Raw genomic sequence first — 263,397 nt, 5'->3', positions numbered from 1 at the left:
AATTTCGCAAAATCAAGATATATTGTTTCATTGCTAAAATATGTCAAGTACATTGGAACAACGTGGCAACATCGCATCGTAATTAAAAAAAAAACGGTTGTGGTAAAGCCTAAGAATAAGACAATCAAAATATGTAAAGATGTATAGGGTGTTTCACTTAAAAAAAAAATGGTCGAAAAGTTATTTCGACAGAATTTCGCCGGTTTCTGAAGCACAGTCCAACAAATACTGCTTCTTTGAAAAATTATAAAATTTGATTTTGCGAAATTTTACTTTCTAGTGATAATCTCTATGGTTCTATTCGTTCTAAAAAAAAACAGTTGGAACCCCCTGAGAAGGTTTCACATTCTTAAAAAATTCTAGCTTAGGAATTTTTCGATTTTTAGGTTATCAATTGTTTTTTCGAATTTTCTGTTTTCGCGCCTTCATTTTTTAAGTTTTATGAATTAAAATTTTTCGATTTTTCAACTTTCTAATTTTCGATTTTCGAGTTTTCAAATTTCAAGTCTGTCGATTTATATTATTATAACTTTTCAATTTTCACACTTCAAAATTCGTAAACTTGAAAAATCCAAAAGTTGAAGAAACCAAAAATTCAAAGATTTAACTCAAATTTTAAATTTTCAAAAAACTAAAACAGCACAAAATGGAAAATTCTAAAAACTGGAAAGATGAAAAAATCGAAAGTGGAAAAATCGAAAATCTGGAGACACAAAAAATGAAAAATTCGAAAGAAAATAAAAAACTCGAAAATTTAAAACACCGAAGAATTGAAAAATGGAAAAATGAAAAAACAATACGACAAATCGAATTTAAAGACAGGAAAAATCAAAAGTTAATAATCGAGAAATTTTTATTCGAAAACTTGAAAAACTGTGGAAATAAAAAATGGAAATTTCAAAAAATCATAATTTCTGAAATTTGAAAAAACGAAAAATTGGGATTTCTTTGCAAAATCGGAAAAAATGAAAGCTCGAAAAGTTGAAAAATAAAACTCTTAAACTTAAAAAAAGCTTCAAAATTCGGAAACTTGAAAAATCCAAAAGTCGTAAGATTGAGAATGTTAGAAATTGAATAATCTAAAATTTGCAAAATGGTAAAATTAAAGGAACGATTTTTATTTTTTTGGGATTTTCAAGTTTCTGAATTAAAATTTTTCCAATTTTTCTTTTCTTTAAATTTATGACTTTGAAATTTTTCCATTTTTCAATTTGCCGATTTTTTATTTGAATTCTCGATTTGTTGTTTCCTCAGTTTTTCGATTTTTCAACTTTCGGAAATACAACCCCCGAGAAGGTTTCACATTCTTAAAAACCGACATTGTCCCCCCCACCCCCCGAGAAAGTTTTATATTAAAAAAAAAATAAGTGGGACCTCCGAGAAGGTTTCACATTCTTAAAAAATTCTAGCTTAGGAGTTTTTCGATTTTTAGGTTATCAATGATTTTTTCGAATTTTCTATTTTCGCGTCTTCATGTTTTAAGTTTTATGAACTAAAATTTTTCGATTTTTCAACTTGTTAATTTTCGATTTTCGAGTTTTCAAATTTCAAGTCTATCGATTTATATTATTATAATTTTTCAATTTTCACACTTCAAAATTCGTAAACTAAAAAATCCAAAAGTTGAAGAAAACAAAAATTCAAAAGATGGGAATTAAATTTTAAAATTTTAAAAAACTAAAACAACATAAAATGGAAATTCCTAAAAATGAGAAGAAGACAGAAAATTAAAATTTTGGAACATGAAAAAATCGAAAGTAGAAAAAACGAAATTCTGGAGAAACAAACAATGAAAAATTCAAAAGAAAGTAAAAAACTCGAAAATTTAAAACACTGAAGAATTGAAAAAGGGAAAAATGAAAAAACAATGCTACAAATCGAATTTAAAGACAAAAAATTTCAAAAATTAATAATCGAAAAATTTTGATTCGAAAACTTGTGAAAATAAAATATGGAAATTTCAAAAAATTATAATTTCTGAAATTTAAAAAAACGAAAAATTCGGAAACTTGAAAAATTCAGAAGTCGTAAGATTGAGAAAGCTAGAAATTGAATAATCTAAAATTTGCAAAATCGTAAAATTAAAGGAACGATTTTTATTTTTTTGGGATTTTCAAGTTTCCGATTTAAAATTTTTCGATTTTTTTCTTTCTTTAAATTTATGACTTTGAAATTTTTCCATTTTTCAATTTGCCGATTTTTTATTTGAATTGTCGATTTGTTGTTTCCTGAGTTTTTCGATTTTTCAACTTTCGGAAATACTACCCCCGAGAAAGTTTCACATTCGTTGTCCCCCCCACCCCCCGAGAAAGTTTTATATTAAAAAAAAATAATAATTGGGACCCCCGAGAAGGTTTCACATTCTTAAAAAATTCTAGCTTAGGAGTTTTTCGATTTTTAGGTTATCAATGATTTTTTCGAATTTTCTATTTTCGCGTCTTCATGTTTTAAGTTTTATGAACTAAAATTTTTCGATTTTTCAACTTTCTAATTTTCGATTTTCGAGTTTTGAAATTTCAAGCCTGTTGATTTATATTATTTTAATTTTTCAATTTTCACACTTCAAAATTCGTAAACTTGAAAAATCCAAAAGTTGAAGAAACCATAAATTCGAAGATTTAAATCAAATTTTAAATTTTCAAAAAACTAAAACAGCACAAAATGGAAAATTCTAAAAATTGAAAAGATGAAAAAATCGAAAATCTGGAGACACAAAAAATGAAAAATTCGAAAGAAAATAAAAAACTCGAAAATTTAAAACACCGAAGAATTGAAAAATGGAAAAATGAAAAAACAATACGACAAATCGAATTTAAAGACAGGAAAAATCAAAAGTTAATAATCGAGAAATTTTTATTCGAAAACTTGAAAAACTGTGGAAATAAAAAATGGAAATTTCAAAAAATCATAATTTCTGAAATTTGAAAAAACGACAAATTGGGATTTCTTTGCAAAATCGGAAAAAATGAAAGCTCGAAAAGTTGAAAAATAAAACTCTTAAACTTAAAAAAAGCTTCAAAATTCGGAAACTTGAAAAATCCAAAAGTCGTAAGATTGAGAATGTTAGAAATTGAATAATCTAAAATTTGCAAAATGGTAAAATTAAAGGAACGATTTTTATTTTTTTGGGATTTTCAAGTTTCTGAATTAAAATTTTTCCAATTTTTCTTTTCTTTAAATTTATGACTTTGAAATTTTTCCATTTTTCAATTTGCCGATTTTTTATTTGAATTCTCGATTTGTTGTTTCCTCAGTTTTTCGATTTTTCAACTTTCGGAAATACAACCCCCGAGAAGGTTTCACATTCTTAAAAACCGACATTGTCCCCCCCACCCCCCGAGAAAGTTTTATATTAAAAAAAAAATAAGTGGGACCTCCGAGAAGGTTTCACATTCTTAAAAAATTCTAGCTTAGGAGTTTTTCGATTTTTAGGTTATCAATGATTTTTTCGAATTTTCTATTTTCGCGTCTTCATGTTTTAAGTTTTATGAACTAAAATTTTTCGATTTTTCAACTTGTTAATTTTCGATTTTCGAGTTTTCAAATTTCAAGTCTATCGATTTATATTATTATAATTTTTCAATTTTCACACTTCAAAATTCGTAAACTAAAAAATCCAAAAGTTGAAGAAAACAAAAATTCAAAAGATGGGAATTAAATTTTAAAATTTTAAAAAACTAAAACAACATAAAATGGAAATTCCTAAAAATGAGAAGAAGACAGAAAATTAAAATTTTGGAACATGAAAAAATCGAAAGTAGAAAAAACGAAATTCTGGAGAAACAAACAATGAAAAATTCAAAAGAAAGTAAAAAACTCGAAAATTTAAAACACTGAAGAATTGAAAAAGGGAAAAATGAAAAAACAATGCTACAAATCGAATTTAAAGACAAAAAATTTCAAAAATTAATAATCGAAAAATTTTGATTCGAAAACTTGTGAAAATAAAATATGGAAATTTCAAAAAATTATAATTTCTGAAATTTAAAAAAACGAAAAATTCGGAAACTTGAAAAATTCAGAAGTCGTAAGATTGAGAAAGCTAGAAATTGAATAATCTAAAATTTGCAAAATCGTAAAATTAAAGGAACGATTTTTATTTTTTTGGGATTTTCAAGTTTCCGATTTAAAATTTTTCGATTTTTTTCTTTCTTTAAATTTATGACTTTGAAATTTTTCCATTTTTCAATTTGCCGATTTTTTATTTGAATTGTCGATTTGTTGTTTCCTGAGTTTTTCGATTTTTCAACTTTCGGAAATACTACCCCCGAGAAAGTTTCACATTCATTGTCCCCCCCACCCCCCGAGAAAGTTTTATATTAAAAAAAAATAATAATTGGGACCCCCGAGAAGGTTTCACATTCTTAAAAAATTCTAGCTTAGGAGTTTTTCGATTTTTAGGTTATCAATGATTTTTTCGAATTTTCTATTTTCGCGTCTTCATGTTTTAAGTTTTATGAACTAAAATTTTTCGATTTTTCAACTTTCTAATTTTCGATTTTCGAGTTTTGAAATTTCAAGCCTGTTGATTTATATTATTTTAATTTTTCAATTTTCACACTTCAAAATTCGTAAACTTGAAAAATCCAAAAGTTGAAGAAAACAAAAATTCAAAAGATTTAAATTAAATTTGAAAATTTCAGAAAACTAAAACACAAAATGGAAAATTCTAAAAAATGAGAAGACAGAAAATTAAAAATTGGGAAGATGAAAAAATCGAAAATCTGGAGAAACAAAAAATGAGAAAATCAAAAGAAAGTAAAAAACTCGAAAATTTAAAACACCGAAGAATTGAAAAATGGAAAAATGAAAAAACAATACGAAAAATCGAATTTAAAGACAGGAAAAATCAAAAGTTAATAATCGAGAAATTTTGATTCGGAAACTTGAAAAATCCAAAAGTCGTAAGACTGAGAAAGCTAAAAACTGAATAAAATTAAAGGAACGATTTTAATTTTTTTTTGGGATTTTCAAGTTTCCGAATTAAAATTTTTAGATTTTTTTCTTTCTTTAAATTTATGACTGAAATTTTTCCATTTTTCAATTTGTCGATTTTTTATTCGAATTCTCAATTTGTTGTTTCCTGAGTTTTTCGATTTTTCAAATTTTTTACATTAAAAAAAAACAGTTGGGACCCCCGAGAAGGTTTCACATTCTTAAAAATTTCTAGCTTAGAAATTTTTCGATTTTTAGGTTATCAATTGTTTTTTCGAATTTTCCATTTTCGCGTCTTCATGTTTTAAGTTTTATGAACTAAAATTTTTCGATTTTTCAACTTTCTAATTTTCGATTTTCGAGTTTTGAAATTTCAAGCCTGTTGATTTATATTATTTTAATTTTTCAATTTTCACACTTCAAAATTCGTAAACTTGAAAAATCCAAAAGTTGAAGAAACCATAAATTCGAAGATTTAAATCAAATTTTAAATTTTCAAAAAACTAAAACAGCACAAAATGGAAAATTCTAAAAATTGAAAAGATGAAAAAATCGAAAATCTGGAGACACAAAAAATGAAAAATTCGAAAGAAAATAAAAAACTCGAAAATTTAAAACACCGAAGAATTGAAAAATGGAAAAATGAAAAAACAATACGACAAATCGAATTTAAAGACAGGAAAAATCAAAAGTTAATAATCGAGAAATTTTTATTCGAAAACTTGAAAAACTGTGGAAATAAAAAATGGAAATTTCAAAAAATCATAATTTCTGAAATTTGAAAAAACGACAAATTGGGATTTCTTTGCAAAATCGGAAAAAATGAAAGCTCGAAAAATTGAGAAATAATAATCGTAAACTTAAAAAAAGCTTCAAGACAGTTGGGAGCCCCGAAAAGGTTTCACATTAAAAAAAAGGACAATTGGGGCCGCCGAGAAGGTTTTAAATTTTTAAACTAGACAGTTGGTGCCCCTGAGAAGGTTACACATTCTTAAAAAATTCTAGCTTAGGAATTTTTCGATTTTTAGGTTATCAGTTGTTTTTTCGAATTGTCTGTTTTCCCGTCTTAATTTTTTAAGTTTTATGAATTAAAATTTTTCGATTTTTCAAGTTTCTAATTTTCGAGTTTTCAAATTTCAAGTCTGTCAATTTATATTATTTTAATTTTTCAATTTTCACGCTTCAAAATTCGTAAACTTGAAAAATCCAAAAGTTGAAGAAAACAAAAATTCAAAAGATTTAAATTAAGTTTTAAAATTTCAGAAAACTAAAACAACTCAAAATGGAAAATCCTAAAAATGAGAAGAAGACAGAAAATTAAAAATTGGGAAGATGAAAAATTTGAAAGTGGAAAAATCGAAAATCTGGAGAAACGAAAAATGAAAAATTAAAAAAAAAGTAAAAAAGTGGAAAATTTAAAACACCGAAGAATTGAAAAATGAGAAAATGAAAAAACAATACGAAAAATCGAATTTAAACACAGGAAAATTCAAAAGTTATTAATCGAAAAATTTTTATTCGAAAACATGAAAAATTGTGGAAATAAAAAATGGAAATTCCAAAAAATTATAATCTCTGAAATTTGAAAAAACGAAAAATTGGGATTTCTTTGCAAAATCGGAAAAAATGAAAGCTGGAAAAATTGAAAAATAAAAATCGTAAACTTAAAAAAAGCTTCAAAATTCGGAAACTTGAAAAATCCAAAAGTCGTAAGATTGAGAAAGCTAGAAATTGAATGATCTAAAATTTGCAAAATCGTGAAATTAAAGGAACGATTTTTATTTTTTTGGGGGATTTTCAAGTTTCCGAATTAAAATTTTTCGATTTTTTTCTTTCTTTAAATTTATGACTTTGAAATTTTTACATTTTTCAATTTGCCGATTTTTTTTTTGGATTCTCAATTTGTTGTTTCCTCAGTTTTTTTGATTTTTCAACTTTTGATTTTTTCAATTTTCGGAAATACAGTTGGAACCCCCGAGAAGATTTCACATACTTAAAAACCGACATTGGGCCCCCCTAGAAGGTTTTATTAAAAAAAAAACAATTGGGACCCCCGAGAAGGTTTCTCACTAAAAAAAACATTTGGGGTTCCCGAGAAGGTTTTACATAAAAAAAAACAGTTGGGACTCCCGAAAAGGTTTTACATTTTTAAGAAAGACAGTTGCAGCTCTCGTGACGGTTTTACATTAAAAAAAGACATTTGGGGCTTTCGAGAAGATTTTGCATTAAAAAAGGACAATTTGGGCCGCCGAGAAGGTTTAAAATTTTTAAAATAGACAGTTGGGGCCCCCGAGAAGGTTTCACATTCTTAAAAAATTTTAGCTTAGGAATTTTTCGATTCCTAGATTATCAATTGTTTTTTCGAATTTTCTATTTTCGCGCCTTCATTTTTTAAGTTTTATGAATTAAAATTTTTCGATTTTTCAACTTTCTAATTTTCGATTTTCGAGTTTTCAAATTTCAAGTCTGTCGATTTATATTATTATAATTTTTCAATTTTCACAGTTTAAAAATTCGTAAACTTGAAAAATCCAAAAGTTGAAGAAAACAAAAATTCAAAAGATTTAAATTAAATTTTAAAATTTCAAAAAACTAAAACAACACACAATGGAAAATTCTAAAAATGAGGAGAAGACAGAAAATTAAAAATTGGGAAGATGAAAAAATCGAAAGTAGAAAAATCGAAAATCTGGAGAAACAAACAATGAAAAATTCAAAAGAAAGTAAAAAACTCGAAAATTTAAAACACTGAAGAATTGAAAAAGGGAAAAATGAAAAAACAATGCTACAAATCGAACTTAAAGACAAAAAATTTCAAAAATTAATAATCGAAAAATTTTGATTCGAAAACTTGTGAAAATAAAATATGGAAATTTCAAAAAATTATAATTTCTGAAATTTGAAAAAACAAAAAATTCGGAAACTTGAAAAATCCAGAAGTCGTAAGATTGAGAAAGCTAGAAATTGAATAATCTAAAATTTGCAAAATCGTAAAATTAAAGGAACGATTTTTATTTTTTTGGGATTTTCAAGTTTCCGAATTAAAATGTTTCCAATTTTTCTTTTCTTTAAATTTATGACTTTGAAATTTTTCAATTTTTCAACTTTCGGAAATACAACCCCCGAGAAGGTTTCACATTCTTAAAAACCGACATAGTCCCCCCCACCCCCCGAGAAAGTTTTATATTAAAAAAAATAATAATTGGGACCCCCGAGAAGGTTTCACATTCTTAAAAAATTCTAGCTTAGGAGTTTTTCGATTTTTAGGTTATCAATGACTTTTTCGAATTTTCTATTTTCGCGTCTTCATGTTTTAAGTTTTATGAACTAAAATTTTTCAATTTTTCAACTTTTTAATTTTCGATTTTCGAGTTTTCAAATTTCAAGTCTATCGATTTATATTATTATAATTTTTCAATTTTCACACTTCAAAATTCCTAAACTTGACAAATCCAAAAGTTGAAGAAAACAAAAATTCAAAAGATGGAAATTAAATTTTAAAATTTTAAAAAACTAAAACAACATAAAATGGAAATTCCTAAAAATGAGAAGAAGACAGAAAATTAAAATTTTGGAACATGAAAAAATCGAAAGTAGAAAAAACGAAAATCTGGAGAAACAAACAATGAAAAATTCAAAAGAAAGTAAAAAACTCGAAAATTTAAAACACTGAAGAATTGAAAAAGGGAAAAATGAAAAAACAATGCTACAAATCGAATTTAAAGACAAAAAATTTCAAAAATTAATAATCGAAAAATTTTGATTCGAAAACTTGTGAAAATAAAAAATGGAAATTTCAAAAACTTATAATTTCTGAAATTTGAAAAAACGAAAAATTGGGATTTCTTTGCAAAATCGGAAAAAATGAAAGCTCGAAAAATCGAAAAATAAAAATCGTAAACTTAAAAAAAACTTCAAAATTCGGAAACTTGAAAAATCCAAAAGTCGTAAAACTGAGAAAGCTAGAAATTGAATAATCGAAAATTTGCAAAATCGTAAAATTAAAGGAACGATTTTAATTTTTTTGGGATTTTCAAGTTTCCTAATTAAAATTTTTAGATTTTTTTTTCTTTAAATTTTCGACTTTGAAATTTCTCCAATTTTCAATTTGCCGATTTTTTATTTGAATTCTCAATTTGTTGTTTCCTCAATTTTTTGATTTTTCAACTTTTGATTTTTTCAATTTTCAGAAATACAGTTGGAACCCCCGAGAAGGTTTCACATTCGTAAAAACCGACTTTGGGCACTCCCGAGAAGGTTTTATATTAAAAAAAACAATTGGGACCCCCGAGAAGGTTTCACATTCTTAAAAACCGACATTGGGCCCCCCGAGAAGGTTTTATATTAAAAAAAACAATTGGGACCCCCGAGAAGGTTTCTCACTAAAAAAAAAGACATTTGGGATCCCCGAGAAGGGTTTACATAAAAAAAAAACAGTTGGGACCCCCGAGAAGGTTTCACATTCTTAAAAAACCGACATTGCCCCCCCCGAGAAGGTTTTCTATTTTTAAAAAAGACAATTGGGACCCCCGAGAAGGTTTCTCACTAAAAGAAAGACATTTGGAGCCCCCAAAAAGGTTTTACATTAGAAAAAAACAGGTGGGACCCCAGAGAAGGTTTACATTTTTAAGAAAGACAGTTGTAAGTCTCGAGTCAGTTTTACATTTAAAAACGACATTTGGAGCCTCCGAGAAGATTTTACGTTTTTAAAAAAGACAGTTGGGTCCGCCGAAAACTTTTCACGTTCTAAAAAAAACATTTGGGGCCCCTGCGAAGGATTCACATTTTAAAAAAGACAGTTGAGACCACCGAGAACGTTTCACATTCTTAAAAAAACACATTTGGGATCCTCGAGAAGGTTTCACTTGCGTGAAAATAGACATTGGGCGCCCCGAGAAGGTTTTATGTTTTTAAAAAATACAGTTGGGGTCCCAGAGAAGGTTTTACATTTTAAAAAAAGACAGTTGGGACCGCCGAGAAGGTTTCACGTTCTAAAAAAACATTTGGGACCCCTGCGGAGAATTTACATTTTAAAAAAGACAGTTGGGGCCTCGAGAAGGTTTCACATTAAAAAAAAATTGGTCTAAAGAGTTTAGACAGTACTTCCCTCGCTGTCGGAAACTTGACGACTGCATGCCTATTATGTTTTTTTTTCTCATTACATTTTTGTAGTGGGAATTTAAAAAAAAATTGTGATGACGTCATCAACATTTTTGCAAGGACACGTATATCAGTTGGGATAGATGTAGTGTAATACTAAGAATAAAATTATTGTGTTCCCAAATTTTCGGGAAAATGAATTGGGTCGTTTTGAATATTGATTTCTTATAATCAATAAAATAACGAAACAATTTACTCACGTATACGGCGCCGGTGTGTAATATCTAGAGAGCGGATTTCTGTCGGGCTAGGCAAGGCCAAACTCGGTACGGCTCGTACGAGATGCGAATTCATTGCGGTTGCGGACTGCACTTCGTTTATTTGAGATTAGAATAACGCTGTTTCGTTGCACTCTGCTGTTAATTCCCGTTCTCATTTACTTAGCCGTTTGATTAATAAATCGTTAATTATATTTATGGAATCCAGCACGTCCCCCCCTATAATCGTGACGTAGCCCGACAGAAATCCGCTGTCTAGTATAGTAGCCTGCATAGATATTGTAGCCGTCCATAGAGTCGAGATTTGCGAATAAAAATAAAATAAAACCGGCTCAAACGGAGCCGACGACGGCTTGTAACTTCTGTCACTACGGCACGCGTCATATCACACAGGGGTGTATTTAAGGCTGTTTGCACAAAATCTTAGGGTCACTGTAATCTTACTATTTTCTATCTACGACAAACGATTTGTCACACAGCTACGAAACCGATGATCTAGAGAAAGATGGAAGTTTGAAAATTTATTTCAACAAGTGTAATAACCGTTTGGTGCAACACGATTGGTTCAAGCAAAGTAAAATATGACAGGAAACAAACAGTCCACGTGGACTAGTTTATAGGCGTGTTTGCTGCTAAGATGACTAGGTTTTTCGCTCCACCTGCCTCCGCAACGATGAATATACCATACCACAACTTGTGTACAGTGAACAAAGCTTCGATTTTATTGACGAGATTCAGCTCAGAAATTAAACAGATTATATCATAACGGAAAAAATGACATTTAATATTAAATACGTCTCTGTGCAACGTGTGCCAGAGTGACGTCAGACTCTGAGAGCCACCGTCGGCTCCGTTTGAACCGGTTTTATTTTATTTTTATTCGCAAATTTCGACTCTATGGACGGCTACAATATCTATGCAGGCTACTATAATATGAGGGGCAACTGAAAATCGTTTATGTATAAACATTCTTAATTTAAGATGACAAGCATAACAGCATACGTGAGAGCCAAACAGAGAAACTGTAAACAAAACGACCATCCGCTTATTATATAAAACATTGCGTTTTATTTTAATTCTTGACGGTGAAATTCACAATTGGTTGATTATAAACATGTCTATTTCGCATTCGCGGAACCAAGTGACCGCATAAAACAAATGCAGGTCTGTAATGTTAAAGTCGATGTAAATAAGCGTGCTACTCTTATGTTTCAACCGAGTTTTTCCTTTAACAAATTTTGTGTATACCAAATTGGGTTGGTTGGGGTGTAATACTAATAATAAGTGTTGCCTTTAATTTAATCAATAAAATAAATTGACTTCATTAATTTTTTTGAACCACCTCTTAAGAAAATCTAAATAAAAAATATGAATGGAATGATAAATCACAAGTACAAACTCATCATATTTTTTGCATTTTAGATAGGATTTATTCAGCAAAATTTAAGGGTGACGTCATCAATTTTTTTAGGAGGGATGAACAAATACATTTTGAACGAAAGTTTACCATGCTTATAATAACTTTAAAATATTCCCAAGATTTCAAAGCATTCGGTTTTGTAATTCCTGATTAAATCGATAAAATAAATTCACGCATTCATTAATTTTTTTGAGTCACCCTGCATATGCAAATCCAAAAATATGAATGGAATAATAAATCACAAGTACAGACTCATCATATTTTGTACATTTTAGATACGATTTATTCGGCAAACTTTTGAGCTGACGTCATCAGTTTTTTGTAGAAGATAACCAAATATATTTTGACTAAAAATTTATTATGCTCTTTATAACCTTAAAACATCTGCAAGATTTCAAAGCATTCGGTTTTGTAGTTCCTGATTAAATCAATAAAATAAATTTACGCATTCATTAATTTTTTTGAGTCACCCTGTATATGCAAATCGAAAAAATTTGAATGGAATGATAAATCACAAGAAGAGACTCACCATATTTTGTACATTTTAGATAGGATTTATTCAGCAAAATTTTGTGGTGACGTCATAAATTTTTTAGGGGGGACGACCAAATACATTTTGATCAAAAATTTACCATGCTTATGATAATTTTAAAATATCTTCAAGATTTCGAAGCATTCGGTTTTGTAGTTCCTGAGTAAATCAGTAAAATAAATTTACGCTTTCATTTATTTTCTTGAATCACCCTGTATATGCAAATCCAAAAAATATGAACGGAGTGATAGATCACAAGTACAGACTGATCATATTTTGTACATTTTAGATATGATTTATTCGGCAAATTTTCGAGCTGACGTCATCAAGTTTTTGGAGGGGATAAGCAAATATATTTTGACTAAACATTTATTATGCTCTTTATAACCTTAAAACATCTGCAAGATGTCAGAGCATTCCGTTTTGTAGTTCCTGATTAAATCAATAAAATATATTTACGCATTCATTAACTTTTTTGAGTCACTCTGTATATGCAAATCCAAAAAATATGAATGGAGTGATAAATTACAAGTACAGACTCATCATATTTTTACAGTTTAGATAGGATTTATTCGGCAAACTTTCGAGCTGATGTCATCAATTTTTTGGAGGGGATAAGCAAATATATTTTGACTAAACATTTATTATGCTCTTTATAACCTTAAAACATCTGCAAGATTTCAAAGCATTCGGTTTTGTAGTTTCTGAGTAAATCAGTAAAATAAATTTACGCATTCATTAATTTTTTTGAGTCACCCTGTATATGCAAATCCAAAAAATATGAATGGAGTGATAGATCACAAGTACAGACTCATCATATTTTGTACATTTTAGATATGATTTATTTCACAAACTTTTGAGCTGACGTCATCAAGTTTTTGGAGGGGATAAGCAAATATTTTTTGACTAAAGATTTATGATGCTCTATATAGCCTTAAAACATCTGCAACATTTCAAAGCATTCTGGTTAGCAGATTAAAAATTAAATTTCAAAATGTTGTTTTATAATTTTGATTTTTTTCCAAAAAGCTGGACGTTTCGGCTGAAAAGTCGATTCGGAGTTGTAAACTACATGTGTAGGACTATGTTATTTTATACAATTGAAAACCCATTTACTATGTACAATTTTGAAGTGACGTCATCGCAGTAGTGGTGGGGATGATTAGACAAATTTTGGTTAGCGTTTTACCATCTACATGATATTCTTAATATAAGTACAAAATTTCACAACAATCGGTCGAGTACTTTCGGAGATTATCTGTCTAATAAAAATCCGGGACGGCAGACGGACAGACGGACAGACGGACAGATGGACAGACGGACAGACGGACGGACCGACGGACGGACAGACGGACGGACAGACGGACGGACAGACGGACGGACAGACGGACGGACAGACGGACGGACAGACGGACGGACAGACGGACGGACAGACGGACAGACAGACGGAAATAGGAGACCTATTTCTTCGTCTTCTAGGGATCATGAAAGATCGAGAAAACGTAAAAGTAGAGAGTCGGCCGACGGACTCGATTACAATACTTCGTTTGCTTACGCTCGGGAAGTAAAAATGGAAGAACACGGTGGGCGGGGTTAAGTTTAACTTTTTTCCACAATCTTTTATTTACAGACAGTCTATTTTATTAGCGTAATTTGTCAAAATTAGGCTTTTTTAAAATCAAATTTTATGGGTATAATTTTTCAGAAAAGCAGTATTTGTTGGGCTGTATTTCAGAAGCGAGGGAAGTTCTGTCGAAATAGCCTTCGACCAATTTTTTAGCCTATACATTGTAAATTGACAAATATAAACAATGTCTAGAAAAAGATTTCTATGAATATTTTAGTTGCCAATAATACATTGATAAATTAAAGATTTAAATTGTGACGTCGCGAATCGTGACGTCACGACATATTCAAACAAAGGAATAGCTTCCCGAACATTCCCGAACGTGTTGTTGCGTCAGCCAACCAGTATTTAACAATTTTTTTAGCCTGTACATTGTAAATTAACAAATATAAACAAACAATGTTTAAAAAGATTTATATAAACATTTCAGTTGCTAATAATACATTGATAAATTAAAGATTTAAATTGTGACGTCGGGAAACGTGACGTCACGACATATTCAAACAAAGGAATAGCTTCTCGAACATTCCCGAACGTGTTGTTGCGTCAGCCAACCAGTATTTAAAAATTTTTTTAGCCTGTACGTTGTAAATTAACAAATATAAACAAACAATGTCTAAAAAGATTTATATAAACATTTTAGTTGTTATTAACATATTGATAAATTAAAGATTCATATTGTGACGTCGCGAATCGTGACGTCACGACGTATTCAGACAAAGGAATAGCTTCCCGAACATTCGCGAACGTCTTGTTGCGTCAGCCAACCGGTATATATACAGGTCGGCGGCCACTTTTGGGCAGTCTGAGTTGAACGTTCACCACGTGAAGACGTCTGTTCCGAATAAGGAAAGTAAGGAAACAATTTCGCAACTAAGTGGCGAATTTATTTATTTATTTATTTTTAAAATTATTCGTTGTGTATAATAACACATGGTGATAAATGACATATTTACAATTATTAATGAAATCAACTCGTGCAAACACTGCTAAGAAACTATCATGACACAATTAAATAATATTTAAACAATTCAATTTGTTTAAACATTGTTGAATTGCAATTTTCCGGGCAAAGTATGAAAAATAATTTTAGTAATCTCATGGTGACACACCATGACGTCACTGTCACGTGACCACTTGAGCAAAGACACGGTCTTCGGTCCGTTGTGTTCAGTTTTGATTTCGATCTGGTGGCAGCAACGTCGGAGCATTCGGAGCCCCGTTCTGGCGTAAAACTACCACGTTTTCGCGAATTTCTAATTGATTGATAATAAATATTAATGAAAATGTTCTGCATTAGCTCTGTGAACACGAAACAAAGTGTGCATTTTTCCAAAAATTCCCAAAAACGGAGTAAATACGGTTGTAGTTTTAATTTATATATACTGTTTAAATATGATAAGTATTAATTAATATAATTAAAGCCGTTTTCCTACAAACGTGAACATATTAAAAACGTGCAATGTTCCGGTCAAAATATGAAAAATAATGTTTGCAATCTCATCGTGATGTTTGATGACATCACTGTCTCGAGAGCCACCTGAACAAATATTGCGGTTTTCGGTTAGTTTTGATTTCGGTCTGGTGGCAGCAACATCTGAGCATTCGGAGCTCCGTTTTCGCTTAAGAGTAGCCCGTGTTCGCGAATTTCTAATTTATTGTTTTTCTCATGGCAAGACGCACTCCAGACCTCCTCGTATTGTTTGGTTCTTGCTGGGCAACAACAACGAGCGAGCACAGTCATCGCTCTTTGGTGGCAAACGTGGAGAAATTTGTATATTGTAACTTTTGTAATTGAACCATTTTGTACTGTATATTGTATGTGTTACTAACTTAACTTGGGTCTTGCCAATTTAGCTCCAGTGGTGCAAATGCTTTGTTTTCACGGTGCATTTGCTTGGGTTTTAATTTTGCAACAGTGCATTCTTTGGTTCCGAGACTGAATTCTCCATGTCGTCAGACGCTTTGGCCTGGGGGGGTTCTCTGGGCCCTTAGACGCTGGGTCATCATCCTAAAAGGATGAAGTTCATCATCCCAAAGGGATGAGGTCAGTCGGCCCTGTATCTATGCGGCTGCGTTCTCCCTTGGGCGTGTGAGCGCTGCGACCTATAGATTTCGTTTCGAGTTCCATCGGTGTGCTTGCTTGGGTTTTCATTTTGCAACAGCGCATCCTTTGGTTCCAGGTCTGAGTTCTCCATGTCGTCAGGAGCTCTTGGTCTGGGGGGGTTCTGTTGGCCCTTAGACGCTGGGTCGCATCATCCTATAAGGATGAGGTCAGTCGGCCTTGGATTTATGCGGCTGCATTCCTGCCTTGGGCGAACGAGCACTGCGACCAATAGATTTCGTTCCGAGTTCCATCGGTGTGCTTGCTTGGGTTTTCATTTTGCAACATTCTCAATTTTTGGTGCAATTTCTTCCGGTGATGAATTGGGTACTAACTTTGCATTTGTTTTGTATCTAAATTGTATCTGTATCTGTAGTGTATTCTGTATTGTAGTTAGATTGTAGGTACCTGTATTGCATTTCTTTTGTATTGTACTGTATAACGTTCTATCCCTCATTAACAAATCCTAGCCCTCTCCTTTCCTAGCGAGATCTGCTCCAGACCTTCCCGTGGTTCTTGCTGAGCATCAACTATCGAGGACAGAAAATTCAAATTCAAAACCAGCAAAGTTTCACAAAAATCTTGAAAATCGCTCGTTGGTGGCCAACGTGGAGCAAAAGAGACTTTTGTAACTCAACTAACTTTGTTAACTTTGTATTCTAAGGTATAAGGAAACAAAAATGTATTACATTTAATTTATTATTTGTAAGGACAAATGTGAAGACAAGTTGTTAACAAATTTTTCCTTCATTTTCCTTTTTTTTCCTCGGCAACTTCTACCTTTAATAGGAGTCGTTTGTTTGATAAGCGTCATCACTAAATCAGCAATGTTAGTGTTTTGTAACATTGCGTTGGCACTGTTGATAAAAGATCTATGCTGCGATGTATCGGTGAAGTTGGTGGGCCAAAGCTATACATTTTCGCGATATAATTAAATCAAATTTAAACGTAATTAATATAATTCATAATGTTTAAATATGATAACTATTAATATGTGATAATTAAACTGAAAACCATTTTCCTAAGAACACGAGGTTAGCAAAAACAAATTAGTTTGTTTAAACGTTGTTAAATTAACGCCGAAAATGTACAATTTCTGAGCGAAAATATGAAAAATAATTTTTGGAATTTCATCGTGACGTACGATGACGTCACTGTCACGTGACCTACCTGATAAAAGGTCACATTTTTCGGTCCTCTGTGTTTAGTTTTGATTCCGGTCTGGTAGCAACAACACTGGAGCTCCGTTTTGGCTTAAAAGTAGGGCTCTTTTCACGAATTTCTAATTTATTATTAATAAATATTAGTGAAAATGTGTTGTATTAGTACTGTAAACACGAACGAAATGGATATTTTTCCGAAAAGGACCGAAAACAGGGTAAGTACGACCTCAGTTTTAATTTATCGGATTCCGTGATTCGTTCACTCGACAATGTTTAAATTTTGGGAAAATTTTCGAAACGATTGAAGTTGGTTGATCAAAGCTATACATTTGCACGATATTAATTTATAAATTTTAAACATAATTAATATCACTTATAATGTTTAAATATGATAAGCATAAATAAATATGATAATTAAATCGAAACTCGTTGTCCTACAAGTCCGAAATTATTAAAAACAAATCAATTTGTTTAAAAATTGTTAAATTATCCCCGAAAATATGCATTTTCCCGGCCAAAATATGAAAAATAATTCTTGCAATCTCATCGTGACGTACGATGACGTCACTGTCACCTGAGCTAGCTGTCCGAAGGTCACGTGTCGCGATTCTTTGTGTTCACTATTAATTTCTGTTGGATGGCGGCAAGATTATTGCGTCGTTTTGGCGTAAAAGTGCGGCGTTTTAGCGAATTTCTACTTTATTATTAATAACTATTGCGGAAAATATGTCAAAATTTGGCCGAAAAGTGAAGAAGGGGAAATTGGAAAATTTTCAGGAAATGCGAATTTTTGAAAATTTCTAAAAATCTCGATATTTCAACGGCCGATTCCGTAAAAAGGGTTGCAGTTATCAAAGAAACGAGGCCGGAAGTGAGTTCTAGAGCTCGACATCTACAAGAAAATATGTTTAGTTAAGTTTCGAAAATGTCAAAATTTGGCCGAAAAGTGAAGAAGGGGGGACCATTGGAAAATTTTCACTTCAAAAAAAGTTGTCTAAAAATTGCGAAAAAATTCAGGGACGTAGATCTCGACAAGCTGATTCCAAAAATATAGCGTGTTGATGGTCACGGAGAAACATTTTCGTAAGAATCGGTAGGAAATGCGAATTTTTGAAAATTTCTAAAAATCTCGATATTTCAACGGCCGATTCCGGAAAAACGGTTGCAGTTATCAAAGAAACGATTTCGGAAATGAGTTCTAGAGCTCGAAATCTACAAGAAAATATGTTTAGTTAAGTTTCGAAAATGTCAAAATTTGGCCGAAAAGTGACGAAGGGGGGACCATTGGAAAATTTTCACTTAAAAAAAAAGTTGTCTAAAAATTGCGAAAAAATTCAGGGACGTAGATCTCGACAAGCTGATTCCAAAAATATAGCGTGTTGATGGTCACGGAGGAACATTTTCGGAAGAATCGGCAGGAAATGCGAATTTTTGAAAATTTCTAAAAATCTCGATATTTCAACGGCCGATTCCGGAAAAACGGTTGCAGTTATCAAAGAAACGATTCCGGAAATGAGTTCTAGAGCTCGAAATCCACAAGAAAATGTGTTTGGTTAAGTTTTGAAAATGTCAAAATTTGGCCGAAAAGTGAAGAAGAGGGGACCATTGGAAAATTATCACTTAAAAAAATTGGTCTAAAGAGTTTAGACAGTACTTCCCTTGCTGTCGGAAACGTGACGACTGCATGCCTATTATGTTTTTTTTTCGCAGTGGATTTCAAAGAAATGGGTTTTGTAGTTTCTGAGTAAATCAGTAAAATAAATTTACGCTTTCATTAATTTTTTTGAATCACCCTGTATATGCAAATCCAAAAAATATGAATGGAGTGATAGATCACAAGTACAGACTCATCATATTTTGTACATTTTAGATATGATTTATTCCACAAACTTTTGAGCTGACGTCATCAAGTTTTTGGAGGGGATAAGCAAATATTTTTTGACTAAAGATTTATGATGCTCTTTATAGCCTTAAAATATCTGCAACATTTCAAAGCATTCTGGTTAGCAGATTAAAAATTAAATTTCAAAATGTTGTTTTATAATTTTGATTTTTTTTTCCAAAAATCTGGACGTTTCGGGTGAAAAGTCGATTCAGAGTTGTAAACTACATGTGTAGGACTATGTTATTTTATACAATTGAAAACCCATTTACTATGTACAGTTTTGAAGTGACGTCATCGCTTTAGTGATGGGGATGATTAGACAAATTTTGGTTAGCGTTTTACCATCTACATGATATTCTTAATATAAGTACAAAATTTTTCAACAATCGGTCGAGTACTTTCGGAGATTATCTGTCTAATAAAAATCCGGGACAACAGACGGACAGACGGACAGACGGACGGACAGACGGACAGACAGACGGAAATGGGAGACCTATTTCTTCGTCTTCTAGGGGTCATGAAAGATCGAGAAAACGTAAAAGTAGAGAGTCGGCCGACGGACTCGATTACAATACTTCCTTTGCTTACGCTCGGGAAGTAAAAAGGACAATTGGGGTCCCCGAGAAGGTTTTACATAAAAAAAAACAGTTTTGACCCCCGAGAAGGTTTTATTTACATTTTTAAGAAAGACAGTTGGAACTCTCGAGCCGGTTTTACATTAAAAAAAGACATTTGGAGCCTCCGAGAAGATTTTACATTTTTAAAAAAGACAATTGGGACCACCGACAAGGTTTCACGTTCTAAAAAATACATTTGGGACCCCAGAGAAGGTTTCTCATAAAGGAAAAGATAATTGGGGTCCCCTAGAAGGTTTTAAATTTTTAAAATAGACAGTTGGGGCACCCGACAAGGTTTCACATTTTTAAAAAAGTCAGTTTGGACCCCCGAGAAGGTTTCACATTCTTAAAAACAGACATTAGGCGCCCCCGAGGAAGTTTTATATGTTGAAAAAAGGCAGCTGGGACCCCTGAGAAGGTTTCTCACTGAGAAAAAAGACATTTTTTTAAAAAAAGAGAGTTGGGAACTCCGATAAAGTTTCACATTCTTAAGAAAAGATATTTGGGGTCCCCGAGGATGTTTTACATTTTAAAAAAGACAGTTGGGGCCCGCGAGAAGGTTTTACATTAAAAAAAAATTATTTGGAGCCCCCGAAAAATTTTTACATTTTTGAGGACAGACAATTGGAACTCCAGAGAAGGTTTTACATTTTTAAAAAAGACACTTGGCACCGCCGAGAAAATTTTACGTTCTAAAAAAACATTTGGGATGCTCAGAAGAATTTACATTTTTAAAAAAGATAATTGGGGCCCCCGAGAAGGTTTTACATTTATAAAAAGACACTTAGGACTCTTATTAAGAAATAAGACTTTTGAGACCCCAGAGAAAATTTAATATTCTTAAAAAGCGTACACTTGGGGCCCCCCAGAAGGTTTCGCCTTCTTTAAGAAAGGACAGTTGGGACCCCCGAGAATGTATCACTTTTTTAAAACAAGAGACTTGGGACCCCCCAGAAAGTTTCACGTCCTTAAAATTGACATTTATCGCCCCCGAGAAGGTTTTATATTTTTAACTAAACAAGGGCGTATTTTCACCTTTTCAAGAAAATGGGGTAATCCCATCAATAAAATATCTTAATGACGTCATAAACACAGATAATAATTGATAATGCCACAGAAAAAGAAAAAAAAATCAAAGCGTATTCGTACACCACATTTATAGGACTAAATTTTTGTATAAGAGTTAAATCAAACATAGAATTCTTTAAAATGACGTCATATACAGACAACCAGGCAGACTATTTTTTTCGTACTCTAGGGATCATGAAACGTCGAGAAAATATAAAAGTGGCCATTCGTCCGATGGATTCAATTACTATACTTTCTTTGCTTAGGCTCGGAAAGTAAAATAGTTTCTATTACGCCTTAAAAACAAAATACTATAATGAGAAATCGGGAAATGCACACCTAGTGATTCACCCTGTATAATTCAACACCCAGGTGACTAAATAATTGGTTTGAAAATCTGGAATTAACGAAATAAAAATCTTCAAAGAGTAACTAGAGGCGCTTTATTTTTCATAACGCGTTACACAAGGACAATAATAAATTAATAAGTTATTTTTTCTACGTTAATTTTTGTACAAAATTTACAATAATATACTAATTAGTGACAATAAATTTTAACTTGAACTACATTTGATGATAACATAGCAACATACTCAAAAATATTATTAAAGACAGTGGACTGATTTCAGTATTACTGCTACTCGGCCTTGGGACTGGGGTGTTGCCAGTAGTATCTGAGGTCTGGTCAGTAGGCTCTGGGGTCTTCTCAGTAGGGTCTGGAGTTTTGTCAGTGGGCTCGGTAGATGGTTTTGGTGTCTCGTCAGTGGGCTCGGGCGTTGGTTCTGGTGTTTCGTCAGTTGGCTCTGGGGTGTCGTCAGTAGGCTCGGGTGTTGGTTCTGGGGTCTCATCAGTAGGCTCTGGGGTCTCGTCAGTTGGCTCGGGTGTTGGTTTTGGGGTCTCGTCAGTAGGCTCGGGTGTTGGTTCTGGGGTTTCGTCAGTAGGCTCTGTAGTCTCATCAGTAGGCTCCGGGGTTTCGTCAGTGGGCTCGGGTGATGGTTCTGGGGTCTCGTCAGTGGGCTCGGGCGTTGGTTCTGGTGTCTCGTCAGTAGGCTCGGGTGTTGGTTCTGGGGTCTCATCAGTAGGCTCTGGGGTCTCGTCAGTTGGCTCGGGTGTTGGTTCTGGGGTCTCGTCAGTAGGCTCGGGTGTTGGTTCTGGGGTCTCGTCAGTAGGTTCTGGAGTCTCATCAGTAGGCTCTGGGGTCTCGTCAGTTGGCTCGGGTGTTGGTTCTGGGGTCTCGTCAGTAGGCTCGGGTGTTGGTTCTGGGGTCTCGTCAGTAGGCTCTGGAGTCTCATCAGTAGGCTCTGAGGTCTCGTCAGTTGGCTCGGGTGTTGGTTCTGGAGTATCGTCAGTAGGCTCTGGAGTATCGTCGGTAGGCTCTGGAGTCTCATCAGTAGGCTCTGAGGTCTCGTCAGTTGGCTCGGGTGTTGGTTCTGGAGTATCGTCAGTAGGCTCGGGTGTTGGTTCTGGTGTGTCATCAGTAGGCTCTGGAGTGTCTTCAGTAGGCTCAGGTGTTGGTTCTGGGGTCTCATCAGTAGGCTCTGGAGTTTCATCAGTAGGTTCTAGAGTCTCGTCAGTAGGCTCGGGTGTTGGTTCTGGTGTGTTATCAGTAGGCTCTGGAGTGTTGTCAGTAGGCTCAGGTGTTGGTTCTGGGGTCTCATCAGTAGGCTTTGGAGTTTCATCAGTAGGCTCTAGAGTCTCGTCAGTAGGCTCGGGTGTTGGTTCTGGTGTCTCGTCAGTAGGTTCTGGGGTTTCATTACTGGGGTCGGGCGTTGGTTCAGGGGTCTCATCAGTAGGCTCTGGGGTCTCGTCAGTAGGTTCTAGAGTCTCGTCAGTAGGTTCTAGAGTCTCGTCAGTAGGCTCTGGAGTTTCATCAGTAGGCTCTGGTGTCTCGTCAGTAGGCTCTGGGGTCTCATCACTGGGCACTGGGGTCTCGTCAGTAGGTTCTAGTGTCTCGTCAGTAGGCTCTGGAGTTTCATCAGTAGGCTCTGGAGTAGTATCAGAAAATGGCTCCAGGAAGTCTGAGGTGTCTTCATTAAGTAATATTTTGGCACTGTTATCGTTGAATTCACGTTTTGACAACAGCACTTGAGTATTGTTCACTTTACAACTTATAACACTATAAGAGTCTTGAAGTTTATTACAAACATCGTCATGAGTAATAGAAGCCACACATTGCTGGATTTTTTCGGCCTTTCCATCTGTTTTAACAAAATATGAAAATCAAAAATATAGATTTTATCAATTCCGTAAATTGACCGTTTACCTTTAATGAACTCAGCTTGGAGACAGGCATAATTCGAAGAAGCTAAGTCACTTTTAGCTATCCCGATGAGTTCGGTATTGCGGAAAGTGCACTCTCTTGTTGGAACTTCCGATTCTTCGCAAGTCTTTCCACGACATGTAGGACACTTCAGCGATACGCCTAAGAATAACAAGTTTCAGAAAATTTACCAATTCAAACTTTCAAAAGTGAATTCTATAAATAAATGTGACACTAACATTGTGTTATCAATAATAATTTGCAAAATACTTGATTTACCTGAGTGGATCACAACTAAAACTGAAAAGATAATGTAAGTGTAATCCATTTCGAAAAAGTCTCACAACTGCTTTCACAAAATGACCCAATGCTCTTCTACACTACAATGTGTTCATCAATCATTGAGAGTATCATTATATACGCATCCGTAATCCGAATGCATTTTTTTCTAGTTGCCCTATCAATGCAGTGATAACGAATTAAAAAAATATTGAATATTTTATTGTTTCACAATATTGATATAATCTCTGATAACCTGCATCTTTAGAAACAAAAGGAAATAATCTAACTTTAACAGGAAACCTTTTGACTCACCTCTTGCTTTGTGATTGCGAACTAACAAACAAAAATTGATTATCACTTTGCCATTCTTATAACAGCATTCCATTTTAGTTTGTGAGTTAAATTGTAAAACATTGTTAAACAATCTGTGATACCAAGAGGAAGTACTTTAAGACAGTATATTTTTACTTCTATGGTGAATACATGTTGCCTGTTGGGAAATAAAACAAGAAAGTACTAGAAAAATGAACACAAAATAACCAAAACAAAAACTAAAGCAGTTGCTATTTGAAACGTTGCTGAACTCTCCACACTGGATTTATACTCCGGACCTCGAGTTACCGAAACAGGGGATGATAATTGAACTAAATACGGCTCTGTACGTGGAGGTGGTTCATTGTATGGGTTCGGTTCAACTGCCGGAGACAGATCTTCCAAAGATGGTGCGTCTGGTAGCCCTGGATCGTCAAAAAATGGCGACTCTGATACATCTTCATGAGCTTCTACCACCTCGCAAAAAACTTTATCTTTCCCATACTGTTTAAAATATGTCTGGCATATGCTTTCTTTGCTTCCAACTGCACATTCTTTCAAATGATAATCAACGTTATCTGTAAACTCGAAATTAGGCATGATTCAGCTCAAAAAAATAATTTTGCAACCTTTTGGAAACACAACATCCACGCATACATATTTCGAGTCTGTTGTGTACACCGTATTCCAAGTTATTTTCAAAACACTATTTTTCTTGCTTAGTTTGCACTCTACCAGCTCCTCTTTAGTGTGAGCACAATCTTGGCAAGTCGGACATCGCGCCGAAAAACCTTTAAACAATAATTTAGTAAGGGAGGATTTTTTTAAACGATGTGGGACTCACCAGTGTGCACAAAAGACGCAACTAAAAAAAGAAGAATCACTTTCATTTTTGGTTTTAAACTTACGTTAATCACTATGATCTGAACACAACTGGGAGACGGTCAAGAACCAAATTCGCTTAAATAATTCGCCATTTACTTTGGACGAATTAACTGATATTGGTTTATGGCCTCTCATTATAGGTAAATTACTTTTTGTGTTGTATTGTGCAATTTCGTGTCAGCAACACAAAGAAAATGTACCGTAATAAGAACATTTATTACTTTTACGATTTATATAAAGATTTTATTAGAAGACGAAATTGAAATTATTTTGAATTCTTGATAAATACTGTAATTGTGACCACGCCTTAAATAGAAGATTTCACAGATTCTAGAATGGAAAAAGTAGGTCTTCCATGTTTACATATTTGTGTTTGTTTGATTTTGAAACTTACATTGTTAATTTTAAAATTACAATTTATTAAGAATATTTAGATGAGCATGGTTTATTCACCTTTGTTGCATGTGCGTGCATTTCTCGCATGTCACAAGTTAACGCATTAAACAAAGTTTAATACCAACTGTAGATAAGATAATCAATAGAATTGTTGCATTTCCTTTTAAATATTTCTTAATTAATGAATAATTGGTAATTAATATGTCTGTATTTAAGGAAATAGTCAAATTTAACTGATTAGGGAAATAGATAGCATCGAACACGTGTTTATACTCACAAAAGGCAATAAGTGACCACCTCGAAACCCTTTTTAAAAACTACCACACTATTTAGTGGATAATATCCAGAATTTTTCTAATCATCCCCACATTTAAATTTTATAAAATAACGTATCCATCCACTTGTGATTTATGAATCCGTGTTGAGTTTTACACAAGGCATACAGATTTTTCGAAAAATCGAATGCTTTGGAATCTTGCAAACATTTTAGGGTTGTGGAAATCGTTAATGAAAATTTGTCGGTTCAACCTCCAAAAATTTCTCAAATTTTCCAATTTTTGGCAAACGTCAAAATTTAGAAACCTAAGTTAGATTTCTCGATTTCCTAAATTTTCAATTAAATTTTTCGATTTATCGATTTTTAGATTTTCAATTTATATCGATTTATCAATGTTTCGATTTTTTAATTTTAAATATTTTAATTTTAAACGATTTTTCGAGTGTTTGATGTTTCAGTTTCTCGATTTTTGAATCTTCCGAATCTTCGATTTATCGATATTTTAATTTTTCGATTTTTTAAATTTTGGATTTTTCAATTTCTCCATTTTTCCGTTCTTCGATTTTTCTTTTTGTCAACTTTTCCATTCTTAAAATTTTAGGATTTTTAATTTCGGTTTCTTGATCCTTCGATTTCTTGATCTTTCGATTTTTCGACTTCTCGGTTTTAGAATTTTCAGTTTTTCGATTTTCAAAATTTTGTATTTTTCAATTTTTCGGTTTTTCAATCTTTCAACTTTTCGATTTCTAGATTTATCAAGATTTCAGTGTTCGATTTCCTTAAAATTTAAATTTCTCAAATTTTTCAACTTTAGATTTCTCCATTTTAGGCTATATCAAATACTCGATGTTTTCATTTTTCGACTTCTTAATATCTCGATTTATTACTCTCTTGATCTTTTAATGTTTCCGTTTTTCGTTGTTTTAATTTTTCGACTTTTCGGCTCTTCGATTTTTCACTTTTTCAATTTTTCGATCTTAATATTTCGATTTCCCAATTTTCGAGAATTCATTTTGAGGATTTTTCAACTTCTAGATTTCTGGTATTTTAGATTTTTCAGTTTTTCGATTTCCCAATTTTCCGGTATTTCAATTTTATGATTCTTCAGTTTTTTGACTTTTCAATTTCAATTTTTGGCGTTCAAAAGTTTTCGATTCTTCAATTTCTCGTTTTTTCGACTTTTCATTATATAGATTTTTTGATTCGCCCATTTTTCGATTTTTCAATATTCCATTTCTCAAGTTTTCGATTTTTCCGTTTTTTAATTCTTCAATTTTTCAGTTTTTCAATTTTTCAACTCTGATTTTTCCAATTTTTGAATTTTTAGAGGTTCCATTTTTCGACTTGTCGATTTCTCAATTTTTTCGATATTTCAGGTTTGGGATTTTTTAATATTTCGATTTTTAAATTTTACATTTTTCTATGTTTCGACTTCTTGGTTATAGATTTTTCAATTGTTTAATTTTTAAAATTTTTAAATTTTCAAGTTCTCAAATTTTGATCTTTTGATATTTTTATATTTCTGTTTTACGATCTTTCAATTTTCTGATTCTTCAATTTTCCGATTTTTCAATCCTTGTCGTCCCAATGTTTCCGATTTTTCGATTTCTCGTTTTTTCAACTTTTCGTAGTATCGATTTTTTTGTTTGTCAAATTTTCAATTTTTCAATATTTCAGTTTTGGGATTTTTTGAGATTTTTTTTTAATTTTTCGATTTTTTTATTATGTACCGATTTTTTGATGTTTCGTTTCTTCAATTTTTTAAACTTTAGATTTTTCAAGTTTTTCATGCTTCTCTTTCCCAATCTTTCAATTTTGCGACTTCGCAGTTATAGATTTTTCAGTTTTTTGATTTATAAAATTTTTGAATTTTCGAATTCTCAAATTTTGATTTTTCGATTTATGGAGTTTTAGATTTATGGATATTTAATATTTTCGATTTCCAAATTTTCGATAATTCGGTATAGGGATTTTCGAATTTGTGGATTTCTCGTGTTTTTGATTTTTTTAATTCTTCAATTTTTTGTGTTTGCAATTTTTCAGTTTTCGATTTATTAAATTTTTGATGTTTAAATTTTTGATTTTTCTACTTTTTGATTTCTGAATTTTTCAGTGTTCCATTTATCAATTCGATATTGCATTTTTGGAATTTTTTAATATTTCGATTTTTCGATTTATCAATTTATTAATTTTTCAATACTTCAGTTTTGGGATGTTTTAATATTTTAGATTTTTAGATTTCTGGATTTTTCGATTTTTTTGTATTTCCATTTTTCTGATTTTTCGAATTTTTAATTTTGGATGTTTCGATTTTTGAGTTTTTCGATTTTTCAATTTTTCAATTTTTCACTGTTTAATTTTTCCACTTTGGGCTGTTTAATTTCTGGATTTTTCGATTTATGAATTTTTCGATATTTAAGTTTTGGGATTTTTTAATATTTCGATTTTTCGATTTATCAATTTATTAATTTTTCGATATTTTAGTTTTGGGATTTTTTAATATTTCGAATTTTTTGAATTTTAGATTTTTAGTTTTTTAGTTTTTTTTTTCAATTTCCCAATTTTTAATGTTTCCACCTTGGGCTGTTATAATTTCTCGATTTTTCGATTTCTCAATTTTCCGATAGATAGTGTTTTGAGATCTTTAAATTTTTTGATTCTTCAATTTTTTTTGGAATTTTTCAATTTTCTATTTTTGGCCTTCCAAAGTTTTCGATTTTTCGTTTTTTCTGCTGTTCGTTGTATTGATTTTTTACTTTTTGCCCATTTCTCGATTTCCCGATTTTTCATTTTTCGATATTTTAGTTTTGGGATTTTTTGATTTTTAAAATTCTAATTTTTTTAATTTTTTGTTTTTGCAATTTTTCAATTTTCGATTTATCGATTTCTAGTTTTTTCGACTTTTCGCTGTATTAATCAATTATTTGATTTACTCATTTCTTGATTACTGAATTTTTCGATGTTCCATTTCTCGACTTCTCGGTTTTTTAGTTATTCAATTCTTCAATTTTTCAATTTTTGAGTTTCCCCATTTTTCGAGTCTCTGATTTTTAAAATTTTCGACTTTTAAATTTTCCATTTTTCGACTATTCGATTTCTTAATTTCTCAATTTTTCAAAACTTTAGTTTTGGAAAATTTCAATTTTTCAATTTCTCTACTTCTCGATTTCTCAATTGTTCAGTTCTTCAATTTTTTGATTTTCCAATTATTCGGATTTTCGATTTTTCAATTTTTCAGTTTTCCGATTTCTCAAGTTTCTAATTTTTACATTTTCGATTTATTAAATTTTTGATCTTTTACATTTTTGATTTTTCGACTTTTTGTTTTCTTAACTTTTCAATGTTCCACTTATCAATTCGATATTTCATTTTTGGAATTTTTTAATATTTGCATTTTTCCATTTATCGATTTATTAATTTTTCAATATTTCAGTTTCAGGATTTTTCAGCTTTTTAGATTTCTGGATTTTTCGATTTTTTTGTTTCCATTGTTTTGATTTTTCGAGTTTTTAATTTTGGATGTTTCGATTTTTCAACTTTTCGATTTTTCAATTTTTCAATTTTTCAATGTTTAATTTTTCTACTTTGAACTGTTTAATTTCTGTAATTTTCGATTTATTAATTTATTAATTTTTCGATATTCAAGTTTTGAGATTTTTTAATATTTTGAATTTTTTCGATTTCTCTACTTCTCGATTTTCCAATTTTTCAATTCTTCAATTTTTTGTTTTCTAAATTTTTCAATGTTCCACTTTTGGGATTTTTAGATTTTCCTATGTTTCGATTTATCGGCTTAACAATGATTCGATATTTCTTTTTTGGAATTTTTTAATATTTCGATTTTTCAATTTATCAATTTTTTGATTCTTCGATTCTTTGTTTTTGCAATTTTTCAGTTTTTGGCGTTGAAAACTTTTCAATTTTTCGATTTCTCGTTTTTTCGACTTTTCGTTGCATCCATATTTTTTTTATTAATAGATTTGGTCGCAACGATTTTTTGATTTGGCCATTTTTCAATTTTCCGATTTTTCAAGTTTAGACTTTTGAAATTTCCCATTTCTCGTTTTTTCGATTTCTCAATTTCTCAGTTTTAGGATTTGTCGATTTTTCAATTTTTCGATTTGTCGACTTTTCCATGCTCGATTTGTGGACTTCTCGATTTTTCAATTTATCCAATCTTCGATTTTTTGATTTGCCAATTTTTCAGTTTTTCGATTTTCCAATTATTCAGTTTTCCGATTTTTCAAGTTTCTAATTTTTCAAATTTTCGACTTATTAATTTTTGATTTTTCGACTTTTTGATTTCTCAATTTCTCAATTTTTCAATGTTACACTTTTGAGATTTTGATTTTCCGATATCAATTTATTAGTTTTTCACTATTTCAATTTTGAAATTTTTAGTAAGTATTTTAGATTTTTCGATTTTTCGATTTTTTGGTATTCCCAATTTTTTGATTTTTGAAATTTTTGATTTTTCGAGTTCTCAATTTTCGATGTTTCGATTTTTCAATTTTGTATTTATCAATTTTTCAATTTTTCTACTTTGGGCTGTTTAAATTTCTCGATTTACCAATTTATTAATTTTTCGATGTTTCAGTTTTGGGATTTTTTAATACACATTTCGATTTTTTAAATTTTAGATTTTGCATTTTTTTGGTGTTTACAATTTTTTGATTTTTGGACTTTTCAATTTTTGATGTTTTGACTTTACAATTTTTCAATTTTCAATTTTTTTACTTTGGACTGTTTCAGTTTCTCGATTCTTCGATTTCTCGATGTTTCAATTTTTCGAAAATCCAGCGATCAGTTTTTTACAAAATTTATGGAAACCTTGATGTTGATATTTTAGCGTTTTCAAAAGGAAGGGAAATGAGTGATAAACAACAGAAATTAGATAAATCTTTTCCAAAATTCTTGAGGTTACAATTAATCAAATTGGATTTTCTGACAATAAAAAAAAACACATTTGTGACTTGCTTAATGTTTCTAAAATTTAATTTTTTGCGAAAAAATGTCCATGTGAACAAGTTCTACAAGAATTATTTAAAAACATTCATACTGTAATAGACAAACATAAAAAATGTATAAGTTTCGTTAAATCGGATTCTCCTTAAATCTTAACCTTACACTTACAAACATTTACATACACTACAAAAATACTAAAAATGCAAATAACAAAAAGTTCAAACTTCATACAAAAATTAGTAAACACTTATAGAAGTGGAACATTAACTCCTGTACCTAGAAAACGATAAGGTAATAAATAATTAACTATTGATCATTATCATCAAAATATCCGACAGGTCCACAACAACAATACTTTCACAATACTCTTGACCTACAAACAACCTAATCTTTAAAAACCAACCCAACTTTCCTCCCCCTAAACCACTCCTCAAACCCCGACACCCTACTATACACCACCGGCTTCACCCCACACCCCACCCCAAACGACACAACCCCCACCAACACATCCCTCTGCATCAAAAACCCCCCATGATCAAAAAAACACGACTTCTTCTCAGCACAAAAAGTAGCATCACTGACTTGATCAAAATACGCACCCCGACAAACCCGGTACGACATCAGCTTCACGTCCACCGCCACCAACTCGCCCCCCGCCCACCCCAAAGCCGTCGCACTGCTATTGGCCAAATACTTGTAACTCCTCCTCGGCAGAGCCACAAAACCCACCTCCTTCTCCTTGAAGAACCGCCCTACACTAATCACCGCTAAGTTATTCGCCAGAGGACTCTCCTTGTACCCATCGTGGACCACCACCTCCTCGACGTCGTACCACAAGCCGTACTTCATTTTCTCGAAACACGACACCACCTTCATCTTCTCGTGGGGTTCGTCCAGGAGAGGGTCGACGCAATGGGCGGCCGTCAGGACCCACTTCTTGGAGATGATGGCCACTCCGCAGACGAACTGGAAGTCGTCGTCGCCGAAGAGTACCACCAGAGCTGCCATGAATTTGTATTTGTTCCTGTTGTGGGTGGTTGCTGCTGAGTTGTCCCGTTTTTGGATTTTGGGGATTTTTTTCGTGATGGTTCGGGTTTGTTCACATTTGACCATGGAGTGCATGATCACGTGGACCAGGAGGAGCAAATTTGCCAGAGATATGACCACGAGGGTTGTTATTATGACGCAGGAGACGCTGGTCATTGCACCTCATTTGCATGATTTTCAAGTGGAGACTGGTTATTCACCTGCATATGCGTGCATTGGTTGCATGTTAAGGGGTACGTGGGGGTGGTTTTGAATCGACGTGATAAGATAAGGGAGTGGGTAAAGATGGTTGATTGATGGGCAGATAGTGTCATATTTGAGGTGGACTGATTGATGAGAGTGTTATCAGTTGTAGTGGTTTAAGTGTAATGGTGCGGTGATATAAACAGATTAGGGAATGATTTGCTGATGACGTTATAGAAGATGAAAAGAGAAAAAATTGAATTATTGTAGAATGATTTCACTTTGGCTAACTCCACGCAGATCAGATCCGAGAAAGGTCATAAGAGAAATCTCCAGTTAAAGAACTTTCAAATAACAATCATTCAGAAACACACAAATACTACAAAATATTGTACCTAAACGGACTTTCTTTCGTATGCCCAGAAAATAAAAAAACATTCGTTAAAAAAAAATTGTTCGAAAAATGTTCAGTATTAACACTTTCACTATTAATAACATTTTTACGCTTTCCTGACCTTTCATGACCTACAGAGTACGAAGAAATAGGTCTGCCGTTTCCGTCCGTCTGTCTGTCTGTCTGTCCATCTGTCCGCCTGTCTGCGTTTTAAATTTTGGATTTTCGAATTTTCAATTCTTCACTTTTTCCATGTTTCAGTTTTGGGATTTTTTAGTATTCCAAATTTTCGATTTTTTGAATTCTGGAATTTTCGATTTCTCGACTTTTTACATTTGGATTTTCAATTTTTCGTTATTAAAATTTTAGATTCTTCAATTTTTCGACTGTTTTATACTTCGATTTCTCAATTTTTCAATTTTTCGATATTTTAACTTTTAAGATTTTAGGTTTTTCGATTTCTTAAATTTTCAGGTCTTCTATATTTTTTCAATTTTCGTAATTTTGAAATTTTCGATTTTCCAATTTATTTTTTAATTTTTCGATGTTTCGAAATATAAATAGGCCAAAATCGAAAAGTTAAAAATGGAAAAATTGATAAATCGAGAGACTGAACAATCGAAACATCCGAAACTCAAAAACTTGAAAAATTCAAATTACGATTTGTAAATATGAAACAGTCGAAAAACTGAAAAATCTAAAGTTTAAAAACGAAAAACTGAAAATCCAAGAAATAAAAAATCGAGCAATCGGAAAATCCACGAAGAATCGAAACATTGAAAAATCCCAAAACTGAAAGCAATATCCAAAAATTGAGGAATTAAAAAATTGAAAAATCGAGAAATCGAGAAACCAAAAAAGCAAAGTCGAAAAATCTAAGATTTGGAGAACTGAAAAATAAAACTTTGTGGAGTCAAGAAATGAGAAAATCAAAAATAGATTAATTGAGAAATCGGAAAAGTGAAAATTTAGCAACGTCAAAATTTGAAATGTTGAAAGTCGAAAAATCGAAGATTTGAAGAACTGAAAATTGAAAGTTTGTGAAGTCAAGAAATGAGAAAATCAAAAATAGATTATTTGAAAAATCGTAAAAGTGAAAATTTAGCAACTTCAAAATTTGAAATATTGAAAAATAGAAATACTGAAGAACTGAAAGATCAGAAAATCGAAAACTTAAAACATTGAATAATAATTAAAACATCGCAAAAATTGAAAAATCGAGAAATTGATCAATTTTAAAAAAGAAAAATTGGAAAATCTAAAACTCAAAAATTCGGAAAATTGAAAAATTGAAATAAAGAAGAACTGAAAACTCGAAAAATCGAAGCATGAAACAGTCGAAAAATTGAAAATCCATAAGGTAAAAATCGAGAAATCAGAACATCCAGGAGTCCAAAAATCGAAAAGTTCAAAAATCGAAATACTTAAAAATCAAAAAACTGAAAGAAATATCCGAAAAATTAAGAAATTCAAAAATGGAAAATTGAGAAATCGAAAAACTAAAAAGTAAAGTCAAAAAACAGTAAGCTTAAAAAATCGAAAAACTGAAAAATCAAAAACGTGAAAAATTGAAGAATTGAAAAAAATCGAAACTTTGGGAAGTCGGGAAAGGGGCAAATAAAAAAAAGGATTACTTCAAAAATCGGAAAACTGAAAATTTAAAAACGTCAAAATTTTAAAAATCGAAGTATTTAAAAATCGTATCATTGAAACATAGGAAAATTGAGAAATCGAAAATTAAAAAGATCGAGAAATCAAAAATTTGAAGAACCGAAAAATTTCAAAAAAGAAAAACTGGAAAAACTAAAATTTAAAAATTCAAAAAATTGAAAAAATTTAATAAAAAAGAACTGAAAACTCGAGAAATCGAAGTATGAAACAGTCGAAAAATTGAAAATCCAGAGGGTAAAAAATCGAGAAATCAGAAAATCCAGGAGTCCAAAAATCGAAAAGTTAAAAAATCGAAATACTTAAAAATCAAAAAACTGAAAGAAATATCCAAAATATTAAGAAATTCAAAAATGGAAAATTGAGAAATCGAAAACCTAAAAAGTAAAGTCAAAAAATCGTAAGCTTAAAAAATCGAAAAATTGAAAAATCAAAAACGTGAAAAATTGAAGAATTGAAAAAAATCGAAACTTTGGGAAGTCGGGAAATGGGAAAATAAAAAAAAGATTACTTCAAAAATCGGAAAACTGAAAATTTAAAAATGGCAAAATTTTAAAAATTGAAATATTTAAAAATCGTATAATTGAAGAGAACCAAAATTGGGAAATAGTATAATTGAAACATAGGAAAATTGAGAAATCGAAAATTTGAAGAATGGTAACTTTGTAAAAGCCCCAAATTTTTTGAAATATAAATAGGCCAAAATCGAAAAGTCAAAAAAGGAAAAATTGATAAATCCAGAGATTGAACAATCAAAACATCGAAACATCTGAATCTCGATAAATCGAGATCTCAATAAACAGTCGAAAAATTAAAAATCTAAAATTTAAAAAAAGAAAAACTGAAAATTTAAAAAACAAAATATCCAACAATCGGAAAATTCAGTCGTCGAAAAATCGAAAAGTTACACATTGAAACAACCGAATCTCAATAAGTCGAGATCTCAATAAACTGATAATCGAAAATTTAAAAATTCGGAAAATTGAAACATCAAAATTAAAAGATCCAAAAACTAAAAAATCGAACAATCGAAAATTCAAGAAACCGAAAAATCGAAAAATCAAGAATCGAAACATTGAAAAATCCCAAAACTGAAAGAAATATCCGAAAAATTAAGAACTAAAAAAATGGAAAATTAAAAAATCGAAAAACTAGAAAGTAAAGTAAAAAAATCGTAAGCTTAAAAAATCGAAAAATTGAAAAATCAAAAACCTGAAAAATTGAATAATCGAAAATTTAAAAGTTCGGAAAATTGGAAAATTAAAATTCGAGAAATCGAAAAATCTAAAATTTTGAAAATTGAAAAATTCAAATATCGATTTTTAAATATCAAACAGTCGAAAAATTGAAAAATCTAAAGTTTAAAAACGAAAAACTGAAAATCCAAAAAATAAAAAATCAATCAATCGAAAAATGCACGAAGAATCAAAACATTGAAAAATCCAAAAACTGAAAGAAATATCCAAAAATTGAGAAATTAAAAAATTGAAAAATCAAGAAATCGAAAACCAAAAAACAAAGTCGAAAAATCGAAGATTGAAGAACTGAAAACTGAAAGTTTGTGAAGTCAAGACATGAGTAAATCAAAAATAGATTAATTGAGAAATCGGAAAAGTCAAAATTTGAAATATTGAAAAATAAAAAGACTGAAGAACTGAAAAATCAGAAAATCAAAAATTTGAAACATTGAACAATAATTAAAACATCGAAAAAATTGAAAAATCGAGAAATCAAAAAATTGAGAAATTGATCAATTTTAAAAAAGAAAAATTGGAAAATCTAAAACTCAAAAATTAGGAAAATTTAAAAATTGAAATAAAGAAGAACTGAAAACTCGAGAAATCGAAGTATGAAACAGTCGAAAAATTGAAAATCCAAAAAATTGAAATATTTAAAAATCAATAAACCGAAAGAAATATCCAAAAAATTAAGAAATATCCAAAAAATTAAGAAATATACAAAAAATTAAGAAATTAAAAAATGTAAAATTGAGAAATCGAAAAACTAAAAAGTAAAGTCAAAAAATCGTAAGCTTAAAAAATCGAAAAATTGAAAAATCAAACACCTGAAAAATTGAATAATCGAAAATTTAAAAGTTCGGAAAATTGAAAAATTAAAATTCGAGAAATCGAAAAATCTAGAATTTTTAAAATTGAAAAATTCAAATATCGATTTCTAAATACAAAACAGCCGAAAAATTGAAGAATCTAAAGGTTTAAAACGAAAAACTGAAAATCCATAAGGTAAAAATCGAGAAATCAGAAAATCCAGGAGTCGAAAAATCAAAAAGTTAAAAACTGAAAGAAATATCCAAAAAATTAATAAATTAAAAAATGGAAAATTAAGCAATCGAAAAACTAAAAAGTAAAGCAAAAAAATTGTAAGCTTAAAAAATCGAAAAATTGAAAAATCAATAACGTGAAAAATTAAAGAATTGAAAAAAAATTTAATTTCGGGAAGTCGGGAAATGGTGAAATAAAAAAAAGATTACTTCAAATCGGAAAACTGAAAATTGAAATACTTATTTAAAAATCGTATAATTCAAGAGGACAAAAATTGAGAAATCGTATCATTGAGAGATAGGAAAATTGAGAAATCGAAAATTTGAAGAATGGAAAATTTGAAAAAGCCCGAAATTATTTCAAATATAAATAGGCCAAACTCGAAAAGTTAAAAATGGGGAAATTTACAAATCGAGAAATTAAACAATCAAAACATCGAAACATCCGAAACTCGATAAATCGAGATCTCAAGAAACTAAGAAACTGAATTATCGAAAATTTAAAAATTCTAAAAATTGAAAAATTCAAATATTGAACGGAAAATTTGAGTAATCGAAAAATCTAGATTCTAAAAAATTGAAAAATTAAAATATCAATTTCTAAATATAAAAGAGTCGAAAAATTGAAAAATCTAAAATTTAAAAAACGAAAAACTGAAAATTCAAAAAACGAAAAATTCAGATGTCGAAAAATCGAAAAGTCGAAGAATCGAAATATTGAAAATCACAAAACTGAAAAAAATATCCAAAAATTGAGAAATTAAAAAATTGAAAAATCGAAGCACTGAAGAACTAAAAAATCAAAACTTTGAGACGTCGAGAAATGGGAAAATCAAAAGTAGATTTATTGAGAAATCGGAAAAGTGAAATTTAGCAAGAGTAAACAGCAAAGATTAGGAAGTAGATTTTCCATTTTATTATTGTTATTATTATTATTATTTATTGTCAATTATCATCTCTTAGAGATTTTATTAGATGAAACTACTGCACTCGTTGTTGCGAATTTTTTTAATATTCAAATATTACTCATGTCAAAATAAGCAAAAAAAAAATATATTGAAGTAATAAATAAATACATGTGTTTACGAAAAAATTAGATATCTTTATTAGAATGTAGATAATTATCAAAATACTCTATTCTATATATACATATTCTGAATTTACGAAGCTTTTTTAATACAGAAAACTGCAAAAATAAATAAAAATAAAAAAAATGTTTCTAAAAAATCCGTTAAAACTAAAATAGTTGGATTAATTACGTCCAGTATAGATAAATCAAAGCGACTAGTAAAACTCCTATAGACGTTTGGTTGATTTCTGCGTGTCCTCGTGGCACTTTTGTTGTGGTGGTTTTAGAAGTAGTGGGAGTTGTAGACGGAGTGGTTGTTGTTGTCACAGGAGTGGTCGTTGTTGTTGTGGGAGTACTTCTCGTTGTTGTCGGACTAGTTGTTGTTGTTTTAGGGGTGGTCGTGGTCGTCGTTGTCGCAGCAGTGGTCGTGGTTATTGTGGGAGTTGTCGTCGATGTTGTGGGAATAGTTGTAGTTGTAGACGGAGTGGTTGTTGTCACAGAAGTGGTCGTCGTTGTTGTGGGAGTAGTTGTCGTTGTTGTCGGAGTGGTTGTTGTTGTTTTAGGGGTGGTCGTGGTCGTCGTTGTCGCAGCAGTGGTCGTGGTTGTTGTGGGAATTGTCGTCGTTGTAGACGGAGTGGTTGTTGTTGTAGTAGGAGTGGTTGTAGTTGTTGTAGGAGTGGTAGTGGTTGTAGTAGGAGTGATCGTCGTTGTAGACGGAGTGGTTGTTGTTGTCACCGGAATGGTCGTTGTTGTTGTGGGAGTAGTTGTCGTTGTTGTCGGACTAGTTGTTGTTGTTTTAGGGGTGGTCGTGGTCGTCGTTGTCGCAGCAGCGGTCGTGGTTATTGTGGGAGTTGTCGTCGTTGTAGACCGAGTGGTTGTTGTTGTTGTACGAGTGGTTGTAGTTGTTGTAGGAGTGGTAGTGGTTGTAGTAGGAGTGGTCGTCGTTGTTGTGGGAGTAGTTGTCGTTGTAGACGGAGTGGTCGTTGTTGTCACAGGAATTGTAGTTGTTGTTGTGGGAGTAGTTGTTGTTGTTGCCGGACTAGTTGTTGTTGTTTTAGGGGTGGTCGTGGTTATTGTGGGAGGTGTCGTCGTTGTAGACGGAGTGGTTGTTGTTGTAGTAGGAGTGGTTGTAGTTGTTATAGTAGGAATGGGCGTCGTTGTTGTGGGAGTAGTTGTCGTTATCGTAGGAGTGGTCGTGGTCGTCGTTGTGGTCGGAGTGGTTGTCGTTGTAGCAGGAGTGGTAGTTGTTGTAGTAGAAGTGGTTGTAGTTATAGCAGGAGTAGTTGTCGTTGTAGTTGGAGTGCTTGTTGTTGTTCTAGGGGTGGTCGTGGTCGTAGTTGTCGCAGTAGAGGTCGTCGTTATTGTGGGAATGGTCGTCGTTGTTGTGGAAGTAGTTGTTGTAGTAGTAGGAAGGGTATTCGTTGTCGCAGCAGAGATCGTGCTTATTGTGGGAGTGGCCGTCGTTGTAGTAGAAGTGGTTGTCGTTGAAGCAGGAATAATTGTCGTTGTAATCGGAGTGGTTGTTGTTGTTCTAGGAGTGGTCGTGGTCGTCGTTGTTGCAGCGGAGGTCGTGGTTATTGTGGGAGCGGTCCTCGTTGTTGTGGGAGTGGTTGTTGTTGTAGTAGGAGTGGTCGTCGTTGTACTAGAAATGGTTGTCGTTATAGCAGTTGTCATTGTAGTCGGAGTGGTTGTTGTTGTTCTAGGAGTAGTCGTGGTCGTCGTTGTCGCGGCAGAGATCGTGGTTATTATGGGAGTGGTCGTCGTTGTAGCAGAAGTAGTTGTCGTTGTAGTCGGAGTAGTTATTGTTGTCATGGGCGTGGCTGTCGTCGTTGTAGTTGTTGTTGTCGACTCACCATCTCCTGGTTCATCTGGTTTTCCGACTGTTAAAGATTGAGGTTTCTTCAAAGTACACGTTTTCACGTTGTATTTGCTTCGCAGCCCTTCGCAGACGTCGTTTCCAGAAGTCGTAACTACGCACTGACCAATTTGTTCCAGTTTTTCGCCTATGTATTAAATCATAATATTTTTATAAACTTTTGCTTTAAAATGTGAAACTTACCGATGTAGTATTCCACATACAAACATGAATAACTTGCTGCAGTTCTTGATAAACTTGTTTGAAATAGGGGATGCGGATGAAGGACAGAACATACTTTCATCGGCACCCTTGGTTGGGTGCACTCGGTGCCCTTACATGTTGGACATTGAAAAGCTAAAGCTAAAGAAATAAATATCGTTAGTATTTTGTCACCACCCGCAGTCCGCGTATCATTTTTATTATTTTTGTTTTAAGAATATTTACGCAGCGTTATAGAAATATAAGTACCGAGAGAAAAGTAAAAAACATGGTAAAAAACAGCCTTGTATTTTTAAAAGTTTGTCGTTGATCGTTGCATTTTCAACCAATACTTTCAAGTTGAGGTTAATCCAACAAGACAGAAATTCTATCAAAGACAACTCTTCAAAAATCCGTAGCTATCTTGGATTGTGTTTTTATTGTTCTCTCGGTATAAAACTAACACAAACTAAAAAAACAGAAAAATTATCTGTAGCAAACATTAAATACAAATAAAAACATAATATTAAAAATATTATGTCATTTTATAACATTACTGCGATCATAAAATCACAAAATAGGTAACTTACGATTACAGCAACTCACCGGAGGTGGCTAGAGCCACAACGGCACACAATAACACGATGCACCTCATTGTACTCCTCAGAAGTTCACACCAAAAAGTAACAAAAAATTGCTCCTGAAGCTTAAGTAACCGAAACAAGGTTAGATAATTTTTTGTGAAATCCTGAGATTTGATTGCCCAGATGCATATTTCAAAATAAATATCGTAATCGAACGCAAGTGATAACGCATATTACTAATTGTGATTCAGAAAATAAGTGGAACAAAGAGATTAAGTACCACTTAACCGTACAAAAACAGAATTTTCACGCCATTTGCGTGCTAATTTCATGATGTCATTATGTATTACATTTCCTAGAATACGAAAAAGTAGGTCTCTTGTTTACGTCTGTCCGAATACTAGATTGATTAATGATTACTGTGAAATGTTAGATGGACTTTAAGAATATTCTAGATCTAAAAAAAATATTTGGTGACAGCAACTTCAAATGTTTCTAGGTAAATTCTATTTAAAATGTGCAAAAGTAGGAGTGGTCGTAGCCAAAATAATGTCTTGCTGTACCCATGTTTTACTAATCAATTAAAATTGTACAGAAAATTTTTCAAATTAAATTAGAAATGAGAAAACCGAGTTCATGTAACCGTGAAGAGAAGGAGGGAAGATGTATTTAAAAAGCTTTATATATAAATATAAATACAATATATATACAAAATGTTCACTGCGCGAAAATAAACAAAAGAATACTGTGAAAAATTACTGAATAAGGAATACAAATGGTCACAAAAAATGTGCATATTTTTCTTAGACTATTGGTAATAATAATTAAAATACTATTATATACATATTCTGACCTCACAAAACTGGTGCTTTTTTAAACACGCGAAACTTTAACAATAAATAGAAATAATCATTCTCTTCGCAACATTCGTAAAAACGAAATTAGTTATATACATTATGTCCAGCACAGATACATCAATGCAATCAGCAAAATTCCAATAGACGTTTGGTTGATCTCTGCGTGCCCTCCTGGAGGCTTTTCTGTAGTGGTGGTGGTTTTAGAAGTAGAGACTGTAGTGCTCGAGGATGAAGTAGGAGTGCTCGAGGATGTAGTAGAACTGGTAGTTGGCGTTGTAGTAGGAGTGGTTTTAGTCGTTGTCGGAGTGGTAGTAGTTGGAGTGGTTTTAGTCGTTGTCGGAGTGGTAGTGGTTGGAGTGGTGGTGGTTGTCGTAGGAGTGGTTGTCGTTGTTGTCGGAGTGGTCGTCGTTGTAGTAGGTGTGGTTGTGGTAGGAGTGGTCGTCGTTGTAGTAGGAGTGGTTGTCGTTGTAGTAGGAGTGGTTGTAGTTGTAGGAGTGGTAGTGGTTGTAGTAGGAGTGGTTGTAGTTGTAGGAGTGGTAGTGGTTGTAGTAGGAGTGGTTGTCGTTGTAGTAGGAGTGGTTGTAGTTGTAGGAGTGGTAGTGGTTGTGGTAGGAGTAGTCGTGGTTGTGGTAGGAGTGGTTGTAGTTGTTGTAGGAGTGGTAGTGGTTGTGGTAGGAGTAGTCGTGGTTGTGGTAGGAGTGGTTGTCGTTGTTGTGGGAGTGGTCGTCGTTGTTGTGGGAGTGGTAGTGGTTGTGGTAGGAGTAGTCGTGGTTGTGGTAGGAGTGGTTGTCGTTGTTGTGGGAGTGGTCGTCGTTGTTGTGGGAGTGGTCGTCGTTGTTGTGGGAGTGGTCGTTGTTGTTGTGGGAGTGGTTGTCGTTGTCGTAGGAGTGGTTATTATTGTTGTAGGAGTGGTTGTGATTGTCGTAGGTATGATTGAAGAAACTGTTGATGAGCCATCATCGCCTGGTTCTCCTGTTTCTTCTCCAAATATTAAAGATTGGGGTTTCTTCAAACTACATTTGTTCACTTTGTATTTGTTCCGTAGTGTTTGGCAGACGTCATTTCCAGGACTGGTAACTATGCACTGCCTCACTTGCTCCAGTTCTTCGCCTATGGTTAAATCATGAATTTTTGGTAAACTCTTGCTTTATGTGATGCTTACCGATGTAATATTCCACGTCCAAACATGAATAACTTGCTGAAGCTCTCAATAAACTCGTTCGGAATAAGGGATTTGGATGATAAGCAGAACATGCTTTCATTGGGACCTGAGGAAGGGCGCATTCGGTGCCCCTACACGTTGGACATTCGAAAGCAAAAGCTAAAAAATAAACATCGTTATTATTTTGTAGTCACCATCAAAATTATTATAAATAAATTTAGCTGTTCATATCAATTCTATTTTTCTTTAATGAATATTTATTAATTTGTCCGTTACAAAAATTACAGCTCAATTCAAACACAAAGACTGAACATTTCAAAGAAGTACTTCTTCACAACTTCTTGCAACCCAGATAATTCCAGAAAATAACTTAAAGCAACGTCTTGATTTTTACAACTGCTGTGAATTTATTTTATAGTTTTTAGCCTTGTTGACACTCACCGGAGGTGGCTAGACCCACAACGACACACAGTAACACAGTCCACTGCATTTTGCACCCCACAAGTTCACACGACAAAGTAACAAAAAAATGTCGCTGGAGCTTAAATAACTAAAACAATGTGAGATAAGTAATTTTTATCTTGAAAGTGTAATGATCAATTGTTGAATAATTATAATTCGATATGCTGGGGAGAGGAAGACAGTGGTTGGGAGACGCGATAGTCGCCTTTATTCCCCCAAGCTTACGAGACAGTTTAGATTTTTTTATGAGAACTTAAGATTTGATTACCTAGATGCTTATTTCTCAATAGAGATCGTAATCGAATGACAGGTGATAGTAAGCATTGACTCAGAAATTAACTGGAACAAAACGATTACATATTAACAGGGTTTAAAAAAAATCATTCGAGACTAAATTCTGGTCGAGGTAGTAAAATTTAAGCTGGCTTAATTCTCTATCGTTAAAGATTTGAAGATATCACATTGTTTCAAACATAACCCAAATTTTAACGTTTGTGTGATTGCTTTTGTAGAAAATTTTTATATTTTCGAGTCGTGATTTTCGAAAATTTACGGATTTTTTAACTAGTTTTTTTCAGGTTGTGTTGTAAACATTTTTTTTGAATTTCATAAATGTTACTAATGTCAAAAACAAAAAACAACTCTGAAGTAACACTGAAACAACAAATATATAAATATTTAAGAAAAAATGTATTTATCTTTATTAGACTTTAGGTAATTAGTATTAAAATACTATTATATACATATTCTGATTTTACAAAACCGTGGTTTTTATATACTCAAAACTCTGTAACAATAAATAGAAATAATTATTCTCTTCTAAAAAATTCGTCAAAACGAAATTAACTGGATAAGTTATGTCCAGCATAGATAAATCAAAGCTATCAGCAAAATTCCAATAGACGTTTGGTTGATCTCTGCGTGCCCTCCTGGCGTCTTTTCTGTAGTGGTGGTTTTATCTGTAGTGGTGGTTTTAGAAGTAGGGCCTGTAGTTGTTGAAGAAGTAGTGGTCGGAGCGCTCGAGGATTTCGTGGTTGTCGTGGGACTGCTTGTCGTTGTCGAGGAAACGGTCGTCGTTGTTGTAGGAGTGGTCGTGGTTGTCGTTGTCGTGGGAGTGGTCGTCGTTGTTGTAGAAGTGGTCGTTGTCGTGGGAGTGGTTGTCGTTGTCGTGGGAGTGGTTGTAGTCGTAGGAGTGGTTGTTGTCGTAGAAGCGGTTGTGGTTGTCGTAGGCGTGGCTGAAGAATCTGTTGATGACGTCACATCATCTGCTGGTTCTTCTCTTTCTTCTCCGACTGTTAAAGACTGGGGTTTCTTCAAACTACATGTTTTCACTTTGTATTTGTCCCGTAGTGCTTGACAGACGTCATTTCCAGGACTGATAACTATACACTGACTCACTTGTTCCAGTTCTTCGCCTATAGTTAAATCATGAATTTTTGACGAAGTGTTGCTTTATGTGATGCTTACCGATGTAGTATTCCACATACAAACATGAATAAGTTGCTGCAGCTCTGGCTACAGTCGTTTGAAATAAGGGGTACGGATGATGGACAGAACATGCCTTCAGTGGCACCCGAGGAAGGGCGCACTCGGTGCCCTTACATGTTGGACATTGCATAGCAAAAACTAAAAAATAAAAATCGTTATTTTTTAAATTTCGAACTAAATCAGAATATTCAAATTTAATTTTAAATATTTTGAAACCTGCAGCCTATTTCTATTATTCTTTAACAAATAATTATGTAAAATTTTCAAAGAACTTTGTCACAACTTGTGTCCTACTTCCACTTTTTGTAACACTTATTAGTGTGCAGAACTGCTGCGGTTTTAAAATCACAGAGAGATAAATTTTGATTTTTACAACCACGGATTTTATGGTTTATGCGACTTTATTATATCTTAAGCCACATTCACACTCACCGGAAGTGGCTAGAGCCACAACGGCACATAATAACACAGTCCACCGCATTTTGCACCCCGTCAGTTCACACGACAAAGTAACAAAAAATTGCTGCTGAGGCTTAAATAACTAAAACAAAGTGAGATAAACATTTTTTATCTTGGACGTGTAATAATCGATTGTTGAATAATTTCACATGGAGAGAAAGACAGCAGTTCAGAGGCTCGATATTCGCCTCTATTTCCCCAGACTTAAGAGATGATATTTTTTGCGAGATCCTGAGATTTGATTACCGAGATGAGTGTTTTTAAATCACGACCGTAATCGTACAAGGTGATAGCAAGCAAGGAATCATTGACTCGCATTAAAAAAAATATATCAGTTTTATATTATATAAAAAAAAATAATATTATAAGTGATTTTTGAACTTTTGCTCAACAAGTGTTCTCAAACAATCTAAAAAGTGGTGGCAATCTATCCATCCCAATAATTATTACATTCCCGAAGCCGACCATATTCTCGGAAAGGTATTATCTCGATGTGTGATTGTTATAGGGATAGACACTATCAGTGATGACGACATCAGGATTATAAATCGTTTTACCTAATTGAATTTTATGGCAGGCTGTTGCAGCGGACGAAACTTTCATATTGATCAGCTTTGCTGGAGATCCAATACTTTTGTTTCGATTGTTCGGACCACATGCTAATCATGAGTCTACAAATCTGGGTTAAACAATATTTGGTTTCCTAACACTTGCAACAGTTGTTGTTTGTTGCACGGATGATAGCGTTGTTTATAAAAATGTTGGAATTATTGCAAAAATCCGTCAAGATTACAAGTTTTCGGCGATGCTGATAAAATCGCCGATGGTGACAATGACACCATTGAAAAATTGTATTTAAGTTGTCTTGTCTCAAGGTAAAGTGTTTTCGCACGTGATTTTAAAGAGTTTGCTAGTGACAAGCTAGCTAATTGTATGCCCAGTCTTTTGGAAGCTGCTTTTTGGAGCACGTTTGAGAAACATCAAGTGTTCAAATCAGATCATTTTTAGGGTTTAATTTTTATTGTCATAAAGTGCTACTGATATCATTTTTTAATTTATATAATTGAGACGATAAACTATTGTAAAACATTAAGTAATTGTTTATTGTTCCAATTTAGATTACACTGTTTTTTAGTTAAGTATGCTTATATTTGTGGCCAGGAAACCTAACTTTATCGATCGCCAACATAAGCATATTTCATTTATTTATTGAAATTTTGACATTGATATTTTGGAAGGGACAAATAAAAAATTCTACTGTCTCGAAAACTGTTTACCTAGTTTAAATTTTGCGCAGACTTTGAACGATTTCTGTAAAATTTGTGATATCTAATTTTCTTGAACTCTTATTCTAAAAAATTAGTTGTCGATTTTGAAAAATTACCTAGTACGGTTTTAGTTAAAATAGAAAAGTTTGCTAAGAATTTTCATTTATTATTAGTCCACGATGTCTGAGAGGTTGAGGCTCGACATTTTTGTACGATAAAAATTAGCATTGGCAGTAAGTGGTAAATAAGTGATTGTCGTCATAATTAGAGTAGATATTATCATTAAGAATTCCACTTATTAGTGGAAAACACGTGGAGATAAGGTGGTAAGAAGTTTAAAATATTTCTCTAGTAACTACACTTTTTCGTTGTTTTGCAATTTGGAATCGATTTTTCAGTTTCTCAATTTTTGCCTTATTTGAAGTTTCTGTTGAAGAATTTTTTATTTTTTCAAGTATTCGATGCTTCAATTTCAAGATTAATATTATTATCCGGATTTTCGTTTTTTGGTTTCTTCACATTTGAGTTTTTAATTTCACAATTTTCCTATTTTAAAATTTTTGGCCTTTTCAGTTTTTTTTTTCTGCATTTAAATTTTTTTGTGACTTTCTAGTTATTTCATTTTTTGGTTTTCCTGTTTTCGATTTTTTCAAGTTTCGAATTTCAGAATTTTGAATTTTTTGTCTTTTCAATTTTCCGGTTTTTTAATCTTCGCGTATTCCAGTTTTAAAATTTTACAATTTTTTCAATTAATCTATTTTTCATCTTTCAAATTTTTTCGTTTTTAAATTTTTTTGATTTTTCAATGGTTCATGTGTCAAGTTCTCGAGTTCTCAATTTCTGGTTTCTTATTATTCAATTTTTCGAAATTTTCGATTTTTTGATCTTTGATTTTTCGATTTTGTAATTTTTCGGTTGCTAGTTACTCAACTTGCCAATTTTTCGATTTTCGATCTTTTCATTTTTCAATTTTCTATTTTTCCATTTCTATGCTATTTTGCAATCTTTCAAGGTTTCAATCCTTTCTTCTTCAAGAATTTTTCGATTGTACAGTTTTTCATTTTTCAGTTTCTTAATTTCTCAGTTTTTCCATTTTTAGATTTCTAGGTTTTCTTTCAAATTTTCCAGTTTCAACTGAATTTTTTTCAATTTTTCGATTTGAAAATTTTTGCTTTCTTCAGTTTTTTGATTTTTAATTTCTTATTTTGCAATTTTGCAATGGACGTTTCAGTTTCATAATTTTTCGTTTTTTCAGTTTCTCGATTTTTTATTTTTCAAATTTTCGATATCACGATATCTCAGTGTTTGTCAGTTTCTCGATTTTTCACTCATTTGAAGAATTTTTTATTTTTTCTCCTGTTCTATGCTTCAATTTTTCGATTTTGCGATTTTTAATTTTACGATTTTGTAATTTCTCAGTTACTCGACAGTCATTTTTTTAATAGGTTTTTTAACCACTTTTTTGGAACATTTTTGGAAATTTTGATTTTATTTTGCGTGTTTATTTGACCAAATATCGTGACGGCAATTTCAGAATCGTAACTAGCGGAAGATTATCTACAATTTGACATCAATTTTCGGTCGATTAAACCAATTTTAACCACTTTTTTGGAAATTTTTTGGAAATTTTGAATTCACTTTTCGTCTTTATTGGACCAGATATAGTGGCAGCGATTTCTGAATCGTAACTGTAGGAAGATTATCTACAATTTGACACCAATTTTCAGTCGATTAAATCAATTTTAACCACTTTTTTGGAAAATTTTTAGAAATTTTGAATTCACTTTTCGTCTTTATTGGACCAGATATAGTGGCGGCGATTTCAGAATCGTAATTAGCGGAAGATTATCTATAATTTGACACCAATTTTCGGTCGATTAAACCAATTTTAACCACGTTTTTGGAAAATTTTTGGAAATTTTGGATTCTCTCTTGGCGTTTCCTGGACCAGATATCGTGACGGCGATTTCAAAATCGTAACTAGCGGAATATTATGTACAATTTGACACCAATTTTCGGTCGATTTAACCAATTTTAACCACTTTTTTGGAAAATTTTTGGAAATTTTGATTTTATTTTGCATGTTTATTGGACCAAATATCGTAACGGCAATTTCAGAATCGTAACTATCGGAAGATTATCTATAATTTGACACCAATTTTCGGTCGATTAGACCAATTTTAACCACTCTTTCGAAAAATTTTTGAAAATTTTGAATTCATTTTGCGTGTTTATTGGACAAGATATCGTAGCGGCAATTTCAGAATAGTAACAAGCGGAAGATTATCTACAATTTGACACCAATTTTCGGTCTATTAAGCCAATTTTAACCACTTTTTTGGAAAATTTTTGGAAATTCTGGATTCACTTTTTGCGTTTCTTGGACCAGAGATCGTGACGGCGAGTTTAGAATAGTAACTAGCGGAAGATTATCTACAATTTGACACAACTTTTCGGTCGATTAAACCAGTTTTAACCACTTTTTTGGAAAATTTTTGGAAATTTTTGATTCACTTTGCCTGTTAATTGGACCAGGTATCGTGGCGGCGATTTCAGAATTGCAACTAGCGGAAGATTATTTACAATTTGACACCAATTTTAGGTCGATTAAGCCAATTTTAACCACTTTTTTGGAAAATTTTTGGAAATTTTGGATTCACTTTTTGCGCTTCTTGGACCAGATATCGTGACGGCGATTTCAGAATCGTAACTAGCGGAAGCTTATCTACAATTTGACATCCAATTTTGGGTCTATTAAGCCAATTTTAACCACTTTTTTGGAAAATTTTTGGAAATTTTTAAATCATTTTGCGTGTTTATTGAACCAGATATTGTGGCGGCGACTTCAGACTAGTAACTAGCGGAAGATTATCCACAATTTGACACTAATTTTCGGTCGATTAAACCAATTTTAACCACTTTTTTGAAAAATTTTCGTAAATTTTGGATTAACGTTTTGCGGTTCTTAGACCAGATATCGTGACGACGATTTCAGAATCGTAACTAACGGAAGATTATCTTCAATTTGACACCAATTTTCGGTCGATGAAACCAATTTGACCACTTTTTTGGAAAATTTTTGGAAATTTTGGATTCAGTTTTTGCGTTTCTTGGACCAAAGATCATAACGGCGTATTCAGAATCGTAACTATAGGAAGATTATCTACAATTTGACACCAATTCTCGGTCGATTAAACCAATTTTAAGCACTTTTTTGGAAAATTTTTGGAAATTTTGATTATAATTTGCGTGTTTATTAGAGCAAATATCGTGACGGCAATTTCAGAATCGTAACTAGCGGAAGATTATCTACAATTTGACACCAATTCTCGGTCGATAAAACCAATTTTAACCAGTTTTTTGGAAAATTTTTGAAAATTTTGGATTCACTTTGCGTGTTTATTGGACCAGATATCGTGGTAACGATTTCAGAATCGTAACTAGCGGAAGATTATCTACAATTTGATACCAATTTTCGGTCGATTAAACCAATTTTAACCACTTTTTTAGAAAATTTTTGGAAATTTTGAATTCAGTTTGCGTCTTTATTGGACCAGATATCGTGACGGCGATTTCAGAATCGTAACTAGCGGAAGATTATCTACAATTTGACACAAATCTTCGGTCGATTAAACCAATTTTAACCCTTTTTTTGGAAAAATTTTTGAAATTTTGGATTCACTCTTTGCGTTTCTTGGACCAGATATCGTGACGACGATTTCAGAATCGTAACTACCGGAATATTATGTACAATTTGCCACCAATTTTCGGTCGATTAAACCGATTTTAACCACTTTATAGGAAAATTTTTGGAAATTTTGAATTCATTTTGGGTGTTTATTGGACCAGATATTGTGGCGGTGATTTCAGAATAGTAACTAGCGGAAGATTATCTACAATTTGATACCAATTTTCGGTCGATTAAACCAATTTTAACCACTTTTTTAGAAAATTTTTGGAAATTTTGGATTCAGTTTTTGCGTTTCTCGGACCAAAGATCGTAACGGCGTATTCAGAATCGTAACTAGCGGAAGAGTATCTACAATTTGACACCAATTCTCGGTAGATAAAACCAATTTTAACCAGTTTTTTGGAAAATTTTTGAAAATTTTGGATTCACTTTGCGTGTTTATTGGACCAGATATCGTGGTGACGATTTCAGAATCGTAACTAGCGGAAGATTATCTACAATTTGATACCAATTTTCGGTCGATTAAACCAATTTTAACCACTTTTTTAGAAAATTTTTGGAAATTTTGGATTCAGTTTTTGCGTTTCTCGGACCAAAGATCGTAACGGCGCATTCAGAATCGTAACTATAGGAAGATTATCTACAATTTGACACCAATTTTCGGTTGATTAAACCAATTTTAACCACTTTTTTGGTAAATTTTTGGAAATTTTGAATTCACTTTTCGTCTTTATTGTCCCAGATATGGTAGCGGCGATTTCAGATTCGTAGCTATAGGAAGATCATCCAAAATTTGACACCAATTTTTAGTCGATTAAACCAATTTTAGCCACTTTTTTGGAAAATTTTTGGAAATTTTGAATTCACTTTTCGTCTTTATTGGAGCAGATATGGTCGCGTCGATTTCAGAATCGTAACTATAGGAAGATTATCTACATATTGACAACAATTTTCGGTCGTTTAAACCAATTTTAACCAATTTTTTGGAAAATTTTAGGGAATTTTGAATTCAGTTTTTGCGATTCTTGGACCAGATATCGTGACGGCGAATTCAGAATCGTAATTACCGGAAGATTATCTACAATTTGAAACCAATTTTGGGTCGAATCTTGGGTATTCCTTATGTTTTGTTTTTCGAAGTACATAGTTTGAAAAAATTTCGGGAAACAATTTTCTTTTGTTTTTGAAATAGTTTGATTGAAACTTGGGAAACCCTTTTTGTTTTGTTTTTGTAGTAGTTTGAAAGAATCACTTGTGTTTTGTTCTTGAAGTATGTAGTTTAAAAAAAGTCACTTTTGTTTTGTTTTTGAAGTAGCTTCAAAGAATCTAGGGACGCCTTGTATTTTGTTTATGAAATAGTTTGAAAGAATCTCGAAGACCTCTTATGTTTTGTTTTGGTTTTTAAGGAAACACCTTTGTTTTTTTTTTTTAATAATTTGAATGAATCTCTGAGATCCCTTGTCCTGGTTTAAAAAAGTATAAAAAACTTTGAGAAATTTCCCGATTTCTGAACCTCTATAAGCACCATGTTATACAATCAAATTTAGCACATTTAACAAATTCCCAAAAATGTATACCTTCTCACTAAAAAAACAACCCCAGTTTCCACGTATTAAAACACCTTTATTCTTACATTTACCCACCCCAAATCAAGCACCGGAACCCTCTCAGCCCAACTTCAAGCAAAAATCGCACTTAATCCACCTAATATGTACAAAAGAGAGTCTATCCAAGCTTACAAATAATCTAAACCTAACCTAATCCTATTCTCCGTATTTTTTTTACATTCGGTAATATATCAAAAAAGTGACAAGCGTCGCAGCGATTGTGCCGACCAACGACATCAGAGGACCCTTCTGGACGGCGGCGTTGCAGCCGTCCCCGCTGCACAAGGAGCAATATTTCATACGAAGATTATCATTATCGTCCTTCTCCTTCTTCACCTTGAGACAGATATCCAAGTTGTCGCTCCTGGCGAGCTGGCAACCTCGCAGAACGTAGTGTTTATTTCCATCTGAAAAAAAAAGTGACAAGTTCGAAACAATGCTGTAATCCATGATTCATTCAGTTTAATAAAACTTATTGATGATGTTGCGTGTTTGATCTTATCTATCGGGGACAAGTATGCAGATAAGAAAAATGTGCGTTTTTACGGAAAATGTAGCTGTGATGATAAGTGTTTTTGGTATTGTGTTGGGAAATGAGCTATAAATTAGGGTTTGGCGGGCGCAGTTGTGTAACGCAAGGGTCTGTTTTCGTCATGAGATTGCAAAAATTTTGTAACATGAAGCAGCTGCAATAGACGAAATCAGATAGATACGGTTCGAGTGGCAACAAAGCCAGCGAAAAATGTGTAGGAGGCCTCAGGACCGTCTAGATCAGAGTTGAGAGTTTTCGTGTAGTTTATTTTTAAACTGCAGTTTCCGCGTAAACATGACTTGTCATAGCCATATCTCAAAGCAGTTTCAAGTCCTAGTTTCCTTGAGACAAGTGACGATAATACTGTTCAGACCTTTTTTCACAAATTCTACGAAATAAGTAATCTTGATTTTATTATAAGTATGAATTGTAAAACCTGGGGTTCGCCTTGATATACTTTCGACTTAAATTAATCTACAAAAGTAATTCTAATGGATTAATATTTATTGTGCTTCCAATGATCTCCAATACAGTCTGATGAAGCGTTGCACCATATTATTGAAACCATTTCAAAATAAAAAATTTTCCATTTTTCCTTCCTCCTGGTGCAACAGATTTTGTCGTCTTCTATTCTCTCTCTTCACGCATGTATAAACATTGCGCCATATGTAGAGATGTATATAAACAGGGGTGTCTAAATTATGTACATTTATGTCTGAGTTACACTTAACAAAAATCTTTCTCATTTTAATTACTTAATCAAAATTTAAATCGTAGAAATGCCTGGAACAAAGAACAGGATTACAAGTACAAAAAACGAACTTATTAGACTGGCTCTAAAAGCAATCGAACAGGATAGACCTTGTCCAACTGTAAATAGTATAAAATAGTTAGGACTACATTTCTAGGAAAAATTGGAACGTACAATTCAGAAGCATTGGTTTTTGAAGTGGTTTGAAAGAATCTTGAGGAGCTCTTGTATCTGGTTTTTAATGTACTTAGTTTAAAAATACCTCGGGGACCCCTTTTTCTTTGTTTTTTTTAAATAGCTAGAAAGAATCTTGGGAATATTTCTGGGTATTGCTCTTGAAGCAGTTTGAAAGAATCTCGAGAATCATTGGTGCCCGGTTTTTGAAGTAGTTTGAAAAAACTCAGGCAGTACTTGTCGCTGGTTTTTGAAGTAGTTTGAAAGGATCTCGGGAACTAATTGTCCTAGCTTTTGAAGCTGTTTGAAAGAATCTCGAGAATCATTGGTGTCCGGTTTTTGAAGTAGTTGTAAAAAACTCAGGCACTCATTGTGGCTGGTTTTTGAAGTAGTTTGAAAGAACCTCGGGGACTAATTGTCCTGCTTTTTGAAGCAGTTCGAAAAAATCTCGGAGACCAATTGTGGCTGGCTTTTGAAACATTCTTAAAGAATCTCGAGGATTTCTTGTGTTTTTGTCTAGTTTTAGAAGTGGTTTGAAGGAGCCTTGGAGAGCCACGTGTCTTCCTTTTGAAGTAGCTTGAAAGAACCTCAAGGATCATTTGTGTCAAAGTCAGGCACCACTAAACTTGTCTCTGGTTATTGAACTAGTTTGAAAGGATTTCGAGATCACTTTTGTTTTAATTTTGAAGTAGCTGAAAGAATCTCGGGCACCCCTTTGTGTCTGGTTTTTGAAGTAGTTTGAAAAAATCTCAGGGACCTCATGTCTGGTTTTTGAAGTAATTTGAAAAAATTTCAGGGGTGGATCTCTTGTTCTGGTTTTTGAAGCAGTCTTAAAAAAATTCGAGGATCACTTTTGTTTTGTTTTCAAAGTGATCTGAAAGGACCTCGAGGGCCGCTTGCGTCTAGTTTTAGAAGTAGTTTGAAGGAGTCTTGCGTAGCTCCCGTGCCTGCTTTTTAAAGTAGCTTGAACGAATCTCGAGGATCTTTCTAAATATTGCTCTTGAAGTAATTTGAAAGAATCTCCAGGATCATTTATGTCCGGTTTTTGAAGTAGTTTGAAAAAAACGCAAGCACCACTTGTGTCTGGTTTTTGAAGTAGTCTGAAGGAATCTCGGACACCCCTTTGTGTTTGGTTTTTGAAGAAGCTTTAAAAAGTCTCAGGTACCCCATATGTCTGCTTTTTGAAATAATTTGAAAGAATCTCAGGGATGGATCTTTTGTGTCTGGTTTTTGAAGCAGTCTTAAAATATTTCGAGATTACTTTCGTTTGTTTTCTTTCAAAGTGATTTGAAAGAACCTCGGAGACCACTTGTATCTAGGTTTAGAAGTAGTTTGAAGGAGTCTTGCGCAGCTCCCGTGCCTGCTTTTTAAAGTAGCTTGAACAAATCTCGAGGATCTTTCTAAATATTGCTCTTGAAGTAATTTGAAAAAATCTCCAGGATCATTTATGTCCAGTTTTTGAAGTAGTTTGAAAAAACTCAAGCACCACTTGTGTCTGGTTTTTGAAGTAGTCTGAAGGAATCTCGGGGACCCCTTTTCTTTTGATTTTGAAACAGTCTGAATAAGTCTCGAGGACCCCCTGTGTCTGCTTTTAAAAACAGTTTGAAGGAGCCTTCAGGGTCCCTTGTGCATGATTTTTCAAGTATTTTGAAAGAATCTCGAGGTTTTTTGGTTTTTGCAGCAATCTGAAAAATCTCGAGGACTACTTGTATCCGGTTTTTGAAGTAGTTTGAAAGAATCTCAGCGACTTTTTGTGTCTGCTCTTTGAATTGGTTAGAAATAATCTCGGGGATCTTTCCGGGTATTGCTCTCGAAGCAGTTTGAAAAAATTTTGAGAACCACTTGTTTTCGCTTTTGAAATAGGTAGATTGAGAAAACTCAGGAACCACTTGTGGCTGGTTTTTGAAACAATTTGAAAGAATCTCGGGGACTACTTGTCTCTGGTTTTGAAGTAATTTGAAAGCATCTCGGAGACCAATTGTGCCTGGTTTTTGAAGTTGTTTGACAAAGACTCAGGCACAACTAGTTTTTAAAGTATCTCGGGAAGCACTTTTCTTTTCTTTTTAAAAAAGTCTGAACAGTTTGAAGGAGGTTTGGGATGCCTTATGTTTGATTCTTCAAGTAGTTTGAAATAGTCTGGGGGTTTTTTTGGTTTTTGAAGTAGCTTGGAAAAATCTCGGGGGTGCCTCGATATATTGCTCTTGGAACAATTTGAAAGAAGTAGTTTGAAGAGTCTTGTGAAGCCCATGTACCTGCAGTTTGAAGTAGTTTGAAAGAATCCCGGGGATTCCTTTTGTTTGGTTTTTGAAGTAGCTTGAAAGAATTTCCGGGATCTTTCTGGGTATTGCTCTTAAGGCAATTTGAAAAAATCTCTAGGAACACTTGTGTCTGATTTTTGAAGTAGTTTAAAAGAATGTCGAGGACCCCTTTCTTGTGACTAGTTTTTGAAGTATTTTCAATCAATCTCGGGGATCTTTCTGTATATTGTTCGTGAAGCATCTAAATAAATGTGGGGATCACATGTCTCTGGTTCTTTAAGTAGTTTGAAAGAATCTCAAGTACCTCTTGTGTTTGATTTTTCAAGCAGTTTTAAAGAATCTCGGAGACGCCTTTTGTTTTTATTTTGAAGTAGCTTGAAAAAATCTCAGTGAATTCTTGTCTCTGGTTTTTGAAATAATTTGAAAGAAGATCAGCGACCAGATGTGTACGGATTTTGAAATAACTAGTTTGAAAGTATCCCGGGGATTCCTTTTGTCTGGTTTTTGAAGTAGTTTGAAAGCATCTCCGGGAACTTTCTAGGTATTGCTCTTGAAAGCAATTTGGAAGAATCTATAGGACCATTTGTGTTTGGTGTTTGAAGCAGTTTGAAAGAATCTCGGGGACTACTTGTCTCTGGTTTTTGAAGTAATTTGAAAGCATCTCGGAGATCAATTGTGCCTGGTTTTTGAAGTTGTTTGACAAAGACTCAGGCACCACTTGTGTTTTGATATTGAAGTAGTTTTTGAAAGAATCGCGGGAAGCCCTTTAAGAAAAGGGTTCTTGTCTTTTTCAAAAAGATAAGAGTCTTTTTGAAAAAGTCAGAAAGAATCTCGAGCGCCCGACGTGTCCGCCTTTAAAAACGGTTTGAAGAAGTCTTGGGGATGCCTTATGCCAGATTTTTCAAGTAGTTTGAAAGAATCTCGGGTTTTTTTGGTTTTTGAAGTAGCTTGGAAAAATCTCGGATGTCTTTCGATATATTGCTCTTGGAACTATTTGAAAGAAGTGGTTTGAAGGAGTCTTGTGGAGCACACGTACCTGCGTTTTGAAGTAGTTTGAAAGAATCCCGGGGATTCCTTTTGTTTGGTTTTTGAAGTAGCTTGAAAGAATCTCCGGGATCTTTCTGGGTATTGCTCTCAAGGCAATTTGAAAAAATCTCTAGGAATACTTGTGTCTGGTCTTTCAAGCAGTTTGAAAAAATTTTGGAGACCACTTGCGTCTGGTTTTTGAAGTAGTTTAACAGAATCTCGGAGACCCCTTTTGTTTTAATTTTGAAGTAGCTTGAAAAAATCTCAGAGAATTATTGTCTCTGGTTTTTGAAGTAATTTGAAAGAACATCAGGGACCACATGTGTATGGATTTTGAAGTAAGTAGTTTGAAAGTATCCCGGGGATTCCTTTTGTCTGGTTTTTGAAGTAGTTTGAACGAATCTCGGAAATCTTTCTGTGTTTTATTCTTGAAGCAATCTGAATAAATGTGGGGGAGCACTTGTCTCTGGTTTTTGAAGTAGTTTGAAAGACTCCCGGGTACCTCTTTTGTTTTGATTTTGAAGTAGCTTGAAAAAATCTCGGAGAATTCTTGTGCCTAGTTTTTCAAGTAGTTTGAAAAATTCTCGAGGACTACTTGTCCCTAGTTTTGAAAGTAATTTGAAACAATCACGGAATCCTGTTGTGTCTAGTTAGAAGCAGTTTGAAAGAGTCTTGGGAAGCCCACATACCTGCGTATTTGAAATAGTTTGAAAGAAATATGGGGATTCCTTTTGTTTGGTTTTTGAAGTAGCTTGAAAGAATCTCCGGGAACTTTCTGGGTATTGCTCTTAAAGCAATTTGAAGAAAATTTCTAGGACCACTTGTGTCTGGCTTTTGAATTAGTTTGAAATAATTTTAAGGCCCTCTTGGGTCTGCTTTTTGAAGTAATTTGAAAGAATCTCAAGGAATATTTGTGTCTGGTTTTATAAATAGTTTGAAAGAATCCCTGTGATTCCTTTTATCTGGTTTTTGAAGTAGTTTGAAAGAATGTACGGATATTTCTGGCTATTACTCTTAAAGCAATTTGACAATAGGACCATTTGTGTTTGGTCTTTGAAATCGTTTGAAAGAATTTTGAGGACCCTTTGTGTCTGCTTTTTGAAGTAATTTGAAAGAATCTCAAGGAATACGTGTGTCTGGTTTTAGAAATAGTTTGAAAGAATCAATGCGATTCTTTTCATTTGGTTTTTGAAGTAGTTTGAAAGAATGTCCGGATATTTCTAGGTATTGTTCCTGAAGCAAATTGACAATAGGACCATTTGTGACCGGTTTTTAAAATCGTTTGAAAGAATTTTGAGGACCACTTGTGACTGATTTTTGAAGTAGTTTGAAACAATCTCCGGGATCTTTCTGTGTATTATTCCTGAAGCAATCTGAATGAAGGTCGAGGACCATTGTCTCTGATTTTTGAAGTAATTTGAAAGAATCTCAGGGAGTACATGTGTCTGGTTTTTGAAGTAGTTTGAAAGAATCTCGGAGACCAATTGTGCCTGGTTTTTGAACCAGTCTTAAAGAATCTCGAGGATACCTTCTGTTTTGTTTTTAAAGTAGTCTGAAAGAATCTCGGAAACCACTTGTGTCTAGTTTTAGAAGTAGTTTGAAGGAGTCTTAATTTTCCTTATACTAAGTTTTTGAAGTAGCTTGAAAGAATCTCTGGGATCTTTCTAGATATTACTCTTCAAACAATTTCAAAGAATCTCGAAGATCATTTGTGTTTGTTTTGTGAGTGGTTTGAAAAAAACTCAAGATCCACTTGTAACTGGTTTTTGAAGTCGTTTGAAATAATCTCGGGGCTCCTTCTTGAAGCAAACTGAATGAATGTCGGAGACCACTTGTCTCTAGTTTTTGATTGTAGTTTGAGAGCATGTCAGGGACCTCTTGTATCTGGTTTTTGAAGTAGTTTGAAAGGCTCTCGAGGACCATTTTTGTTTTAATTTTGAGACAGCTTGAAAGAATCTCGGAGAATCCTTGTGTCTGGTTTTTGAGGTAGTTTGAAAGAATCTTGGGAGACCATTTGTGTCTGGTTTTTGAAGTAGTTTGAAAGAATCTCGGGGACCCCTCGTGCCTGTTTTTCAAGTAGTTTGATAGAATCTCAGGGACTTCTTTTGTTTGGTTTTTGAAGTAGCTAGCAAGTATTTTGGAGATCCTTCTGGATATTGTTCTTGAAACAGTTTGAAAGAATCTCGGTGAACTTTCTGGGTATTGCTCTTAAGCAATCTGAAAAAAAATTCTAGGACCACTTGCGTCTGGCTTTTGAATTGGTTTGAAATAATTTTGAGGACCCCTTGTGTATGGTTTTTGAAGTAGTTTGAAAGAATCTCATAGAATCCTTGTGTCTACTTTTTGAAGTAATTTGAAATAATCTCAAGGAATACTTGTGTCTGGTTTTAGAAGTAGTTTGAAAGAATCTCTGTGATTCCTTTTATCTGGTTTTTGAAGTAGTTTGAAAAAATGTCCGGATATTGGTGAGTATTACTCTTGAAGCAATTTGACAATAGGACCATTTGTGTCTGGTTTTTGAAATCGTTTGAAAGAATTTTGAGGGCCCTTTGTATCTGATTTCTGAAGTAGTTTGGAAGAATCTTGAGGACCACTTGTGACTAATTTTTGAACTGGTTTGAACAATCTCGGAGATCTTTCTGTGTAATTTCTGAAGCAATCTGAATGAACGTCGGAGACAATTGTCTCTGATTTTTGAAGTAATTTGAAAGAATCTCAGAGAGCACATGTGTCTAGTTTTTTAAGTAGTTTGAAAGAATCTCAGGAACCCCTTTGTGCCTGTTTTTTTAAAAAGTTTTAAAGAATCTCGGGGAGTCCTTTTGTTTGATTTTTGAAGTAGCTAGCAAGAGTTTTGGAGATCTTTTTGGGTATTGTTCTTCAAGCAGTTTAAAAGAATCTCAGGGACCACTTGTGGCTGGTTTTTCAAATAGTTTGAAAAAATCTCAAACACCACTTGTCGATTTTTGAAATAGTTTGAAAGAATCTCCTAGGCCAATTGTGCTTGGTTTTTGAAGCGGTCTTAAAGAATCTCTAGGATATCTTCTGTTTGGTTTTTAAAGTAGTCTGAAAGATTCTTGGAAATTACTTGTGTCTAGTTTTAGAAGTAGTTTGAAAGAGTCTTAATTTTCCTTTTGCTTGGTTTTTAAAGTAGCTTGAAAGAATCTCTGGGACCTCTTGTGTCCGGTTTTTGAAGTAGTTTGAAAGACTCTCGGAGACCCCTTTTCTTTTGATTTTGAAGTACCTTGAAAAAATCTCGTAGAATTCTTGTGTCTAGTTTTTGAAGTAGTTTTAAAAATTCTCGAGGACTCCTTGTCTCTAGTTTTTAAAGTAGTTTGAAACAATCTCGGAGACCTGTTGTGTCTAGTTTTAGAAGTAATTTGAAAGGGTCTTGGGGAGCCCACGTAACTGCGTTTTGAAATAGTTTCAAAGAATCCCGGGGATTCTTTTTGTTTGGTTTCTGAAGTAGCTTGAAAGAATCTCGGGGAACTTTCTGGGTATTGCTCATAAAGCAATTTGAAAAAATTTTCTAGGACCACTTGTGTCTGGCTTTTGAATTAGTTTGAAATAATTTTGAGGACCCTTTGTATATGGTTTTTGAAGTAATTTGAAAGAATCTCATAGAATCCTTGTGTCTACTTTTTGAAGTAATTTGAAATAATCTCAAGGAATACTTGTGTCTGATTTTTGAAGTAGTTTGAAACAATCTCGGAGATCTTTCTGTGTTTTATTCCTGAAGCAATCTGAATGAACGTCGGGGACCATTGTCTCTGATTTTTGAAGTAATTTGAAAGAATCTCAGAGAGCACATGTGTCTGATTTTTGAAGTAGTTTGAAAGAATCTCGGAGACCATTTGTGTCTAGGTTTTCAAGTAGTTTAAAGGAATCTCAGGGACTTCTTTGTGCCTGGTTTTTTAAAAAGTTTGAAAGAATTTCGGGGACTCCTTTTGTTTGATTTTTGAAGTAGCTTGCAAGTATTTTGGGGATCTTTTTGGGTCGATTTTTGAAGTAGTTTGAAAGAATCTCGGAGACCAATGGTGCCTGGTTTTAGAAGCAGTCTTAAAGAATCTCGAGGATATCTTCTGTTTTGTTTTTAAAGTAGTTTGAAAGAATCTCGGAAAGCACTTGTGTCTATTTTTAGAAGTAGTTTCATGGAGTCTTAATTTTCTTTTTGCTTGGTTTTTAAAGTAGCTTGAAAGAATCTCTGGGACCTCTTGTGTCTGGTTTTTGAAGTAGTTTGAAAGACTCTCGGGGACCCCTTTGTGCCTGATTTTTTTAAAAGTTTGAAAGAATCTCGGGGACTCCTTTTGTTTGATTTTTGAAGTAGCTAGTAAGAATTTTGGGGATCTTTTTGGGTCGATTTTTGAAGAAGTTTGAAAGAATCTCGGAGACCAATTGTGCCTGGTTTTTGAAGCCGTCTTAAAGAGTTTCGAGGATATCTTCTGTTTTGTTTTTAAAGTAGTCTGAAAAAATCTCGGAAACCACTTGTGTCTAGTTTTAGAAGTAGTTTGAAGGAGTCTTAATTTTCCTTTTGCTAGGTTTTTGAAGCAGCTTGAAAGAATCTCTAGGATCTTTCTAGGTATTACTCTTCAAACAATTTCAAAGAGTCTCGAAGATCATTTGTGTTCGTTTTTTGAGTAGTTTGAAAACAACTCAGGCACCACTTGTGAGTGATTTTTGAAATAGTTTGAAATAATCTCGGGGCTCTTTCTTGAAGCAAACTGAATGAATGTCGGAGACCACTTGTCTCTAGTTTTTGATTGTAGTTTGAGAGCATGTCAGGAACCTCTTGTATCTGGTTTTTAAAATAGTTTGAAAGGCTCTCGAGGACCATTTTTGTTTTGATTTTAAGACAGCTTGAAAGAATCTCGGAGAATCCTTGTGTCTGGTTTTTGAGGTAGTTTGAAAGAATCTCGGGGACCCCCTTGTGCCTGCTATTTCAAGTAGTTTGAAAGAATCTCAGGGACTACTTGTGATTGATTTTTAAGGCAGTTTGAAAAAAATCTAGGACACTAATATTCTCTGTTTTTTTGAAGTATAGTTTGAAAGAATCTCGGAGAAAAATTGTGCCTGTTTTTTGAAGCAGTCTTAAAGAATCTCGAGAATCTCTTTTGTTTTGTTTTAAAGTAGTCTGAAAGAATCTCGGGAACCACTTGTGTCTAGTTTTAGAAGTAGTTTGAAGGAATCTTGGGGATTCCTTTTATTTGATTTTTGAAGTAGCTTGAAAGAATCTGGGGGATTTTTCTAGGTATTACTCTTCAAACAATTTCAAAGATTCTCGAAGACCATTTGTGTTTGTTTTTTGGCTAGTTTGAAAACAACTCAGGCACCACTTATTGTTGGGTTTTGAAGTATTTTGAAAAATTCTCGGAGACTATTTGTGCCTGGTTTTTGGACCTTACAGACTTTCGACGATCTCTTCTGTTTTATTTTTAAAGTAATCTGAAAAAATTTTGAGGACCCCTTGTGTCTAGTTTTAGAAGTAGTTTGAAGACCTTTTGGGAAACCCACGTGCCTGCATTTTGAAGTTGCTTGAAAGAATCTCGGGGCTCTTTCGAGGTATTGCTCTTGAAGCAATTCGAAAGAATCTCAAAGACCACTTGTGTCTGGCCTTTGAAGTAGTTTGAAAAAATCTCAGGGACCTCATGTGTCTGATTTTTGAAGTAGTGTGAAAGAATCTCGGGGACTCTTTTTTTTGGTTTTTAAAGTAGCTGGAAAGAATCTTAGGGATCTTTCTGCGTATTACCCTTGAAGCAATTTGAAAGAACCACTTGTGGTTGGTTTTTGAAGTAGGCTGAAAGAATCACGGAAAACCCTCTACTTTTGTTTTTGAAATCATCGGAAAGTAACTCGAGAACCGCCAGTATCTGCCTTTAAAAATAGTTTGAGGCTTCTTCTGTCTGGTTTTTGGAGTGGTTTGCTGGTTTGAAAGAAACTCAAGAACCACTTGTTTATACTTTTGTTTGGTTTTTGCAGTACGTTGAAAGAATCTCGAAAATCTTTCTGGGTATTGCCCTTGAAGTATTTTAAAAGAATCTCGTGGACCATTTGTGTGCGTTTTTTTAAGTAGTTTAAACAAAACTCTGCCACCACTTGTTCTTGGTTTTTGAGGTAGTTTGAAAGAATCTTGGGCATCTCTTGAGTCTGCTCTTTGAAGTAGTTTAAAAGAATCTCGGGAACCACTTGTGTCTGGTTTTTGAAGTAGTCTGGAAAAATCTCGGGGAACCCTTTTGTTTGTTTTTGGAGCAGTGTGACAGAATTTCGAGAACCGCCTGTGTCTATAATTAAAAATAGTTTGAAGGGATTCCATGTGCCTGATTTTTCAAGTAGTTTGAAAAATCTTGAGGTTGTTTGTTTTTGAAGTAGCTTAGATAAATCTCAGGAGTCCTCTATGTCTGATTTTTGAAGTAGTTTAAAAGAAACTCGAGAATTTCTTGAGTTTGGTTTTTGAAGTAGTTTAGGATACCTTTTATTTTGTTTCTGAAGTAGTTTAAAAGAATCTCGGAGACCTGTTGTGAAAAAAAAAATCTCAAAGGCCACTTCTGTCCAGTTTTTGAAGTGGTTTGAAGAAATCTTGAGATTCCTTGTGTCCGCTTTATGAAAAATCTCGGCCACCCTTTTTGTTTTATTTTTGAGGTAGTTTGAAGAATTTTGTGATCTTTTGTTTTTAAAGTAATTTGAATCTCGGGGACCACTGTGTTTTATTAAAAAAAAAAAATAGAAAGAATCTCGAGGACTTCTTGCATCTGGTTTTTGAAGTACTTTGACACCATCGAAGACCCATTGTGCCTGATTTATGAGGTAGTTTCAAATAAGTACAAACAACATTTCAGTATTTTAAAACACCGGAAAAGTAAAAAATCTGACTTCAAAAAAAAGAAACAATATTCGTCAATGTTCGAGAAAAGTTCTTTCTTTTGACACTTTCGGTAAGAGAAGAAATGATGAGGACTAAAGAAAAAGCAAAACGAACAAAAAATTCAACCAAGTGACCGAGATACTTGAAAACTATTTGTCAAAATGTTATTCACTTGTTGAAAAAATTCAAACACACCTGTAAAGATAGAATTGTGAAAATTAACAATAATAATAAAATGAGTGTCACTTATTTCAAAATGTAATTCAGTCGACTATGAAATCTATAAATATATCACAATTATCTTATCATTTTATTGCAGCAGCAGAGTCTGTTTAATAGCACACACTCCAGGAATGAACTGAACTAATTACTAAGCAAAATTTGGAAAATCTGGTGGATAATACAAATACCACTGCTGTGAAAAATTGAGTCTATTTATGTAAAGGCTGATCATAATCTCGGTCAATCTATGTGAATTAGCGAAACAGACAAACCGAAAAAAAAATGGAACAACTGATGTTGAGAGTGTTGAGAGGTAGCTTGTGTTGTTGTTATAGACAACGCGCCTTAGTTAGAGATAAACTCAAGAGTGTTGTAAAGTACAGGTGTAGCCCTTCTTATCACACAGACTTGACGTCATTACAGATCGTCAGATGATTTCAGATAGCCCGATTTCCAAGAAAAGGTAATAAACGATTTGTAGTAGAAAACAACCTATCAATTTTGCAATTCAAAAAATCACTCAGTTTCCCAACCACAAAAACATAATAACTAATTAACTGATAAATTAACGTTAATTGAAAGCACAGTTAAACAAGATAAGATACCGAGTGTGCCAACTAGGCTTACTTCAGTAATTCGTCGTATTAAAAGTACCCAATACAATAAAATAAAGCCAATACCAACTACCGATCTAAAGCAGAAACTTCTGTTTTGGCAAATAAATAATTTATCGCCAGTGTGGAAGCTTAAACAACTTTAATCAATCAAATAACAAAATGTTCTATAATCAAGGTCAATGTTCGTCAATCACCTTTATCTCTACTCGAGTTGCTCCGCATGATTAAAATTACAACAAATATTTTCCATTATGTGACACCATAAAGCAGCAGAAATATCCACATAATTCTACAAAGAACGAGTTCTTTGATACTCACGCAGAATTTCTTGTTTTAAGCAGTTTAGAGGAAAGAGGGGCTCCTGGGCTGCGTGGACTTCGTATAGTCTTCCCATGTCTTCTTGGATTTGCTTGGCATAGCGCTCTGTTTGCGCCAATTCGGTGATGTCGCAAGATTTTAGGGGAATTTTGCTCTTGTCCAGCTTGATGCAAGCATCGCGGGGTTCGCTGGAGAGGCAGCTGTAGCATTTGAGAGAAAAGCCTGAGGAAAAACGGAAAACTATCTTAATAAAAGTGGAAGCTAATACGTGACTAAGTAATGCATTTTCCTGTTAGATGGCATAAAGAAATTCTGCGAAAGTCGTATTTTATTAGGATTTTGTAACAAACGCAAAGATAAAGCGACAATTCAATAATATTTTTAATCAAAAATCACAGATAAAAATCAATTTCGTGCTGAGATAAAAGTAAGCGTCATGTGAGTTTCCGCTTGCTTAAGTCCTGACATTGCGATTTCATACTACGTGGAAATTAGAGGCCACGAAATTTTGGAAAACAATCATTTCGTATAATTCCCATTTAGGGTTAGAAATTAAAATTATTTTCATATTACAGATGTTCCATTTGAAAGTTACATTGTTTTTAATTTTACACACTTACATATTAAAAAAAGAAAAAAATTATCTTATCTTGAAAAACGTATTTATAAAAATGGAAGAATTGTTTTATTGATTTGCACAAAAGGTAATTAAATTTCTAAACTGCTTGTTTCCTCAAATTTCACAAATGGGATGCCCCGTATTTAATAACGTTTTCGAGCTTATCACTAAGTAAATTTTGATATAAGACTTCTTGAAGTTTATCCTAATAGTTTTTTAGAATTATTCTCATTGTAAAAATCTTTTAAAAAGAAATATAGATATAGAATGAAATACCATTTTCGTGTATACTCTCTAAATGGAACGTCTTGTATATCTGAAATTAGTTATAAATTATATCCCTAAATGAATTTTTCATTTTTAAGATGTAACGTACAACTTGATTTTTTTCTTATTCGAATTCAAATTTCGAACACTCTGTATTTTAAAATTTGATTTAATTAATACCACTACAAAGCGCGTACCTTTATTTATCCTTCCATAAAATATTGGTATACAGAATCTAAAAATAATAGTGCGATTTTTTTGTGTTCCCTGCCAATACCAAAAATTTTAAGAAAACTGGAATAACGTGGCAACATCGCATTGGAATTTCAAAAATAAACTCTATAAAGCCTACAAAAAGGCTAATGAGAATATGTGAAAATAGCCTTGCAAACAGTATAACTCCGTATAGTTAAAAATAATTTTAGAGTATAGTCCTCAAAGTTTCATCTTTGGCTTTCTAAAAACATAATTAATTAATGAGCACTTAGTGACTCACCCTGTATATGTGTATCAAATTCTCGAGACTGACAATTTAGAAATAAATTTTGAAATAAATTTAACTTATGGAAACGATGAGCAGACAACCAAAAATGCTTTCCAAAAAATCGAAACTTTTTAAAAACTGAAAAATCTAAAAACTGAAAAATTGAAAAATTAAAATTTTGAAAATTGAAAAACCAAAAACGGAATCCGCAAAGTCGAAAAATCCAAAAATTGAGCAATCGAAAGTAAAAAATTCGAAAAATGTAAAATTTTAAAAATCCGGAGATTGAAAAATTCGAAAAACGAAAACTTGAAAAATCAAGAAATCGAAAAATCGAAATCGAAAATTTTTAAAAATTGCAAAATTGAAAAATTGAAAAATTGAAAAACCGAAAAACTGAAAAATCAAAAAGACAAGTTGGAAAATAGATATAATACAGGAAAATCAAAACTTCGAAAAATCGGAAAGCTGTAAAGTCGAAAAATTGAAACATGGAGAAATCGAAATATGAAAAAATCAAAAACGCAAAACATGAGAAGAAGGAAAAATCGAGAAGTCGAAGAAATATGCAAATATAAAAAATTGAAAAATTGAAAATTTTAGAATATAAAAAATTTATTAATCGAAAAATCAAAAACTGAAAAATCTAAAAATTAGAAAATTCAACAATCGAAAAATCGAACGTTGAAATCTCGAAAAACTGAAAAATCAAAAATTATAAAAATAAAAAAATCTACAACTACAACGAGTCGAAAAATCGAAGATCGAGAAAAATCGAAACATCAAAACCTTGAAGAATCGAAAAATTAAAAAAATTCTAAAATTTAAAAAATCCGAATATTAAAAAATCCCAAAACTGAAATATCGAAAAACGGATAAATCGATAAACCGAAAAATCAAAACTGGAACAATGAAGAATTGACAAATTGAGAAATCGAAAAACCAAAAAATTCAAAATTTGAAAAATCAAAAAAATCGAAAAGTGGAAAACCAAAAAATCGATAAATCGAAAAGTCCAAAAAAAACTGAAAAATTTAAAATTGGAAAAATTTAAAAATCGAAAAATAGAACAATCAAAAAATTGTAAAATTGAAATATCCAAAAATTAATAAATCGAAAGACTGAAAATCGAAAAATTGAAAATTTGAAAAGCCAAAAAATTGAAGATACAAAAAACTAAAAAATCTTAAAACTGAAATATCTAAAAATTGACAAATGGAGAGTTAACAAGATTAAAAAATCGAGAAGCCAAAAAATCGGGAAATCGAGAAATTGAAAAATCTAAAAATCGAGCAATCGAAAGTAAAAAATCGAAAAATGTAAAATTTTAAAAATCCGGAGATTGAAAAATTCGAAAAACGAAAACTTGAAATATCAAGAAATCGAAAAATCGAAATCGAAAATTATTAAAAATTGCAAATTGAAAAATTGAAAAACCGAAAAACTGAAAAATCAAAAAGACAAGTTGGAAAATAGATATAATACAGGAAATTCAAAACTTCGAAAAATCGGAAAGCTATAAAGTTGAAAAATTGAAACATGGAGAAATCGAAATATGAAAAAATCAAAAACGCAAAACATGAGAAGATGGAAAAATCGAGAAGTCGAAGAAATATGCAAATATAAAAAATTGGAAAATTCAAAATTTTAGAATATAAAAAATTTATTAATCGAAAAATCAAAAACTGAAAAATCTAAAAATTAGAAAATCAACAATCGAAAAATCGAACATCGAAATCTCGAAAAAATTAAAAATCAAAAATTATAAAAATAAAAAAATCTATAACTACGAGTCGAAAAATCTAAGATCGAGAAAAATCGAATCATCAAAACCTTGAAAAATCGAAAAATTAAAAAAATTCTAAAATTTAAAAAATCCGAATATTAAAAAATCCCAAAACTGAAATATCGAAAAATGGATAAATCGATAAACCGAAAAATCAAAACTGGAACAATGAAGAATTGACAAAGTGAGAAATCGAAAAACCGAAAAATTCAAAATTTGAAAAATCAAAAAAATCGAAAAGTGGAAAACCAAAAAATCGATAAATCGAAAAGTCCAAACACTGGAAAATTTAAAATTGGAAAAATTTTAAAATCGAAAAATTGAAAATTTGAAAAGCCGAAAAATTGAAGATACAAAAAACTAAAAAATCTTAAAACTGAAATATCTAAAAATTGACAAATCGAAAGTTAACAAGATTAAAAAATCGAGAAGCCAAAAAATAGGGAAATCGAGAAATTGAAAAATCTAAAAATGTAAAATTTAAGAAATCAAAAATTGAAAAATCAAAAATATAAAAGATCGAGAAACTCAAAAATCCCCAGACTGAATTCTCGAAAAAATGGAAAATCGAAAAATTGAAAAATTCGAAAATCCAGAATTCGAAAAGGGTTAAAAACATCGAGTAAGATCGAAAAATCTAAAAGTCGAAGAATCGAAAAATCCAGAAATTGAAATATTTATTAGTCCAAAATGGAAAAATTAAAAATTTAAAAATTTAAAAGTCGAAAAATAGAACAATAAAAAAATCGTAGAATTAAAAAATCGCAAATTGAAATATCGGAAAATTAAGAAATCCAAAAACTGAAAATCTAGAAATTGAAAATTTGAAAAACCGAAAAATTGAAGAATTAAAAAACTGAAAAATCCCAAAAGCGAAATATCGAAAAATTGATAAATCGAAAGTTAACAAGATAGAAAAATCGAGAAGCCAAAAAAACGGGAAATCGAAAAATTGAAAAATCGAAAAATGTTAAATTTAAAAAATCGAAAATTTGAAAAGCGAAAAACTAAAAAATCAACAATATGAAAGATCGACAAATTGAAAAATCCTCAAACGGAATTCTCGAAAAATTGAAAAATTGGAAAATCCAGAAATCGAAAAACCTTAAAGTCGAAAAATTGAAACATCGAGGAAGATCGAAAAATCTAGAATTCGAAAAATGTAAAAATTAAGAATTGAAAAATTGAATAATCGAAAAACCCAACATCGAAATGTTGAAAAATCGAAGAATCAAAAAAAATAAAAAATCAAGAATTTGAAAATCAAAAAAGTATAATCAACAAGTCGAAACATCGATAAATCAAAAAATCGAAATATAGAAAGATCAAATAATCAAGAAGTCGTAGAATCGAAAAATCGGGCAATTGAAGTAGCCAAAATGGATAGATTAAAAGTTGAAAAATTGAAAAATTTAGGATTTAAAAAAATTCTTAATCGAAAAATTCAAAATTCGAAAATCTAAAAATCGAGAAATTCAACAATCGAAAAATGGAACATCGAAATCTTGATATGTATATCGAAAAACCGAAAAAATTGAAAAATCAAGAACTCAAAAATCAAAAAATCGAAAGATCGAGAAATCGAAACAGCAAAAAATTGAAAAATCTAAAATTTAAAAATTGGAAAAGTTGACAAACAGAGAAATCGAAGAACAGAAAAAGCGGGAAATAGAAAACTCCAAATTTTTAGAAAATCAAAAAATTGAAGAATCAAAACATTGAAAAATCAAACAATCGAAACATCAAAAATATCAAAAAATCGAAAAAAATCTAAAATTTAAAAAATCCAAATATTAAAAAATCCCAAATCTTAAATATCAAAAAATCGAAATTGGAACATTGAAGAATTGAGAAATTGAGAAATCGAAATCCGAAAATTCGAAAAATCAAAAGATAGAGCCAATCGAAACATCAAAAAATCTGAAAAAGTAGAATTTAAAAAAAATCGAATAATTGACCAATCCAAAAATTGAAAAATTGAAAAATTCGAAAACTTGAAAAATCGAAAAATTTTTTAAAACTCGCAAAACAGAAAAAATTGAAAAATCGAAACATCGAAAAATCGAAAAATCGAGGAATCGTAAGATCAAAAAATTGAAAAATCTAAAATTTAATAATTGAAAAAGTTGAGAAACAGAAAAATCGAAGATCAGAAAAATCGGGAAACAGAAAACTTTCAGTTTATAGAAATTAGAAAAATTAAAATATCGAACAATTGAAGAATCGAAAGTTTGAAAAATCGAGGAATCGAAAAATTAAAATGTAAAATTTTAAAAATCAAAATATTAAAAAAAAAACGAAACTGAAATATCGAAAAACTGATAAATTGGTAAATCAAAACTGAAACTCTGAATAATTGAGAAACTGAGAAATCGAAAAATCGAAAAAAAAATTAAAAATCAAAAACCTAAGAAATCAAAAAAATTGCAAAATTGGAACATCCAAAAATCCAAAAATTAAAAAAATAAAAATTCGGAAATTTAAAAAGTCGAGATATCGAGAAATCGAAACGTGGAAAGATCGAAAAATGGAGAAATCCAAGAATCAAAAAATGAAGAAATTGAAATAACCAAAATGGAAAAATTAAAAGTTGAAAAACTGTCGATAAAATCGAAAAATCAAATTGAAAAATCTAAAAATCGGGAAATTGAACAATCGAAAATTCGAACTTCGAAAACTTGGAAAATCAAAAAGTCAAAAAATTTCTAAAACGCGCAAAATCGAAATATTGAAAAATCGAAAAACTAAAAAATCAAAAATACAAGAAATCGAGAAATTGAAAAATTCCAAAATTAAATTCTCGAAAAATTAAAAAATTGAAAAATCTAAAAATCGGGAAATTAAACAATTAAAAAAATTGAACATCGAAATCTTGATAAATCGAAAATTCAAGAATCTAAAAATAAAAAATCTATCACAAACAAGTCGAAATTTCGAAAGATCGAGAAATCGAAACACCAAAAAATTTAAAACTACAAAATTTAAAATCGAAGAATTGAAAGACTGAAAAATAAAATCTAAAATTTATAAAATCGAGATATTAAAAAATTCCAAAACTGGGATATCGAAAAACCGATAAATCGATAAATCAAGAGTGAAACATTGAAGAATTAAGAAATTTAGAAATCGAAAAATCTAGAAATTAAAAATTTGAAACATCAAAAAAGATATTAAAAAAAATTGGAAAATTGAAAAGTCACCAATTCTAAAGTCGAAAAATCCAAACATTGAAAAATTTAAAAAAATTAAAAAAGCTCAAAACTGAAATATCAGTAAATTGAGAAAAAACAGCAGATCGAGAAATTTAAAAATTGAAACACCGAAAAATTGAAGAAACAAAACGCTAAAAAATACCAGAAAAAAATCAACAAATCGAAAAGGCAAAAAATCGGAAATTCGAAAAATTTTTACACAATTTTGCTTTTTTTTTAAATGTTCTATTCAGTACAAAATATAGTTTTTCAGTGTTCTTGTAATAAAAGTTCCGAAATGAGTTTTAAAATACTAGTCACTGAACAAAACATGAACCGAGAAAATTTATATTTTTTTATTTAATTAGCACTATTTCTGACTTTTTAAGCATTTTTTTTTTTATTATTTTACATACTCACATTATTTGAACTTAATTTCCTGAATTATCTGCAGATGTAATCATTCTGGAAAATTTACTTATTTACTAACCTACATAAACGCAACAGAACACAAAAAATGAAGGACGAAATTATGTTTCTAGAGCAAACGTACTTACACTAATTTAAAATATGACCCTAAGATAACCCCTAATATTAATGTCGCAAAACAACATATTATTATAACATATACAGGGTGAATCTACAATGTGCAACTCCCGGGTAAATATTTACCAAACTGTCCTCTTTCCATACTAGAACAGAACTTCGTCCAATATGAGTTAAATTCTACTTTCATCTGAGGCACTGTCATTTCTTTTTTAATTAAAATCAGTTTTTGAACTAATGAATTTGATTATTGTCAAACCACTGACACCTGCAATTTTTAAAATATTTAGTGTCTCGAAACCACAAAATTTCCAATAAAAAGAGAACTTCAAAAAGTAACACGTTGTATTAAACACCCTGTATATTTAATTCCAAGTCGACTTAGCCTGCAAGATATGCACAAAACGTCATCACTTCATTTAAACTAAGATTACACTATTCCAAAAGTTCAAAGTTTCCATTTCGTGCTCTATAAAAAAACAATTAATTGCATGTTATTACGCGCAATAATACGAACACCCTGCATATATTAAAATATTTTTAGAAAATGACCCTTTAGATATCAAAGAAACGACAACATTTCTATTTTCGTTTCTTTATCGTTTTAATTTCCCACTTTTATTCAACTGCGCATTTAAATTTTATCAACCGCCGATTCTCAACGCACCGCCGCCCACTCTCACGCCGCCCATCCGGCGGTCCCAGAGACCCAACAAATCATAAAACCACTGCGCAATTCTCCACCATATGCCCCCGACTCGTACCAGGCCAAAGAAAGCTCCCAACTCCACCAACTAAATACTAACAGAGGAGTCCCACTAAACTTACCCCTCTGCACCCCGACGACCGCAAACGTGAGAAACCACAAGTGCACCAGCATACTGTTGACGTGACCGTCCAAGATGAAAATGAAAAGAAGTATACAGCAAACAACGTGCGCGACCATCGAGGTTACGAACGACGCCACGACGTGCCGGCGCCTCCGCTCCACCAGACGTCCCGACGCTCAAGGGGTGAGGATATGCACTCGTGACATTATGGGGTCATCGGAGCGGTTAATTAGAAGGGCGGCCTTGGGGAGTAGTGAGTGCAGTGGTCACTTGACCCAGTTGGAGAAGGACGCAGGAGGGGGGTGGAAGGAGTGCAACGGAAATAACATGGGGGTATTGAAGCAAATTTAGATTAAGTGGGGAGAAAAAGCGATGAAAGGAATTTTACTGGGTCGTAGCGAGCGCAGCGAGTTGTACCAGCAAGCGAAGAAAGTTGACCTTGAATTAGCGAATCAGAGGAGAGTTTGCTATCAATGCTAGACGTCGCCTAACATTGATTCTTTAGTTGCCAAGAATGGTTTTCTGGGAATATTTTGATAGAACTTACAAAGACTTTGACTTCTATATTATCATCATCGATGGCCAAATCGCGAAACTCTTGTTTTTATAAGTATATTTTACTTAATCCACATTATTTCCCGATCATAGGCCAAGAAACTGTTGTAATAGGATAGGACAAATTAGGTCCCCCGTTTCCGTCTGTCCGTCTGTCGCGATTTTCACTAAACAGATTGGACAGTCAGGTTGGCCAAGTGGACGAAGGCGCTAGACCTAAAATCTGGTTCAAACAATAAGCGATGGTTCGAAAATACTACAAAACCTCAACCAAATTACAAATCACTAAAATTCAAAATCACGAAAATACCATCTATTGTCAAAGCTCCCATCTACCATCAAAATTCAAAATCATCGAAATTATCACGCACATTTCTATGACGTCTTCAATTTTTCTTCGATTCTCAATTTTTCGAAAATTTAGTTTTGGGATTTTCAGTTTTTTGATTCTTCGATATTTTAGTATTACCCAAATTTTTGTCTTCTCAATTTTTTAACTTTTCAAATTCCCAATTTTCCATTTCAAGTCTTCAGTTTTTCGATTCCCCAAATTTTCTATTTTTTCATTTTCGGTTTTTTAGTTTTTTCGATTATTCAGTTTTTTGCGTTTCTAAATTTTCGAAATTTTTAGATTATTCAATTTTTCTATTTTCGATCGGTTTTTCAATTTTTCGATATTTCAGCGTTTGGATTTGTTAATTTTCAGTTTCTTCATTTTTCAATTTTTCAATTTTTCAATTTTTCAATTTTTCGATTTTTCAAATTCTTAATTTCAATTTTTCGGTATTCTGTTCTGAGATTTTTCAATTTTTCGTGTCTTCAGTATCTTTCTTCAATAGATTTTGCAATTATTTTTGGCGGGTTTCTAAATTTTCGAGTTTTCAATTTTTTGACTTTCGTATTTCATTTTCCAACCATTCGATTTCTCGATTATTCGATTTTTTAACTTTTTTCGATTTTTCGATTTCCAAGTTCCCGATTTCCTGATTTTTTTTGTTACGATTTCTCGATTTGTCAGTTTTTCAATTTTTCAATTTCCATGTTTCAGTTTCGAAATGTTCCAATTTTTCGATTCTCCAATTTTTTACTTTACGAAATTTCAGTTTTGGGATTATTCAGTTTTTGAATCTTCAGTTACTGGACTTTGGAATTTCTTGATTTTTCAATTTCTCGATTTTTCTATTTTTTGATTTTCAATTTTTCGGTATTTTAGTTTTGAGATTTTCCAATTTTTCGATTCTTCAGGTTCTCTACTTTAAAATTTTCGATTTTTCGATGTTATTTTTCGATTTCTTAATTTTCTGATATTTGGGTTACACGATTTTTCGATTTTTTGATTCTTCAGTTTTTTGATTCTTCAACTTTTCGATTTTTTTGATTTTACTGTTATTCGTTTTTTCAATTTTTGGCCTTCTATTTTTTTATTTTTCGGTTTTCCGATTTTCCCATTTCTCCATTTCCCGACTTCAAACTTTCGATTTCTCGATTTTTTATTTTTTCAATTCTTCAGTTTTTCCAATTTCCTGATTCTCGATTTTTCGATTTTTGAATTTTCGGTTTTTCGACTTTTCAATTTCTCGATTTTTTAATTTTTGAGTTTCTCGACTTTCAATTTTTCAGTATTTTAGTTTTAGGATTTTTCACTTCTCTTTCAGTTTTACGACATTTAATTTTTCGATTTTTGAATTATTCAATTTTTCAGTTTGTCGATTCGCAATTTCTTTATTTTTTAAATTTTCGATTTCTCGATGTTTTGATTTTCAATTCTCCGATATTTTTATTTTACGGTTTTTCAATTTTTCGATTGTTGAGGTTTTCCATTCTCCAATTTTTCGATTTCTAGATTTTCCAATTACTCGATTTTTCAGTTTTTGACGATCTAAATTTTCGACATTTTGATTTTTCGATTTACCTATGTTTCGACTTATCAATTTCTTTATTATTTGATTCTTTATTATTTGACTTTTCGATTTTTCGATTTTCCCATTTCTCAATTTCTCGACTTTTCGGTGTTTTTCGATTTCTCAATATGTCATTTTTTCAAGTATTCAATTTCACAGTTTTCCCATATTTGAGTGTTTGGATTTTTCAATTCTTCAGTTCCTCGATTTCTCGACTTTTCGATGTTCCGATTTCTCGAAAAATCTTTAGAGTTTTTTGGCTTTTTGATTTTCAGACCTTTTCAATTTTCGGTTTTTCGACTTTTCATTTTCTCAATTTTCCAATTTTTGAGTTTCTCGATTTTCAAATTTTCGATATTTTAGTACTGGGATTTTTCAATTTTTCGATTCTTTAATTTCCCGATTTTTTAAAATTTCATTTTCTATCATTTTTCTTTGGATATTGCAATTTTACCATTTAAAATTTTTAGATTTATAAATTGTTTAATTTCCAAAATTTTCGATTTTCCAACTTTTGGGGTTTCCAAATTTACGATTTTTTCATTTCTGGATTAATCTATTTTTCGACTTTTTAATATGTCAGTTTTTCAATTTTTCAATCTTTCGATTTTTCTGCCTTTTGATTTTTCGATGTTTTAAATTTTTGACTTTTTAACTTTCCAATTTCTAGATTTTTCAGTTTTTCAATTTCGCAGTCTTTAATTTCTCGTTATTTTTGTTTTGGGATTTTTATTTTTCGATTTCCCAATTTTCCAATATTTCAATGTTCGGTTTTTCTGTTATCAATTTGTCGATTCTTCAATTTTTCAATTTTTCGATTATTCTGGCTTTTAATTTTTCGATTTTCGATTTTTTGACTTTTCAATTTCCCGATTTTCAATTTTTTAATTTTTGTTGTTTCTAAATTTGCGATTTTTTGATTTCTCGATTAATCTATTTTTCGACTTTTTGATTTTTCGATTATTCGAGTTTTCCACTTTTCGATGTTTCGATTTCTCGATTACTCAGACTTTCGATTTTTCTGCCTTTTGATTTTTAGATTTTTTTAAATTTTAATTTTTTTTATTTTTCGACTTTCCAATTTCTCGATTTTTCAGTTTTTCAATTGCTCGATTTTGAATTACTCGTTATTGTTGTTTTGGAATTTTTTTATTTTCGATTTCTCAATTTTCCGATATTTCGGTTTTTCGATTTTACTATTTTTCGATTGCCAATTTTTCAATTCTTCAATTTTGCAATTTTTTGGGTAACCGATTTTTCGAATTTTCGATTTCTCGAATATTTGACTTTTCAACTATTCGATTTTCCTGTTTCTCTATTTTTTAATTCGACTTTTTGATTTTCCGATTTTTCGATTTCTCGATTCTTGAGTTTTTCAATTCTTCAATCATTCGATTTTCCTGCCTTTTGATTTTTCGACTTTCCAATTTCTCCATTTTTCAATTTATCAATTTCTCGATTTTCAATTTCCCATTATTTTTGTCTTGGGATGTTTTTATATTTCGTATTCTTAATTTTGCGATATTTCGGTTTTACGATTCTCAGTTTTTCGAGTTTTCGGTTTTTCGTATAATTGATTTTTCTTCAATTATTCAATTTTTTAATTCCCCGGTTTTTCAAATTTTCCATTTCTCGATTTTTCAGTTTTCCGATATTTCATTTTTGGGATTTTTCAGTTTTTCGATTTTGCTGCCTTTTGATTTTTAGATTTTTCAATTCTTGGCGTTTCTAAATTTGCGATTTTTTAATTTCTAGATTAATCTATTTTTCCACTTTTTCATTTCTCGATAATTCGACTTTTCGGCTTTTCGATATTCCCATTTTTCAATTCCGCGACTTTTCGATGTTTCGATTTCTAGATTCTTCAATTTTTCAATTATTCAATCTTTCGATTTTTCTGCCTTTTGATTTTTCCATTTTTAAATTTTTTTATTTTTCGACTTTCCAATTTCTCGATTTTTCAATGTTTCAATTGCTCGATTTTGAATTTATCGTTATTTTTGTTTGGGAAGTTTTTTATTTTCGATTTCTCAATTTTCCGATATTTCGGTTTTTCGATTTCTCTATTTTTCGATTACCAATTTTTCAATTCTTCAATTTTGCAATTTTTTGGGTAACCGATTTTTCGAATTTTCGATTTCTCGAATATTCGACTTTTCAACTATTCGATTTTCCTGTTTCTCTATTTCCAGACTTTACGATGTTTCGATTTCTCGATTTTTCAATTCCTCAATTCTTCAATTTTTGGAATTTTCTGGCTTTAGATTTTTCGATTTTTCGACTTTTCAATTTCTCGATTTTCAATTTTTCAATATTTTAATTTTGCGATTTTCAATTTTTCAATTTTCGGCGTTTCTAAATTTGTGATTCTTTGATTTCTCGATTAGTCTTTTTTTCGACTTTTTGACTTCTCGATAATTCGACTTTTTGATTTTCCCATTTTTCGATTCCTCGACTTTTCGATGTTTCGATTTTTCGATTCTTGAGTTTTTCAATTCTTCTATCATTCGATTGTCCTGCCTTTTGATTTTTCGATTTTTAAATTTTTTGATTTTTCGACTTTCCAATTTCTCCATTGTTCAATTTTTCTATTTCTCGATTTTCAATTTCTCGTTATTTTTGTTTTAGGATTTTTTATTTTTCGAATTGTTAATTTTCCGATATTTCAGTTTTTCGATTTTTTGACTTTTCTAAAATTCGATTTTTCGATTAATTGATTTTTTTTCAATTTTTTAATTCTTTAATTCCCCGATGTTTCAAATTTTCCATTTCTCGATTTATTTTTTTCAGTTTTTTGATTCTTCAGTTTCTCGATTCTTTGATTTTTAGAATATTGAACATTCCGATTTCTCGATTTTTCATTTCTTCGACTTTTTAAATTTTGAATTTTTCTATTTTTTTATTCATTTTTTGATTTTTCGATTTTTAACATTTTTGGTTTCCAATTTTCTCGATATTTCAGTTTTTCAGTTTTTAAAATTTTGATGATATTTCATTTCTTCGATTGCTGATTTCTCGATAACCATTTCGATTTTTCTAAAAGCATTTTCCCCATAGGTTATCTGCCTTAAATATACAGGGTTGCTAAAAAGTATAGATACAGTTAAATATTTCCAGAACGGTTTATCAGATCTCATTGAAATTTGGTATATAGGTAAAAGTCTTTAAACTCTATCATCTGAAATGTTAGTAAAATTTCCATCAACATTTATTTTGGAAAAACAATGCCAACTTGTTTTTTTTTTTAATAGGACGAAAGTCAAATTTAGTATTTTTGAAAAAAGCATTTCTTTGTGACAAAAAATAATAAATTTGTTATTAAATTTCAAATTCAGCATACCACATTACTTATTAAATATTTATATTGTATTAAAATTTTATTAGAATGAAATTTTAATACTTGAGATAAATTAGAGAGATCTTTGAATTTAATATGTCGTTAGAAATAAATATTTCGAAGAACAAATTCGAATTCTTTGAAATTTAGAAAATTTATTAACCGTACCACGAATGTGTAAATATTAAAAAACTCAATGTGGAATAATAATTCCCTCCATAGTACCATTGTAGTACTAGATAATTGTCAACAGCGAATTTTTTTAAGGTGAGAATATTTATGAATTTTCTACTTTTCCCCTTACAACTTCGCTATAAAATCATCAATGGAAGAAATATTGTCGCATTCCCTTTTCCCTGTATTGTTTGCCTCTTCTAGACATAGTAAAAACGAAAAAAATTTCCATATCGTGAAACCCTTATATAACCCGACCACAACAGAATCCAGTGGCGTGGAATAAATTCCGAGACATGTAATATCCATTCGTACCCCAAAATTCTCCGAAAAGCATTGAAATAATAAGCTTATGTTGCAAAAAACCGCAAACGTGTTGCAAAACATCCGAACTCATCTTATTGATCCATGTAATCGGCCATCAAAACTTATCACATTGTTTAGGACTGGCGCTAGCAATAATGCATTCCCTGAACTCTGCTTACATAACGTTCCAATTGTTCCTTATCAGACGAAGCACCGGCAACCAGACAAATAATTTCGCCATTAATTAAACCTTTATCGCTATTTTTTCCGTTCGTTCGTTTTATTCCACCTAATTCTATTAACTCGAATAAACAAACCTTATCAGCGACGTACGTGGGATTCACACGGTGTATTTGTTCTTAGCGTCCTCGTGGCAGTGCGTGCTGGAACTTTTATAAAAATATGGATCCATGCCGTAAAAGCGCTATTTTTGACCAGCGCTTCTGCAGCGGTGACTTTATCAGGTTATTAAAATGACAGATAAGCAGCCGTGACGTCAGATGTGACAGTTTTGAGGAGGCATCGATATTTATAGGTGTTCTGTTTTTATGATGGTCGTCGATAAAAAATAAAACGATGATGAACTTGTTTGTTTTCTCGGAGCGAATAAATTTAGACGAGGCGATCGACCATCGGCTTTAACTTTCGAAGGTCTCGTGTTTACCTGTGGAATATCGGTTTTTCGGTTTATGGATGCTCCTAATTCTGCGTGTTAACAGAAAAACATCGGAATTCGTTTTTTACGAGCAACGACTGAAGGTGTTCAGATTTCGGCTGAAGTTTGCGGTTTTTACGTATTTTCCATCATCGTCCTAACAACGTTGGATTACATTTGTGCAGCTAAAATAATCTTTTTAATAGAACGGGTTTTAAAGTTTATTTTGCTATATTTTTCTGGCACTGAAGTTTACTTTAATACCTTTGCTTACAAAAATATTCAAAGGAAACTTCAAACTTATTTTCTTTATCTCAGAAATTATCTTTTTTTGCTTCGGAATAATCTTTTAGTACCTATACTCACCTGTATTTTGCTTATGTGCTTCATTTCTTCAGTTAGAAATAATCTTTTTCTGAGCTTTGTATATGCCTAATAAATTAAATGAAATGAAAGATTCCAAAATAATAGCCACCAGTTGGTCTAATCGTGTACAACATGTGGTAGAAGAGTGGAATATTTATTGAGAACAATTTGTGCCTGAATTAATTATTGATCTGCATGTCAACATTACCGATGATAATGTATTGAAATTATATTTTGTCTTTAATAAAAAGTAAAATTTGTTATCTGGTTCCGTGTTTATGCATTCAGTAATATTTATTTTAATTTCATTATGTCAACAAAAGTAAAAATAAATGTAATACCTACATGAAGTTCGGAATTATATGCAGCAAAAATTGCTAAAATATGCAAGAAAAATTACTTTTTACTTTCAACAATTATAACTTAGATAATACATATTTGGACTTAACTAGTTACTCTCTTGAAAAATATTATTGTTTGCGTTTATTCTAATATGTTTTTCTAAATTTTTCTAGTTTAATTTACCATTTCAGACATGTTTTAAGTTTCTTGTTGTCGAAATAAGTCTACACATTAAAAAAACAAAGGCAAAATGAAGCCCCTCCCACCCGCCCCATCTCAATTGTGATGAATTTTTTATTCGTCGTGAGCCAAGGGGGCGGAGCTTAACTGCAAAATCCTTATTTCGCTACGAGAAATTAAAAACATGTTTTTGAGTATTGTGTTTTTCAAAGAATACTCTGTATATTAAGAAAACAATAAGGGCAAAGATTACACCCCACCCATACCCGCCCCGATCTCAATTCTCAATTGTGATGAATTTTTCATTCGTTGTCAGATCGAGGGGCAGGGCTTAATTGCAAAAGAAAAGACTTCTGTTCACAACACGAAACTTAAAATATGTTTAAAATGGAAAATTTGTGTAAGGAAATATCGATTTTGCAATTAGGCTCCGCCCCATACTTGCCAAATACATATTTCCTTGCAAAAATGTACCATTTTAACCATTTTCAGTTTTTCGATTTTTCGGTCAATTTTTCGATTTTTGAATTTTGATTTTTCTAAAATTCGATTAATCGATTTTTAAACTTTTCTATTGCTCGATTAATCGAATTTCGGTTTTTATATTTCTCTATTTTTCAGTTTTTTTATTCTTCAGTGTTTTTATGTTTAGATTTTTCGACTTTTTAATTTTTCGATTATTTAACTTTTCTACTTTTCGATTTCTCGATTCTTCAGTTATTCAGTTTTTCAATCTTCCAATTTTTCTGTCTTTGATATTTCCATTTTTTTAATTTTTGATTATTCGACTTTCCAATTTTTGGATTTTTAAATTTTTCAATTGCTCAATTTTCAATTTCTTGATGTTTTTGTTTTGGGATTTCTTATTGTTCGATTTCTCAATTTTCGTATATTTCAGTTTTTTGATTATCAGTTTTTCAGTCTTACAATTTTGCAATTTTTAATCTCTTCAATTTTTGGATTCTGAATTTTCGCTTTTCTAAAATTCGAATTTTCGATTAATAGATTTTCGACTTTTCGATTTCTCGATAATTGGACTTTTCGATTTTCTCATTTTTTGATTTCTCGACTTTTCGAATGTTTCGATTTCTCGATTCTTCAGTTTTTCAATTCTTTCATCTTTCGAATTTCCTGTCTTCTGATTTTTCGATTTTTCAATTTCTTGTTATTTCTGTTTTGAATTCTTTTTTCTTCAATTTCTCGATTTTTCCAATTTTCGATTATCAATTTTTTAATCCTCCAATTTCGCAATTTTTAAACTCTTCAATTTTTCAATTTTGGCTTTTCTAAAATTTGATTTTTCGATTATTCGAAACTTCTATTTCTCGATTATTCGACTTTCTAGTTTCTCGATTTTCCTGTTTCCTATTTTCCGAGTTTCCGATGTTTCGATTTCTCGATTTTTCAGTTCTTCAATTTTTCGAATTTTCTGACGATATATTAAGAAAATAAAGGCAAAATATAAGCCCCACCCACCCACCCTATCGCAATTCTGATTGTTTTTATTTTTCGTGCGCCGAGAGGCGGAGCTTTATTGTAAAATTCTTATTTTTCTATCTTTCTATTAATTTTTTTTATTTATTTATTTATTTATTTATTTATTTATTTAGTAGATTTTGGTCTCCAGAAGTTACTTTCGCCTTCATTTCCCCCACAACTCCTAACATAATGGCAACTTTTAGAGAAAAAAAAATTATTGCAAAGCGAATATTTATAAAATTTCAATGAAAATTTTGACCCGTTTACGACCACCTTCAAAATTTACCAAATGATTTTTTTTTTAATTTAGATCCACAGAAGTTACTTTAGATCAGATTTTTTCGATAACTGTTACAATTTTTTCAAAATCGACCATTGAAATAGCGCAATTTTAAGGATTGTTTTTAAATTGGATTCCAAAATGAGTATTTAAAAAATCTTGTCCCGGAATCGTAGACAAGCTATATTTTCTAAATCAATATTTTCAAAACGAAACATTTTTCAATTCTCTTTATGGAAATTTCGACCCTTTTTCGACCACTTTTGAAATTTATCTACAGACATTTTCTTGTAAATTTCGGGCTCCAGATGATTGAAGCCTCATTTCTTTGGTGAGGTCTACAATTTTTCCAGAATCGCCGATTAAAATAAGGCAACTAGACTAAAAGCATATTTATATTTTTCAAAGCAGCACTTTATATATCAATATTCCAGAATTTCTTGTGGATTTTTAGGTACCTTTAAAGGTAAAATTTTTCAGACCTTATGAAAATTTTGACTCTTTTTTGACCACCTTCGAAATTCACAATTTCTTTGTAGATTTTGACCTCCAGAAGTTATTTTAGGCTTCATTTATTCGAAAATTCCTACAATGTTTCCAAAATCAACCACTGAAATAAAGCAATTTTGAGGATTAAAAAAATGAATTCCAAAATGAAGACTTCTTTGTATAACAAGATTACCCAAGAACATATTTCACATAGTAATTTCTCCTACAAAAATAAGGATTTTACAATTAGACTCCGCCCCATAAATGCAAAATTCATTTCCTTGCAAAAATGTACCATTTTAACAATCTTTTAAGTTTCTTGTTGTGAAAAGATGGATATACGTATATTAAGAAAAAAAAAGGTTAAATAAGGTAAATTTGGAAAGTGGTCAAAAAAAATCAAAGTTTTCTTATTGAAAAATGTTATTTTTGAAAAAGCTCCCTAAAAATCCACAAAAAATTGTGGGTTATAAATATCAATATTTGAAAAATATAGCGTGTTATGGTTCGAGAGCAATGGAATAAAAAAAAATTAATTTTGAAATCAAGTTCTATAAAAATCCTAAAAATTGACTTATTTCAATGTGCGATTCTAGAAAAATTTTGGAGGTTACCCAAGAAATGAGGCTGAAAGCAACTTCTGACAGTCGAAATCTGCAAGAAAATCGCTTTAGATAAATTTTGGAAGTGATCCAAAAAGGGTCTAAATTTTCTTAGTGGGGACATTGAAATTTTTTTTTTTTTTGAAAAAGCAACCTAAAAATTCACAAAAATTCTGAGGCATAGATCTCAAAGTTCTGATTTGAAAAATATAGTTTGTTTATGATTCCGCTGCAAGATATGAAAAATATTCATTTTGGAATTCAATTTAAACAAAAAAAAAATGCCCTATTTCCATGAGCGATTCTGAAAAAACTGTAAAAGTTATAGAAGAAATCAGGCCGAAAGTAACTTCTAAATGTCTAAATCTACAACAAAATGTCCCTGGGTAAATTTCCAGAGAAGAGTCGAAATTTTCGTTAAGAGGGGGCATTGAAAAATTTTGCTTTTGAAAAAGCTACCTAAAAATCAAAAAAAATATTGTGATATAGATAACGAAGTTCTTTTTTGAAAAATATATCCTGTTTTTGGTTACCACGCAAGAGTTTACATAATATTCATTTTGGAATCCAATTTAAAAAAACAAAAGTTCTATATTTCAGTGGACGATTCTAGAAAAATTTTAGGAGTTATCGAACAAAATGAGGCCCAAAGTTACGTCTGCAGGTTGAAATCTGAAAGAAAATATCTTTGGATAAAATTCGAAAACGGTCAAAAAAGGGTCCAGATAGGGTCGAAATTGTTATAAATTTTGCTTTTGAAAAAGTTGCTTAGAAACCCATTAGAAGTTGTGCCTTATAGATATCGAAGTGCCGGTTCCGGGTTAAGATTTTAAAAATTTTGGAACTCTTTTTTTTAATCTTAAAAATTACCTCATTTCAGTGGGCGATTCTGGAAAAATAGTAGAAGTTAACGAAGAAATGAGGCTTAAAGTAAATTCTTGTGTCCGAAAACTACAAGAAAATATGTCTAGGAGATTCAAAACTGGTCTAAAAATGGTCAAAATTTTTGAAAAAGCTACTTAAAAATCCGTAAAAAATTCTGGGATACATGTAGATATCGAAGTTCTGATTTAAAAAATATAAATTTGTGGTTGAGAGGTGACATTTTATAAATATTCACAGTGGAATTCAATTTATAAAAATCCTAAGTAAATTTCGAAGATGATCGAAAAATGGTTGACATTTTCATAAGGGAAAAATTTCGCTTTTAGAAAAATTGGCTAAAAACCAACAACAAATTCTATCACATAGACATAAACGTGCTGATTAGAAAAATACACAATCTACAAGGAAAAAATATTCATAACGGGAAGTATTAAAAAAATTTAGTTTTGAGAGGGTTACCAAAAATTATTCAAAAAATTCTGGGATATAGATATCGAAGTTCTGATGCGAAAATTGTAGCTTGTTCACGGTTCGGGGACAAGATTTTATAAATATTCGCAATGGAATTCAATTTTTTTCAATTTCCAAAAAAATCACAAAAATTGACTTATTTCAATGGGCGATTCTGAACAACTTATAAAAGTTATCCAGGATGCGAGGTCTAAAATAACTTGGAGCTCCAAATTTACAAGAAAATGTCTTTCGGTAAATTTCGAAAGTGGTTAAAAAAGTTTTGAAGGTAGTCAAAAACGTGTAAAAATCTTCATTAAAAAAATTTTGCTTTTGAAAAATCTACCTAAAAATCCGAAAAAAAATCTGAGATCTGAATCGAACGTAAGTTGGAATTGAATATTTGAAAAAATCTTGAAGCAAGAATATGAAAAAAATTTAATGCTTCTTAATGTTTTCATTAAAATTGAAAGAATTTTCAGGTCTCTAGTGTTTTTTGTTAAGAATTTATTAAAAGAGCGTTGGAAAGCCCTGGTATTTTGTTTTGAAAAAAATTAACTTGGTGTGGGGTTGGTGCTTTGTTTTTTAAAGAATTTAAAAGAGCCTCGGAGGGTCATGGTATTTTATTTTCGAAAAAGATTTGAAAAACCTTAAAGGCTATGGTGATTGATTAGTTGTGAAAAAATTTTAAAGAATCTTGGAAGTCCCTAGTGTTTTGTTTTTGAAAAAATTTGTCTTTTTAGAAAGGATCCTGTTTTCCTTTGTGTCTTTTTTAACAATGTGAAAGAATCTGGAGGATTCCTAGTGTGTTGCTTTTGAGGGAATGTTTTTTAACGGATTTAACGAATGTTAGACTTCCTGGTGTTTTGTTTTTGAATAAGTTCGAAAGAGTCTTGGATTCTAAAAATCTTGGGATTTAGATATTACTAAATTAATTCCTTTGAAATTTCGTATGTGTTTTAAATTATCATTAGATTGTTAATTAATCAGAATTTGTCTATTCATTCCCATTAGAATTTTGATGATGTCACCTCAAATATTTTCCAAGTAATCTCTATTTCAAGCGCTAATCAAGTTATGTCTATATAACTTTAGATCAATTTTGTCATTAAGGACATGATTCTAACTGAGTAAATATTGCACCACTTTTTATTTTAATCATAAATTTAAATTGTTTAAAGAGTTCTTTGAATGCAGAAGTTATTTAATAAATTCTGGCGTCTGAAAATATTTCACTACAAACATAAATTCAAAAAATTTGGCGTGTTTTTGTGTGTTTAGGAAGATTAATTAAATATATAGTTTATAGTAGGAGTTTTTTCAGGAGGCATAAAACCAAAAATAACTGGTCGAAAAAAGATCGAAATATTCACAAAGGGAAAATATTGAAAATTTGAAGCTCCCAAAATAAGATTTTAGAAATACTTATTCTATTTGATTTTTTTTTAATTCTAAAATTTGCCATATTTCATTGGCCGATTCTGGAAAAGTTTTCGAAAAAATTAAACCGAAAGTAATTTCTGGAGGTCATAACTTAGGAAAAAACCTCTTTGAATGATTTTCTAAGGTGATCCAAAAAGAGTCAAAATTTTCATAATGGAGAATTGCGCTTCTGAAAAATTTGTCCAAAAATCCTCAAAAAATTGTATATATTTAGACGTATTGATTCGAAAAACAACATGTTGATGGTCCCGGGGTAAGATTATAGATTAAAAGTATTTTTTTTTATCTTAAAAGTCTACCAATTACTAGGTACACTGAATTTTATTTTTATTTTCCAAGGAAAATTTTTACAAAAATTTGGAGGAACCTGATCTCTTGTTCTACAGAGAATTTGCAAAAATTTTAGTTTAACTGTTTTCAGTTAAACTAAAATTGAAAAACTTTGGTGTGTCTAGTGTTTTTTGTTAAGGATTTAAGGTGTTTTTAAGAGATTTCTTATAACTTAGAAGTTTTTGGCGTTTAGCTTTGCAAAAATGATATTTTGTTTTACGGTAAATTTTTTGTTTCATTTTTGAAAAACTCTTGGGGTTCCTCGTAACTTTTTTTTATAATTTAAAATAATCTTAAGAGCTGGTGCTTTTTTCATTTTGGAATGGAATGGAATGAGAGCAACTTGGGTATTGTTTTTGAAAAAATCAAAAATACCTTGGGGTCCTTGGAGTCTTTTTTTTAAGAATTAAAAAGAATGTTGGGGTGTCTGGCATTTTGTTTTTGAACGAATTCGAAAAAATCGGGCTGTTGATCACTTCGTACCCTTTAAAATACCAATACCAAAGCTAAACCTTGAATTTCTAATTCCATTAAAACATTAATCCGGGAAAAGATAAAATCCACATTACCGTGAAGCTTCCAGCCGATTAAAATCACCAATTAGATCTGCAAAGTCAAATTATAAAATGAATATAGTGACAAAAAGAAAAAAACTGCTAGAACAAGCAACCAGTGGTTCCCGCTACCGTCCTTTCCACCCTCTACTTGTCACAAATTTACTAAAAACAACCCACCAACAATTTTCAAGCCACCCCCTCGCCGTGACATTTCCACAGGCCACCCCGCTTCACCGCCCACCATAAACCCATAAAACTCGCTCCCCCAACCGCCAAAAAGAGCAACACTGTCAACAATAACAACACACCCTCCACCCTTGAAAACTGCCTACCACCCCATTCCCAGAAGCAATCGTCGCATTAAAACCGGCCGCCAATAATTGTCAACTCGTGCCAAGAAAATACCCCCTTGTTTTCATTACGTTATCATGTGTACATATTTTTTGCGGGCGGCGACGACGCATCCGACCAGACGTCTTGACGCCGCGGAGTGGCGTCGGTGGATCACGCATTCAGGCCACCGCCGGCTCCATAACGGAATCAGCGCCGATTTATTCCTGCAATTGCGGGAAAAATTGGGGCGGCGCGAGGTGGACGAATTAAACAATTAAAGTGGACGGTTGCCAGTTATCGGGGGCGGCGGCGTGGGATGTTTTCGCGGATGGAGCGGAATCTCGGATCAATTGTAAAATTTCATTGCGGGTTGGGTTATTAACGAAGCTAATAATTTTAGGGTGACATCAGCAACTTTTAAGGGGGGTAAAGAATAATAATTTAATATTTTTAAGACAACGTGTACCTAATGTATGATGTGGATATCTACAATTGACAAATTTTATCCATTATTGTATGAAATTGCTAATGGATTACAAGAGTAATGTGGAAATTTACATGATGTAACAATGCCATAGAGCTAATTTTACAAAAATACATGCGCAATCGCATGACATCAACTAAAACCATATAAGGAAGTTATGACTCCTTGTAAAAACAATCACGAACTTGTGAAATATTTTCATACAAAAATAAAATTCTATAGAAGTTATTTTCAGCTCTTTATCTGATAAAGCCGTATTATGCGATTAATTGTAATTAAACAAGTAACTAATGAATCAGATATTTCGTCAGGAATCATTGTAATCTTAAGCGTTTATGAATTTCCAGCTGATAAAATCGACAATAAAAAAATAAACTTTGCACCATGACGCTGATTTTTTTAGTCACGCCCAGGTGCATGGTTTCAAATCCGCGTTCTCATTTTTAAACAACCAACTTAATTTGATTTTTAATTTAAATATGACTTACCTTATACTAAAAACACGTGACGCCATTTTTATTCGCTATTGAACATGTCAGCAAACCTGGCTTTTATTGTGTCGCCATTCAAAATCCACGTGAATACTGCGTTTAAACGAAATCGTGAACATCCAGTGATTCGCGTTTAGATAATTATGTAGATCACGGACGTCAAATGTGCGAAAATATGTCATGAGAGTCATAATAATTCCTCTGTTTCAGATTATTATTAATCTTGTTTTTGTTCTTGAGATAAATAAATCAAAAAAAATCTGCCATAAATTCGAGGAAGCACTACTGAAGTAGTTAATCTCAGGTATTTGAAGATTATTACGTGCTACTAAAAAATTTATTGATCTTGTACGTCGGTACCCAGGTTGTAAACGCAAAAGTAGCTTATTTTATTACAGTCATATATAGGAGATATCAGGTAGAAGTAGCAGTTATTACATTTTTGATACAATCTAGAAAACATTCAAACCTAGGCGATTCCTTTGCTGATTTTTACACCTTCCTCATCTTTTTTAACTTTTTATCTAAAACATTCGTTCATTTTCTCTTTATACTTACCCCTCTCATGCCTGCATCCTCTTAATTTTCTTTCTTTGTACTTCCCGAACGTAAGCTAAGGAAGTATTGTAATCGAGTTCGTCAGACGTCTGGCTACTTACATATTTTCCCGACGTTTCATGACCTCCAGAGGACGAAAAAATATCACTTCCGTCTATCTATCTGCCTATTTTTTATTAAACAAGTAATATCCGAAATAACCGAACCGATTGTTGTCAAATTTTATAGTATTTTATGAATATCATGTAGATGATAAAACGCTAACCAAAATTTTTCTAATCGTCTTCACCAACAATCGATTTCTCCATTTTCGCTTTTTCAATTCTTTAATTATTCAATTTTTCAATTTTTGGATTTTCCGATTTCTCTATTTCGCGATATTTCCATTTTCGATTTTATAAATTTTACATTTTTAGATTTTTAGTTTTCAATTTTTCAGTTTCCAATTTTTCGATGTTTCATTTTTTTAATTATTCAACTTTTCGATTTTTTAAGGCAATCAAAAAATTGATTTTTCAATTGATTTTTCAATTTTTCGAATTTTTAAATTTTCGATTTTTTTATTTTTCGACTTTCCGATTTGTCGATTTTCAATTTTTCCATGTTTCAGTTTTAGGATTGTTCAGTTTCCGATTTTTCAATTTTGCAATTTTTTGAATTAACGATTTATAAATTCTTCGATATTTTAGTTTTTCGATTTTTTTCAATTTTTCGATTTAACGAATTATGATTTTTTTTAATATTGCAGTTTTGGAATTCTTCAATATGTATTTTGCTTATTAATTTTTAGAATTTTTGACTTCCCAATTTTTCGATTTCACGAATTTTCAATTTTTTAATTATATAAATTTGACATTTTTTTAATTTAAATTTTTCAATTTTTCGATTGTTTGATTTTTCAATTTTTCTGTTTTACAAATTTTACATTAATCAATTTTCAATTTTTTAATTTTTCGATTTTTTGATGTTTCTAATTCTCAATTTTTCAATTTTTCCATATTATAGTTTTTCGATTTTTCGGTTTTTCAAATTTTTTAAAATCAGATTTTTCAATTTTTTTATTCGATTTCCCGATCTTTCAATTTCGACTTCTCGTTTCCAGATTTTGTGATGTTTGGAATTCTCAATTTTTCAATTTTTCGATATTTTAATTTTTCGATTTCTCGATTTCTCGATTTTTCAATATTTCCAAGTTTCAGTTTTGGGGTTTTTCAATATTTCAGTTTTGGGATTTTGCAGTATATGTTTCCCTTTTTTAATTTTTAGATCTTTCGAATTTTCAGTTTTTCATTTTTCAATTTTTCGATTTTTAAAGACTGATTTTTCAATTTTTTGTTTTTTCAGGTTTGCGATTTTTCAATTTTTCCATTTTTTAAATTTTCAATTGTTTTCATTTTTCGACTTTTCGATATCTCGATTTTTCAATTTTTCATTTTTCAACGTTTCAACTTTTCAACGTTTCAATTTTTTAATTCTTCAACAATTTCGACTTTTCAATTTTTCGATTTCTTTAAATTTTCGATTTTTTGACATTATTTATTTTTATTTATTTATTTCAATACAGTGCTCAACGGCCTTAAAGCCCAATAACAGGACAAGGTTATAATACATAAATTAAAATACAATATTACAAAACAAAACAAAAATTGGCCAACAAGGCAAAACAAAAATTGACATTAGATTTTTCTCGATTTCCTAACTTTCGATTTTCCAATTTTTTAATTTAATTTTTCGATATTTCAAGACTTTGATGTTTAATTTTTCGAATTTTTAAATTTTCCATTTTTTGATTTTTCGACTTTTCAATTTCTCGATTTTTCAGTTTTTCCATATTTCAGTTTTGGGATTTTTCAGTTCTCCGATTTTTCAATTTTTCGATTTTTGATTTAACGATTTATAAATTTTTCGACATTTCACTTTTGGGATTTCTTAATATATATTTCGCTTCTTTATTTCGAATTTAAATTTTTCAGTTTTTTTATTCTTTTGTTTCGATTTCCCGATTTTTTCGATTTTTTGATTTTTCCAAATTTCGATTTGTCGACCTTTCGATGTTTCCGTTTCTCGACTTTCGATTTTTATTTTTTTTAATTCTTTAATTTTACAATTTTTCGAATCGTCAGGTTTTTTAATTTTTCAGTTTTTCGATTTTTTGATTTACCGAGTTTTCAGTATGTCGATGTTTCAATTTTTCCATATCTTAGTTTTTTAATTCTTCAACTTTTCAATTTTTCAAGACTTTGATTTTTCAGTTTTCCGATTTTTCAGGTTTGTAATTTTTCAATTTTTCCATTTTTTAAACTTTCGATTTTTGACTTTTTTCAGTTTTCAATTTTTCGACGTTTCAGTTTTTTAATTCTTCAACTTTTCGGTTTTTCAAGACTGATTTTTCAATTTTTCGATTTTTTGAATTTTCAATTTTTTGATTTTTCGAATTTTCGATTTATCAACATTCGATTTTCCGACTTTAGATGTCTCCATTTCTCGATTTTTCGATTTTTAAAATTTTTAATTCAATCTTCCGATTTTTCAACTCTTTGAATTTTTAATTTTTCAAATTTTTGCTTTTTCGACATTTAGATTTGTCGATTTTTCAGTTTTGGGATTTCTCATTTTGCCGATTTTTAAATTTTTCGATTTAACTATTTATGAATTTTTAGATCTTTCACTTTTAGAATTTTTCAACATGTATTTCGCTTACCAATTTTTTGACTTTGCAATTTTTCGATTTCTCGATTTTTAAATTATTCGATTTTATGATTTTTACATGTTTCGATATTAAAGTTTTCAATTTTTCAATTCTTTCATGTTTCGATTTCTGGATGTTTTCGATTTTTTGATTTTCCCAAGTTTCGATTTGCCGACCTTTCGATGTTTCGATTTCTCGACTTTCGATATTTTACTCTTTTAATTTTTCAAATTTTCGATTTTTCAAATCTTTGATTTTTCAATTTTTCCATTTTTTAAATTTTCGACTTTCTGAATGTTTTATTTTTCAATTTTTCGACGTCTCAGTTTTTTAATTTTTAAACTTTTCGATTGTTGAAGACTGATTTTTTAATTTTTCTATTTTTTAAATTTTCGATTTTTTGACTTTTCGAATTTTCGATATAGGTATAGACATTCAGTTTTTCAGTTTTTTAATTTTCCGACCTTTCGATGTTTCCATTTCTCGACCTTGAATTTTTTATTTTTCCAATTTATAAATTTCCGATTTTTTTTATTTTTCAACTTTTCGATTTCTCAATTTTTCAGTTTTTCCATGTTTCAGTTTAGGGATTTTTCAGTTTTCCGATTTTATGTTTTGCTTCTTTAATTTTTAAATTTTTCGATTTTTAATTTCGATTTTTCAATTTTCGATTTTTTGATTTTTTAAATTTTGGATTTATCGACAATCGATTTTTTCGACTTTCTGGCCTTTCTTTGTTTCCGTTTCTCGACTTGCCGATTTTTTGAATTTCGATTTTTCTATTTTTTTCGATATTTTATAACTTTAAATTTTTCATTTTTCAATTTTTATATTTCCAATTATTTCATTTTTCAATTTCCCGATTTTTCAATTTTTCCATGGTTTAGTTTTGGGATTTTTCAGTTTTCCAATTTTTTTAATTGTCGATTTTTCAGTTTTGAGATTTTTCAATATATATTTCGCTTCTTTAATTTTTAGATTTTTCGATTTCTTTATGTATCAATTTTTAGATTTTTCTGTTTTTCATTTTTCAATTTTTCGATGTCTCAGTTTTTTAATACTTCAACTTTTCGATTTGTCAAGACTTTGATTTTCCAATTTTTCGGTATTTCAAGTTTGTAGTTTTTCAATTTTTTCATTTTTTAAATTTTCTTTTTTTTGATTTTTCGACTTTTCGATATCACAATTTTTCACTTTTCAATTTTCGACGTTTCGATTTTCCAATTTTTTGATTTTATAGATTTTCGAATTTTCGGTTCATGGGAAATCGATTTTTCAGTTCGTCGATTTTCAGACTTTTCGATGTTTCAGTTGCTCGACTTCTCGATTTCCCGACTTTCGATTTTTCATTTTTTTCATTTTTTTTTAATTTTTCGAATTTTCAGGTTTTTAATTTTTCAATTTTTCGGTTTTTTTGGTCTATCGCGTTGAAGAAATGTCGATTTTTCAATTTTTCATTTTTCAATTTTTGGATGTCTCAAGACTTTGATCTTTCAATTTTTCGATTTTTCAGGTTTGTAATTTTTCAATTTTTCTAATTTTAAATTTTCAAATTTTTGATTTTTTTGAAATTTTTCAATTTTTCGACGTTTTAGTTTTTTAATTCTTCAACTTTTCGGTTTTTCAAGACTGATTTTCTCGAATTTCTCGAATTTCTCGATTTTTAACACCAATGAAGTATTGATTGATTGATTGATTGATTGATTGATTCTTGACTTCCGATTTTTACTTTTTAATTCAATTTTCCGATTTTTCAACCCTTTGAATTTTTAATTTTTCAAATTTTTAAATTTCCGAATTTTTGCTTTTTCGACATTCAGATTTGTCGATTTTTCAGTTTTGGGATTTTTCATTTTTCCGATTTTTAAATTTTTCGATTTAACGATTTATGAATTTTTCAATATTTCACTTTTAGAATTTTTCACTACGTATTTCGCTTACCAATTTTTAGATTTTTTGACTTTGAAATTTTTCGATTTCTCTATTTTTCAGTTTTTCGATTTTATAATTTTTACATTTTTGGATATTAAATTTTTCAATGTTTCCATTCTTTCATGTTTCGATTTCTGGATTTTTTCGATTTTTTTATTTTCCCATGTTTCCATTTGTCGACATTTCGATGTTTCGATTTTTCGACTTTCGATGTTTTATTTTTTAATTCTTCAACTTTTCGATTTTTCAAATCTTTGATTTTTCAATTTTTCCATTTTTTAAATTTTCGACTTTTTGAAGTTTTTATTTTTCAATTTTTCGACGTTTCAGTCTTTTAATTTCGATTGTTGAAGACTGATTTTTTAATTGTTCGATTTTTTTTAATTTCGTTTTTTTAATTTTTCGAACCTTCGAATTTTTAATTTTACAGATTTTTAAATTTTCCATTTTTTGATTTTTCGAATTTTAGATTCGTCGATTTTTCAGTTTTTCGAAGATTCACTTTGGGCATGGCATTTTTCAGTTTTGGCATTTTTCACTTTTCCGATTTTTCAACTTTTCGATTTAACGAATTATGAATTTTTTGATATTTTAGTTTTGGAATTTTTCAGTATGTATTTCGCTTATTAATTTTTAGATTTTTTACTTTTCGATTTTTCAATTTTTCGATTTTATAAATTTGACATTTTTTAAATTGAAATTTTTCAATTTTTGGATTGTTTGATATTTATTTATTTTTGGATTTGTCGACTTTTCGGTGCTTCGATTTCTCGACGTTCCAATTTTCAAGACTGATTTTTCGATTTTTTAATTTTCAAATTTTTGAGTTTTCAATTTTTAGATTTTTCATTTTTACGATTTCTCAATATATATTTAACTTCTTTATTTTTAGAATTTTCAACTTTTCGATTTTTCGATTTTTGGAATCCTCTCTCGATTTTTCAGTTTTTCTGTTTTACAAATTTTACATTTGTCTATTTTAAAATTTTCAATTTTTCGATTTTTTGATGTTCCGAATTCTCGATTTTTCAATGTTTCGAATCTTCAATTTTTCAAAATTATAATTTTTCGATTTCTCGATTTTTCGAATTTTCAAAATTCAGATTTTTCAATTTTTTGATGTTTCGATTTTCCGATCTTTGGATTTCTCGACTTCTCGCTTTTAGATTTTTTGATTTTTCAGGTTTGTAATTATTCAATTTTTCCATTTTTCAAATTTTGAATCTTCGATTTTTGATTCTTCGAATTTTCTATTTATCGACATTCGATTTTCCGACCTTTCGATATTTCCAATTCTCGACTTGTCGGTTTCTTGACTTTATATTTTTCAATTTTTTAATTCAATACTGTCATTTTCCCCCTTTCTTGTGGCTTCGAAAACTACCTCCATCCATCACACCCATCATCACCATTATCTCCCAAACCGCACGAACCTCGCTCCTCGTGCGTGATCATAGTATTCGCGATTATCACGTTATCAATTCGTAGTTGTGCAGCGCATTAAAAGCCGCCCCCGGGTTCAACGCTCCGCCGCCACCTATTTACTCAATGTGGCCTGGAAAATGTCTGACTGCAGATGGGCAGAAATCGCATGCCTGCATGCATGCATGCGACAATTCTGCCACACATAACTTTGATTGTGATAAGCATCGCTGACAGTGAGTAACTGCGCCCCTGCTTCCAGAAGGAATAAATTATCAAAACAGAACTATAAAATTTCATCATAAAAGGTTAAGGACGTAGCACGCGCCGCCTTTGCAGTCGAATTGATTTGTGGAGGAATTAATGGAAGGGAAGGAGTTTGTTAGTGGAGGAGGATTAGGTTAGAATGAGAGGTACACCAATGGAATTCCAGGTTTATCCACACATTACAAATATAACGGGTGTTCATTTAAAAAATTCATCAAATTGAAAAATCCAAAGTTTAAAAAACCAACAATTGAAAATCCAAAAAGTAAAAAGTCGAGAAATCGAAAATTCCAGAACTCGAAAAATCGAAAAGTCGAAATACTGAAAAATCCCAAAACTGAAATATTGAAAAATTGAAAAACTGAAAAACAACTGAAGAATCGAAAAACTGAAAAATGACAAAATTGAACGAAATATCCAAAAATTGGGAAATTTAAAAATTGTTAAAAAATGGAAAATCGAAAAGTCGAAAAATTGCAGACTTAAAAATCGAAAACCTGATAAAAATAAAAATCGGATAATTCAAAAACTGAGACATCGACAAATAGAAAAATCAAAACAGCGAGAAGTCGAAAAATCGAAAAATTGAGAAAACGAAATAGGCCAAAATCGAAAAATCGAAAAGTTGAAAATGGAAACATTGATAAATCAAAAATTTAAAAATTCGGAAAACTGAAAAATTAAAATACATATAGAACAACTGAAAACTCCAGAAATTGAAAAATTTAGAATTTTGAAAATTGAAAAATGAAAATCGAAAGGTTGAGAAATCCAAGAATAGAAATATAAAACATCGAAAAATTAAAAAATCTAAAGTTTAAAAAACAAAAACTGAAAAGCCGAAAAATCCAGACTTTGATTTTTCAACTTTTCGATTTTTTAAATTTTTTGATTTGCAATTTTTCTAGTTTTCAAATTTTTAATACTTCGATTTTCCATTTTCCAGTATTTCGAGTTTTACTTTGCAAACTTTGTTTAACCAAATTTTAATTTTTTGATTTTTCAACTTTTGAATTCAGTTTCTCTATTTTTTGGCTTTTTTAAATTCTACAAATTTTCGGTTTTTCTACTTTTCAATTTTTCGATTTTCCAATCATGATTTTTTATTTTTCTGATTTCTACATTATTCCATTCTTCGATTTTTATTTTGTTATTTTTCGATGTCACAATTTTTTAATTTGCATTTTTTTATTAAGAATTCATTTTTCGGTTTTTCGAATCTAAGTTTGCGATTATTTCAATTCTACAAATTTTCGATATGCAATTTTTCGAATATTCAATTTTCTGATTTTTCAACTTTTCGATTTTATAATTTCTTTATTACACCTTTTTGGGTTTTCAATTTTCGATTTGTCAGTTCCTCGATTTTCCGGTTTTTCAACTTTTTTCTTTTTTCATATTTTTTTAAAGTGTTTCGATTTTTATTTTGTAATTGGTTATTTCAACTTCTCGATTTTTGACTTTTTTAACTTGCAATTTTTAAAGTATTCAATTTCCAATTTTCGGTTTTTCAATTTTTTAATTTTCAGTTTCTGCATTTTTCGGCTTTTTCAATAATTTCACTTTTGATTTGCAATTTATTTGAATTTCTGTTTTAAATTTTTGATCCTTCAGTTGTTTGATTTTTTATTTTTCCGATTTCTCATTTGCTCCATTTTTCGATTTTAATTTTGCGATTTTTCAATTTTTTTAATTTACTTTTTTTGTCAATTATTATTTTTTCAGTTTTTCGAATTTTATTTAGCAATTTTTTGTTTTACAAATTTTCAACTTGCAATTTTCGAACAGTCCAAGAATGCAAATACTGGAAAATCCCAAAACTGAAAGAAATATCCAAAAAGGGATCAATTAAGAAACTGGAAAATTGAGAAATCGAAAAATCGAAAAAGCAAAGTGGAAAAATCGAAGAACTGAAGAACTGAAAAATCGAAACTTTGAGAAATCGAAAAATGTAAAATTTAAAACATTGAACAACTAAAATAACACAAAATTGAAAAATCGAGAAATCTAAACACCAAAATAAAAATTCGAAAATCTATAAGTTAAAAATCGAAAAACTGAAAAATTTACAAATCGAGACATCGAAATTCCAGGCTTTCAAAAATTGAAAAATTGCAAAATCGGATAACTGAGAAATAGAAAAATTAGAAAATCGAAAAATTAAAAGCCCAAAAGTAAAAAATCGAGAAACGAAGAAATCCAAAAATCGAAATATCGAAAAATTCAAAAACAGGCATGGAGGAATCGAAAATCACAGGATCGAGAAATCGAGGAGTCGGAAACCGAGAAGAAAAGTTAAAAATTCAAAAATTGATAAATCGAGAATTCAAAAAATTGAAAAATCGAAAAATTTTAAAAAAGAATCGAAAATTTAAAAATATTGAAATATTGAATAATTCAAACATCGAGAAGTTGAAAAATTGAGAAGTGGAAAATTGAAAATCCAAAAAGTAAAAAATCCAGAATTCCAAAAATCGAGAAGTCAAAATATTGAAAAATCCCAAAACTGAAAAAAATCGCCAAAAAATTGATAAAATAAAAAAATTGGAAAAGTGAGCAATCGAAAAACTAAAAAAGCAAAGTCGGAAAATCGTGAGCTTAAAAAATTGAAAAATTGAAAAATCAAAAAACCTGGAAACTCGAAACGTTGCAGAAGTGAAGAACTGAAAAATCGAAACTTTGGAAAATCGAAAAATGAAATAATCAAAAAATAGATTAATTGAGAAATCGGAAAACTGAAAATTTAGAAACGTCAAACTCTGAAAAATTTAAATATTTAAAAATCGTCAAAAATTGGGAAACCGTATCAATCGTCAAAGATTAAAAAATATTGAAGAATTAAAAAATCGAATAATAAAATTTAAAACACAAAAAAACTAAAATATCGTAAAATTGAAAAATGGAAAGATCGAAACATTAAAACAAAAAAAAAATAAAAATTCGAAAGTCTAAAATTTAAAAATGGGAAAACTAAAATAGAAATATCGAAAAATCGAAAAGTAAAAAATCGATAAACAGACACACCGAAAAATCGAAATATCGAAAAATTAAAAAACTGAGACATCCACAAATCGAAAAATCAAAAGATCGGGAAGTCGAAGAACGAAGAAATTCAAAAATCGAAATATCGAAAAATTCGAAAACTGAGACATGGAGGAATCGAAAAATCAGAGGATCGAGAAAGGAGTCGAAAACTGAGAAGAAAAGTTAAAAATTGAAAAATTGACAAATCGAGATCAAAAAATTTTAAAAACGAAAAATTGGAAACAAAAAATTATAATATAGAAGATCTGAATACTCGAGAAATCGAAAAACCTAGAATTTTAAATATTGAATAATTAAAACATCGAGAAGTTGAAAAAATTGAGAAGTTGAAAATCCAAAAAGCAAAAAATCCAGGAATTCAAAAATCGAAGTCAGAATATTGAAAAATCTCAAAACTGAAAAAAATAGCCAAAAAAATCGAAAAATTGAAAAATCAAAAACTTGGAAACTCGAAAAATTGCAGTGAAGAACTGAAAAATCGAAACTTTGGGAAATCGAGAAATGGTAAAATTAAAAAATAGATTAATTGAAAAATCGGAAAACTGAAAATTTAGAAACGTCAAAATCTGAAAAATTAAAAAATATTGAAGACAGAAAAATCAAAAAATCTAAAATTTAAAACACTGAAAAACTAAAATATCGTAAAATTGAAAAGTGGAGAGATAGAAACATTAAAACAAAGAAATAAAAATAAAAATTCGAAAGTCTAAAATTTAAAAATGGAAAAACTAAAAAATCCACAAATCCAGAAATCGAAACTCGAAAATTAAAAAAATTGGAAAACTGAAAAATCGGATAATTCAAAAACTGAGACATCAATAAATCGAAAAATCAAAAGATCGAGAAGTCGAAAAATCGAAAAATTGAGAAACCGAAATAGGCCAAAATCGAAAAATCGGAAAGTTGAAAATGGAAACATTGATAAATCAAAAATTTAAAAATTCGGAAGATTGAAAAATTAAAATACATATAGAACAACTGAAAACTCCAGAAATTGAAAAATTTAGAATTTTTAAAATTGAAAAATGAAAATATCGAAAGATTGAAAAATCCAAGAATTGAAACATAAAACATCGAAAAATTGAAAAATCTAAAGCTTAAAAAACAAGAACTGAAAACCCGAAAAATAAGAAGTCGAAAAATCCAGACTTTCATTTTTCAACTTTTCGATTTTTTAAATTTTTTGATTTGCAATTTTTCTAGTTTTCAAATTTTTAATACTTCGATTTTCCATTTTTCAGTATTTCGAGTTTTACTTTGTAAACTTTGTTTAACAAACTCTTCATTTTTTGACTTTTCAACTTTGGAATTTATCGGTTTTTAATTTTTTGATTTTTCAGTTTCTCTATTTTTCGACTTTTTCAATAATTTCATTTTTGGTTTGTAAATTTTTTAAGTTTCAATTTTAGCTTCTACAAATTTTTAGTTTTTCTACTTTTCAATTTTTCGATTTTCCAATCATGATTTTTTATTTTTCCGATTTCTAAATTATTCCATTCTTCGATTTTTATTTTGTCATTTTTCGATGTTACAATTTTTTAACTTGCATTTTTTTATTAATAATTCATTTTTCGGTTTTCCGAATCTAATTTTGCGATTTTTTCAATTTTACAAATTTTCGATATGCAATTTTTCCAATATTCAATTTTTTTATTTTTCAACTTGTAATTGGTTATTTCAACTTCTCTCTGAGAAATCGAAAAATTAAAAAATCGAAAAACTGAAAAGCCCAAAAGTAAAAAACCGTAAAACGAAGAAATCCAAAAATTGAAATATCGAAAAATTCAAAAACAGACATGGAGGAATCGAAAATCACAGGATCGAGAAATCGAGGAGTCGAAAACCGAGAAGAAAAGTTAAAAATTCAAAAATTGATAAATCGAGAATTCAAAAAATTGAAAAATCGAAAAATTTTAAAAAAGAATCGAAAATTTAAAAATATTGAAATATTGAATAATTAAAACATCGAGAAGTTGAAAAATTGAGAAGTGGAAAATTGAAAATCCAAAAAGTAAAAAATCCAGGATTCCAAAAATCGAGAAGTCAAAATATTGAAAAATCCCAAAACTGAAAAAAATCGCCAAAAAATTGATAAAATAAAAAAATTGGAAAAGTGAGCAATCGAAAAACTAAAAAAGCAAAGTCGGAAAATCGTGAGCTTAAAAAATTGAAAAATTGAAAAATCAAAAAACCTGGAAACTCGAAACGTTGCAGAAGTGAAGAACATTAAATCTATTTGTTTTACAAATTTTCATTTTTCAATTTCTCAAATTTTGAATTTTTCGGTTTTTCAATTTTTTAATTTTCAGTTTTCCCATTTTTCGGCTTTTTCAATAATTTCATTTTTGATTTGCAATTTTTTTCAGTGTCAATTTTAAATTCTTCACATTTTCGGTTTTTATGGTTTTCAATTTTTCGATTTCCCAGTTATTTGACTTTTTATTTCTCCAATTTTATTTAGCAATTTTTGTTGTACAAATTTTCAATTTTTCGAGTTTTCAGTTATTTGATTATTTATTTTTCCGATTTCTCATTTGCTCCATTTTTCGATTTTTATTTTGCAAATTTTCATTTTATTAATTTACATTTTTTTGTGAATTATTGATTTTTCAGTTTTTCGAATTTTATTTAGCAATTTTTGTTTTACAAATTTTCAACTTGCAATTTTCGAACAGCCGAAGAATCCAAATACTGGAAAATCCTAAAACTGAAAGAAATATCCAAAAAGTGAGAAATTAAGAAACTGTAAAATTGAGAAATCGAGAAATCGAAACTCCAGACTTTAAAAAATTGAAAAATCGGATAACTGAAAAATCGAAATATCGAAAAATTAGAAAATCGAAAATTGAAAAGCCCAAAAGGAAAAAATCGAAAAACGAAGAAATCCAAAAGTCTAAATATCCGAAAAATTCAAAAACTGAAACATGGAGGAATCGAAAAATCAGAGGATCGAGAAATAGAGGAGTCGAAAACCGAGAAGAAAAGTTAAAAATTGAAAAATTGATAAATCGAGAAATCAAAAATTTTTAAAAAAGAAAAAATGGAAACATGGAAAATTCAAAAATTTGAAAATTTCAAAAATTAAAATACTAAAGATCTGAAAACTCGAGAAATCGAAAAACCTAGAATTTTAAATATTGAATAATTAAAACATCGAGAAGTTGAAAAATTGAGAAGTCGAAAATTGAAAATCCAAAAAGTAAAAAACCCAGGAGTCCAAAAATCGAAAAGTCAAAAATATTGAAAAATCCTAAAATTGAAAAAAATAGCTAAAAAATTGATAAAATAAAAAAATTGGAAAAGTAAGCAATCGAAAAACTAAAAAAGCAAAGTCGGAAAATCGTGAGCTTAAAAAATCGAAAAATTGAAAAATCAAAAACCTGGAAACTCGAAAAATTCCAGAAATGAAGAATTGAAAAACCGATACTTTGGGAAATGAGAAAATTAAAAAATTGATTAACTGAGAAATCGGAAAACTGAAAATTTAGAAACGTCAAAATCTAAAAAATTAAAAAATATTGAAGAACTGAAAAATCGAAAAATGTAAAATTTAAAACACTAAAAAACTAAAATATCGTAAAATTGAAAAATGGAGAGATCGAAACATTAAAACAAAAAAGAATAAAAATTCGAAAGTCTAAAATTAAAAAATGAAAAAACAAAAAAATCCACAAATCGAGAAATCGAAACTCGAAAATTCAAACAATTGGAAAACTGAAAAATCGGATAATTCAAAAATTGAAACATCGAAAAATCGAAAAATAATAAATCGAAAAACCGACAAACCGAAAAATCGAAATATCGAAAAATTTAAAAACTGAGACATCGACTAATCGAAAAATCAAAAGATCGAAGAAGTTGAAAAATCGAACAATTGAGAAACCGAAATAGGCCAAAATCGAAAAATCGAAAAGTTGAAAATGGAAGCTGATAAATCAAAAAGTAAAAAATTCGGAAAATTAAAAAATTAAAATACATATAGATCAACTGAAAAATACAGAAATTGAAAAATTTAGAATTTTAAAAATTGAAAAATGAAAATATCGAAAGGTTGAAAAATCCAGGAATTGGAATATAAAACATCGAAAAATTGAAAAATCGAAAGTTTAAAAAACAAAAACTGAAAACCCGAAAAATAAAAAGTCAAAAAATCCAGACTTTCATTTTTCAACTTTTCGATTTTTTAAATTTTTTGACTTGCAATTTTTTTAGTTTTCAAATTTTTAATACTTCGATTTTCCATATTCCAGTATTTCGAGTTTTACTTTGCAAATTTTGTTTAACCAAATCTTCATTGTTTGATTTTTCAACTTTTGATTTATCGGTTTTTCATTTTTTCGATTTTTCAGTTTCCCTTTTTTTCGGCTTTTTCAATAATTTCATTTTTGGTTTCTAATTTTTTTGAGTCTCAATTTTAAATTCTACAAATATTCGGTTCTTCTACTTTTCAATTTTTCCATTTTCCAATCATGATTTTTTTTTTTCGATTTCTAAATTATTTCATTCTTTGATTTTTACTCTGTCATTTTTCGATGTTACAATTTTTTAATTTGCATTTTTTATTAATAATTCATTTTTTGGTTTTTCGAATCTAATTTTGCGAATTTTTCAATTCCACAAATTTTCGATATGCAATTTTTCGAATTTTCAATTTTTGATTTTTCAACTTTTCGATTTTACTCGATTTTCCGGTTTTTCAACTTTTTTCTTTTTCATTTTTTTTTGTTTTTTCATATTTCGGCTGATTTTGAATTTTCCTATTTTTCTGTTTTCTGATTTTTTGATTTTTTAGTCATTCCATTTTTAAGTGTTTCGATCTTTATTTTGTATTTGGTTATTTCAACTTCTCGATTTTTGACTTTTTTGACTTTTTTGACTTGCAATCAATTTTTAAAGTTTTTGATTTCCAATTTTCGGTTTTTCAACTTTTGAATATTTTGTTGTTCGTTTTTCCGATTTTTAATTTATCGATTTTCCATTGTTTTTCGAGTTTAATTTTGCAATCTTTTGTTTTACAACTTTTGAGAAATCGAAAATTCTAAAATTTAAAACATGAGCAATTAAAATATCGCAAAATTGAAAAATTGAGAAATCTAAGCAATCAAAAATAAAAATTCGAAAATCTATAAGTTAAAAATCGAAAAACTGAAAAATTGACAAAACGAGACATTGAAATTCCAGGCTTTCAAAAATTGAAAAATCGGATAACTGAGAAATCGAAAAATTAGAAAATCGAAAAATTGACAAGCCCAAAAGTAAAAAATCGAAAAACGAAGAAATCCAAAAATCGAAATATCGAAAAATTCAAAAACTGAGACATGGAGGAATCTAAAATCAGAGGATCGAGAAATCCAGGAGTCGAAAACCGAGAAGAAAAGTTAAAAATTGAAAAATTGATAAATCGCGAAATCAAAAAATTGAAAAATCGAAAAATTTTAAAAAAGAAAAATTGGAAACATCGAAAATTTAAAAATTCGAAAAATTCAAAAATTAAAATATAGAAGATCTGAAAACTCAAGAAATCGAAAAACCTAGAATTTCAAATATTGAATAATTAAAATATCGAGAACTTGAAAAATTGAGAAGTCGAAAATTGAAAATCCAAAAAGCAAAAAATCCAGGAGTCCAAAAATCGAGAAGTCAGAATATTGAACAATCCCAAAACGGAAAAAAATAGCCAAAAAATTGATAAAATAAAAAAATTGGAAAAGTGAGCAATCTAAAAACTAAAAAAGCAAAGTCGAAAAATCGTGAACTTCAAAAATCGAAAAATTGAAAAATCGAAAACCTGGAAACTCGAAAAATTGCAGAAGTGAAGAACTGAAAATCGAAACTGGGAAATCTAGAAATAAGAAAATCAAAAAATAGATTCATTGAGAAATCGGAAAACTGAAAATTTAGAAACGTCAAAATCGAAAAATTTAAAATTTAAAACACTGAAAAACTAAAATATCGTAAAATTGAAAAATGGAGAGATCGAAACATTAAAACAAAAAAAAATTAAAATTCGAAAGCCTAAAATTCAAAAATGGAAAAACTAAAAAAACCCACAAATCGAGAAATCGAAACTCGAAAATTTAAAAAATTGGAAAACTGAAAAATCGGAAAATTGAAAAATCGAAACATCGAAAAATCGAAAAGTAAAAAATCGAAAAACCGACAAACCGAAAAATCGAAATATTGAAAAATTGAAACATTGATAAATCAAAAATTTAAAAATTCGGAAAATTCAAAAATTAAAATGCATGTAGAACAACTGAAAACTCCAGAAATTGAAAAATTTTGAATTTTAAAAATTGAAAAATGAAAATATCGAAGGTTGAAAAAATCAGGAATTGAAAAATAAAACAGTCGAAAAATTGAAAAATCTAAAGTTTAAAAACCAAAAACTGAAAATCCGAAAACTAAGAAGTCGAAAAATCCAGAAGTCGACAAATCGAACAGTCGAAGAATCCAAATACTGGAAAATCCCAAAACTGAAAGAAATATCCAAAAAGTGAGAAATTAAGAAACTGAAAAATTGAGAAATCGAAAAATCAAAAAAGCAACGTGGAAAAATCGAAGAACTGAAGAACTGAAAAATCGAAACTGAGAATTCTAGAAGTGGGAAAATCAAAAACAGAGTAATTGCAAAATGGGAAAATTGAAAATCTAGCAAATGAAAAATAGAAATCATGAAGAACTGAAAAATCAAAACATTGAAAATTTAAAACATTGAACAATTAAAATATCGCAAAATTGAAAAATGGAGAAATCTAAACATCAAAAAATTAAAATTTGAAAAACTATAAGTTAAAAATCGAAAAACTGAAAAATTGACAAATCGAGAAATCGAAACTCCAGGTTTTAAAAAATTGAAAAGCCCAAAAGTAAAAAGTCGATAAACGGAGAAATCCAACAATCGAAATATCGAAAAATTCAAAAACTGAGACATGGAGGAATCGAAAATCAGAGGATCGAGAAATCGAGGAGTCGAAAACCGAGAAGAAAAGTTAAAAATTGAAAAATTGATAAATCGAGAAATCAAAAAATTGAAAAATCGAACAACTTTAAAAAACAAAAATTCCAAAAATTGAGAAGTCCGAAACTGAAAACTGAAAAAAAAATAGCAAAAAAATTGGAAAAGTGAGCAAAAAAAATAAAAAACTTTTCAAGATTACGAAGCGTTTTTCGAACATGCTGGTAGTATTGAATGTGGAGTGCGACCAGTGGCACCTGCATTTTGTGCGACCCCGTTTTTTGGTCCAATTCTGGTAAGATCTACCCATTTAATCATTGAATTTGTGGCAACTGCATTACATGGTTGTTGGTGGCTGGTTTTCTGGGTTTGCCAAGAGACTTTCCCCTGAGGGAATAATACTTGCTTTTGATTGTGGTTATTGGTAAGATTCTGAAGTTATCAAAGCTTAAGTTTTTGTTTATTAGCGATAAGTTTCTTTGAGCCCTAGTACGGGAGGTGTCTAACTGCGCCGTAACACATTTATTTATTCACTATTCCTCTATTCATCGTTGTCGATTTTTCCCATCAGAAGAGATGTCGTCGTCTATTTCTCCAGAACTTTCGTTCTGCTTGTTCTTTATTTCCTGAAGATATTTCCTCTGAAAGTGGATGAAAACTTCTATCTGTAGACATTTATATTCCTCCACCTCCAGGATATGTGTATCATACGTCTTTCAAGAGTGGTGCAATCGAAAAGACAGTCAGACCTTGTCAATGCAGTCACGGAAGCCTTATGTTAATGTCGTTTCATTAAGGCAGGAAATATACATTTGAATTCGTGACGTCTAGAACTGTAAAGGAAATGCTCACGAATTCTGATTTCTTCGAATACATACATATGTATTAACATTTAATGTAATAATTACTCGTATTACTAATTAGAGGATAAGTGCGCTTAGAAAACATAAATTTTACAAAAAATTTATAAAACACAATTATTACAATCCGTTGAAGGAAGAGATTATTTCGGCAATAAATAGTTTTAGAAATTCCTAGAAAGCAATGATTTAGCAAGTAATCCGAGCGATAGCGAGCCTGATAAATTCACACAAGTCACATAAAGCCACTTATAATGCGAAGACAATACAATACCTTATTTTCGAACGTCATAAAAGTTAAGATTTATTTTCAAACTACTTATTATTGAGCTCGTTTCTGTGGTTGACAATGATTATAGGTACATCAGGTCTGCATTTTTAATTTTTGAGAAATTGTTTTCACTTTGATAGCTGATTCTTATGTATTTTTGAGGGTTGAATCCAAATATATGAATTCCATTTATAAACTGGTGGCGGTGTCGTTTTTGCCGCTAAAAACTGTAAATTTTACACTGAGATTGAATTTTTATCAACTTTACCAACAACTTTTGGGTGTTGATTGGAGTTTCATAAATAATATTGATAATGTGGAAAGAGCATGTTCCAAATTTTATGATACTCTGTACAATGTACATTCTACTTGATTAAAAAATTGTGCTTTTAAAAAATACAAAAAAAATGAATCGTCACAATCCTATGACTCATTTAAAGGTCTTCGTTCCAAGTCTAAAGCACTTATTAATATTGCTTACAAAAAATACTTATCCGACTTAGAAAATCCATTTCTGTTGATTCCAAAAAGTTCTAGAGCTTTATTCAAAGCAAAAAAGGAACATCTAGAATTCCAGGGCTTATGATCTATAAAGGTAATGAATCCATCTGAAATTGTGGACGCTTTTGCAAACTTCTTCGCTAGTGTGTTTATTGCTTCTACACCTGAATTGCTAACTGCAGAAAGGGGACAAGTCCCATTTTTTACCACAATAACATTCGTACATAATCGTGTTCTAGAGGTCTAAACACATCTTTACTGCAAAAACGGGCCATGTTTAATGATTTAGCTCGGGGCTACAAGCGGATGAAATTTACGGTTACAGCAGAAAAGGGATATGTCCAGGAGATATCGACTTTCTGCAGTAAACACCGTGGTCTCAACGTCTTGCGTTATTCTTATCCAACACGACACTCAAAAACATGTCTTACATGGTAATTTCTTGTAGAGAAGTAAGAATTTTGCAATTAAGCTACGCCCTCTTGGCTCACGACGAATAAAAAAATCATCACAATTGAGATAGGGTGGGTGGGCGGGGCTTATATTTTGCCCTTTTTTCTTAATCTCCGCAGTCATCTTTTCACAACAAAAATTTAAAACATGTTTAAAATGGTAAATTTTTGTAGGGAAATATAGATTATTCAGTGACGCTTCACTCCTCGGCCTGGAAACGAATGAAAAATTCATCATTAAACTAAGCCCCACCCACACCTGCCGCGACCTCAATAGTGGAGAAATTTTCATTTGTTGCCAGACTGGGGGGCGGAGCATAATTGCAAAATTCGTAGTTCCTACAAAAATTTACCGTTTTAAACATGTTTTAAATTTTTGTTGTGAGAAGATGACTACGTGTATTAAGTGCAAAATTAGTATAATAACTAGCAATCAGCCAGAAGAAAATGACGGATATAACAAACACTTTACGATTTATCCCAGACGCTTATAACGCATTTTGGCCGGAGATTGCTACTTGGCCAACTGTAGAACAGGAGCGCGATAATGATTAAGTTTTTTAGTGAGATATACATATAACATGTTTGTGTAAAATTATAACTGAAATAAAGCTGTTTTTTGTGTTTTTTTTACCTTTTTTTTCATTTTACTGCAAAAAGGGGATAAGTCCAAGTGTCAAATTTGACAGCCAAATTGACCCAAAAAAGAAAACATGCATTTAACCAACACTCGTTGATAACTGAGAACATAGAGAACCGACAATTGAAAACGGGGATCGGAAACAAGTAGTTGTAAAAATCTGAGACGTTTTATTCATTTCCTCAACATTTTGAAAAATGTGATATATCCCCTTTCTGCAGTTAGCAATTCACCTATGGAGTACTCTCAGCTCATTTTTAACACTAATTCTGTTGAAGACGTTCTGATAAATTTTTAAAAAATCCAAGGATTCTTTCACAATTAATGGAATAGAGTTTTTTTGTAAAACTAATCCCATGGTGTTCTTGAAGTTGTACAAAACTTATGTTAGACCTATGTTGGAATTTGCTAACTCCCCATGGACTCCTGTTCACCCAACAGGACATCTTAGTTCTAGAGTCGGTGCAGCGTAGGACGACTACCTTACGGTAGAGTACGACCAAATTATTGTGAAAGGCTTGCGGTAATGAATTTGACAACCTTGTCTGAAAGGGGAAAAAGGGATGACTTAGTGACGGCTTTCCAATTTTTGTCCAATTCACAGTCGCCTATTCATCATTTGTTTACTTTAAGTTGACAAAAAATCACTTCATAACAACGAATCAAAAGAAAATTTTTTTCAGACTTCAACCTGCAGACATAACTTTAGGCTTCACTTCTTCGATAACACCTATCATCTTTCCAGAATCGTCCATTGAAATATTAAATTTTAAGGATTATTTTTTAAACTGGATTATATAAAATTTTACCCCGGAACCATAAACAAGCAATATTTTTCAAAAAAAAACTTTGATATCTATATCCCAGATTTTTTTCTGAATTTTTAAATAGCCTTTTCAAAAGCAAAATTTTCAATGTTCCTCCTTTACCAAAATTTCGACCCTTTTCCGATCATCTTCGAGATTTACATAAGGACAACTTTGATGTCTAGGCTCCAGAATTTTTGGTGGACTTTTAGTTTGCTTTTTCAAAAGAAAAATTTTGTAATTTGTTTTTTCGCTTATATTTTGCCTTTTTTTTTTCTTAATATACATATAGATATCTTTTCACAACAAGAAACTTAAAAGATGGCTAAAATGGTACATTTTTGCAAGGGAATACATATGTATTTGGCAATTACGTTCCGAATTACAAAATCCATATTTCCTTATACAAATTTTCCATTTTAAACATGTTATACGTTTCTTATTGTGAAAAGAAGTCTACACATATTAAAACAAAAAAGTAGAATGTAAGCCCGCCTACCCGCCCTGTCTCAATTGTGATGATTTTTTTTATTCGCCGAGAATCAAGAGGGTGGAGCTTAATTGCAAAATACTTATTTCTTCACAACACATTAAAAACATTTTGAGTATTGTGTTGTTCAAAAAATACTATGTATAATTATTAAGAAAAAAAGGCAAAATATAAAATCCGCCCACCCGCCCCTATCTCAATTGTAATGATTTTTTTATTCGCCGTGAACCAAGAGGGCGGAGCTTAACTGTAAAATACTTATTTCTTTACAAGAAATTAAAAACATGTTTTTGAGTATCGTGTTGTTAAATAAAATACTATCTTTATGAAAGAAAAGCAAATTATAAACCCCGCCATCTCAATTGTGATGATTTTTTTATTCTTAGAAACTTAAAATACGTTCAAAATGGTAAATTTTTGTAAGGAAATATGGATTTTGCAATTATGGGGCGGAACCTAATTGCAAAATTCGATATTTCCTTATATAAATTTTCCATTTTAAACATGTTTTAAGTTTAAGTGAAAAAAGACATTTTCTTCAGGTCTCATTTCCTTGGTAAGGTCTACAATTTTTCCGGAATCACCTATCGAAATAAGGAAATTTTTATTTTTTTTTAAAAAACCGAATTTCAAAACGATTCGATATCTACATCCCCGAATTTTTTGTGGACTTTTAGGCAAGTTTTTCAACAGTAAAATTCTCCTTATTTTATTTCGACCCTATTTCGGCCCTTTTTCGACCATTTTCGAATTTTATCGAAAAACATTTTATTCTGACTTCAACCCGCAGACTTGTAACTTTAGGCCTCATTTCTTCATTATTTTTCCAGAATCGTCCATTGAAATATTAAATTTTAAGGATTATTTTTTAAACTGGATTATATAAAATCTTACCCCGGAACCATAAACAAGCAATATTTTTCAAAAAAAAAACTTAGATATCTATATCCCAGATTTTTTTTTGAATTTTTAGGTAGCCAAAAAAAATTGTTAAAATTGCCTCAATCAACCTAAAATTGGTGTCAAATTTTAGATAATATTCCGCCAGTAACAGATCTGAAATAGGTGTTACGATATCTGTTCCAATAAATACGAAAAGTGTATTCAAAATTTTCAAACATTTTCTAAAAAAATGGTTAAAATTGGTTCAAACGACCGAAAATTAGTGTCAAATAGTAGATAATCTTCTGCTAGTTACAAATCCGAAATCGTCGCCATGGCATCTAGTTCAGTAAACGTGAAAAATGAATTCAAAATTTTCAAAAATTTTCCAAAAAAAAAGTGGTAAAAATAGGTTCAATCCACCGAAAAATTGTAGAGAATTTTGCGCCAGTTGTAGATCTGAATTCGCCGTCACGATAACTATTCCAATAAACACTAAAAATTAATCCAAATTTTCAAAAATTTTCCAAAAAAAGATTAATTTTTTTGTCGCCTTTTTTACTTCCCTATTTTAGTCGTTTTTAGTCGTTTTTCTTTTTGTTTCATATTTTTCTTCCACTTAAACTCTGCCACCTTTTTTCGCATTTTTTGTTTTTTTTTTCGTGTTTTTTTTTCTTTTTCTGATTTTGTTTATTTTACGAAAATTGATGACGCCCAAAAATTTTGCTTAAAATATTTGTCAATTCTTGGGAGAAATTGATGACGTGTAAAAATGTAAGAAGACTTCAGAGGAAAAATAATTGTAATTGACAACTGAAAATACGCATTAATATTTTATATTTTTTATTTTTTATGTACTTAAATATAAAATAAATATAAGTAGAAAATTTCATTTTTGAAAAAGTTGTCTAAAAATTCTCAAAAAATTCAGGGCGGGGCTAAGTTTAGCTTTTTTTCTAGTCTTATGAGCAAGCAATAGCCCCGCCCACCCACCCCTTCTTCATTCCAGTGACTATTTTTAATACTGTTCAGTTTTATCTTACCAAATTCTTTATTCTCTATTTTCTTAGAGAGTAAGCCATTTGCCACCTTCAATCTTATCTTAACAAATACTAGCCCCACCCACCCACCCTATTTTTTTTTAATGGTTTGTCACTTACCACAATCGTTCTTATCTTGACAGGTACTAACCCCACCCACCCTCCCTCTTCTCATTCTAAAGAATTTATTTATTTCTGTTCAGTATAAGATCCACCTTTAATTCTGACTAGATAAAATGATCACTGAAATGGAAGTGGGGTGGGTGGGCGGGGCAAAGTTTAATTTTTTCTTTGAGTTTTTTATAAAAGTATTGCTCCCAACCACCCCCTCCTCATTCCAATGACTACTATTAATATTATTTAGTCATTTATCTAAATCAGTCTTATTTTAGCAGATACTAGCCCCGCCTACCCACCCTGTTCTAATTCTAGCGATCTTTTTTCTGTTCAGTACAAGATTCACCTTTGATTGACTCTAGATAAAGTAAAGTAAATCACTGAAATAGAGGCGGGGTTGAGAAGGCGGGTGGGTGGGCGGGGCTAGTTTAATTTTTTTGCTACAGACTTTTTTAAGCAACCAATAGCTCCTTTCACCCACCCATTTTCATTCCAGTGACTTTGATATCTACGCTCCAGAATTTTTTGTGGACTTTCAGTTTGCTTTTTCAAAAGAAAAATTTTGTAATTTGTTTTTCTTAATATTAGTCGTTTTTTTCACAACAGCAAACTTAGAACATGTTTAAAATGGTAAATTTGTATAGGGAAATATAGATTTTGCAATTACGCTCCGCCCCTATCTCTGACAACGAATGAAAAATTCAGCACGATTGAAATCGAGACGGATGGGTGGGGCTCCTCTTTTGGTTTTCTTCTTTAATTGATACATCTAGTTTTCTTTATATAACACAATTACTTAAGAACACACGGTAATTTCTCGGAAAAAAATAAGGATTTTACAATTAAGCTCCGCCTGTCGGCTCACGACGAATAAAAAAAAATCAACCGAATTGAGAGGGGTGGGTGGGCGGGGTGAAAAGCAGTCTACACATATTAAAACAAAAAAGCAGAATGTAAGCCCGCCTACCCGCCCCTACCTCAATTGTAATTATTTTTTTATTCGCCGAGAATCAAGGGGGCGGAGCTTAACTGCAAAATTATTATTTCTTTACAAGAAATTAAAAACATTTTGAGTATCGTGTTGTTCAAAGAATATTATGTATGTATATTAAGAAAAAAAGGCAAAACATGAAACCCACCCACCCGCCCCTACCTCAATTGTAATTATTTCTTTATTCGCCGAGAACCAAGAAGGCGGAGCTTAACTGCAAAATATTTATTTCGTTACAAGAAATTAAAAACATGTTTTTGAATATCGTGTTGTTCAAAAAAATACTATCTATATGAAAGAAAAGCAAAATATAAATACCGCCCACCCACCCCATCTCAATTGTGATGATTTTTTTATTCTTAGAAACTTAAAACACGTTCAAAATGGTAAATTTTTGTAAGGAAATATGGATTTTGCAATTATGCCTACCTAATTGCAAAAATCGATATTTCCTTATACAAATTTTCCATTTTAAACATGTTTTAAGTTTAAATGAAAAAAGACATTTTCTTCAGGTCTCATTTCCTTGGTAAGGTCTACAATTTTTCCGGAATCACCCATTGAAATAAGGCAATTTTTAAATTTTAAAAAAACTGAATTCCAAAACGATTCGATATCTACATTCCAGAATTTTTTGTGGATTTTTAGGCAAGTTTTTAAAAAGTAAAATTCTACTTATTTTATTTCGACCCTATTTCGGTCCCTTTTCGACCAATTTCGAATTTTATCGAAAGACATTTTTTTTTTAACTTCAAGCTGCAGACGTAACTTTAGGCCTAATTTCGTCATCATTTTTCCAGAATCGTCCATTGAAATATTCAGGTCTCATTTCCTTGGTAAGGTCTGCAATTTTTCCGGAATCAACCATCAAAATAAGGCGATTTTTTTTTTAAACTGAATTTCAAAACGATTCGAGATCTACATTCCCGAATTTTTTGTGGATTTTTAGGCAAGTTTTTCAAAAGTAAAATTCTCCTTATTTTATTTCGACCTAATTTCGGCCCTTTTTCGACCATTTTCGGATTTTATCGAAAGACAGTTTTTTCTGACTTCAACCTGCAGACGTAACTTTAGGCCTCATTTCTTCATCATTTTTCCAGAATCGTCCATTGAAATATTAAATTTTAAGGATTATTTTTTAAACTGGATTATATAAAATTTTACCCCGGAACCATAAACAAGCAATATTAAAAAAAAAACTTTTTTTTTGAATTTTTAGGTAGCCTTTTCAAAAGTAAAATTTTCAGTGCTCCTCCCTTACCAAAATTTCTACCCTTTTCCGATCATCTTCGAGATTTACACAAGGACATTTTGTTCGATAACTTCCACAATTTTTCCAAATTCGCCCATTGAAATAGGGCAATTTTTAGAATATTTTTTTTAAATTGAATTTCAAAATGAATATTTCTAAAATCTTGGGGCGGAACCATAAACAAGCAACATTTTTCAAATCAGAACTTTGATATCTACCCTCCAGAATTTTTTGTGGACTTTTAGTTTACTATTTCAAATGAAAAATTTTGTAATTTGTTTTTTTGCTTATATTTTCCGTTTTTTTTTTTTTCTTAATATACATAGACATCTTTTCACAACAAGAAACTGAAAAGATGGTTAAAATGGTACATTTTTGCAAGGACATACTTATGTATTTGGCAATTAGGTTCCGAATTGCAAAATCGATATTTCCTTATACAAATCCCGCCCTATCTCAATTGTGATGATTTTTTTTATTCGCCGAGAACCAAGAGGTGGAACGTAACTGCAAAATACTTATTTCTTTACAACACATTAAAAACATTTTGAGTATCGTGTTGTTCAAAGAATATTATGTATGTATATTAAGAAAAAAAGGCAAAATATGAAACCCGCCCACCCGCCCCTACCTCAATTGTAATTATTTTTTTATTCGCCGAGAATCAAGGGGGCGGAGCTTAACTGCAAAATACTTATTTCTTTACAAGAAATTAAAAACATGTTTTTGAGTATCGTGTTGTTCAAAAAAATACTATCCATATGAAAGAAAAGCAAAATATACACCCCGCCCACCCACCTCATCTCAATTGTGATGATTTTTTTATTCTTAGAAACTGAAAACACGTTCAAAATGGTAAGTTTTTCTAAGGAAATATGGATTTAAAGGAGTAAAAATTAAATTCTGCTCCTTTGGCTCTCAACGATTAAAAAAATTGTCATCACAATTGAGATCGGGCGGGTGGGCGGGGCTCATATTTTTCCTTTCTTCTTAACTTATGTAGTCGTGTTTTCAAAACAAGAATCTTAGAACATGTTTAAAATCGTAAATTCATCACAATTGGGAATTGAGATCGGGGGGGGTAGGTCCTAATCTTTGGCTTATGGCTTTACCATACGATACTCAAAAACATGTTTTTAATGTCTCGTGGAGAAATAAGGATTTTGCAATTAATCTCCGTCCCATTGGCTCACGACCAATAAAAAAAATCATCACAATTGAGATGGGGTGGGTGGGCGGGGCTACATTTTGCCTTTTCTTCTTAATATAAGTAGACTTATTTCGACAACAAGAAATGATTAATACTATTAATGATTGTGACAGAAGTAGAACTAAACAAAAAACATATTTGTTTAATTTTTAGTGCATATGATGTTTATTTCGTTTGTTATTAATTTTCTCCACTTTTTTATGCAACCCCTATACATACGTTTTCATATGTAGAAAAATAAGCTTTATCAAATAATCCAATCATAATGATAGCGTCCCATTTAAAAAAATCATTGAAGAATTTTTTTATCGTAATCCTGGATAAATAAATTGCAAATGTTAATTCTTTAATCATTTCCTGGCGTAAATTTTCCATTTTGCTTTACTTTATTAACCACGTCACTTGCATTTTGCACTCTGTGCACACTTATTTAACCTCATATATGCTTCGTTTTTTCCATAATACGATCCTTAATAACATTAATGGACGAATATTTTCTGCTACGAAAAAAATTAATCGCCTAAGGCATCAGCTTACTGCTTCCATCAATAATATGTGTCAAGAAAAACTTGTAGCAGTTTGATAGTTCGCATTTAAACCGTACAAACTTTCACCATCTAGCGAACGATGTTCCAACTTCCGCTACAGTTCCCTATCACGACCACAACAGGTGCAACAGGTGTCGAACTTTAACCCACCTGTATTTCAAAAAGCAACACCTATTACGAAAAAGCGTTATCTCGCCCTGCCCGATCCTCACACCCGGAGAAGCCCCATTAAGCGACTTTACATGTACATTTTTTTATCGTCGATTTTTTCCAGACAGCGACAGATTTCCTCGTCGTTTATTTGCGTGTTTATTGACCGATATCTCAAGCACTCGCTGAATCATCAAACCACTCTTCCAACCTCGAACACACCAGGTCAAGGTTCTTTCCTCAAATTTCCCGGCTCCTCCGCCACCGCCTAGCACCTCGTGTCTCCGTCCGCTACCAGCCTTCCCTGTAATGACCATAATTACTCCTGACCACAAATTCGAGCCGATAATCCGAATGGGTTGAAACCACACTCAACTGGTGCGTTCCGACGCTTCGGCAAAGAATCCACTTGATAACTGATCAGGATTTATCCAAACCTCGGCAAAACAATCGAAAAAAACCAAAGAAAAAAGGACCCGGGGCGACGTCTCGCCGACGTCACCTCGGCCACAAATACCGCACACACACCCATATTTGTGCTTGTCCAGATCGATACCCATTGGTCAGGTGCGTGGTCGTGGTCTTCCAGGAGGAGCGACGAATTCGCTCCTCAATAAGTTCCAGATTTGGCGAGAAATATCCGGAAAACGAAATCGTCGTTATTTATGCCGGGCCGCGGTGGCACCGAAGAGTGCAGGTGCTGCTGCCGAAACGTCGAGTGACTGGACAAAGCGCGTATTTGCTTAATTTTGCGTTATCTTGCTTGTTAAGGCGAATTGCTACCGTTTTATAGGTGCTAGTGCGATGGGTCCCGTGGACGTCTGCTGCGTCGTGCTGCTGCTTGCTGCCCCAGGTGAGTTTTTGCCGCTCGAGCTGATAAGAAAATTGCGACAGGTGCGAGCCACAAGAATGAGATCGCAACTATTGTTCGATTATCGAAAGTTTCAATATTTGCGGAATGGCGTAACTTGTTTGGTAAATAAGTCAAGTGATCTAGTAGCGAGGACTTGGGTATTGTGGAAACAGTGATAAGTAAAATACATGTTTTTTTTTTATTTAGATTTGAGGAATTTTTAAATGATAGTACGGTTTTTTCGACTTCGTTTTTCTACTTACTTCAAAAGTAGAGCAATATTTTCAAGTAAATTAAACGAGTATCTATTAGAAAAACACAAACACGTTCACTTGTTTAAACAATATTTCCATAATTTAGATAACGACTGCATTATTGCTGATAAGACGCTCTAAAATTTAAATAATATGTAGATAAAATTGTACGTAACCTTTAAAGATCCTTATTTTATGGATAAGACATTTTTTTTAAATACCTAAATAACTTTCGTGTTTTAAGTATACAACATTAAGGAAATTATTAAAATTATATTTATGAATTGATCAAAACGGAACCCTGTAGCAAGCAAATCACATCTGTGTTTTTTTGTCACTTGTTTGTCACTTGAGAGCAGCAAAAATGTAAAAAAATATGATGGCTTATCAATATGAGGTACATGGTTTTTCACATGAAAAGAAAATACCTTACAGTGTATATTTAATCTGAAAATACTAAATAATACCAGGCTTCATTAATTCAATTGTTGCGGCTGCTATCGGATTTAAATTTGAAAACACATATTTGATTGTTCTCCATTTCGAAACGGTATTTGTTATTGAAACTAGTTTGCTCTAAAGTTTGCTTATATATAAAAATTGATTTACTGTTTTAAAATTTTATTTTGAAAAACAGTCAACAAACCCCAGAAATAGTTTGGTTTATTTCAAAATCTCAAAAATCGATTACAACCTTTTAAGGAAAGTGATAAGTTAAGGAAAAAACTCGATATTTTTATCACTGCGTGATTTAAACTCTACTTAATCGTTTAAATCTTTCGAAATCCCCAAAAACAAAAACGTCTCTTTATCTTATCTTCTTCAGATTGCTTATTTTATTACATGGAGATTTATAGTTTGATTGTTAAATCTCTGTTTTACTGGTTACCCTGTGTTATTATTCTTTTGTAATGTTTGGCATTTTTAAAAACCCAAATTTTTTATTTTTGATATTTTTTTGTTTTAATTTATAGACGTTATCATAAAAAATATTTTTTTCTAAATCGTGAAAAAACCTTGAAGGCTTCTGTTGTTTTATTTTCGAAAATGTTTATTTTTTAAATAATCTGAAATCGTGTAAAAGAATATTAAAGACTGATCTTTTGTTTCGTTTTTAAAGAATTTGAAATATCAAATTTCTAAAATATCAAAAACCCCTATAATTCAACAAATTATGTTAATAATTTTTTAAAGTTGTTTAAATTCCCTAAAATGTCCTACAATTTATAGAATATTAGTAACTTTAAAATTTGCACAGTGCATAAAATTTCCCTTTACACTCTAAAATTATAGATTTTGTTTAATTTAGACATCTTATTAGCTATAAAACTGGAATATTTATTGTTTATTGAAACTTCACAATTTTCGAAATTTTTTTTTTAAATATCTACGATTTATAAAATTTCTAAAACATCTAGAATTTGTAGACTATTTTCATATTCTTCAAAATGGTACGAAATTGTAAAATCTATAGAAACATAAGATTTTTAGTCTCCAAGATTTCATGAAAAGTTCTAGGGTCTCTAGTATCTTTTATTTTTTAAAGAATTTGAAATTCTAAATATCTAAATTCTATAAATAATATGTAAAATCGTTAAAAGCTATAAAATCCTAGAAAGATCAGAATATCTAAAATTCAACATTTTCAAGGAATTATAGATTTTTTAAATGTCATATTTTGCAAAAATAACAAAAATTCATGAAATTTCCATATTTCAAAAAATTTTTAAAGCTGTTCAAAGTTCTGAATTCCGTAAAATCTCTACAATTTGTAGAATATTTAACATGTTTAAAATTTACACGAAGTATGAAATTTCCCAAATTTCTAAAATCCATCACATGGAAAATCTTTAAAGCTTCAAAATTCTAGAATAATCAGATTCTTTAAAACTAAACATTTTCTAGAATGTCCAGAATCTCTATACTCTAAAATTATAGATTTTGTTTAATCTATATTCTACAAAACTTCTGATATCTAAGAAATGCAGAATGTTTGAAACTTCTAATTCCTATAAAAAAAAAGGTTAAAATATAACAACTATTTTATATTTTTTATCTACTGAAACTCCAAAATGTTTTAAATTTTTAGAATCTTGGGTTTCTCGAAAATTTCTAAACACACTGATACCTAAAAATATCTAGAATTTCTAGAACATCTGTATTTTGTAGAATATATATTAACATATTCTTCAGAACTGTAAAAACCTGTAAAATCAATAGAAACAGAATTTTCAAAATCACCAAAATTGCATTAAATTCTAGAATTATTGGAATATTTATACCATAGAAGATGTTTAGAATATCTGCAATTCCTCAAAACCTTCTATATCCTTTAGCATCTTCGTAATCGTAGAATTTGTAGAAACTAAAATTTCTGCCATATCTAACTACTCAAAATCTTTAAATTTCTATAAGAATTCAAAACTTTGAAATTACTATATGCTTAAGATTTTTAAATTCTGCAAAATTTCTTGAATTCTAGAACTGGTGAAAAGTCTACAAAATATATGTTATCCAAATTACACAAAATTTTGAAGTTTGTAGTCTCAAGACTTTCTAAATCCTTTTTCATCTGTAGAATTTATAGACACAACCTTAGAATTTCGAAAATTTCTAGGAACGGAAATTCCTAGAATATCTGAAGAACTCAAAATATTTAAATTTCTGAGTTCTTTCTGTTAAACTTTCAAATTCCAATATAGGTTTAATTTTTTACAACCTCCAAAATTTTATGAATTCTAGAATTGTTGGAAATTAAAGATATTATGATATTTAAAATATAGAAAATTTTTAGAATGTCTGAAATTTCTGATGCCTCTAGCCTCAAAACTTCTAAATTTTGTATCATCTTCGTAATCTCCTAAACTGTAGAATTTATAGACACAATTTTGGAGTTTCGAAAATTTCTAGAATATGTAAACTACTCAAAATATTTAAATTTCTGTAAGTCTCCAAAACCTTAAGATTCCAATATTGCTTTAAATTGTAAAAGATCTCCAAAATTTCGTGAATTTTAGGATTGCTGAAAGTTCTAAAAGATACATAATATCCAAATTATAGAATATTTTTAGAATATGTGAAATTTCTGATTTCTTTAGCCCAAAACCTTCTAAGTTCTTTATCATCTTCGTAATCTCCAAAACTGTAGAATTTATAGGCACAACCTTAGATTTTCTAAAATTTCTAGAATCTAAAATTCCTGAATATCTAAACTCCTCAGAATATTTAAATTTCGCAAATTCTCCAAAACATTAAAATTTCAATAGTGTTTTAATTTTTTTAAATCTCCAAAATTTCTTGAATTCTAGAATTGCTGGAAGTTCTACAAGATACATATTGTCTAAATTACAGCAAATTTTTAGAATATCTGAAATTTCTGATGTCTCTAGCCTCAAAACTTCTAAATTTTGTATCATCTTCGTAATCTCCTAAACTGTAGAATTTATAGGTACAACCTTAGAGAAACAGAAATTCCTAGAATATCTAAACTACTCTGAACCTTTACATTTCTGGAGGTCTCCAAAACTTTAAAATTTCAATATTGTTTCAATTTTTTTAAGGCTCCAAAATTTCATGAATTCTAGAATTGCTGGAAATTCTACAAGATTCATATTATCTAAATTACAATAAATTTTTAGAATATCAGATATTTCTGATGTTTTTAGCCTCAAAACCTTCTAAATCTTTTATCATCTTCCTAATCTCCTAAACTATAGAATTTATAGGTATAACCCTAGAGTCTCGAAAATTTCTAGTTTCTAAAATTTCTGGAATTTCTAAATTATATAGAATCTTTAAATTTTTAGAAGTCTCCAAAACTCTAAAATTCCAATACTGTTTTAAGTTGTGTAAAATATCGGAAATTTTGTGAATTCGATAATTGCTGAAAGTTCTACAAGATACATAATATCTAAATTATAGAACATTTTTAGAATATTTGAGATTTCTGGTGTCTCTAAATTCAAAACTTTCTAAATTCTTTATCATCTTCGTAATCTCCAAAACTATAGAATTTATAGGCACAACTTTAGAGTTTCGAAAATTTCTCGAAATCAAAATTCCTCGAATATCTAAACTATTCAGAACCTTCACATTTCTGGAGCTCTCCAAAACTTTAAAATTCCAATATTGTTTTAATTTATTTAAGGCTCCAAAATTTCATTCATTCTAGAATTGCTAGAAGTTCTACATGATACATTTTATCTAAATTACAATAAATTTTTAGAATATCTGAAATTTCAGATGTCTTTGGATTCAAAACTTTCTAAATCTTTTATCATCTTCCTAATCTCCTAAACTGTAGAATTTATAGGTATAACCCTAGAGTCTCGAAAATTTCTAATGTCTAAAATCTCTGGAATTTCTAAATTATATAGAATCTTTAAATTTTTAGAAGTCTCCAAAACTCTAAAATTCCAATGTTGTTTTAAGTTTTGTAAAATATCGAAAATTTTGTGAAGTCTATAATTGCTGAAAGTTCTACAAGATACATAATATCTAAATTATAGAAAATTTTTAAAATATCTGAAATTTCTGATGCCTCTATGCTCAAAACCTTCTAAATTCTTTGACATCTTCGTAACCTCCTAAACTATAGAATCTATAGCTACAACCTTAAAGTTTCGAAAATTTGTAGGAACTAAAATTCCTAGAATATCTAAACTACTCAGAACCTTTACATTTCTGGAGGTCTCCAAAACTTTAAAATTTCAATATTGTTTTAGTTTTTTAAGGCTCTAAAATTTCATGAATTCTAGAATTGCTGGAAGTTCTACAAGATTCATATTATCTAAATTACAATAAATTTTAAGAATATCTGAAATTTCTGATGTCTTTAGCCTCAAAACCTTCTAAATCTTTTATCATCTTCCTAATCTCCTAAACTGTAGAATTTATAGGTATAACCCTAGAGTCTCGAAAATTTCTAATGTCTAAAATTTCTGGAATATCTAAATTATATAGAATCTTTAAATTTTTAGAAGTCTCTAAAACTCTAAAATTCCAATATTGCTTTAAGTTTGGTAAAATATTAAAAATGTCGTGAATTCTAGAATTGCGGAAAGTTCTACAAGATACATATCATCTAAATTATAGAAAACTTTTAGAATATTTGAGATTTCTGATGTCTCTAAATTCAAAACCTTCTAAATTCTTTATCATCTTCGTAATCTCCAAAACTGTAGAATTTATAGGCACAACTTTAGGGTTTCGAAAATTTCTCGAAAGAAAAATTCCTCGAATATCTAAACTACGTTCTTTAGGTTTCTGGAGGTTTCCAAAACTTGAAAATTTCAATATTGTTTTAATTTTTTTAAGCCTCCAAAATTTCATGAATTCTAGAATTGCTAAAAGTTCTACAAGATACATAATATCTAAATTACAATAAATTTTTAGAATATCTGAAATTTTTTATCATGTTCCTAAGCTCCTAAATTACAGAATTTATAGGTATAAACCTAGAGTCTCGAAAATTTCTAGAATCGAAAATTTCTGGAATATCTAAATTATACAGAATCTTTAAATTAAAATATTGTTTTAAGTTTTGTAAAATATCAAAAATTTCGTGAATTCTAGAACTGCTGAAAGTTCTACAAGATACATAGATTGAAAATTTTTAGAATTTCTGAAATTTCTGATGCCTCTAGCCTCAAAACCTTCTAAACTCTTTGTCATCTTCGTAATCTCCAAAACTATAGAATCTATAGGTACAACCTTAGAGTTTAAAAAATTTCTAGAATCGAAAATTCCTAGAATATCTAAACTACTCAAAATATTGAAATTAAGGGAATTCTCCAAAACTTTAAAATTCCAAGATTGTGTTAACTTTTTACAGTCTTTATAATTTCATGAATTCTAGAACTGCTGGAAAGTCTACAAGATAGATAATATCTAAATTATAGAAATTTTTTCGAATTTCTGAAATTTCTGATGTCTCAGATCTCAAAACCTTCTAAATCCTTTATCATCTTCGTAATCTCTTAAATTATAGAATTTATAGGTATAACCCTATATTTTTGAACATTTCTAGAAACTCAAATTCTCCAAAAGTTTAAAATTTTAAAATTGTTTAAGTTAAGTAAGTAAAATATCCAAAAATTTCTGCAATTAAAATACACCAAATTTCAGAAAAGTCTGGAACGCAGTTTTTGTTTTATTTTTGAGTTTACATCTTGGGAATCTTTCGTATTTCATTGTTGAAAGAATCTGAAAAACTTCAGCTGGTTCTTTTGTTTGAAAAGACTTTGAGAATTCCTGGTGTCTTGTTTTTGAAACAGTTTCAAAGGATCTTGGACATTCTTAATCTCTTTTTTAAATTAACTTACGTCAAGTACAATTGTGACTAAAAAACCAAATTTATGATACACACTAAAAACTATAGTCTTTTCATAATTATGTTTTCAAAGGAAATGACGTCATCAATTTTTTAAAGAAAAGAATGAACATAATTGACCTACAACACTAAGATAAAAACACACTTTCAATAAAATGAAAACGATTTTATTTATTCATTACATAAAAGACATAAATAAAATTGATTAAACAAATTCTTAAAACGTAGTCTTATTTATAACTTAATACAATTATTACACTATTCTCAACTCTCCTGTGGGATTTCTGACGATTAAATAATAATTAATAATTTGGGAAAAACAACAACGTAATTAAACCAGCGTAAATCCTATAATTCGTTAACAACCATCTCAATTAACACAACCTTCAAAAGTGTCAATAGCATAAATCACTATACAAATTACATAATTACCGCCACATATCTATTATATCAAATTTCGACCACGCTAATTATAGTTCTAACAACGCTAATAACCAATTTCGTGGCCTGTTGTGTACAGAACTTCACACACAACTATTTTTTCCAGTTTTCGCCATCAACTGCTTCCAGTGCTCCTCTTACAAGAACCCCGAATGCGCCGACATCGAAGTGAACGACACCAAAAGCCCCTTCTTGCACAAATGCGAAGAGCGCAACGGCCAGAGGATGTTCTGCAGGAAAATAGTCCAGAAGGTCCTCGACGACCCCACTTTTCACCGGATCACCAGAACCTGCGGCTGGTACGCCTACAAGAGCAACAGCAGCTTCTGCCAGGTCACGGACACGGATTTTAAGCTGGAAACGACGTGCCAGTGCTTTACGGACGCCTGCAACACGGGCAGTGCGGTGACGGCGCCGGTGGCGGCGACGCTCACGGCGGTGTTTGTAGGGCTGTTGATGCGTTAGCGTAGATTCAATTTTAGTGCAAGGACGTTAAATAAGAATTTTCGATTGTTTATTGTTTTAGTTGTGTATTTATTTTTAGTGTTGTTGTTGAGTTTTTGAGGTACTACATATCGGTGTTTTACGGATATGTGGTTGTTAGGTTGATTTTTGTTGATTTTTGTTGTTGGAGATTTTTGGATGAATAAAAACGTAAAAAGAAAATGTGGTTTTTGTTGTACAGTGGATGCAAATTTTAGAGAGGTTGAGTCTCATAAATTAAAATACATTGTTCTGCAACATATTAGTTGTCTTTTGATACCTAACAACTTACAGACCAGCTAAATAATCACAATAATAATAGTAATAATTTAGTGTGTATTTAAACGAAAGACTTATAAATTTGAAGCAAATTGTAGATTGCTAACGTCTCTGTATTTATGCTCTGTTTCATAGTTAGGCAACCAATAATTCAGATAGTTTAGATCCTGGATAGTTTTTCTACCTGCCAATAACAAATTCCTATATTGCAGAATTCTTGGAACATCTAGATGAAGCTTTAGAGACTATAAATACGTTGAGGAATACGGTGGTAATAGTAGGAGATGTTAATATTGATTGGGCTGACACTAATGATTTTTACACAAACAAACTAAAGGGATTGATTGAGGAATATGATATGCTACAATTTGTTGACAGACCTACACGTATAATCAACATAAGTGAAAGTACCATTGATCTTGTATTGACCAATGAAGAATGCAATGTACATGTACTCGATGAACCAAAAATTACTGATCACAGTTTAATATTAATCGAATATTTAGTTAGATCATCTCAAAATTAAACCGGAGAAAAAGAGAACGTTCTACAATAGGGGAAAAATTAACTACCAAAGACTTGCTGGAAATCTTAGTACGGTGAACTGGCAAAGTATATATAAGTGCAATGATATTGATACCAAATATGAAAACTTGACTACGAATATTGAAAAAATATTAGATTTAGTTGCACCAATAAAACGCTTAAAACTTCGAAGATATTCATAAGGCTATTAAAGAAAGAGATACTAAATACAGAGTATTTAAGACTACAAGAAATAAAGAAGACTGGACACAATATAAAACACATAGAAATAAGGTAGTTAGCTTAATAAGAAGAAAAAAGTCTGAATATTATGAAACTGTGATAGATGGAAATAAATAGAATCAAAAAACAATGTGGAAAACTCTCAAAACATTATTAGCATCAAGTAAGTGTAATACAGACATAAGTGAAACAAATTTTTCAGGAAATATAATAAATAAAAAAGAAATAACATCAAAAAAGTTAAATGAATTTTATGTAAATAGCATTGATGAACTATCCAATAGCATTCCTCAACCAACACAAACATGGGAAATTCAAGAGTCCAATATCAAAATCAATAACTTCAAAATAGTTGACATACGAGAACTGAAAAACATTGTTATATCTTTAAAAAGTACAGGTAGTCCGGAGAATATTAGTATAGACATTATAAAAAATTGCTTTGATGCAGTTGCAGAACCATTATTAAATATAGTAAACACATCTTTATTGGAATGTGTGATACCAAAAAGACTGAAATTTTCAACAATTGTACCTATAAATAAAGTACAAGGAGCAATCAAACATAATGAGTTTAGACCTATAAATATGTTACCAACAATTGAAAAAATAATTGAGATGGCAGTGTGCAATCAGTTACTAGAATTTATCGAGTACAACAGAATCCTAGTTGCAAATCAATCTGGCTTTAGAAAAAAACACAACTGTGAAACAGCACTACAAAATGTAATAGCAGATATGAAGGAACAAATAGAAACCACAGTTGCAGTTTTTTTAGATTTCGGTAGAGCTTTCAAACAATAGACAGAAAAATTTAATAAGTTAAAAAAGTTAGGAATCGACGGAAATGCAATAAAATGGATAGAAAATTATTTGACAAATGGAACACAAAGAGTAAAATGTGATAATATTCTTTCTGAATCAGTAGATGTAAAATATGGGGTCCCCTAAGGAAGCATTCTAGGTCCAATATTATTCGTGTTGTACATTAATGACATAATAAACGCAGTAGACAAATGTACTATCCATCTGTTTGCATATGATACCTTAGTCCTCCTGTTAGGTGAAGATTTAAATAAAATATTAGATACATTAGATGAGTAAATGTTAGTGTTAATGGATTGGTTCAATTAATTATAATAGACTCAAGTTAAATATCGATAAAACAAAATATATGATCATAAGCAACAAAAATTATGCAGATTATCCGCGACATGTAAAAATAGGAAACCAAAATATAAATCGTGTTAAGCTAATTAAATATTAGGAATACAAATAGACGATGAGACAGCATGCCAGATACGTTATTAAAAAATTGTCAAAAAAATGGGTTTTTTTAAGACGAATCAAGAATGAACTGCCGATGTGCCTTAACAGTATACAAAACAATTGTATTACCACATTTTATGTATTGCCCGACCATTTTGTATCTCTTATGCCAAACGGACAAGGAAAGCTTGCAGAAAATACAAAATAGAGGAATGCGAATTATCTTGCAGTGCAGTAGATATACAAGAATATGTGATATGAGGAGAGTCTTGGAGTGGTTGGATGTATCTGATATCATTAAGCTGCAGACCTTAATTTTAGTACATAAATTAATTAATAATATGGGACCTGAGTATTTGAACAAAAAAATTCAAAATATGAAGGCGAAACAATAAATTCATTGTTTTACAAGGGCATCAGACTATATAACACGTTACCAGAGAGTATAAAAAGCCAACCAACTTTTAAAAAATTCAAGCGTCAGGTAAGGGAATTACTATACAACAAATCCTTCGAGGAAATTGTAGCAAGGTTTTGCTTTATCCAGTGGAATTGATTGTTTGGAAATTATAGGTGAATAAAACTGAACGAAACGATTGAAATGTGTATTGCAACTTGGTGGTACATCAACTGAACTTACAGTGTCAAGTGCGCACATGCGCAAGCTTATGTCGGTAATACAGTTAGCAAAAGGGTAGTTTTCTATAATATCAACACTCCCACTAGAAAACTACAACTATCAACAACAAAAATTTTTAAATTTAAATAAAGTAAAATTAACGCTTCTTGAGTCCCATTTCCTTCAGGTGCTTTTCATGCAGTTCCAGAGGTAATGCTTTGGTCATCACATCAGCTGTCATTTCCTTCGAAGCGATGTGTTGAACTTGTATGGCCTTTTCTTGAATTTGCTCACGAAGAAAATGATGTCTCACATCTATGTGCTTTGTCCTTGCTCTGTATCCTCCCACTCGACTCAGATCCACTGCGCTTTTATTGTCACATTTCAGAATAGGTCCTTCGTCATCGACTTCAGGCATTAATTCATTTAGAAGGCCCTGTAACCAAATAGCTTCTTGCGCCGCTGCACTTAGAGCCATGTATTCTGCTTCAGTTGTGGATAAAGCAATGGTGGGTTGTTTCTTGCTATTCCATGATACAGGGGCCCCTTGGAATGTAAAGACATATCCTGTGGTTGACCGTCTCTCATCTTCATCACCTGCCCAGTCTGCGTCACAAAAACCTGCAAGTTTTCCATTCTCTGTCCTTGTAAAACAGAGTCTGAAGTCCTTTGTGCCCTGGATGTATCGAAGGACTCGTTTCACAGCTGACCAGTGAGCAGAGCCTGGATTATTGTTAAATCGGCTCAATAACGCTAGAGAATATGCCAGGTCCGGACGCGTACCCTGACATGCATACATCAATGACCCAACTGCCTCTTGATATGGTACATTCTCCATGTTTTGAACATCGTTCGTGGATTTTGGGCACATTTCTTTTGTTAGCTTCTCGGATGGACTTAACGGAGTTTTAGTCGGATTGCAGTTTGCCATGTTGAATTTTGATAAAACCTCTTCTAAATATTTTGATTGGTCCAACCATAATTTGCCCTCTTTTCTGTCTCTTGTTACCCGAATTCCCAGGATATACTGTAATTCTCCCAAATCTTTCATTTTGAATCTGCTTTCCAATTCTTTCTTCAATTCATTTTTCATTTTTGTATCGTTGCCCAAAATGAGTAAATCATCTACATAGACTGCGACAATTACAATCTTATAATCCTTGCAAAGATAATATATGCACTCATCTCGTTTTGATTGATTTAGCCCAATTTCTATAAACGCTTGATGTAACTTCAAATTCCATTGTCTTCCAGCTTGCTTCAAACCATACATTGCCTTGTTTAATTTGCAAACTTTATTTTCTTGGCCTCTAACTTCAAATAATTCAGGCTGCTGAATAAAAATGTCATCGTTAAGATCTCCTTGCAAGAACGCAGTCACTGCGTCCATATGATCAATGTCAAAGTCATACTTGACTGCAAGGCCTAAGATCAATCTAATCGAATTGTATCGTACCACAGGTGAATAGGTTTCTTGATAATCTATCCCCTTACGTTGACAACAACCTTTCACTACAAGTCTGGCTTTAAATCGATCTATGTTCCCGTCTTGATCTAATTTTGTTTTAAATACCCATTTGCTGTCAATCACTTTAGCATTGGTTGGCAAATCTGTGAGAGTCCATGTTTTGTTTTCAATGAGTGCATCGTATTCAGCTTGCATTGCTTCAAGCCATCTTGTACACTCAGGACTCGAAACAGCTTCTTCAACATTTTTGGGCTCCCTCGTCAACGACTGAACATGGTAGCAAATATATTCAGAAAATTCCTTTGCTTTTCTTTCCCTACTTGATTTTCTTATAGCGGGTTCTTCTCTTTCTGTGTTTTCGACTTGCTCAACATCATCATTGGTTTCAATTTCATGGACATTACATTCAACCTGAATTTCTTCAATTTCTTGTTCATCAATTTCGTCTGCTTGAGTTTCTTCGATCTCACACTCTTCACTTTCTTCGGTATGATCATGGAGGTTCGTTTCATCGGTGATTGGGTAAAACAACCAATCATTGTTTTCACATTGCGATGCCTTTGGAAGTTCTTTTTCAAAAAATACAACATCTCTAGCCTCCACAATTTTCTGTTTTCTTATGTGATAGAGCCGGTAGCCTTTCGAACCATTTGCATAGCCCACATGAATGCATTCTTCTGACTTCGGGTCCAATTTTCTGCGTTGTTGTTTAGGCACGTGAACAAATGCCCTACAACCAAACACTTTTAAATAGGATAGATCAGGTTTCTTACCTGTGTAAGCTTCATTTGGTGTGACATCTTTCAATGTTCTTGTCGGTGCTCTGTTGATCAAGTGGACAGCTGTATTTACGGCTTCTGCCCAAAACCTTTTCTTCAAATTGGCACCAATTAATAAGCAACGCGTTTTTTCTATGATGGTGCGGTTCATCCGCTCTGCAACTCCATTTTGTTCGGGCGTATGTGGAATCGTTGTTTGGTGACAAATACCAGACAATTTCAGCAGCTTGAGCAACCTGTTGTTGACATATTCAGTTCCATTGTCAGTCCTCAGAGTCTTGATTCTATTTCCCGTCTGATTTTCTACCATATTCTTGAATTCTTGGAAAACATCGTGTACTTCTGATTTGTTTCTTAGGAAGTAAACAAATACTTTGTGGGTGAAGTCGTCCACAAAAGTGAGAAAGTATTTTGATCCTCCCAATGAATTTTCCTCCATAGGACCACATAGGTCTGAATGGATTAGTTCCAAGGGTCGGCTTGAGTTCTTGACATGTGGCTTAAATGGTAGACGGTGTTGTTTGCCCTGCACACATACCTCGCAAGGTTCACTCAGCGAATTTTTGAAATTCGTTCCCGTAACGACCCCGTTTTTTATTCGGTTCATGCTGTCCGTTGACGGATGGCCTAGTCTGCTATGCCATAGATGTATATTGTCAGCAACCGATACTGAGTTAGCACCGTGCACCTTATTTTTCGGTCGATCCAGTTTGTACATGCCATTCTTCAGTGTGGCACTGGCGATGAGGGCGTTGCTTTTGTCGTATATACTGCATTTACTGCTCTCAAAGTAGACCTTGTGCCCCTTATTGGTTATTTTGCTCACAGACAGCAAGTTAGTTGTCAAATCTGGCACAAACATAACCTCTTTTACGTTTATTTTGTCAGGTGTACCACCTGTACAAACGTCCAAATTTACCTCCCCCACTGCATCGACATTTAGACGATTTTTATTGGCTACTATAATTTCCTGCGTGGATGAAGGAGGTTTGCTTGCGGATGTCAGCCATGTTTTGTCGTTAGTTAGATGGACCGATGCGCCGGAGTCGATATACCATTCATTTTTTTCAACATGATCGTTTCCCGTTGACAAGACTGTTAAGAAGGATTTCGCTTCCTTCGTGTTGGAAGATTTGCCATTTTCTCTCTGCAGGCGAGCCTTTCGTTTAAAACAATTCTTCCCGAGATGACCAATTTTATTACATTCAAAACACCGTGGCCCATTTTTAGTATAGTTCTTCTTTTCGGCGTGGTTTCCGAAGAACGCTACTCCATTTTTGTTTGAACTGCTTGTATCGACCTTGACCTCTTGTAATAGTTTCACCTTGATGGAGTCACTGGTAATGGCGATACCGGAGCTTTCTAGTCCCATTATCATCGGGCGATAATGGTCTGGCAATCCAGCAAGTAATAACGTCCCGAGCCATTCATCACTTACAACAAAACCAATATTCGTCAATTTATGTCCTGTTGAAATAATCTTGTTAACGTATTCTTCTACGGAATCACAATTTTCCAACTGAGTTGTAATTAAGGTACGTAACAGGCCAACTCTTCGCGTAAGTCCTTTATCGTCGAAGGCCTTGATTAAATTTTCCCATGCCTCTTTCGCGGTCTTCGCATTTTGCACGTGGACATAGTTTATGGGGTGTATCGACAGGATTATTTTGGCCTTAGCCTTTGCAACTTGTTTTGCCGTAGTGTTCGTACCCTCAACACATTCCCACAACTCTTCATGCTCCAAATATGTTTGCATTGCGAATTTCCATGAGTTGAAGTTTTCGCGCCCTAGTAGTTTTTCGATCGGTGGTAGCGTGGACGCTGCCATTTTGTTGCCGGAACACAAAAGTTTTTATCACTGAGATATATCGGATTCACCTTATTTTTACACGCGGCCAAACAATCAGCAGTACCCTGGGCCCATAACCTGTAGCAAGGTTTTGCTTTATCCAGTGGAATTGATTGTTTGGAAATTATAGGTGAATAAAACTGAACGAAACGATTGAAATGTGTATTGCAACTTGGTGGTACATCAACTGAACTTACAGTGTCAAGTGCGCACATGCGCAAGCTTATGTCGGTAATACAGTTAGCAAAAGGGTAGTTTTCTATAATATCAACAGAAATTAATAGCTATTAACTTTGTTTAAACTAATTAATATTTTTAGTAATAATTTACAATATAATTCTTTGTTTCTTTACTTTATATTTAGGATACATTCATGCCTTATTATTGCCTTCTTGTGTTCGTTTTATGTATAGTATAGTATAGTTACTTAAATAGTATTAAGCTCCTATGTACAAATTGTAGCTTTAGCTAAATAAATACGTTATTATTATTATATTTATTCTAGACGTACAAAAACACAACTATTTGACAACTGCTACATAGGAAAATTATTAAAGGATATAATAACTGTGGTAATTGAACTTCAAAACCTTTTGAAAATGCATTTTTCTTTTGTCACATATTTTATCTGTTCAAAAATTAAAAAACCACTACCGACAACATTGTCTGGGGAGTCTTTTGGTGCCAAGACGTGCTGCCAAAAAATTGAAGTTAATTTAAAACACGAGATATTTTTGTTTATTTCATTTTGACATTTTTGTCATGAAATGTCAGATCTGAAGTTTGTTGTATTACCAACTTTTAGCAGTGTAAAAATAAGCCTTTGTTTATTTTAATTTTTAAGGAAGAAGATTCCTGTCAGTGAACGCATTTAGCACACTCTGTGAATGCAAACTTTAACTATTTGACTCGTTCAAGGTCTTCGTATAAAGTTCCACAAATGAGCGGGGGATGAAATGCTATAAGTGGAGGAAAGAAGTAAATCTTGGCGCGTCATTCAAATAATAAATTGCACTACGACTTGATGTTTTACGGATTGCGGACATTTAGGGGTTTTGGTAATTATTTGGGGGATGTTCTATGGTTGCTATTCCCTGACACCCACTATCACTTGTACCATGTGCAACATATTTCATAATTTTTTATACTATTTATTTGTCTGTTTTCATATGTTGGTTTCAAAGCCTATTTTGGCGTTTTGAAACTAGCAATCTAGATCGAATTTTATGAGTGTTGAAGTATATTTCGACATATTTTTGGCGATTCTGATCGACACGACGTACTGACGGTATGCAGAATGGACTTAATTTGCCAAAAGGACACGATTGGATTAATTTTAAACATTCATTCATTTAACTTTGAAACTGCGTTAGCCCATTTCAGTTTTGTATAGAAAATTAATAATTTGGATTATTTTTTCATAAACAAGTGACACCCAAGTGGGGTTTTATGTTTATTCTGCTGTTTGTGTATAATTTGCATAGTTTTGCTTGCTCAACAGCGAAGGAAACAGAGTTAAATAAAAAGAAAAAATTCAAACGTACTTTTTTTATTCGCATTCCTTCTAACGCACTAACGCATACAGAATCTTTATCCACAAAATGTTCTAACACAGATTTTAAAAATAACCCTAGTGTGATTTTCTTGTGAACCCTTCCACTTCTTTCTTGGTCTGCCTCCTTTTCTTTTGCCCTCCGGAATTTTCCACGCCACCATCTGAACTTCTCTTTCTTGGATCATTGTTTCTAGGTGTCTTAACCATTGCAATCTTTTTATTTTTATGAAATTGCTTACAACTGCGTCATTATATAAATCATATATTTCTTCAATAGTTGTTCTTTTCCATCCTCCTTCTGTTTGTTTCCCTACAAAGATTCTTCTAAGTATCTTCCTTTCCCAAATTTCCAGTCTTTGTTTCATTCTATTTGTCATAATCCATGTCTCGCACGCGTAGGTATGTTAGGGTTGGTCTCACCATGGTTTTATATATTCTTAGTTTTGTTTGCCTTGATATTTCTTTACTTTTCATAATTTTTCTTAATCCTACTGCACAGTTGTTACTTTTAGCAATTCTCAGTTCTATTTCTTTGTCTTCTTGACATTTGTTGGTTATCAACACCCCTAAGTACATAAGCATTTCTACTTCTTCAAATTCTACTTGTATTCCTTCTTGTCTGTTTATTTATACTCCCAAGACTCCCACAGTTATTCTTTAGTTCCATATATTTTGTTTTTTCTATATTAAATTCTAAGCCTACCTCTTCTGCTTGTCTCACCATTAGCTTTGCTGTTATTCTTTCTAATTACTTTCTGTTCCTAGCTAGTAGGACTATAATCGTCTGTGTAGGCTAGACATTCATGGCTTCTATTGAATAGTAGACCCTTCCTGTTTATATCACTTTTCCTTATAATATTCTTTAGAACCAGATTGAATAGAGTTGTTGGCAATGAATCCCCTTGTCTGAGCCCTTGTTTAACCTTGAAATTGTCGCTAGTTTTTCCTTTTACTTTTACTCTGCTTATTGTGTTTTTCAATCTCATTTTTATTAGATTTATTAGTTGTTCGGGAATATCTAGTTCTCTCAAGATGCTTATTAACTTTGTCCTGTTCACCGTATCGTAAGCTCTTTTGAAGTCCACGAAGAGTAAATGAGTAGGAATTTCATACCATGATTTGTTTCAACATAAATATTTGATCGATTGTCCCTCTTCCTTTTCTAAAAGGTTAAAATGGTACATTTTTGCAAGGAAATATCGATTTTGCAATTATGGGGCGGAACCTAATTGCAAAAATCGATATTTCCTTATAAAAATTTTCCATTTTAAACATGTTTTAAGTTTCTTCAGGTCTCATTTCCTTGGTATAAGGTCTACAATTTTTCCGGAATCACCCATTGAAATATGGCAATTTTTATTTTTATTTTTTTTAAACTGAATTTCAAAACGATTCGATATCTACATCCCCGAATTTTTTGTGGATTTTTAGGCAAGTTTTTCAAAAGTAAAATTCTCCTTATTTTATTTCGACTCTATTTCGGCCCTTTTTCGACTATTTTCGAATTTTATCGAAAGACTTTTTTTTCTGACTTCAACCTGCAGACGTAACTTTAGGCCTCATTTCTTCATCATTTTTCCAGAATCGTCCATTGAAATATTAAATTTTAAGGATTATTTTTTAAACTGGATTATATAAAATTTTAGCCCGGAACCATAAACAAACAATATTTAAAAAAAACTTTGATATCTATGTCTCAGATTTTTTCTGAATTTTTAGGTAGCCTTACATAAGGACATTTTGTTCGATAACTTCCACAGTTTTTCCAAAATCGCTCATTGAAATAGGGCAATTTTTAGAATATTTTTTTAATTGAATTTCAAAATGAATATTTCTAATACCCTGCGGCGCAACCATATTTTTCAAATCAGAACATTGATATCTACGCTACAGAATTTTTTGTGGACTTCTAGTTTGCTTTTTCAAACGAAAAATTTTATAATTTGTTTTTCTTAATATACTCGTAAGTCGTTTTTTTCACAACAACAAACTTAGAACATGTTTAAAATGGTAAATTTGTATAGGGAAATATGGATTTTGCAATTACGCTCCGCCCCTAGGTCTGACAACGAATGAAAAATTCACCACGATTGAGATCGAGACGGATGGGTGGGGTTTCTTTTTTGGTTTTCTTTTTTAATTGATACATCTAGTTTTCTTTATATAACACGATTACTTAAGAATATATTTCACATGGTATTTTCTCGTGGAAAAATAAGGATTTTACAATTAAGCTCCTCCCCTCGGCTTACACGAATAAGAAAAATCATTATAATTGAGATAGGGCGGGTGGGCGAGGTTAATATTTTGCCTTTTTTTTCTCAATATACATAGCCATCTTTTCATAAGAAACTTAAAACATGGTTAAAATGTTTTAACATGTTTTAAGATTAAGTGAAAAAGACATTTTCTTCAGGTCTCATTTCCTTGATAAGGTCTACAATTTTACCGGAATCACCCATTGAAATAAGGCAATTTTTATTTTTTTTTAACAAATATTTCTAAAATCCCGCTCCGGAACTAAAAACAAAATGTGTATATTTTTGTAAAAGCAACACTTCGATATCTACAATCCCAAATTTTTTGTATATATTTAGGCAAATTTTTCAAAAGTCAAATTCTCCTTATAAAAATTTCGACCCTATTTCGGCCATTCGAATTTTATCGAAAGACATTTTTTTTCTGACTTCAACCTGCAGAAATATTAAATTTTAAGAATTATTTTTTAAACTGGATTATATAAAATCTTACCCCGGAACCATAAACAAGCAATATTTAAAAAAAAAACTTTGAAAAATATATTCCAGACTTTTTTCTGAATTTTTAGGTAGCCTTTCCAAAAGCAAAATTTTCAATGCTCCTCCCTTACCAAAATTTCGTTCCTTTTCCGATCATCTTCGAGATTTACATAAGGACATTTTGTTGTAGATTTATTAGAACTTTATAGAAGTTACTTTTGGCCTAATTTCTTCGATAACTTCAACAATTTTTCCAAAATCGCCCACTGAAATAGGGCAATTTTTAGAATATTTTTTTAATTGAATTTCAAAATGAATATATCTAATATCTTGCGGCGGAACCATAAACAAGCTATATTTTCAAATCAGAACTTTGATATCTATGCTCCAGAATTTTTTGTGGACTTTTAGTTCGCTTTTTCAAAAGAAAAATTTTGTAATTTGTTTTTTGCTTATATTTTCCGTTTTTTTTTTCTTAATATACATAGACATCTTTTCACAACAAGAAACTCAAAAGATGATTAAAATGGTACATTTTTGCAAGGAAATATGCATTTGCAATTAGGTTCCGAATTGCAAAATCGATATTTCCTTATACAAATTTTCCATTTTAACTATGAGTTGTTATAAGGGTCTTATTGTGAAAAGAAGTCTACACATATTAAAATAAAAAACAGAATGTAAGCCCGCCCACCCACCCTGTCTCAATTGTGATGATTTTTTTTATTTGCCGAGAACCAAGAGGGTGGAGCTTAACTGAAAAATACTTATTTCTTTACAACACATTAAAAACATTTTGAGTATCATGTTGTTCAAAGAATACTATGTATTATTATTAAGAAAAAAAGGCAATATATATATCCGCCCACCCGCCCCTATTTCAACTGTACTGTTTTTTTATTCGCTGTGAACCAAGCGGGAGGAGCTTAACTGCAAAATACTTATTTCTTTACAAGAAATTAAAAACATCTTTTTGAGTATCGTGTTGTTCAAAAAATACTATCTATATGAAAGAAAAACAAAATATAATAATATATATAATTTTACGTTTTATTTCTGCTTCGCATTCTTCGTCTAACCATTCTTTCCTTTCCCTTGCTTTTGTTTTACTCACGTGTCTTTTTGTCGCTTCTGTTACTATTCGTTCTATATTGTTCCATTTGGTATTTATATTTTTTTCTTTTGAAAGATTGTGCTATTCGAGGTGCGTTTCAGTGAAAAATCCTACATTTTTTCCATTAAATCTTGAAAAACTTAATGAAAAACAGTTATTATTTCTTTAAACTTTTGAGGAATACAAGTTACATTATTTCCAAAAAAGAAATATGTCTAATAAATTCGTTGTAAGAGAAGTCAACATATAGAATACTCTGAAATAATTGTAAAATTCATTTCTGGCAAATTAGTAGAAAAAATCTACTACGAATTATCTTTTATATCAGATATAATAACAATAAAAACTGCTACATTATGTAATACAAAACATACCATTGACAGAAGAAAAAAAGAAATCGTAATAAAGTACACGCCAAAGTTGTTACCTTCATCCAAAAATTCCTCCGACGCGGCGCCTTTACGCTCGCTTATTTTTGTTTTCCCAAAAACACAACTTATCAAAAACAAACATCCAACGAATTTAACTTTATCCATTAAAAAATTATTTTACTGTTATTACATTTATCGTCAATTTTACTTCCAAACATCAAAAAACCCTTGACCCCGCTTTTCCTTTCGGCACGTCCAATAAAACTCATTCGAATTTCACCGACCTGGTACTTTCTCGATATTGCGAATCAAGCAAATACTCAGTCAAGATGTTCCCGTCGCTAATTCCCACGCCAACAAGCATTTTCAAAAATCTTATCTGGTTCTACATTTCGACTATTTTGAACATAATCCTGCGTCCGATTCGCAGACTCCTGGGCCTCAAGGAACCCGAAGGATTCGTGGAGGGCCAAATCAACAAAACCGCCCGGATTTGCAAAGCAGCTACTGAAAATGTAACCAACATCGCAAACGAAGCCGGTAAGTTCTTGCAACAAAACAAACACAAAGAAAAACTATGAATGAATTTTATTTTAGTTGACATGGTGGGCCAAGGTTTGAAAGACACCCAAGAATGCATAGGTGAAAGCATCGCAAGTGTGGGCAACTTGGTGGAAGACACAGTCAAAGCCGCCGATGTTTTCCACATCACTGACAGCCTCCCCAACTTACCCTTCGGAGGTTCCCAGAACCACGTCAAACCCCCAGAACTGCTCCCACACAAGAAGGACGACGGAGGTCTTTTACCGTCATTTGGTTTGTTTGGTGGCAGCAAAGACGACGCTGACGATGAAAAAGAAGAGGAAAAGGAACCAGAAAGCATTTTGCCTTCGTTTGGTCTGTTCGGTAATGCGAAGGAGAAGGTGGTGAAGGAAACTAAGAAACTCGTCGAGCCCGAGAAGACCCAGTATTTGCCGTCGTTCGGAAATCTCTTTGGAGCCGCGATGGAGAAAGACGAAACTGAAAAGAAAGCCGAAAAAATTAAAGTCGTGGAGCCGGAGAAGAGCTCGTTTTTGCCTTCGCTGGGAGGTATGTTTGGTAATGTCGTGGAAAAGGTGGAAGAGAAGGTGGACGAAGTGGAGGATACTCCAGTTGAGAAAAGCAGTGCTGCGGTTGGAGGTTTTCTTCGGAGGAGGTTTTTTTAAGTCAAAATTAGTGGGTATTCCACTATGTTAATTAGGTCTGTATATATTTAAATAAGGAAAGTAAGTTGTAAGTGGGTGGGTTATTTAGAAAAAAGTTTCTAGGAATCGTTCGTTTTTTTATATTGTTAATTTAATTGGAGTGATTGAATTATGAGAATATTAAATAAAGCTTTGTTGTTGTCGGTGTAATTAAGAAAATGGAGGCAATTAAACAGTGGAAACCTGGAAGTAGTTTTATTTCATGTCCCGTCTGATTTATTTTATTATTGACTCATGTTGTGGCGGTTCAATTACTATTCAAAGAATTCTAGTTCTTCTTGTCTTGTCAATTATGTAGTAAAAAAAAGACAAGAGTTTCAAGGAATCAATTCAAACAATAAAACTCAACTTGTTCTTACAAAATGTTCGTGCTCGTAGATAGGCAACCACTATTACGTGTGAGTACAGCAGATCCGGATCCTGAAAATAACTTATCAATATTGACGACGATAAAACTGCATTTTTTGCGTTTTTTAATAACATTAATAACCATAATCATAAATGGTCAAAATATTTATTTAGAAGATGAAATAAAAATGTGATGTGTGTTAATTTTTCTCAATATTGTTTAACATACCTATTTTAGGAGTAATAATAGCTCTTTAGTTTGTATTTAACGGTAATTAGTATAAGTATAGAGATCCGAATAAAACTGTGTCTGCATAAAATTGACAATTAACCTAGTGACGTCAACCTACACAATTATTTTGGAATTATTCCCTACTTTTGAAGATAATAATAATAAATTCTATAAACTTGGTGAATGACACCCGACGAGCTCGAAATAGTGGAAAATTTCACTTTTGGAAAAGTCTTCTAAAAATTCTGAAAAAATTCAGGGATATAAATCTCCACTCCCTGATTCCAAAAATACAACGTGTTTATGGTAACGGGACTAAATTTTCGGAAAATTTGATGTGGAATTCGAATTTTTTGAAATCTTTAAAGATTGCGATATTTCTATGGGCGATTCTGGAAAAAGGGTTCCTCCATTTTTAATTTTTCCTTTCTCCAATGTTTTTTCAGTTTCCAATTTAATTTTTCTATTTTCGAATTTTTCGATCCTTCAGTTTCTCGTCAAATTTGAAATGTTGCAATTTTTTAATTTGCCGTTTCCACATTAAATTTTTGATTTTTTAGATTTTGCACCTTTCAATTTTTCGATTCTTCAATATTTCGTTACTTCACCTTTTAGACTGGTTCTTTATATTTTTAGATTTCTCAATTTTTCGGTATTTTATGTTTTCGTTTTTTCAGTTGTTAAATTTTTAATTCCAAGAGCAACATGAAAATAAATCCTGCTTCAAAATTTTTCAAAATTTCACTTTTAATAAACTTGTTCTTTTTGTCCAAAATTTAAAAATGCAAAAATGAGAACTTGACTATTCACAAGCTAAAATTCCAAAACACCAAAAATGGAAAACTAGGTAAAAACTGCAAATCAAAAATTGAAGACATGAAATTTTGAATTATCGTTTAATAATTCAAATAAAGGAAAATTAAAATATCTACAAATGAAAAATCGAAGGAACGAAACATTAAAAAATTTAAATCCAAGAAACGAAAATTCGCAAGATCGAAAATCTAAAAAGTCGAAAATTTAAAACTATTAAAAATCTAAGTATCTATAAAATAGAAATACTGAAAAATTCAAGACTTGGTAAACAGAAACTTTGAAAAACTTAAAACAAATTCGAAAAATTGCAAATCGAAAAAATGTAAAATCGAACAAAAATCGGAAAATGGAGAAAATGCAAAATCGGAAATCTAAGGATTTTTAAAAACTCAAAAATGGGTAAAACTGCAAAATCGTGAAAATTTCAGTTGTAATAAATATGTTGTTTTTGAATTAAATTAAAAATTATAATATGGGAAAATGAAACATTAAACAATTGAGAACTTGAAAAATTTAAAAGCTAAATTAAAAATTGAAACCTCGATTAAGTAAAATAAGGAAAAATTTTAATATTTACAAACTGAAAAATTGCAAATTAAAAATCTGGTAGACCGAAAAATTACAAAATCAAAAAATAAAAAATGCCAAAAATTGTAAAATTGAAACACTGAAAACTGAAAACTAGAAAACCTAAAATCAGAACACTGTAAAGTCGAAAAATTGAAGAAGCAATAATTCACAAATGGAAAATTGGAAAATCGAAATATTAAAAATCGAGAAACAGAAAAACTGAAAAAAAATGTAAATTAAAAAATTGAAAAATTCAAATCTTGATGAACTAAAATTTTCAAAACCTTTCGGAAAATTCGATGTAAAATTCGACTTTTTTGAAATTTTTAATAATTGCGATAGTTCTATGGTCGATTCTGAAAAAACGGTTGGAGTTATCGAAAAAATGAGGCTGAAAGTGACTTCTGCAGCCCGAAACCTACACGAAAATGTGTTTAAATAAATTTCGAAAATCGTCAAAAATGGATCGAAATTTGCATAAGGGAAAGTTTCATTTTCGGAAAAGACGGATAAAAATTCTCAAAAAATTTAGGCATATAGATCCCGACGTGCTGATTCCAAAAATATGTATAGCGTGTTTGTGGTAACGGCAATGTTTTCGAAAAATTCGGTTTTGAAATTTTTAAACATTGCGTTATTTCAAAGGGCGATTCTGGAAAAATGGGTAGACTTATTGAAGAAATAAGCCCGAAAGTGACATTTGCGGTCCGAAATCTACAAGAAAAAGTGTTTACTTGGATTTCGAAAATCGTCGAAAATGGGTCGAAATTTGCGTAAGGGGGGAAAATAGTGGAAAATTTTACTTTTGAAAGTCGTCTAAAAATTCTCAAAAAATTCAAGGATAGAGATCCCAACGTGCTTATTCCAAAAATATAGCGTGTTTATGGTAACAGAGCAAAATTTTCGGAAAATTCGATGTGAAAACCGAATTTTTAAAAATTTTTAAAAATTGCGATATTTCTATGGGCGATTCTGGAAAAAGGGTTAGAGTTATCGCAAAAATTAGGCCAAAAGTGACTTCCGCAGCCCGAAATCTACAGGGAATAGTGGAAAATTTTACTTTTGAAAAAGTCGTCCAAAAATTCTCAAAAATTCAGTGTTATAGATCTCGACCTGTTTATCAGGGGCAGCTTGTTCTATGGGGCAGATAAAGCAATGCCTCAGCAACGAATTTGCGCTGTATTATTATTTGTATTATTTTTAACCCATATATTTCTGGACAATATTTTTTTCCAATATTTGTATATTTCTAATAAATGTGAGAAATTATTGTAACTTTCATCTTAGAAGGTAGGTATTTGTTGTCTCCATAATTAAATTCGAATTTTTCAATAAATCCATTTTAAGATTAGCAACTTTTTGAGTTTTCTACTTTCGGATTTTTTCTTCTTTCGTTTTTTCAGTGGTTCTAATTTTCCGTTCCTCAATTTTTAATTTTTCCTTTCTCCAATATTTTTTGAGTTTCCAGTTTAATTTTTCTATTTTCGAATTTTTCGGTTCATCAGTTTCTCGTCAAATTTGAAATTTTGCAATTTTTTAATTTGCGGTTTCTACATTAAATTTTTGATTTTTAGATTTTGCACTTTTCAATTTTTCGATTTTTCAATATTTCGTTGCTTCACCTTTTAGACTGGTTCTTTCTATTATTATTTTTAGATTTCTCAATTTTTCGGTATTTTATTTTTTCGTTTTTTCAGTTGTTAAATTTCCAATTCCAAGAGCAACATGAAAACAAATCTTTAAAATTTTTCAAAATTTCAGTTTTAATAAACTTGTTCTTTTTGTCTAAAATTTAAAAATGCAAAAACGAGAACTTGATTATTCACAAGCTGAAATTCGAAAATTGAAAACTAGGTAAAAACTGCAATTCAAAAATTGAAGACAAGAGAATTTGAATTATCGTTTAATAATTCAAATAAAGGAAAATTAAAATATCTACAAATGAAAAATCGAAGGAACGAAACATTAAAAAATTTAAACCCAAGAAACGAAAATTTGCAAGATCGAAAAACCAAGGAACGAAAATTTGCAAGATCGAAAATCTAAAAATTTCAAAAAATTGAAAACTGGAAAACTGGAAAACCAAAAATTGTATAATCCAGAAACTATAAAATTGAATAATTCTAAATCGAAAAAATTAAAAAGCTAAGTAACTATAAAATCGAAATACTGAAAAATTCAAGACTTGGTACATAGAAACTCTAAAAAACTTAAAACAAATTCGAAAAATTGTAAAATCTAACAAAAATCGGAAAATCGAGAAAATGTAAAATCAGAAATCAAAGGATTTTTAAAAACTCAAAAATGGGTAAAACTGTAATATCGTGAAAATGTCAGTTTTTATAAATTTGTTGTTTTTGAAGTAAATTAAAAATTATAATATGGGAAAATGAAACATTAAACAATTGAGAACTTGAAAAATTTAAAAGCTAAATTAAAAATTGAAACCTCGATTACGTAAAATAAGGAAAAATTTTAATATTTACAAACTGAAAAATTGCAAATCAAAAAACTGGTAGACCGAAAAATCACAAAATCCAAAAATAAAAAATGCCCAAAATTGTAAAACTGAAACATTAAAAATTGAAAACTAGAAAACCTAAAATCAGAAAACTGTAAAGTCGAGACATTGAAGAAGCAATAATTCACAAATGGAAAATTAAATTGGAAAATCGAAATATTAAAAATCGAGAAACTGAAAAACTGAAAAAAATGTAAATTAAAAAATTGAAAAATTCAAATGTTGATAAATTAAAATTTTCAAACTTTCGAAAAATTCGATGTAAAATTCGAATTTTTTGAAATTTTTAAAAATTGCGATATTTCCATGGTTGATTCTGGAAAAACGGTTGGAGTTATCGAAAAAATGAGGCTGAAAGTGACTTCCGCAGCCCCAAATCTACAAGAAAATGTATTTAGTTAAAATTCGAAAACCGTCGAAAATGGGTAGAAATTTGCATAAGGGAAAGTTTCATTTTTGGAAAAGACGGATAAAAATTCTCAAAAAATTCAGGCATATAGATCCCGACGTGCTGATTCCAAAAATATGTATAGCGTGTTTGTGGTAACGGGGCAATATTTTCGGAAAATTCGGTTTTGAAATTTTTAAAAATTGCGTTATTTCAACGGGCGATTCTGGAAAAATGGTTAGACTTATTGAAGAAATAAAGCCGAAAGTGACATTTGCGGTCCGAAATCTACAAGAAAAAGTGTTTAGTTAGATTTCGAAAATCGTCGAAAATGGGTCGAAATTTGCGTAAGGGGGGAAAATAGTGGAAAATTTCATTCTTGAAAGTCGTCTAAAAATTCTCAAAAAATTCAAGGATAGAGATCTCAACGTGCTTATTCCAAAAATGTAGCGTGTTTATGGTAACAGAACAAAATTATTCTAACTCTCATCTTAGAAGTATTTGTTGTCTCCATAATTAAATTCGAATTTTTCAATAAATCCATTTTTCGATTAGCAACTTTTTTAGTTTTCTACTTTCGATTTTTTCTTCTTTCGTTTTTTCAGTGGTTCGAATTTTCCGTTCCTCGATTTTTAATTTTTCCTTTCTCCAATATTTTTTGAGATTCCAATTTAATTTTTCTATTTTCGAATTTTTCGGTTCTTCAGTTTCTCGTCAAATTTGAAATTTTGCAATTTTTTAATTTGCCGTTTCCACATTAAATTTTTTATTTTTTAGATTTTGCACCTTTCAATTTTTCGATTTTTCATGATTTCGTTGCTTCACCTTTTAGACTGGTTCTTTATATTATTTTTAGATTTCTCAATTTTTCGGTATTTTATGTTTTCGTTTTTTCAGTTGTTAAATTTCCAATTCCAAGAGCAACATGAAAACAAATCCTGCTTTGAAATTTTTCAAAATTTCAGTTTTAATAAACTTGTTCTTTTTGTCCAAAATTTAAAAATACAAAAACGAGAACTTGATTATTCACAAGCCAAAATTCGAAGAGACTAAAAATCGAAAACTAGGTAAAAACTGCAAATCAAAAATTGAAGACATGAAAATTTGAATTATCGTTTAATAATTCAAATAAAGGAAAATTAAAATATCTACAAATGAAAAATCGAAGAAACAAAACATTAAAAAAATTAAATCCAAGAAACGAAAATTTGTAAGATCGAAAATGTAAAAAGTCGAAAATTTAGAACTATTAAAAATCTAAGTAAATATAAAATCGAAATACCGAAAAATCCAAGAATTGGTAAATAGAAACTTAGAAAAACTTAAAACAAATTCGAAAAATTGCAAATCGAAAAATTGTAACATCGAACAAAAATCAGAAAATCGAGAAAATGCAAAATCGGAAATCTAAGAATTTTTAAAAACTCAAAAATGGGTAAAACTGTAAAATCGTAAAAATTTCAGTTTTAACAAATTTCTTGTTTTCGAATTAAATTAAAAATTATAATATGCGAAAATGAAACATTAAACAATTAAGAACTTGAAAAATTTAATTTACAAACTGAAAAATTGCAAATCAAAAATCTGATAGACCGAAAAATTACAAAATCAAAAAATAAAAAATGCCAAAAATTGTAAAACTGAAACATTAAAGATTGAAAACTAGAAAACCTAAAATCAGAAAACTGTAAAATCGAAAAATTGAAGAAGCAAAAATTCACAAATGGAAAATTGGAAAATCGAGAAACTGTAAATTAAAAAATTGAAAAAATCAAATGTTGATACATTAAAATTTTCAAAAACTCAGAAACTTGCAAATCGAAACATTGTACATTTAAAAAACCAAAAATCTGTACAATTTTTAAAAATTCGAAAATGGGTGTTACTAAAAAATCCTCAGTCAACAGGACTGCAGACGAGCATCGAAAATCGTAGAATTTTTAGCGCACTTCCAGCGACCCTGGAACTATCAGGAAAAATAATCTTATGTCGATACCGGTTTTCGCAATATTCGGGGTCAAAGTCAATTATGTGCATATCTAATCAATGCAACAAAAATAACCACGTAGGGAACAGACGATGAATAGGTGACGTAAATGAAACAAATTGACATATATGTCCTTGAGTACCTTTATTTTCGTGTACAAGTTTCGCAGACTTCTTGCAGGAAAAGTTTTATGTCGCTATAACGGCCCTTAAGTAAGTTTAACTATAGAACCGCTTACTTTAGATTTTGACAGACACTGTAACATTAGGGCGAATTTCAAACTGTCTGCATTCCAAAAACTGAATAGTCTTCTTAAATTTTTTAAGCAAATCCAGTGTTTATAAAACTTTTTTTCTGTTGTGTCGGAACATTTTGTCTAAAAATGAGTTGATACAACTTTTCTTAAATATCTGAAGGAAAGGAATGTTGGTTGCCTACATTAAAAAATGAGTCATTTAAATTTTGTTCAACAATAAAAACAACAATAAAATAAACATGACAAAATACGTTTAGTTTTGTCTTAAAAAAAAACCTAATTTTCTCAAAATTCTAAAAACACTACTGTTATTTTTAGTGTTACACTGTACGCGTCAAAAGTGGTGTATTTTTCCCCTATAAAAATTTGACGTCACCTACAAATTAATCTATAAAATCGCAGTCCTCGAAGGTCGAAGCAAGATCTGTTTGAGTACTTAATTTTAACCCAGATTTTATTTTTTAATCGATTTCCCGTATTCCATACACCACAGCAAAAACTTTCCACCAGCTTTTAGCACCTTCACGATCCGCTTTTTCTCCATTCACTCAAATGCGAGTTAATGCGCAGCGCAAATACAAAATCCAGGCGGTGCCTCCATCTGAAACCCTGAACATAACGCACCTAAAAATAAATTTTTCGGTTGTGCACATTGACGAACACACCATATGAATACGTCGTCTAAATTTAGAAAGCGTTGCATAGTTTGTATACATGTTGTGCCTACATAAGTATGTTTATCGGTGTTAAGTGCGCAAAAATCATTAAACGACCCGCACTATTGTTTACCTAATGTATGCGACTGTGTAGATCAAGGAAGCAACAACTCGGAAGATAACGCACGGGAAAGTGGACCAACAGGTTCGACTAGTTTTGTATGAAATAGGATACTTCCATCTACCGCTTCCGCTAGTTCGCGTTCCGAATTGAATCCATCCTTTTTAACAGTTTAATAAAAACACCACAACACACCAAAACTGCAAAATGTTGTGGAAACTTCTCGCCGCGTTTCTGGTTGTCGTCACAGTGATCCACACAGGTGAGTGTTTTAAAGTTACTTTTGCTGCGTAGTGCACATTTTTTTTAGCCGACTGCATCAAGTGTCACAACTGCACCTCCCACACGTCTACCAAGTGCGCCAAAATAGATTCCGGTGACACCTCCACACTCATTGAGTGTGCGAAGCCAGGTGCTTTTTGCCGAAAGACTGTCCAAACGTTGGTGGATAGTGGAGAGACGAGGATTACCAGGCACTGTGGGTTTATCAAGTTTGAAAAATACGATGGAGATTATTGCATGACGTCCAACACCAATTTTAAGAAGGAACTGAGCTGCCAGTGTTTTACTGAAGCCTGCAATGGCAGCAATGGTGTGAAGGCCATCAGTGCGCTGGTTTTGATTATTTTTGCGGTTGTTATTCGCTAGAGTTTTTGTTAGAGGTTTTCTAGTGTAAGGGGTTTGCAAAAGTTGTGTGCGAATGACGGTAGAAACGAATTTCAAGTAAAACTTATTATTTTAATAAAAATAGTAAGGAAACTCAAAATTCGAGAGATCTAGTTTTGCTGACGCTTATTTTTGTATTTTTAGTATTTTAACAAGAAAAAGTGTACTCTGGAATTAAATTGTTATGAAATTTTTAAATCTTTCTAACTATGTTACCATGCGGCTTTTTAATTGAAAAGTCAATAAATGACAAAAAAGTCTAGAACCAGTGCTTTTTACAAAACGTGACATTTGCCGTTTTTTTTTACTTCAAATTCAGTTAGTTTAACCTGATCTTTTTTCACGGACGACGGGGTTGAAAAAGTTAAAGTCACAAAACTGTTTATCTCTTGTGCCAGTATACTCTAGAAGTGGAATATTTTCTAGAATGTTAGGCAACCAGTAAAACAGATGTATATCAAGAACTCAAGTTATGTTTAATATTTAGATTCTTTTCCCCTCAATTTAGCAATTTGTTTGCGAGTTTATAATTTCTAAGAATATTTTTATGAATCGATGCGCTAAGCTTATGAATCAAAATTCCTGCAAGTTTTGACACCTCACGTATTATTGGTTGCATAAGCAAAATTGGTTTTTTTAGTCTAAAGTGGGATTTATAAACTTCATCGTGTTATTCAAAAAATACTGTGTAGATTTAGAAAAAAATTAAGGCAAATATTAAGTCCCACAAACCTAAATCTACATAATATTGAAGTTTTCATTCGTTACCAGGGCTAGGAGCGGAACCTAATTGCAAAATCCATTTTTCCCTTAAAAAATTTACCATTTTAAACATGTTTTAAATTTCTAATTTGCAGTTAAGCTGAGCCCTCTTGGTTCACGACGAATAAAAAAAATCATTACAATTGAGATAGGGCGGGTGGGCGGGCTTACATTTTGCCTTTGTGTTTTAATATGTTTAGACTATTTTTCGCAACATAAAGCTTAAAACATGTTTAACATCGAAAATTTGTATAAGGAAATATCGATTTTGTAATTAAGCTCCGCCTCACAATTCGAAAATCCATGTTCCCTTACAAAAATGTACCATTTTAACTATGTTTTAAGTTTGTTGTTGTGAAAAGATGGCTATGTATATTAAGAAAATCAAGGCAAAATAGAAGTCCCGCCCACCCGCCCTATCGCAATTCTGATGATTTTTTTTATTCGTCGTAAGTCGAGGGGCGAAGCTTAATTGTAAAATCCTTATTTTTCCACGAGAAATTACCACGTGAAATATGTTCTTGGGTAATCTTGTTATACAAAGAAAACCAAATGTACTAATTAAAAAAGAAGACCAAAAGAGAAGCCCCACCCATCCGTCTCGATCTCAGTCGTCATGAATTTTTCATTCGTTGTCAGACCGAGGGGCGGAGCATAAATACAAAATTCATATTTCCCTATACAAATTTACCATTTTAAACATATTCTAAGTTTCTTGTTGTGAAAAAACGACTTATATTAAGAAACACAATTTACAAAATATATGCCCCACCCACCAACCCTGTCTTATTTCTGATGATTTTTTTAATTCGGCGTGAGCCAAGGGGGTGGAGCTTAATTGCAAAATCCTTATTTCTCTACAAGAAGTAGAAAATATGTTTTTGAGTATTGTGTTTTTGAAAGAATACTATGGATATTAACAAAAATAAGCTAAAAATTAAGCCATCCCAAGCTCAATTGTGATGAATTTTACATTGGTTGTCAGACCGAGGGGCGGAGCCTAATTGCAAAATCCATATTTCCCTACAAAAATTTACCATTCTAAATATGTTTTAAGTTTCTAAGAATAAAAAAAGGCCATCACAATTGAGATGCGGTGGGTGGGCGGGGTTTATAAAATTTAGGCTTTTTTTGGTAAAATACATAGCATTGTTTGTACAACACGATACTCAAAAACATGTTTTCAATTTCTTCTAAAGAAATAAGTATTTTGCAGTTAAGCGGACCCCTCTTGGTTCACGATGAATAAAAAAATCATTACATTTGAGATAGGGCGGGTGGGCGGGCTTACATTTTGCCTTTGTGTTTTAGTATATGTAGACTTCTTTTCACAACATAAAGCTTAAAACATGTTTAAAATCGAAAATTTGTATAAGGAAGTATCGATTTTGTAATTAAGCTCCGCCTCACAATTGGAAAATCCATATTCCCTTGCAAAAATGTACCATTTTAACCATGTTTTAAGTTTCTTGTTGTGAAAAGATGGCTAGGTATATTAAGAAAAACAAGGCAAAATATAAGCCCCGTCCACCCGCCCTAACGCAATTCTGATGATTTTTTTTATTCGTTGTAAGCCGAGGGGCGGAGCTTAATTGTAAAATCCTTATTTTTGTACGAGAAATTACTATGTGAAATATGTTCTTGGGTAACCTTGTTATACAAAGAAAACTAAATGTATTAATTAAAAAAGAAACCCAAAAGAGAAGTCCCACCCATCCCTCTCGATCTCAGTCGTGATGAATTTTTCATTCGTTGTCAGCCCGAGGGGCGGAGCGTAATTGCAAAATCGATATTTCCCCATACAAATTTACCATTTTAAACATGTTTAAGTTTCTCGTTGTGAAGAGATGACTTCACATTTTAAGAAAAGAAAGGCAAAATGTAGCCCCGCCCACCCGCCTTATCTCAATTGTGATGTATTTTTTATTCGTCGTGACTCAAGGTGGCGAAGCTTAACTGCAAAATCCTTATTTCTCCACAAGAATTTAAAAAAATGTTATCGAGTATCGTCTTGTTCAAAGAATACTAAAAGTATGTATATGTATGAAGAAAAAAAAAAGCCAAAGATTAGGAACCACCTATATCCGCCCCAATCTTAATTCTCAAATATGATGATTTTTCATTCGTTGTCAGATCGAGGGGCGGGGCTTAATTACAAGATCCATATTTGTCTACAATAATTTACCATTTAAAACATGTTTTAAATTTCTTGTTCTGAAAAGACGACTACATATATCAAGAAAAAGCCAAAATATCAGCCCCGCCTACCCGTCTATTTCAATTGTGACGATTTTTTTGTTGTCGAGAGCCAAAGGAGCGAAATTTAATTGCAAAATCCTTATTATTTCTCTATAAGAAATTACCACGTAAGATATGTTTAAGTTAAAAACAAACATTAAGCCCCACCCATATCTGCCCTGATCTGAATAATACTGAAGTTTTCATTCATTGCCAGACCTAGAGGCGGAGCCTAATTTTAAAATTCATGTTTCTCTACAAAAATTTATCATCATTTTAAACACGTTTTAAGTTTGTAAGAATAAAAAAAAATCATCACAATTGAGAGGGGGTGGGTGGGTGGGGTTGTGTATTTTACCCTTTTTTTAATATACATAACATTGTTTAAACAATACGATACTCAAAAACATGTTTTTCGTTTCTTGTAAAGAAATAAGTGTTTTGCAGTTATGCTCCGCCCCCTTGGTTCACGGCGAATAAAAAAAATCATCACAATTGCGATAGGGCGGGTGGGCGGGCTTATATTTTGTCTTTTTGTTTTAATATGTGTAGACTTCTTTTCACAACATGTAACTTAAAACATGTTTAAAATGGAAAATTTGTTTAAAGAAATATCGATGCCGCCCGACAATTGCAAAATCCATATTTCATTGCTAAAATGTACCGTTTTAACCATGTTTTAAGTTTCTTGTTGTGAAAAGATGGCCAAAGCCATGTATAAATTATTAAGAAGAAAGGGTAAAATATATGCATGTCTCAATTCTGATGATTTTTTTTAATCGTCGTGAACCTAGTTATTAAGAGCTTAATTTCAAAATCCTTATTTCTCTACAAGAAGTAAAAAATATGTTTTTGAGTAGTTTGTACATCTAGGTTGCACATTCCACGCATATATTTATTTTAACTTATAGAAGTTATCATTAACAAAATAAAATTCGCGAAATCACATTTTCTCTCTCCTATACGCCACACCACTTTCAGCAACTTATTGCCTTTTTCCCTACATTTTCTTTCACTTGTCTTTGTAGTACAGCACAACTGGAAGTAATTCAGTTACTTTTGCAATTACTTTTAATTCAAAAGTATTATTTTGGTTTTTTTTGTACGAATCGTTTACCTGACCTGTTGCGATTATTATATCTGGTTGTATTATATAATTTGTTTAGGAAACCATGATACATAAGCTCTTCAAATATCATTTTAACGACTTTGAGATGTATTTTTCTGTGAATAATAAGACCGGGATTTGGTTGATATTCGTGATACTCTGTTGTTAGTTAAACTAAAATCTGTAAATATCAGTTTATGGTTTTGAAATTTGCATTAAAATATTACTTAACAAGAAGAAAGAAAAACAACTTTAGCAAATGTTTTGTGTAATTTGTAAAAGCCTATTTTTTCCAGTGGAGAATTTGTGAACTTTTTTATAAAATATAATCTCTTTCCACATGTTCTGGTGTGACGTGTGTATTGCTTGTACTCATTTTAAGAGGAAAATATAACAACACCGAGTTTTTTTCGGTTTTCAACCTATTATATAGGACCGTAAAAATCTGGAACAATATAACTTTCAAACAAATCAATTTCATTAAATAAAATGTAAAACTTGTAAATTTAAGTGCCTTCCAGAAACGCATTTATTCTATTCACAGGATTAAGTTGAATTTCACTAATAAATATTTATTGCATTTGAATTAGGGAGGATAATTTTGTTTCTTCGAATTTTTGGCAAGAAGTGATTGTGAAAGTAATGAATACTGTTTAAAAGTAATAAGTAACTAAATAAATTACTGAAAAAAAAAGTAACTTGTAAATAATTGTATGTAATCTTATAAAACTCGTGCAGAATTTGCAAGACTATACTTTCGAATTATTACTTATCTTTTTGCATTAAAGTTTGTAAGTAGGCAACCAGCAATATCTCGATACTGAGAGCAGAAGATGACAGGATTTATTTCCTACTCTATTCACTGATACAATTGCGTATTTTTTCCATTGAAATCCATGCTGTACCTTATCAGCGATTGTAAATGTAAAAAAATTTGGTTCTGGTTCGCGAAAAAATTGCAACCCCCCTAGTGTTTTATCATCATGGGGTTGGCCGATTGGCAGCCCTTCGCCTTTGACATTTCTCTTTCTAGGTTATGCAACTCGTCCGACTCGCGTGAGTTCTTCTGGTTTGGTTTTATCCCACCTCTTCGCGTGGGTCTCGGCAGCATCGCCGTCACCGTCAGCCGTCGCCACCTGTCTGCCAGAGACCCAACCACCGCCAAGAACCCTCCTGCGCTGCTGTAATCAAATCACCTTTTTAATCAAGGTGGCCATGGCAGTGCCTTAATTTATAACCCAGCTCTTGACAAACGTGAAATGTGCTCGTCGTGTCGGTGCATCGGCTTGATGTTGTCGCCCCGAAACGCCCGAAACGTCGCGAAACAATAAACAAGAGGCTGTGAAAACCGTTCGAATTCATGTTTCTGGTGTCGGTGTGCTTGATGTGTCCCTTTGTTTTTGTGTTCCCAGTGTTCGAATATGTGTAATGTACCGCCAAAGTTTTATCAGCTCTGTCGCCTTTGTTTATCGGTAGATAAGGAGCCGCTGCCTATTTTCGACGATGGGAGCCCCCGCACCGACCTCCCGACCAAGATCATGACGTGTCTCTCTATCCTGGTACGTGATTCATTGTCTGATAAGAGTAAGAGCACAGGCCCGGCCCAGCCGGGCCCTAACCGACCTCCAGGGCCGGCCTGGCCGCCGAGCTATTTCCAGCGCCTGCTTATAAATACCGAACATCTGCCGCGAGCCGCACTCTGGATCGCGTTCGGCCGTTCGGCGGCCGGCCAGATAACAAACGACGATCGGCCGCGCTGATAACGGCCTTCTTTCTTCGTTCTGTCTTTCGTTCTTTGTGCGCTCGCCGGACGCCTCGGCCTTATCAGAATTTCAGATTGCCGCTGCAAAAAATTCTTCAACCGGTCGCGGGTAATTTATGCGCGCAGATAACGATAGAGCGCTTTAATTACGCGAACAAAAGACGGACGAAAACAAAGGAGCGACGTTGCCGGCGTGGGCGGACGCGTCACGTGACGGAGAAGTGAGGTTAGGTGCGCGAACATGGCGCCGCGGATGCTGATAGTGGAGCGGGATTATCACGGGGTATTTTTAGACGGGGCTGAGTAATCGGGACGCTTGCTTGCTACTTCGTGGTGTGTGTTATTTTTGATATTGTTTGTTTCTGTTGTGGTTGCGACAGCTGGATGCGTAATTTTGCGATGATGGGATGAATGTACGGTCACTGATGATGGGTTCTATGTCTAATAACACCAACACTGACTTAATTAAGTAGCTACCACGACATTAGGACATAAGAAAACTAATATGTGTGAATGTGGTTCATCACGGTTATGTAAATGTTCAAAGTGCTTATTTGTAAACTAGTTACTGGCGTCGTAATTGTAAAAGAAAAACAAATGAATGACTTCATACAGGCGGTAATAATCGTCAATGCACTCTGGATGAAGACAGTTTTTGTGCGCGAAACAGAACGATGTGATTGCATTGGTTTTATATTTGGCCCCACCACTTCATTCAGTGAATGGGACTACCCATCTTACAATACTTGATATGCAATATAAATACAATTTAACTAATATAAAATCATTTACTTGCATTATGAAAATGAAACAACCAAGAAAAGTTGGAGATTAGAATAGAAAGTGTAATACTTAGTAAAGATGACAATATTAATAATGACACCTAATAACAATGTTTTGTTCTATATCGAAATAATTAAGATTAATGTGCGAAATATTCCCCAATAACTGTCAGAGAAAAGCACTTTCACATTCAATTCAACTTAATAAGTATATTTTTCCTGTAATTTGATTTTATGGGTAGAATTTTTTCTTTGTCCAGAGGAAATTTGCGTTTTGATCTATATAAAAGTAGGTCCGCCATTTCTCCGAAACTAGTTGATTGTTGTGAAAGTTCAGATATGTTGCAAAGTAAACCTTAGCTAAATTTTATAAGATTAGCAATTCTACATCTATGGTCTATAACTCCGTCTTTATTTGTTGCTTATAAAATAGCATATTCCTGTACTCATTGTTTATGAATCTGCCTTGATATTTTCCGCGGGCCTCCAAATTTTCCCAAAAAATTGAAATTTTACAGCAACGTTTTATACTTGTCTAAGCTGAGTTCTTCCAAGGTTATTTGTTAGTACTACAAGTACTACCATTATCTATATATTTTTTAATTGATCAAATCCCAAGAATGGTACACCCGAGTGTTTTATTATTAGTATTATACTTCACGTGTCGGAAGTGATATAAGTGTCCTTTCTGAATTAATGTTGAAACTCACTAGAAATACAAGGGTGGCCTCTCTCTTTATCAGAGAATTCATACTTTTGGAGAAATTGTTAATTGACTCCAGGTCAAATACATAATATGTAGAAATAAGTTAACAAAGTGTGTTTGTTTTAATAACATAATGTGTTCGAATCATAGACAGTGGTGAACTATGGGTGAGTTCGTTTTACATTTATTTAGTTACGGAAAAAGGAGACATTGGAAATAGTATTTCTACCATAAATTTTGACTATATGTACAAGCTAAGCAGGTATTGTAATCGATTCTTTCGGATAACTCTAATGTTTCCCGTTTCCGTCTGTCTTCCTGTTTGCCGTGTGTCCGGATTTTTATAATCTCCGAAACTACTGGACCGATTATTTTAATATAAATATTATTTAAATTTTATAAAATAAGATACTCCTTTTGTTTATCTTTGGCATTCAGATTTTCCAAAAAAATCAAAATTATATAACCGATGTATCCAATTTGACTTTGAAACTATAAAACCGAATGCTCTGAAATTTTGCATATGTTTTAAGTTTATTGTAAGCATGGTAAATCGTTAATCAGTTTTTACTTCCCGAGCGTACAGCAATTTTTTTGATGTTTCGATTCCTGAATTTTTTCTCTTCGCTGTTTTAAACTTGTCAATTATTCAATTTTTCAGATTTTTTATTTTTCCTCAGGTTTTCTTCGATTTATTGATTTAGCAATTTTTCGATATTTCAGTTTTGATGTTTTTCAATACATATTTCGATTCTTAAATTTTTTGATTTTTTTAAATTTTAGATTTTATTATTTTCCGATTTTTCTGTTTTTCAATTTTTCAAGTATGGATTTTTTCAATTTTTTGATGCTTCCATTTCTCTACTTTTCGACTTCTCGGCTTTAGATTTATCAATTTTTGATTTTTCAATTTTTCGATGTTTTAGTTTTGGGATTTTTCAGTTTTTTATTGTTTAGTGTTTCAATCTCTCGGTTTAGCAATTTTTCCATATTTCAGCTTTGGGATTTTTTAATGCATATTTCGATTCTTCAGTTTATCGACTTTTTCAATTTTTGGATTTTTAAATTTTGGATTTTTTTTTTAATTGCGTTGATGTTTCGATTTCTTGATTTTTCGACTTCTTTGTTTTAGATTTTTCGATTTTTTTAATTTTTCCATATTTCACTTATGGAATTTTTCAGTTTTTTGTTTGTTCAGCGTTTCTCGATTTTCAGTTTTTCGATATTTTAGTTTTGGCATTTTTCAGTTTTTCGACTTTTCAGATTTTCGATTTCTCTGTTTAACTTTTGAATTTCTCAGTTTTCCGATATTTCAGTTTTACGTTTTTTCAATTTTCGGTGTTTCAGAATTTTCGATGTTTCGATTTCTACATTTTTCGATTTTTCAGTATTTCAGTTGTCCAGTTTTTCGATTTTTCAGATTTTTGATTTTTTGATTGTTTAAATTTACTATCTTGTGACTTCAATTTTTCTCTTTTTTAATTTTTCCAAGTTTTAAATTTTACATTTTTAAATTTTTTGATGTGTCGATTTTTGACGTCTCGGTTTTATTCGATTTTAAAGTTTTCGATATTTCTGTTTTGGAATGTTTCGGTTTTTTGTTTGTTCAGTGTCCCACAATTTTCAGTTTTTCGATATTTTTAATTTTGGGATTTTTGAATTTTTTGACATTTCACATTTTCGATTTCTGCATTTACGTTTTTTCAATTTTTCAAAATTTTTGGTTTTTCCATTTCTCAACTTCTCGATCTTTGTTTCGATTTCTCCATTTTTTGATTTTTCGGTATTTCAGTTTCCAATTTTTCGATTTTCAGGTTTTTGATTGGTCTATTTTTTGATTGTTTAAATTTACCATTTTTCGACTTTTCGATTTCTCAATTTTTGGATTTTTTCAATTTTTCAATTCTTTCATTTTTCTTCGATATTTCGATTTATCGATTTAGTAATTTTTCAATTTCAGCTTTCGGATCTATCAATACGTATTTAGATTCCTAAATTTTTCGATTTTCAATTTTTCGATATTTCAGTTTTGATGTTTTTCAATTCATATTTCGATTCTTCAATTTTTTTATTTTTTTCAATTTTAGATTTTATTTTCCGATTTTTCTGTTTTTCAATTTTTCAAGTATGGATTTTTAAAATTTTTTGATGCTTCCATTTCTCTACTTTTCGACTTCTCGGTTTTGAGATTTATCAATTTATCAGTTTTTGTATTTTCAATTTTTCGGTGTTTTAGTTTTGGGATTTTTCAGTTTTTTATTGTTCAATTTTTCAGTTTCTCGCGTTAGCAAATTTTCCATATTTCAGCTTTGGGATTTTTCAATGCATATTTCGATTCTTCAGTTATTCAACTTTTTCAATTTTTAGACTTTTAAATTTTAGATTTTTTTTTAATTGTATTGGCGTTACGATTTCTTGGTTTTTCGACTGCTTGGTTTTAGATTTTTCGATTTACTAATTTTTCCATATTTCAGTCTTGGAATTTTTCAGTTTTTTGTTTGTTCAGCTTGTCTCGATTTTCAGTTTTTCCAGATTTTAGTTTTACGATTTTTCAGTTTTTCGACTTTTCAAATTTTTTATTTCTCTGTTTAATTTTTCAATTTCTCAGTTTTCCGAGATTTCAGTCTTACGTTTTATCAATTTTCCGTGTTTCAGAATTTTTCCATTCTTTTTTTCAATCATCTTGATTTTTCAGTTCTTGGATTTTTCTCTTTTTTAATTTTTCCAATTTTTAAATTTTACATTTTGTAATTTTTGATATTTCTGTTTTGGAAATGTTTCGGTTTTTTGTTTTTTTACTTTTCCTCGATTTTCAGTTTTCGGATAGTTTCAATTTTGGAATTTTTAATTTTTTTTGACATTCCAGATTTTCGATTTCTGCATTTTATTTTTCTATTTCTTAGTTTTCGGATATTTCAGCTTTAGGATTTTTCGCTTTTTCAAAATTTGTTGTTTCAAAATTTTCGATTTTTCGACTTTTCAAAGTTTTAATTTTCCCATTTCTCGACTTCTCGATCTTCCATATTTCGATTTCTCCATTTTTTTGATTTTTCAATATCTCAGTTTTCAATTTTCCGATTTTCAGTTTTTTGAATGGTTTATTTTTTGATTGTTTAAATTTACCATTTTTCGTCTTTTCGATTCCCCAATGTTTCGATTTTCAATTTTTTGATTCTTCAGTTAATTTTTTTCGATTTATTGATTTAGCAATTTGTCGATATTTCAGTTTTGAGGTTTTTCAATACATATTTCGATTCTTCAGTTTGTCGAATTTTTCAAATATAAATTTTTAATTCTTCCGTCCTATTTTTCGACTTCTCGGCTTTAAATTTTTCAATTTTTCGATGTTCTACTTTTGGGATTTTTCAGTTTTTTATTGTTCAATTTTTCAGTTTTTCAGTTTCTCAGTTCATCAATTTTTCCATATTTCAGCTTTGGGATTTTTTAGTTTTTTGTTTCAGTTTTTCGATATTTTAGTTTTGAGATTTTTCAGTTTTTAGACTTCTCAAATTTTCGATTTCTGTTTAATAAAGTATTATTATTATTATTATTATTATTTTTCAATTTCTCATTTTTCCGATATTTCAGTTTTACGATTTTTCAATTTTTGGTATTTCAGAATTTTCAATGTTCTGATTTTCCGATTTCTCGACTTCTCGTACGGTTTTAGACTAGAGTTTTTGAGTTTTAACTTTTCGATAATTTTGTTTTGGGATGTCTCGGTTTTTTGTTTGTTCAGTTATTTTGATTTTCAGTTTTTCACTATTTAATTTTGGCATTTTAAAATTTTTCGACTTTTCAGATTTTCGATTTCTGCGTTTTATTTTCCGGGTTCTCAGTTTTTCAATATTTCAGTTGTACGATTTTACGATTTTTTAATTTTTCAAAATTTGGTGTTTCAGAATTTTTGATTTTTTCGACTTTTCAAAGTTTTGATTTTCCCATTTCTCGACTTCTCGATGTTCGATGTTTCGTTTTCTTCATTCATCGATTTTTCAGTATTTCAGTTCTCAATTTTTCGATTTTCAGGTTTTTGATTATTCGATTTTTGGATGGTTTAAATTTACAGTTTTTCGACTTTTCGATTTCTCAATGTTTCGATATTTCAGTCTTTTGTTTGTTCAGCTTTTCTCGGTGTTCAGTTTTTTCATGTTAGTTTTGGGATTTTTCAGTTTTTCGACTTTACAAATTTTCGATTTCTCTGTTTAATTTTTCAGTTTTACGTTTTTTCAATTTTTGTTGTTTCAGAATATTCGATATTTTGATTTTCCGATTTCTCGTTTTCTCGACTCTTCGATGTTTCGATTTTTCAGGTTTTTGATTTTTTGATCGCTTAAATTTACTATCTTTTGATTTTTAATTCCTTAATTTTTCGGCGTTTCGGTTTTGGGACTTTCCAGTTTTTCCATTCTTCATTTTTTTTTCTCGATATTTCGCCGTCTCGGTTATACTCGGTTTTAGAGTTTTCGATTTTTTAACTTTTCGATATTTCTGTTTTGGGATGTCTGGGTTTGTTGTTTGTTCAGTTTTTCAATTTTTTTTTTCGATTTTTCAATATCTTGATTTTTCAGTTCTTCGATTTTTCTCTTTTTTAATTTTTCCAATTTTTAAATTTTACATTTTGTAATTTTCGATATTTCTGTTTTGGAAATATTTCGTTTTTTTTTTCAGTTTTCCTCGATTTTCAGTTTTCGGATAGTTTTAATTTTGGAATTTTTAAATTTTTTGACATTCCAGACTTTCGATTTCTGCATTTTATTTTTCAATTTCTCAGTTTTCGGATATTTCAGCTTTACGATTTTTCAATTTTTCAAAATTTGTTTCAAAATTTTTGATTTTTCGACTTTTCAAAGTTTTAATTTTCCCATTTCTCGACTTCTGGATCTTCGATGTTTTGTTTTCTCCATTTTTCGATGTTTCAATATTTCAGTTTTCAATTTTAAATTTACTATCTTTTGACTTTTCATTTCTTAATTTTACGAAGTTTCGGTTTTGAAATTTTCCATTCTTCAATTTTTTTGTATTTATCAGTTCTTCGTTTTTTTTTCTCTTTTTTAGTATTTCCAATTTTTAAATTTTGAATTTTTGGATGGTTTAAATTCTCAATTTTTCGATATCTCGGTTTTTTGTTTGTTCGGCTTTTTTCGGTTTTCAGTTTTTCGATATTTAATTTTGGGATTTTTTAATTTTTCGACTTTTTAGATTTTCGATTTCTGCATTTTATTTTTCGATTTCTCAGTCTTACGATATTTCAGTTTTACGATTTTTCGAAATTTGGTGTTTCAGCATTTTTGATTTTTCGACTCTTCAATGTTTCGATTTCTCCGTTTTTTGATTGTTTAGAATTTCAGTTTTCAATTTTTTGATTTTCAGATTTTTGATTATTTAAATTTACCATTTTTCGATTTCTCAATTTTTTGACGCTTCAATTTTGGGATTTTTCAATTTTTCTATTCTTTAATTTTCAACACAAATTTCGATTCCTCAGTTTTTCGATTTTTCAATTGTAATATTGTAATCGAGTCCGTCGGCCGACTCTCTACTTTTACGTTTTCTTGACCTTTCATGGCCCCTAGAGTACGAAAAAATAGGTCTCCCGTTTCCGTCTGTATGTCTGCCGTCCCAATTTTTATTAGACAGATAATCTCCGAAAATACTGGGCCGATTGTTGTCAAATTTTGTATTTATATTAGGAATATCATGTTGATGGTAAAATAAAACCTTGTCGAGTGTGACGTAAAAACTTAATACTTGTTTTCAAAAATCTCCAAACTTCGTGAATACCATCCCCGATCCATCTATTTGTAATTGCACCTTTAGAACAGCTCGAATGAACATGATAATCCTCACAGCTTGTAAAATATGAAAAGAGGACTAGTTTAATTATTTAAAACTTTAAAAATTAAACAAGTCGCGAAATATTGATGCCCTCGTTTCATCGACGTTGGTTAAAAATACAAACGTCGTTTGCTATCGTTAAAATTGAGTTTAGATTTAAATATGGAATAGTCAGTTAGGTTTTTTCACTCTCTCATCTCTCTGTTTTTCGTTAAGAAAAAATACGTTTGTGCAGCTTAAAAATTTACAAAAAAAAAACAGAATCTAGAAAATAAATTGGAAAATGTTGATAATATTTTGCTTGTTTTTATGCTGTTCTGCCAAAACTTTCCTCGCCCCTGAAGCACAACCAAACCCAGTTTCTTAGGCATTTGTAAATCATAAAATCAAAAAAAGTAGAACCAACCAACATATAAATAGTGATCTTTTTTGGTCGCTGCTTCTTGATATTTTTTAAACAAATTAAATTCAAGTCAGACACGGGCTAGGAAAACACAATCATAAATCAACATTTCTTTTTTGATTTTTTTATTTAATTTTGATCATCGAATAATCAATTTTTGTAAAAACGGATTTAAAAAATTGGATAAAATTTTCCATAAGCACAAACTAGCACTCCAACTTTTCAAAAATTCACAAAAAAAAAATGTAGTCTAGTACCTACCTTCAAACAAAGAGGGACAGAGAAGGAAAGTTTTATTTCAGTCCTGGATTTACGAACATTTTGACCAATGCGTGTACGTAAATCAAATTTCCAACCTGTGTAAACATGGGGTCATTGTTTTCGATATTTTCAATTTCTCCGTATTTCTTATTTGATTATTTCATTACAACGAAATTTAATGTACTTGCGTCAAGTAAACCTGTTTAAATGTTTCCACTTAATTAGTGCTTTTACCGAAAAGTGCTTGCGGTGAAAAAGTGATAAATAAAAACAATTACAATATAATAATTGAAACCATTTCGACTTTGCCACATTTTTGTCTAGTTTTTGAACTCGGGTAACACCACTTTAAAATTAAACATTTAGTTGGAAATAGCTTTCTTTTCTGTATTAATTACATAAAAGCCAGAGGTCCCTCTCTGTTTACAAAGATCTCGAGTGATAAATCCACGCAAGAAACAATAGACCTAATCGATCCATGCTTTTGTGTATATTTAGTTTGCTCCCGCATTATAAACACGATAAAAATACCCGCGATTATTTATTTGAAATTGTTTATAAACAATATCACTTAAACAGAGCCGTACTGAACGGATTGCGCCGTGACGTGCGCTAATTCTCTTTGTTGAAAAAAAAAAAAAAACAAAATGGGAAATCTGCTCTTCATCTGCATTGTTATGAAAATTTTATTCAACGTTAAAAATAGTCGTTGTGCCGTCATGTCGTTAAATAACCGAGTACTCACTGATGATTTATCGAATCTAAAATATTTATTTAACAGTAATTTAGTCATCAGGTGTCGTCCGACACATTATAAAAACTTGTGTCAATAAAAGTTCAATAAGCAAAGCTGACCACGAATGCGAGAGATTACGATCTAACGACAACCGTTTTCGTCGAATGTTGTAAACGAGGTGTGTTAGTTAGATTTACGATTTTACAACATAAAAACGAGATTATTTCTAGACTAATAAAATATTATTTGTTATCAAGGTCTTAAATAAATTAATTTCGAAAGTCTCGAGTAATTGGTGTTTTGTTAACTTCATTATCGTGCGGACAATGAAAACCGGCGAAAGAAATTTCGGTCCGACGTGCGTTTTCTATTTTAACGCAAGAAGTCGGGATTGGATAAGACGGGATAAAATTAGAACTTAATAATGGAGTCCGTACAGTTCTTAATCGTAATTTATATCGTACATTTCCGAACGGAATTGTGCAGCTTTGTTTTCGTCGCCGCCAAGAATTTTTCCATCTTGATTTCGACGAATATGTGGAATGGTGTCGTAACTTCTGCTGAATCATAGTCGGATGAATGAAGATAACTAAATCATCTGCACAACTTTTTCTCGGATAGAAAGTTATTATTTATGTGGGGAAATAAAATTTCGATGATGGTTTTATAATGAGTCACTTTGTACAGGGTGATGTGGATCGATTCACAAAGCTAAAAAATTCTTGTCATTTTCAATGTGAATGTCTTGTTAAGAACAGTGATAATCGAGAAATTCATCTTTTGTACATGATATACAATTCTACCATTCTATGTTTTCGACTAATTTCTTGTTGAGGCAGAAGAGTAGAATTAGATTGCAATCACCGTTTATGCATATATAAACGAACACCAAAATTGGCCTTCTAAGAATCAAGTATAAAAATGCGTGAAGTTTTTTTAATTATTATTAATTAATTTACTTGAAATCGACTTGAAATTTGAACTTTATTTATGGTTTTGAGTCCGGTTTTGACCGGATATACAAAATCGAGTTTGAAACTCTTCATTAAATTATAAATATATCAAAACTAGGACGCATTTCCGTCAATTTCAGGAAAAAAAATATACAAGTTGAAATCAGTTTTTTTCTGCAAACATTTGTAATAAAATGTTAATTTTACTGTCCTTATGTTATCTACAGGTTGTTTCATCTCATTACCACACGTAGAAAATAACTCGACGGTTAACGGTTAAAAAAATTACAAAATTAGATTTTTTTTTTGAAATATTGTAAATTTAAAATTTGTGAATATCTTTTTATCGAAATTTTTTTCGAAAGAATTTAGAAAAAGAAAGGTGTCTTCACTTCCGATGAAACTGAAAGTGAGTAGGTATGGTTTCGTAGATTTTATTTTGTGTATTATGTGTTGTAAATTTGTTAGCGTAGTAGTGGAGATGACGTATTTTTACTCTGGTCATCCAGATTTTTTTCAAAAAAAGTTCAAAATTTGATAAACATACATTTTACTATCTAACTTGTGGCTTCCCCTCCCCTCCGAATTAATTGTCATCTTACTATTTTGTTGAATAAATGGAAAAAATTAACAATTCTGAACTTGTGGTTTTGAATCCATGTTGAAATATTGTCCTAGACATTGAGTTTTTTATGGAAAAATGAAAATTTCGATTTTTCGGCTTTTGATTTTCCCGATTTTTCACCTTTGAATTTCTCAATTTTTCGATATTTCAGTTTTGACATTTCTCAATTTTTGATTTTTCGATTTTTCGGTTCTTTGATTTTCAATTTTCCGATATTTTAGTTGTAAGATTTTTCAATTATTCGATTGTGCAATTTTTCGACTTTTCACATTTTCGATATATCCATTTTTTCAATTTTCGATTCCTCAATTTTCCGATATTTCAGTTTTACGATTTTCGATTGTTCAATTGTTTGTTCTTTGGCGTTTCTAAATTCTCTATTTTTCGAATTTTTAATTTCAGTTTGGCGACTTCCCAATTTTTTTATTTTTCGGTGTTTTAGTTTTGGGATTTTTCAATTTTTAGATTCTTCGATTTATCGATTTAACATTTTTTCGATATTCTAGTTTTGGGATTTTTTAATAGATATTTCGTTATTCCATTTTTTGACTTCGATTTTTAAATTTTAGAATTTTTTAATTTTTCGATTTCAGTTTATTAAATTTTTTACATTTTGATTATCCAATTTTTTTAACGTTTCGATTTCTCGATTTTTTGACTTTGCGGCTTTGGATTTTTCAGTGTATTCGAATTTTAAAATGTTTAATTTTTCGATATTTTAGTTTTGGGATTTCTCAGTTTTCTGTTTCTTCAATTTTTGAATTTTTCAATTTCTCGATTTCAATTTTTCGATGTTTCGGTTTTGGATTTTTCGATTTTTCCATTCTTCAATTTTTCTTCGATTTTTCATTTTGGCAATTTTTGGATATTTCATTTTTGGGGGTTATCAATGCGTATTTCGATTCTTCAATTTTTCGAACTCTTTAAATTTTAGATTTTTCGATTTTTTCAATTAGTTTTTTTTTCAATTTTTTATGTTTCTATTTTTCGACTTTGCAGCTTTAGATTTTTCAGTTTTTCGATTTTTCAATTTTTTGGTGTAATAGTTTTTAGATTTTTCAATTTTTTTGCTATTCAATTTTTCAATTATAATTTCTAGATTTAGCAATTTTTCCATGTTTCAGCTTTGGGATTTTTCGATATGTACTCCAATGTTTCGATTTTTCAGTTCTTCAATATTTCCGTTTTTCAATTTTTCGAATTTTTAAATTTTAGATTGTTTTTAATTTTATTGATGTTTCGATTTTTCAGGTTTTTGATTTTTCGATTTTTTGATTGTTTGAACTTACCGTTTTTCGACTTTTCAATTTCTCAATTTTTCAAGTTGTTTTGAAATTATTCGATTTTTCCATTTTCAATTTTTCTTCGATGTAAATTTTCAACACTTCAATTTGCAATTTTTCAATACATATGTCGATTCCTCAGTTTTTCGACTTTTCAATTTTTAGATTTTTCGGTTTTTCAGTTTTTCCGTTTTTTAAATTTTAGATTTGTTTTCAATTTTATTGATGTTTCGACTTCTCGGTATGTATTAGATTTTTCCTTTGTTTCGATTTCTCGGTTTTACATTTTTCGGTTTTTAATTTTTCCACATTTCAGTTTGTTCAGTTTTCTCGATTTTCAGTTTTTCGATATTTAATTTTGGGATTCATCAATTCTTTTCAGATTTTCGATTTCTCTGTTTTCCGATGTTTCAGTTTTACGATTTTACAGTTTTTCAAAATTTTGAGTTCGACTTTTCGATGTTTTGATTTTCCCATTTTTCGATTTTTAAGTATTTCAGTTTTCAGTTTTTCGATTTTTAAGTTTTTGATTGTTTAAATTTAACATTTTTCGACTTTTCGGTTTCTCTGTTTTTCAATGTTTCAGTTTTGGCATTTTTCAGTTTTTCGACTTTTCAGATTTTCGATTTCTGCATTTTATTTTCCGATTTCTTAGTTTTCCAATATTCAGTTTTACGATTTTTCAATTTTTCGAAATTTTGTGCTTCAGAATTTTTGATTTTTCGAGTTTTGAATGTTTTGATTTTTCCATTTCTCGATCTTCGATGTTTTGATTTTTTTTGGTTTTTAATTGTTCGATTTTTTGATTGTTTAAATTTAACATTTTTCGACTTTTCGATTTCTCAATTTTGCGATGTTTCAGCTTTGGGATTTTTCAATATTTCGATTCCTCAGTTTTTCGACTTTTCAATTTTTCAAAAATAAAATTCGCAAAATCAAGTCCTAATTTTTTGGGTTTTTCATTTTCTGTAATTATTCAGTTTTTCCATTTTTCAGTGTTTTGGTTTCATAATTTTTCATTATCTCAACTTTAATTTTTTCAATTTCTCGATTTCAAAATTTTTCAATTTTGCATTTCTTTAATTTTTGATTTGCCATTTTTCAGTTTCTCAGTTTTTAGGTATTCGATTTTTTAGTTTTTCGAAGGTTTTCATTTTATATCTAATACTTTATCGTTTTTCCATTTTTTCCTCGATGTTTCGATTTATCGATTTAGCAGTTTTTCAATATTTCAGCTTTCGGATTTTGCAATACATATTTCGATTCCCCAGTTTTTCGACTTTTCAATTTTTTTATTTTAAAATTGTTGATTTTTTAATTTTTCGATCCTTCAATTTTTGGACACTTATTTTAATATTTCTTTTTGTTTAATTGTAGATTTTTCTATTTCTCGGTTTTTTCAGTTTTTCAGTTCTTCGATTTTTCGGTTTTTCAATTTTCGAATTTTTAATTTTTCGATATTTCAGTTTTCGATTTCTCCATTTTATTTTTCGTTTTCTCAGTTTTTCAATTTTTGGTGTTTTAGAATTTTCGATTTTCCTATTTGTCGACTTCTCGATGTTCGATGTGTCAATTTCTCAGTTTTCTGATATTTTAGTTTTACGATTTTTCAATTTTTCAAAATTTGGTGTTTCAGAATTTTTAAGTTTTCGACTTTTCAGTGTTTTGATTTTCCCATTTTCCGATTTTTCAGTATTTCAGTTTTCAATTTTTAGATTTTTAGGTTTTTGATTGTTCGATTTTTTAAATTTTAGACTTTTTGATTTCTCGTTTTTCAAATTTTTAGATTTTAGATTTGTTTTCAATTTTATTGATGTTTCGATTTCTTGATTTTGCAAATTCTCGGTTTTAGATTTTTTGATTTTTTAATTTTCCGATATCTCAGTTTTGGAATTTTCAGTTGTTCCTTTAGTTTTTCGATATTTAATTTTGGGATTTTTCGATTTTTCGATTTTTCAGATTTTCGATTTCTTTTTTAGTTTTATAATTTTTCAAATTTTCGAACTTTGGTGCTTCAGAATTTTTGATTTTTCGAGTTTTCAATGTTTTGATTTTCCCATTTCTTGATTTCTCGACCTTCGATGTTTCGATTTTTAGGTTTTTGATTGTTGGATTTTTTTATTCTTTAAATTTAACATTTTTCGACTTTTCGAGTCTTTAATTTTTGTTTCGATTTAGCAATTTTTCAATATTTTAACTTTGGTATTTTTCGATACATATTTCGATTCCTCAGTTTTTCGACTTTTCGAATTTTTATATTTTAGATCTTTTTGTCAATTTTATTGGTGTCTCGATTTCTAAATTTTTCAACTCGGTTTTAGATTTTTCTGTTTTCAGTTTTTCGATATTTGATTTTGCAATTTTTCAATTTTTCGATTTTCATATTTTCGATTTTTCAATTTAATTTTTCGTTTGCTCAGTTTTACGATTTTTCAATTTTTTTGTGTTTCAGAATTTTCGATTTTCCTATTTCTCGACTTTTCGACTCTTCGATGTTTCGATTTCTTCAACTTTGGATATTTCAGTTTTTCGATTTCTCAATTTTTAAATTTCAGATTTTTCAATTTCTCATTTTTGACGTTTCAAAATTTTCGACCTGGGGTTGGTAATTTTCAAATGACTATCAGAACTTGCTTTTTTAAGAAGATTCGGCCACTGTATGTTTTAATTAAAGATTAGGGTTTATTTTAACTAAAATCAGAATTTTTCTGTATTACCTCATCCAAAAATAAATCACAAAAAAACGCTAATAATTATAAAAATAAATTAAACGACACAAAAAGTTGTAGTAAATAAATCAACAATGTACAGTGATAAGGCGAATAAATAAATTAATTAAAGTAAATGTTCGAAATACTTCCTGTTTATTATAGTCAACAAAAAAAAAATAAAGTGGAAACACAGTTTACAAAAACCAGTGTATTTTAAATTGACTTACGAGTACAATTTTATTAACATTTGTTATATTTTTTCCACCCTAAACCATACTAAATCCGCCACTGTTCTAACCACTTTCATAATAAAACCCTGACCTAATTTCCCATTTTTGAATTTTGCAACGTTGCCACGTTTATAAGTTTCGAAAATCCATTCATGGAAAATACGGATTGATTGCAACTAAAAATTTCAAAACTATTGTGATTGTGACACATAAATTATGATACTCTCCGCCGTCGACAATATTTTTTTTGGTCAGCTTTTTCCCAACACCCGACCTAGTTCTTCACGTGAATGAACTACCTTTGAGCTCCAAACGTGAAAGTCCATCAAAATCCCGATATCGAAAAATCCGCACCTCGTCCGAATCACGATTTATTTACGTTATGACGTAATCGGCAACTCATCGGTCGCGCAGATCGCACGCCGCATCAGCTCCTTATCAATTCCCGGAATCTATATTCTTAAACAAAGAAAATTTTATCAGAGCTTTCCCCTCGTGTCACGCCTTTGCTTCGAGCGGTTTATCAGCTCTCGACCGATCTGCCAGGTTTTCAAGGATTCTAAACAAACAAGCAGGCAGCGACGGGGAGCCGACGTACCGATATCATCTAGTAGACCGTCCGATGTCATTGAATACACAATTAAGCAGACCGAAGAGTGACAACACGAAATAATTACGCTGACCAGCGCTTCCACAAACTCAATTGCGCCATTTTCACTGATTCATCCATAAATAAAGCGGCTCTGTCATCGAAATCGAGCAGGCCGAGACGCGTGGTCGGTAAACGCCGTTGCTTGAAGCCTCAAAGTGGCAATTAGTAATAGGTAATCTATGCTTGAAGCAATGGCGTTTGCAAAATTTTGCCATGTTCACACATCGTCTACAACGCTCGGTGTCGTAACGAAAGATTTCAAAGTGGTTTTAGACACATAATCCACCGGTGGGATGACGTCACTGACGTCTTGAGTTTTTACCCTAGATATCCAGATTTTTTGCAATTTCATTTTGCGTGCTCTGAAATTTATTGGATTATTCCCTTTCACAAAATTGATGACGTCATTTCAAAACTTTGCCTACTAAATCCTGTTTGAAATATGGAACATATTATGACTGCATGCTTGTGGTTTATCAATACACTCATAGTTTTTGGAATGACTGATAGAGGGTGACTCAAAAAAATTAATGAATGAAACAGTTTATTGTATTGATTAAATCAAGAAAAACTCACTCCATTTTCTTTAATATTTATACCTTTATTTTAACTATAAGGATTACCATCAAAAATAAAATTCGCAAAATCAAATTCTATATTTTTTTGAAAAATCTGAATTTATTCACCATCCAGCAATTATTTGCGTTTTTGATTTCTTCTTCAATTTTTCATTTTCTTTAATTATTCAATTGTTCCATTTTTCAGTGTTTTGGTTTCATAATTTTTCATTTTTCCAACTTTAATTTTTTCAATTTTTCAATTTCTGGACTTCCAAATTTTCCACTTGTTTGTTTCTTCAATTTTTGATTTGCAATTTTTCAGTTTCTCACTTTAATTTTTTCGGTTTTTCGTTTCCTCAATTTATCAAGTTCTTGATTTTTATTTTTCGTTTTCCCGGTTTTTTAAGTTTGCAATTTTTGAACTTTAATTTTCAATATTTAGATTTTACAATATTTTGTTTTTGGGATTTTGCACTTTTTCGATCTGTAAGTTAAGTTTCGTAAGTTTCTCCATTTTTAATCATTCTCTTTTTCAATTTTTTGTTTCTTCAATTTATCAAATTCTTTACTTCCAATTTTTAGTTCTTTGAAGGTTTTCATTTTATACTTTTTCGTTTTTCCATTTTTTTTTTCGATGCTTTCGGATTTTTCAATACATATTTCGGTTCCCCAGTTTTTCGACTTTTCAATTTTTTGCCTTTTAAATTTTAGATTTTTTAATTTTTCGACGTATATTTTAACGTTTCGATTTTTTTTAATTTTACCTTTTTCGATTTCTCGGTTCTTCGATTTTTCGAATTTTTAAATTTTAGATTTTTTTTTCAATCTTATTGGGGTTTCGATTTTTCGTGTTTTTAGATTTCTCGGTATTAGATTTTTAGATTTTTTAATTTTTCGACTTTCAAATTTTCGATTTCTCCATTTTATTTTTCGATTTCTAGTTTTTCAATTTTTGTTGTTTCAGAATTTTCGATTGTTTAGATTTACCACTTTTCGACTTTTCGATTTCTCAATTTTTCGACGTTTCAGTTTTGAGATTTTTAAATTTTTCGATTCTTCAATTTCTCAAGTTCTTGACTTCTAATTTTTAGTTCTTTGAAGGTTTTCATTTTATATTTTTCGTTTTTCCAATTTTTATTTTTCAGTTTTTCAATTTTTTTGAATCGAAAATTTGAGAAATCGAAAAAATGAAAAACTAAAAACCAAAGTACTAAAAAATTGGAAAAAACTGGAAAATCGAAAAAATGAAAAAAAGAAAACGAAAAATTGCAAAATCGAAAAAGTGGAAAATCGAAAAATTGCAAATCGAACATTGAAAAACTGGGAATCGAGAAACAAAAATCGGAAAAAAATGTTGAATCGAAAAAGTGGAAAGACGAAAAACGAATCAGTTCGAAAAATTAAAAACCGAAAAATAGTAAAAATCAGAATGTTGAAAAACCGAAAAATTGAAAAAATACAGGAAATAAAAATCCGAAATCACAAATTGCAAATTGATAATTTGAGGAGACGAAATTTAAAGAATCGAAAAATTGAAAATTCGTGAAACTGAAAATCGAAAAATTACAAAATCTAAAACTGGAAACATCTAGAAGTCGGAAAATTGAAAAACTGAAAAATTTAAAAATGAAAATTCGAAGAGTGCATATCGTAAAATTGAAGAAACAAAAAAAGAAAAATTGAAAAATTGCAAACCGAAAAATTGGAAGAACATGAAACTGGGAAAATCTTAAATGGAAAAAAAGCAAAAATTTAAAAATGTAAGAGTTGATAAATTGAAAACTCAAAAAACTGAAAAATTTCACTTTAAAAAAAGAAAAATGATCAAATATGAACATTGAAAAACCGAAACGAAAAATTACGAATTGAAGAACTTAAGAAATTTTAAATCGAAAAACTGCACAATATCTAAAAACTGAAGAAATAAGAAAAATGAAAAATTGAAAAAACAAGAAACTACAAATTAAAACATCGAAAAATTAAATAATTGAAAAAATAAAAAAATAAAAAACCAAAACAAAAAATTCTATACTGAAAATTTGAAAAATTAAAATTGAAAACTCACGAGAAAAATTGCAAAATTTAAAAGCCATAAATTTTAACTTGAAAACTCGAAAAGTCAAACAAAAAAGAAAATGACAAACTGAAAAATTGCAAACCGAAAAATCGAACAAAGAAAAAATTCAAAGAACATGCATCTGGAAAAAACAGAAATTGAAAAAAGTGAAAAATTCAAAATCTCAGGATTGAATAGTCGAAAAATTAAAAAGTCCAAAAACTTTAAAATTTTGCAGTAAAAAAGAAAAAATATAAAATCAGAACATTGAAAAACCGAAGAATTCAAAAAATAAAGAAAATAGAAAACAAAACGAAAAATTTCAATCGAAAACTTGAAAAATTAAAATTATAAGTCGAAAATTTAAACTTGAAAACTTGAAAAAACAAAAACCGAAAATCTGAAGAAACACAAAATAAACAACTGAAAAATTGCAACCGAGAAATTGAAGAAACGAAAAATTGAAAAAACATGAAAATGGAAAAATCTAAAATTGAAAAAATTTAAAATTCAAAAATCAAAGAGTTGAATCGAAATATTGCAGATCGAACAATTGAAAGATCCAAAAATTGAAAAGTTCACATTGAAAAAGGAAAAATTATAAAATCAGAACATTGAAAAACCGAAACGAAAAATTACAAATTGAAGAATTGAAAACTCGGGAAATTTTAAATCGAAAAATTGCATTATTTAAAAACTGAAGAAATAAGAAAAATGAAAAATTGAAAAAGCAAGAAACTACAAATTGAAACATTGAAAAATTAAATAATTGAAAAATTAAAAAAATAAAATACCAAAACAAAAAATTCTATATTGAAAATTTGACAAATTAAAATTGAAAATTCAGTAGGAAAAATTGCGAAATCTAAAAGCGGGAAAATTTAAAAACTGAAAAATTTAATAATTTTAACTTGAAAACTCGAAAAGTCAAACAAATAAAATGACAAACTGAAAAATTGCAAACCGAAAAATCGAACAAAGAAAAAATTCAAAGAACATGAATCTGGAGAAAACAGAAATTGAAAAAATGAAAAATGAAAAAATCAAAGGTTGAAAACATTGCAGATCGAAAAATTGAAAAATCCAAAAACTTTAAAATTTTGCAGTAATAAAACAAAAATATAAAATCAGAACATTGAAATCCGAACAATTGAAAAAATGAGAAATTAAAGAATCGAAAAATAAAAAATAAACAATTACAAATCGAATAATTGAAAAAATAAAGAAAATAAGAAACAAAACGAAAAATTGCAACCGAAAAATTGAAGAAACGAAAAATTGAAAGAATGTGAAACTGGAAAAATCGAAAACTTGCAGATTGGATTATTGAAAAATCCAAAAATTGAAAAGTTTACATTGAAAAAGGAAAAATTATAAGATCAAGACATTGAAAATCCAAAAATTGAAAAAAAATGAATAAAAACCCGAAACGAAGAATTACATACCGAAAATATGAAGAAATGAAAAATTAAAGAATCGAAAAATTGAAAACTCGGGAAGTTTTAAATGGAAGGAAGAATTGCAAAACCTAATAAGAAAAATGAAAAATTTAAATAAAAAATTACAAATCGAAACATTGAAAAATAGAATAATTGAAAAAATAAAGAAAATAAAAAACCAAATCGAAAACTTGAAAAATTAAAATTGAAAACTCGGGAAACTCAATACGAAAAATTACAAAATCTAATAATTGAAATATTCAAAAGTTGGAAAATTGATAAACGGAAAAATGTGAACTTTAAAACTCGAAAAATTGAAGAAACGAACAATTGAAAAAATTCTAAAACTGAAAAATTTTACATTGAAAAACGAAAAATGATAAAATCAGGAGATTGGAAACCCGAAAAACTGAAAAAATAAAGAAAATAAAAAACCGGTGCAGAAAATTACAAATCGGAAATTTGAAGAAATGAGAAATTAAAGAATCAAAAAATTGAAACTTGGGAAAATTTAAATCGAAGAATTGCAAAATCTAAAAATTGAAGAAATAAGAAAAATGAAAATTGAAAAAAACAAAAATTACCAAGCGAAACATTGGAAAATCTAAAAATTGACAAATTTAAAATTGGGTACATAATTGAAAACCTGAAAAATTTAAACTGGAAAACTGGAAAAATCGCAAATCTAAAATCTGAAGAAACGAAAAAAAAAAAATTCGCAAAAAAAGTTTATAATTTTCCAAGAAGGCAGAATAGTCGGCTGCATTTTAGGGGCGAGGGAAGTTGTGTCGAAATAACCTTGAAAAATTGAACTCCGAAAAATTGTAATATAATTTTGATTTTAAGTCGAAATTTGAAAAATTAAAACATCGAAAAATGGGAAAATCATAAAACTGGAATATCGGAATATTAAAAAGTTAGAAAATTTGGAAAATCGAAAATTGAAAAATTAAAAAATCGAAAAATTGAGAAGTCAAAATATTTGGAAAATCGAGAAATTGAAGGATCGGAAAATTGAAAAATTGGAAGATCGGGTAATCGAAAAATCGAAAATTGAAGAATTAAAAAAACAGAAAAATCCCAAAACTGAAATATCGAAAAATTGGGAAATCGCAAGTTGAAAAATTGTGAAATTGCAAGTTGAAACATTGAGAAATTGAAAACTTGGGAAACTCAATACGAAAAATTGCAAAATCTAATAATTGAAAAATTCAAAAGTTGGAGAATTGAAAAATTCTAAAAGTGAAAAATTTTATATTGAAAAACGAAAAATGATAAAATCAGGAGATTGGAAAACCGAAAAACCGAAAAAATAAAGAAAATAAAAAAACCGGTTCGGAAAATTACGAATCAGAAATTTGAAGAGATGAGAAATTAAAGAATCAAAAAATTGAAACTTTAGGAAAATTTAAATCGAAGAATTGTAAAATCCAAAAATTGAAGAAATAAGAAAAATGAAAATTGTGAGATTTAAAAATTGAAAAATTTAAAATTGGGTAATTGAAAACCTGAAAAATTTAAACTCGAAAACTGGAAAAAACGCAAATCTAAAATCTGAAGAAACAAAAAAAAAAAGAAAAATTCGCAAAAAAAGTTTATAATTTTCCAAGAAGGCCGAATTGTCAGCTGCACTTCAGGGGCGAGGGAAGTTCTGTCGAAATAACCTTCGACCAATCTTTCTTGCGCTGTTTATGCTCAACCGCGTACTTTTCACGTAGGTGCGAGCCGACCTTGATTGATACAATTAGGTGACTTTCCGTACTCTCGTCCGAGGAAACTGAGAATTTTTTTGGCTCATCAGTGCGTCCCTAACCCACATCGATTAATCGACCAGTGACGTCCGTCCGCCTCATTACCATTAAATCGCACCTATCGTTTATGGAATTTTCTGTGTTGTTAAAATGTCAGTAAACCTTACGTCACGATAACACTTTTTATTACCCATTAGCGCGCGAAGTTTGGAAAAACCGAGTTGATAAGAGCGGTTTCGAATTAAAAAAACTGGTTCTCTTTATCTCCGCTTTTGATTTGGAACCGTGCGGTTATTCTACTGAATGTAAATTAGCTTCACCCACAAGTTGATATCACTTTTATTATACAATCGGTCAAATAATGAATGAGTCATTTCGCCATAAGAAGCCGAGATATAAATAAACAACACGCGTTTCTTTTATCTTGGGATCGGCGAGTGGGGGCGGCGGGGGCGGCGTTTAGGGGAAAACGTGAGGGATGGTTAATTAATTTGTGTCGGGCTGTATGTGCTCCGGTGCGAATTATTGACTGTTTAGCACCTGTTGATTCATTAGGAAAGACCGATTGTGTTGCCGGAACAGTGGCGGGGATTTGGTGCGGCTTCGGGGAACGCGCTTAATTCTAACATCGTAGAATACCCATTAAAGTTGCTTATCTAAAATCAGTCGTATCTCGTGAGTAATAAGCAATTTTTCCGATGACTTTTGACGGGTAAAATTTCGTGGTTTTTTAAGATTTCACGCGACACACGTATACAAACTTAATTAATACATCATATAAAATAGAACATAAGTTAAAAGGGAAAGCTACTCAGAGGTCGAACTAATCGTATCAAAAGGTCAGATATAGAATTGTAACAACATGTAATTTTTAAAATTGCATAATTATCCCCGATTTCCGGTTTTCAGTCAATTCTTACGACTCGATGTTTGCACTAGGGACTAAAGTGTCGAGATTTATGACCAATACGTTTCTTACGACAACATGAGAAACAGATTAATAACGAGATTGGCACTTGGCAAGAGTCCAGGTTGAGTTGAGTTATATTGGCAACCAGGCTCATCGCGCTACCTCTGAATTCTTATTTTCGGTTGTAAATATTTTTATTTATCTTAAGAAAGTATGCATTGCTTGTTTTGTGTAGAATATGATGAGCTAACCGATACACAGTTTTAAATTTGAGCCGCACGGTTTTGTTAATAATGTATGGATTTTTAGAAGAATGTCACCAACAAATGTATAAATAAGTTATGAGGTGAGGTACAAAATTCCGACGATTTTATCTTCATTTACGTGTTTGGGTATTTTTAAAAACACACAAAACTCAAAATCACTTTTTTTTCCAGAATGTGAGATAAATGTATCGGTATGTATAAAAAATTGTGACGTCATATCTAAATTTTGCTAAGTCAGTGATTCTAATTAAATTAGATCATACATTTTTACATTTGTTGTTTTGTTATTATGGAGTGAGACGGTACAAATGGAAAATACAGAGGTGTTTGAACTTTAAACTTTTATACATTATCCAACTTGACTTTCATGCGTATTAAATATACCGTACTTAAACTTTTAAGTGCAAACTTTTTTTTAGTTATTTTTTCGTTGCTTAGGATCATCTAAATATCTTATACGTCAAAAGTCGTAAAGATGGATTTTCAGATTTTTGGAAAATTGAATTTTGTTGACAATTTATGTTTAAGTTGTCATTATTTTGGTGATTTATCTAATAATTCTGTCTGTTGTGTTTATCCTTGATTTTTTATTTCATGTACATTCTTTTTTTTAATTTTCTTGTACGTACCTTCTCTCACTTCCTCGTCTGTTATTTCTTTAATATCGTTTCAAAATTTTTACCTCCTTGGTTTTCAGTTTTTGCTTTTTATAGCTAATCTAATGTTTTCTTGGCGTTTCGTAACGCCTAGCAAACCAAACTTCGTCTAATCATTCCACTGAAAATGTACTTGTGGTTTATTAATCCGCCTTTATGTTTTGCTTGGATCGTCTAGATTTTTGAAAACAAAAAATAATTTGACAGAAGCTTAGGGGCCTATAGCATTTTATTTTTGAGATAATTTCAAAAAAGTCTCCTTGATTGCTATAGTTTTTTTATTGTTTGTATTTGACAGAACCCTGGAGGTACATGGTGAAAAATCGAATACCTAACTGAAAAATCGAAAAATCTAAAATTTAAAAAATCGAAAAATTGAAAAGTCGAATCGTAAAATTGAAAAATCGAAAACCTGAAGAAATGAAAAACTGAAAAATCGAGAAGTCGAAAATTTAGAGACGCCAAAAATTGAAAAATTGGAAAATCATGAAACTGGAATATCGGAAAATTGAGAAATAGAAAAATTGTAATACATATAATTTTGATTTTTTTTCAAAAACCTCCATGTCTAGGGTAAAAATTCAACGTGGATTCACAAATCACAAATTCAGGAAAATAGAAAAACTAAAAAATCAAGAAATCGAAACATGAAGAAGTCAAGAAATGGAAAAATCTAAAAGTCAAAAAATCGAGAACTCAAAATTTAAAAAACTGGAATATCAGAAAAATTGAGAAACCAAAAAAATTTGAAAAATCGAAACTTGAACAATTGAAAAATTGCAAAATCATAAAACTAGGCTGTCGGAAAATTGAGAAGACAAAAAATTTTGAAAATCTAAAACCGAATTATCGAAAAATTGGGAAATAGCAAGTTCAAAAATTAGTAAGTCGAAAAATTGAAAAATCGAAAATTGAAGAATCACAAAAACTGAAAAATCTCAAAACTGAAATATCAAAAAATTGAGAAATTGCAAGTTGAAAAATTGTTAAATCAAAAATTGTAATATTATTTTGATTTTTTTTCCAAAAACTTCCATGTCCAGGATAAAAAATCACCATGGATTCACAAATCACAATTCAGAAAAATCGAAAAACTGAAGAAATGAAAAACTGAAAAATCGATAAATCGAAAAATCCATAAATGGGAAAATCGAAAATTTAGAAACGCCATAGATTGAAAAATTAAAATATGGAAAAACTTAAAAATCATAAAACTGGAATATTGTAAAATTGAGAAGTCAAAAAATCTGGAAAATCGAAAATTGAAAATCGAGTATGTATTTTTATTGAAAAAATTCAAAACCGAAAATTGAATAATCAAAAAACTAAAAAACTCAAAACTGAAATATTGAAAAATTGGGAAATCACAAGTTGAAAAATTGAGAAATCGCAAGTTGGAAAAGTAGGAAATTGAAAAATTGAACTCCGAAAAATGGCAAAATAATTTTGATATTTTTTTCCAAAAACCGATGGCCTGGATAAAAATTCGACATGGATTCACAAATTCAGAAAAATTGAAAAAAAAAAAACTGAAAAATCAAGAAATCGAATCAACGAAAAGTCGAAAAATCGATAAATTGAAAATTTAGAAACATCAAAAATTAAAAAATCATAAAACTGGAATATCGGAAAATTGAGAAGTCAAAAAATTTGGAAAATCGAAAATGAGGAATTATGAAGATTGAAAAATCTCAAATAAAATATCGAAAAATTGAAAATCGAGTATGTAATTTTATTGAAAAATTCAAAAGTCGGACAACTAAAGAATCGACAATTGAACAATCAAAAAAAACTGAAAAATCCCAAAACTGAAATGTCGAAAAATCAGGAAATTGAAAAATTGAATTTCGAAAAATTGTAATATATTTAATTTTGATTTTTTTTCCAAAAACCTCTATGTCCGGGATGAACATTCACCATGGATTCACGAATCACAAATTCAAAAAAAATCGTAAAACTGAAAAACCGGGAAATCGAAAAATTGAGAAATCGAAAATTTAGAAACGCCAAATATTGAAAAATAAAAAACCGAAAAATTGGAAAATCATAAAACTGGAATATCGGAAAATTGAGAAGTCAAAAAATTTGAAACAAACAAAAACTGAAAAATTAATAAGTCGAAAAGTTAGAAAATCGAAAGTTGAAAGATCCCAAAACAAAACTGAAATATCGAAAAATTGGGAAATTGCAAGTTGAAAAATTAAGAAATCGAAAAATTGTAGTATAATTTTAATTTTTTTTTTAAACCTCGCTGTCTGGGATAAAAATTCATCATGGATTCACAAATCACAAATTCAAAAAAAATCGTAAAACTGAAAAACTGAGAAATCGAAAATTTAGAAACGCCAAATATTGAAAAATAAAAAACCGAAAAATTGGAAAATCATAAAACTGGAATATCGGAAAATTGAGAAGTCAAAAAATTTGGAAAAAAACGAAAACTGAGAATTCGAAAAATTGAACTCCGAAAAATTGTAATATAATTTTGACTTTTTTTCCAAAAACCTCGATGCCTTGGATAACATTCGACATGGATTCACAAATTCAGAAAAATCGAAAAAAAAACTGAAAAATCGAGAAATCGAAAATTTAGAGACGCCAAAAATTGAAAAATCGAAAATGAAGAATCGGAAAAATTTTGAAATCTCAAAAATAAAATATCGAAAAATTGAAAATCGCAAGTTGAAAAATTGAACTTCAAAAAATTGTATTTTTATTTTTTTTATTTTAATTCATTTGTACATAAATTGTAGGTTGATTTTTTTCCAAAAACCTCTATTATCCTGGTTAAAAATACAACATGGATTCACAAATTCAGAAAGATCGAAAAAAAAAAACTGAGAAATCGAAACATTGGAGAGTCGAGAAATGGGAAAATCGAAAAGTCGACAAATCGATAAATTGAAAATTTAGAAACGCCAAAAATTGAAAAATTAAAAAATTGAAAAATTGGGAAATCATAAAACTGGGATATTGGAAAATTGAGAAGCCAAAAATTTGGAAAATAGAAAATCGAAGAATCAAGAGAACTGTAAAATCCAAAAACTGAAATATCGGAAAATTGGGAAATTGCAATTTGAAAAATTGAGAAATCGAAAAATTGGAATATAATTTTGATTTTTCTTTTTTTTTTTCAAAAACCTCCGTGTCCAGGATAAAAATTCACCATGGACTCACATCACAAATTCAGAAAAATCAAAATACTGAAGAAATAGAAACCTGAAAAATCGAGAAATCGAAAATTAAGAATCGTCAAAAATTGAAAAATTAAAAAAATCGAAAAATTGGAAAATCATTAAACTGGAATAACGGAAAATTGAGAGGTCAAAAAATTTGAAAAAATTGAAAGTAGAAAAATTAAAAAATCAAAAAATTGGAATATCACAAAATTGAGAAGTCAAAAAATTTGGAAAATCGAAAACTGAAAATTTAGAAACGCCAAAAATTGAAAAATCGAAAATGAAAAATCGGAAATTTTTAAAATCTCAAAAATAAAATATCGAAAAATTGAAAATCGCAAGTTAAAAAATTAAAACATTGAGAAATTGAAAACTTGGACTCAGAAAATTGAATATTCGAAAAATTGTAGTTATGTAATATAATTTTGATTTTTTTCCCAAAAACCTCTGTCCTGGATAAAAATTCAACATGGATTCACAAATTCAGGAAAATCGAAAAAAAACTGAGAAATCGAAACATCGGAGAATCGAGAAATGGGAGAATCGAAAAGTCGGCAAATCGATAAATTAAAAATTTAGAAACGCCAAAAATTGAAAAATTAAAAAATTGAAAAATTGGGAAATCATAAAACTGGGATATTGGAAAATTGAGAAGCCAAAAATTTGGGAAATCGAAAATCGAAGAATCGGAAAATTGAAAATCGAGTATGTAATTTTATTGAAAAATTGGAAAATCGCGTAATCGAAAAATCGAAAATTGAAGAATCAAGAGAACTGAAAAATCCAAAAACTGAAAAATCGAAAAATTGCGAAATCGAAAAATTGCAATATAATTTTGTTTTTTTTTTTTTTTCAAAAAACCTCCGTGTCCAGGATACAGATTCACCATGGATTCACAAGATTCAGATAAATCGAAAAACTGAAGAAATGGAAACCTAAAAAATCGAGAAATCGAAAATTAAGAATCGCCAAAAATTGAAAAATTAAAAAATCGAAAAATTGGAAAATCATTAAACTGGAATAACGGAAAATTGAGAGGTCAAAAAAAAAATTGAAAGTAGAAAAATAAAAAAATCGAAAAATTGGAATATCACAAAATAGAGAAGTTAAAAAATTTGGAAAATCGTAAATTGAAGAACCGGAAAATTGAAAAACCTCAAAAATTAAATGTCGAAAAATTGGAAATCCAGTGTGCAATTTTATTGAAAAATTGAAAAATCGTAAATTGAATAAAAAAACTGAAAAATCTCAAAACTGAAATCTCGAAAAATGGCAAATTGCAGGTTGAAAAATTGAGAACATGAAAAATTGAACTCGGAAAAATTGTAATATAACTTTTTTTTCCAAAAACCTCAATGCCCTGGATAAAAATTCGACATGAATTCACAAATTCAGAAAAATCGAAAAAAAAACTGAAAAATCGAGAAATCGAAACATCGAAGAGTCGAAAAATCGATAAATTGAAAATTTAGAAACGCCAAAAATTGAAAAATCGAAAATTAAGAATCAGAAAATTTTAAAATCTCAAAAATAAAATAAAAAATTGAAAATTCGAAAAATTGTAGGTTGATTTTTTTTCCAAAAACCTTGATTTCTAGGATGAAAATTTGACATGGATTCACAAATAACAATGGAAAAAAAACGGAAAACTGAAGAAATGAGAAACTGTAAAATCGAGACATCGAAACATCGAAAAGTCGAGAATTGGGAAAATCGAAAAATAGAGAAATCAAAAAATTAGAAAGAAACGAAAACTGGAAAAATAATAAGTCAAAAAATTGAAAATTCGAAAAATTGTAGCCAAATTTTGATTTTTTTTTTATTTAAATCTCGATGTCTAGGATAAAAATTCATCAGGAATTCACAAATCACAAATTCAGAAAAACCGGAAAACTGAAGAAATGAAAAACTGAAAAATCAAGAAATCAAACCATCGAAAAGTTGAGAAATGGGAAAATCGAAAAGTCGTAAAATTCATAAACCAAAAATTTATAAACACCAAAAATTGGAAAATTAAAAAATCGAGAATTGAAAAATTTAGAACTCAAAAAATTTGGAAAGTCGAAAATTGAAGAATGGTAAAATTGAAAAATTAAAAAATCTGGTAATTGAAAAATCTAAAATTTGTATAGAATAATAAAAAAAAACTGAAAAACCCAAAACTGAAATATCGAAAAATTGATAAATCGTAAGTTGACAAGTTGAACTCCGAAAAATCGAAAATTCGAAAAATTATAATTTTGATTTTGTTTCCAAAAATCTCAAGGTTCAAGAAAAAAAATCAACATGAACTCACAACCACAAATTCAGGGCTATGATACTTTTTAAGAGTTAAATAACATTCATTTGATAAAATGGTGAGATGACAATCAATATCTCGTGTGGGACATGAAGCCATACATTTTTATTAACAATTTACCATGCTGCCGATTACGTTAAAATATTGGCAAGATTTCTAAGCTTTCGATTTTGCAATTTCAAAATGAGATTGTAAAATGATATAATTTTGATATATTTTTTAAAAATCTGGACTCTTAGAGTAACGGAAGAATTTAAATTTAGAGTAAAGAAGACTGGATACTGTGATATCTTTCCCTGAATAATTGTTTATATTTTTTGATAATATCTTTATGTAGTTGTGTGTATATTGATTTATTGTATACATTTGTAAGAGTCATCATAACAAAAAATAAAATTCAAAGAATCTTCGTTTCAGAGCACCTTTAAAGTAGTTCAAAGGCACCAGAAGTCTTGTGAAAAAGTTTGAAATAATCTGGAAGACGCACAGTCCTTTTTTTTTTAGAGAGAAAGAAAAAGTTCAATAAATGTTTAAAGTTCCATATAAAGAAAATCACCAAAAAAATGAGAACCGTCAAAATGTATTATTACAAAAAAAGAATATACGAACTCCAACTTTTTTTATAATCGGTCTTCAACTAAAATTTTGAAACTAAAAAAGTGGAATTATTAGAACCGAAAAAACTCTGGTGCATAGAGTATCTGCTGCACGTTTAATAACGTTTTTGCATTTAAGTAAAAAGTGAAAAATTAAATGTTGATTGTCGAAAGGTTTTGAAAATTTTGAAATTGAAGTTTTTGAAATTGTAAAAATGATAATAACCGGTTGACAAAAAGTGTTGTCAAGCAGAGAATTTTATGCTCATCGCTAATCAAAGGTTGAAGAGATTTTTTATAAAAAATTTGAGATGACATTTTTTGGTAGAGATTAAAATAAATATGAAGATAAAAATTATAACTTCTAAATCAAAATTTTTTTTTTGGATTTTTGACTACTGAAGTTTTTGAAAACATAAATTTTGACAGGCAACAAGTTGCTTTTGGAGAGAAATTTTCGTTGGTTAATTCAAAGTCATTAATTAAAATAAATATTAGAAAAAAAGATAAATGTTGATTCAATTCATAATATCTTGAGTTGTTTTCGTACCAATTAAAAAAAATCAAGTTGACCTTGCATGTATATGTAGTAGATTGGTTTTCCAAAAAATTTCCTTTTAATGATACAACCAAACGATTAGGCCGACATTAATGGCATTAATTAGTCTCGCTCTTTCCTGAAGTGAACTCCACACATGTTCCTCTCGGAAAAATCGCATTTTAACCCCCCGGACTGCGCCGCCTGGCCGCTTTCTACACGGGAAAGAAAGGTTTCACTTAAAGTGCAAATCCGCGTCAAATCCATCACAATTAATAACAATAATAACGGACGGAACGAGAGCTGTCTTTAATTAATATCAGAAGTAATTATATGGCTGAACACAATGTGATAAAAGGCTCGCAACCCGTGCAGAACGCATCAGAGCCGAGTTAGAAAGTGCTTCCGGCGTTCACTCTTATCACATCTCGTGATCGTGGCCGAGGAAAAACCGACTTAATTAACGGACTCCGTGTGCAAGACCTCTTCGAAATCTTATTAGCGGGCATTTTTTCCTCTTATCAGCTCCTCGTAACACCCAGAAGCGCGCCTCTTCTTCTCTCACTCTATCGGCTTTTAATGAACGGATTTCCGTGGAAGGATGTGTCCGTTTTTTGCTTTTGTTTTGAAGCAGTAAATTATGGATTGCGCTATTTCCGGTATCAGAAATCTGCTCTCTTCCTTCTACCGGCGAGAAGAAATTGGGTCACGTGATTTGAAGAAACTCGAGCCGGTGATGACGTCGTCGGGCATGCCGTGATGGGGATTGCTCAAGTTATCTGGACGAAATTGAAGCAAGATCGGAAAGCGTCAAGGACAGAGGCAGAGGCGGCGCGATGGGGAACGGAATTTTTTTTACGATGGTGCGGTAGAAAGGAGACGGTTCTTTTGTGTGTTTGCTTTAGTGTTCTCGCCCGAGGGAGCTAAAGTACTTTTTAATAAGTTCGTAGATTAGTTGGTTGTGTGTAATCTTTGCGGTTTGATTGAGCGTAATTTTCGCATCTTATAAGGGTCATAATCGCTTGAAATGTCAAACTGTCGGTCTCTTGTGTTCTGTGTTAAGATGCTTAACAACTTAAATATTGACATTAGTGGAACTAAACAACACAGAAGTTATATTTTTCTACATTTGTTATTCTTCTTAATTGTAAATAATTGTCCCATTTTATTTCCTGAGCACGAGTTAGTTTATAAATTGTTAGTTTTACATACGAAATATGAAATTCTGAAAAGTGAAAATGACTATTAATCATGTTTTTAAAACAAAGAAAAAAGTGGAATATTATTACATATAATGACATTAATATTTTTGACACTTCGTCTGCAGAGTTTAAAAAGTGCATCTAATGTTATTTAGATTTGTCTAGAACTTGAAATCTACAAGAAAATGTATTTAGTTAAGATTCAAAAATGTTAAAAATTTGCCGAATTTTGAAGAAGGGGGACCATTGAAAAAATTTCACTTTGAAAAAAGTTGTCTGAAAATTGTGAAAAAATTCAGGAACGTAGATCTCGACATGCTGATTCCAAAAGTATAGGGTGTTGATGGTCACCGAGCAACATTTTCGAAATGATCGGTATCACAAGCGAATTTTTGAAAATTTCTAAAAATTTCGATATTTAAACGGTCGATTGCCGAAAAACGGTTGCATTTATCAAAGAAACGAGACCCCAAGTGAGTTCTGGAGCTCGAAATCTACAAGAAAATGTATTTCGTTAAGTTTCGAAAATGTCAAAAATTTGCCGAAATTTGAAAAAATTACACTTAAAAAAGTTGTCTAAAAATTGTGAAAAAATTCGGAGACGTAAATCTCGACATGCTGATTCCAAAAATATAGGGTATTGATGGTCACCGAGCAACATTTTGGAAATACTCGGTATCAAATGCGAATTTTTGAAAAGTTCTAAAAATTTCGATATTTCAACGGTCGATTCCCGAAAAAAGTTGTCTGAAAATTGTGAAAAAATTCAGGAACGTAGATCTCGACATGCTGATTCCAAAAGTATAGGGTGTTGATGGTCACCGAGCAACATTTTCGAAATAATCGGTATCAAATGCGAATTTTTCAAAATTTCTAAAAATTTCAATATTTCAACGGTCGATTCCAGAATAACGGTTGCATTTATCAAAGAAACGAGACCCGAAGTGAGTTCTAGAGCTCGAAATCTACAAGAAAATGTATTTAGTTAAGTTTCTAAAACGTCAAAAATTTGCGGAAACTTGAAGAAGAGGGGACCATTGGAAAAATTTCACTTTTAAAAAAAGTTGTCTAAAAATTGTGAAAAAATTCAGAGACGTAAATCTCGACATGCTGATTCCAAAAATATAGGATGTTGATGCTCACCGAGCAACATTTTCGAAATAATCGGTATCAAATGCGAATTTTTGAAGATTCCTAAAAATTTCGATATTTCAGCGGTCGATTCTGGAAAAACGGTTGCATTTATCAAAGAAGCGAGGCCCGAAGTGACTTCTAGAGCTCGAAATCAACAAGAAAATGTATTTAGTTAAGTTTCGAAAATGTCAAAAATTTGCCGAAATTTGAAGAAGGGGGGGGACCATTGAAAAAATTTCACTTTTAAAAAAGTTGTCTAAAAATCACGAAAAAATTCAGGGACGTGGATATCTACATGCTGATTCCAAAAATATAGCATGTTGGTGGTCAAGGACCAACATTTTTGAAAGAATCGGCACGAAATGCGAATTTTTGAAAATTTCTAAAAATTTCGATATTTCAATGGTCGATTCCCGAAAAACGGTTGCATTTATCAAAGAAACGAGGGCCAAAGTGCCTTCTAGAGCTCAAAATCTACAAGAAAATGTATTTACATAGTTAAGTTTCGAAAATGTCAAAAATTAGCCGTAGTTTGAATTTCACGTTTAAAGACGTGGACTAAAAATTGCGAAAAAATTCAGGAACGTAGATCTCAACATGCTGATTCGAAAAATATATCGTGTTGATAGTAACGAGGTAATATTTTCGGAAAATTCAGTGTGAAATTTTTAAAAATTGCAACATTCCAACGGACGATTGTGGAAAAAACAGTTTTAGTTATCGAAGAAATGAAGCCAGAAGTGGCTTTTGCGGCCCAAAATCTACAAGAAAATGTATTTAGTTAAATTTCGAATACCTAATACCATTCATTTTTATTGTTGAAAAAGTCTGAAAAAATTCAGGAATATAGATCCCGATGTGTTGATTTCCAAAAGATTTTTAATTTTTTTTCGAATGTATCTATTACCCATTGTTGCTTAAGAATACTTTATTTCTGTTCAAAAAAATTAAAGTTTATTTCTTAAATTTTGTTCTCAGTAGTGTATGAAGTTGTTAATCAATTCCCTTTCAGATTTTTGGGAAATTCGCTGATCCGAACAAATCGCTAATCCGAACACACCATTTCCCCAATTAATTCGGATTATCGAGATTCTACTGTATTGTAATCGAATCGATCGGACGAATGGCCACTTTTAGGTTTTCTCGACGTTTCATGACTCCTACATTACGAAAAAGTAGTCTCCTTTTTCCGTTTTTCCGTCTGTCTGTTGTCTGTATTAATTGGTTTAATTTAATTATAAATTAAACTAATTTCTACGTGGCATTTTTTCGATTTACGTATAAATATAAACACGTGAGCTTCAGGTTGCTGTTACCTAGTGCTGAAGGACAAGGTGTTATTTATGCCTCTGGTTTTTACTTTACAGCAGTTATCACAAAACGAAAATCGTAAAATCAAATTTTATATTTTTTTAAAGAACTGGATTTGTTGAACTATACTTATAGCCTTCGACCAATTTTTTATTGATCAAATTAGAACCTTATTTTCTATAAGATTATTAATAATCAAATTCAAAACATTTTGTTCCATTGCCGATTAATTCATAATTGTAGCACTGGTTTTTACTGTATAAAGTTTATCAGAAAACACTAGTTTTCTATAATTTTTCAAGGAAGCGGAATTTGTTGGATTGTACTTCAAGAGCGGGGGAAGTTCTGTCGAAGTAACCTTTTTTTTTTGTTAAATTTTTTGTCGTTTTTTGTTTTACTTTTTTAGCTAATTTTTTGCGATTTTTTGATCGATTATTTTTTGTCTCCTATAGTTTTTTGTTTCATTTATTGGCGTTTTCTTGACACTTTCTTTTTCCATATTTATTTCGTTGCCCTTTTTGTCGCCTTTTGTCAGTCTTGTTTTGTCCCAATTTTTATAGCCCTTTTTTGATTTCTTTTATGCCCCCCTTTTTGAATTTTTTTTTTCGTTTTTATGACCTTTTTTTCGAGTTTTTTTTTGTACTTTTTTTGTCGCGTTTTTTACCTTCCCTCATTTAATCGTATATTCTTTAATCCTTTTTTTGACTCATTGTTTCTGTTTTTTTTTTGAGTTTTTTTTCACACCACTATAGATTTTTAGTGTCTCTTATCGGTTTTTTGTTCTCTTCTTTGGCTTTTTTACGTTTTATTTTTTCTCGCATTTTTTGGTTACCTTCTTTTAACATTTTCGGCCTTTTTTTGTTTCCTTTTTTCATCGTTTTTGTCGTTTTGTTGTTGCATTTTTTTGTGGCTTTTTTTATTGCCTTTTTGACCCTTTGTTACATTTATTTTGTTGCAATTTTTACTCCAATTTTTTATTGTTTTTTTTGGTTACTTTTGTTTTAGGCACTTTTTTCTCGTTTTTTATGGCGTTTTTTGTTCCATTTATTGACGTTTTTTTAACGTTTTGTATTTTCTAGGTACCATCGACCTCGACCTCAAAATTCAAATCTGCCGAAAAGTTCTTTTTTATGGCTTTGTTATAGAAATAACCATTGTCGTCTTCATTATCGTTTTTTTTTGTTCTCTTTTTTGCTTTTTTCGACGCTTTTTTTCATTTTAAGAGCCTCCTGATACATTTCTTTGTATCACTTTTTTTTGGCGCCCTGTTTCGGTGTCTTTTCTTATCGTCTTTTTTTGTCATTTTTCTGAAGTCGTTTTCGCGTTTTTTTGTCGTCTTTTTTTTTCGTATTTTGTGGCATTTCTTGAAGTATTTTTTATCGCTTTTTTCTGGCTTTTTATTCTTATGTAGTTTATGACTCCGTGATGAGTTTCTACCCGAAACGTCCAGATACTTGGAAAAAAGCCATTATGAAATAATTTAATTTTGAATCTGCCAAACTGAATGCTTTGAAATCTTGCAGATGTTTTAAATTTATGGTATTCATAATAATTTTTAATCAAAATATATTGGTCTATCCCCTCCAAAAAATTGATGACGTCATCTCAAAATTTTGGCGGATAAATACTATCTGAAATATGATCATTGACCAGTCTGTGGGGTGATCAGAACTTGCGCTGAGAGTGTTAGAGTTTGTGATTTTAAAAACGAAAAGACAGGTCGGTAGAGAGCGGTGAAAACAGTTGTGTCAAAAGGGTTCTTGGAAGGTATTCGAAATCTTGGAAAGGATTAGAATTATTGAGAAGGGTGAACAAAAGATAAGTTTTACGACATGCAGGTGGACGAAGAGAAGGTTTCAGGGCGATAGTTGTTGGAAGTTAATAAATATATACAGAATATATACAACTATACAAATACACAATTTTGTGGGACTTGCCAGCCCCCACAAGTCTATACTTATGATTTATCATTCCATTCATATTTTTTAGATATGCTTAAACAGGGTGACCCAAAAAAATGACGTTCGCCAAAATCAGTCTTATCTGAGCAAGTACTAGCCCCGCCCACCCACCCCTATTTTCTCAGAGGGTATGACATTTGCCAAAGTAAGATTTATCTTGGCAAGTACTAGCAAGCACTACCCTCCTACTATTTGCTAACATAAGTCTTATTTTGGCAAATCACATATCCTCTGAAAAAATAGGGGGTGGGTGGGCGGGGTTTGTGCTTGGTAAGATAAGACTGATTTTGGCAAATGACATACCCGCTAAGAAAGTAAAGGGTGGGTGGACAGGGCTAGTACTTGCTTCCTCCACCAAACCTTTGAAAATATGTATTAAACTCCAAATTTTAAGAATTAAATTTGTAATTCTGATTTGTTTTAACGAATTTCATGTCTAATAGATGTTTAAAAAATTAGTTATTTTTTACTGTTGGCAGATGCCATTTTTGACAACGTTTAAATCAGAATCCAAGAATGTCATTAAATTCACATTAAAACAATATTTGAATTACGAAGTTAATTTTTCAATTTTGAAAATTTGGTTCAGGATGTTTTTTTCATTTTTTTGGAGTTCTTCAGTTCTTCCTAACAAGGTACAATCGCACGCAAATGTTTTGAGCCTACGGGCGGATCATTTTTGCCGGTCGTCATCGAAGGAGGCGGTCCAAATCGTCCAAGGGCAGAATTTGTAGGTAGGCTCAAACTACAACGAAATTTACGTGTTGACCAAATTCTTACCCTGAATTAGTTTTAATTTTATAAATACCCTATCTAAAATGTTCAGAATATGATGAGTCTATACTTGTGATTTACCATTCCATTAATATTTTTTGGATTTGTTTATACATACAGGGTGACTCAAAAAAAAATAATGACTGAGTCAATTTATTTTATTGAAGAAATCAAGAATTGCAAAACTGAATACTTTGAAATCTTGTCAATTAGTTAGAAACAAAAAAACCTGTCCTGCTCTAATAACATCGAGAATATGCTCAAAATCACACTAATATTAGGTCTAATTGTGCTGACCATAGTTACAAAATTCACATTAAAGTAAGTCACGGACATTTTTTGAAGTGTACTACATTTCAAAAAGCAAAAAAAAATGTTCAGTTTATAAACTTCTTAATTAACAGTTTCATCGAATTAGATTTTTCAGTTTTCATTTTTCTATCAACTTTTCGATTTCATTACTTTCTAATTTTCTGATTTTTCAAATTTGCGGTATTTTGATTTTTCGAGTTTTCAGTTTTTTCGTTTTTCGATTTTTTAATTTTTCGTTTTTTTGATTTTTCGATGTTTCGATTTTTTAATTTGCCATTCTTTCAATTTTCGATTTTTCGTCTTTCCATTTTTAGATTTTTTGATTTTTCTGTTCGTCAGTTTCTAGACTTTGCAATTTTTTGGCATTTTTCGATTATATTTTACTTTCCGATTTTTTTGATTTTTGAATTCTCGATTTTACGTTTTTAATTCTTCGATTTCCGATTTTTCAATTTTCCGGTTTTTTAATTATTCTATTCTCGATTTTTCGATTTTCCATTAATCATAAAATTTTTCGATTTTTCGGTTGTTTTATTTTTCGACCTTCGATTTTTCAACTTTCGATTATTCGGTCTTCCATTTTCTGATTTTACGATTTTTCGATTTGCGATTTTTCGATTTTCGTTTTTCCGCTTTTGTGGTTTTTCGATTTTTCTGTTTGTTTCAGTTTTTATGGTTCTGCAATTTGCAGCTTTTAGATTTCAATTTTGTTACTTTCCGATTTTCCACTTTTCGATTTTTTGATTTTTTTTTCGATCGTCGTTTTTTCGATTTTCATTTTTTCGATTTTTTGATTTTTCAATTTTTAAGCCTTGCAATTTTTTACTTTTCGCTTTTTCGGATATTTATTTCATCGAATTTTCGAGTTTTCGATTTTCGATTTTTCCGTTTTTCCATTTTCCGATTTTCGATTTTTCGATTTTCCATGTTTAGATATTTTTCGATTGTTCTGTTCGTCAGTTTTGAGATTTTGCAATTTTTACTTTTCCACTTTTCTCTTTCGGATTATTCGATTTTTGAATTGTCTTTTTTTTTTAATTTTTCGTTTTCCGATTTTTTAATTTTTCAATTTTTCGGTTTTTTAATTTGTCGATTCTCGATATTCCGATTTTCGATTTTTCGATTTTCCAATCTTCGATTTTTCAATTTCCAGTTTTCGATTTTCCACTTTTTGATTTTACGATTTTTCGATTTTTCTGTTCGTCAGTTTTTAGGCTTTACAATTTGTTTACTTTTCGATTTTTCGTTTATTTTTTTCCAGTTTTTTGATTTTTGAATTGTCGACTTTTAGAGTTTTCAATATTATGAATTTTCGAATTTTCGGTTTTCCTATTTTTCGATTTTTGATTTTTCCATTTTTCGGTTTTTTGATTTTTCAATTCTCGGTTTTTCAATCTTGCAAATTTTCGATTTTTCAGATTTGTGAATTTCCAGTTTTTCGATGGACCTACGTATTAGATTCATTGAATTTTCGATTTTCGGTTTTTCCATTTTTAGATTTTTGATTTTCCAGTTTTGTATTTTCAGATTTTCTGTTTTTGCGCATATCTGATTTATCAAATTTTCGATTTTTCGGCTTTTAGACTTTTCGATTTTCCAAATTTTCGATTTTCAATTTTCAGATTTTTGATTTTTTGATTTTCTTTTTAAATCTTTGAATTTTTCGGTTTTGATTTTTCGAATTTTTGATTTTTAATTTTTCCATTCTTCGGTTTTTAGACTTCAATTTTCTTTCTTTTAAATTTTTCGATATTGTATTTTCCACTTTTCAGAATTTTCGATTTTCAGTTTTCAGACTTTCGATGATTAGAATTTTGGATTTTCCAGTTTTATGGTTTTTCGATTTTTAGAAAATTTGAGTAGTCGAATTTTCTGTGTTCAATTTTTCAATTTAAATTTTGCGATTTTCAATTTGTCCATTGTCGATTTTTAGAATTTTCGGTTTTTCAATTTTTCCATTCTCAACTGTTAGACTTCAATTTTGTTACTTTCCGATTTTTTGGTTTACGATTTTCCAATTTTCAGAATTTCCAAGTTTCTTTATTCAGATTTTCGATTTTCCACTTTTTCAATTTTAGATTTTTCGAATTTTTGTTTTTCCTATTTTTTGCTTTTTCGATTTTTCTGTTCGTTTCAGTTTTTAGGCTTTGCATTTTTTTTTACTTTATATATTTTGATTATTTTAATTTCCGATTTTTTTTATTTTTGTTTTTGATGTTTTAATTTTCAATATTACAAATTTTTGACTTTTCGATTTTTTGATTAGCCATTTTTAGATTTTTGATTTTGCGCATATTTGATTAATCAAATTTTCGAAAAAGTTACCATGCTTACAAAAACTTCAAAACATCTACAATATTTCAAAGTATTCAGTTTTGCTATTCTTGATTTCTTCAATAAAATAAATTGAATCAGTCATTAACTTTTTTGAGACACCCTGTATAACCAAATCTAAAAAATATTAATGCAGTGATAAATCACAAGTATAAAACTCGTCATATTTTATACGTTTAAGATAGGATTTATTCTGCAAAATTTTGAGGTGACGTCATAAATTTTTTAGAGGGGATAAGCAAATATATTTTAATTAAAAATGTATCATGTTTATCCTGATTTTAAAACATCTGCAAGATTTCAAAGTATTCGATTTTGCAAATTCAAAATTAAATTGCAAAATATTGTTTTATAATTTTGATTTCTTTTCCAAAAATCTGGACGTTTCGGATAAAAACTCAACACGGAGTCATAAACTACATGTGTAGGACTATGTTACTGTATACAATTAAACCCATTTACTATGCATAAATTTGAAGTGACGTCATCACATTATTGATGGGGATGATTAGACAAATTTAATAATTTTTTTTGTCACTCGACAACAATATCGTTTTCTTTTTAAGAGCATTTTATTTGAAAAAGTGATGAAATTTTTTATACGGAACAATTGGTCAAAAGATGTTAGAAAGCAAAATAATTCATGTCCGGACCATCGTTACTCACGAACGAAAGTGACCATTATTTTATGGGAACAACTACCTGCTAAATCTTCTCCGACAAATTCGAGAGAACTGGTGTGAGCCATAAATATTTCTTACCAAATGTATATATAACTACTGTCCGTCCCGTTATTGTCAATAAAATTTTATAGGGTAAAATGTGAATTTCGTTGTAGTTTGAGCCTACCTACAAATTCTGCCCTTGAAGGATTTGGACCGCCTTCTTCGGTGAGGGCAGGCAAAAACGATCCGCCCATAAGCTCAAAACATTTGCGTGCAATTACGAGCTTATACCCTATGGGTCATTTTTCATTATCCTGTGATCTTTTTTTTAATTTTTGTGTGCCTTCTTTGTTACTGATTTGATGCGTTTTTGCTTTTTATCACCTTTTTTGGCTTTTTTTTTCACATTTTTTTTCGGTTTTTAGTCCCATTGTCGACTTTTTCATTCTTTTTCTTGTTTTTGCGGAAATTTTAGCCAAAGAAAGTCTCACAGAATCAAATTTTTGTTTGATTGTGCTTCAGAAAATAACTTCAGACCATTTTTTATATACCATTGTGTTCCGATTTACGTCATCAGAAGAAAAATTTAATGTGGGTGTATTAATAATAATTACGAATCAATCAAGTGTTCTATCCTTGGAGAAATTTTGAAATCTCAGAATTCGGAATATTATTTTACCAAATTTTTGTGTCGTAAAATTGCAAAGTTTGTCAAACTGTGAGAACTTTGGTAAACTTGAATAATTATTATTTTAAAATTGTGCAAATTTGATGCAAGTGCCATTCAGAGGTCAAAAATTTCGACCTACACTCTTTTTAAATTTCTACAACTGCGGGTTCCTTAGAATCCTAATTATTCCTTCTCCGCCGCTGGTCACAACAACATAAAGGTGAAAGTAACAAAACTGCAAGGTTAGAAGAATATCACACGTCCGAATTTTAAGCGGGGTTATGAATGAGGTGGATTAAATGTGTAGGTTGTTCCGACATGAGCAGGATCGAAAATCGTATGGTAATTTCCGAGCAGCGATGCCTTTACAAATTGGCGATTTGTCAAGCCCCGTTTCGGTAGAGAAAGAAACCCGAAACTCTTGAAAATAATAAATTCGATCATCGCCTAGGAAAAACGGACTGATAACGCTTAAGCAACAAGAACCTCATAATCGATTACATCAAGGTGAGTGTGGGAAGAGACGTGTAAACGATACTTGTATCTATCAAAGTCAGAAACGCTCACAAAAACCCAGCATTACCATACAGGATCTAAAATTAGTGTCAGATGACGAGAAAACGGTTAAAAATACAGACGCGGCGTTTCGGCGAGTTCCTGCTGAGGACAACAGCGAAAATGTTGGATTCTTGCAGGAAGAGAAAAAACGCGATTCGCGGTAAAACGAAAGCGTGTGCACACAAGGATGAATCACTGGGAAGCGACCGAGTGACAATTTTAATCACTATAATGATAGATAAACAGCGACGGTGTGAGAAGGACGTCAACAATGGATTAGCACTCGGCTCGGATAACAGATGTTTTAGGAAATTTCAAACCGCAAAGAAAGTGTGCTGAAGTGATAAAAATAGCGGGATATTTTCCTTGCACCGTGTGCTATTATGGGAAATTTTGATTAGATAAGCATTTGCGTTTAGCGTTGTGTAAGTGGCTAATTTTATTATGGCGATACGTACGCGAACTAGTCGGAACAGTGACTTGTAATAATGAGCCGCTTTGGAAATCGCAACGCTCAAAAGTGCGCGATTTTGCGAAATAACGACGCCGCTTTGTCTTAATGCAACCAAATAAGAACTTCGTTGGAATTCGAGGCTCGTTCCAAATCGAAAAAATCAGTCTATTCAGTGGTTTTGTATTTGTACTAGTAGAAAATGGACCACCTTAGCGCCTGTTTAATTCCGAGATGTTTTTATTGCCTCCCACAACTATCGTTATCGTGAAACAGTCGTCTCACTAAGTATGTTTATTTTTGAATAAAAGCATTCAAAAATGCTTCGTCTTTCAACAGTCTGATTTTGAGTTGTGTTTCTTTTGGGAAAAGTGCGTTCGTAGAACTTGGTTGTTGACAAATCGTCAGTGTCAAGAATTCTAGTAGATTTTTATACTTGATTATTCCCACTATTACAATAACGATTGACTAATTTGTTCTCCATTTATTAACTCCAAGACTACGAAAAACTTAGTCCCCCATTTCCGCCTGTGAAATTTGGGGTGTATTTACGGAATATCGCTTACCAAAATTTATCTGATCATCCCCACCAAGAGTGTAATGGCGTAATTTCAAAATTTTGAAAAGGAAATTCTACTTGAATTTTTTAAAATAGCGTCCTTCTATACCTGTAGTTTATTAGTCCACCTTTACTTTTTCCAATTGACGTTCAGATTCTGGGGAAAAATCAAAATTGAAAAACAACATTTTAAAATGTAAGTTAGAAACTACAAAGTAAAAATAATAATTTTTTTGTTTGTTCACTTCAAACACTAGATTTTGTTGATAAATCCTGTCTAAATTGCAGTATTTTTATGTATTTTTCTCGTTTTCTTGACCCCCTTGTTGTCGCATATTTTTCCCGAATTTTTTTGATTATCTTTTTTGACGCATTTTGACATTTTTATCGCTGTTTTCGATCTTTTCAATATTTTTTGTTACTTTTTTATCTCGCCTTTTTCACTTTTTTGTCTTTTTTGCCTCCGTTTTATCGCATTTTCGCCGTTTTTTGACTCTTCTTTTTTTGTTGTTTTTTTCTCGCTTTTTTCTGAGGCGTTTAAATCACTTTTTTATAGCTTTCTTTTTCTTAATTTTGAGGCCATTTTATGTCACCTTTTTGGGAATTCTATATTTGCCGTTTTTTGCCAACCTTTTTGGCAGTTTTAGGCAAGTTTTTGCCACGTTGTTTTTCCAGATTTTTTTTCGCATTTTTTGGCACCTTTTTTGACATTTTCCTTGTCCTATTTTACTTTAACATTTAGCTTTTTGAAATAAACAACAAAACAACATTCTACTATTTCATTTTTAAATCGAATGCTGGGAATTCTTGCACATGTGTCAAAGTTATCTTAAACATGATAAATTAGTTTTTTGTGGCCTTTTTTTGGACCCTTTTTTTATTGTTGTTAATTCCGTTTTTTTTTTCTGTTGCATGCTTAACGTGTTGCTTATCTCTTTTCACTCCTTTTTTGATTCCCTTTTTTTGTTTTTTTTTTGTCGACTTTGTGCGGTTTTTTTAATACTTTTTTATCGCATTTTTTCGTCTTTTTTTTAGCAATATTTTTTGTCTTTACTTCTTTTTTTGTCGCATTATTTATGGAGTTTTTACGGTTTTTTTTTGTTCTCAGCGTTCTTAAACACTTTTTTTTGGTCCGTGTTTTTTCTTTTTTGGTGCGTTTTTTGCTCCATTTATAGCTGGTTTTGTTGCTTTTTTTGGCAGCATTTTTCTGACTCCCCTTTTTGTAATTTCTTTGTGGCGATTTTTTTGTTGATTTTTGATTGTACACATATTTTTCGGTTGCCATTTTTGTCACTTTTATCTGAATTCTGAAGCCTTTTTATGGACCTTTTCTGTTTTTTTGCCTCTTTTTCATTGCCTTTTCTCATCTTTTTTTGCGGCCTCTTTTTAAAGTCAATTTTTTTTGTTTTATTGACCCCCTTGTTGCCGCATTTTTTTCCCGAATTTTTTGATCGTCTTTTTTGACGCATTTTGACATTTTTATCGCTGTTTTCGATCTTTTCAATCTTTCTTGTTACTTTTTTATCTCGCCTTTTTCACTTTTTTGTCTTTTTTTGCCTCCGTTTTATCGCATTTTCGCCGTTTTTTGACTCTTCTTTTTTTGTTGTTTTTTTCTCGCTTTTTTCTGTGGCGTTTTAACCACTTTTTTTATAGCTTTCTTTTTCTTAATTCTGAGGCCATTTTATGTCACCTTTTTAGGAATTCTATATTTGCCGTTTTTTGCCAACACCTTTTTTGACATTTTCCTTGTCCTATTTTACTTTAACATTTAGCTTTTTGAAATAAACAACAAAACAACATTCTACCATTTCATTTTTAAATCGAATGCTGGGAATTCTTACACATGTGTTAAAGTTATCTTAAACATGATAAATTACTTTTTTTGTGGCCTTTTTTGGACCCTTTTTTTATTGTTTTTTTTTTGTTAATTCCGTTTTTTTTCTTTTCTGTTGCATGCTTAACGTGTTGTTTATCTTTTCACCCCTTTTTTGGTTCCCTTTTTTTGTTTTTTTTTTGTCGACTTTGTGCGTTTTTTTAAATACTTTTTTATCTCATTTTTTCGTCTTTTTTAGCAGTATTTTTTGTCTACTTCTTTTTTTGTCGCATTATTTATGGAGTTTTTACGGGTTTTTTTGCTCTCAGCGTTCTTAAACACTTTTTTCTTTTTTGGTGCGCTTTTTGCTCCATTTATGGCTGGTTTTGTTGCTTTTTTTGGCAGCATTTTTCTGACTCCCCTTTTTGTAATTTTTTTGTTGTTTTTTGATTGTATATTTTTCGGTGGCCATTTTTGTCATTTTTATCTGAATTCTGAAGCCTTTTTATGGACCTTTTCTGTTTTTTTTGCCTCTTTTTAATTGCCTTTTCTCATCTTTTTTGCGGCCTTTTTTAAAGTCAATTTTTTTGTTGGTTTTTGTGTAGAATTTTTTTTGTATTTTTGGTCTTTTCTTAGCATTTTTCTTATCTTTTGACCACGTCATTTTATTATCAAAAACTCACTTGGAACATCGCTGTTTATTCTTTATTTTTTAATTTTGATGTTTAGATTTTTGGAAAAAATATTAAAACCACAAAACAACATTCTACCATTATTTAGGAACTTTAATATCGAATGCTCTGTATTTTTGTAAATGTTTTAAGGTTATCGTATACATGGTAAACCAGCTTTTTGCGATTTTTATCGCTTTTTTTGCTTCCTTTTTTTTTTGTAGATTTTTTTGTTGCATTTTGTTTTCATTTTTAGTCTGTTTTTATCGCTTTTTTGGCTGACTTTTTGTCAACTTTTTTTGTACCACTTTTTGTTTTCTTTTCTTCGTTTTAACTCATTTTTTTGTCGCATTATTTATGGTGTTTTTACGTTTTTTTGCTCTTTGCCACATTTTTTTTTCTAACGATTTTAAACGTTTTTTTTTTTGTCATTTTCTTCTTTTTTGTACGCTTTTTTGTTGCTTTATCGCTGGTTTCGTTGCTCTGTTTGACAGCATTTTTCTGACTTCCCTTTTTGTCATTTTTGTGGCGATTTTTTTGGTGATTTTGATTGCACATTTTGCGGTAGCCGTTTTTGCCACTTTTATCGGAATTCTGAAGCCTTTTTATGGACCTTTTCTGTTTTTTGCCCTTTTGGCCCTTTTCTCACCTTTTTTGCGGCTTTTTTTAAAGCCAATTTTTTATCGATTTTTTTGTAAAATTTTTTTTCGTATTTTTGGTCCTTTTTTGGCAATTTTCTTATCTTTTGATCACGTCATTTTGTTATCAAAACCTCACTTGAAACATACGCTATTCTTTATTTTTTAAATTTTGACGTTTAGATTTTTGGAAAAAATTTTAAAACAACAACATTCTACCATTATTTAGGAACTTTAAAATCGAATACTCTGTATTTTTGTAAATGTTTTAAGGTTATCGTATACATGGTAAATCAGCTTGTTTGTGATTTTTATTGCTTTTTTTCGCTTCCTTATTTTTGTTGTTGCATTCTTGTTCTCATTTTTTTGGCGCTTTTTTATCATTTTTTGTCGTCTTTGTGCGTTTTTAATCTCTTTTTTATCGCTTTTTTTTTGACCACTTTTCTAACAACTTTTTTGTGTCTACCACTTTTTGTTTCTTTGTTTCTTCGTTTTTGCTTCTTTTTTTGTCGCATTATTTATGGAGTTTTTACGCTTTTTTGCTCTTTTTCTCGCATTTTTTACGGGTTTTTGCGCGTTTTTTGCTTCGTTTATTGATGGTTTTGTAATATTTTTTGGCACCAGTTTTCTGACCCACTTTTTGTGGCGATTTTTTTTGTTGACTTTTTGATTGCATATTTTTCGGTGACTTTGTTGTCACGATTATCTGGATTCTGAAGCCTTTTTGTGTCTCGTTTCGGTTCTTTTTGCCCCTTTTTATTTGCTTTTTTCACCTTTTTGCTTTTTTTTTAAGTCAATTTTTTGTAGACATTTTTGTAGATTTTTTTTCGTGTTTTTGGTCCCTTTTTTGGCATTTTTTTTATCCATTTTACTATCAAAAACTCACTTGGAACATACGCTGCTGTTCTTTGTTTTTTAACTTTGACCTTTCGATTTTTGGAAAAACTATTAAAACAACAATAACATTCCACCATTATTTAGGAACTTTAAACCCGAACGCTCTGTATTTTGCAAATATTTTAAGGTTATCGTATACACATAGTAAACCACCTTTTTTGCAACTTTTTTTACCGCTTTATTTCGCTTTCTTTTATTGTAGATTTTTTGTATTTTTTTTTTTGGTTACAATTTTGATGTTTTTATCGTTGGCTTATTTGTTACTGTTTGCATTGCCTTTTTGTCCATATTTTTACGGCATTTTTAACGCCTTTTTTGTCTGTTTTTCCATTTTTAGTCCCTTTTTTTGTTTCGATTTTTTCGCTCTTAAAACGCAAAATCAAATTTTATAATTTTATATACTTCAGGGAAATTCTGTCGAAATAACTTTCGACCAATTTTTGTTGTTGGTTTTTTACCGATTTTTTTTGGGTCGTTTCAAACGCCTTTTTGGCTTTTTTGTTTTTTTTTTCGTTTTGGCCCGTTTATTGTTTTATTGTCGCATATTTTTTTGTCAGAATTTTGAGACTATTTTGCGTCCTTTTTCCGTTTTTTTGACCCCTTTTTAATTGCCGGTATTTCTCGTTTTTTTGTCGTTTTTTAGTCAGATCTTTTGGCACCTTTTTTTTAGAACTTTGGCCTTTTTTCCTTGTTATTTTTGAAAATTGGACCACATCATTTTATTATAAAAACACTCGCACTTCCTTGTTTTTCACCTCTGTGAGATTTCGAATTTTGGAAAAAATATTAAAAAACAAAATTCGTCCGTTTCATTCAGAAATTTTAAAACCGAGTATGAGTCTACAGTGTTTGTCAGTGCATTTATATTTTTTAGTTTTACTTATACAAGATGTCTCAAAAAATGAATGGAAGAAGAGCTATATTTTATTGATTAAATCAACAACGCAAAAAAAAAGAGTTTTTTCAAACTTATATTTTTATGCGAGGAAAACACTCCTTAAGTTTTTTGCAAATAATAAGAATCACCCTGTATATCGCTTTGTATCATTTTATGCATAATGAAAAATTTTATTTTCAACCCACGTAAGTACAACTGCGTTTTACACGAAGAAACATCGCGTAAAAAAATTGAAGAAGCTATTTGAAGAATGCAAAACACGAATGAATAAAATTACAATTATGATTTTCTAAGTTATCACATCTGCAACGTATTTATTCGCGAGTACCGTTATTGCTGATGACGCTAAAAAATTGCGTATTTGTTTTTAAATTACAAACAGACGCACGTCAGACTTTCGACTTTAAACTGTTCTAGTTGTGCTCATTTATCGTGGTTTGCTCGATATTTATGGTGGACTTTTTTAAGACACCTGTCAACAGCTGATTATTTTAACTCGTGAAGGATATAAATAAAATTCGCAGATTTTCCCACCGATCCGTCTTTAGCTTCAAAAAAAAGTTCCTAGGTCAATCACATTGGTATATACTTAACTCAGTTGACATATGGAGTTGTAAAATTTTGCTAGGTGTATGTCAAGTGAGTTAAGAGTATAACAAAACAAATTTCTTTTGAAGTATTACTAGTATTAGCTTTATAATTCTTAATACAATTAGGTATAGTTAGGTACTGATGCATTAATACACGATTACTAGATCACAACAATGTCATGCGACGATTTCTACCCTATAGTTTTCGACTTCTTAACACATTATTTCTAACATAGCAACAATAACAACAACAACAACAACAATAAGATAAATAAATCACAAAACATCAATACCACACAAAAGTCACTAACACGTCCCTCTTTTCCAGGTTGCCAACAGCGACCCTCTGCCTCGCGTCATCTGCGTGAAATGCAGCGAGCAGCTCGAAGCCCTATACAAGTTCAGAGAGGTCGCCCGGAAAGCCGAAGACCTCCTCAACCAATTCCTCGCGTATACGAAACAGTTGGCGGGCACAACAGAGGTTAGTAAATCACTTTCTCTATCTCGAGTACGCGGCCAACAGCGGGCTGTACATCACCTGTGACGCAAACGGTGTCTGCCTGCTCTGCTGCACGAACCTCCTATACCTGCTGTACGCCATCGCAATGGCCGCCAAGATGGCGACGAACAGGGTCACGATCAACCCGGCGAGAGGTATGGAAATGTGCTGGTAGCGAATCCGGACGATCTGCTAACAGAGAATCGGTATTAAGAATCGCTTTCGCTCGAAGTATATATATAAGTGTGCATACTTTGACCTCGCAGACGTCGCTGGTGAGCGGGATGTGGTGGCGTGCAGGAGACGAGGGGTCTGCACAGGTGGGCGGGTCTTCGTTGGGGGTGGCGGCGAAGATGTGGTGGAGGTCGCAGGTGCACGTGAGGTTCGTGCCGTGTAAAGTGAGGCTGTCAAGCGATGTCCAGTTGAGAAGACCGACAGGGAGATCGGTGAGGTTCGCGTTGTCTAGGTGGAGCTCTTTGAGAGTTGATTGAGGGGAGAAGGCGGCCGGATCGATGGCGTGAAGAGCGGTGTTGTTGCGCAAACTCAATTTGGTTAGTTTGAGGTTTGAGGCAAACGTGCTCGCGTTGATCCGGGTGAGTAGGGTGAGGTTGTTAGCGGAGATTTCGACGATGTTGGGCAGTTCTGAAAGAGTCACACTTGGGTGTCCAAATTTTCGCCCTAGTCACTCACTTACTCGAAAATGTCTTTTCCGTCATTTCAAAAATCGGGTTATCATCCACAATCAGCACTTCGAGACTCGTCCCCACCTCCTCCAAACTGTAAGGAACAAAATCCAAATCGTTCTTCGACAAGTCCAACTCCACTAATTTCGTTAGCTTCTCGATAGCGTCAGGAATCAAGTCCGTCAATTCATTGTTCGCCAAATTGAGACTCTACAAATCAAATCAAAAACGACATCCACACACCGACGACATCAAAGCCTACCGTGAGCCCTGGAACGTTCGCTAAAGCCAACTGAGTATGAGCATCCAACACTCTAAAGTCGTTCCCTTCCAAATTCAACCTTGTCAAATTCGGCAAGAACTCGAACACGTCTTTGTTCAAAGAGTGAATTTGGTTATAGGCCAAATTCAAATCCTCGATGCCTATTGGTTGTGATCGACTGTCCTTGATTGGTCCCCGAAACTTATCAGAAGTCACTTCCTCGGAAACCAGAAGGTTGTAGCTCAAATCCACCAATTTCGTCTTAGTAGCGGTATTAAAAACGGCAGGATCCAGAGACTGGATGTTGCATTTTGAGAGGACGATTTCCACGGAAGACTCAGTGGGGGGGAGTTTTTCGAGCTTAGTGAAGTTGTTTCCTGTGAAGGTAGCTCTGATGGGTTTCTGGGTTGGCCAGTTTGCTAACATTAATGTTAACGATTGGTTGCTGCAGTCCAGTTCGAAAATTTGGGCGTCGTTGCAGGAGCATCGTTGACAGATGTTGGTTGAATTTTCGTAGGTTTCTTCTGCTGAGGTTGAGGCCATGTAGAAGAGAAGGTGCAAAAATAGCTGGAAAGGTTTTTTCGAAACGGACTTTTTTAGGGCGTGTACTCACCGTTTTTGATCTGTTTCTGGATGCCATTACGATTGGTAATAAACACACTATGATATCATTTCATTATTTTTATTATCGTGGATGAGTAGGGTTTTATCTGATTACGGCGAGGTTAAAATACAGTGTTGCCAACTTTCTCGTCTACTGTTGATGTGGCGTCTTATAACACAGAATTTGACAATATCAGTTTGGAAACTGACAAAATCAAAAAGACTGTCAAATTCTGAGTTATTTATTTTAGAATAAAATTGGTCGAAGGTTATTTCGAGAGAACTTCCCTTGCCCCTGAAGTGCTCCTCAACAAATATCGTCCGTACAAGTACGGACAATATGACATATATTTACAGCAGTTAACCAACGGGAAATATCGAAATATCAAGAAATCGAACAATCGAAAAATCGCACATAGGAATGTCGATAAATTGAGAAACTGACAAATCAGGAAATTTTAAAAGTCTAAAACTGAAAAAATCGAAATCCGAAACATCGAAAAATCGAAAAATTCTCAAAATTGAAACGATGAAAAATTGTGAAATCGAAAATCGAGTAATGTAATAACTAATAATCGAAAAGTCGAATAATTTTAGAAATCGAAAAAGTGAATAAAACGAAAAATTAGATAAACACTGAAAAATTCGAAAAATTGAAAAATAAAAATGTCGAACAACTGAAAAATAGAGAAATCGAAAAATATAAAATTAAAAAAAAAATTTAAATTAGAATGTCGAGAAAATCGAGAAATCGGAAAATCGAAAAATTAAATATTTAAAAATTGTGAAATAGGAAAATTTTAAAAATCAAAACATCGGAAAATAGAAAAATCAATTAAAAAAATCGAGAAATCAAGCAACCAAGAAATTGAAGTATCGAATTCTCGATAAAAAATAAAAAAACTAAATAAAAATTGGAAAAATTAAACAAGCAAATAACCAATGGAACAAATGCTCAAAAATTCGGAAAATTGAAAAATTATAGTTAAAAATTCGAAAAATCGAAAAATAGAAATACGGAAAAATTGAAGAATCGAAATAGAAAAATTCAAATACTGAAATATCGAAAAATCGAGCAATCAAAAAATTGAAATATCGAGTTGTCGATAGTCAAGAAATCGAAAAATCGAACCATCAACAATTTTAAAAGTCGAAAAAACAAAAAAATCTAAAATCTAAAAATTGAAAAAATTAAAAAAGCAAATAACCAACAAAAAAAAATGTTTCTCAAAAATTCAAAAAGCTGAAAAATCGAAAAATTGAAATATCGTAATATCGACAAATCGAGAAATTGAGGAAATAAAATTTAAAAATTGAAAAATTAAAAAATTATATATACACACATATGTATGTGTTTAAAAATTCTAAAAATTTAAGAATAGAAATATGGAAAAGTTGAAAATCCACAATTCCAAAACTGAAATGACGAAAAATTGAAAAATCGGAAAGCCGAAAAGTCAAAAAATCGAAGAACCAAGAAATAGAAGAATCGAAACAACGAAAAATTCAAAAACTTGAACATCGTGAAATCGAAACATCAAAAGATTGAGAAACCAAAAAGTAGAGAAAATAAAAAAAACATCGACAAATCGAACAATAAAAAAAACAATTTCTCTATCAATCGAGAAATAAAAAAATTGAAAAATCGGGAAATCCAAAATCGAGAAGTGGAAATTCGAAAGGTTGAAAAATTGTAAAAAGCAGATACCCAACGGAAAAAATGCTTATCGAAAATTCGAAAAACTAAAAAATCAAACAATGGAAATGTTGAAAAATCGAAAAATTGAAATATTGGAATATCGATAAATCCGGAAATTGAGAAAGAAGATTTTAAAAATCGAAAAATTAATAAATTATGTATTAAAAAATTCGAAAAAGTGAAAAATAGAAATATCGAAAAGTTCAAAATCCACACTTCAAAATATTGAAAAATCGAAAAATTGAATTCCAAAACTGAAATAACGAAAAATTGAAAATTCGAAAAACCGAGAAATCGAAGAATCGAAACAACGAAAAATTAAGAAAGCGAAAAGAGAAGAGGTGTAAAGAAGTCAGAGAAATCGAACAATAAAAAAATCGAAACATCCATTTCTCGATTAATCGAAAATCAAAAAACTGAAAATTCGAAAAAGTGAAAAATTGAAAAATCTAAAACCAAGAAGTCAAAAATCGAAAAAGTGTAAAAGCACATAACCAACGGAAAAAAGTGCTTATTGAAAATTCAATAAACTGAAAAATCAATCAATCGAAAAATTGAAACAGCGGAAAATCGAAATTTTGAGAAATAACAAATTTTACAAATCGAAAAGCTGATAAATCGAAAACCAAAAAAAATTAAATGCGAAAGTCGAAAAATACAACGATCGAACATTCAAAAAATTGAAAAATTCCCAACATTGAAATGATGAAAAATTGATAAATTGAAAAGCTGAAAATTCGAGAAATCTAAAAATCAAAATTAAAAATTTAATTATCGTTATTAAAATAGAAATACAATAGAAACATCGAAGTACTGAAAAATTGAGAAATCGAAAAACTGAAAATCGGAAAACCGACAAATCGAAAAATAGAAACAACGAAAAATTCAAAAACTGGAACATCGAGAAGTTGAAAAATAAAAAAATGCATAAATCGAAAAATATAAAATTACAAAAAAAAAAATTAAAATTAGAATGTCGAAAAAAATCGAGAAATCGTAAATCCACAATTCAAAAAATTTAAGAATCGGAAAATCGAAAAATTAAATATTTAAAAATTGGGAAATAGGAAAATTTTAAAAATCAAAACATCGGAAAATAGAAAAATCAATTAAAAAAATCGAGAAATCGAGCAACCAAAAAATTGAAGTATCGAATTCTCGATAATCAAGAAATATCGAAACATCAACAATTTATTTTAAAAGTCGAAAAAAACGTATCAAAAAAATAAAAAAAACTAAAATCTAATAAAAATTGGAAAAATTATACAAGCAAATAACCAATGGAACAAATGCTCAAAAATTCGGAAAATTAAAAAATTATAGTTAAAAATTCGAAAAATTGAAAAATAGAAATACGGAAAAATTGAAGAATCGAAATAGAAAAATTCAAAAACTGAAATATCGAAAAATCGAGCAATCAAAAAAGCACATAACTAACGGAAAAAAGTGCTTATCGAAAATTCAAAAAACTGAAAAATCAAACAATCGAAAAATTGAAACAGCGGAAAATCGAGATTTTGAGAAATAAAAAATTTTACAAATCGAAAACCAAAAAAAAAATTTGCGAAAGTCCAAAAATACGACGATCGAACAATCAAAACATCATAAAATTGAAAAATTAAAATTAAAAAATTAAAAGTCAAAGAATTGAAGAATTCCCAAAATAGAAATACAATAGAGACATCGAAGTACTGAAAAATTGAGAAATCGAAAAACTGAAAAATCGGAAAACCGACAAATCGAAAAATAAAAAAATGCATAAATCGAAATCGCGATTAATCAAGAAATCACAAAATTCGAAAAATTCTGCGAGCAAATAACCACCGGGGAAAAGTGCATCGGAATATCGCTAAAACGAGAAATTGAGAAATCAAAAAATTTTAAGAATCGAAAAGTTGAAAAATCGAAAAATTAACATTAAAAATTTTAAAAATAAAAAAATTCAACAATTCCCATTTAAATAGAAAAAGAATAGAAACATCGAAGAACTGAAAAATCGAAAAATCGAAACATCAAAAAACTAAAAAATATAAAATCGAAAAATCTAAAAATTGACTAATTAAAATTAACAAAAAATTGAAAAACCGAAATATCAAAAAGTTCAAATATTTGAAATTTAAAAATCGAAAAAGTCGACATTGGAAAATTGAAGTGTCGAAAAATTGAAATATGAAAACATGGAAGTAGCCACTCGATCGATGGACATCTTTAGCGTACGCTCGGGAAGTAAAAATGAATGTACTTACCTTAGTAGAGACTTTATTAAATAATTAAATTTAAAATTGTGTTTAGAATACACTTAATAGTTTACATGTTAATACCTTGATGTACTAGATATAGGATTATAAGCAATCTGAGATGCGTACGGATAACTCGTCTCTCTTCTGTACCTCTTATACCGCACGAAACCCAAGATGGCAACCAAAATGGCAGCAATCGAAGCAGTGACACACATCACTATGATGACTACCCTCACTGTGGATAAATGATGTTCCAGGTGATTTTTGTGTGAAGGCAGTGGCAGCTGAAATGACAAAAACTCAAGTCGTGACATTAACAAATTAAAATCTTACATTCTCCAAACAGATGTCGCTTTCCAACTTGAACACTGGAATGATGTTTTCGGTTCTTGGATCTTCGCAATGTGGACCATCTTTCTCGCGCATTATATCAGCAGCAAGTTGGGTGGTGATGTTGTAAAGATCACACGAACATTTCAAAGGGTTGTCTTTGAATTCAAAAATGTGGAGTTGTGACCATGGGAGAAGTTTGTAGTCGAGGTGGTAGAGTGCATCGTTGTTCAAGTAGAGCTAGTTCGAGAAAAAATTAAAATTGCGCCACAAAAATCGACTATTTACCTCTTCCAATGTTTGGTTGACGCCAAAAGCTTCTCTGTCAATATCTACCAAAAGGGTGTTATTCGAAAGACTCAGCTTCTTCAGTTTCGGCATGGCTGCAAAAGTGGTCGCGTTGATGTACTTAAGCATGGTTAGGTTGTTCGCGGACAGTTCGGTGATGTTCCACAAACCGCGAAACGTTTCCGACACGAACTCGATGATTGGATTTCCGTCCACGTTCAAAATTTCCAAACTTTTCCCGATGTGTGCCAAACTAGGTGGAACGAAATCCAACAAGTTCCTGGACAAGTCGAGATGAGTTAGGTTCTCGTGTCCGTCGATAGCTCCGACTATCATTTCAGTGAGTTCGTTGTTGGCCAGGTTTAGGTCCTGTCAAAATGTGATTAGGTTTTTCAAACCTGGACAGTTTTTGCTTACTTGTAAGCGTCGTATCGACGATAGAGCCAGTTGCGTCTGGATGTCCAAAACTTTGAAGTCGTTGCCTTCCAGGTTGAGGATTTTTATGTTGGGCATGTGCTCGAACAGGTTGTTGACTAGGGTGTGGATTTGGTTGTAGGAGAGGTCGAGGTGTTCCAAGGCGAAGGTGTTGTTGAAGGGACCTCTGAAGTTTTCAGAGGAGAGTTCTTTCGCTGCAAGTTATAAAAATTTAATTTTCCAATTCTTCAATTTTTTTTTGTTTTTGCTGGCAAACTTAAATTTTCCAGTTTTTCAATTTTTAATTTTTGTTTTCTTTATTTCTTCAATGGTTCGATTTTTTAACGCTTCGATAGCTTTTGGTTTTTTCAATTTTTCGTTTCTTCAATTTTTAGATTTAGCAATTTTTGTATTCTTTAATTCCTTATTTCTTCAAATATTTTATTTTCTTTATTTTTACAAATTTTCAATTTTTCGTTTCTTCAATTTTACGCTATGCAGCAACTCGTCATTCTTAATTTTTTCAGTGTTTCGATTTTCCAAATTTTGAATATTTTAATTTTTCAATTTACAATTTCACGAGTTTTCAGTTTTTCGATTTTTGAACTTGCCTTTTGAATGTTTCGATTTTCCAGTGTTGGATTTTCAGTTTCACGATTTTTCAGTTTTTCATTTCTTCAGTTCTAGTTTTTATTTTATGTATGTAGTAATCATTATAATTTTTAAAAATTTTCACATTTTCAATTTTTAGATTTTTTCTATTTTTCAATTAATGGATTTTTAAACTTTTTCTGTTATTTCAACTTTTTTTCGATTTTTAAGTTTCTCTTTTTAGTTTTTCAAAGTATCAAGTTTTCGTTTTTTCAGTTTTTCTCTTTTACCATTTTTTCGATTTTTGAAATTTTCGAAAAAAAAATGGAAAAATTGTGAAATTGAAAAACCTAAAAATCTAAATCCGAAAAGTCGAAAAATAGAAAGATCCAGCATTCGAAACATCAAAAAATCGAAAAATTGCAGAATTGAAAAATTCAAAAATTTGAAAATTGCAGATTTCTAAAGATCAAAAAAAACCTTTTTTAAAATAAAAATGGAATAAAAACATGATGAACTGGAAAAATATATGAAATAAAAGAAAATCAAACAATTAAAATATCGAAAAATAAAAAAAATTGAAACATCGAAAAGTCGAACAACTGAGGAGTCGAAGAATCGAAACATCAAAAAACTAAAAAATCTAAAATATAAAAATTCGAAAAATAAAAAATTGAAATAGAAATATCGAAGACCTGAAAAATCGACAAACCCAGAAGTCGATTTTCCAACTTTTGGATGTTTCAAATTTTCGATTGGCAATTTTTCGTTTTGGTCTTTTATCTTCTTGGTTTTTTCAATTTTTCGGTGTTTCAGTTTTTCGATTTTTGAATTTTGGACTTTTAAATTTTTTTTTTTCAATTTCATGATTTTTCAGTTACTGTTTTCTTCAATTTTTGATTGCAATTTTTCAAGTTTTCATTATAAATATATAACAATTATGATTTTTTTAAATTTCAAATTTTTACGATTTAAGATTTTTTTTATTTGATTGGTTTTTATAACTTTTTCATTTATTCGATGTTTTAATTTTTAATTTCTTCAAATTTTCGATTTTTCAGTGTTCCGATTTTATAAGTTTTGTTTTTCCAATTTCGAGTTTTCATTTTAAATTTTTTAGTTTTCTAATTTAACAACTTTTGATTGTTTCAGTTTTCAGATTTTATACAATACAATTTTCAATTTGTAATTTCAGGAGTTTTCAATTTTTTATGTCTTCAATTATTCGTTTTAGTTTTTTATATTCTTTGTTATTTAACTTTTTTCTTTTAGGGTGAAAATTTTCAGTTTCACGATTTTTCAGTTTTTCATTTCTTCAGTTCTAGTTTTCATTTTAAGTATGTAGTAATAACTATAATTTAAAAAATGTTTCACTTTTTCAATTTTACCATTTTAGACTTTTTCCGTTTTTCAATTAATGTATTTTAAAACTTTTGTTTATTTGATTTTTTTTCGATTTTTAAGTTTCTCTTTTTAGTTTTTCAATGTTTCAGGTTTTCGTCTCTTCAATTTCCAGTTTTGCAATTTTTCGATTTTCCACTTTTCCGATGTTGCAATTTTTCGTTTTTTCACTTTTTCTATTTTACCATTTTTTCGACTTTTTAGTTTTTCGATTTTTCAAATTTTCGAATAAAAAATGGAAAAATTGTAAAACTTGAACACCTAAAAATCTAAATCCGAAAAACCGAAAAATAGAAAGATCGAGCAATCGAAACATCAAAAAATCGAAAAATTATAATATTAAAAAATTCCCAAATTGAAAATAAATGATCAAAAATTGTGAAATCAAAAACTTGAAAATTCCAGACATCTAAAAATTGAAAAATCGCAAAACGGACATGCCAAAAAATCGAAACATCAAAAAATCGTTATCAAAATAAAAATGGAATAGAAACATTGATGAACTAAAAAAATTAAACAATTAAAATATCGAAAAATAGAAAAATCGAGAAGTTGAAACATCGAAAAATAAAAAAAATCAAGAAACTAAAATTAAAAAATTCGAAAAATGAACCATTGAAATAAAAAAGTCGAAGAATTGAAAAATCGGAAAATTCAGAAGTTGATTTTCCAACTTTCGCATGATTCCAGTTTTAGATTTGCAATTTCACGCGTTTTCAATTTTCCGATTTTTCAATTTTTCATTTCTTCAGTTTTTCGATTTGCAATTTTTCGTTTTCGTCTTTTATTTTCTTTGTCTTTTCAATTTTCCGGTGTTTCAATTTAGGGATTTTATTTTTGAACTTTGCACCTTTTAATTTTTCGTTTTTTCAGTTTTAGATTTGTCAATTTCATGATTTTTCAATTTTTCGTTTTTTCAATTTTAGATTTTTCAATTTTTTGTTTTTCAATGCTTTAGTTTTTGGTGTCTTTAGTTTTTCGTTTTGTAATTTTGATTTTCCATTTTTCCGATTTTTGAGTTTTTCGATTTTTCAACTTTTCGAATAACAAAAATGGAAAAATTGAAAAATCAAAATGAAATAACCAAAAGTATTTGATAAAAACTTTCAAAAATCCAAATACTGGAAATCAAGAATTTGAAAAATTGAAGAAAAAAAATGTAAATTCGAAAGATAAAAATTTCGAAACTTAAAAATCGAAAAAGTGCAAAATCAAAGTATTGAAAATTGAAAGAAATTAAAATCGAGGCATTGAAAAATTGAGTAAACAGAAAATTATGTCAAAAGAAACGTTGAAAAAATATGGGAAAGAAAAAAACGAAAATGTATGAACTTGAAAACTTGAATTGAAAAATCGAAAAATTAAAAATTGAAAAACTACAGAAAAAAAATTGCTGCAGATTTTTCGAAAATTTGTAAGAATTGATTTAACGATTTTTTTTATGATAAGCCTTATAAGTTAAAATCTGTTCCTAATTTAATCAATACAGTAAACTGCCTCATTCATTAATTTTTTTGAATCATCTGTACAAGTAATTCAAAAAACTATGAGTGCATTGATAAACCAGAAATATAATATCATAATATTTGTATATTTCACGTTGACGTCATCAGTTAACGAGATAACACGATTACGATAAATTCCAAATTTTATATAATTTTGATTTTGATGTGAAGACTGAACCCGGATTCATACACTACAAGTGCAGAAGTATTGTATAAAATTAAATCATAATACACATACAAAATTTGACAACAATCGGTCCAGTAGTTTGGGAGTTTATGTGTCTAATAAAAATTAATACACACAGTAGGCAGACAGACAGACCGAAACGGGAGAACATAAGCTAAGTAAATATACTAAACACCCACCTGGCAGAGCGTTGTAGCTCAAATCCACAAACTTCACATTTGGAGTGTCAGCGAACAAACTCGGCCTGAGATACCTGATGTTGCACCTAGTCAAGACAATCTCGACCACGGCGTCGGTCTGAGGCAAAGCTTCCAAGGTTGGCATCTCATTCCCGGCGAAACTGATCTTCACAAATTTCGTTTCCTTTTTGACTTCCCAATAACCCCCTACATGTTCCAAATTCTTGTTGGCGCAGTTTATGTTCATAACTAGGTCATCCTCGCTTGTCCAACAACCACAGGATGTGCAAATACTATCAGGATCTTCTTTTGTTTTGTTAATAGGTTTTTTTGCCTCACAGATGTCGCTACTGAAAAAAAGGATGTGGTTGCGGTTTGAGGTGAGGGGGTCGGTACAGATCGGCCCGTCTTCGTTGTTGTTGGCGGTATGAGGCAGCGAGGCGGAGATGCGGAAGAGGTCGCAGTTGCACGTGAGGGGTGCACCCTGTAGAGTGAGGCTGTCGAGGGATGTCCAGTTGAGGAGAGAAAGCGGCAGGCCGGTGAGGTTGGTGTTGTCCAGGTGGAGCTGAAATTGAGTCTGTTTGAGGTTGTCGGTTTGGTGTAAGGCACTACCTCTTTGAGGGTTGATTGAGGTGAGAAGGCAGCCGGGTCGATGGCTTGGAGGGCGACGTTGTTGCGCAGACTCAATTTGGTTAGTTTGAGGTTTGAGGCAAACGTGCTCGCGTTGATATGGGTGAGTTGGGTGAGGTTGTTGGCGGAGATTTCGACGATGTTGGGCAGTTCTGAAAGAGTCACACTTGTGGTGTCCAAATTTTCGCTTTAGTAACACACTTACTCGAAAATGTGTTTTCTGCCATTTCAAAAATCGGGTTGTCGTCCACAATCAGCACTTCGAGACTCGTCCCCACCTTCTCCAAACTGTAGGGAACAAAATCCAAATCGTTCTTCGACAAGTCCAACACCACTAATTTCGTTAGCTTCTCGATAGCGTCAGGAATCAACTCCGTCAATTCATTGTTCGCCAAATTGAGACTCTACAAATCAAATCAAAAACGACATCCACACACTGACGACATCTAAGCCTACCGTGAGCTCTGGAACGTTCGCTAGAGCCAACTGAGTATGAGCATCCAACACTCTAAAGTCGTTCCCTTCCAAATTCAACCGTGTCAAATTCGGCAAGAACTCGAACACGTCTTTGTTCAAAGAGTGGATTTGATTATAGGCCAAATTCAAATCCTCGATGCCTATTGGTTGTGGTCGATTGTCCTTGATTGGTCCCCGAAACTTATCAGAAGTCACTTCTTCGGAAAGCAGAAGGTTGTAGCTCAAATCCACCAATTTCGTCTTAGTAGCGGTATCAAAAACGGCAGAATCCAGAGACTGGATGTTGCATTTTGAGAGGACGATTTCCACGAAAGACTCAGTGGGGGGGAGTTTTTCGAGCTTGGTGAAGTTGTTTCCTGTGAAGGTAGCCTTGATGGGTTTCTGGGTTGGCCAATTTGCCAGCATTAAAGTTATGTTGTGGTTGCTACAGTCTAGTTCGAAAATTTGGGCGTCGTTGCAGGAGCATCGTTTGCAGATGTCAGTTGAATTTTCGTAGGTTTCTTCCGCTGAGGTTACGAGGATATAGAAGAACAGATGGAACAACAGCTGGAAAAGTTTTTTTTTATTTGAGTTATTTTAGGGAGTGTACTCACCATTTTTAACCTGCTCTGGGATGCGATTACGGTTCGTAATACACAGACATAGGCGATTTCATATCATTTGTGTTATCGTAGATAAGTGTGAATTATGTTTGTTGCGGGGAAAAGTTTTATCTGATTGTGACAAAGTTGTGCGTTGTTGCCAACTCTACTTTATGTCGAGGTGAAAAGTAGGTTCAGAAAATTTGTAACCAAAATGTTAATTTAGCCCAGTGGCGGGATTTTCTTATCAATCTTTCCATCTGGTATTGAACAATTAAAATATCAAAAAATCGATAAAATTAAAGTGTAAAAAAATTGAACAACCCAGAAATTGAAAAATTCCCAAAATTGAAATTTTGAACATGGAATAATAAAAAATCTGAAAAATCAAAAATTTGAAAATTCAAACAGTTAAAATATCGGAAAATCGTATAATCGAAAAATCGAAAATTTACAATCGTCAAATATTAAAAAATTGAAAAATCAAAAAATTTAGGAATCGAAAAATTGAAACATCTTGAAACTTAAACATTAGAAAATTGACAAATCGAAAGTTCGAAGCCGGAAAATTATTTAAATCGAAATATTGGAACATTGAGAAGTCAAAAAATCGAAACACCAAATGATTGAGAAATTGAGAAAAACCGAATCGAAAAATTGAAGAATAAAAAAAAAAACGAAAAATCTAAAATTTTGAAAATTGAAAAATTAAAATGTCGAGAAGCTAAGGAATCGAAATATTGAGAAATCCCAAAATTGAAAAATCACAAGCCTAAAAAATTGAAAAACTATAAATCGAAAAATCCAGAAATCTAAACAATCAAAGGTCTATATTATAAATGGGAAAATAAAAAAATTGAAAAGACGAATCGTCAAAAAATCAATGAATCGAGAAACCGAAAAATTTAAGAATCGAAAAAGTGAAAAATCTTACAACTTAAACATCAGAAAATTGACGAATTGAGTATTCGAAGTCGAAAAATTATTTAAATCCAAAAGCCGAGATGTCAAGAAATCGAATAAAAAGAACGGAAATATCAAGAAATCGAATTAAAAAACCGAAAAGTTTAAAAATAGAAAAATTGAAAAATTCAAAACTGAAAAATTCGACAATCCCAAAATCGAAAAAGAAAGAGATCGAAACATTTGAAGATCGAGAAATCGAATATTCGAGAAGTCAAAAAATTGGAAATGGAAATAACCCAATATCGAAAAATTAAAAATTGAAAAGTTAAAAAAAATAAATAAAAATCTAACGCCAAGAAGTCGAAAAATTGAAGTATCGACAATGGTAAATTGGACAATAGAAAAATCGAAACATCAAATGATTGAGAAATCGAGAAACCTCAAAACGAAAAAATAAAATTCGAAAATTGAACCGAGAAGTTGGAAAATCAAGAACTCGAAAAATCTAAAATTTTAAAAATTGAAAAATTGTCGACAAACTGAAAAATCGAATTATTGAGAAATTCCAAAAGGGAAATGTGGAAAAATTTAAAACTCACAAACCTGAAAAATTGAAGAATTGAAAAACTAAAAAATCAAAAAATCCAGAAATCTAAACATTGAGAGGTCTAAACTATAAATGGGAAAATAAAAAAGATCGGAAAGTCGAATCGTGAAAAAATCGACTAATCAAAAAATCGAAAATTTAGAAACGTCAAAAATTAAAAAAATTGAAAAATCGAAATAATTAAGAAACGAAAAATTAAAAAATCTTAAACCTTAAACATCAGAAAATTGACATCGAAAATTTGTTTAAATCAAAAAACCGAGATGTAAGAAGTCGAATCAAAAACTGGAAAAGTTTAAAAGTCGAAAAATTAGCAAATGCAAAAACTGAAAGATCGGAAAAATTGAACAATCGGAAATTCGAAAAAAAATCGAAACATTAGAAGATCGGAGAAATCGAATAGTCGAGATGTCAAAAATTCGAAAAATTAAAAAAAGATGGAAAATCTAAAACCAAGAAGTCGAAAAATCGAAACATCAAAAAACTTGAACATCCAGAAATCGAAAAACTTCAAATTTAAGAACCGAAAAATCGAAATAAAAAAAATGAAAAGTCGAGAAATCGAAATTGAAGAATTAAAAAACCCAAAACTGAAATATCGAAAAAGTGAAAAACCAAAAACCTGAAAAAGCTATAAATGGAAAAACCAAAAAATCGGGAAAGCCGGAACGTCAAAAAAAAATCAATCGAGATTTAGAAACGTCAAAATTGAAAAATCTTAAACATCAAGAAATCGATAAAAAATCAAAAAATCGAAAAATCTAAAATTTTAAGAATCGAAAAATTGAAAGATCAAGTATGAAACATTGGACAATCGAAAAATCGAAACATCAAAGGATTGATAAATCGAGAAAAGTCAAATCGAAAAATTGTAGAATAAAAAAACCGAAAAATCTAACCGAGAAGTTGAAAAATGAAGAACTCGAAAAATCGAATTATTGAGAAATCCCAAAAGTGAAATATGGAAAAATTTAAAAGCACAAGCCTAAAAAATTGAAAAACTAAAAAATCGAAATATCAAAAAATCTAGACATTGAAAGATCGAATCGTCAAAAAATCGATTAATTGAGAAATCGAAAAATTTAAAAAGAACTTGAACATCAGCAAATTGAGAAATCGAAAATTCAATGTCGAAAAAACCGAGATGTCATAAAATCGACAAGTTTGAAAATTGAAAAATTAAAAAATCCAAAAACTGAAACATCGAAAAATTATACAATCAGCAAATCGAATAGTCTAGAAGTCAAAAAATCGAAAAATTGTAAATGGAAATGGTCCAAAATCGAAAAATCGAGGAATTAAAAAGTTTAAAAATAGAAAAACTAAAAAAATTTAAAAATCAAAATCGAAACATCAAAAAATCTAAAATTTTAAAAATTGAAAAATTGAAATGTCGAAAAATTAAAAAATCACAAACCTGAAAAATTGAAGAATTGAAAAACTAAAAAATCAAGCAATCGAGACATCTAAACATTCAAAGATCTATATACTATAGTACTATAAATGGGGAAATCAAAAAATCGAAAAAGCCATTAATCGAAAAATCGAAAATTTGGAAACGTCAAAATTTTAAAAATTGAAAAATGAAAAAATTTAAGAAGCCTATAATTAAAAAATCTTAAAACTTAAACATCAGAAAATTGACAAATCGAAAATTCGAAGTCAAAAAATTATTGAAATCAATAAAACGAGATGTCAAGAAATCGAATGAAAAAACCGAAAAGTTTAAAAGTCGAAAAAAAAAATCGAAACATTAGAAAATCGAGATGTCAAACAATCGAAAAATAAATAAAATTTAAACAAATTGAAAAGTTGTAAGAACCGGAAAATCGAAAGAAGTGGTAATAAAAACAAAAAAACTGAAAAATCGAGATATCCAAAATTCTAGTATTCTAAAAATTAAAAAAATCAAATATTGAAAAATTTAAGGATGTAAAATTTGAAGAATCGGGAATTTGAAACATCAAAAAATTGAAAAACCGTAAAACTGAAACATCAGAAAATGAAAAAGAATTGATAAATTGAAAAATTGAAAAATAAAAAACCGAGAAATTAACTGAAAAGTTGAAAAATGAAGGAATCGAAAAATCTAAAATTTGAAAAATTGAAATGTCGAAATACTGAAGAATCGAAATATTGGGAAATCTATAAATGGAAAAATCAAAAAATCGGAAAAGTCGGAACGTCAAAAAATCGATTAATCGAGAAATCACAGATTTGAAACGTCAAAATTTAAAAAAATGAAAAATCGAAAAATTTAAAAATAAAAAAATTGAAAAATCGGGAAATCGACAAAAATTGTTTAAATCGAAAAACCGAGATGGCAAGAAATCGAATAAAAAAAATCGAAAAGTTTAAAAATCGAAAAATTGAAAAACTGATACATCGAGAAATTGAAAAATTGAAAAATAAAAAATTTAAAAAACATTAAAAACTGAAAATTTTAAAACCAAAAAGTCGAAAAATTGAAATTAAAAAATTGAAAAATTGGACAATCGAAAAATTGAAACTTCAAATAATCAAGAAATCGAAAAAACCCAAATCGAAAAATCGAGAAATTGAACGATCGAAATATTCAAAAGCGCGAAACTGATAAATCGAAGAATTGAGGAGGTCGAGGAATCTAAACGTTGAAAATTATACAAATGGAAAATTAAAAAATTTGGAAGTCGAAACGTTAAAAAATCAAAAAATTGAAAAATCGTAAAACTGAAGCATCAGAAAATTGAGAAATCGAAAAATTATTACTGAACACTGAAATACCGAAAAATCTCAAAACTGAAAAATTGATTAAAGTTGAAAAATCGAAAATTCGAAAACTTGAGAAATCGAAAAGTTATTATTATACATATCCACAATTTTGATTTTTTTTTTTTTTCGAAACATCTCGATGTCTAGGTTCAAAATTCAACCCGGATTGATGAACCACATGTTTAGCACTATGTTACTTTTTAACATTTAAATAACACATATTTAATAAAAATCCGGACAGACTAAAACAGGAAACACATTTTCGTACTCTCGAGTTCATGAAACGTCGAGAAAACATGAAAGTGTCTCGATTACAATACTTTTCAAAGAAAAAGATAGACAAGGCAAAAAATTATTGTCATTTTCTGTTGCAAAGAAAAAATCGAGTGCATTTCATTTATAAAAATTTATTTTATCAAAAACGAAAATTAAAAAAAAAATAGAATTAAGGTAACACCTCAGATGTAGCCTTTCTTCAGTACTTTGGTGGATACAGGATTGTAAGCAATCTGAGAGGCATATGGATCATTCGACTCTCTTCTATACTTCTTATACCGCACGAGACCCAAGATGACCGCCAAAATACCAGCGATCAAGACAGTGACCATAGAGAAATGATACTGAATATGATCTCTATGTGAGGATAATTCTCGCTGAAAAGGCAAAAATTTAAATCGTGACACTACCGTCTTAAAATCCTTACTTTGTACGAACAAATGTCGCTTTTCAAGGAGAACACACGAATACTACGTCCATTTCTAGGATCTTCACAATATGGTTCGTCTTCCTCGCGCATTATATTAGCAGAAAGCTGGGTGGTGATGTTGTAGAGATCACACCAACATTCTAGGGGGTTTTCTTTGAATTGGAAGACGTGGAGTTTCGACCAAGGGAGAAGTTTGTAGTCGAGGCGGTAGAGTTCGTTGTTGTTCAAGTAGAACTAATTGGAAAAAGTTGAAAACTAACGATCAGTGAACTAAAATCATTACCTCTTCCAGTGTTTGGTTGATACCAAAAGCCTCCCTGTCGATATCCATCAAAAGGAAATTGTCCGAAAGACTCAGCTTCTTCAGTTTCGGCATCGCTGCAAAAGTGTTCGCGTCGATGTACATAAGCGTGGTTAGGTTGTTGGCGGACAGTTCGGTGATGTTCCACAAACCGCGAAACGTTTCCGACCCGAACTCAATGATTGGATTTCCGTCCACGTTCAAAACCTCCAAACTTTTCCCGATTAGTGCCAAACTAGGTGGAACGAAATCCAACAAGTTCCTGGACAAGTCGAGATGAGTAAGGTTCTCGTGTGCGTCAATAGCTCCGACTATCATTTCAGTGAGTTCGTTGTTGGCCAGGTTTAGGTCCTGTCAAAATGTGATTAGGTTTGTTAAACCTGGACAGTTTTTGCTTACTTGTAAGCGTCGTATCGACGATAGAGCCAGTTGCGTCTGGATGTCCAAAACTTTGAAGTCGTTGCCTTCCAGGTTCAGGATTTTTATGTTGGGCATGTGCTCGAACAGGTTGTTGACTAGGGTGTGGATTTGGTTGTAGGAGAGGTCGAGGTGTTCCAAGGCGATGGGTTCGTAGAAGGTGTTGTTGAAGGGACCTCTGAAGTTTTCAGAGGAGAGTTCTTCCGCTGCAAATTATAAAAATTTAATTTTCCAATTCTTCAGTTTTTTTGTTTTTCGATTTGCATTTTTTTGAGCTGGCAAGCTTAAATTTTCCAGTTTTTCAATTTTTAATTATTGTTTTCTTTATTTCTCCAATGGTTCGATTTTTTAACGTTTCGATAGCTTTTCGTTTCTTCAATTTTACGCTATGCAGCAACTCGCCATTCTTAATTTTTTCAGTGTTTCGATTTTCCAAATTTTGAATATTTTAATTTTTCGATTTACAATTTCACGAGTTTTCAATTTTTCGATTTTTGAACTTGCCTTTTGAATGTTTCGATTTTCCAGTGTTGGATTTTCAGTTTCACGATTTTTCAGTTTTTCATTTCTTCAGTTCTAGTTTTTATTTTATGTATGTAGTAATCATCATAATTTTTAAAAATTTTCACATTTTCAATTTTTTGATTTTATCTATTTTTCAATTAATGGATTTTTAAACTTTTTCTGTTATTTCAACTTTTTTTCGATTTTTAAGTTTCTCTTTTTAATTTTTCAAAGTATCAAGTTTTCGTTTTTTCAGTTTTTCTCTTTTACCATTTTTTCGATTTTTGAAATTTTCGAAAAAAATGGAAAAATTGTAAAATTGAAAAACCTAAAAATCTAAATCCGAAAAGTCGAAAAATAGAAAGATCCAGTAATCGAAACATCAAAAAATCGAAAAATTGCAGAATTGAAAAATCCAAAAATTTGAAAATTGCAGATTTCTAAAGATCAAAAAAAACCTTTTTTAAAATAAAAATGGAATAGAAACATGATGAACTGGAAAAATATATGAAATAAAAGAAAATCAAACAATTAAAATATCGAAAAATAAAAAAATTGAAACATCGAAAAGTCGAACAACTGAGGAGTCGAAGAATCGAAACATCAAAAAACTAAAAAATCTAAAATATAAAAATTCGAAAAATAAAAAATTGAAATAGAAATATCGAAGACCTGAAAAATCGACAAACCCAGAAGTCGATTTTCCAACTTTTGGATGTTTCAAATTTTCGATTGGCAATTTTTCGTTTTGGTCTTTTATCTTCTTGGTTTTTTCAATTTTTCGGTGTTTCAGTTTTTCGATTTTTGAATTTTGGACTTTTAAATTTTTTTTTTTCAATTTCATGATTTTTCAGTTACTGTTTTCTTCAATTTTTGATTGCAATTTTTCAAGTTTTCATTATAAATATATAACAATTATGATTTTTTTAAATTTCAAATTTTTACGATTTAAGATTTTTTTTATTTGATTGGTTTTTATAACTTTTTCATTTATTCGATGTTTTAATTTTTAATTTCTTCAAATTTTCGATTTTTCAGTGTTCCGATTTTATAAGTTTTGTTTTTCCAATTTCGAGTTTTCATTTTAAATTTTTTAGTTTTCTAATTTAACAACTTTTGATTGTTTCAGTTTTCAGATTTTATACAATACAATTTTCAATTTGTAATTTCAGGAGTTTTCAATTTTTTATGTCTTCAATTATTCGTTTTAGTTTTTTATATTCTTTGTTATTTAACTTTTTTCTTTTAGAGTGAAAATTTTCAGTTTCACGATTTTTCAGTTTTTCATTTCTTCAGTTCTAGTTTTCATTTTAAGTATGTAGTAATAACTATAATTTAAAAAATGTTTCACTTTTTCAATTTTACCATTTTAGACTTTTTCCGTTTTTCAATTAATGTATTTTAAAACTTTTGTTTATTTGATTTTTTTTTCGATTTTTAAGTTTCTCTTTTTAGTTTTTCAATGTTTCAGGTTTTCGTCTCTTCAATTTCCAATTTTGCAATTTTTCGATTTTCCACTTTTCCGATGTTGCAATTTTTCGTTTTTTCACTTTTTCTATTTTACCATTTTTTCGACTTTTTAGTTTTTCGATTTTTCAAATTTTCGAATAAAAAATGGAAAAATTGTAAAACTTGAACACCTAAAAATCTAAATCCGAAAAACCGAAAAATAGAAAGATCGAGCAATCGAAACATCAAAAAATCGAAAAATTATAATATTAAAAAATTCCCAAATTGAAAATAAATGATCAAAAATTGTGAAATCAAAAACTTGAAAATTCCAGACATCTAAAAATTGAAAAATCGCAAAACGGACATGCCAAAAAATCGAAACATCAAAAAATCGTTATCAAAATAAAAATGGAATAGAAACATTGATGAACTAAAAAAATTAAACAATTAAAATATCGAAAAATAGAAAAATCGAGAAGTTGAAACATCGAAAAATAAAAAAAATCAAGAAACTAAAATTAAAAAATTCGAAAAATGAACCATTGAAATAAAAAAGTCGAAGAATTGAAAAATCGGAAAATTCAGAAGTTGATTTTCCAACTTTCGCATGATTCCAGTTTTAGATTTGCAATTTCACGCGTTTTCAATTTTCCGATTTTAGTCTTTTATTTTCTTTGTCTTTTCAATTTTCCGGTGTTTCAATTTAGGGATTTTATTTTTGAACTTTGCACCTTTTAATTTTTCGTTTTTTCAAACTGCCTCATTCATTATTTTTTTTTAATCATCTGTACAAGTAATTCTAAAAACTATGAGTGCATTGATAAACCAGAAATATACAGTCATAATATTTGTATATTTCACGTTGACGTCATCAGTTAACGAGATAACACGATTACGATAAATTCCAAATTTTATATAATTTTGATTTTGATGTGAAGACTGAACCCGGATTCATACACTACAAGTGCAGAAGTATTTTATAAAATTAAATCATAATACACATACAAAATTTGACAACAATCGGTCCAGTAGTTTGACAGTTTATGTGTCTAATAAAAATTAATACACACAGTAGGCAGACAGACAGACCGAAACGGGAGAGCATAAGCTAAGAAAATATACTAAACACCCACCTGGCAGAGCGTTGTAGCTCAAATCCACAAACTTCACATTTGGAGTGTCAGCGAACAAACTCGGCCTGAGATACCTGATGTTGCACCTAGTCAAGACAATCTCTACCACGGCGTCGGTCTGAGGCATAGCTTCCAAGGTTGGCATCTCATTCCCGGCGAAACTGATCTTCACAAATTTCGTTTCCTTTTTGACTTCCCAATAACCCCCTACATGTTCCAAATTCTTGTTGGCGCAGTTTATGTTCATAACTAGGTCATCCTCGCTTGTCCAACAACCACAGGATTTGCAAATACTATCAGGGTCTTCTTTTGTTTTGTTAATAGGTTTTTTTGCCTCACAGATGTCGCTACTGAAAAAAAGGATGTGGTTGCGGATTGAGGTGAGGGGGTGGGTACAGATCGGCCCGTCTTCGTTGTTGTTGGCGGTATGAGGCAGCGAGGCGGAGATGCGGAAGAGGTCGCAGTTGCACGTGAGGGGTGCACCCTGTAGAGTGAGGCTGTCGAGCGATGTCCAGTTGAGGAGAGAAAGCGGCAGGCCGGTGAGGTTGGTGTTGTCCAGGTGGAGCTGAAATTGAGTCTGTTTGAGGTTGTCGGTTTGATGTGAGGCACTACCTCCTTGAGGGTTGATTGAGGCGAGAAGGCAGCCGGGTCGATGGCTTGGAGGGCGACATTGTTGCGCAGATTCAATTTGGTTAGTTTGAGGTTTGAGGCAAACGTGCTCGCGTTGATATGGGTGAGTTGGGTGAGGTTGTTAGCGGAGATTTCGACGATGTTGGGCAGTTCTGAAAGAGTCACACTTGTGGTGTCCAAATTTTCGCTCTAGTAACACACTTACTCGAAAATGTGTTTTCTGCCATTTCAAAAATCGGGTTGTCATCCACAATCAACACTTCGAGACTCGTCCCCACCGTCTCTAAACTGTAGGGAACAAAATCCAAATCGTTCTTCGACAAGTCCAACTCCACTAATTTCGTTAGCTTCTCGATAGCGTCAGGAATCAACTCCGTCAATTCATTGTTCGCCAAATTGAGACTCTACAAATCAAATCAAAAACGGCATCCACACACTGACGACATCTAAGCCTACCGTGAGCCCTGGAACGTTCGCTAGAGCCAACTGAGTATGAGCATCCAACACTCTAAAGTCGTTCCCTTCCAAATTCAACCTTGTCAAATTCGGCAAGAACTCGAACACGTCTTTATTCAAAGAGTGGATTTTGTTATAGGCCAAATTCAAATCCTCGATGCCTATTGGTTGTGGTCGATTGTCCTTGATTGGTCCCCGAAACTTATCAGAAGTCACTTCTTCGGAAACCAGAAGGTTGTAGCTCAAATCCACCAATTTCGTCTTAGTAGCGGTATCAAAAACGGCAGGATCCAGATACTGGATGTTGCATTTTGAGAGGACGATTTCCACGGAAGACTCAGTGGGGGGGAGTTTTTCGAGCTTGGTGAAGTTGTTTCCTGTGAAGGTAGCCTTGATGGGTTTCTGGGTTGGCCAGTTTGCTAACATTAATGTTAACGATTCGTTGCTGCAGTCTAATTCGAAAATTTGGGCGTCGTTGCAGGAGCATCGTTGACAGATTTCAGTTGAATTTTCGTAGGTTTCTTCTGCTGAGGTTACCAGGAAATAGAAGAACAGGTGGAAAAACAGCTGGAAAAGTTTTTTTTTTATTTGAATTATTTTAGGGAGTGTACTCACCATTTTTAACCTGCTCTGGGATGCGATATCAATTCGTAATACACACAGACATAGGTGATTTCATATCATTTGTGTTATCGTAGATAAGTGTGAATTATGTTTGCTTCGGGGAAAAGTTTTATCTGATCGTGACAAAGTTGTGCATTGTTGCCAACTCTACTTTATGTCGAGGTGAAAAGTAGGTTCAGGAAATTTGTAAATAAAATGTTAATTTAGCCCAGTGGCGGGATTTTCTTATCAATATTTCCATCTGTGTATTTGTATTTCTTCTTATCTTTATCTTTAATCTCGAAATCCGATCGTTTGAGCAATCAAAACATCAAAAAATCGATAAAATTAAAGTGTAAAAAAATTGAACAACCCAGATGAAATTTTGAACATGGAATAATAGAAAATCTGAAAAATCAAGAATTTAAAAATTCAAACAGTTAAAATAGCGGAAAATCGTATAATCGAAAAATCGAAAATATACAACCGTCAAATATTAAAAAATTGAAAAATCAAAAAATTTAGGGATCGAAAAATTGAAAAATCTTGGAACTTAAACATCAGAAAATTGACAAATCGAAAATTCGAAGCCGGAAAATTGTTTAAATCGAGATATTGGAAGATCGAGAAGTCAAAAAATCGAAACACCAAATGATTGAGAAATTGAGAAAAACCGAATCGAAAAATTGAAGAATAAAAGGAAACGAAAAATCTAAAATTTTGAAAATTGAAAAATGGAAATGTCGGGAAGCTAAGGAATCGAAATATTGAAAAATCACAAGCCTAAAAAATTGAAAAACTATAAGTCTGTATTATAAATGGGAAAATCAAAAAATTGAAAAGACGAATCGTCAAAAAATCAATGAATCGAGAAATCGAAAAATTTAAGAATCGAAAAAGTGAAAAATCTTAAAACTTAAACATCAGAAAATTGACGAATTGAAAATTCGAAGTCGAAAAATTATTTAAATCGAAAAGCCGAGATGTCAAGAAATCGAATAAAAAGAACGGAAATATCAAGAAATGGAATTAAAAAACCGAAAAGTTTAAAAATAGAAAAATTGAAAAATCCAAAACTGAAAAATTCGACAATCGCAAAATCGAAAAAGAAAGAGATCGAAACATTTGAAGATCGAGAAAACGAATATTCGAGAAGTCAAAAAATTGGAAATGGAAATAGCCCAATATCGAAAAATAAAAAAATAAAAAAATTGAAAAGTTAAAAAAAATAAATAAAAATCTACCGCCAAGAAGTCGAAAAATTGAAGTATCGACAATGGTAAATTGGACAATCGAAAAATCGAAACATCAAATGATTGAGAAATCGAGAAAACTCAAAACGAAAAAATAAAATTCGAAAATTGAACCGAGAAGTTGGAAAATCAAGAACTCGAAAAATCTAAAATTTTAAAAATTGAAAAATTAAAATATCGACAAACTGAAAAATCGAATTATTGAGAAATCCCAAAAGTGAAATGTGGAAAAATTTAAAAATCACAAACCTGAAAAATTGAAGAATTGAAAAACTAAAAAATCAAAAAATCCAGAAATCTAAACATTGAAAGGTCTAAACTATTATAAATGGGAAAATAAAAAAGATCGGAAAGTCGAATCGTCAAAAAATCGAAAATTTAGAAACGTCAAAAATTAAAAAAAATGAAAAATCGAAAAAATTAAGAAACGAGAGATTAAAAAATTTTAAACCTTAAAATCAGAAAATTGACATCGAAAATCCGAAGTCGAAAAATTGTTTAAATTAAAAAACCGAGATGTTAAGAAATCGAATCAAAAACTGGAAAAGTTTAAAAGTCGAAAAATTGGCAAATGCAAAAACTGAAAGATCGAGAAATGGAATAGTCGAGATGTCAAAAATTCGAAAACTTGTAAAATCGAAAAATTAAAAAAGATGGAAAATCTAAAACCAAGAAGTCGAAAAATCGAAACATCAAAAAACTGGAACATCCAGAAATCGAAAAACTTCAAATTTAAGAACCGAAAAATCGAAACAAAAAATGAAAAGTCGAGAAATCGAAATTGAAGAATTAAAAAATTAAAAATTCTCAACACTGAAAAATTGAAAATCATGAAATTGAAAAGTGGAAAAATTGAAGAATAAAAAACCGAAAAGTTAAAAAATGAAGAAATCGAAAAATCTAAAATTTGAGAAATTTAAATGTCGAAAAATTGAAGAATCGAAATATATATTAAGAAATCCCAAAACTGAAAGTGAAAAACCAAAAATCTGAAAAATTGAAAAACTGAAAAATCGAAAGATCGAGAAATCTAAACATTGAAAAATTTATAAATGGAAAGACCAAAAAATCGGGAAAGCCGGAACGTCAAAAAATCGATCAATCGAGAAGATTTAGAAACATCAAAATGAAAAATCTTAAACATTAGGAAATCGATAAAAATTTAAAAAATGGAAAAACGGAAAAATTATTTAAATCGAAAAACCAAAAAGCAAGAAATCGAAAAATCTAAAATTTTAAGAATCGAAAAATTGAAAGATCGAGTATGAAAAATTGGACAATCGAAAAATCGAAACATCAAATGATTGAGAAATCGAGAAAAGTGAAATCGAAAAATTGTAGAATAAAAAAAAACAAAAAATCTAACCGAGAAGTTGAAAAATCAAGAACTCAAAAAATCGAAATATTGAGAAATCCCAAAAGTGAAATATGGAAAAATTTTAAAGCACAAGCCTAAAAAATTGAAAAACTAAAAAATCGAAAAATCCAAAAATCTAGACATTGAAAGATCGAATCGTCAAAAAATCGATTAATTGAGATATCGAAAAACCGAGTTGTCAGAAAATCGAAAAATTAAAAAATCCAAAAACTGAAAGATCGAAAAATTGTACAATCAAAAAATCGAAAAAAGAGAAAGCGAAACATTAGAATTGTAAATCGAAATAGTCCAAAATCGAAAAATCGAGAAATTAAAAAGTTTAAAAATCGAAAAATTAAAAAAATTTAATAATCCCAAATCGAAACATCAAAAAACTGGAAATCGAGAAATCAAAAAATCTAAAATTTTAAAAATTGAAAAATTGAAATGTCGAAAAATTCAAGAATCACAAACCTGAAAAATTGAAGAATTGAAAACCTAAAAAATCAAACAATCCAATTCAAAGATCTATACTATAAATGGGGAAATCAAAAAATCGAAAAATCGAAACGTCAAAAAAGCCATTAATCGAAAAATCGAAAATTTGGAAAATCAAAATTTAAAAAATTGAAAAATAAAAAAATTTAAGAAACCTAAAATTAGAAAATCTTAAAACGTAGACAATCAAAAAACCGAGATGTCGAGAAATCGAATCAAAAAACCGAAAAGTTTAAAAGTCGAAAAATTGAAAAATGCAAAAAATGAAAGATTGGAAAAATTGGACAATCGGAAAGTCGAAAAAAAAATCGAAACATTAGAAGATCGAGAAATCGAATAATCGAGATGTCAAAAAATCGAAAAATAAAAAAATTCAAAAATTGAAGAATTAAAAAAATGAAAATTTGAAAAATTGAGAAATCGAAAAATTTAACAACCAAAAAATCGAAAGTAGTAATCGAAACAAAAAAATTGAAAAATTTAGGGATGTGAAATTCAAAAATCGCGAAGTCGAAAGAAACATCAAAAAATTGAAAAACCGGAAAACTCAAACATCAGAAAATGAAAAAACAAGTAATCGAACATTTGAGGAATTGATAAATTGAAAAATCTCAACACTGAAACATCGAGTAATTGAAAATCAAGAAATTGAAAAATCGAAAAACTGAAGAATAAAAAACCGAAAAATTTAACTGAGAAGTTGAAAAATGGAGAAATCGAAAAATATAAAATTTGAAAAATTGAAGTGTCGAAAAATTGAAGAATCGAAAAATTGAGAAATCCATAAATGGAAAAATCAAAAAATCGGAAAAGTCGGAGCGTCAAAAAATCGATCAATCGAGAAATCACAGATCTAGAAATGTCAACATTTTAAAAAATTGAAAAATCTTAAAACTTAAACATCAAGAAATCGACGAAAATTAAAAAAATGGAGAAATGGAAAAATTGTTTAAATCGAGATGGCAAAAAATCGAATAAAAAAATCGGGCAGTTTAAAAGTCGAAAAATTGAAACATCAAAAACCTGGAAAGTCAAGAAATCGACAATTACACAAATGAAAAATCAAAAAATTGAAAAGTCGAACAATTGGAAAATCGTAAAACTGAACCATCGAAAAATTCCAACACTGAAATACCGAAAAGTCCCAAAACTGAAAAATTGAGTAAAGTTGAATCATCGAAAATTCGGAAACTTGAGAAATCGAAAAGTTGTTATACATATCCACAATTTTGATTTTTTTTTTTTTTCGAAAAATCTCGATGTCTAGGTTGAAAATTCAACCCGGATTCATAATCTACAAGTTCAGCACTATGTGACTTTTTAACATTTAAATAACACATATTTAATAAAAATCGGGACAGATGGAAGCACGAGACATATTTTTCGTACTCTGAAGCTCATGAAACGTCGAGAAAACATGAAAGTGGCCAGTCGTCCGATAGACTCGATTACATATAATACAATACTTCTCAAAGAAAAAGATAGACAAGGCAGAAAATTCTTGTCATTTTCCTTTGCAAAGAAAAAATCGAGTGCATTTCATTTATAAAAATTTATTTTATAAAAAACGAAAATTAAAAAAAAATTGAATTAAGGTAACACTTCAGATGTAGCCTTTCTTCAGTACTTTGGTGTGGTGGCTATAGGATTGTAAGCAATCTGAGAAGCATATGGATAATTCGACTCTCTTCTATACTTCTTATACCGCACGAAACCCAAGATGGCCGCCAAAATACCAGCGATCAAGACAGTGACACACAAGATAACCAAAGCCACCCTCACCATAGAGAAATGATGCTGAATATAATCTATATGTGAGGATAATTCTCGCTGAAAAGGCAAAAATTTAAATCGTGACACTACCGTCTTAAAATCCCTACTTTATACGAACAAATGTCGCTTTTCAAGTAGAACACACGAATACTACGTCCAGTTCTAGGATCTTCACAATATGGTCCGTCTTCCTCGCGCATTATGTCAGCAGAAAGTTGGGTGGTGATGTTGTAGAGATCACACGAACATTCTAGGGGGTTTTCTTTGAATTGGAAGACGTGGAGTTGTGACCATGGGAGAAGTTTGTAGTCGAGACGATAGAGTTCGTTGTTATTCAAGTAGAACTAATTGGACAAAGTTGAAAACTAACGACCAGTGAACTAAAATCATTACCTCTTCCAGTGTTTGGTTGATACCAAAAGCCTCCCTGTCGATATCCACCAGCAGGAAATTGTCCGAAAGACTCAGCTTCTTCAGTTTCGGCATGGCTGCAAAAGTGTTCGCGTTGATGTACGTAAGCATGGTTAGGTTGTTCGCGGACAGTTCGGTGATGTTCCCCAAACCGAGAAACGTTTCCGACGCGAACTCGATGAGTGGATTTCCGTCCACGTTCAAAACTTCCAAACTTTTCCCAATGTGTGCCAAACTAGGTGGAACGAAATCCAACAAGTTCCTGGACAAGTCGAGATGAGTTAGGTTCTCGTGTGCGTCGATAGCTCCGACTATCATTTCAGTGAGTTCGTTGTTGGCCAGGTTTAGATCCTGTCAAAATGTGATTAGGTTTGTCAAACCTGGACAGTGTTTGCTTACTTGTAAGCCACGAATCGACGATAGAGCCAGTTGCGTATGGGCGTCCAAAACTTTGAAGTCGTTGCCTTCTACGTTGAGGATTTTTAGGTTGGGCATGTGCTCGAACACGTTTTTGAGTAGGGTGTGGATTTGGTTGTAGGAGAGGTCGAGGTGTTCCAAGGCGATGGGTTCGTAGATGGTGTTGTTGTAGGGACCTCTGAACTTGTCAGAGGAGATTTCTTCAGCTGTAATTTAGAAAAAAAGCGAAAGATTTGGAAATTCGGATCTTTGAAACGAAACCAACCTGGCAGGTTGTTGTGGCTCAAATCCACAAATTTTACGTTTGGAGTGTCTGCGAACAAACTCGGCCTGAGATACCTGATGTTGCACCTAGTCAAGACAATCTCTACTTCAGCGCGGGTCTGAGGCATAGCTTCCAAGGTTGGCATGTCACTCCCGGCGAAACTGATCTTCACAAATTTCGTTTCGTTTTTGACGTCCCAATAACCCCCTACATGTTGCAACTTCCTGTTCACGCAGTTTATGTTCATGACTTGGGCGTTGTCGCTCGTCGAACAACTACAAGAGTTGCAAATACTGTCAGGGTCTTCTCCATTGGCAATAGAAATGTAGCAAAAAAGAAGAACGAAGATGTGAAACTTCTGCAATTGTTAACTGACATTATAGAGTGTTTAAAAGGGCAAATACGTTACCATTTTTCGATTGTATGATGTGTGACACAGCGTCTTATCAGTCTTATCTTATTTTTCCCACTTTTGTTTTGATAAGATTATATCAATTGGGGTTTCGTGTCAGGTGGATTCGAGGTGCGTTCGTGGTTTTGCGTTGTGATTATGTCTGAGGAAACGAACGCGAGGTTTTCTCGGGTTTATGCTTCATGTTAAATCGGATGAATCACCTTTCATTGTTTGTTTTTTTCTTGTTGTGTCGAGTGCGTTGCGTAATGATTAATGAATGAAGAAAATTTTCATTCTGATAAAAATTATCTTCAATTGGATTTTGATTGACTTCTATAGTGATCGGCATTCCAGAGAAATGTGATTTTGGGTTTTTTTTTTCAGGTGTGAACTGTGTTTTTTGTGCTGCCTACCTCTGTAGTGTAAACAATTTTTTTTTTAGTAGTTATGATAGTTTTTTTGACGAATAATAACTTTTCGTCCAAGAAATTACAATTGATAATTAATTCTTTTGTTTTCACTATTTTATATTCCAAAAAAAATGACTATAAAAACTCGGTCATCAAGTTTTTCGCGAAATTCAAAATCAATCAATTTTGTCAAATTTTGTAATTATATTAGGAGTATCATGTAGACGGTAAAACGCTAACTAAAATTTTTGTAATCATCCCCTCAATTTTTTTCATAATAAGTAGTGTTTAAATTTTTAAAATAACATACTTGTGCACTGGTTCTTTATGAATCTGTCTTCAAATTTTCTTCGAAGCATCCTAATTTTCGCAAAACAAATCAAAATTGTAGGCCAATCTCGTCTTTTAGTTGTTCAAGACTTCAATATTTCTATATTTTCTTTTCTTTCAGTTCTTCAATATTTCTATTTCTTAATTTTTCGAATTTTTGTATTTTAGATTTTTCAGTTTTTTGTGGTTTCGATTTTTCGATTTCTCGGTCTTGGATTTTTCGGTTTTTCAGTTTTCGATTTTTAAAATTTTGATTTTTCGATTCCTCGATTTATCGACTTTTTTTCATTTCCAATTTATCGTTTTTTATGCTTTTAAATTTTTCATTTATCAATTTATTTTTGACTTTTCGAATTTTCGATTTTGGCCTATTTCGATATCTCTCGATTTTTTGGTTTGTAGAGTTTTAGATTTTTTAGTCGATATTTTAGCTTTTCGATTCTTCAATTTTCCAATTTTTTAAATTTTCGACTCTAGATATTTCGGTTTTTTGATTTTTCAACTTTTCGATTTATCTACTTTTTTAAGCTTAGATTTTTCAATGTATTTTAATTTTTAATTATCAATTTTTCAGGTTTAATTTTTCAATTTCTCGATGTTTCAGTTTTTCGATTTTCAGATTTTATATATTTTTTTTTTCAAGTTTCCAATTTTTTACCGTTTCGATTTTTCAGTTCTTCGTTACGTTTATTTTTCGATTATTGCAATTTTTAAAATTTTGATTTTTCAGTTTTTTGATTATTCCATTTTTCGACTTTTAAATTTTCGATTTTTGGATTTTACGATCTTTTGATGATTCGGTTTCTTGACATTTTCGTTTTTCGATTTTTCAAGTTGTCGATTTCTCAATTTTTTGGGGAAATTTTGAAAATTATTTTTATTTTTCTCGGTGATTGGAAAAGGTAGAGCAAAAATGATTTCGCAGTCGTATTTTCATACTTTTTTTTTGTTATTTGGGGACACCAAATAAGAATAGCTTCATATTAATAATTTCCGATTAATTTTCTTTCAGCTAGTTTTTTTTTTCGATTAGAAACTACTTCAATCTTTTTGTGGAAAATTATTTGAACTTTCTGGATTATTTCTGGATTATTTGACAAGACAAATTATTCCAAACGACAATTTTCCTGTATTATCTAATATTTTTTTAGAACGTTGTTATGATTATTTTTTAATTTTTCTCGATTATTTGTGGGAGAGTAAACAAAATTGACACAAGATTTATAAACAAGCTTATCATTCGAACAGAATTCGTTTTAATACAGTGAACGATGACCGGTGATCAAAAATCGACGTGGTTAAAACTCAGCAATTTATTTCGTAAAAACTCGAATTTACACACCGATTATGTACAAAATAATTCCGGCGCAACATTCATTGGCCTCTATTTAAACCTATACGTTTGTCTCGATGGATCGAGAACGCCCCTCGCCCATCCTGACAGCTTCTAGACTTGTCTGGAGCACCCATTTGCGACTTCCGCTTCCAGGCTCTTCTCCGGCCGATGTCACCGATAATGAGTCATCATCGCCGTACAGTCGAGGAAGCTCTCGACGACCCATAGGCGTCGTACCGGGGCGGCGTATGGGTTTATTTCGTAACAATACATTATTTTGAAAAATTTTTAATTTGTTTAAATTTTTCTCAAGAACTGTTTAATTTACATTGATTTATTAATTTTATAGACAGTTTATTGCATTTGTTTAATTTGATATTTAAATTTAGTATATTAAATGAAATATATTATTCTCTTCCTATTTCTCACTACTGTAAAAACTGGAAAATCGAAAAACCCAGAAATCGAAAAATCGGAAAGTTAAAAATTGAACAATTTATAAATTGAGAAATTGACAATCAATATATCGAAAAATCCGAATCTCGATAAATCGAGAAATCAAAAAACTTAAAAATTCGAAAAATCGAAAAATAGAGAAATCGACAAACAAAAAGTTAAAAATTGAAAAATTAGAAAAAGCGGAAAAATCAAAAAACGAAAAATTGAAAAACTGGAAAAACTGAGAAACCGAAATAGACCAAAATAAAAAATAGAAAAACTTATAAATCGAAAACCTGAACAATCAAATCTCGATAAATCGGGGATGAAAAATTAACAAACCGAAAAATTGAAAAACAGAACATCTAAAACCAGGAAGTCGAAAAATCGAAAGATTAAGAAGTATTGAAAATTTAAAATATCAAAAGATTGAAAAACCTAAAATTTAAAAATCCAAAAATTGAAAAATTGAAAAAGTAAAAATGTACACATCGAAAAATCCCGAAGTCAAAAATAGAAATGCCGAAGAATTGAAATGTTGAAAAATCCTAAAACTAAAATATCTAAAAACTGAAAAATCGAAAAATCAAAAAAGTGAAGCCGAAAAATAGAAACCATAAAAAATCGAAAAATTGAAAAATCAAAAACCTGAAAAATAAAAAAATTAAAGAATTGAAGAACAGGAAAATCGAAATACTCGAAGATCAAGAAATGGGAAAATCAAAACATCGATTAATTGAAAAATCGAAAATTTGACAAAATGGCAATTGAAAAACAGAAAATCTAAAACCGGGAAGTCGAAAAATCAAAACATTAAGAAATCGAAACATTTGAAAAATTCGAAAACTTAGAAAAAATTGAAATATCGAAGAACTGAAATGAAAAATCCAGAAATCGAAAAATATAAAATTAAAAAAAAATCAAAAATTTAATCGACCCAAAACTGAAATATCGAAAAACTGAAAAATGAAAGAAAAATAAAAATGGGAAACTAAGCCGGGAAATTAAAACATTGAAAAATCAAAAAATTTAAAACGACAATTGAAAACAGAAAATCTAAAACCGGGAAATCGAAAAACCGAAAGATTAAGCAATCGAAAAAGTAAAAAAATCGACACATCGAAAACTCCAGAAGCCAAAAATCGAAAAGTAGAAGAATAAAAATATTGAAAAATCCCAAAACTGAAAAATGAAAGAAAAACTGAAAAATGGAAAACCTGGAAAATCCGAAAACTGAAATATCCAAAAACTGAGACCCTAAAAAGTCGAAAAATTGAGCAATAAAAAAATCCAAAAAGTGAAGCCGAAAAATTGAAACTTTAAAAAAATAAAAAACTCAAAAACCTGAAAAATTGAAGAATCGGAGAACAGGAATATCGAAACCCTCGAAAGTCAAGAAATGTGAAAATCAAAACATCGATTAATTGAAAAATCGAAAATTTTAAAAACGACAATTGAAAAACTGAAATATCGAAGAACTGAAATGAAAAATCGAGAAATGGAAAAATCTAAAATTTTAAATATTGAAAAATTAGAATATCAAAAAACCGATAAATCTAAAATTTAAAAATTGAAAAATTGAAAAAACGACAATTGAAAAACAGAAAATCTAAAACCGGGAAGTCGAAAAATCGAAAGATTAAGAAATCGAAACATTTGAAAAATTGAAATGTGGAAGAGCTGAAATGAAAAATCGAGAATTCTAAAATTTAAAAATCAAAAAAGGAAAAAGTCGAAGAATCGAAATATTGAAAAATCCCAAAACTGAAATATCGAAAAACTGAAAAATGAAAGAAAAACTAAAACTGGGAAACTAAATCCGGAAATCAAAACATTGAAAAATCGAAAAATTTAAAACGACAATTGAAAACAGAAAATCTAAAACCGGGAAGTCGAAAAATCGAAAGATTAAGAAATCGAAAAATTGAAAAATCGAAAAAGTAAAAAAATCGACACATCGAAAACTCCAGAAGCCAAAAATCGAAAGTAGAAGAATTAAAATATTGAAAAATCCCAAAACTGAAAAATTCGAAAACTGAAATATCCAAAAACTGGAGAATCTAAAAAGTCGAAAAATTGGGCAATAGAAAAATCCAAAAAGAAGCTGCAAAAAAAAAACTTAAAAAAATAAAAAATCAAAAACCTGAAAAATCGAAAACTTAAAGAATTGAAGAACAGGAATATCGAAACCCTCGAAAGTCAACAAATGGGAAAATCAAAAGATGAACCACAATTGAAAAGCAGAAAATCTAAAACCAGGAAGTCGAAAAATCGAAAGATTAAGAAATCGAAACATTTGAAAAATTGCAATATGGAAGAGATAAAATGAAGAATCGAAACATCGAACAATCTAAAATTTTAAATATTGAAAAACTAAAATACCAAAAAATTGAAATATCCAAAATTTAAAAATCGAAAAAATAAAAAGTCGACACATCGAAAAATCCAGAAGTCAAAAATGGAAAAGTCGAAGAACATTGAAAAATCCCAAAACTGAAAAATGAAAGAAAAACTAAAACTGGGAAACTAAATCGGGAAATCAAAACATTGAAAAATCGAAAAATTTAAAACGACAATTGAAAACAGAAAATCTAAAACCGGGAAGTCGAAAAATCGACACATCGAAAACTCCAGAAGCCAAAAATGGGAAAGTAGAAGAATTAAAATATTGAAAAATCCCAAAACTGAAATATCGAAAAACTGAAAAATGGAAAACCTAAAAAATCCGAAAACTGAAATATCCAAAAACTGGAGAATCTAAAAAGTCGAAAAATTGGGCAATAGAAAAATCCAAAAAGAAGCTGCAAAAAAACCTTTAAAAAAATTAAAAAAATAAAAAATCAAAAACCTGAAAAATCGAAAACTTAAAGAATTGAAGAACAGGAATATCGAAACCCTCGAAAGTCAACAAATGGGAAAATCGAAACATCGATTAATTGAAAAATCGAAAAATTGACAGTTTATAAACGTCAAATTTGAAAAATTGTAAAATCGAAAATTTGAAAAAACGACAATTGAAAAGCAGAAAATCTAAAACCAGGAAGTCGAAAAATCGAAAGATTAAGAAATCGAAACATTTGAAAAATTGCAATATGGAAGAGATGAAATGAAGAATCGAGAAATCGAACAATCTAAAATTTTAAATATTGAAAAACTAAAACACCAAAAAATTGAGATATCCAAAATTTAAAAATCGAAAAAATAAAAAGTCGACACATCGAGAAATCCAGAAGTCAAAAATGGAAAAGTCGAGGAACAGAAATATTGAAAACTCCCAAATCTGAAATATCGAAAAACTCAAAAATCCCAAAACTGGAACATCCAAAATCTGAGAATCTAAAGAATCGAAAAATTGAAAATCAATAAAGTGAAGTCGAAATATCGAAATCTTAAAAAAATCAAAAACCTGCATAATTGTATGATCGAAAAATTGAATAACAAGTAAACTGAAAAATCCCAAAACTGAAATGTCCAAAAACTCAGAAATTAAAAAATTGAAAAGTCGACGAATAAAGAGTTTATAAAAGTCAAAAATTGAAAAATCGAAATATTTAAAAATAGTAAAATTGCAGAGAAAATCTAAAAACCGAGAAATTGAAAAATTGAGAAATTGTAAAATTCAAAAATAGAATAAATAGGTGTAAACTGAAAAGTCCCCCAACTAAAGCAAGAAATTATGGTCGAAACCGGTTAGGATATGTATCAAATCACGGATCATGTCTTTAAATCAAGTCGTTTCCGGACGCTTAGAGTCGACATTGGCCTGAGTGCGCTCTGGTCCGTAGATCAAACAAGTTCTCAGACGACGAACTGTAATTCGTGTGATCTGAATTAAAGTGAAGGAAACAGTAAGCGGCTTGTAATATTCTGGTAAATCTAGTGTCAAAAATATTATGACACTTTTTCTAGTTAATTTTATTCCTATAAATGCAATTTTATAATAATATTATACCGAGCATTCCGTTACGAGAACTCTCTCGTTTCCAGAGTAATCTCGGCGTTCGTGTCAGTCTTTGTACGACGTTGAACTCTAAATTGAACATATGTGCAGTTCAATGAATTTACCATGAAGTACAACACAATCATGTCGACACTAAATTCTAATTAATACAAGTTGAAAGCATGCCATTAAAAGAATCGCTTTAAATATCGAAAATTTCGCATGATAAACGATTTGTTTTATAATTCTTCCGCCCGTGAATGTAAATAACTTTCGACTATTATCGCTAATTGTGTGAACCGAGCGACATTTGGTCCGGAATCCTTTGATATGGACCTAGACCAACCATACTTGTTCCAAGCATGATTATTTCCACAAATGAGTTTATTTACATTACAAATTGCATAACTGTGTCAATTAAAACAAGTTTTTATCATTCCGTTGATTTATTTATGACCTCTTAATTATACATTCAATAATTAAGTCGCTTTTTCAGACCGGACTAATTCATTTTCGTGGTGATTTTGTTAATTTTTGAATTTTTAATCCCGTCGTCTCATCGTTTGTGTTCTTCCAGGAAAGGATGAGGCGGTCGAACGCGATCCTCGACTCCCTGCTCAACGCCTCCTCGATCACTACACCCAACAGTATTACAATCAGCCTAAAGACCGACCTGGAGTCGTCGATAGAGGACCAAAAATCGCACAAAAACGAACCTACAGACCTGAGATACCCCCCGGAAAGCGAGCCCATCGACGTTCCCTCGCCGTCGATAGCGCCGAATTTCGCCGAGGGCGCCATGCAGATAGAACCTTGCCCGAACCAGCCCGCGGACCTCTCGAACAAGAAGCCCGAAAGCCTCACCTGCGTACCAGAGATCGACTTCATCAAGGAGGAAGCCAACGACAACGCCTCGGAGTATAGCAATAGCTCGGACCCCGAGCGGCTGGAAGTGGACATGTCGCAGGTGAGCACAAAATTCGTAATTTAACGATTTTTGTTGCTGAGTGTAAGCTAAGTTTCCGTCTGTCTGTCGGTCTAGCGTCTGTCCGCTAGACCGACATCATTGATGAACTCTTCACGTGCATAATATGCCCTATTTAATAAAAAACTCTTTAATTTTTTCTTAAAAAATAGTTAAGTCTAAATTTTTACTATTTGGAAGCTTATCATAAAATTTAATTCCATAATATATTCCATAATTTTTATAAAATAAGATGCTCCTACACCACAAGTGCAGGAGCATCTTATTTTATAAATTTTATAATAGGCTTCCAAATAGTAAAAATTTAGACTTAACTATTTTTTAAGAAAAAATTAAAGAGTTTTTTATTAAAAAATTTTTCGGAGTTTCAATGTTCTTATTATATAATTTTTTTTTATTCAATGTTAAATTTCTCAGTTTCTCAATTTTTCAATCTTTCGTTTCTTTAATTTTTGAATAGAAATTTTTCTAGTTCCATTTTCATACATATCCAATAATTGTTATTATAATTTTTAAAATATTTCATTTTTTCAATGTTTCTCTCGATTTTATGAGTTCTCATTTAATCAGTTTTTCAAAATTTTCGATTTTAGATTTTTTGCTCCTCGGTTTTTCAATTTTTGACTTTTCCAATTTTTCGATTCATTAATTTTTTTCGATTTTTAGGTTTCTGGATTTTTAGTTTTTCAATTTCCCAAGTTTTGAAATTTTCAATTTTTCGTTTCGGTTTTTTATTTTGGTTATTTTTTCAACTATTCAATTTTTCAATATTGCGATTTTATAATTTTTTGTTTTTTAAATTTAAATTTTTTCAGTTTTACGTTTCTTCCAAATTTTCGACTTTTAAGTTTTTCTTGTCTCCAATTTTTCGGTTTTTCTATGTTCTGACTTTATATATAATTTTTTTGCAATGCGATTTTTTTTAATTTTTCGATTTTGCAACTTTTTGATTTTTTAATTGTCCGTTTTTTCAGTTTCTCGATTTAGACATTTTTTGTTTCTTCAATTTTCGATCTGCAATTTTTCTAGTTTCCATTTTAAATATGCATAATAATTATAATTTTTAAAATGTTTCACTTTTCCAGTTTTGTAATTTTTTCAATTCTTCGTTTCTTCAATTTTTAGATTTGCAATTTTTCAGTTATCCGATTTTCGAACTTTCGATGTTTCAATTTTTTGATTTCTTTATTTTTTCAATTTTTCCGATTTTCAATGTTCTGATTTGCAGTTTTTGGGTTGTCAACTTTTAATAATTTTTACCATTATTTTTTTAATTTTTCGCTTTTTCAATGTTAAATTTTTGAGTTTCTCAATTTTCCAATTTTATGGTTCTTTAATTTTTGATTTGCAATTTTTCTAGTTTTCATTTGAAATATCTATCTAACAATTATTAGTTTTTAACATTTTTCACATTTCAATTTTACGATTTTATAATTTTTCCATTTTTCAATTATTAATTTTAAGACTTTTTATCCATTTTTTGATCTTTCAATTATATTCTTTCGACTTCACGATTTTGACGATTCTATAATTCTTTGATTTTACAATTTTTGGGTTTTTTTATAGTTTTGCGATTCGATTTTCATTCTTAAAATTCAATTCACGAGTCAATTTTTAACTTTCCAATTTGTAATTTCTGCAATTTTCGATTTGGAATTTTTCAATTTTTCACTGTTACTTAAATTTTACGATAACAAACTCCAGTTTTCATTTTAAAATTTTTCATTAAATTTTTTTTTATTTTTCAATTTTTCATTTCTTAAATTTTTCGTTTCGGTGTTTTATTTTCTTTATATTTTCAATTTTTCGGAGTTTCAATGTTCCTATTATACAATTTTTCTTTCACAGTTTCTCAATTTTTCAATCTTTCGTTCCTTTAATTTTGAATCCGTGTTGAGTTTTCACCCAGGTTTTTGGAAAAAAAATCAAAATTGTGTAATAACATTTTGCATTTTAAGGTTATGGTAAGCATGCTAAATCGTTGAGAAAAATTTATTCCTTTGTCCCTTCCCGAAAAATTGATGACGTCATTTCAGAATTTTGCCCAATAAATCTCTCTGAAATATGGAGTCATAAAACAATAAAATTCTTGGCAAAATCCAATCTTACAATTTTTGGAAAAATCTGGATTCATTTACCTTCAGCCAATTTTTTGATATCACAATTTTACGTTTTTCATTCTTTCGTTTCCTCAAGTTTTCAAGTTCTTGATTTTTATTTTTCATTTAACCGATTTTTTAATTTTCATTTACTCGATTTTATATAAATTTTTCGTTTATTCATTTTCTTTATTTTTCAATTTTAGATTTTTTTGCTCCTCGGTTTTTCAATTTTTAAACATTTACTTTTGAAATTTTTGGATTTCCAGTTAGAAAATTTTCCGATTTCCTTAATTTTCAATATTTCCATATTTCAATACAAATTTTGTTTTTTCGATTTGTAAGTTTCTCAATTCTAATCTTTTAATTTTTTAATGTTTCCTTTCTGCAGTTGTTCAAACTCTTGATTTTAAATTTTTAGATTTTTCAGTTATACAATTTTGCTTTTTTTCCATTTTTTTGGTTCGAAGAGTTGAAAAAACCAAAAACTGAACAAGCGAAAAATTGCAAGTCGAATAAACTAAAAAAATTTAAATCTAACTGTCTACTGAAAAACGGGAAGATTTCTAAAATAGTAAAATTGAAAAAGTAAAACAAATTAAAAATTGTAATTATGCAAAATTGAAGAAACGAAAAATTTCTAAATCGAGAAACTGAAACAGCGGACAATTAAAAAATCAAAAATTGGAAAATCTAAAAACCAAAAATATAAAATCTTAACATTGAAAAATCAGAAAATTATAAAAATAAATAAATTGAAAAAACCCAACATTAAAAACTTGAGAAATCGGAACATTGAAAAATTCAAAACCTGCAAAATTGAAATACAAAAAATACAGGAACTTAAAAATCAAAGAAAAGAATGAATCGAAAAATGAAAAAGTGTAATATTTTAAAAATTATAATAATTAAACTAGAGAAATTTCGACTCAAAAATTAAAGGAACGAAAGATTGAAAAATTGAGAAACTGTGAAAGAAAAATTGTATAATAGGAACATTGAAACTCCGAAAAATTGAAAATATAAAGAAAATAAAACACCGAAACGAAAAATTTAAGAAATGAAAAATTGAAAAATAAAAAAATGCAAAATAAAAAAAATTGAATGAAAAATTTTAAAATGAAAACTGGAGTTTGTTATCGTAAAATTTAAGTAACAGTGAAAAATTGAAAAATTCCAAATCGAAAATTGCAGAAATTACAAATTGGAAAGTTAAAAATTGACTCGTGAAATTTTTAATCAAAAAATTGCAAAAATGTAAGAATTGAAGAAATGAAAAATTTTAAGAATGAAAATCGAATCGAAAAACTATAAAAAAAAAAAACAAAAATTGTAAAATCAAAGAATTATAGAATCGTCAAAATTGTAAAGTCGAAAGACTATAATTGAAATATCAAAAAATGGATAAAAAGTCTTAATGGAAAAATTATAAAGTCGTAAAATTGAAAAAGTGAAAAATGTTAAAAACTAATGATTATTAGATAGATATTTCAAATGAAAACTAGAAAAATTGCAAATCAAAAATTAAAGAACCATAAAATTGGAAAATTGAGAAACTTAAAGATTTAACATTGAAAAAGCGAAAAATTAAAAAAATAATGGTAAAAATTATTAAAAGTTGACAACCCAAAATCTGCAAATCAGAACATTGAAAATCGGAAAAATTGAAAAAATAAAGAAATCAAAAAATTGCAAAATCCAAAAAATTAAAACATCGAAAGTTCGAAAATCGAATAACTGAAAAATTGCAAATCTAAAAATTGAAGAAACGAAGAATTGAAAAAATTACAAAACTGGAAAAGTGGAACATTTTAAAAATTATAATTATTATGCATATTTAAAATGGAAACTAGAAAAATTGCAGATCGAAAATTGAAGAAACGAAAAATTTCTAAATCGAGAAACTGAAAAAACGGACAATTAAAAAAAATCGCATTGAAAAATATATATATATAAAGTCAGAACATGGAAAAACCAAAAAATTGGAGGCAAGAAAAACTTAAAAGTCGAAAATTTGGAAATTCCAAAATTTGGAAAATCATAAGTAACATTGAAAAATTGAAAAATTGATTAAATAAAATCGAGAGAAACATTGAAAAAATTAAATATTTTAAAAATTATAATAACAATTATTGGATATGTATGAAAATGAAACTAGAAAAATTTCTATTCAAAAATTAAAGAAACGAAAGATTGAAAAATTGAGAAACTGAGAAATTTAACATTGAATAAAAAAAATATACAATAAGAACATTGAAACTCCGAAAAATTGAAAAAATAAAAAAAATGAAAACCAAAACGAAAATTTAAGAAATGAAAAATTGAAAAATCAAAAAAAATTGCAAAATCTAAAAATAATTGAAACATCCGAAATTTGTCAAATCGGATAACTGAAAAATTTAAAAATGAAAACTGTAGTTGGATATCGTAAAATTTAAATAACAAAAAAAGTGAAAAATTCCAAATCGAAAAATTGAAGAATTGAAAAAACTGAAATAACGAAATAAAAAAATTGAATATCAAACATTGGAAAATCTAAAATTTGAAGAAATTAAAAATTGGAAAAATAAAAATTGAAAACTCGAGAAATTTTTAATCGAAAAATTGCAAAAAGTAAGAATCGAAGAAATGAAAAATTTTTTAAATGAAAATCGAAGAAACAAAAAATTATAAAATCGAAACATTGATAAATTAAAAATCGAGAAAATACAAAAAATTGGAAAATAGAAAAAACGAATCAAATCGAAAAATTATAGAATCATCAAAATTGTAATGTCGAAAGACTGTAACATTGAAAGATCGAGAAATTGAAAAATTAAAAATCGAATGAAAAGCCTTAAAATCTAATAATTGAAAATTGAAAAAATTCTAAAATCGTAAAATTGTAAAAGTGAAAAATGTTAAAAACTATAATAATTGTTAGATATTTAAAATCAAAAATTAGAAAAATTGCAAATCAAAAATTTAACGTTGAAAAAATCAAATATTCAAAAATCTAATAGTTTAAAAATTAATAGTTGACAACCGTAAAACTTCAAATAAGAACGTCCAAAGTTGGAAAACGGGAAGTTCTAAAATGAAAACTTGAGTTGCATATCTTAAAATTGAAAAAACGAAGAATTCAAAAAATTCAAATTGAGAAACAAAAAATTAAAAAATTGAAAAATGGCAAAAATGAAAAATTTAAAATAAAAACTCGAAGAGCTGCATGTCGTAATTTTGAAGAAACAAAAATAAATGAAAAATTTCAAATCGAAAAATTGAAGAAAAGAAAACTTGAAAAAAATCGGAACATTGAAAATCGAAAAATTGTAAAAATAAAGAAAATAAAAACCTGAACTAACAATTTCAAATCGAAAATTTGAAGAAATGTAAAATAAAAAAATTGAAAAATTGGAAAGTAGAAAAACGACTCGAATAGAAAAATTGTAAAATCTAAAAAATAACATTCGAGGATCGAAAAATGGAAAAATTAAATACTGAAGAATTGAAACACCAAACAAATGAAAGTCTTGAAATCCAATAACAGAAAAGTGTAAAAATTTGAAAAGACAAAAAAAATTTAAATCATAATTTTTAGTTAATATTTAAAATGATAAATATGCAAATCTGAAGTTGAAGACCGAAAAATTGAAAAAATAAAGAAAATAAAAAACCGAAACGAAAAGTTGCAAAATTTAAAAATAAAAACTCGAAGAGATGCATACCGGAAAAATTAAGAAAAAAAACTGAAAAATTGAGCAATTGCTAATCGAAAATTTGAAGAAATGTAAAATTAAAGAATCGAAAAATCACAATATCTAAAAATTGAAGAAACAAATTATAAAATCGAAATATTGGAAAATGGAATACATAACTAAAAAATAAAGAAAATAAAAAACCGAAACGAAAAATTGAAAAGTTCAAAAGTTGGAAAATTGAAAAACTGATAAATTTAAACCTAAAAACTTGAAAAATTGTGTCATTTACGCAACTGGTTTTTACTTTATAGACGTTATCATAAAACAAAAATCACAAAAAATGTTTATCATCTTTTGAAGAAGCGGGATTTGTTGAGTTATAGTTCAGGGGCGAGGAAAGTTCTGTCGAAATAACCTTAGACCAATTTTTTTAATAGAAAGCCCACCTTTTTCTTTCGGATCATATTTGAATTTTTAACGGAGCCATCTACATACATTTAATCAATGGTGAAAATACAGGGATTATAGATTGAGTGTAGTTAATTTCGCCTTGGAACACTATAGACAACCAGTCATTTTTCAGGGCGCGGAGGAACACTCGAACTCGACGACAGCCAGCGCCACCTCTCCTATCCCCGACAACGTGCCGCCCGAGGAGGACGCGAATCTCTGGAGGGCGCTGTCACACAACGGCTATAACGCGAACATGCCCCTGAGCGGGGAGGCGAGTCAGCTCCTGAGGAAGCTGATCACGTGTCGGAAACTGGGGATGAGCATCACCCCGGCGCCCCCCTTCGTACACCTGGACAAGAGAGTGCATTCGCCGAACGAGCCTCTGAACATGGAAACTCACCCCAAGCCGTCGACGGGGCGCAGAAAACAGAGTTACCCTACCAAAGCGTCGGTCGAGGACTCGAGGTAAACAGATGGACTGGGTGGATTTTCACCGAAAACTATAATAATTTCCAAAATTCTGTAAGGTTATCAGGTCAACTCAGCTCAAGTCAGGTCAAAAATTAGACTGGGTGGATTTTAGTACTAAAATATACATACACACATCTTACATAGTGTTCCAAATTCTGTAAGGTTATAAATTTAGGGTATAATGAAGCCTACAATGGATTGTGTGAAGTGGTTTGAAAGAATCTCGGGGACCCCTTTTGTATTGTTTTTGAAATAGCTTGAAGGAATCTCGGGTACCACTTGAGTCTGGTTTTTGAAGTAATTTGAAAGAATTTCGGGAACTCTCATTTGTTTTGTTTTTGAAGTGGTTTGAAAGAATCTCAGGGACCCTATTTGTTTTTGAAGTAGTTTTAAACAATCCCGGGAACCCCTTGTATTTTGTTTTTGAAGTTGTTAAAAGAATCTCGAGGACCCCTTTTGTATTGTTTTTGAAATAGCTTGAAAGAATCTCGGGTACCACTTGAGTCTGGTTTTTGAAGTAATTTGAAAGAATTTGGGGAACTCTCATTTGTTTTGTTTTTGAAGTAGTTTGAAAGAATCTTGGGATCCCTTTTATTTTGTTTTTGAAATAATTTGTAAGAATCTCGAGGCCCACTCGTGTTTTATTTTTGAAGTAGTTTGAAAGAGTCTCAGGGACCCCATTTGTTTTTGAAGTAGTTTTAAACAATCCCGGAAACCCCTTGTATTTTGTTTTTAAAGTTGTTAAAAGAATCTCGAGGACCCCTTTTGTATTGTTTTTGAAATAGCTTGAAAGAATCTCGGGTACCACTTGGGTCTGGTTTTTGAAGTAAATTGAAAGAATTTCGGGAGCTCTCATTTGTTTTGTTTTTGAAGTAGTTTGAAAGAATCTTGGGACCACTTTTATTTTGTTCTTGAAGTAATTTGTAGGAATCTTGAGGACCACTCGTGTTTTGTTTTTGAAGTAGTTTGAAAGAGTCTCAGGGACTCCATTAGTTTTTGAAGTAGTTTTAAACAATCCCGGGAACCCCTTGTATTTTGTTTTTGAAGTTGTTAGAAGAATCTCGGGGACCCCTTTTGTATTGTGTTTGAAATAGCTTGAAAGAATCTCGGGTACCACTCGAGTCAGGTTTTTGAAGTAATTTGAAAGAATTTCGGGAACTCTCATTTGTTTTGTTTTTGAAGTAGTTTGAAAGAATCTTGGGACCCCTTTTATTTTGTTTTTGAAGTAATTTGTAAGAATCTTGAAGACCACTCGTGTTTTGTTTTTGAAGTAGTTTGAAAGAGTCTCAAGGACCCCATTTGTTTTTGAAGTAGTTTTAAACAATCCCGGGAACCCCTTGTATTTTGTTTTTGAAGTTGTTAAAAGAATCTCGGTGACCCCTTTTGTATTGTTTTTGAAATAGCTTGAAAGAATCTCGGGTACCGCTTGAGTCTGGTTTTTGAAGTAATTTGAAAGAATTTCGGTAACTCTAATTTGTTTTGTTTTTGAAGTAGTTTGAAAGAATCTTGGACCTCTTTTATTTTGTTTTTGAAGTAATTTGTAAGAATCTTGAGGACCACTCGTGTTTTGTTTTTGAAGTAGTTTGAAAGAGTCTTAGGGACCCCATTTATTTTTGAAGTAGTTTTAAACAATCCTGGGAACCCCGTGTATTTTGTTTTAGAAGTTGTTAAAAGAATCTCGGTGACCCCTTTTGTATTGTTTTTGAAATAGCTTGAAAGAATCTCGGGTACTACTTGAGTCTCGTTTTTGAAGTAATTTGTAAGAATTTCGGGAACTCTCATTTGTTTTGTTTTTGAAGTAGTTTGAAAGAAACTAGGAACCCCTTTTATTTTGTTTTTGAACTAATTTGTAAGAATCTCGAGGACCACTCGTGTTTTGTTTTTGAAGTAGTTTGAAAGAGTCTCATTGACGCCATTTGTTTTTGAAGTAGTTTTAAACAATCCCGGGAACCTCTTGTATTTTGTTTTTGAAGTTGTTAAAAGAATCTCGGGGATCCCTTTTGTATTGTTTTTGAAATAGCTTGAAAGAATCTCGGGTACCACTTGAGTCTGGTTTTTGAAGTAATTGGAAAGAATCTTGAGGCCCACTCGTGTTTTGTTTTTGAAGTATTTTGAAAGAGTCTCCGGGAACCCATTTGTTTTTGAAGTTGTTAAAAGAATCTCGGGGACCCCTTTTGTATTGTTTTTGAAATAGCTTGAAAGAATCTTGGGTACAACTTGAGTTTGGTTTTTGAAGTAATTTGAAAGAATTTCGGGAACTCTCATTTGTTTTATTTTTGAAGTAGTTTGAAAGAATCTTAGGACCACTTTTATTTTGTTTTTGAAGTAGTTTGAAAGAGTTTCAGGGACCCCATTTGTTTTTGAAGTAGTTTTTAACAATCCCGGGAACCCCTTGTATTTTGTTTTTGAAGTTGTTAAAAGAATCTCGGAGACCCCTTTTGTATTGTTTTTGAAATAGCTTGAAAGAATCTCGGGTACCACTTGAGTCTGGTTTTTGAAGTAATTTGAAAAAATTTCGGGAACTCTCATTTGTTTTATTTTTGAAGTAGTTTGAAAGAATCTTGGGACCCCTTTTATTTTGTTTTTGAAGTAATTTGTAAGAATCTCGAGGACCAGTTTTAAACAATCCCCGGGAACCTCTTGTATTTTGTTTTTGAAGTTGTTAAAAGAATCTCGGGGATCCCTTTTGTATTGTTTTTTAAATAGCTTGAAAGAATCTCGGGTACCACTTGAGTCTGGTTTTTGAAGTAATTTGAAAGAATTTCGGGAACTCTCATTTGTTTTATTTTTGAAGTAGTTTGAAAGAATCTTGGAATCCCTTTTATTTTGTTTTTGAAGTAATTTGTAAGAATCTTGAGGCCCACTCGTGTTTTGTTTTTGAAGTATTTTGAAAGAGCCTCCGGGAACCCATATGTTTTTGAAGTTGTTAAAGAATCTCCGGGATCCCTTTTGTATTGTTTTTGAAATAGCTTGAAAGAATCTCGGGTACCACTTGAGTCTGGTTTTTGAAGTAATTTGAAAGAATTTCGGGAACTCTCATTTGTTTTATTTTTGAAGTAGTTTGAAAGAATCTTGGGACCACTTTTATTTTGTTTTTGAAGCAATTTGTAAGAATCTTGAGGACCACTCGTGTTTTGTTTTTGAAGTAGTTTTAAACAATCCCGGGAACCTCTTGTATTTTGTTTTTGAAGTTGTTAAAAGAATCTCGGGGATCCCTTTTGTATTGTTTTTGAAATAGCTTGAAAGAATCTCGGGTACCACTTGAGTCTGGTTTTTGAAGTAATTGGAAAGAATCTTGAGGCCCACTCGTGTTTTGTTTTTGAAGTATTTTGAAAGAGTCTCCGGGAACCCATTTGTTTTTGAAGTTGTTAAAAGAATCTCGGGGACCCCTTTTGTATTGTTTTTGAAATAGCTTGAAAGAATCTTGGGTACAACTTGAGTTTGGTTTTTGAAGTAATTTGAAAGAATTTCGGGAACTCTCATTTGTTTTATTTTTGAAGTAGTTTGAAAGAATCTTAGGACCACTTTTATTTTGTTTTTGAAGTAGTTTGAAAGAGTTTCAGGGACCCCATTTGTTTTTGAAGTAGTTTTTAACAATCCCGGGAACCCCTTGTATTTTGTTTTTGAAGTTGTTAAAAGAATCTCGGAGACCCCTTTTGTATTGTTTTTGAAATAGCTTGAAAGAATCTCGGGTACCACTTGAGTCTGGTTTTTGAAGTAATTTGAAAAAATTTCGGGAACTCTCATTTGTTTTATTTTTGAAGTAGTTTGAAAGAATCTTGGGACCCCTTTTATTTTGTTTTTGAAGTAATTTGTAAGAATCTCGAGGACCAGTTTTAAACAATCCCCGGGAACCTCTTGTATTTTGTTTTTGAAGTTGTTAAAAGAATCTCGGGGATCCCTTTTGTATTGTTTTTTAAATAGCTTGAAAGAATCTCGGGTACCACTTGAGTCTGGTTTTTGAAGTAATTTGAAAGAATTTCGGGAACTCTCATTTGTTTTATTTTTGAAGTAGTTTGAAAGAATCTTGGAATCCCTTTTATTTTGTTTTTGAAGTAATTTGTAAGAATCTTGAGGCCCACTCGTGTTTTGTTTTTGAAGTATTTTGAAAGAGCCTCCGGGAACCCATATGTTTTTGAAGTTGTTAAAGAATCTCCGGGATCCCTTTTGTATTGTTTTTGAAATAGCTTGAAAGAATCTCGGGTACCACTTGAGTCTGGTTTTTGAAGTAATTTGAAAGAATTTCGGGAACTCTCAATTGTTTTGTTTTTGAAGTAGTTTTAAACAATCGCGGGAACCCCTTGTATTTTGTTTTTGAAGTTGTTAAAAGAATCTCGGCGACCCCTTTTGTATTGTTTTTGAAATAGCTTGAAAGAATCTAGGGTGCCACTTTAGTCTGGTTTTTGAAGTAATTTGAAAGAATTTCGGGAACTCTCATTTGTTTTGTTTTTGAAGTAGTTTGAAAGAAACTTGGGACCCTTTTTATTTTGTTTTTGAAGTAATTTGTAAGAATCTCAGGGACGGCATTTGTTTTTGAAGTAGTTTTAATCAATCCCGGGAACCCCTTTTATTTTGTTTTTGAAGTTGTTAAAAGAATCTCGGGGACCCCTTTGGTATTGTTTTTGAAATAGCTTGAAAGAATCTCGGGTACCACTTGAGTCTGGTTTTTGAAGTAATTTGAAAGAATTTCGAGAACTCTCATTTGTTTTGTTTTTGAAGTAGTTTGAAAGAATCTTGGGACCCCTTTTATTTTGTTTTTGAAGTAATTTGTAAGAATCTTGAAGACCGCTCGTGTTTTGTTTTTGAAGTAATTTGAAAGAGCCTCAGGGACCCCATTTGTTTTGGATGTAGTTTTAAACAATCCCGTGAACCCCTTGTATTTTGTTTTTGAAGTTGTTTGAAAGTATTTCAGGGACCCCTTGTGCCGCTCTAGTGTACCATGGCTATTTCCAGCCCTTAAAAGCACCCATAAGTTTTGGTTGTACTTCATTTTTATTGTTGAATTAATATTAATAGTGTGATAGTATTCATTTGTTTAGCAGCGTTGCCAAATGTACAGGACGCCTGATAAGCGATCAAGTGTACACTCACTCAATATACGTTAGCTCAACTAGCGATTTTTTTAATTGTAATAATTTTCACCATTTGACTCAATTAAGAATCTTTTAAAAATGGGTGCATAGCGCGTCCGTATATGGGTGCCTTAACGATAGTGATGTAAATTAACTGTATATCAGTGTAGACGCTAAAACCGCTTTTTTTCCTTCAAGCCCCGGCCGAGACGACGGCGAGGACTACATCCCCGACTTCACGGGCAACAGCCCCTGGTGCAACCTCCAGATCGTGAAGGGCGGCAAAGGCGGCGCCGGAATGGCGCGACGGGTTGATCTCTCGTGCACGAACTGCGGCACACAAACCACGACGATATGGCGGCGGAACATGAAAGGGGAGATGGTGTGCAACGCGTGCGGCCTCTACTACAAACTCCACGGCATAGACAGGCCGCACACGATGCGGAGGGACACGATACACACGAGACGTAGACGTCCCAAGGCGGCAGAGGCGAGGAACGAGAAGGACAAGTGCAGGGAGTACGGAGGCGGAGTTAACAGTCAGTTTAAAGGTGGGTGGGGCTTGTTTGATGGCAAGTGATACGTCACGAGTGTGTGGTGGTGTCTCAAGTTGCGTAATAAGAACATTACGATTGAGTGATGATTGTAATACAGGAATGTTTAGTTTTAGCACCGAAAAAAGGACCAGCCTGTGTGGAAAGTACAGATACAGAGGATATGTTGAGCGCATTAAGGAGGCAGATACAGCCGCATCTGGTGATGGCGTTACAGGGACATAAAAATACAGCCTACCCGCATTTACAAGTGAGTGGTAAAGGTTTATTGTTGTACAAAGTTACTGGTTTTTGTACCGTATTTATCTCTTCTTCTGTATTGTTCTTCTTTGGTCTTAAGACAGACTGTGTATGGTTTTCTTTAACATAATTCCATCCAACATGATATCTGTATCTTCAATAGTTTATAGTGAAAATTTAAGATTGGTCCAATTTTGGTTTTATTAAGCAACTTTTGACGTATTTCTAACTTTGTTTGAAATCGTCTAAACTCTTTAAATAGAGCGTAGAAATGTTCCTTGAAAAGGTCCTCAAAGGTGCTATCTACAAATAACATAAAAAATATAGCCTTCTATTAAAAAAATACATATGACGTTATTGACTTGTTTCAGTCAATTTATTCCATGAGTAGTTTGCACACTAAATGTTCACATTCATATTTTTGTGACGTCACAGAAGTTTTGACTCCCACCTCCTCCTGTTACACTTTTCATAGATTCCTTTAAAACTCTACAGGAGAAAAATATTATAGTAATCAAATTAAAAAAAAAATGTGTAATGGTGATATGATTGTCAACTGGTTATCTACCAAAGAGAAAAATGCTTTTCGAAAAATCAAAATATCAAGAAATTTAAAAATCTAAAATTTTAAAAATCTACTAATTGTAAAAACGAAACATTGAAAGATCCAGCAAATGAAATATCAAAAAGAAAATCGTATTGAAAAATTAAAAAATCCAAAAATTGAAATGTGAATCATTGACAAATCGAAAAACTAAAAAATCATAAAAACCGAGAAATCCAGAAATCGGAATTGAAACATTTAAACTTGCGAGAACTTGAAATATCAAAAGATCAAGAAATCGAGAAATCGAAACATAAAAAAAAATTAATGAATTTGAAAAAACTGAAAAATGAAAATATGGAAAAATTGAGAAATCGAAAATGTAAAATTTAAATCATCAACAGAAAAACTAAACTTTGAAAAATCTAAAAATCTGAAATTAAAAAAAAATCGACGATTTAAAGAATCGAAAAACTAGACAATCCCAAAACTGATGTGTCAAAATTCAAAAGATCGACAAATCGAGTATTCGAAAAATTGAAACATTTAAACTAAAAAACCAAAAAAAAGAGAAATCGAAACATCAAAGAAATGAAAAATGAGGAAATCGAAATATCTAAATTTTATAAAATTGAAAAATTCAAAATTAAAACATTTAAATTAAACGAACACGATAAATCGAAATATGGAAAAATAAAAACAAGAAATTTCGAAAAATTAAAGATTTTAAAAATGAAAAATTGAGAAATCGAAACATCAAAAAATAATATATTATAATACGAGTATTAAAATCTAAAATTTAAAAAACCAAAAAAATGAAAATATCGAAAAATTAACATCCAGAAATTGAAAAATTCCCTAAAAGAAATGTTGAAAATGTAACATTTAAATAATCAAAAAAACTAAAAACAAAATAGGAAAACTAGAAACCGAGAAATCGAGAATTCTGAAATTTAAAAAATCGGAAAAACTGGAAAATCCTAAAACTGAAATGTCAAAATTCAAAAGATCGACAAATCGAGAATTCGAAAAATCGAAAAATTCAAAATTGAAACACAAACTAAAAAAAATACTCCCCTATATAAATCGAAAGATTGAAAATCTGAAAAATCTAAGTGTCCAATCGAAAACATCGATAAATCGAAATAATCCAAAATCGAAAAATTCAAAATTGAAACCTTTAAATTAAAAAAAAAAATAAATCCAAATATTCAAAGATTTTAAAAATGAAAGATCGAGAAATCGAAACATAGAAAATGTAAAATTTAATTAATTAAAAAACTAAAAAAACCTGAAAAACTAGAAATGGAGAAAAGGAGAAGTCGAAAAATCTGAAATTTAAAAAACATCGAAGAGTTAAAAATTCGAAAAATTAGAAAATCCCAAAACTAAAATGTCAAAATTCAAAAGCTCAACAGATCTACAAATTCGAACAATCGAAAAATTCTAAATTGAAACATTCAAACAAACAAAAAGAAATCGAAACATCAAAAAAGTGGAACATGGAGAAATCGAAATATCTAAATTTTATCAAATTGAAAAATTCAAAATTGAAACATTTAAATTAAACAAACACGATGAATCGAAATATTGAAAAATCTAATCAAGAAATCTCGAAAAATTAAAGATTTTAAAAATGAAATGTTGAAAATTGAGAAATCGAAAATGTAACAATTAAATAATCAAAAAACTAAAAACAAAAAAGGAAAACTAGAAACCGAGAAATCGAGAATTCTGAAATTAAAAAATCGAAGAGTTAATGAATCGAAAAACTAGAAAATCCCAAAACTGAAAAATTCAAAATTGAAATATAAACTAAAATAAAAATATAAATCGAAGGATTGAAAAACCGAAAAATCTAAAAGTGACAAATCGAAAGATCGAGAAATCGAAAAATTCAAAATTGAAAGCTTCAAATTAAAAATGCACGATAAATGGAAATATTGAAAAACCGAAAAATCAAAGACTTTGAAAATGAAAGATCGAGAAATCGAAACATTAAAAAAATCTAAAATTGAAAATATCGAAAAATTGACAAAATCCAGAAACTGAAAAAATCCCTAAAATAAAATGTTGAAATTTGAGAAATCGAAAATATAAAATTTAATTAACCAAAAAACTAAAAAAAAAACAGAAACTAGAAATTGAAAAGTCGAAAAATCTGAAATTTAAAAAAAACGAAGAGTTAATGGACCGAAAAACTAGAAAATTTCAAAACTGAAATGTCAAAATTCAAAAGATCGACAAATCGAGTATTCGAAAAATTCAAAATTGAAACATTTAAACTAAAAAACTAAATAACAGAGAAATCGAAACATCAAAAAAGTGAAAAATTGAGAGAAATCGAAATATCTACATTTTATAAAATTGGAAAATTCCAAACTGAAACATTTAAATTAACCAAACACAATAAATAGAAATATTGAAAAATCAAAATAAGAAATTTCGAAAAATGACAGTTAAGAAATCGAACCATCAAAAAAAAACTAAAATTTAAAAAACGGAAAAATGCAAATATCGAAAAATTGAAACATACAAGAAATTGAAATGTTGAAAAACCGAAACTGGTAATTTCGAGAAATCGAAACATCAAAAAAAATCTAAAATTTAAAAAACAGAAAAATGAAAATATCGAAAAATTGACAAATCCAGAAACTGAAAAATTTCCTAAAATGAAATTTTGAAAATTGAGGAATCAAAAATGTAACATTTAAATAATCAAAAAACTAAAAACAAAATCGGAAAACTAGAAACCAGGAAATCGAGAAGTCTAAAATTTAAAAAAATCGAAGAGTTAATGAATCAAAACTTGAAAAATTCCCTAAATTGATATGTTAAAAAATTGACAAATCGAACACTTGAAAAATCGAAAGATCGAAACATCAAAAATCAGAAGAACCGAAAAATTCTGAATTGAGAAATCCCAAAACTGAAATGTCAAAAAATCCAGAAATCGATATTGGAAAATTCAAAAATCGAAATAGCCCAAAATCGAAAAATTCAAAATGAAACATTGAACTTTAAAAAACAAACAGGCTAAATCGAAATATTGAAAAATCGAAACTGGAAAAATTGAGATGAGAAATGGAAAAATGGAAAAATCAAAAATTTTAAAAATGAAAGATCGAGAAATCGAAACATCAAAAAAACGAATTAAATTTAAAACACCGAAAAATGAAAATATCGAATAAATTCACATCCAGAAATTGAAAAATTCCCTAAAAGAAATGTTGAAAATGTAACATTTAAATAATCAAAAAAACTAAAAACAAAATAGGAAAACTAGAAACCGAGAAATCTAGAATTCTGAAATTTAAAAAATCGGAAAAACTGGAAAATCCTAAAACTGAAATGTCAAAATTCAAAAGATCGACAAATCGAGAATTCGAAAAATCGAAAAATTCAAAATTGAAACACAAACTAAAAAAATACTCCCCTATATAAATCGAAAGATCTAAGTGTCCAATCGAAAACATCGATAAATCGAAATAATCCAAAATCGAAAAATTCAAAATTGAAACCTTTAAATTAAAAAAAAAATAAATCCAAATATTCAAAGATTTTAAAAATGAAAGATCGAGAAATCGAAACATAGAAAATGTAAAATTTAATTAATTAAAAAACTAAAAAAAACCTGAAAAACTAGAAATGGAGAAAAGGAGAAGTCGAAAAATCTGAAATTTAAAAAACATCGAAGAGTTAAAGATTCGAAAAATTAGAAAATCCCAAAACTAAAATGTCAAAATTCAAAAGCTCAACAGATCTACAAATTCGAACAATCGAAAAATTCTAAATTGAAACATTCAAACAAACAAAAAGAAATCGAAACATCAAAAAAGTGGAACATGGAGAAATCGAAATATCTAAATTTTATCAAATTGAAAAATTCAAAATTGAAACATTTAAATTAAACAAACACGATGAATCGAAATATTGAAAAATCTAATCAAGAAATCTCGAAAAATTAAAGATTTTAAAAATGAAATGTTGGAAATTGAGAAATCGAAAATGTAACAATTAAATAATCAAAAAACTAAAAACAAAATAGGAAAACTAGAAACCGAGAAATCGAGAATTCTGAAATAAAAAAATCGAATAGTTAATGAATCGAAAAACTAGAAAATCCCAAAACTGAAAAATTCAAAATTGAAATATAAACTAAAAAAAAAAATATAAATCGAAGGATTGAAAAACCGAAAAATCTAAAAGTGACAAATCGAAAGATCGAGAAATCGAAAAATTCAAAATTGAAAGCTTCAAATTAAAAATGCACGATAAATGGAAATATTGAAAAACCGAAAAATCAAAGACTTTGAAAATGAAAGATCGAGAAATCGAAACATTAAAAAAATCTAAAATTGAAAATATCGAAAAATTGACAAAATCCAGAAATTGAAAAAATCCCTAAAATAAAATGTTGAAATTTGAAAAGTCGAAAAATCTGAAATTAAAAAAAAAACGAAGAGTTAATGATCCGAAAAACTAGAAAATCCCAAAACTGAAATGTCAAAATTCAAAAGATCGACAAATCGAGTATTCGAAAAATCGAAAAATTCATAATTGAAACATTTAAACTAAAAAACTAAATAACAGAGAAATCGAAACATCAAAAAAGTGAAAAATTGAGAGAAATCGAAATATCTACATTTTATAAAATTGGAAAATTCCAAACTGAAACATTTAAATTAACCAAACACAATAAATAGAAATATTGAAAAATCAAAATAAGAAATTTCGAAAAATGACAGTTAAGAAATCGAACCATCAAAAAAAACTAAAATTTAAAAAACGGAAAAATGCAAATATCGAAAAATTGAAACATACAAGAAATTGAAATGTCGAAAAACCGAAACTGGTAATTTCTAGAAATCGAAACATCAAAAAAAATCTAAAATTTAAAAAACAGAAAAATGAAAATATCGAAAAATTGACAAATCCAGAAACTGAAATTTTGAAAATTGAGGAATCAAAAATGTAACATTTAAATAATCAAAAAACTAAAAACAAAATCGGAAAACTAGAAACCAGGAAATCGAGAAGTCTAAAATTTAAAAAAATCGAAGAGTTAATGAATCAAAACTAGAAAATCCCAAAAGTGAAATGTCAAAATTTAAAAGATCGAGAATTCGAAAAATTCAAAATTGAAAAATCCAAACTTGAAACCTTTAAATTAAAAAAAACACGACAAATCGAAATATGTATTGAAAAATCGAAACTGGAAATCTCGAGAAATTGAAAAATCGAAACATCAAAAATCCCTAAAATAAAATGTTGAAAATTGAGAAACCGAAGATGTAAAATTTACTTTTTAATCAAAAAACTAAAAAAAGAACAGACAGACTGGAAATTGAGAAATCTAAAAACCTAAAAATTTAAAAAAAATCGAAGAGTTAATGATTCGAAAACTGGAAAATCCCAAAACTGAAATGTCAAAATTCAAAAAATCGACAAATCGAGTATTCGAAAATCGACAAATTCAAAATTGAAACATTTAAATTAAACAAACTTGTTATATCGAAATATTGAAAAAACAAAACAAGAAATCTCCAAGAATTAAAGATTTTAAAAATGAAAGATTGAGATATCGAAACAAAAAAAATCTAAAATTGAAAAAACCAAAAAATGGAAATATCGAAAAATTGAAACATGCGAGAAATTGAAATATCAAAGGATCGAGAAATCGAGAAGTCGAAAAATTGAAAATCAAAATAACCAAAAATCGAAAAATTCAAAATTGAAACATTTAAATTAAAAAACAGAATACATCGAAACATTGAAAAATCGGAAAACCAAAAATTTTTAGAAAGATCGTGAAATCGAAACATTAAAAAAAAATCTAATTAAATTTTTAAAAAATTAAAATATGTTAAAAAACTGACAAATCGAACACTTGAAAAATCGAAAGATCGAAACATCAAAAATCAGAAGAACCGAAAAATTCTGAATTGAGAAATCCCAAAACTGAAATATCGAAAAATTTACAAACAGGCTAAATCGAAATATTGAAAAATCGAAACTGGAAAAATTGAGATGAGAAATGGAAAAATGGAAAAATCAAAAATTTTAAAAATGAAAGATCGAGAAATCGAAACATCAAAAAAACTAATTAAATTTAAAACACCGAAAAATGAAAATATCGAATAAATTGACATCCAGAAATTGAAAAATTCCCTGAAATGAAATGTTGAAAATTGAGAAATCTAAAATGTAAAATTTAAATAATCAAAAGATTAAAAAATCAGGAAACTAGAAATCGAGAAATCAATCTAAAATTTAAAAAAAATCTAAAAGGTAAAGAATCGAAAAACTAGAAAATCCCAAAAGTGAAATGTCGAAATTCAAAATTGAAACATTTAAACTAAAAAAAAAAAACGATAAATCGAAATGTTAAAAAAATCGAAAAACTGAAAAATCAAAAACTTTAAAAATCTACAAATTGAAAAAATCAAACATCGAAAGAACCAGCAAATGAGACATCGAAAAACCGAAAAATCCAGAAATTGAAAAATTGATAAATCGAAGACTTGAAAAATCGAGGAATCGAAAAATTGAAACATGCGAAAAAATTTAATATATATCAAAAGATCCGAGAAATCAAGAAGTCGAAATAACCCAAAATCGAAAAATTCAAAATTGAAACATTTAAATTAAAAAACACGAATCGAAACTGGAAATCTCGAGAACTCGAAAGATTAAGAAATAAAAAAAGTTAAAAATCCAAAAATCAAAGATTTTAAAAACGAAAGATCGAGAAACCGAAAACTAAAAAATCTGAAAAACTATAAATCGAGAAATCAATCAGAAATTAAAAAAAAAATTAAAAGTTGAAGAATCGAAAAACTAGAAAAACCCAAAACTAAAATGTCGAAACTCAAAAGAGAGTACGTTATTTTATAAAATTTAAATAAATTTACTGTTGTAAAATTCGGAGATGACGTCATTCTATTGTTGATGGGGATGACCAGACAAATTTTGGTTAGCATTTTACCATCCATGATATCCCTAATGTACATACAAAATTATCTGTTTAATAAAAATGTCTACAAACAGACGGAAACGGGAGATCTATTTCTTCGTACTCTAGGGGTCATGAAACGTCATGAAAGCAGCCAGCTTACGCTCCGGAAATAAAAAAATCGCAATGCTTTACATATGAACTTTGCACGTTATTGTAGTAAAAAATAAAGTATTCATTTCATTCTTAAAATTAAATAAATTTGTTTGCAAAATTGTTAAATATTCTTTGTTGCTTGTTTTCACATATTAAAGCTTGAATTTTACAAAGTTTGACAACAAAGTTAAAATTTTGTATGCAGCTCGGTGAAAAAAAGCTTATTTGTATTCCCGAGCGTATTCTAATCAGTTCAATTATTTCACAATGAAGCCAATTGCTGTCGGAAATATTTAATGAATGATCTTGGTTCTTCAAGAGAACCAATTTAATTCAGTTTTTCATTTATTCTTTTTTTGTTTGAAAACTTTGTCACATTTTTTGTATTCCTGTTTTTATTATGAAAACAATATTTTGAGTAAACTTTTCTTTTATTTCACTTCTGTTTGTTCTCAGTTCTAATAAATAATCTTCGAATTGTTAATATACTTTGTAATTAACCTCAGTGCACTTATTAATCGAATAAACTCCTTTAGTAAGCTGTGGAATTTATTTTTAAAATAATTATGTTGGTATTGCAGCTATTTGCCTTTATTTGACAGTTATTTGACCATAACTGTCAAACTGAACAAGGAACGCTTTGATGTTGCCAACATCATTATTAATAATAAGTTGCACAGCCTACTAAACGAGTTTTTTTTTTCGATCAATCCAGTCTATGACTAAACAAAATATATAATGGACTTAGAACACATGACTTCAAATTAGTGTTAAGTAATTCTATGTCTTAAGTAAAATTGAATTCATTTTATAAAATTACATTAATACTTACATCTCTTTTGAAACAAAATTCTGTAAAACTGGTTACAAAAAGAATCTAAATTTGATGTTTTAATTTGGTGTGCGATTAATAGTGATGAATGTTTCAGGCAGCGAATTTTGCCCAGTTCTTGCCGACCGGGGGCTCCCCTGGAGGGTCGGCCCCCGAAGCCGAATCCGACGAGGAGAGCATAGCGGACCTCCCATTGAACCTCGTCTCCACCCAAATGACAGAAACGGAAAGTCATTGAAACGATTACCAGTGATACCAACTACTTAACTAGATACGTACAGAACAAAGCTTGGTTAAATTAAAGTGCACCTAACTCGGATTTTTTAATTACGTTAGGTTAAGTTTGATTACTTATACGGAGCTCTCTTGATTTTCTCTACCCAGTTCTTTGTAGATATTTATTTATTTTTTATTTTATAATTCAGTACTTATTTAAATGATTAATACTCAGTTCTGTTATTAACTTGAATTTTTCTGTTTGTTTTTCACCAAATGTGATATTTTCCATGGACGCATTATTACCAGTACGACACCGTAACCAAACTTTTTGCTTAAAGCCAGTAGTACCTTGTGTATTTTATTATTTTTTTAGTTTGTAATCAATACTCAGTATTTTAAGCGATCTTGACAGTTATCGAAATTCGACCAAAATACTCATTTATTCTCTTATTTTGATGTGATGCAATTAATCTTAGTAATAATATTAAAATACTCTTTGATGGTTGATTTTTCATAAACTTAATAAACTGTTGTACGAGTTATTAATAATTTTGTAGTTTTTTTTAGCTGTTAGGTTTTTATATACATATGATTGTATTTAAGCTTTTTCTTTGGCGCGCCCCTTGTTTTGCTCTGTGATTATTTAACAGTTGCAAGCACGTACTACTCAGTATTATTAAATAATTACAGATCAATCGGTTAGATCTAGACGTAACCTGGTAGTATTAACATTATGAGTGATATTTCTTTTAATTTTTAACCCAGTTTTAATAATTAACTTATTAAATCCAAAATCAGTATTTTATACTTTTTTTTTTATTTTTTACTAAGCTGTATTGCCTTAGATTTTAGTTGTGTTATTTTATTACGTTTTAATTCGGCAGCTATGCCCGCAGCTTGATAAATTGCCGTAAATGTTGCCCTTGTTCTGAAAATTGTTGATTTTTGTTGGAACTCGAGTGAGTGGTTGTGATAATCTTGTTGCGAACGGGCGCGACCTCGGCCCGCACAGTGACCGAGCTCGCGGCCATCTGGCGTGTTTGATTTTTCTACATTTTTGTCTATTTTTCTCATATATATTTTGTAAAGAGTGTTTTCTTAAAAATAACTGTAACGTATTAACAAATTGGCTAATAGAATTTTAGAATATTTTTTTACAAATAAACGCTGCAATTACTTAAAGACTTTATTCAGTAAACCCAACTACAGCGCATGCGAAAAAATCCTTAGTGGTACTTGTAGTTCTTGTGACGGCCTGTAACAACAGATTAACATTAAGAGTTTAGTAGGCGTGGCTATCGCTATCTATTAATCTTGATACAACATACAGGAACCCTATTCTTGGTGACAACTAAAGAAAACTAAATTTTACCAAAACTAGTCAAAATGTAATTGTCAAATTTTTTAAATATAAAATGGTGTGGAAAAAAATTGTGATACGTACTCAACTTCTGGGAATTAATCAAGTAGAAGAAGACCATTGCTCCACTCACGACCTGCAAGAATGGGGCGATTCCAGCCCGCTTTGGTTGCACGTACTTATGCTGCCATCTCCACCAAGCTGTACAACACAAGTTAACATTTATTAAATCAGAAATCTTTCCTTGTGGCGCCGCCACTGGTCGCAATCAATATGAATAAATTTCTCGATTTATTAAAAAAATTCGTTCTCACCCCTGCTCACTGCCCCTACCATGGCCTGGGGCGACTTATTCCTGCGCGCCAACCAAGACCCAATTTCTCCAAGCTTCACTTGTGCGAAAGGAGTATCCGCTGAAATTGATTATGTAATTTAAGGTTAGGTTCATACCGTGAATACACCACAAAATATTTATACCTTTTCCATAAAAACGCGCTGGGTCGTACGGACCATGGACCTTCGGGTTGTACTCGGCTGGATAATCCCCAAAACCCATTTTGTGACAAAATTCCACGAACTCCCAACCACCAGACAAACGTCAAAATTGAGAATTGGAGCTAGCAGCGCTGCCAACACAACGAAATTGACAAAATTGACATCGATGTTCACACAGAATTGTTCAAGTTTCGACAGAGATAATCTGTGGTTTTTGTTGAAAAAAAAAAATGCATAGAAAATGACTAACAAAACTTCGCATAATAATCTGAGTTAGATAGAAAATTACACATATTAGACTGCTATCGTTTGTTCTTCATGAGATAATTTTTTAACAACTCAAATTCTTTATCAAGAATAAGTTAAAAAACTTGATTATTTTAAATTGAATTGTAAAGTCGCGATCTTTTCTATAGAACCACTCCCTAGTGTAAATTTTCAAAATTTGTTTGGTGTAAGTGACCTTGACGGGTTTCTGGGGGAAACATATGTCATTTTTCGTTCTTTTTCGTTCTTTTGCGTCCTTTTTCGTCCTTCATCATCTTTTTTCGTCCCTTTTCGACCTTATTATCCTTTTTCGTCCTTACTACCACCATAAAATTTTAATTATGTTGCCAACTGAAAAAAAACACAGATTTAAAATTTACTATGGAAAACTTCCAAATTGAAAACTGCAGAAAATTTTCCATTTGGAAAATCGATCTCCATTTAGGTATACATTATTTTTGTCAGAAATTGTTACGATATAATTTTTTCCGTTGTCTTTATTCATTTAAGATTCACCAAAAAAACCCCTAAGATTCAAAATTTGCTGAAAATTTTCTACAGAAGAAACTTTTTCGGTAAATTTAAAATTATTCTCGAAAAATTAATTTTGCCCATCAAAGTATAAGTTTCTTAATAAAAAAAAAAATCGCCATTTATTTAAAACCCATCGAAAAACTGCTAGATTGAAAATTAAGAAAAATTTTACGGATCATTGTCTCCACTAGAAATTTTTTTAAATCCAAAATTCGAAATATCAAAATTTTTGGAATCTGTATAGATATTTGTTTGGCCGCAATTATCACGATTTTTAAAAAGTTATCATTGTATTTTATTTATTACGTTATTTATTTATTATATCGTTTTATTTTGTTTGTATTATTTATTTATTTGCATATTTTGAAACGTCATTATTTTTCAATGTATATTTTTGTTCAAGATCTGTCGAAAAAAACTCCAAATTTATTTTTTATAGAAGTTATTCCACTTTTGACAATAGTTAAATAAGTTTTCAGTTTCTTGTTATGAAAAGATTTCGTATATTAAAAAAAAAATGTACAAAATATAAGCCCCGCCCGCCCACCCCCTCGCAATTGTGATGATTTTTTCTTCATAGTGAGCCGAGGGCGGAGCTTAGTTGCAAAATTCTTATTTCTCTGTAAGAAATTACCATGTGAAATATGTTCTTGAAACAGTAAAATTTTGCAAAAACCTATGGATTTGGTAATTAAACAAATAAAAAATTCATTATAATTGAGATCTGGACTTTTTTTAGTTACTTATAGTTTTATTTGAACAACACGATAGTTAAATATGTTTTTAAATAGTTTCTTGTTCGGGAAAGATTTCGTGTATTAAAAAAAAAATGTACAAAATATGAAGCCCGCCCACCCACCCCCTCCATATTGAGATGAAACAAGTTAAGAACTGCTAATTTCCAGCTAATCGATTTGGGATGTGGACCAAAAGACGCAGGTTAGCTCACTGTTAAACCTTAAACTGTCTGAGTAAATTTTCAGTTTTACTTCACTACAATTTTTTGTCGTGATCATGTAACGCGATCAACAAGTGTGTAAGAGAGAAATGTAAGAAGGTGTAACCGACTAACCGAAACCATTTTCATCAATCAATAATAATCAACGAAAAACTTCACCAACAAACCAAAACAGAACATCATAAACATAAACTAACAATTTCTTCTCTAAAGTCGCGATCTTTTCTATAGAACCTCTCCCTAGTGTAAATTTTCAAAATTTGTTTGGTGTAAGTGACCTTGACGGGTTTCTGGGGGAAACATATGTGTCAAAAATTTGACAGGTTAGATGGCCCCATTGTCAATGTAGATATTTTATTTTAATAAATGGATGAACAGAACATACAGTCTGTACCGGATACAGTGCGGCATAGCTAAGGGCAACCGAAACATTCGTGTTGTGCTAATTTCGATTGCCATATCAACTGCCGCTACCAATTGCGTTCGGCGTAAAGTACTAGATGACAGGGCTACCAACTTGACTTTTTATCGAGTGGTTCCGTAGAAATGACCGCTACTGTAGATAATATTCTCCTTTAAATTTATGGACATAAATTTTTCCAAGTGAACAAAAAAAAATCACACATATAATACTTTTACTTTATTATTATAAATCACATTCCTATAAAGTTAACAACCAAAAATTTTAATTTACTTAATTTATAATTTCATGCTGGATAATTCCATTGTCACCTCTGAAATCGACCACATACCAGGTGGCTCTGTGGCCAATTTAGAATCCGGTACTGGACAAGAGCAGAATATCGGACTATAGTCCACTACTGCAAACTCTCTATTGTCAGTGTACTGCTTTTGCAGTACCTTCACTCCAACAGAAGCACTGACTTTGGATATATCATCAAACAGTTGTTTCAATTGTTCATCACTTTCTGGTAATGGATAGATTGGTTTCTTGCTTTGGCTACCTTTTTCAAAATAATCAGATGTTCGGTCCTTTCTTTTGTAAAAAACTCGCCAAACGCAAGAGGGATGGAGATTTCTTTTGAACCCAACGACATTTTCTATCGTAACCTCTGCAAAGCACGTGCGCAAAAAACTACCCTTGGCCTGGTCTCGCTGGATTTCAAACACACATCCCATGTAGTGAGGCAATTCCTCTAAAATATTTATACATTAAAAGGCAGACACATGTATTAAAACTTACTATTATTAAGATCTGGATAATTTACTTCTATTTGTAATAATTGAGAAGACATCTATTACTGCTTAAAATGGCGGACACAAGACACCAAGATTCGATCGCATTTACCTAACTGGAATTGACCAGTAAAGTAAGGTTAGAATTTAGAATGCGCGGCAGTTCATAATTCAAAAATTCTACTATGGGTTTCTTATGGGAGCTTGATTTTACAGACAAAATACGCCGCATAGGTAAAAATCTTAACTAGTTCATGCTACAAGCGATAAAGACTGTACAATTATCTTCCTATTACTAAAGGTTTAACTATATAAAAAGCTTCTGTTAAAGAAATATTGCAAATTAAAAACAGCTCTATCCATCGAAGTAACGTACATCGTTTCTAACGTCTTGCGCATGAGTGAAACAGAAAATCCAGAAACCCTTGGGAAAGAAAAAGAACGCGAATATTTTGCGCTACTAGTGACGTTTAGATCGTGAAAATCCCCAAAATATGACAGTTGATTTCGTACTTTAATCACAACAAACAATCATAATCAATTTTTGGGTGATACTATTTCTGTGATATTAATTCACATTAGGTTGTATATGTCTGTGTTATTAGGAAGGCAATTATGCACATGCGCACAAGCTAAGTTGAAAAAAAAAAGGCAAGTGTGTCCATTTTGTTCTGGTGAAAAAACCAGCTTTGTAAATGAATAAACATAGTAAATGATATTAAGAGAACACTGTCCTTCTTCCAAACCCACACATATTAAGAGGTTATGGGCACAGAACTACAGCTTTAGAAAGTAGCAGTGAATTTGAAAAGTAGTGGAAATTTTAGTGTCGGGATTAATCGAAAGTCGGTTTGGTCGGGGCAAGATGATGCCGGTTGTTGGTCAACCTTACGTGAAACCGTTCGATGGCACTACAAGCTTTTCAAATTGGCTCTGCCGAACGAAAATATGTGTGGAGCAGAAGTCAGCGGAAAAAGCTCTGGATGAAAGGATCTCTGAGGTAGACGAAGAGTTTCGAAAAGCGGATATTAAAGCCCGAAACATAATCGTGCAATCTGTAGCTGACAATGTACTGGAAATGATTAGAGAAAAGAATACAGCTCGGGAAATGATCAAAACCCTGAAAGCAATATATGAAAGAGAAGAAATTGCGTCAAGAATTGATTTACAAAAGAAATTCAGAAATCTGGTGATGCGAGATGGCGGCAGCGTAAAAGACTTTTTAATGGAGTTTGACAGAGTTCTGTACGAATTAAAGCAAGCTGGTGGAAAAATGGACGACGATGAGGTGATAATACAAATGTTATCTGCGATGCCAAATGATTATAGAGCCGTTGTAACGTCCATTGACATTCTATTTAGTAAGGATCCAAAATCAATAAGTCTTGAATTCGTCAAAAGGAAGCTTTTAGAAGAAGAACGAAGAAGTCAATGCGAGCCCACAAATACAGAGCGTACAGAGTCAGGTCAAGCATTTTCAGCAACGTTTTCAAAGTCGAAGACCCACCCTAGATTTAATAATGGTTATAATGGTAAGAAATTTCATTATGACAACCGAGTGGGAAATGCCAGCCATTTGGTGAAGGTGAAAAATGGTGGTAGTTCTAGTGCTGGACAAGGACAAGCACAATTCGAATCTAGGGGAAATTTTAGTGGTAAATGTTACCAGTGTGGCGGGAGAGGACACAGGCGCTCCGAGTGTCCAACATAGATTTTAACCTTATACTCTACTAGATGCGCAACTGCGTCGCGTAAAGTGAAGCCTATGGCGGCCATTTGTCAAAGAGGCAAAATACTGTAGAATCGTATTACGGTAATGGTGAAAGTAAGGGTAAAATATTATTTATTTGTTCTAAGGAAATCAGGTGCACATTTTATTGTTAGCTTGCCAATCCTGACATACAACAAAAGTACATATAACTTAAAATATACTACAAATGTTACGTTATTGAGGAAAAATAATTAAAATAGTTTTCCAATTCTTACATAAATCAGAAGTCATTAAAATAAAAAAAAAATACCTAAGCAGTAAATACGTGCCAGGACGCACCAAATAATCACTTTCAGTGAAAGGGTCACTACACAATTTACTGGCTTTTGTTGGTGTAAATTTTTTTCTTTTCATTACTCTAACCCACTGTTCCAAGAGCTTTTCATTTTTCAGGGGAAATCCAAAGACAAAATCACATAATAAAAAGACAAACCGATTTAGCAATCCACCGCAAATTACCCAAAAAACCGGACGTTTCCTCCTGGTTTAAACCGATTTGTACACCCAAATGCGGAACACGATGCCGGCATATTTCGCTTTTAATAAACCAACACTTTTTGGAACTATACTTTAATTCATATATACATATATATAGCATATATTTAGCACTATTTTCCTAATATATTACCAAGCGATCATACATTGACAGCAATGTTTGGCCTTTCTGACAAATGGCGGCCACTCGACCTTGAAGCTTCACTTCTCTCTGCAGCGCAGGGTTAGGTAGTCGGGTATCTAGGTAACTTAATTTAACATCTATGGTGTCCAAGCAGAAAGCTAACTTCGCATGCACACTTGACAGATGAACAACATGGCGGTCGTAAATATAACCCCAAAAGTAACGACAGTTACGATATTGCATTTTTGACTCAAAAGAATAATGACAAGACTGAATGGCCCAAAAATGTAAGAGAAATAACGTTTGTCGTAGATAGTGGAGCAACTAGTCACCTAGTAAAGCGTGAGTTTTTAAATTATGTAACTTCAGTTCCAGACAAATACATGTGGCCAAAGAGGGTGAAGCAGTCAATGCTAAATATTGTGGAGATTTGGCAGTTACCACGATGAATGACATGAAATTGACACTCCTAAATGTCCAAGTGTGTGATGAACTATCCTTCAACTTGATGTCTGTCAAATGTATGGAAGAAAAAGGACTCACTGTAAGATTTGAAAACAAACAAGTCGTTGTTTTCAAGAATAAAAACATAATTTTGAGAGGTGAACGTGTTGGAGGACTGTATCTGGTAAAACTAAACCTTCATGAAATTGAACATGCAAGCACTGTGATTGAGACGTCTGATCTATGGCATCGACGCATGGGACATTCAAGTAAATATCCCGTAAAAGACGTTTGTGAAGTTTGTCTTCAGGGGAAACAGACAAGATCACCATACTTAAAAAC

General features: G+C 30.8%; 13 protein-coding genes and 1 long non-coding RNA gene across 24 annotated transcripts; 4 read left to right on the top strand and 10 right to left on the bottom strand.

The window, feature by feature from the left end:
* Positions 1-21,155: 21,155 nt before the first annotated feature.
* Positions 21,156-23,387, bottom strand: LOC135123290 (cell surface glycoprotein 1-like). Of its 7 annotated transcripts, XM_064047808.1 has the most exons (6): positions 23,269-23,387; positions 22,993-23,151; positions 22,132-22,927; positions 21,812-22,068; positions 21,753-21,778; positions 21,156-21,719 (listed from the first exon to the last, which is right to left on the bottom strand). In XM_064047808.1, the coding sequence occupies exons 1-6, from the start codon at positions 23,315-23,317 to the stop codon at positions 21,294-21,296; spliced, it is 1,713 nt and encodes a 570-aa protein (XP_063903878.1). In that variant the 5' UTR covers positions 23,318-23,387; the 3' UTR covers positions 21,156-21,293. The 7 variants fall into 7 exon arrangements, with proteins under 7 accessions (XP_063903878.1, XP_063903876.1, XP_063903881.1 ...); XM_064047806.1 differs by having other exon boundaries at positions 21,156-21,778; XM_064047811.1 differs by lacking the exon at positions 21,753-21,778 and having other exon boundaries at positions 21,156-21,616.
* Positions 23,388-30,490: 7,103 nt separating this feature from the next.
* On the bottom strand, positions 30,491-31,309 carry LOC135123211 (trypsin epsilon-like). Its single transcript, XM_064047705.1, has one exon. It carries the CDS (start codon positions 31,307-31,309, stop codon positions 30,491-30,493), a length of 819 nt encoding a protein of 272 aa, XP_063903775.1.
* A 5,451-nt stretch (positions 31,310-36,760) lies between these two features.
* LOC135123210 (mucin-2-like) lies at positions 36,761-43,897 on the bottom strand. The gene is made up of 7 exons (XM_064047704.1): positions 43,790-43,897; positions 43,337-43,495; positions 42,849-43,284; positions 40,349-41,162; positions 39,411-39,510; positions 38,808-38,966; positions 36,761-38,751 (listed from the first exon to the last, which is right to left on the bottom strand). Exons 1-7 carry the CDS (start codon positions 43,836-43,838, stop codon positions 36,935-36,937), a joined length of 3,534 nt encoding a protein of 1,177 aa, XP_063903774.1. The 5' UTR covers positions 43,839-43,897; the 3' UTR covers positions 36,761-36,934.
* A 6,480-nt stretch (positions 43,898-50,377) lies between these two features.
* On the bottom strand, positions 50,378-71,154 carry LOC135122958 (uncharacterized). Its single transcript, XM_064047457.1, has 3 exons — positions 70,858-71,154; positions 63,137-63,358; positions 50,378-50,789 (listed from the first exon to the last, which is right to left on the bottom strand). The coding sequence occupies exons 1-3, from the start codon at positions 70,973-70,975 to the stop codon at positions 50,557-50,559; spliced, it is 573 nt and encodes a 190-aa protein (XP_063903527.1). The 5' UTR covers positions 70,976-71,154; the 3' UTR covers positions 50,378-50,556.
* A 43,117-nt stretch (positions 71,155-114,271) lies between these two features.
* LOC135122957 (uncharacterized) lies at positions 114,272-122,124 on the top strand. The gene is made up of 2 exons (XM_064047456.1): positions 114,272-114,432; positions 121,565-122,124. Exons 1-2 carry the CDS (start codon positions 114,384-114,386, stop codon positions 121,921-121,923), a joined length of 408 nt encoding a protein of 135 aa, XP_063903526.1. The 5' UTR covers positions 114,272-114,383; the 3' UTR covers positions 121,924-122,124.
* A 12,910-nt stretch (positions 122,125-135,034) lies between these two features.
* On the top strand, positions 135,035-136,146 carry LOC135122956 (uncharacterized). Its single transcript, XM_064047455.1, has 2 exons — positions 135,035-135,290; positions 135,348-136,146. The coding sequence occupies exons 1-2, from the start codon at positions 135,080-135,082 to the stop codon at positions 135,953-135,955; spliced, it is 819 nt and encodes a 272-aa protein (XP_063903525.1). The 5' UTR covers positions 135,035-135,079; the 3' UTR covers positions 135,956-136,146.
* Positions 136,147-143,007: 6,861 nt separating this feature from the next.
* Positions 143,008-144,753, top strand: LOC135123289 (uncharacterized). 2 transcript variants are annotated; one of them, XM_064047803.1, is made up of 3 exons: positions 143,008-143,068; positions 143,923-144,151; positions 144,200-144,753. In XM_064047803.1, exons 2-3 carry the CDS (start codon positions 144,097-144,099, stop codon positions 144,535-144,537), a joined length of 393 nt encoding a protein of 130 aa, XP_063903873.1. In that variant the 5' UTR covers positions 143,008-143,068; positions 143,923-144,096; the 3' UTR covers positions 144,538-144,753. The 2 variants fall into 2 exon arrangements, with proteins under 2 accessions (XP_063903873.1, XP_063903872.1); XM_064047802.1 differs by lacking the exon at positions 143,008-143,068 and having other exon boundaries at positions 143,585-144,151.
* A 5,018-nt stretch (positions 144,754-149,771) lies between these two features.
* LOC135123301 (uncharacterized) lies at positions 149,772-256,592 on the top strand. Of its 2 annotated transcripts, none has more exons than XM_064047829.1 (7): positions 149,772-150,222; positions 197,622-197,774; positions 233,728-234,117; positions 240,498-240,832; positions 246,109-246,461; positions 246,581-246,714; positions 255,289-256,592. In XM_064047829.1, the coding sequence occupies exons 1-7, from the start codon at positions 150,085-150,087 to the stop codon at positions 255,427-255,429; spliced, it is 1,644 nt and encodes a 547-aa protein (XP_063903899.1). In that variant the 5' UTR covers positions 149,772-150,084; the 3' UTR covers positions 255,430-256,592. The 2 variants fall into 2 exon arrangements, with proteins under 2 accessions (XP_063903899.1, XP_063903898.1); XM_064047828.1 differs by having other exon boundaries at positions 149,774-150,222; positions 246,575-246,714.
* Positions 197,383-199,523, bottom strand: LOC135123303 (tsukushi-like). Of its 3 annotated transcripts, none has more exons than XM_064047832.1 (5): positions 199,351-199,523; positions 198,738-199,304; positions 198,487-198,685; positions 198,046-198,434; positions 197,383-197,984 (listed from the first exon to the last, which is right to left on the bottom strand). In XM_064047832.1, the coding sequence occupies exons 1-5, from the start codon at positions 199,375-199,377 to the stop codon at positions 197,793-197,795; spliced, it is 1,374 nt and encodes a 457-aa protein (XP_063903902.1). In that variant the 5' UTR covers positions 199,378-199,523; the 3' UTR covers positions 197,383-197,792. The 3 variants fall into 3 exon arrangements, with proteins under 3 accessions (XP_063903902.1, XP_063903903.1, XP_063903904.1); XM_064047833.1 differs by having other exon boundaries at positions 197,383-197,981; positions 199,351-199,522; XM_064047834.1 differs by having other exon boundaries at positions 198,738-199,261; positions 199,351-199,434.
* On the bottom strand, positions 203,282-210,075 carry LOC135123298 (uncharacterized). The gene is made up of 9 exons (XM_064047825.1): positions 209,875-210,075; positions 209,261-209,827; positions 209,010-209,208; positions 208,787-208,956; positions 208,175-208,739; positions 204,315-204,526; positions 203,898-204,266; positions 203,613-203,849; positions 203,282-203,563 (listed from the first exon to the last, which is right to left on the bottom strand). The coding sequence occupies exons 1-9, from the start codon at positions 209,875-209,877 to the stop codon at positions 203,354-203,356; spliced, it is 2,532 nt and encodes an 843-aa protein (XP_063903895.1). The 5' UTR covers positions 209,878-210,075; the 3' UTR covers positions 203,282-203,353.
* On the bottom strand, positions 214,518-220,537 carry LOC135123299 (uncharacterized). Its single transcript, XM_064047826.1, has 9 exons — positions 220,341-220,537; positions 219,726-220,292; positions 219,475-219,673; positions 219,252-219,421; positions 218,640-219,204; positions 215,533-215,756; positions 215,116-215,484; positions 214,830-215,066; positions 214,518-214,779 (listed from the first exon to the last, which is right to left on the bottom strand). Exons 1-9 carry the CDS (start codon positions 220,341-220,343, stop codon positions 214,585-214,587), a joined length of 2,529 nt encoding a protein of 842 aa, XP_063903896.1. The 5' UTR covers positions 220,344-220,537; the 3' UTR covers positions 214,518-214,584.
* LOC135123302 (phospholipase A2 inhibitor beta-like) lies at positions 224,973-226,820 on the bottom strand. The gene is made up of 6 exons (XM_064047830.1): positions 226,712-226,820; positions 226,303-226,660; positions 226,020-226,243; positions 225,603-225,971; positions 225,317-225,553; positions 224,973-225,266 (listed from the first exon to the last, which is right to left on the bottom strand). Exons 1-6 carry the CDS (start codon positions 226,712-226,714, stop codon positions 225,057-225,059), a joined length of 1,401 nt encoding a protein of 466 aa, XP_063903900.1. The 5' UTR covers positions 226,715-226,820; the 3' UTR covers positions 224,973-225,056.
* Positions 256,584-257,399, bottom strand: LOC135123305 (putative ATP synthase subunit f, mitochondrial). Its single transcript, XM_064047836.1, has 4 exons — positions 257,248-257,399; positions 257,085-257,183; positions 256,855-256,971; positions 256,584-256,665 (listed from the first exon to the last, which is right to left on the bottom strand). The coding sequence occupies exons 1-4, from the start codon at positions 257,324-257,326 to the stop codon at positions 256,637-256,639; spliced, it is 324 nt and encodes a 107-aa protein (XP_063903906.1). The 5' UTR covers positions 257,327-257,399; the 3' UTR covers positions 256,584-256,636.
* A 2,250-nt stretch (positions 257,400-259,649) lies between these two features.
* Positions 259,650-260,442, bottom strand: LOC135123288 (uncharacterized). The gene is made up of 2 exons (XR_010279592.1): positions 260,229-260,442; positions 259,650-260,181 (listed from the first exon to the last, which is right to left on the bottom strand). It is a non-coding gene; the product is annotated as an uncharacterized LOC135123288 (long non-coding RNA).
* Between the last annotated feature and the right edge of the window lie 2,955 nt (positions 260,443-263,397).

This window comes from Zophobas morio, unplaced genomic scaffold (assembly GCF_036711695.1).
Source record: "Zophobas morio isolate AGI-343-1 ecotype UQ-CSIRO unplaced genomic scaffold, CSIRO_AGI_Zmor_V1 ptg000006l, whole genome shotgun sequence".
NCBI classification, from domain to species: Eukaryota; Metazoa; Arthropoda; class Insecta; order Coleoptera; family Tenebrionidae; genus Zophobas; species Zophobas morio.
The sequence above is the reverse complement of the archived record's forward strand: the minus strand, read 5'-3'. Positions and strand labels throughout refer to the sequence as shown.

Coding starts and splice junctions, on each gene's coding strand:
- LOC135123290 (XM_064047804.1), bottom strand. CDS start 23,317: ATGGATTACACTTACATTATCTTTTCAGTTTTAGTTGTGATCCACTCA. Junction 23,152..23,268: donor TTTAGTTGTGATCCACTCAG/GTAAATCAAGTA, acceptor TGTTATTCTTAG/GCGTATCGCTGAAGTGTCCT. Junction 22,069..22,131: donor CCCGAGCCAACTGACGAGAC/CTCAGAGCCTAC, acceptor TACTGACGATAC/TCCAGAACCAACACCCGAGC.
- LOC135123211 (XM_064047705.1), bottom strand. CDS start 31,309: ATGACCAGCGTCTCCTGCGTCATAATAACAACCCTCGTGGTCATATCT.
- LOC135123210 (XM_064047704.1), bottom strand. CDS start 43,838: ATGCGGTGGACTGTGTTATTATGTGCCGTTGTGGCTCTAGCCACTTCC. Junction 43,496..43,789: donor TGTGGCTCTAGCCACTTCCG/GTGAGTGTGAAT, acceptor TTTATTTTTTAG/TTTTTGCTATGCAATGTCCA. Junction 41,163..42,848: donor TCAACAACTACAGGCCCTAC/TTCTAAAACCAC, acceptor ACCTACGACAAT/CACAACCACTCCTACAACAA.
- LOC135122958 (XM_064047457.1), bottom strand. CDS start 70,975: ATGGTCGCGCACGTTGTTTGCTGTATACTTCTTTTCATTTTCATCTTG. Junction 63,359..70,857: donor GGTCGTCGGGGTGCAGAGGG/GTAAGTTTAGTG, acceptor GTTTTTCCTCAG/GCTTTTCTCTCAAATGCTAC. Junction 50,790..63,136: donor CTTAAAACAAGAAATTCTGC/GTGAGTATCAAA, acceptor TTTTTTTTTCAG/ATGGAAATAAACACTACGTT.
- LOC135122957 (XM_064047456.1), top strand. CDS start 114,384: ATGGGTCCCGTGGACGTCTGCTGCGTCGTGCTGCTGCTTGCTGCCCCA. Junction 114,433..121,564: donor GCTGCTGCTTGCTGCCCCAG/GTGAGTTTTTGC, acceptor TATTTTTTCCAG/TTTTCGCCATCAACTGCTTC.
- LOC135122956 (XM_064047455.1), top strand. CDS start 135,080: ATGTTCCCGTCGCTAATTCCCACGCCAACAAGCATTTTCAAAAATCTT. Junction 135,291..135,347: donor CAACATCGCAAACGAAGCCG/GTAAGTTCTTGC, acceptor ATTTTATTTTAG/TTGACATGGTGGGCCAAGGT.
- LOC135123289 (XM_064047803.1), top strand. CDS start 144,097: ATGTTGTGGAAACTTCTCGCCGCGTTTCTGGTTGTCGTCACAGTGATC. Junction 144,152..144,199: donor CGTCACAGTGATCCACACAG/GTGAGTGTTTTA, acceptor CATTTTTTTTAG/CCGACTGCATCAAGTGTCAC.
- LOC135123301 (XM_064047828.1), top strand. CDS start 150,085: ATGTGTAATGTACCGCCAAAGTTTTATCAGCTCTGTCGCCTTTGTTTA. Junction 197,775..233,727: donor AGTTGGCGGGCACAACAGAG/GTTAGTAAATCA, acceptor GTGTTCTTCCAG/GAAAGGATGAGGCGGTCGAA. Junction 246,715..255,288: donor CAGCCTACCCGCATTTACAA/GTGAGTGGTAAA, acceptor TGAATGTTTCAG/GCAGCGAATTTTGCCCAGTT.
- LOC135123303 (XM_064047832.1), bottom strand. CDS start 199,377: ATGGCATCCAGAAACAGATCAAAAACG. Junction 199,305..199,350: donor CCAGAAACAGATCAAAAACG/GTGAGTACACGC, acceptor AAACCTTTCCAG/CTATTTTTGCACCTTCTCTT. Junction 197,985..198,045: donor GCGACGTCTGCGAGGTCAAA/GTATGCACACTT, acceptor ATTCTCTGTTAG/CAGATCGTCCGGATTCGCTA.
- LOC135123298 (XM_064047825.1), bottom strand. Junction 209,209..209,260: donor CGAACGTTCCAGAGCTCACG/GTAGGCTTAGAT, acceptor TTTGATTTGTAG/AGTCTCAATTTGGCGAACAA. Junction 203,850..203,897: donor TCAACCAAACATTGGAAGAG/GTAAATAGTCGA, acceptor TTCTCGAACTAG/CTCTACTTGAACAACGATGC.
- LOC135123299 (XM_064047826.1), bottom strand. Junction 219,205..219,251: donor CTCAATCAACCCTCAAGGAG/GTAGTGCCTCAC, acceptor ACTCAATTTCAG/CTCCACCTGGACAACACCAA. Junction 215,485..215,532: donor CGTCGATACGACGCTTACAA/GTAAGCAAAAAC, acceptor ACATTTTGACAG/GACCTAAACCTGGCCAACAA.
- LOC135123302 (XM_064047830.1), bottom strand. Junction 225,554..225,602: donor TCAACCAAACACTGGAAGAG/GTAATGATTTTA, acceptor TTGTCCAATTAG/TTCTACTTGAATAACAACGA. Junction 225,267..225,316: donor GCGACATTTGTTCGTATAAA/GTAGGGATTTTA, acceptor TTGCCTTTTCAG/CGAGAATTATCCTCACATAT.
- LOC135123305 (XM_064047836.1), bottom strand. CDS start 257,326: ATGGGTTTTGGGGATTATCCAGCCGAGTACAACCCGAAGGTCCATGGT. Junction 256,972..257,084: donor GGTAGGGGCAGTGAGCAGGG/GTGAGAACGAAT, acceptor TGTGTTGTACAG/CTTGGTGGAGATGGCAGCAT. Junction 256,666..256,854: donor GATTAATTCCCAGAAGTTGA/GTACGTATCACA, acceptor CTGTTGTTACAG/GCCGTCACAAGAACTACAAG.